This window comes from Halichoerus grypus, chromosome 8 (genome assembly GCF_964656455.1).
Source record: "Halichoerus grypus chromosome 8, mHalGry1.hap1.1, whole genome shotgun sequence".
NCBI classification, from domain to species: domain Eukaryota; kingdom Metazoa; phylum Chordata; class Mammalia; order Carnivora; family Phocidae; genus Halichoerus; species Halichoerus grypus.
In genome coordinates this window covers 63,433,629-63,721,986 of record NC_135719.1, presented here as the reverse complement: position 1 = coordinate 63,721,986, position 288,358 = coordinate 63,433,629, and the positions used below count along the sequence as shown (strand labels likewise).

The following is a 288,358-nucleotide window of genomic DNA, read 5'->3' as shown; positions in this document are numbered from 1 at the left end:
GGCAGGCAGAGGGAGAAGCAGGCTCCTTGCTGAGCAGGGAGCCCGATGCAGGACTCAATCCCAGGATTCTGGGATCGTGACCTGAGTCAAAAGCAGACGCTTAACCGACTGAGCCACCCAGGCAACCCTACCTAGCACTTTGATTTTTTAAATTAAGACAAAATTTTTTTCGAGCAGTTTTAGGTTCAGAGCAAAATCAAGAGGAAGGTACAGAGATTTCCCATATACCCCCTACTCCGACACATGTATGGCCTTCCCCACTATCAACATCCTCCCCCACCCAAGTGGTATATTTATTACAATTGATGAACCTCCATTGGACACATTATCACCAGAAGTCCATAGGTTACATTCCAGTTCACTCTTGGTGTTGCACATCCTATGGATCTGGACAAATATGTGATGGCATGTAGCCATCATTATGGTATAATATCATCCTCACTGCCCTAAAAATCCTCTGTGCTCCTCTTACTCCTCTCTCCTTCCTCTCCATCCCCTGGAAACCACTGATCTCTTAACTGTCTCCATAGTTTTCCCTTTTCCAGAATGTCATGTTTTGATTTTTTACTTTTTTTATTTTTTTTAAAGATTTTATTTATTTATTTGACAGAGAGAGACACAGTGAGAGAGGGAACACAAGCAGGGGGAGTGAGAGGGAGAAGCAGGCTTCCCGCTGAGCAGGGAGACCGATGTGGGGCTCGAACCCAGGACCCTGGGATCATGACCTGAGCCGAAGGCAGACGCTTAACGACTGAGCCACCCAGGTGCCCCTCATGTTTTGATTTTTTAAAAAAACATTGCCTTTTGGTCTCTAAAGTTTCTTTCTTGAAATAACTTGTGGACCTCTAGTTTTCACTTCAATCAAAGCTGAATTAAATATATTTGGAACTTTAAAAAACGCTTCTGCTTCTATGTGCAAAATTTATTCTACACATATTAATATGTTCTGAAGAAGCAGACGTCATTCTCGTTTTAGGAAAAAAAAGAAGAAACTAAGATTTAGGAAGGCTAACTTGTCCCAAATCACACTACTTGTGAGCGACAGTTTTAGGATTGAGATTCAGATTTTTTACTCCAAAGCTCATTATTTTCTGCTACATGCCCTTTAGCTTCCTTCTCAGGAATGCAACCACTAGATAAACAGTCCATGTCTCCTGAGGTGACGTAATTCATTCCACGTGAACGTGCAGAAGTGCATAGCAGTAACTTGGTTTAGCATTGACCATCTTGTTTTGGAAATGTAATCCAGGAGAAATGCTTTCTTCCCTATTTACTATGTGTGTGCTCTCTTGGGCTGCCTCCATTCTTCTCAGTAAGAAGTCTGCACCAGTTCCCGTGGATGTGTCTCTTCCTCCTCAGGCTGATATGATAGAACTCCATAGGCTGCCAACACCTGGGAAGGCTCCTTAATATTTTGGAGCAAAGGAATGCTCCAAAATATTAAGGAGCGCTCATTTCTGTATGTTCTCTCTATAGATCCAGCTTCTCTGGATAGCTTCTCTTTTGTATAGCTTCAAGAATGTCATCTCTTTTCTTCTTTTCTTCCCTTAACCCACCCTTTAACCTGTTTCCAACTTCCAGGTTCTTTATCAAGAATCCCCCACGCTCGGGTGCCGGGGTGGCTCAGTTCGTTGGGCGATTGCCTTCAGCTCAGGTCATGATCCTGGAGTCCCGGGATCGGGTCCCGCATCGGGCTCCCTGCTCAGCGGGGGGTCTGCTTCTCCCCCTGACCCTCTTCCCTCTCTTGCTATCTCTCATTCTCTCTCTTCCAAATAAATAAATAAAATCTTTAAAAAAAAAAGAATCCCCCACCCTCACCTCCACCCGTAGCTTCCTACTTAAGTACTTGATCTGTCCTAAGAATCTCTTCATCTCTTCTAAGAAGCCAGAATATTGGTTGCATCATAAACATCATCTCATCTTCAAGCTCAGTCCCTACATGATAAGTGATTTGTTCATGCACAAAAACAAACCAACACAAACAAGGTTCTGAAGTAGCTTTGTGTGTGCGTGTGTGTGTTCAGACTTATGGTTTCTCTTGAAAAATGTCTACTCAAAATTAATAATAAAAATGCCTGTTAATTGCTAAATTTGTCATGCAGGGATTTCTAGGAAGTGTCCTAATGAACACTGTCCAAATATTTAACAATAAACCACTTTCAAGCAATTCATTATGTATATTAGTGTGTTAAAAACCTTTTAAAGTGAGTTTAATACATTCTCTCAAAAATATTTCAGCAAGAAACTTTTGTGGCAAGCTATTAACATCCATGGAACGTCGGTTTAGGAAATGTTAGTCTAATTGTATGAAAGCCTCTGAGTACATTAAAATATGGAAAGTATTTTAAATGTCCTCTTAGGAACTCGAAGCTGTAGTAATTTACAATGATAATTTACAATGATAAACATCTTATGGACCTCTGAAGGCAAATAAACTGACCAGTATTTGTTAAGTGTGGAAAAGAAAGGCAGAGCCTATTTTTTGCCTAACAGACACTCTTGGAATCCCTAGAAAAAACTGAACGATGAAAACTGATTGTTTGTCATTCAGGAATGTTGTAACCCTAGGCAACTGTCTTTCAGTACTAGAAAGCATATTTATTGTGATCAAGTTAAATGCTAATTCTATATAGGACATGCAGAAGGGACCCAAATTGGTGACAAATAAACATGAAAGTGAATCATTTGCATAATAATTAATGTGACAGAATGAGCATGTGAATTTTACAGTGAAAATAAAGATTAAAATAGAATTTTAATAGAGGAAGATGAGGTGGAAAGGCATGATGGAAGGATATGCTTGATAAGAAAAAGCATAGAGATATTTCTAAGGCCACGCCCTGGTGAGAGCCCTTTTACTTACTCTACAGAATCCCCAAATTTAATATTATGTTAATTGACTATATCCAATGACTACTTATTAGATCAATATCAAGTCTTGAAGTTTTATGGTATTTGCCTTATTACAAAACTAACATTTGATAAATCCACCAGGAAATTAGACTACTCCAGCGGGGGAGGTGGGAGCAAGACCTTGCTGGTTATTCTCATGATTTGATGGCATCATGGAATTCCAGAATATAAATTGTATGGTTATTTCCCCAAGGGTTTATTGTCATTGCTACCTACATTTGCTTATCCAAAAATTCTAAGTGAGACCTCTTTCCTGAGAGCTCCATAGGGCAAAGGAATGAGCCTCTTCTGGCCCATGGTTTTCCTCTCGTCTAACATTCCAGGGGTTCCATTCAAGCCAATTGCACAAAGGAGGCAGCAGAGGAGAAAGAGGCCCAGGAATAGGCAAAGGAGCCCAAACTGAGGACACTGCTGCTCGGTGTCCCACAAATGCAGTGGCTGCCCTCACACCTGAGCTGGATGCTAGTGAAAAAGTCTCCAACAGGCCATAGCAGACACAAGTCTTGAAACATTTTACTTGAACGAAAGATGCACAATGTAAACTTATTTACCACTTGTAACTATTTTTTATTCTTTGTATTTGTTCTTTGTTCCTTTTCCCCCCTTTCTTTTCCTGCCTTCTCTGGTATTAATTGAAGGTCTTATGTAATTCCATTTTACCTCTTTCCTTACCCTATCAATTATACCTCTTTTAAAAGCAATCTTAACATCTGACCTAGAGTTTGTGATATGCATTTACAATTAATCTAAGTCTACCTTTTTTTAAAATTTTATTTTATTTTATTATGTTAGTCACCATACATCATCAGTTTTTGATGTAGTGATCCACGATTCATTGTTTTCATATAAAACCCAGTGCCACCTTTAAAAATCACTATTCCACTTCACATGTAACACAGGCCCCTTTTAACAGAGTACCCCACTGCCTCCTGCCTGTCCCTTATGACACCCCTGTCCTTCATTTCACTCATTGTGTGGTGTAAGTACCCAGTGCACTGTTATTATCATTAATTAAAACAAACAGCTGTCTTTTGGATCAATTAAAAATAAGTAATTTTAATATACCTTTATTTATTCCTTCTCTGATGCTCTTCCTTTATGTAAATCCCAGTTGCTGATGGTATCAATTTACCTCTCCCTAAAGAACCTCCTTTAACATTTCTTGCAGGACAGGTGGCAATGAATTCCCTCAGTTTTGTTTTCCTGAGAAAGCTTTGTTTCTCTTTCACTTTTGAAGGATAATTTCACTGGATATAGAATCTAGGTTGGTAGAGTTTTTTTTTCTTTCATCACTTTAAGGACTTCACTCTTTTCTTGCACAGTTTCTGATAAGAAGTCTGTTTTAATTCTTATCCTTGTTCCTCTATAGTTTCTCTCTTCTCTGTCTGCAGTTTGAATATAATATGTATAAGTGTAGTCACTTGTTATTTATCCCACTTGTTGTTCTCCGGACTTCTGATTCTGTGGTTTGGTGTCTGTAATTAGTTTTGGAAAATATTTGGCCTTTATTAATTCAAATATTTCTTCTGCTTTTTTTTTCTGATATTCCAGTTACATGTATGTTACACCATTTGAAATTGTCCCATGGTTTTTGGATATTCTATTCTGGTTTTCTTTTTTTTTTTTTCCCCCATTCTTTTTTCTCTCTGCATATCAGTTTGAGAAATTTCTATTGTCATTTCCTTTCATTGACTCTCCTTAGCTTTGCCTAGTGATTGATAAGTCCACAAAAGGCATTCTTCTTTTCTGATACACTATTTTTGATTTCCAACATTTCTTTTTGATTCTTTCTTAGGGTTTTCTTCTCTCTACTTACATTATCCATCTGTTCCTGCATGTTTTCTACTTTTACCATTGGAGTCCTTAACATATTAATCATGGTTATTTAAAATTTCCTATCTGAGGGCCACCTGAGTGGCTCAGTTGGTTAAGCATCTGACTCCTGATTTCAGCTCAGGTCATGATCTCAGGCTCCTGAAACCGAGCCCCATGTCAGGCTCTGGGCTGGGCATGGAGCCTGCTTAAGATTCTCTCTCTCCCTCTGTCCCTCTAAAAAAATAAAATAAAATATCCTATCTCATCATTTCAAATCTGTGTCATATCTGAGTCTGGTTCTGATGGCCACTTTGTCTCTTCAGATAGGGATTTTTCTTAACTTTTACCATGCATTGTAATTTTCTGATGAAAGTATACCATATTGATTAATAGGAACTAAGGGGGGTGCCTGGGTGGCTCAGTCGTTAAGCGGCTGCCTTCAGCTCAGGTCATGATCCCAGGGTCCTGGGATCGAGCCCCTCATCAGGCTCCCTGCTTGGCGGAGAGCCTCCTTCTCCCTCTCCCTCTGTCTGCTGCTCCGCCTACTTGTGCTCTCTCTCACTGTTAAATAAATAAATAAAAATCTTAAAAAAAAAAAAAAAAAAAGGAACTAAGGTATATCAGCCTGTAGTGGGAGGTTTTATGTTTAACTGGGCTGTGTTTAATGTGTACTGTATCTATAGGTGCCAATGACTTCAAATTCCTCTAGGGCCTCATTTATGTCTCCCCTGGTGTCCTTGGGTTTCCCTAAGAACTCCCACTGGGAGTCTGCATCTTGCAGATCTTTAAGCTGTAATCTAGCTGGAGGTATTGGAGCCCAGTTGGTGTGGTGGCCAGGTGATTAAACTGTCTTTTAGCGGGCCTGCATCTCTGGGCTAGAACCTTCACCAGTGTTTGCTTCCTATCTCCCCCTATACTGCTTAGGTGAGACAGGAAGGGTAGAGGGGGCTATTAGAGACATGCCCTTCCTCTAGGTGGGCTAAGACTCTGATACTGTTTCCCCCACAGAGAGCAGGCTTTTGTGATGGAGAGCGTTTAGTCATATTTCACAATAATTGCTTTTCCCTTCTCCTTGCCAGAGCTATGAACGGATTTTTCTTTCTCTTTACCATGAGAACATGGTAAGGTTCCTGGAGGTAAACCCATGCAATGCAGAGACCACCCCCCACCCCCGCCACTTCCAAGACTATAGCCCCAAGTAGGTTTTCACTCTCAAGCTAATACAAAATCAGCCTCCATCTAATTCATCAAAAACTGACCACTTATGTGTTCATACCAGTCTATGATTCCAGTAGTTCTTCCCGCCAAGTGAGTGGATCTCGGCTATGACTAGATTTGCTGGTCTTTCCACATTTCAGGGTGGTGATTTGTTCTGCAACCTCAATTCTCTGATGGGTCCAAGAAATCATGCTCATTTTCAGTTTGTTCAGCTTTTTCTTGTTGTAAAGGAAGGAGTGACAACTTTCAAGGTCTTTACACGTTAGAACTAAAACTGGAAATAGAAGCTGCATTTTAATAAATACCTCAGAGAGCCAACAGATCCCAACTGAAAAAAAAAAAAACAGTCTTTTTAAGCATCCTTCCTTTGAGAACAATTAACAAGCCCTTGAGAAATTGATTATAAATAACCATCTTGGTTTCTCAGTAAAGCAAAACCTCTGGGAGCAACACTAAGCAGCCTTGATGCAATGCCTCTGAGACAAGTTCCATAAATATCCTGCAATTCAAACTTTCCACTCATTCAGAATTGTGTTTTCCACAATTTGTTTTCGTTTGGTGATGACATAGTGTACATTTAATCGAAAAGGTATATGTGTATGATTATAGCTCTGCTAAAATTAATACATCTGGGTAAATATTGGAAGGGAATTCAGACAAATGAAATGGTTGTTATTTAGGAATTCTTTCTATAGCTAAAAAAACAGAAGCATGTACAGCTGGTGGGAGAGATCACACACACACAGAAACACACGTGTAGCCACACACACACACACACACACAAAGTCAAAAGTTAGACCGTCAAGCCAAATAATTATTAATCTGACATCATCTTCATAAAAAGTTGTGTCTTACTGTAGATGGCTTTCCAGTAAATGTTCCGCAAATTTAATTTCATTCTTTGTCCACTAAGCCATTGATATGAAGAAAATTCTGACATATGCATATCTATTTCAATCTTGCTTATAATACAGGAAAAATATCAAACCAAGACAGAAAGATAGTAAAATTTCTACATCATATTTGAATCTAAAAATGTACATTGGTAGGAGGAAATTTCATTTGGAAAAATCCAGTACTAGAATAAGGGACTCAGAAGAACTACTTAATTGCCTCAGATTGTGCAAGAAACTAGAATTTTAACACTGACAAACAAAAGTAGATGTTCAAATGAAGAAGACTCCATGGTGGAAGCACAGTCTTTCATTGAATGTGACACACAGTTCACATTTCCTGGGGTGTAGAGAAAATAGTTGAATGTTGAAAACATGCACTTGGCTCTACGCCCCAGGAGATTAAGCAACAGAGAAATCAGAAACAAACCAGGCCATTAACAAAAAACACTAGATCCTTATGACAACCCAATGAGAATGTTCAGAGATTGTTAGATTTCCTTTAAATGGAAAATAAAACTATGGTTGGTTTTGATTAAACATGGTTTTTAAATGCTTGTTTCCAGAAAAGACAATGGGACAGAGCTCTTAAATTAAGAGCCCGATTTGGAAGTGATCTGGAAGCCTGCAGTCACTGTTGCCAGTTGAATTCACATTCGAGAAATTCATCAGTAAACACTGATCAGCTAAATATCTGATGATAGAGGGAAATGCTTTGTGTTTTTTTAAGAAGAAAAACATCTTTTTATGACTACAAAAGGAGCAAGATTATTTCTTCCTTTAGATATGCCTTTAGAATTGAGTTGAAATCATTGCTTTATTATTTTTTCAGGCTACATGTGAAGTGACAGATGGAAACAGAAGTAGTTAAAAGAGTGAAAAAGTTTATAGCCATTAAAAATCTTTCAGATAAGGGGCACCTGGGTGGCTCAGGACATGATCCTAGGGTCCTGGGTTCAAGCCCCGCGTCGGGCTCCCTGCTCAGCAGAGAGCCTGTTTCTCCCTCTGCCTCTGCCTGCTTCTCTGCCTACTTGTGCTCTATCTCTCTGTCAAATAAATACATAAAATCTTAAAAAAAAAAAAAACTCTCAGATGAAACAGAAGCTAAATAACTGTTCTAAGAATGTCAAGTTTAGCTACCTATAGGCGTAGGAGCCCTAATCAAACTAAGAATAACTTGGGATGAATTCTTCTGCTCAAGTTTAAGGAAAGAACCAAGTTATAAACAGGCAATAATTGTTAACAGATATAGGTTACTACAAAAGGTAGAATTTTTAATATAGCAACTATTGTTTGCTTTTATCTTCTGATTTCAAAATGCATGCTCAATTAAAACACCTTGAAAACCAGAGACAACCTCTCCCACAAAGAGGAAAGAATATCTACAATGCCACCAACCAAAGTTAATTACTGTTCTATTTTTGTGCAGTATTTTTTATTCAAACAGACCTATGCTATTTACCAAACAAATATATATATATATACTGCTTTTCTCTTGGTAATGTGTGATGAATATATTCCCATACCAAAAAATATTTTTCCATGTCATATTTTAATGTCTGTATAGCATTCCATTATATAAATATTCCATAATATGTTTAATTAATATATGCCCAATATACTTTTCCCCAAATTTTGCTATTATAATTAATTTGTGGTAAACAGTGCGAAAACACATCTTAGTATACATCTCTAATTATCTTCTAGATGTGGAATTCCTGGGCCCGAAGGGAGTCTTCATATTTTCTCAATTATTTTAAGTAAAATTCTTTTTGAAAAAAAGACTCAGTAATGCAATATTAAGTTCATGTTCTTTTAACATTATTTCAATAATATAATATTTCATAAAATAGTGGTTTTTAATAACCAAATGGTAGGTTATCTGCAACCAAGGAATGCTTGACTACTTCCCACATTACAGGGCCGTTGTTCAAGAACCAACAGGTTGCAAAACAGGGTTTTAGAGGAGAGCGGGGAGAGGGGATAGGTTAGCCCGGTGATGGGTATTAAGGAGGGCACGTACAGCATGGAGCACTGGGTGTTATACGAAAACAATGGATCGTGGATCACCACATCAAAAACTAATGACGTATTGTATGGTGACTAACATAACATAATAAAATTAAAAAAAAAACAAAAAACCACCAGGTTGCAATTTATACAAGTATGTGTCATTGCCAATAATTGAGTCTTTTTATAAACTCAGTCTTCAGCATTCCACTCTGTGACCACCATATACCATATATCCAGCTACCTCTCTTTAGCACCTCAACTCTGTTAGTTCTCTAGGACTAGGACAGGATATCCAACCTTGTCAGCCTTTTCTTGTCCATAAAGCTTGTTGACTCTTATTTCCTCTCTTACCCAGCTTAGCCACCTTAAATAATCATTCTAACTACTCCTTTACATTCACCCAACTTCCTTCCCCTTCTGTTCCTCTATAAGTTTTCTGCCTGGAAAAACTTTCTTGTGCTTGCCTGGCTGACCATAATCCTGGAAAATCCAATTCTCCACCTATTCCCCTAGGCCTGCACCCAAGCAGCTGAGGATGGCTAGAGAAAATCCCACCACCATATTGACTTGCCTTCATCTGAATTCATAACCACAAAACTTGAGTGAACCCTCATATTGCCTGGCACTCCTACATTTTCCTGTTCAATTCAATTTCACCCTTTCTCCTCTCTTCTCACACTGCTCTCCTCCTAACTCTTATTTGCTAACTTTGGTTATTATTTTGCTGAGAAAATAAAAGCAATCAGGGTAAATCTACATGCACCCCCTCCACTAACCTGCATCTATGTCCTTATACATTGCCTCCCTCCTATTTCAAAGGTGGATAATCACACTCCTATTTAAGGCTAATTTTCTTCTCTATGGGATCATTCACATCGATACACATACTGTCATTTCTTCCATATTTTTTTTTTAAAGATTTTATTTATTTATTTGTCAGAGAGAGAAAGAGAGAGAGTGGCAGGCAGAGGGAGAAGCAGGCCCCTGCTGAGCAGGGAGCCCAAAGTGGGACTCGATCCCAGGACCCTGGGATCATAACCTGAGCTAAAGGCAGACACTTAACTGACTGAGCCACCCAGGTGTCCCATTTCTTCCATTTTTAAAAACCAAATAAAAATTTTCTTTATCAATATCCTTCTCCAGCCCACTTCTCTGTAAAACCCCTAGAAAGTTAGCTCTGCCTGCTATCTCCACACTCTCTTTTCTCGTTCATTCAATGCAATAAACTGCTCTTGTCAAAATTGTCAACAATTTCAATGTTGTCAAATCCAACCCTCAATCATCTGGCCCATGCCACTCAATCTCTCAACAGCATTTGAGATGGTTGATCCCACACTCCTTCATGAAACACTTTCTTCACTTGGCTCTGGCCAGGATGCCACACTTTTGGGTCTTCCTTGTCCATCACTATTCACTCCTCCATCATTTTGGCTGGTTCCTCCTCCTGTTTCCAACCTCTAAACACCATGGTGTCCCAGATTTCAATCCTAGGGCCTCTTCTGCCCTCTAACTACATTCCCTCTTCAGATATCTCATGCAGTCCCATCTCTACACTGACAACTCCCCTTAAATATCTCCAGCCCTATCCACTCATCTGGATTCTATATCTTATAAACTTATCTTCAAACTATATTAAGGTTCCCAGCTCTTTTCTCCAGCCTCACCACTACCATATGGATCCAATCCATGTCATACTTCGGGTACTGACAGAACTTCCTCTTTTGTCTGGCTTTGAGCCTGCATTGCTGCCTTACTTTATCACAGACTCCAACCAGCTACTGGAGTGATCCTTCTGAAAAGTAATTGAGATCATGTTACTCCTCTGATCAATGCTCCATGCTTCACTTTAAATAAAATTAAAGTCCTTACCAGAGCCCATAAGACCCTATATTATCTTACTCTTATCTCTACCATTTCCTCCTCATTCACTCCACTGTAGTCACACCCAAGTCATATTTGCTGTTTCTCAAACGAGCCATGTGCACTTCTACCCCAGGGCCTTTATACTTGCTGGTCTTCTGCCTAGAAAGTGCTACCCCACATATCCGCAGGACTCTCTCCCTCATTTTTTTCATGTCCTTGCTCAAATGTCATCTTATCATAAAAGCCTACACTGAGAATCCTAGAAAAAATACATTACACATACACGCACACACACACACACACAATCTGTCACTGTCTATCTCCCAATATTGCTCTTATTGGCACTTTATTACCACTTTTTATACTTAAATTGTCTATCTCCTCCTGTGAGATAATATCTATACAGGATATAAACTCTGTCAGAGCAGGAACTTGGTCAGTATCCCCAATTTCTAGAATTCTGCCTGACACATAGTAAGTACCCAACAAATTAAAAAAAAATGGACAAGCAGAATAACTAGAAATGCTTATGCATTCCAACTGTAAATCCAAGCTTAGAGAGTAAAGGCAAATATTTCCAAGTGATCGCAATCTGAAAAGGAAGTTTTTCTTGGCCATCCACATAAGCTTTTTGCAATTATAGTATATGAATGTGGAATCTTGTGCCATGGGCCATCAACCACAGGAAAAATTAAAATAAATCTCAGGCCACAAAGAAGCAGAAAGCAATAATTAAGGGCTAGAAAAAGGATTAGACAATTAGTCACCACTTGCTTTGCCAGAGTGGTTGAGAGCATAGGCTCAGGGGTGAGACAGATCTGGGTTTGAGTCCTCACTGCCATACACTTGCTCTATCATATTGAGCAAGTTAGTTACTCTCTCTTGAGTCTGAGTTTTCTGATCTACAAAATATGGCTAATACCTGCCAGAGTTGTAAAAATTACATGACATAATGTTCTTAGCACAGTCCCAGGCACATAATAACATTTAATATATGCTGGCTTTGTTTATTATTTTTACTACATTATTATACTACAACTCAACTCATCATCAGTACATTTCATTAAGTAACAAAGCAGTTGCACGTACACATCCTCCAACAGAATTCTCTGAGGGGTAAGGGACTGGTTATTGGCTTTACTCACAAGATTCTTCACTCTATGGTTAGGTAGGTACACCCAGCACAGGAATCTACATACAATACCATTAAGGGGTTCATTAATTCAAGACTTACTGAGGAGTATATAAAGACTTGTTGAGAATAAATGAACCCACACTCAGATGAGATCGCTGTACAATGAACTATACATCCCCCTTTTGGAATGTGATTCCCACATGTTTCCTAGTCCCCTGCACTAAGAAGCTGGTGACAAGCCTTTGCAGTGATTCTAGAGGAGGAATCTCTGCCTCTGATGGTCAGAGTTTCTCCTCTGTGGGTTCCATTGGGCTCTTGTTCTATATTACTGGTTGATTTGTGCTAGGATATCTTATACTTTGTTTCAGTTCTCCTGTTAATCTTATTTCTAGCTTATGCACTTCTTCAAGTTTTCTCTGAGTCTTGAGTCTTCTTATTAATCCTAGGAATCACTAAGTGATACAAGAGTCCATAATAATCCCTTTCCCTTTATTCATTCGCAGATGTGTAAAAAAGCTACCATGTGACTAACCTCATGCCAAGGTAACAGAAAGCAAGAGAAGCACAGTATCAGACCTCTCCTCTGATGAGGAGCACAGATATTGAGTGTGTGTGTGTATGTGTGTGTGTGTGTAATGAGAACTGTAATAAGTGAATTACATTACAGAGTTCTCTGCAATATACAGGAGAGGTACCACACTCAGACTTAAAATACCAGGGAACTGAAGGAGTTATATTTGGGAACTATTTTTCAAGCCTTTTGACCATGACCCACACTAAGAAATAAAATTTACAGTGCAATGCAACACACATACATATGTACACAAAACCAAAACAGACATTTCATGAAACAACACATTTTTCTATTCTATTTCACTTAATTCTATACTTCCCCCCTTGCTCGTAAATACCTACTATATTGATTTTATGACCCTTTAGTTAGTGATAACCAACAGTTTGAAAAACACTGATATAAAGTGAAAACAAAAAATAAGTACCAATTAGCCAGCTCTGGTTAAAGTAAGGATTGAGAAGAGAAGACACATGTTCCAGGCAAAAAAGCATAATGCACAAGGTCCTGAAATGAATGTATACCAATTCATTTAGTCTCACCTCTAGTGTGATTATGATCAACTGGCAATAAGCTTCTGTTTCCACTTCCTTCTACAGTGCCTTCCTGTACAGCAGAGACTAGGAAATAAAAACAATGTTTCCCAGACTCCCTTGCAGCTAGGTTCTACATTTGAAATAAGCTCTGCAAGTTAGATGCAGTATCATGATTAGGAAGTTGAACCTTGCTGTAGATTTCATATGGTTCCAGCTGGAAGCAAGGTCTTAAAGATGTGGCATCTACAGGATAGTGGCCAGGTATAGTGTTCTACTGTCTAGTCACTAGTTTTGGCTGCTGAGAGGTAGTTGTGTCTGTGGCGACAGCAGCTTCCCTTGGATTGTGACTACGGCAGTGTATTTTTAAACTTAATGGTGGCCTCTGATTCCTACTCCCTTAGAATGATTTTGAAAGCACCTAGTTCCCTATATTAATCTTTTTTTCCTTAGAATACTTAAGCTTGGGTCAGGTTTCCCTAACGCAGGTCCCGAGATGAGTATTTATGTGCAAGTGATTTATTAAGGAAGTGCTTCCAGAAGAAACCATCAAGGTGGCAGGGGAAGTGGGACTGGGAAAGGGAAGAAGCCAAGTAAGGGTGTAATTTTAGGCATAGTTCCAGTCTTAGGCCAGGTCCTACAGAAGGGTTCAGGGGATAAATTACACCTCAGAGGTTGATATAAGTTGATGCAAGGCATCTGGGCTTTCAAATCCTCATAATGTCTGTCACTGACTATGGACCAGTACAGGGGATGTCCTATGATTATAGACAAAGCAACTCCAGGAACATGAGGGTAGTCCTCTGGAGAGGTACGAGTGGTTAAAAGCAAAGGCCTATTGAAAGTGGGGTAAGGGCACACAGAAACATTAAAAGGGATCCACAGGGACCCCTATAGAAGGTACATGGAGGACAGGGTCCTCTATAGAGTGATTTCTGTAACTTGCACCAGACCCTGACAGATATAATCAGCAACAAAGTTCACAAGTTACTAGTTACTTATGCTCACTGTCATGTAGGTTGTAATTACCTGTGCTAAAAATGCTATTGAAGTTGAACCTGCAACTAAAGTAGGTTTGTTTGTAGAGTTGCCATCATATATGTAATCGTTATGAAACAAAAGCCTTGATTCAGCCCTTTGGACTTTAGATTTGCTACCTCAGATAGAGGAATTTGTTGCAACTTGTTGGCTTTCTGGTTTTCATTTTCACAAACATTTAGCAAGAAAAAAGAAAACAATAATAATAATAAAAAAAAAACCCTAACATCTACAGTTTTTAAGGGGTCTTGGCATCCTAGCACATGGTGGAAGGATGCAGCCATATTAACCTCCAACTCCAAATTACCAAGCCTGTACACCACTAGGCCCCCTGGTGGTTTACTCCATGAATGCTTAAAAAAGTGTTTCTTCCTCCAAAAAAGAAATCTGAATAACTTTATTTTCTGTTTATCTATTTCAGAGTCTTGGCAGGATTTACTGACACACAATACTTATTTCTCCCAAACTACTTTTCCTTCTTTAAATCATCAATCTGACAAGCATGATTTGCCCCATGCTTATTAACATAATTAATTCCATAACTAATTCCCTTCTCTTCTCCTAACCTTCAATTTTAAAAACTAATGAAACTAGATAAAATGTTTTTTTTAAATGTCAGAGATAAAAATAAGAATGTAATTGTATTTTTTATAGTGAAAAGAACTGAAATTCCTTTTGATTTTTGGATCAAGTTCACATCCAGTCTTTTGCTTAAAAAGATGTGAATAGCAGCAAATATATTAACTGGGATCATAGCATATATCAAGAATACAGCTTGAATATAATGTAGTAGTTTGAATTTAGGCACAGATATCTTATTTATTGTTGGTAATGCCATTAGAAGGGGTTGGTGGGTTACTTGTACCTATGGATCCTAGATCATTAGTGACTGGCTGTTCTCATTATAAACTCTGACTTCCCAGTTAGCCATCCAATTAGGGAACCCCATAGTTTTCTCCCCAAGTGATAGAACCCACATGCAGGTCCACTCCATGACTGTTATACCTACTGGTATCTAGTGGCAAAGTTGTTGTCTTTCCCCAAGTGATAAAAATTATATTCCATATATTTCCAAGGACTAGGAATGAGTAGAAGTGGGGGTGGGGGATGGGACAACATTCAGGGTATCGTGATCTACACAATCCTAAGTCTTTGCTCTCTGCATAAAGGCCCACTCAGGGGGGAAAAAAAAAGAACCTGCTCTCACTCTCTTCTTTAACTAAACTACTAAACTAAAACAGTAAGACAACATTATCAACCAAGACTAAGGCTACCCAGGATTTCTTTTCTCTTTCTGCTCATGCTGGCAATTCCATTAACATTTCTTGTGCTCATTTCCCATTACCCCTTTCTCGTTGTGTACTTTTCCTATATAATATATTAACTACTCAAAATATTGCTAAACACCCAAACTATAAAGAGACTCACATTTTACTGATCCATACACAAAATCAAGGGATTTATTTTGGTTAAAAACCAAGGGGATTGGGGCGCCTAGGTGGCTCAGTCATTAAGTGTCTGCCTTCGACTCAGGTCATGATCCCAGGGTCCTGGGATCGAGCCCTGCATCGGGCTCCCTGCTCCGCGGGAAGCCTGCTTCTCCCTCTCCCATCCCTCTGCTTGTATTCCCTCTCTCGCTGTGTCTCTGTCAAATAAATAAATAAAATCTTAAAAACAAACAAACAAACAAACAAAAAAACCAAGGGGATTATTTCCAGAAAGTAATACTATCTCAGGTCATATACACACACAAAATATCTCAAGTTCTCAAAACTATAAAGATCATATTCTCTGATTATAGTGCCATAAAATTGGAAGTTTATAACTGAAGGATAAGTAGAAAAAAATCAAAGACACTCAAAAACTAAAAATTCATTTTCTATGTGATTTTGTGGTAAAACAAGAACTAAAAGTAGTTATAACTAATAGTTTAGATACAGTAAGATCTAACCAGGATGACAGTGTTACATCTGAGAACATGAGATTCTGCCAATGCTGAACTGAGAGGAAAATTCATAGTCTTAATAGCATAAAATAAAAAAATAACAAAAATGAAGTAAGCATTTAACCCCCAAATCTAGAAAAAAGAGTAACACAATAAATTCCAGGAAAGTACAAAGTAGAAAATATAAGAAGAAATAAGAGAATCATACACTAAAATAACATTAAAGTATATTTAGAAGTGAATTATTTGAAAAGGCCAATAAAATAGACAAAATTTTGGCAAAACTAATTAAACACACACTTACACACAACAGGTAACAAGTAAAAACATTAGAATTAAGAAAGGAGATATGACTATATATAAGAAGAAACAGAAATTTCATAAGAGAATGTCATATAAAACTATTGCAATAAAAAAAACTGCAATAAATTTAAAAATCTTCTAAAGGATGATTTTCTAAGGAAATATAATTGTTTCTTTAACTATCACTGCACAACAAACTCAGTAGTTTAAGACAATAAACATTTATTATTATTCATGAGTCTGTGTGTCAGCTGGCTGGTTTGCTCACTAGTTTATAGTGAGTGGCAAGTTGATTAGGCAACTCTGCTAATCTTAATTGGGATATTGCACATGTTTAAAAGATGACTGGCTACAGGCTTGTCTAGGATGATCTTGGCTGGGACACTGCAGTTTCCTTCATGTATTCTCTCATAAGCAGGCTAACTTAGGCTTATTCTTATAGAGGTGGCAGGGTTCCAAGAACAAGAGCAGAATTATACATTTCCACCTGAGGCCCAAGGTTAGAAATGACACATTGTCCAGGCACCTGGGTGGCTCAGTCGGTTAAGCATCTGACTCTTGGTTTCAGCTCAGGTTGTGATCTCAGGGTCGTGAGATCAGAGACCCACATCAGGCTCCATGCTAAGTGGGGAGTCTGCTTGAGATTCTCTCTCTCCCTCCCCCTCTGTCCCCCCATGCACTCTCTCTCTAAAATAATTTTTTTTAAAGATTATATTTACTTATTTTTCAGAGAGAGCGAGAGATAGAGAACAAGCAGAGGGAGTGGCGAACAGAGGGAGAAGCAGACAGAGGGAGAAGCAGGCAGAGGGAGAAGCAGGCTCCCCACTAAATTGGGAGCCCAACACGGGACTCAATCCCAGGACCTTGGATCATGATCTGAGCTGAAGACACGCTTAACTGACTGAGCCACCCATAAATTTTTTTTTTTTTAAAGAAATGACACATTTTCATTTCTATCAGATTCTATTGGCCAAAGCAAGACACAAGGTCAACCCAGATTTAAGATGCAGAGAAAATAAATCTACATCTTGATGGGAAGAACTGTAAAACCACACTGCAAACGACATGGATATGAGAGGGTCATTAATTGGGTCCATCAATGCAATCAACCTACCACAAAAATTGACTAAACAGAAAATCTGGATATACCATGAAAGACACTAAAAGGGTTGTCAATGAAGTACTTCCAAAATATGCATCAGACCTGATGTGTTCTACCTGCAAGTTCTTTCAAATACTGAGGAACAGAAAATTTCTATGCTATAATACTGGCCTGAGGTGCAGAGAAAATGGAAAAGACTTTAATTGATTTTATGAAATTGGCATAAGGCTGATACCAATCATGTCAAAGAAAGCTAGAGATCAATATCATTTGTGATGATAGACCCAAAAAATATTAAATAAAATATTAGCAAGTAAAATACAGAAGAACACTAAAATATGAAACTCCATGGTCATGGAATGGTTTATTTTAGAAACTCAGAGATAATTTTATATCTATAGTTTTAGATCTAGTAATATAATTTATCACATTGATCAAAGGAAAAATGCATTTCAATCATCTGAATTAAATACTAAAATGAATTTGGTAAGATTTATTATTTACTTACTAGTAAAATAGAAATCAAAGAAATTTATGTAAAGTAGGCTTTTTAAAAATTGTTTCAAGCCAACACCCAATAGCATGCTTAAACATGTAAAGCATTAGTTAGATAAGCTTATAATTACTGTGTTAAAAAAGAAAGGGGATGAGATGTTTATGGTTCATTACTAAATACTTTTAAGAAATGGTAAGCATATATTAAACAAATTTAAATTAGTTTATTTACTACAGATATTTCAGAGCCTTTAATATACTAATGTGTTTGTAAAACATATTTGACTACTGAACTTTTTTTTTTTTTAAGAATATCAGAAGGGATTTGAGAAACCTGCAACAAAGACATTCTCTTTTCAAGCAGATATAAGGTAAGCATGGATCTTGTCACCATTATGATTTAAAATCACTCTAGAAGTGCTAACCAGTACAATCACAGAAGCTAACAGAACAGGACATATATATTTGGAAAAGGAAATGGCAAAATCATTATTATTTACTGCTAATGATTACCTTTCTGGAAGACCAAGGAAAATAACTGGAAGACTATTAAAACTAATAAGAAACCATCCTTTTACTAATTAATACATAAAAACCAACAAGTTCCTTATATTCCAATATTAGTTCATTGGAAATTAAAATACAGAACAAAAAATATAAAATATCTAGAAATAAACTTAAGTACTCTGCAGGACCTATGTAAAGAAAACAAAAGCAATACAAGAAAAATTTTCTGGAAAACATAAAAATTAAAAGGACAGATGTAGTATGTCTCAAACTGAAAAATTCAACACTGCAAAAATGTCAGTTTTACCTAAATCAATCATAAGTCCCACAGAATTCCAATGTCATTTTAAAAACGTAACCAAAGGATTAAAAATTTCATCTGGAAAAAAATATGAATAGTAACCAGGCACCAAAGGTAGAAACCATAAAAGAACAAAAAACAAGCGCCACCGTAAATATTAAAAAAGTACACAACAAATTGAGGAAAATATTTGTAATACATATGACACATGGATAAATACTTAAGATATTTTTTTAAATGTGCAAATAAAATAATTCAAACGTCCTTCTCAGGTAATTTTAAGAGATCCAGTCTCCTGTTTAATATTTCTTGAACCTTTTAGAAAAGACTTACTCTTTTGTGTGGTTGCTTGCCAACTCCATGCCAAACTCTCACTTGCATTTTCTCCCAGATGGCCTTACCCATTTCAGAACTGTCTGATATCCACCTGTTTACAGAAAATTCCAAACTTTATATACAGTATCTCCTCCCTCAACCCCACCCCACCCCAGGATAATAATCTCTAGGCCTCAGTAATTTCCAGAAGAAATTTTCCCACACAGAAGGATTTAGGGAAACAATGCAACAAGGGTATATCACTGCTCTAAATCTCATCTCCCCCAGAGGTATATACCAATATAAGTTGAATATATGCTTTTTCCTCCTTTTTCTTCCTAAGGTCCTCCAGTGTCAGCTCACACATAGACAAATAGAAATTACTATGTACATGTCAGGGCACCTGGGTGGCTCAGTTGGTTAAGCGACTGCCTTCGGCTCAGGTCATGATCCTGGAGTCCCGGGATCGAGTTCCGCATCAGGCTCCCTGCTCAGCAGGGAGTCTGCTTCTCCCTCTGACCCTCCTCCCTCTCATGCTGTCTCTCATTGTCTCTCGCAAATAAATAAAATCTTAAAAAAAAAAAAATTTTTTTTTTTAAATTAAAAAAAAAAAGAAATTACTATGTACATGTCAGCATCAGTAGGTGAGAAGGAAGTGTTATGGAGCAGGTTCATGTCTTGTGGCTTCCTTTATCTATTGGACCAGCTAGGTATAACTTTGACCCTGTTTTCAGGAGGAGCCACGATTCTAAAGCATTACAGATGAAATACTACAATGTCAGGAATTTGCTTAAAATGCTCTAGGAAATAAATGTGTGTATTGGGAGGAAAAAATAACTAAAACAACTCATCAGTATAGAGTTAAGCACTAATAATTCTTTAACATTTCAAACATGCCCAAAGTCAAACTAGTGGTTTTCAATCTAGTTGCATCAACCAGCTTTATATTAACAAACCAGATGCCTCATTTAGTGGACAGGATGATTATCAATTTTTCTTGGGGAAATCTCAAAGCTCAAAAGGTGACTGGGTCTTCCACTAAAACATATCTTAGAACCTGTAGTAAGGTTTGGTCTTGTCATTTCATTCAGATATCAACTCAGGAATTTTCATATAGTGGGAGATCTTTACAGATGTACAGCCAGCTAGTGATACAAAAAATACTGATCGTATTCCCCTCAAGCTCATCTGGAGCATCTTTAAATTCCAATGAGTAAACAAACCCTCAGCCTACTCTACAAGACCCGATCAACACAGCCTGTTTTCTATCATCCAAGACACTGATAAAAGTGTTTTAAATTTGAGGACTTATCCCTGTTTTCTCCACTTAGTATATTTTCCAATGTTGCTAACCAACAAGTCATGAACCCACCTAATGGGTTTTTTTTTTTAAATCATTAAGGCCAAGTCATTACTATTATGAGAATTCCACGAGTTTCATTTTCTAAGTCAGTGGCTATTAAGTGGAAAATATGCTAAGACCCAAAGTCTCCAAATTACTATCTTTATTTCCCCTTCACTCTAATTTTAACCAGAGGTCATTCTCATTAAAAAGCCTCTGGGGTCTTTAGTAAATGTAAATTTTATACTCCCTGAGAGATCCTTGGCCCTTTCCTGTGGCTGTAGTCATGCCAGTCATCCAGCTGCTATCAATTAACATTCCATCAATTTCTCTGTCAGTCTGGGTTAGGCTTGACTGAGTCACAGGTACAGTCTACTTGGCAATATTTTGATCTCACAATGTGCTCACCATAGTAGAGTTAGAACCTTTAATGAAGTTTCATTCAAAAACAAAAACGTTTATTGAGTGCTTACTATGTGAAAGGCATGATAAATTTGATTTCATTCCAATGACATGAAACCTCATTGTTCTAATTAGTGATGGCTAAGCTAATTTTCTAAAAAGAGATTAAAATATTATTTGTAGGCCAAGAATAATTTTTTGGTGTTTGTTAAAAAAATTACATGAATGACGGAAAGGCAGGGCAAGAAAGATAACAAAAAAAGTAAAGAAACAAGAATAAAGAGACAAAAAAGAGAAAAAAAATATCAAGGACAAGTGAAAAGAAAAATAGAATGACAAAAAAGAAAAATGGAATAATGAAAAAGCAATTAAAAAACTAAGAAAGGCAACAAAGAAAGAGGAGAGAGAAAAAGTCAAAAAAGAAATCAAGAGTGAAAAGAAGCAAGTCATTTCTATTTCCTTCAATATGCTCAACTATTTAGCCCCTAATTTTCTCCTAGTACAATATACTTTAAAATACTGAATAAAAGATTATTTATTATTATTACTTTTAACCCATAAGTCATAAAATGAAGAGTTGACATGGAAAGAGAGAAAAATCCTTCAAGGCCTCAAGTCACAAGAAAGGATGAAATGAAAGGGAAGCCAGCCCTTAAGCCAAAATTTGCATGAAAAACATGTCAAGCCTTGGTAGCCTATGGGAAAGAGGCAGAGAAGAAAAAGCACAGGGCCCATGCAAAGTGAGTCAGATCAGACTTTCCCACATAAAGACCCCTGGAAGGTAACACTCTTAGTGGGCAAATAGAAAATCAACATACAAAAGCCCCAAAGAGGGAAATTATAAAGGTACTTGCCTATTTCATTCTTGCTTCAGTAAAAGAAAATAAAAATTATTTCCTGAAATTTCTAACCAAAATCATGGTTTGTGGTTGAATTTCTATTAGGTACCCAAAAAATTATTTTTTATTTAAACTCTTCTCAGGTTGTGAAGTCTCCCCAGACATGTGGCAGAAGCAAACAGAATTCTTTGCAGAGTAGCAAACCTTAATTAAGCCCAGGCTTTGGTGAATCCCCTAAGGATAATGTTTGAAGGCACTTAGGCAATCATTAAAAAAAAAAAAAATCACCAAAGTCATAAGGAAACAATACCATGAGGCAGAGGCAGAACAATAGACTTCAGAACTATACCTTTAAGACTGGATATGTCAGAACAATAAAAAACTAATACCAAAAAAAAAAACCACTTTAATATGCTTAAAGAAAAATGAAGGCTATCAAAAATTTGGCAAGGAATAAAAGTTTATTAAAAATAGCTAGGAATAAAAGTTTATTAAAAATAGCTAGAAATCATTTTTTCAAAAGATTTATTTGACAGAGAGAGCGAGAGACAGCTAGAGAGGGAATACAAGCAGGGGGAGTGGGAGAAGGAGAAGCAGGCTCTGGCTGAGCCGGGAGCCTGACACGGGACTTGATCCCAGGACCCTGGGACCATGACATGAGCTGAAGGCAGACACTTAACGACTAAGCCACCCAGGCACCCCTAGAAATAATTTTTTTAAAAAACACATAAAATGTTTAGAAACTGAAATTAGAAATTCAGTGACAGATTAAACAGCAGATTAAACACAGCTGAAAAGAGATTTTGTGAAGTGAATAATAGGGCTGAAGGAATTGATTAGAATGCAACTCAAGAGATAGGGAAATAGAAACTATGAAAAAGAAATCGTGAGCGATAGATCATGGTTTGAGAAGTTTGAACTACACCTAAACCAGAGTTCCAGAAGGCGATAATGGGAGAAGCAATATTTGGTAAAGCTTATAGCCAAGGCTTTTTCAGAATCTATTAAACTCATGACTTGTCATATTCAGGAACCTCCAATGAATCTCAAGCAGAATATATACAAACAAATCCCTATTTGCCCTTTTGTGAGACTGTAGAACATTAAAAAGAGCAGCTAGAATAAAAAAAGAACAGATTACTTTCAAAAGAACATCAATTAGACCAAAGGATGATTTCTTAAGAACAGTAACAGCAAGACAATGGAAGTCTCAAAATGCTGAATGAAATTAATCATCAATTTACAAACTCAGAAAATTTCTCTTTTAATATTGAAATAAAAAATAAAAGGAAGACATTTTCAAACAAACTAAAGAATTAACTTCCAACATATCTTTTTTTTTTTTTTTTTTTTTTGAGAGAGAGAGTGAGAGAGCGTATGAGTAGGGGGGAAGGGCAGAGGGAGAAGCAGGCTCTCCACTGAGCAGGAAGCTCAATGCCGGACTCCATTCCAGGACCCTGGGATCAGGACCTGAGCTGAAGGCAGACGCTTAACGGACTAAGCCACCCAGGCACCCCCCCAACATATCTTTACTAAAGGAAATTCTGAAGTGAGTAAATCAGGAAGAAAGAAAATCTCAAAAGGAAGGTCTGAAATACAAAAAGAAGTACTAATGAGAAAAATAGTAAGAATATGGGTAAATCAAACAATGACTGCAGAAACAATAATAATATATAACTTGTGGAATTACTTTTAAGTGAATTAAAATTCTGTACACCAAAAAGCATAAATAGAAAGGTTGAAAGTAGAAGGATGAAAGATACCAGGCAAATAGAAATGAAAAAATCTGGAATAGCTATAATTTTAAATGGAAGGGGAAAATTTTACTAAATTTTACTAAAGATAATAAAGGCCACTAGGTAGTTTTTTAAAGTTTTAATAAACCAGGAAGGAATAAGAATTCTAACTGTGTTTGAACATAAGACAGCTTCAAAATATATAAAGAAATGAAATGGCTACAAGGAGAAATTGATGAATTCACTGTCTTAGGGATTTCACATACCTCTTAAACTGGAAAAATGAGTGAACAAGAAATTGTAAGAACATAGAAAATTTAAACACACATTTGTTGGTCTTAATCAAATGATCACATATGGAATGTGGACCTCTAAAATGGATAATATATAGTCTTATAAAATACACCGAGAACATTTGACAAAAACTGGGGAAATATTGAAAAAAGAGAGAGAGAGATAATTAACACCTCTTCCTGGGGTCTAATCCTTGCCCTAAATACTAACCAGCAGCCATTCTACATAAGAATGAAACTCCTTCAGAGAATCTCAGAATGGAGGGACTTCAGGGTAATCTACTCCAACCCTATGCCTAATATAAAAGTTTCCACAACATACCCCTAAAACCTTCACCACGATGGGGAACTGTGGTGGTCCCCGAGAAGCCCTATCATTTCCAGCCCCATACAGCCTTTCACCAACTCGCATGCCTGCAAGGGATCCATTTTTTCACAGAAGCAATTCAACTGTACCTCGAACTAGTCATTATCTTACAGTCTGTGTCACAGGATGGGTCTGGTGATGATGTAAAAAATTCTACCAAGAACCCAGATCTTAGATCTAGGAGATAGGGCTTACTAAAAGCAATTGTATAACTATGCAAGGCAATTATGTGTCTGAGTTTCAGAATAATGTAATAGACTTCATAAGCCCCACTCAGAGCTTCTTGCAACCTTGAAGTACCCCAGCTTGGACCAGCAGAATATATATACATCTCCCATTAAGAGTTTTAAAAACTTATACAGAAAAACACATATAATGAAAAACAGCACAATTCTGCCCCATCTTTTTCCTATTCCCAATTCCAGCAGCAACTTTCAATTACTTTAGCTGTAGTCTGCCAGTATTTACCTCCAAATTTCTAAGTAATGTGTTCATACTAATGTTTCTTAATTTTTTAAGTTTATATTTCATCTGTTTATTTCCAACTATAGAAACTAAAGATTTAGCTCCTATACAACCTGCCTGCCCCCTACATTTATATACTTTTCCGGTCTGATAATCTCAATATAGCTTATTATTCTCTTTTGTTTAAATCAATATAAAGTATTTACATTACATAATTACAAATATTATTTAGGGATGAGTGTATAGTATACAATGATAACATTACTTTCCACATGCAACTTTTGGTCTTCTCTAGAGGAAATACTGCCTTTTTAAAGATTTTCTCATTTTTTAATATACCTCTTAGTATTTCATCCACAATTCTTCAACAAAACTAAAAATACTCTCTCAAGTCCAAACTCATCAGGTATTCTACAAGTTTAATTTTTCTTGAAGAACGACCTCTCTTGGGTATATCCATCCTTTTCCATTTTTTTCCATTAGCTGCACTCTGGTCTTATTGTACCACTGGGACTTCCCTTCATAATCATTCTGGGAATTTCCTTTCTGTCCTGGGAATTTCCTTCCTTCTCTACTGTGATGCTTTGGATCCTCATTCTCTGGATCCTGTGTCTTCCACTTTCTTCATTTGCCACCTTGTTTTGGTGAAGCACATCCCATCATAGTTTCCTTTAAAAAAGTAAAATTTAAAAGATATTGCATTATTCATACTGACAGGCTGAGTATTGAAGTATGAGTTGAAAATCTTTTTTCATCAGAATTTTAAAAGCACTGTTCCATTGTCTTCTAATTTTATTCATTGCAACTGAAAGGTCTGATGCCCTTCTGGTTCTTGATTCTTATTCTGTGATCTCAAAAGTGAACATTTATGTGAAAATTCAAAAACAACTTATATGTTAAATAATAGGAAAACTATTGATTTAATTTTGATATCTTCATTCAATTTAGCCATTAAAATCATATTTTAGAAAAACATTTAATGTTATAATAAGGTCACATTGATAAAACAATATATGAATGTTTTAAAATATTGAAAGATAATTTACCAAAATATCAAAAGCGACACTTGGCGTATGATGAAATTTTGGGAGCTTCCTTTTTTAGTAATTTCTTGTTCTGGACTGAATGTTTGTGTCCCCCCCCCAAAATTCATATGTTCAATCTTTAACTCCCAGTGTGATCGTATTTGGAGTTAGGGTCTTTGGGAGGCAATCAAGTTTAGATGAGATCATGAGGCTAGGGTTCCCATAACAGGATTAGTATCCTTATAAGAAGAGAGACTAAAGTTCATTATCTCCACATCACGTGAGAACACAGGGGAAGGCAGCTGTCTGCAAACCAGGAACCAAATCTGACAGGACCTTAATCTTGGATTTCCCAGTCTCCAGAACTGTGAGAAATAAATGTCTATTGTTTAAGCCACCCAGTCTATGGTATTTTGTTATAGCAACCCAAGTTGACTAAGACACTTCTATGTCAAGTATATTACTGGAACCTGTATTTTTAGAGTTGGGTTTGAAATAGTATTTGAATGCCATGAGCAAAGTCCTCTTTAAACCAGTAATAAATATCATCATTATATTGAAAAAAATCAATAAAAGAGCATATTAATGCAAATCTTTATAACTATTTTAATCTCATATTTCCAGTATTTTTAGTAAACACTTTCTAATGTATAGCAAAGGTAAAGGAATTTTTCAGTGAACGATATACCTATTACTTAAATTATACCAATAACATTTTATTATACTTACTTTATCACATATCTATCTATTCATTCCCCTAGGCATACATTAATCTCTTATTTTTTTATGTGTCTCACCACAAATAGCAGACATCAGTACACTTCTCTTTAAATGTTTCAGCATACATATTATTAACTAGAGCTTAATACTATTTGTAGTACTTTTGAGGTAAAATTCACATACAGTAAAATGTACATATCTAAAATGTACATTCATTGAATTTTGAAAAAATGCATACATCTAGTCTAAATTTCCTTAGTTTTCTTTTGTCTGAAATGCCTTTATTATTTGCCTTCATTTCTTGAAGAATATTTTTGTTGACATAGAATTTGGGGCTCAGCAGTTATGTTTTTTTTCTTGCAGTTCTTTAAAGATGTCAGTCTTCTGTCATTATTTCTGAGACTACAGTGCTCATTGAATCATTGTTTCCCTATATGTATTGTTTTTTTCTGGCTGCTCTCAGGATTTTGTCTTTATCCTTAGTTTTCAGCAGTTTCACTGTTCTCTGACTTGGGATTTGTTGAGTTTTTCTAAACTGTAAATTTATAATTTATACCAAATTGGCAGGATTTTGGCCATTATTTTTAAAAATATTTGGTCCCATTTGCTTCTTCCTCTCTCTTCTGGGCTTCTAATAACACATGTGTTAAACCTTTTGACATTGTACCACAAATCCCTGAAATTCTATTTCTTTTATTTTTGAGTGTTCTTGCTCACTGTACTTCAGATTAGATAATTCCATTGATCTGTCCTCAAGTTCAGTGGTTCTTTCTTCTCTCATCTCTGCTGTTAAGCCCACCAGGTAAATTTTATATTTCAGGTAATTTAATTTTCAGTTCAATAATTTGATTCTTTTCATGGTTTATTTCCTTCCTGAAATTTCCTATCTTTTCATTCACTGTAAGCATATTCTTTTACATCATTGTGCATAACTATAATAGCTGCTTTAAAATTCTTGCCCAATTCCAACAGCTGGATCATATGGGTTTTGTCTTTGTTTATTACCATTTTTCTCCAGAATAGATCAGACTTTTTTGTTTCTATTATGTTGAGTAATTTTGGATTGTATCCTGGTTGTGAACATTATCTGGTGAGACTGTATTCTGTTACATTCCTCTGAAGAGTATTACTTTTTGTTTTTTTGTTTTGGTTTGGTTTGGTTTAGTAGGTAACTTAAACTCTAAACTCTAGTCTCTTGGGCACTAGCCCAAACCTCAATTCAGTTATTTTGTCCTTAAGTTACTTAGAATCTGACCCACATATACAGGAATCAGCAAAGATTTTAGCAGAATTTTAACAGAATTTTTGGTTCCCGTCTCTGGCTTTCTCATTGCCAGGATTCTTCCCTCACTTTCCAGTGGCTTTGGTTACCTTAAACTCTGTTCTGATTCTTCAGGTCAGAAAGATTATTGGTTTCCTGTAGTCATTTGCATTGCCACATATAGCCAAATGTGGTCTTCCTTGAGGCTAAAAGCTATAAAAAACAAAGAAAAGTCACACTTTGCCATTTTCTCTTCCAAATGCCAACTTCTCTCCATAATCTGTTTAATTTTATTCAGGCTTCATTTCCTCTAGGTAGTTGTTTTTTATTTGTTTTATTTTGCTCAGAGTTTATAGTGGTTATCTATGGGAGAATCAGACTAGTAAGTGCTTAATCAGACACTCCTGAAATGAACAACCACTGTGGGAAATTTTTATTTTCTTTTTAATACTTTCCTATATTGTCCATATTGAACAAGAGTTACTTTAATAAGATTTTTTTATTATTATATTAGCATGGTATCACAAATTAAAACTTTTCATACAAAACGTGACTTTAAATTTATATGGAGAATAAAGGGAAGTAGAAATGCTTTGGAGAATGATAGTGAACATTTTAGGAGAATGAAGCAGAGCTGAAAATTACACAGCAAGAATTCAGACTATAAAACATTAAAGTCTCTAAGCCGAAGGACACCTCTGAGCAGTTACTGCATCCATTAGCAGAACTAAGAGGAAGCCAAACCAGAACTTACCTATTCACGATTTTCATCAGTAGGTATTCTTATTAACACTTAGCCTTCCTTTCCCAGTGCAAGTCCCTCCCCTCCCAGAGAATCCATAGTCAATAATACCCTTACTGAATTTGATTTCCAATTTCCTCTAAAGCGTCTTTCCTCATTTGATGAGCATCTGAGTGGACAGGTATAGGCTTTCTATTTCCATGAGAACCACAGGTTTATATATTCAAAATTGCCATTAGTAATGAAATGATCTATTAGAAACAAACTGTGTGATCTTGGATGAGTCATTTCCCCTTTTTGGGTCTTAGTTTCTTCACCTGCAAAATAAGGAAACTGACAAAACTTTTTTTTTTATCTTTGACGTTCTACAAAACTGCACAGAAATTCTATAGAACATGAACATGCTTTAAATATGTTTTTAAATTCTTCTTTCCCTTAAAACCTGCTATCCTATATCATACTCAGGGTATCGTGTACTATAAAAAAAAAATCCACTAGAGGGGAGTAAAACATTAGATGAGAGTTTACCACAACTCAACTTGGGTATCCTGTATAAATTATATTTGCAACTGTTGCCTAATATCTAATGTTTCCAATCAATCCCACTTAACCGCTTTAAAATACAAAGATGTGAGGGAATCACCATTTCCATGTGGAAATCCTCTGCTCTGTGGGATAAAGCCCAAGCCTGGGGCTAGGGAGTCTTTGTACTCTTTAAGGCCACTCACTAATGGAAAAGCAGTTCCTTAGAACAAGCATGCCCATTCCATTTCTAGTTTTCTTTTCATTTACAACTGAGTTACAGTGACCAAAAGGATTCCCTAATCCTTAATTCGAAGAGATGCTTCATCCTGACAACTAATTCTTACTTTAAGGCCAAAGCAATCCCTGTGTTCCCATCCCTTGGGTAGTTCAATATTTAAAGAGACCTCTGAATCTTGTCTGTGTTCCAAGTTCTTTGCACCCTGAAGGCTGAAGAAAAGACTCCTTCGGTGGGGGTACAAGATTATTAGAGACCCCTGCCCCATTATTTTAGTACTTTTACTTGGAAGAAGTACAATAATTAGTTCATGTTCTTCTCTTTCAGAGTAAAGTTTTAAAAAGAGATATGGGCCTCTGGTTCCTATTCTCAGGGAGCCAATTTCAGGGGAAAGGAAGGAGAGACAGAGGCAAGAGAAAGGTGGTGCCCTGGTGGGCTCCACTGGAGAAATCAGCCCAGAGGGCCAGGTATTAGGAGAACCCAGTCACATACTTGTTCTTTGAGTTCTGTATCTTGAGGGTTTCATAATTTTTTAGTTTCCTAGTAGTTGCAGAATGATATAGTAGGAAGAGTATTAATTGTGGAGTCAGTTGGACCAATCCTAGATGAATGAATTGACTTCTGTATGACCTGGAACTATTTATGTAAGCTTTCCTAAGTTACAATATATGAAATAGGACTCTGGTTACAAGAGACAGAAATCCAACTCAAATTAGGTTAAGTATACAACATCAACAGTTCTATTTGTGTTTTGATTCCAGAGTCCCTCTATTTCATTCTAATAGCATACTGTTTCTTTCACTTGGCTAATGGAGGACCTTAAAACTGACATCATCCCAGAAAGACAGCATCTCTTTCTTTCAACTAGTATATATAAAATCCTAGCGAGAGATTCTGATTGCCCTAGCTTGAGTCTTGGCCAGAAAGAAAAGATTAATGATCAGGATTGCCAGTAAAAATACAGGATGCCCTGCTAAATTTGAATTTCTAATGAACAACAAATATTTAGTGTGAGTCTCATGCAACATTTGGGATATAGTTATACTAAAAAAGTATTGTTGATCTGAAATTCAAATTTAAATTCTAATTGTCCATACCTGGTCCTTCACTATGTATGGTTTGAGAAGCACTGAAGTAGAGAAGGCAGTCTTGAGGTGAGCATTCCTTTAGTTAAGGGACACGGGCAGCCTGGGGTGAACTAAGGGCTGGATCCAGGGAATTAAACACTTGGACATCACTCTTCTTTTCCCCATCTCCTGCAAATACCATCCGTTGGCCAAACACAACTGGAAGCCAGAAGGGGTTTGGAAGGAAGCACTGTTGATAAGTCCAAACCTGCCAAAAATTATCAGAGCTCCGAGGTAGAACAGGTGGAAAAGAATGAAGGGAGCATCTGAAGGAGCAAACCAAAGATGTCCAGTGTAAGGAGACTTGAAGTTATTTCTGTAACATCTCTGCTTTGGCTTATATTCCAATTCTGGCATGGAAAAAGAAAATATATATTTTTAGCAGAAGTCTCTTCCCCTTCAATAAATGGTCCTTAAACTATGCTGAAGGGTTGAGGAGCTCTCTGAGGCAGGGTAAAGGGCATATTGGAACGTCCTACTTCTGCTTGTGCCATTTTAAGGACACTACAAAAGCAGCAGTGGAGCAATAATTAGCTGAGAGTTCTTCCAGGATGAATCTGGCCTAGCAAGAACTGGGGCATTTTCCCAGCAACTGCCCAGTATATTAACTATCTGTGATGACTTTGTAGTGTTTCAACTTGCTTGGGTTAAACTGCATTAGCCAGAATTCCCTCTCTAGTATGTTTCTGGATAAGGTGGACTATACGACATAATTTCTTGCAAGACTTGGAGAACGAAAAGAAAATGGCAGCCATTTTGTTGTATTCACATGTCTCCTTCTAGTTATTCTATCAAACACTAATCTAGGGCGCCTGGGTGGCTCAGTTGGTTAAGCGACTGCCTTTGGCTCAGGTCATGATCCTGGAGTCCTGGGATCGAGTCCCGCATCGGGCTCCCTGCTCGGCAGGGAGTCTGCTTCTCCCTCTGACCCTCCTCCCTCTCATGCTCTCTGTCTCTCATTCTGTCTCTCTCAAATAAATAAATAAAATCTTTAAAAAAAAAAACAAAAAAACACACTAATCTAGGTGCTGCTATGAATTTTGCAAATGTAAGTGAAGTCCCTAATGAGAATATGTAAATTAGGGAGATTATCCTGGGTGGGCCTGACTTAATGGGCTGGAAAGCCTTATAAGAAACAGAGACCTTGCCTGTGGGCAATAGCTTTGTGCCCACAGGGTTCTATCCCCATCAGTATTCTTCCCTTCTTGACTGCCTATTCTATAGACTTTGGACTTGCTTATCCAGCTTCCACAATTGCATAAGCAAATTCCTTGTAATAAATCTCTTAATATCTACCTACCTACCTACCTACCTACCTACGCCTCCTACCGATTCTGCCTCTCTGGTTGAACCCTGACTGATAACACTACTTCTTACAGCTGAGCAGGTAGGGAAGGCAGTGGAAGGCGGTCGTGATTCCAGCCCCTGGGCTACTTCCTCCACACCGTCACCCGCTCAGTGTCATCCTCTCCAGACTCTACCTGTTATGACCCTTACTGTTCTTTATCAATACACAGGTAGCTCCTCCACTCCAACTAAAGAAGGAAGAACTCCAAGGTAAGGAAGAGTAGTAGTCAGGGAATCCAGAAAGGGTGGAAAGGATGGAGGTGGAAAGAGTGGATGAAAAGAACTGGGAGTGATTTACAGAAGGAAGAGGAAGAGGGATAGAGAGGCAGGATGGGTGGTCTGGAAAGATGGCACAGAGGGGAAGATCTGGAGGAAGGGACAGAATCAGACAGTAAAGAGGAGAAGGTAGCAGGGGACACCTGTGTTTAGCTTTGTCCTTCTTTGTCAGGTTGCCTCCATCTTCTCCTTGGGATAAGGAAAGCTTTCCCCACTAGAAGGTCACCTCACGCTTCAGTTATAAATTATCTGTGAAAGACCACCCCATACTTAGAAGTGATTGACCATTTTTTATCCAGTTTTCACTATTTAAAAAAAACATGCCAATTTGTTGCTCATCCACTTGCTTTAAATTTTTTGATGTAAAAGTAAGGCACAGAATAGAGGGTAAAATATGCTACCACTTATGTAAAATAAGGGCTATATATACTTCTATACCTATGTGCACAGATTCAGAGTAACGGTTCTGCTTCAAGGTTAGAGAACTAGGATCTGGGCATCAGAGCAGGGAAGGAGGCTTTTCACAATACATCTTCTTATACTGTTTAGCTTACTATTTGTATACATTAACAATTTAAAGACAATATAAACTCACAAATTTTCATCATAGATATTGATCATTCTATCTGCTACACTGTCTTTGGGTGTTAAGTAAAATGCATAGAGTAGGCAGCCGCTGCTACCCTTATCTCTTCCCAAAGCCTCGCCAAAGCTTAACCTATTATGACAGCGATGTGATACTCTCCATGGAGGTATTTCCACTTATGATTCTATCCCTCCTCAGCAAACACACAATTTGTGCCAGTTAATCTAACAGACCGCAGTGATTATGCTCACCATTGGCACAACCATCCATCCCACATGCCTTATGGGAAAAGGAGAAACTCCAGTAACATATAGAGCCAAGATTTCTGGATGAACTTAAGTGAGCTCTCCAGAACAAAGAGAGTTCACTTTATACCCATTTAAATGGAAAGCAGGCATCTCTGTTTAGGACGTGCATCTTAGGAAAATGAAGCTGCATCCCCCCCGCAGAGGAGGCAGTATATGAGATCCACTGTGAAGGGGCTCTCCGGTCTTTCTCCAATAGAAACTCGCATTATGGGTTTGGAGCTTCAACAATTATCCATGGTCTCCAGGATCATGGCAGCAAAGGGGAATGAGAGTACATCAAATTATTTTGCATTTTAAAAAACCCACAGGGAAGCTTTGTGTGATTACAAAGTAACAGATCCGAATGAGAGTGAGATTTGCCAGCTGGAACTATCGAGGAAAGGGCTCTTGGTGGTAAAGCAACTCCATGTCTTGAGAAAACAACTAGTACATGTTGCAGGCTCAGTGGAATTTACTTAATAAGTTGCACACTTGTCATTGTAGGTCAGTTCTTTGGGTGCCAGGAGATATAACTTCTTCATTATATAATCAAATATTTGTCCTTGCTGGAAAACGAGCACTGAAAAATGTCAATCACTCTGCCATATCCAAAAGCATTTCTCTGGCCAGCTGAGTATTCTGAATCGAGCCTCCATCACAGGGAACATTTTGAAAGCTAAGTCTGGCATTGAGTTTTGGCTCCTCCGCCACCTATCTTTGCACCTTTTCTGGGAGACTACGATCCGACCACTCTAGAAAGGCTGATGGGAAGGGGGAGGAGAGCAGCTGGTTGCTTGTGATCTTAGGCAGAGGTGGGAAGTCAGAGGATTCCAAATTTTTCAACTTGCAAGTTTTATCTGGCCATAGATTTTATCAGCTACAGCAACATATTAATTATTCTGAGGGACTTACAAAATGTCTTCATTTTTTGAGTTTTGTTTTGTTTTAATCTTATGGTGCCTCATGGGGGACAGGCAGAAAAATGTTCACCTTTAGCCCAGAGGCTGACCTATAGCCTGCATAGTTTCAATTAAAGCTCAAATAGGTGCTGGCTGCTACGTTCTTAAAGGATCTCATGACTGCCTATACCTCTCATCGCTAGTGAATATCCAGCTGAATGTAAGCACCAAAGAAAGCCTGGGCAAGTTTTAAGGGTAGAAATTCGAAGAAGACGTTTCTGATCTAATACTCCCTGCACGGCCGCTCTCCCTAGAGCCCTGAGCATGTAACCCCCAGCTTCACACAGCCACAGTGCAACTGTTTCAGCCCACAGGTCCTGTCCCCGCGCTACTTAAACTTACTAAGTTTATACAATGTCTCAAGACTTGACCATTGCGCTCCACAACCCCACAACACTGCCCATATCCATATGCGTTTGGCTCTAAAATCTTTGAAGACCTCTTTTAAGAACAACAAAACTTTTCATTTCTTCTAAGGAGGCCTCTTTGATTAACCTTACATATTCTGATTCGGGGCATGTTCAGCATTTCTTCTAGTATCCATTTTTCCTTCTGAGTGGGCGAACAGATGTAAACAATTAGATTTGCTCCAAGGAAAAGACCTTTGACAATAAACCTCATATAATATTTATTCAGGAGGAGGTGACTTGAAGGAGATAATTTGCTTTTAATAGGTAAGACATCTAGAAAGTAGCTCTCACTTCTGATCTAGAAGTTACACACTCGTCCTTGTACATCAGTTCTATCCAGTGAGCAGATGTTATTTAGGAAGGAACACTTTCCAGAAGCCCTCCAGCCCTTCCCTCATATCCCATTGTCCAGAACTGAGTCATATGCCCACCCTAAACCAATCACTAGCAATAGCAATTGTAGCCACTGTGCTTAGCTCATGCTAAATATGGGTTAGCTCTTGAGTTGGAACAGAGTCATGAGGGGAAGGAACAGACACCCTCTCCTTGCTCTGACAAAAAGGAAGAAATGGGTGATAACGTTGTGTACACAAGCAACAGCCACATATCCTCATTTTTCAGAGGTGGAATCTGGGCTCACTGGCAAGTTATGTAATAGATTCAAACCATCTTTGATTCCAAAGTCTGATCCTAATCACTACCTCGGTATTCTTTTTTTTTTTTTTTTAAGATTTTTTATTTATTTTTTGACAGAGAGAGACACAGCGAGAGAGGGAACACAAGCAGGGGGAGTGGAAGAGGGAGAAGCAGCCTCCCCGCGGAGCAGGGAGCCCGATGCGGGGCTCGATCCGAGGACTCTGGGATCATGACCTGAGCCGAAGGCAGACGCTTAATGACTGAGCCACCCAGGCGCCCCTCACTACCTCAGTATTCTAACCTGAGAAAAATATGGTTTGTACTAACTGGATTTGAGCTATGCAGCACAGACCTAATCTGATTTTAAGAAGGCATTTCTTTGGGACAGTGCAGCAACTCCTGTTTTAGTATGAAGCCCTCTTATCAATGGTACAGTAGCATCTATATATATTTTGGGGGAAAGAAGCAGCATCAATGTTAGAGATATATGGTTTGGGTTTATGGACAATGCTTAGTGAACATCTGCATTCATAGTTACCTTGCGTTAACCCCATGGCCACTCTGGATACTTTATCAGCTGCACGAGAATCCTTGCATAAGTCCCTTCACCTCTTTTTCTTCTATAAAATGAGGATAAGAAAACCTACTTTGGAAGGATGGGACCAAAGTGTATGTATGGAGCTTAATATGGTAATCGGCCCATTATAGATAACCCAAAAACCACATGCTATTATTTGTGTTTATACATAGCCCAAACCTTAAGAAATCTAACAGGTAAGAATTTTGAAAAACTTTTAACCAATTACAACAGAAATTTGAATTCATGGGAAGATCAGAAACCATAATTATGTGAATACTTGAACATCCAAGAATCAAATTAACTATTTAATGAACAATCAAAGTCTTGGAGACTCTGCAGGGTAGATTGTGAAACTGCACCACATTGTTAAAAAATCTCCAGAAAAACTAACTGGTAGCCAATGAAACCATTAACACCTATAGGGCCATATACTGCATGAACTGGGTTCACCCAATGTTCTTATAAAAATGAACTGTTTCTGGGATTCATATGGTTGGGGAAATACAGGAAGCAGAATTTTGTCTAGTACATTATGTACACAACATGACTAATAAAATTGTGAAATCAAGGGCGCCTGGGTGGCTCAGTTGGTTAAGCGACTGCCTTCGGCTCAGGTCATGATCCTGGAGTCCCTGGATCGAGTTCCGCATCGGGCTCCCTGCTCGGCAGGGAGTCTGCTTCTCCCTCTGACCTCCCCCTCTCATGTGCTCACTCTCTCTCATTCTCTCTCTCAAACAAATAAATAAAATCTTAAAAAAAAAAAATTGTGAAATCAAATTTGTGAGGAAACAAAATCTCTCAGACAAGGACTATGCCTGAACCAAAACAAAACAATTTTAAAAACCACATTTTTGTTGGTTTTATTCAATTTACTCATCAGACAACATTTTTAATACAAAATTTAATTTGATCTCAAAGTTTCCATATTATTGCTGAACTTTAAGAATCCATTCCATTTATATTATTTTTAAAAATAAAGTTTCTCTTTAATGACATTTATCAGTTTGATTTCTAATTAGTTTGCTGTCTGGTCCTTAAGGAAAAATGTTGTTATAATAATATCAAGAAGTTTTAGCATGGCCTATTTACTGTTAAGAAATTTCTAAATGTCTTTTAATTTTTCTTTTTAGATGAACCGTTACTGGTTGAATTTTAAAATTACAAAAGATGGTCCTATTATATTATAGGTTCTTCGATTGTGTTGGTAAATTCCTAGTTTCAAAATAGCCTCCACATAATGTCCTATTCCATAAACCTTCACTAAAGAGTAATACCTATTTTTTTTTCCTACATCCTACCAAGAAAGCAAGTTAAACTGATTTCACATGTGGAGAAGCCTGCTGAACTCATTTTCCTTGGGAGCAGAGGGGAGAAGTGGAAGGAGAGGGAAAAGGAAAGAACTCTCCTTTAAAATAAATTCCAGCTCACCTATAAGCCAACTCAAATAAAGACAGTATAGGGATTAGGACTGTGGGCGCTCGAGTGAAAAAAAAAGGTCAAAAAGCAAAACAAAAACCCTAGATGAAATCAGTTCCTTAGTTGTGGCAAATGGAAGAGGTTAACAATAGGGGAATCTGGGTGAGAGGTATATGGAGACTCTCTGTACTATACTTGCAACTTTTTGTAAATCTAAAACTATTTTAAATGAAGTTTATTAAACAAAGAAACAAACAAAAAAAAACAGACAGACCTGGGTGTGACTTCTGGCTCTTCCACATGTTAGCTGTGTTAACCCTGAGCAAATTATTTAACCCCTCTAAGCCTCAATTTCATTCATCCAAAAAGTGCCCGTATGGAGCCTACTTCAAAAGACTACCATGAGGATTAAATGAGCTAATGAAGTGCTTGCCACAATGCTCAGCATGAAGTTAATGTGTGTGAAGTAGCCGTAATCACTAACATGTGCCCACCAAAGGCTTGGGCCTTGCAGTATTCAATGTAAGGCAAAGACACTTAAAATCACCATGTCCTAACTTCTTCCTGATTTCTTAATACCTATAGATGGAACAATCATCTTCATAATCACCCAGGTTCTAAAATCCCTTTTGGTGCTTCTTTCCCTTGATCTTATATTCAATCAGGCAGCATGTCCCATTAAACCTACTGTTGTACTATTCTCAATCTTGTCACCTCTTTATTCTGACCACTTGCTCCTGGGCTCTGGCCTGGCTCCTGTCTAAACTGTGCCAGGACATCATCCTCCTGGCTCCCCTGCCTATTTCCTCTGCTCCTCCAAGACCGCCTGCAACACGGTCTCACTAATCTCTCCACATCATGCTACCTGACCTCCAATAACTCCCCACTTTCTATGAACCAAACTTCTCATTCTTTGCTTTGCATTCAAAGCCACCCATGATGTAGCCTTGATGTACCTTTCCAGCTGTATTTCCCACTACTTCCCTTCTTACACTCTTAGATCTAGTTTACCTGAATCATTAACTAGTTGTGAGACATGCCTAAATCTTTTTTTTTTTTTTAAAGATTTTATTTATTTATTTGACAGAGAGAGACACAGCGAGAGCAGGAACACAAGCAGGGGGAGTGGGAAAGGGAGAAGCAGGCTCTCTGCTGAGCAGGGAGCCCGATGCGGGGCTCGACCCCAGGACCCTGGGATCATGACCTGAGCCGAAGGCTTTACGCTTAACAACTGAGCCACCCAGGCGCCCCCATACCTAAATCTTAATAACAGCACACACTGAGGCCCAGAGACACTAAGAAAATAGCTGAAGGCCAAAGAGTTAACGGCAAAGCAGATTTTCAGTCACTGATGGCATTTTAATACTCGGGGAGTATCCAACATCTGCCAACATATAGCAGTGACGGAAAAAAAAAATCAAAAGATAAGACATTAAAAACCAAGATATTTCTGAGGACTTGAAAAGTAAGGTACTACCTGTTCTGGATCCAAAAGCAGTACAGGTGGCCAGGAGTTCTTCAGAATATCAAGGATTAACCTACCCAAAGGGGATAAAGGAAAAAACTACCTATTTAAACTAGTAACCCAGGTAGAGCTTCCTGACCCCGGGGTGATTGAGAACAACAATCACTGCCCGAGGCCACAGCTTATATAAAAACTATGCACCTACAGAGCCCAGAGGATCCAGACAGAGCCTTGCAGCCAGGACCTGGGCCAAGTTGCCTGCTGGCTCAGTGACCAGATTTAAGATATCCCTAATGGATCAGAAACCACCTATATAAGACCTGCTCTGGAACTGGGGACCCAAGGGTCCAGGGAGAGGCAACCACAAAAGTCTAGACAGGGTGGACGGAGAGAATTCAGAAGGAGTTCACTGTTGCACTGCAAGCTAAAATTCCATACACCAGGGGAACTGATTCTATGAAATGCAATAGAAATAACAATTTGGGTAAAGACCTCACTCCCAAGTGACATTAATAATTACTCTAGAAGTAACTTTAAGTATTTTTAAGTCTCTAAATATATAAACAGAATTTTTTAAAAAAATTACTAAACAAAACAAGCAGAAATTAGATCAAAAAACACAGGTATAAACACATCAACTAGAAATCCCAAAATTAAATTAATTAAAAAAAAACTCCATAAATGGAATCAAAGAAGACAGAATTAGCAAACTAGAAGCTCAGACTGAAGAATTCCATGAAGTAGCACAGCTAAAAATATACAATAATTAAAAGACACAGAGGATGAGGTTATGTTTAATAAGAGTTCCTGAAGTCGAGAATGTAAGAAATGGTAAAGCTATATTCAATTCCTTCAAATCTTTACCCAAATGTTAGCATCTCGGTGTGATCTACCCCCACTATCCCATTTAAATTTGTGACCACCTCTCTCCTATCACTCTTTCTTCCCCTTACTTGACCTTATTTTTCTTCATAGCACTTAACCAGCTTCTAACATACTACATAAATTATGTGTATTTATTGTCTCCCCTGACTAGAATGTGAGAGCTATGAGGATAGAAACTCATCTGTTTTGATAAGTGCTGTATCCCCCAGAACAGTAAAAAGCAATTGTTACATGTCATAAATATTTAGTGAATGAAAATTAATGGGTGAGTATTTTTCATAATGGAAGAAAAGCAGTGGGTCCTCAGTTTGAAGGTAGACAGCAAAAATCTAAAAAAAAAAAAGTTATAACACATTATTGTGATAATTAGAGCAATTTGAATATAGACTATGTATATGTTTATCAGTATACAATTTCCTAAATATGACAATTGTATTTATGTAGGAAAATGTCTTTGTTCTTAAGAGATGCATGTTGGAGTATTTAAGGATGAAATGCCATGGTATCTGCAACTAGCTTTCATAGTTAAGAGAAAAAACTTGTATATTACATACATGCATGTATGTGTGTGTATTTCCAAATAAATATAGAGCAGCTGTAGAAATTTAACAATTGGTAAATCTAAATGAAGAGTATACAGGTGTTTATTTTTTATGGATTATAAAGTTTTTCAAGAAAAAATTTGCAAGATAAAATAAAGGGAAAATTAGTACACAGAAAAGAATTTAGGAGAATAGATAAAAATAATGAACTTCTGGTAGTGTAAGAGGTCAGCAGTTCCTCTCCTCCCCATAAAACAACTGTAACACTAGGAAAAAACAAAAAACAAAAAAAAAAACTGTCAAAAACCATTTCAGGGCTCTGGAAATAAACCAAAGGGAAATAACAACTTAGAAAGGGGACTCTGAGGCATTGTTACCTGGGGCAACTCCCATTCTCCTCTCCAGCTTGATGAGTTTAGGTAGTGTTAACAGGGCAGGGATAGCAGTGAAAATTAATAGCTTCTCTCCCAGAGTGGACTGACTTAATCTGGAGTGGAAGGCAAGAAGCCCACACCCAGCAGTTAGGGTGTTAGAGGGACAAAAACAAGGAAGGTGAATAGTTCTACTTGCCTGAGGCTTGCCTGAGATTGTGGTCTCATTTGAGACAAGAATCCAGCAGACTAATGAAAAAATTGGCAAGACTGCAAATGAGGGGCTAAATATGCTCTCTATGCATCTGTGCCTGAGAAGGAGGCTGCTCCTTCCTATATACAGGGAGGACTTAAAGGGCCCGAGCTCCCCACATATCCTTTGGCTGACAAAGAGGATGTACACATGTGCACAGAAGACCTGGAAAGGCTCAGGGGGAAGTAAAAGTGGAGGAAGACAAAAAAACTGTCTGAACTTGGTATGCATATCTCCACACACCCACGGTATATCAGCAGAGGGTGGAAAAGCTATACTAACTCAAGGTTTGTGAGTACAATCTCTGACTAATCATTGGATGACCACGAAACTATACATATGCAGGGGCATCCTCTAAAAGCCAGTCTTAAAAAATAAAAACATAAACTAAAATAACTGAGCAGAGAAATCAGCAAACACACTGCAGGAGAGAGATTTTTCACATTAATGTCCAGGCAAATTACAAAGCAAACAAATTAACAACAATAACCACAGAAGCAGCAACAACCCTCATGAGAACAGATGTCAAGTTCGGAGTTTCTATAATATGTTACATAGTATCTCCAGTTTTCAACAGATTTATGAAGCATATAAAGAAATAGTGAAGTGTGGCCCATACTGAAGAAAGAAACTATCAAGAGAAACCATGTTTATGCTCAGATGTTGAATTTAATAAACAAAGACTACAATGCACAGAAGAAAGGATACTGCAGGATGCTACATATATGAGATATCTAAAACAGCCAAACTCATCGAAACAGAGTAGAATGGTAATTGACAGGAGGAAGAAATGGGGAGCTGCTGTTCAAGGGGTATAAAATTTTAGTTACGCAAGATGATGAGGTTCTAGAGACCTGCTGTACAACACTGTGCCACAGCTAACAATTACTGTACCCGTGCAGTTATAAAACTGTTAGGGAACAGATTTCAAGTTAGTGTTCATACTACAATAAAAAAAGAGGACTATAAAGCAGCCATTATAGATTCGTTTAAAAATTTAAAGGAAACAATGATTAAAGAATTAAAAGGAAATAGGACAATGAATCAACAGGGAATCTCGAAAAACAGCAATTATTAAAAAGAATCCATTAAAATTCTAGAGTCATAAACAGTAACTGAAAATTCCTAGACAGGCTCAATAACAGAATTTAGATGGCAGAAGAATCAACAAACTTGTAGATGAATAAAAATTATCCAATTTAAAACATAAGATAATAAAGATTAAAGAAATATGTACAGAGCTCAAAGACCTATGGCACAACAGCAAATATATCAATATACATATGAGCCCCAGAAAGGGGCAGAAAAAATAATGGAAAGAATAATGGTCACAAAAACCAAATTTGATAATATTAATCTACATATCCCTGAATCTCAACAGATCCCAAACAGGATAAACACAAACAAATGCATACCTAGACACACTATGCTCAAACTGTTGAAAGCCAAAGAGAAAATCTTAAAAGCAGTAGGAGAAAAACAACTCATCACAAACAGGAAAATACATTTTCATTAAAAACAGTGGTGGCCCTAAGGAAGTGGAAAGATATATTCAGAGTCCTGGGGGTGGAGGGATGACAACCAAAAATTCTAAATCCATCAAACTCTATCCCTCAAAAATTAATTTGAAGTATATTCCAAAATAAAGACTGAGAGAATTTGTTGCTGGCATACTTACCTTACATGGAACGCTAAAAAAAAAAAAAAAAAAAAAAAAAAAAAACCTTTAGATGAAAGAAATAAAAATAGACTCAGTAACTTGAATCCATGGGAAAAAATGAAAAGCAGCAGCAACAGTAAACATTTTTAAATGTATATACATTCCCTTATATATCCTCTTTTCTTCTCTTAAATTCTTCAGAAGACATTGTATAAAGTAATAATTATAACAGTATTGTGTGTATGTATGTATGTGTGTAGATATATATAAAATAAAACACAAATGTAATATATATGACAATTAATAGCACAAAGGAAGGGGAAGGAAATAAAGGTATGCTGGAACAAAGTTGCTATATTGTACCAGAAGTTAGTTAATATTAATCTGAAGTAGTCTGCAATAAGTTAAGATGCCTAATGTAATACCTAGAACCACTTAGAAAATGACTTAAAAATAGTAAAAACTTAAGAGTAATTAAAACAGTACCCTGATAAACATGTTTAATACAAAATAATGAGTAAAGGAATAACCCAAAGACATATGATACAGAGAGAGCAGGGGTGCCTGGGTGGCTCAGTCAGTTAAGCATCTGCCTTCAGCTCAGGTCATGGTCCCAGGGTCCTGGGATTGAGCCCCACATCAGGCTCTGTGCTCAGCAGGTCCTTGGATTGAGCCCCCCATTGCTCACTCTCTCTCTCTCAAATAAATAAATAAAATCTTTAAAAAAAAAAAAGATATAGAGAAAGCAAATAGCAAAATGGCAGATGTAAATCCAACCAAAATTTTATTAAATTTTATGGAATAAAAACTCCAATCCAAGGGCAAAGCTGTAATGTATAGGAAAACAAACAAACAAACAAAAAACAAAAATCAAGATCCAACAAAACGCTGACTACCAGAGACCCACTTCAAATTAAAATACACAGATAAGTTAAAAGAAAAAGGACAGAAAGATATATGCCACATAAACAGTTATAATAAGAGAGCTGAAATGACTGTATTAATATCAGACAAACTGGACTTTAAGACAAGAAATATCACTAGAGACATAGCAAGACATTTGATAATAATAAAAGGTCAATACATAAGAAAGACATAAAAGTATAAAGGTGTATATACCTAAAAACAGAGCCCAAAATATATGAAGTAAAAACTGACAGAATTGAAAGGAAAGACAATTTAACCATTATAGTTAGAAATTACAATGTTCTACCCCTTAATAGCTAACAGAATAGGCAAAAAATCAGCAAGAATATAGCAGACTTGAGTAACAACTGTCACCAACTGACCTGACATTTTTTAATGCTCTATCAAATGAGAGAAGAATATGCATTCTTTTCAGATGCATGTGAAACATTCTCCAGCATAGACCATATGCTAGACATAAAACAAGTCTCAGGAAATTTGAAAGGACTTGAGTCATTCAAAGTATATTCTCCAACAAATAAATTAAAAATAAAGAAATTCAGAAAATACCCAATACTTGGAAATGAAGTGACATATTCCTAAATAACGTATGGTTTCAAAAAAGAAATGAGAAATTAGACAATATTTTGATTAAATGAAAACAAAAATACAACATATCAAAATTTATGAGGTATAGCTTATTCAGTGCTGAGGGAAATTCAGAAGTTTAAATACCTATACTAGAAAAGAAAGGTTTCACATCAGTAATCTAAGCTTCCACTTTAAGAGTAGACAAAGAAGAGCAAATTAAACCTAAAGCAAGCAGAAGGAAGGAAATAAAGATCAGAAGAGAAAGAAATCAATGAAATAGGAAACAGAAAAACAATAAAGAAAAACAAAGAAACCAAAAGTTCTTTGGGAAAAATAATCAACAACATTGGTAAGCCTTTAGCTAGGCTAAGAAAAAACAAGAGATAACATGGAATACCAAAATCAGGGATAAAAGAAGGGATATAAATAACCAGCCAAATAAAAGGGCTGTGAAAGAACCAATCTTACACAAATTCTTTCAGAAAACAGAGGCAAGGGAACTTTCCAACTCATTCTGAGACCAGTATTATTACCCTTTTACCAAAGCAAGATAAGGATATCATAAGAAAAGTAGAGACCAATATCCCTTGTGAGCACTCACATGAAAATCCTTAACAAAGTAGTAGCAAATAAAACCCAGCAACATATAAAAAAGAAAAAGCACCATGATGCAGTAGGATTTACGCGACCATGACATCTCTAAGGCCCCAACCTCCTCTCTGTTCTGACATCACCCTTCAGACAGATGTAAATCGCCAGTGGTACTTCAGCTGTGCAGTCCCTTCAAGATAAACCTTCCTTGGTGGTTGTGTGTGGAGTGGACAAAATAAAGTAACCTAATCCTACTGAAATTATGGGCATCAAAAAAGATTAAGGACACCATAAAAGAAGCAGAAACCAAGATGATTTCCAATTTCAACCTTGATGTTGAGGGTCGAGATACCTGACAAGGATTTAAAACAAAGACGAAAAAGTAGGTGATCAATGAGCTAGATTTTCAATTATATCCAGAGCTTAAAACTATCAATCACCAACCAGATCCATGTGAAACATGGATGGTTAAGGGGTTTTTCCTAGACTAAGAAATGACACCCTAACTATTGGAAAAGGAACAGTATGTCTCCAGGGATACAAGTGAGACTTTGAAGAGATGGTGTGTTCCTTTTTTCAGCTCATGTCAACTCAAACGCTGAAATCCAGGATTAAATTTTAGGCTTAGCTACATCAGGTCATCAGTTAAGGTGACAGTGCTTTCCAAGTCCTGAAAGGCTCACTTCTAGGTTCTTGCTTTTAGAGATGGATATCTGCAGGAGGATGATGCACCTTGCCACCCATCCAACCACCACCCCACTTAGCCTGGTAAAAAATACACTCAATCAACCCACAAACACAGTCCATAACACAGTTGAGGGTAAGAGATATGAAGGAAAGCTATAATAAAGGTTTTCTAAAAGCACTTGCACTCACCTAAAACTTTCATATCCATCTCCAGGAATCTGAAAAAAAAATTCATCTAGAAACATTAATTAGGTGGACATTCACTTCTACATGGTTTAGAATTATAAGTTTCTACCCATAGCATTATTAAGTTAGCCAATTCTGCACTATTCATGAACGGTTTAAAATTTTTTGCTATATGATGTTTCACTATTTCAATTTTTAAAAAGTAGTATTTCAGATGAAAGAAAGCCTGTGTGAAACCATAAAAGACAAAGTCTCTAGCTATCACATGAGATTTGAAATAATGCAAATGTCAACTAAAAAAAAATTCAGATTAATATTTTAAATAATGAAACGAGGACACAACTATGTATTTTGTGGCAATTCTTGAAACACTTCTTTTCCACTAATTGAGAGCAAGGATCAAAATTTTGAATAGGTATTTCCAGGAAAAGTACATCAAGTAAATCTACATCCTCATTAAACGTGACTAATTTCAAATACTGAATTTGGCTGATCATACATACAAATCATCAAGATTTATATCTTATTCTGGATGAATTTCAAACATAGCAGTATAACATTTCTATATTATGAATTACAAAAGAATTCATAACAATTCAATAGGCAATATGCAAGTTTATTTAAATAATTTAACACTGCACAGAATGCTAATTTAGAAGTATAAAAATAGATGGTTTAGCAACCAAATATAAAGCACCACACAGAAGCAGATTACACATACACCATCAGGCCTTTGGAAGATTAAGGCAACATTAATATCTCAAATAATTTTATGAGAACACTTTACTCATATGATAGATGTTATTAAAACATCTCAAAATAGAGAGTCCACAACTTTTTCAGTATGAAGTCTTCCCTTCCAGCTTTCTTGTCAATATATTAATGATTTTTCTTAAACACTGTACAACAATTAGTCTAGATTGACAAATGGGCTATCAAAGCCACTATCTTGTTGGCTAGATAGAGGAGCAATTAATTTTCTCGAAGGCTGCCGACACACATATGATGGTGCTGTACTGCTCAGTTTTTTGAAATCTGGCTTTAATATATCAGCCTTATGATGAGGTGGGTGTCTAAGAGTCATACCGATCTCTGGCTGGGAACAAAGGGTTTCTTCCGACAGGTCTGAAGTGTGACCACTCTGACATTTCTTTGGTTGACAAATCATTTTATTTTTCTCTGTATCTGAAAGACAACTGGCTGCTGAAAACTGTTTGAAATTAACAGCTTCAGCTGGTATATCCAGAGTTTCTTGTGGTCTACCGTATAAAAATGACACTTCGTGACTGTTGCAGGGTAAAGTGGCACTGTTGGAATGCCAGCCTATGGGGTCATCCAGGTCCCTTCCATCCTTTACTGGAGTTTCCCGAACACCCAAACTTTGACTTTTCTCAGATGCAGCATTTTCACTTTCCATTAATGGATTACACTTATACACTTTTAAACCAAGTCTTTCATTAGGATCTCGAAAGGTTGTATGTGTGGATCCAGATTCAGAAAGACTAGGGGTACATCTAGGTGAGGGTTTATTTCCGAAGGATCCAAGAAAGGGGTATGCGGCTGAATGCTGAAGTGATTCAGAGCCAATATCACTGAGGTCTTTCTTCTTGTGCAAACCAAAGCCTTTTTCACCTTCACAAGGCACAAACTCAGGAGAAACATTTTTTGGCGACATGTCTGGGTGTTTATAATTATTATCCCCAAGCTGGAAGCCTGAGTGTGACCCTTTGGAACCCATGTGCTTTGTGTCCCCATGCTCTGCGTCCTCTAACCGTCTTCGTAAGTTACAAGCAGCCTTTCTCTTAGGAACGTGGTCACACATACTTCTGGAGATAGTTTGTATACTGTTTGATTTGCTTTCAGTGTGACGTGATGTATTCTGAGTCACATCATTTCTTTTTGATTTTTCAACTCCAGTCAGCATCTCTGAAGTCAGAGGTAGTACTACTATATACAAAGGAACACAAAATTAGGGGAAAACAAAATTAGGAGAAAACAAAATTAGGAGAAAATTAACATTGAAAGAGGAGGGAAAAAAATTATGTTTTCATGTATTTCCAAAGAATGCATATATTTTAATCATTCTCAAAGAAAATACATCGAGGCTGGACATTTAAAAATATTATTTTACATATATCCATTCAATAAGGTTAAGCAATGTTGTTATTGAAATCTGACATTATTGTTATACATCTGATCTATTATTTTGTGCAACAGATATTGCATTTCAAGAGCCAACTGCAACGTTTCCAATTCTGTCTGATGAAGAAAATTTGCTAAAGAACCCCAGTGCCCAACGCCTACATAAGCGCGCGTGCGCACACACACACACACACACACTGTAAAAGCTAAAACGGAGTTTCTGATTTAATCTACCTAAGACAAGGAATCTGATCAGAAGCAAAGCAGCCACATAGCATTAAATCAGAGAAATCATACCTCAGAGTAGTGTACCTTGGTCCCTAGATCATGAAAAGGGTTTGCTTTTATTAGGGACACTTGCACAGTTGCCCCAAATCTCTTACACCCAAGGTTCACATCACCATTCCCAAATTTACACAAATAATCTTTGAGCTTTTTAAAAGAATGTCTACCAATATCAGACTTGTGGATTCCTGAACAATCTCTGCTTCAAGCTTTCTAGAAGTTCAAAAGCCCCATTTCCCCATAGATATATTCAAAATCCCCCTGTGTGACTGGAAATTTATTGATTTTTTCACATATTTCCATCAGCTTTTGCTTTATATATGCTAAAGCTATTTTATTATGAAGAGAAAGAACCCATTTATAGGTTCTTAGGAGTCTTCTTTACAATTAGCAACTTCACTTTAATCCCTTTCAAGTATAATTTGCTTAATATTGTATTTAACTTTATAATTTATCTAATATCAATGCTGCATTGCTTAGTATATTATTCTCAATTCCTTCACTTTGACTTTTTGAATGTTCTCATAGAAATAACATATGCCTGGATTTTAAAAAAATGGAAATTATGGTCTTTTAATAAGTGAGTTTAACCTATTCATGTTTAGTGTGATTGCTGATGTTTTGACCCTACAATAATTTTCTATTGACCCATGCTTTCTAGTTGTATTTTTCCTCTTTCATGATTCTGTTAGATTGAAAACCTTTTCTTACAAAAATTTTCCCCTACTAGTTTGAGAGTTATATATTCTACTTCTCTATTAGCTAGCCATAAATCTTAATACACATACATAAACTTGTATTTTTCTAGCAATGGCTAGAGTTACCAGTAACTATATCCTTTCCTTGAAAATAGTAAACCTCTTAGGCATATTTGTTAGTTTCCTCTACAATATATTCTTACATCCTTTTGAGAATACTATACTTTGCTAACATTCTCAGGTCCTTTTATTTGTTCTATTACTTGTATCCATAGGTATAAGTTGTATTTTTTTTTTTGCTTTGTCTTATTTTGATTTTGGTGTCTTTTATCATGGTGCTGGCTTTCTATAGGTATTTGGTGATTCTTGGTTGAATGCTTATCTCATAGATATTCTGAGTATGGCATCAGCTTTTTTAAAAAAGTTGAGAGTGTTGTGAAAGGAACAAGCTGAAGGGTAGAAAAACCCAATAGCTGGTACTTTGGGCATGTGGGCTCTAAGTTCCTCCTTGGCGTGATTAGCCATCTAGAGCCTTGCCCTGTTCTGAGACTCTTTTTTCCTGTTGCTCTTACTCCAGCCCAATGGTGGGGGTAAGGGAAGGGAAAGCAGAAGGATTAATAAAGAGGGTGGCCCCACCTGGTTACTGTTGCTTGAGAACATCAACTAATTATAATTACCTCACTGGTATCCCCTAGGCTTACTACTTCTCCTGCAACATACTGCCTTCATATGTGGAACAGTTTTGATACTGCTCCTACTTATAGCTGTCATCTTCTGGCAGTTTTGAACTGTTTCCCTCTTCAATCTTTCAGGGATTTCTCACAGCTTCTGGTCTATCAATTGTAACTTTTTATTTTTTAATTATTTATACATTGTTAAAAATTGAGGTGCACTTGCCATACAATGTTATATTAGTTTCAGGCATACAACACAGTGATTCAACAGTTCTAGTTCTATACACTGCTCACCGCAACAGTGTAATTACCATCTATCACCAAATAAGTTATTAAAATACTATTGACTATATTCCTCATGCTGTACTTTTCATCCCTGTGACTTGCCTCTTTTATAACTGGAAGTTTGTACCTTTTAGTCTTCTTCACCAGTTTCACCCAGCCCCACCTTCTCCCCTCTGGCAACCACCAATTTGTTCTCTGTATTTATGAGACTGTTTCTGTTTTATGTGTTGTTTTTTAGATTCCACATATAAGTGAAATCATATGGTATTTGTCTGACTTTTTTCACTTAGCACAGTACCCTCTAGATCCATCCATGTTGTCACAAATGGGAAGATTTCATTCTTTTTTATGGCTGAGTAGTATTTCTGTGTATGTGTGTGTGTGTGTACGAAATCTTCTTAGTCCATTCATCTAGTGATGGACAGTCAAGTTGCTTCCATGTCTTGGCTATTGTAAATAATGTTGCAATAAACATAGAGGTGCATATATTTTTTCAAATTAGTGTTTTTGTATTTTGGAGTAAATACCAAGTAGTGCAATTATTAGATTGTAAGGTAGTTATATTTTTAACTTTTTGAGGAACCTTTATACTGCCTTCCACAGTGGCTGCACCAGTTTGCATTCCCACCAACAGTGAGGGTCCCTTTTTCTCCACATCATCACAACATTTGTTTCTTGTGTTTTTTATTTTAGCCATTCTGACAGGTGTGAGGTGATATCTCAGTGGACCTTTGATTGGCATTTCCCTGATGATGACTTATGTTGAGCATCTTTTCACATGTCTCTTGGCCATCTATGACTTCTTTGTAGAAATGTCTGTTCATGTTTACTGCCCATTTTTTAATTTTTGGATTATTTGTTCTGTGGGTGCTGAGTTGAAGTTCTTTATATATATATGAAGTTCTTATTTTATATATATATCATTTGCAAATATGCTCTACCACTCAGGAGGTTGCCTTTTGGTTTGTTGATTGCTTCCTTCGCTGTGCAGAAACTTTTATTTTGCTGTAGTCCCAATAGTTTATTTTTGCTTTTGCTTTCCTTGGCTGAGAAGACATACTTAGAAAAAAGCTGCTCAGGCCAATGTACAAGATATTACTGCCTATGTTTTCTTTTTTTTTTTTAATGGTTTGAGGTCTTACAAATATTTAGGTCTTTAATACATTTTATTTTTGTGTATGGTTTAAGAAAGTGATTCAGTTTCATTCTTTTGCATGTAGCTGTGCGGTTTTCCCATCATTAAAGAGACTGTCTTTTCCCCTTGTATATTCTTGCCTCCTTTGTTGTAGATTAATTGATCATATAATCATGAGTTTATTTCTGGACTCTCTATCCTGTTCCATCGATCTATGTATCTATTTTTGTGCCAGTACCACAGTTTGATTACTAGAACTTTGTCGTATAGCTTGAAATCTGGAATTGTGATACCTCCAGTTTTGTTCTTCTTTCTCAAGATTGCTTCTGCTATTCAGGGTCTTAGTGGTTCCATACAAATATTAGGGTTATTTATTCTATTTTTGTGAAAAATACTATCAACACTTTGATTGGGATTGCACTGAATCTGTAGACTGCTTTGGGTAATATGGGCATTTTAACAATATTAATTCTTCCAATCCATGAGCATGCTATATCTTCCCATTTGTTTACATCATTTTCAGTTTCTTTCATCAATGTCTTAAAAGTTTTCAGAGGATAGGTCTTTCACCTCTGTCATTAAATTTATTCCTAGGTATTTCATTCTATTTGATGCAATTATAAATGGAATTATTTTATTTCTCTGATATTTTGTTATTAGTGTATATAAACACAACAGATTTCTGTATATTAATTTTATATCCTGCAACATTACTGAATTCATTTATTAATTCTAGTCATTTTTAGGTGCTGTCTCTAGGGTCTTTTATGTATAGTATCATGTCATCTGCAAAAAATGAGTTTTGCTCCTTCCCTACCAATCTCGATTTTTTTTTTTGTCTGTCTGCTGTTTCTAGGACTTCTAGTACTATGTTGAATAAAAGTGGTGAGAGTAGACATCTTTTTCTTGTTCCTGATCTTAGAGGAAAAGCTTTCAGTTTTTCCCCATTGAGTATGATGTCAGCTGTGGGTTTGTCATATATGGACTATATGTTGAGGTATAATCCCTTTAAACATCATGAACTGATGTTGAATTTTATCAAAAGCTTTTTCTCCATCTATTGTGATGATCATATGGTTTGTTGTCTTAATTTTGTTAATGTGGTGTATCATGTAGATTGATTTGTGGATAATGAACCATCCTTGCATGCCCAGAACAAATCCCACTTGATCATCATGAATGATCCTTTTCATGTACTGTTGAATTTAGTTTGCTAATATTTTGTCAAGGATTTTTGCATCTATATTCATCAGAGATTTGGCCTTTAGTTTTCTTTTTTTTATAGTATCTTTTTCTAGGTTGGTGTCAGGGTAGTACTGACCTCATAGAAATGAATTTAGAAGTCTTCCTTCCTCTTGTATTTTTTGGAATAGCTTGAGGAGAACGGGCATTAAGTCTCCTTCAAGTGTTTGGTAGCATTCATCTGTGAATACGTCTGGCTCTGGACTTGTGTTTGTTGGAAGCTTTGTAATTACTAATTCAATTTCATTTCTAGTAATTGGTCTGTTCAGATTTTCTATTTTTTTCCTGACTCAGTCTCAGAAGATTGTATATTTTGAGAAATGTATCCCTTTCTTCTAGGTTGTCCAATTCGTTAGCATATAGTTTTTCGTAGCAGTCTCTTACAATCCTCTGTATTTTTGTGGTGTCAATTGTTACTTTTCTTTCATTTCTAATTTTATTTGAGTCTTATCTCTTTTTTTCTTGAGGAGTCTGGGTAAAGGCTTATCAGTTTTGTTTATCTTTTTAAAAAGCCTACTCTTGCTTTTATTGACCTTTCCTACTATTTTTTTTTAATCTCTATTTCATTTATTTCTGCTCTGATCTTTATTATTCCCTCCCTTCTACTAACTTGTTTAAAATCTATCCTGTCATTTCTAGGAATGAAAGCAACTATAGGAAGCTGATGGGTATGCTCAGTCTGCCTATTCAAATTGAAAACTCTACACTCTTTTTTGTAAGTTTCCAGTTTAAGTAAAACAGACACAACTTTATAAATTAACTCTCACTCCTTACATTCCTTGTTCTTTTTCATACTAAAAATATTAAATATTTAAGAGAGAAGGGAGAAAAAAACCCTTTTAGTGACTCATTTTGACATACCTGACTGTGTAGTTTTGCTCTGGGATTTATTAGAAATCGGCGTTTCCAGCAATTTTGCCATTGTAGCAAGTTTGCTAGCAGCATTCATAATCTTTTTCTCAGCCCTGTGGGGAATTCCAGAATATTAAATTAATAATAGTTTAAAGGAAAAAATGAGTTTCCTTAGCCCCAGGATTTCTGTTTTCCTATTAGTTCTGCCAATATTTAGGGTAGTACAGACATAAGCCTCTCTTAACCCCTAATGGCCGATCATGTAGAAATAGTTAATTTTGTGGTTAAGGAAAATGTTTAGAAAATGACAACATGCTGTCCTGGTAGTCTCAGGACACACTGTTTGTTTAGATTGAACTTACCCTTCCTGTTTTCCATTATCCTGCAAAATCTGTTGGAGGCAAGTCAAGTAATATTTGCGCATCTTTCGGGCGGTTTCTTGACGTTCTCGCAATACCTCTGCTTTTACCATTTCCGCAGCTCTTTCCTTACTCTCCTGAATATAACGAAGCATATCACCTAGTGGGGAGGTGAGGGAGGGAGTTGGTAGGGAGACAGGAATTCCCACAAAATGCATGTTTACTACCAGTTTTTCAAAAACAGGGGAGGCAGACTTCAGATCAATTTTCTGGGAGATGAACTGACTAGAGGTATAGTTTAAACATTGCACTTTTCCACAATCATTAAAATGGAATGTTTCAGATCACTATTTTAGGAGACTCAAAGGAGAAATAATCTAAAAGTCCTTTTAGAATGATGATAGCCACATATGTTAAGGAAACAGCATATTCCCTAGGAAAACACTGTCATATTCTAAAACACTGAGGCAAGAAAATAAATACGAGATACAGAAACTTACACATTTTGATTATGTATTGTCTGAGTAAGAGAGGAGAAAAAAATATACCTAAAGGGTGAGGATGAAAGGAAAAAAGAACCAGACACAGAAAGATAGAAGGAGGCAATATGAACTAGAGAGACTCATATTCCCATTTACTCATGCTCTGAAAATCCATGTTTCATTATTTATTCCATTCTTTCAGCAGCACTTATGCATACCCAAGTAAATATAATACTATAATCCATGAGAGATATGTACAAAATGCCAGGGAGAAGGATAAGACCTATGTTGCCTTCTGAAATATACATTTAAAACTAGTTCACAGGGACGCCTGGGTCGCTCAGTCGGTTAGGCAGCTGCCTTCAGCTCAGGTCATGATCCCAGGGTCCTGGGATTGAGTCCAGCATCAGGCTCCCTGCTCGGCAGGGAGCCTGCTTCTCCCTCTGCCTGCTGCTCCCCGTGCTTGTGCACTCTCTCTCTCTCTCTCTGACAAAAAAATAAATAAAATCTTTAAATCAATCAATCAATCAATCAATAAAAAATAGCTCCCTGCTTTCAAGTTTTCTTTTTATCTTTGATTCAACATGATTGGATTGAGACTACCATTACTTAAGGTCAACATTTTTTTTTACTAAATCTAGGGCTACATCCTACCTCTAGAATATCACTACTCTGTTATATTAAAGATTCAATTCATAAAGGAATCTCCCTTAATATCAGTAAGCTCTTCCTGAAAATTAGATGCTCTATGCAAAAAATACTAACTGAAAGACTATTTCTCATTATTTGAAGTGGTATAAATTAAATTGGAATACGTGTCAACACAAAACCTCCAACCAATGTCTAAAATGTTAAACAAAACACACACATACAAGTTAGCAGATGAGTATGAAAAAAATGCTTAAAATTTCACTTCCCAACTGATGTGATTGTTAACAAAAAGTTGCTTTGTTTGTTTTGTAGTAATATGGACCCTGTTGGCACCAGCAACAACTGAAAAGTAAATTGTCTTTATTGATACTGAGTGGGCTTTTCAAAACACTACACAGGATTATGATGGTCTAACAAATACATCTGGAACTTAAGACCTTTTCCCACTCATTTTGCTAAAAATAAAAGCAATTTTAAGAGGTAAACATACATTTCTCCTGTATCAACATTAGTTATTGTTCTGGGACATACATACAGTCTAAGCAATATTGTAATTAAAAAACAGGAGATAGTCTACTGAGAAAACATAAACCAGAGAAATGCTCTGCAAGGTATGCCTCTTACTGCAAAGGACTTGATAAACAAATTTACATGTATGACTTAATCCATTATCGAAATAATGAGAAAGAACAGAATAATGTCTAGCTAGATCTATTTTCTATGGTCTTTAAAAGCTTATGGTAGAGGGATGCCTGGGTGGCTCAGTCAGTTAAGCAGCTGCCTTCAGCTCAGGGCATGATCCCAGGGTCCTGGGATCAAGTCCCACATCGGGCTCCTTTCTCAGTGGGGAGCCTGCTTCTCCCTCCGCCTGCCACTGCCCCTGCTTGTGCTCACTCTCTCTCTCTGACAAATAAAATCTTTAAAAATAAATAAAATAAAAGCTTATGGTAGAAAGTAATACTTGCTAATTTAAAACTCACATGACTTTTTTTTAGTTATTTAAGTTTTAAGATTATGAAATTTTTAGTTTAACATTAGTGCCCAAAAAAGAAACAGGATAATTAACAATATAAAATAACTCTACCCTCATGTCACTTCCAAAAGATATTGGGCAAAAAAATCCATTGCTGCATAATTTAGAAAAGGGGCCACTAATTTCTTCTAAAAAGCAGACAAGATCTCAGAACAAGTAGTTTGAAAAATTCCCCCAAATTACTAGTGCTAGTAATAAAAAAGGCTCAAACCCCCTTAAAATCCTGGGACTCTCCTCAGGGACTTACGCTTAATTTTTTTTACAGCTTTAATGTACTGTCCACGAAGTTCTTCCAAGGCCCTCCCATTGCATAGCAGGCAAGCATTTTCAATGGCCCCTTCTGACAATGACCTAAAAATGAACCAAATATTGGAAACAGAGACTGTTAAGTAAAAATATCTAGCTATCTATATATTCCAATAACATCCAACTGAGATGTGCTAAAAAAAAAAAAAAAAAGAAATCATATATCAGGATCTTTACTATACAGTTTTTTAAAAAAGAAGAAAAATAGAAACAAATGTTATGGTTACTTAAATAAATCATGATAAATCCACATGATGAAAATATATGCAGCTACTGAAAAGCACATTATAGAATATCTAATGACATATGGAAATGTTTATTTTATAACACTATATTAATAAAAGCTTACAAAATAGCTTACACGATAATCCCAGTTTTTAAAACATGCACATGTGAGTATAAAGGGGCTTAAATGATATAAAACAAGAGGTTAACAGAGGGTATCTACTAGGAATAGGGTTTTGGAAGATTTTCTTTTTTTATACTTCTTGCTATATAACAAGTTTTATACTCTTGGTATGAATATTATTGCTATAATTGATATTACAAAATAAAAAAAATACTTAGAAATAAACAATTTCTTTAAAATAGTAAAAGTTGGGGCACCTGGGTGGCTCCATTGGTTAAGCAACCAAACTCTTGATTTTCGGCTCAGGTCATGATCTTGGGGTTGTGACATCAAGCCCTGAGTGGGGCTCTGTGCTGGGTGTGGAGCCTGCTTGAGATTCTCTCTCTCCCTCCCCCTCTGCCCACCACCCAACGCCCCGCTCACACTTGTTCTCTCTCCCAAAAAAATAAATAAAAATAAATTTAAAAATAAAAATAAAATAGTAAAAGTCTACCTTGGTGGTGTTTTACAAAGTGTTCTCAGTTCTTCCAATTTACTCTTCATGTCATTGTTTTCTTCTATTAATTCTTCAACAACTTTAGTATTCTCTTCTAAAAAAAAAAAATTAATGGTATATTGGTCAATTAATCTGTTTTTTCCCCCTCAGTCTTCCTCTCCCCGAAATTCCCAGTGCAAATGTTTATAGAGGAGATTGTGCAAATGGCAGTTGCTCCCTGTGTCATTCGTTTCCTGATGAGTGCTAATCTGACCACTCCCTGTTCTGGTTTCTCAGCACTTAAAAACTGTATTACATCCACATCTTGCTCTGGGTTACACACTGCCCTGGAATAGGCTTCCAACTGTTTCACATGCATCTATTTTTTCCCAGCTAGACTGAAGCTCTGTTGAAACATACTGGGTCTTCCATTTTCATGTTCCTCCTGGATCCTGGTACAGTCTATGCTCATACATACGATCACTGAACAAGCACTGCTATACAAAATAAAAAGAAAATTAAGATTAAATAGATACCACTTTCACAATTATTGTAAGATTTTCAATTCTTTGAACTTCTGAAAAGAGGATGAGGAGACTAATGGCGTCCATATGGAATGGAGGACAAAGCATGAATTTCAGAGTGAGAGAGACATGGGTTTAAATCCTAGCTCTGCTTCTTTACCAGTTAAATGAGCTTAGGCAAATTACTTACGCTTTCTGAACCTGAGTTTTTTCATATGTTAAATGGAGATAGTATTACTTACCTTTAAGATAATAGAAGTAAAATCATAAGTGCACAGCACCCGATACAAAGTCTGGCAATACCAGTGTTTAATAACCATGAACAGGACACACCATGTTTCCTACCACGCCACCCTCTCAACACACCCTGTAAGTTGAGTAATGAGCCACTCTATTCCTCCTAGACATAACTTGTATATTTTTAAATCACTCACCCTTACTCCACCACTTTTCAACAAATGCTACCAGCACAGTAGAAAACGGAATTTAACAAAAAAGCAACCATAATAGCAAAAACATTATCAACTAAGAGACGTACGTTAAGACAAACACTGAAATCAAACTACCAAATGACTTAATTCTGACCCCGACCCCTTTTATCAGCCCGTTGTTTTGAGCTAAGTACCAACTTCTTGGATTATTTCTAAGTCTATGAATTACAGAAGATAGCCTCAAAAAGCACCATGCAGAATAACTATGATCACAATGTATGGTGTTAAATATTATTTATAAATAATAATCTTATCTAGCTGCTGTTGTCATTTTATTATGTAAAACAAATATTCTTGATTTCCATCAAATTTTTCAAGAGCTACAAATAGCTCATTTACTCTTCTGGCTTCTACCGAAGAGCGAAGCCATCACCATGGGAATTACAATTGTTCAAATTTTTCTCTCAAAATTCTTAAAATCCTGTCTTGCCTTAGAATAATGATTATCTATCTCTAACAGACTTGGTAAGCAGTATAGGTGGGAGTGAAGCAGGTGGTTCCTCTTAGTCAACAGTATTTACCGAGTGTGCTATATTGCCAGGTACTGTGCACTAAGTGCTCGGTCAGGACTTGATCCTTGTCTTCATCAAGGCTACACTCCAAAGGACAATACAGACAAAAATTAATTACAAGGATGATATGATAAACGTTAGAAAAATCATTAGAGCTGTGGGTAATGTCTAACAGAAGAAGCTAACCAAGTCTGGGGTGGTTAGGAAAGCCTCCCTACGGAAGCAATGCACCGGGAGAGGGAGGAGTAGGAGTTAACCAGGCAATGTGATCAGGATGGGAAGACAGATGTTTTGGTAAATGGAGATGAAAACAGACAAGAGAAAAGAGACAATGAAATCCATGCTCTGGCCCTATGAGAGAATAAAAGGGCTGGGGCAAGACAAGGCTAAGGGGCTGGCAGATGCTGCATCATGAAAGGCTTCTTAGATGATGTTAGATAAAGTGTCTGCATTTCCTACTGAGGGCCAGCTAAGCCACAGGACTTTAAACAAGAGAGTGTCATGATCCAATTTACTTTTTTAAAAGGTCACTGGAGCTGCCTGATGGGGAAAGCCTTGGAGGGACAAGATTGGAAGCAGAAAGAGCCAGGAGGTGACTGCTGTCCAGGCAAGCAATCGAGTTAAAATGTAGAAAAAAAGTGAACCTATCTGTCTGTTTTTTTCTGGATCACACAATTATTTGGGACCCTTGCATTCAACCCTTCATTCAGTCAAAAAAGGGCATCATGACTACAATGATGAACAACATAAAACATATTCCTCATTCTCAGGGAATGTATAGGTTGGAAAGGGTATCAGGCAAGTAACCAAAAAATTAAATACAGAATGGTAAAAGAGTAGGAACCAAGACAGCTATGGGGCCACACAGAAGTGGCCTGAATAACCCAGACGGGAAAATCAAGGAGGGATCTGCAGATAAGGCATCTTTCTCAGTTGAACCCTAAAGGTGAGGAAGAGTTAGGCCAAATGAGAATGAAAGGATAAGGTATAGGGCAGAGTGACAAAACTGTATGCAAGGTCCAGCAGTACAATTCCTGACCAGCTCAGCAATCTGAGTATTTCAAATGCACACAGTAGAGAGCACAGGAAATAAGTGACTAGTAAAAGGTAAGAGGGAGCGGCCTCAGAAGCCCAGTAGCCTCCCTGGTGCAGAAGGGCAAGAGAAGATAGCAGAAGCTATCCCTTCCAGATAATCTCCCTGACAGCACGGTGAAGAATGGACTGGAAGGATGCCAGACCAGGCCCATATGTCTTCGTGCACAGCTTTCCCCTCTGCCTAGAATGCTGTCCTCTTTGGCAAATACCTTCATCTTTCAAGGCTTAGTCAAGCCCTCCTTAACTCAGATAGGAGGAAGAGTTCACTCAAATCCTCTCTGCCAAGTGTACACGAGCATACTGCCAGGAGCACTCGGTGCTGCAACTATTTATTAATCTGTTTTTAGGTCTCTTCACTTGATGATAAGCTTCTTGGAAGGAAGGAAACAGAGTCTTGCGCATCTACTGCAGAACCGGAATTCCGTCTAATGTCTTCACTGCTGTGTCCCTAGAGCCTAGAACACTGCCTGACACATACTGGGCACTCACTATCTATTCAATCCAAAAAGGAAGAAAGGAATGTGACCTTTTAATCAGAGCTCCAATTTTCCTCTTTGTAGTTCAGGAATAATAATTTGGTCAGTAAAAATAAGGTCCAAATTAGTTTACATTAATCCTCAAAGAGAATCGGTGCCTACATTAACTAAAATGTCACATTTGAACATTTCAAGGATCAAAGAGATTTATACCGGTAGTAGTCCTACTTTAAATGCTAACCTCCAATTTTTTCCACTACAGCTTTGTGCTTTCTTTCTAAATGCTGAAGATGCCTACAGCATTTCTCCAGTTTTCTTTCCAGATCTTGACATTCCTGCTTTGCCTTTTCAAGTTCTTGGAAGCAGTGTCCACAGGATGAATCTTTAATTTCAAGGATCTTTTTCTTATCTGCAAAAATTAAATGATAGCAAACCTTTATATCAATTTAGACTACAAACTAAAAAAGGAAGGAAGGAATGCAGGAATGAAGGAACGGAGGAAACCAGGTGACATGACTAAAGAAAGTCAACAGTGCAACTGAAAAGAATGTGATGCTTAAGAGAGAGAGATCTGAGTTTAAATCTTCTTTATACTATTTATTGGCAGTGTGGCTCAGAGTATATTATATAACCTGAGACTTAGTTTTTTACTATGTAAAATTAAATAATACCATCCATTTAAAAAATTGCTATGATACATGATGTTCAGCTCTTAGTATTGAATACCATTCCCCACTAAAAGGAACAAAGGATCTTCAAGAAATGGCTAACTCCAGTACTGGGACAGGGTGTTTACAAGATGAATGCCAGAAAGAAATTCCTGAAAAATACAGGAACATCACAAGGACAAAGGAGCCAGTTTGAAAGGGCTCCAGTAGCTGAATATGGGGCAATTTGAACACTAAGTTTACTAATGAATTATAAAATATTTAAAAAAAAAAAAAAAGAGGAATTCATGAGCCATACCAATAATCCTACCCATAATGGAATGGATGGATAGATGGGTAAGTAGGTTAAGTTGATAGGTAAATAGGTAGATGGATTGATGGACAGATTGATAAATAAACAAAAAGATAAACAAATGAGTACACAAACTAACAGGACGATTCATGATTATAACAACATGCTAGTGTCAACTGGTAAAAGTAGAGGGAAGTCTAGAGCTAGAAAAATTATAATTTTGCAACCACCATGGTAAAGACTGAATCAGACAAACATCATCAATGATTGCTAAATATAAGGGAAATGTTTAATGAGAAGGACATTTTCATGGTCTTAGAAGTGTCTCCCCACAGACTGCTTTTTAGTTGTGAGGTGGGAGGAAACCACTGAAGAAAATGAACAGGGGCGCCTGGGTGGCTCAGTTGGTTAAGCGATTGCCTTCGGTTTAGGTCATGATCCTGGAGTCCCTGGATCGAGTCCCGCATCGGGCTCCCTGCTCTGCAGGGAGTCTGCTTCTCCCTCTGACCCTCCCCCCTCTCATGCTCTCTCTCATTCTCTCTCTCAAATAAATAAAATCTTAAAAAAAAAAAAAAGTTTAAAAAAAAAAAAAAGAAAATGAACAACGCCGTGACCAGGTGCTCAAATGAACTTCACCAATAAAAGACAAATGGACACTGTGCACCTCCACATGTGATAAAGACATCACCTATGCAGCGTTCCAGCCAAGGAAATGCAACCTGAATCTCATTATGAAGAAACACCAGACAAACTCAAAATGAGGTAAGTTCTACCGAAAGCTGGAGGTGGGGTGGAGTGGTGGGGAGAGGGGAGAGTAAGCCTTTCAAAAATGTCAATGTCATAAAAGTCAAAAAGAGGCTATGGAAATATTCTAGACTAAAGGAGACTAAAGACACATGACATCTAAAGGTAATACCTGAGCCTGGACAGATTCCTGTACTGTGGGGGGGGGGGGGGGCGAGGAATAATGAAAGACATTATTGGGTCAATTGACAAAATTAGAATACAAACAGGTTGACACAGTATTTTCATCAAATGTTTAATTTACTATACCAAAGTTATAAAAGAAAAAATTCCTGTGTTTTGAAAATACACACTGAAGTATTTAGGGGTAAAAGGGCACAATGTATATAACATCCTCAAATGGTTCAGGAAAGAAAATGACATGTTCACATACACATACACACAGAAGAGCATAAAACTGTATACAATGTTATCAACAAATGTATCTAGGTAAAGGACAGATGAGTGTTACTTGCAACTATTTTTACTTTTGTAACTTTTCTGTAAGTTTGAAATTGTCTCCAAATGAAAAAAATATTTAAAACTATCAGGAGGTACAAATGTATAAAATATGTGGGGCACAGTACCTGGCAGAGAGCAGCATACAATAAATAACAGCTATTGCTATTAGTAATATACGGAATTCGTAAAATTTAAATAATATCAAAAATGATACAAAAAATAGGTGATTACTATTAATATAATTGATAAAATAAAGTGGGGACACAGATTGGCACAGGCTCAAAAGCCAGTACCCAAAAATTTGATGTAAAATCATTGGTTCAGCAGAATTATTCTTAGCTCTTTCCTGACTTCAGTTTCCTCTGAATGGTGCCATTTTATGTCCATGGGCATCAAAGAATTAATGAAGCATCACACTGGTATCATACATGGTATTTATATTTTTCATTTAAGACACTGTTGTAAAACTAGAAACCAGGCAAATGTCCATTGACAAGAGAATAAATTATAGTATATTCATAGAATGGAACACTACACAGCAATTAGAGCTACATGCATTAACATAGACAAATACCAGGGGAAAAAAGCAAGTTACAAAGACTACAATGAATATTACACTACATTTTTATAATGTTAGGAGACAAAACAACAGCTTTTTCAGGATACCTGTATTTGGTCAAAACATAAAGAAAAGCAAGAGAATAATTTTTAAAAATCAGAATATTTGTTACCTTGGATTGTAAGGAAGTTATAGGGATGGGACTGTGGTCAAACACACAGGGGTCTTCAACAGTACTGGTGACGCTCTAGTTCTTAAGTCAAAGAGTGGGCTCCTGGGTGGTAGGCTTCATAACTTACATGTGCATCACATATTGTCTTTGCATGTATCAAGTATCTCATAATCATTTAACTTACTTTAAAAAATGGTAAGATATTAGGAGACTATAATCAAATAGTTAACAATGGTACTCTCTGGTGGTAATATTATAAAGGACTACAGCACTTAATATATATTTTGGATTATTTAATCCTTCCTAATGAATTGGTTAATGTGTTTGTTTTTAGAGAAAAAAGACTGAAGAAAGAAAAATCCTTTTGTAGTCTGATTTGTCTTACGTAAAAACAAATTCCTTTCATATTGATAGGACTTCCCAAAGCCAAATAATATCTAAAACTTGTTGCTACCCATTTCATAAATTAAAAAAAAAAAAAAAATCTCTGGTTATTCCAAATAAAAACAACCGATATACAATGACAGTGAAAAATAAGAAACAAAATACAAATTAAGGTAGTATTCCTATACACCTAATGAACAATAAGAGCTTCTCAACCACCTAGAATCTAGAAGTGAGGAAAAAGGGCCTATGGATGATCAGGAAAATAGTCAACTGACTTCTTAGGAAAGGCAGAGATTCTCTAAAATTCTGGTAATATTACTTATTAAATTAGAAATTGTGGAAACTGAGATTATTAACCTAGTACATCTGAGTTGTTCTGGCAATTCAAAGTTCTTTCCCAGGTCGCAACAGACACAGCAGAGAAGAAACAGAAAGACTGGGTATGTGTTTGTATGTGGAGGGAAGGAGCAGGCTGTGAGAGATCAGTATCTTAAAAAGGACTGGAGCTAATAAAGGATATGTCAGTTCTTGGTTCAGAATTTTCAATGACTAGGCAATAGAAGCCCAGTCAATATTCTTCAGTGAGCTCTGAATACGTCAAGGGGCTTCAGTACAATACAATAATCCTTTTTCATAATAACAACTGTAAGTCATTATGGGAACATTAAGCTATTAATTTACCAAATGTTCAAGGAACACAAACTATGTGCCATTCACACTCTGCCATGTATTGGAGAGGAAGAGATAAAACACTGCTCCTGCCCTCAAGAAACTCACAAATCTGAGAACACCTCATCAGAAAGATTTCCATTAAAAAATGGTTGAAATGAGCTTCAATAACATGAACAAAAAGGTCCCAGTTATTTGGCAATTCTTTTATGTGAAACCCGCGATTTCTCAATAAAGCCAGGGAATAAAAACATGACTGTTCTATTAAAATTCTCATTATTCTCCTTATAATAAGACCTACTTATGAATGGAGGGAAGACCATGAAAGGATAGAATTAAGAGGGTCTAAAGTATCCCCATCTCCTAAATGCAAAATGAAATCTAGGGAGAAGACACAGATTAGGTAGGAGTAATATTACCCACTCGTTCACTCATAAAAGCTGCACACATCTTTTCCTTTTATCCTCAGAGCAACCCTCTGCAACTGTGAGTACGGATGTAACAAAGACCAGTAGGAATAAAATCCCATTACCAGCTTCTGCTTCTGTTTTTTGCAAGGCCAAGGCCTGAGCACAGCATCCAAAAGTAGGTGCAGGATGGACTGCCAGGACTCCAGGGTCTCCTCTGCCAGTGACCTCTGTGGCTGGATCCTTAGAGATCTTGGCCATATTTCTCTGAAAGAGAGTATCTGCATAGTTAATGCCATGTAAAAATCTTTACACAATTCTCCATTTAAAATGCTCGTATTAAAAACATAAAAAGAAAACACTGCCTGAAAAAAATCTCGCTTAAACCATCACCAGTATTTTTCTTAGGGTGTTACATGAATACTGTCATTACTCTGAACTAGTCTACAATGACCGTAATTTTCGAATTAGAACATTATCTGACAGAGGTCTGGTGGGCCAACTATGAGACAGATAAGAGATACAGTTTGCACATATATATATGAATTTAAGATATTTTAATGGCTTATGTGGTCAAATCACAGGACATACTATGTGAAATCACAATTGTTCTTGAAAATCCAGAACATTTTTACTGCAGCAGAGGTCAAACTCAGAAACTATAACTATCAAACTTTTGTCTTCCACAAATTTAAAATTACATTTATACAGTATGTTACATTTATAAATACTTTCATATATACTGTCATTTTATAAGGAAGTTCAGTTGAATTCCAAAGTTAGAGAGAGAAACTGAAGCTAACCTAAACATCTTGCATAAGACTATTTCTTCACTAACATTTATTGAACACTTTCGGTATTCTAGTCCTTGTTCCGGCAATACAGCTACTAAATTCATTCATGGTGAGGCATCCTTTTAAGGTAGTGTTTTCAGATTCTTTTTTTTTTAATTTTTTTAAATTATTCATTTCAGAGAGAGACAGAGATAGTGAGTGAGAGAGCACGAGCAGGGAGGAGAGGGAGAAGCAGGCTCCCCATGGAGCAGGGAGCCCAATGCGGGACTCAATCCCAGGACCCCGGGATCTCGACCCAAGCTGAAGGCAGACACTCAACTGACTGAGCCACCCAGGCGGCTCTGTTTTCAGATTCTGGACAACTACCAAATCCCAAAGGAACAGAACAGGTGATCTTGAAAAAGTTGCCTTGTTTAATTACTTAAAACCCACATATCAGCTTGATTCTAGAAGCCTTGATTTTGATTATAAGAAACTCTTAACTGGCTATTGGAAAACCTACTTACAATGTGCATCAGAAGCAGAAATCAGCAGTTATAAAGAAAATGGAAACTCCAGGCAATCAAGGGGATATGAGGCTGAGGCCAAAGGGAGTAATAAAAGTTGAACTCTAAGGTAGCCAAGGTTTCCAGTTTCTACTCAAAACTGGAGAAAGGCCAAGATGACAAGAAAAGCAGGAGCAACAACCTTCTTGTCTTAGTTTTAACTTGACTTTGGTGGTAAGAAAAGACAGAACATGCATCCTTAAATTTGTTTGAAAATTCTGCTCCCATTGATATTTTTTTCTTTTTTCCATCATGACCTATTGTATTAATGTATTCCAATAAGGCATTCCTTTTCATGGAAACTACATTTTCAATTGATTGTATCCTGTCCATTTTTAAAAATTTTTGATCTAAGTTATTTTAATGAGGACTTGTTTTATATATACTGATCATTTTTCTCCTGTTTTAATTTTTATAAACAGTTCTAAAACGGACAAATTTAATCAATTATAATTCATAGTTCTTCATATTTATGGCACCTATATTGCAAACTTATCATCACTGGTTACAATCATTGCTTTACCTCAAGGTCCTGAGCTGGGATTGTTCAAACAGCAGAAGATCAAGTATTCTTCTATGACAAATGCCAGAGTAGGCATTTCAAAGCCACCCTTTTCTCAGGAATAGAATCTAATCCCACCCAACAAAAGCCACAAAAGTCTAAGTTCTTAGCCAAATTATTTGATTCTGTCTCCACAGACATGTGAGCTACATTAAGTCATCCAGATGATCTCAACACTGCTAGCACAATCAGAAACCCTACACAGAGACCCCAGGATTGAGTATATATTAATAGAAGAAAGGTGTTACATTTTCCTGATTTTTGTAGTAGAGATTGCCTTTTCAGGAAAGTAAACGTGAAAGCATATAACATGATTTTCCCATCATTGCTCATGCTTAAAACTCACTATAAATAATTCTTAATTATTTTTTCCAAAAATTTTCAATTATTACAAGCATCATTCATGGGAAGTGATCCTGCCCAGTTGTTTTTACATTGAAAACAACTCTTAACTGATTGCTTTCACATCTTTGTGAAATCGGAATAATGGTATCAACTGGGGTGAACTGGGATGGGGTAGACTGATCTTTCAGGTAACTTTTGGATCTAAAATTCTGTACTATCTCAAACGCAGGAGGGAGAAAGGCCAAGCTGTGTCATTCATATCCTACAAAACCCAAGGAATTAGGTGAGAGATTTGTACTTTCTTTTTCAGATAAGCAATTATAATACATGACTACACAGGTAACAGACTAGTTATCCTCAAGTGTGGGACTGGAACTCAGATTTTTTTACCAGCTCGTAAATTTCCAATAAGTATTAATACCAAATGTTCAATCCTGGCCTTGAAAATCGTTAATCATGATATCTTAATGAAACTTAACTCTTATGTCTCTTCTCAAACCTTATAATATTGGCATTTTCTTTTCTACCTCTAATTCCAAATGTGGAAATTGGCTGATCACAATGCCTACATATCATTCTGGATTTTTCACGCATATCTCATTTCTTCAATCTTCCACCAAAACTAAAAGCTGGTGTCAGAGACTATTCAGACAACTAAAAGAATACCATTAACTCATTCTACATGCACAGATCTAGTAGACCAACAAAACTGGGCTTCAGAGTTTTGTTTGAGTGAGCCATACTTCTATTTGCTTGTTCTACAACAATATTTTTTTACTTGGTTGGCATTTTTTGCCTTTGTGAGATAAATTCCTTGAGGGCAAGAAATAGGCTTCCAAACTCTTTAGAAGCTCTTAAGAAACCCTAGTTTAATACGATGCATATTTCTTGAAGTGGTCATGCCCAAAAAACAAAAATAGGAATGAGAGTTATTCAGTTTCTCAAAGCTCAGGCCCTTACAAAGAACAGCGTATATTTTTTAGGAAAAAGAGGTCTAGAGCCTAAAAGCTCTGCCTCATATTTGTGGCACCATGAAGAAGCAAAGTTTTTTTGGCAAAAAGAAATGAAATCCTTTGGATTCACTACAAAAAGTTGTTAAGCCACTGGTAAAAACTCAAGTTTTACGTCTATTAAACTGTAAAATGAAGAAAGGAAAAATGACCATATGCGACTTCTACAATCATCTTTGATGTTTATTAATAGCGCGTTTCACTTATCAGGAACATACCTTTTCCCACTCAGAGTTGGCATTTTCTATAGCTAGGGAGAGGATATCTTGAAAGGCTTTCTGTATGCAGGCCTTTAGTTTTTCAAAATATTGGGCAGACACCCATTTTGAAGAACAAGATGACACGAGTTCCAAGAGCTGCTTGTTCTCTGAACCACTGACATGTTCCTTTTGGGTGTCCTTTAAGAGAAATTCAAGTACAGTGAGGATGTCTTCCTCATACTGATAGATTTCCAGTTGGATCCGCCTGGCTTCCTGCATAGCCCATTCTCTACGACTCTGGTCTAGACATGTTTGCAATTCTGTCTCCTTCTGAAGAAGTAGTTCAGTTTTTTGTTTCACAAAGTCTTCTTTAGCTGCCGCAAGCACCTCATTAATTTTATTTCGGTGATCATCTAAAAATTGCCGGTAATCTTGCTCATTTTGTTCTTGAATTCTGTGGATTTCTTCTTGCTTTTCTTTGTTCCATTCATTCCGGGCCTTCGCCAGCTCAGCCCTGACAACCACAGGGACTTCCTCGTTCTTTAATTCAAGCTCTCTCTGAAGAGAATAAATCTTCTCTTCCAATTCTTTTCCAGGTATTCCATTTTTCTTCATATTTTCAAGCTCGCTTTTCCATTTCTCTTTAGCTTCAGAAATAGCAAATGATATCTAAAAGACATAACAGTGAACATTTAAAATTCTTTATGATCTCCTCATTAATTAAAAAACTAAACTAAAGTAACTATTTGGGATAAGACACTGGTCCTACAATATATTCATACTATACTCAAAGATCCTTTCCTTAATTTATTTTTTTAAAGACTTCATTTATTTATTTGAGAAAGAACGAGCAGGGGGAGGGACAGATGGAGAGGGAGAAGCAGACTCCCTGCTGAGCAGAGAGCCCAACGTGGGGCTCTATCCCAGGACCCTGAGATCATGACCCGAGCCCAAGGCAGATGCTTAACGGACTGAGCCACCCAGGTGCCCCCCTTTCTTTCATTTTAAATGACCTAATATTTTATGTCTTATGTTATTTAAAAAAACACCAGTTTCTACAAAAAAAAATTAAAAAAAATAAAAAACACCAGTTTCTTGAAGAACTAGAAATTTAAACTGACCCCAAAAATATGTAACTATACAGTTACCCAAAATTACCTTCGAAAAAAATTCATATTAGTTTTACACAGATGTAGCCTCAAATTTTACCTAAGCCCACGACAAATGAAGTATCTTTTACATGAAGCAAAAGCAGCCTCATAAAGAAATCTTACTATTACTTAGAAATATAACACACACCTGCACAACTTGCTGACAAACATAATTGCATTTTACTGGAAGCACAGTGGTTAGCACAGTTCATTAAATGATAATACCAAACAGAAAAAGTCATTTTCTCATTAATCTAATTTTCTTTTATGACAGAATAACAAGGCTAGCAGATCACAGACAGTAATAGTACATAACCAAAAGGTCCTAGGGAACCAAAAAACCGAGGCTTAGCTCTAACCCCACCTTCGACTGCTGAGGCAGCCTTGCACAGTGCTTAACAGAGCAGGCTCTGGGGACAAACTGCTGCAGGAAACTGACCAGCTCTGGGACCACACGCCCATTCCTCAATTTCTTTGAGCCTCAGGGTCCTCAACTAATAAAATGGGGACAATTATAATGCTTACCCGATAGAATTTTGTTAGGAATAAATGACAAACGAAAAAAAAAATCCATTTAAAGCACTTAGTCCAGAGCCTGGCAGATAAGGACTCAATACATGTTATGTAGTTATTACTTTTGGCTGTATGGCCTTAGAAAAGTCACTTAATCTCTTTTGTACTTAGTGTCTTCATCTACATAAGGTGCAGATTAGATAATGACCTTGAGTCTCTCTTATAAATTCAAAAAAGTCACAAGGATATAAGTGTTAAAACAAGCGGGCATCTCCAAAAGCTTGGCCTGGACACTGGTGATTGCTAGTAATCAATACTATCTGTATATATGCTCTGGGTGTTGTAATAAAAAGGTATCTGTTTCCCAAATTTTCAGGTATTATATAATCTTAGCAAACACCTTCAACTAAAAAATTCTTAAACATGTTATACACCTTTATTCAATGATGTATTCCTGAATAGTTGCACATAAATCAAAATTTTTGAATTGTATTATTTTAAATCTACTAAGGGAACCCACCATCTAAGATGAGCTTTACAAAAGAATTCACAGCAAAATTCTTTTGCTACCAGCAGAATAATTCAGTAGTGATTGTGAAACATGTTTAAAGAGTGCTGTTAGGGAAAGCAGTCTTGTCACAGTGGATGCCTGAAAATCATTACCAGGTGACCTGGTGGAGGTGGCAGATCCCATGGAATCTGGATGAACTGCTGACCTCACCAAAAGTGTGCATCCTCTCACACGAAGTTGTGCAAAGCAAATTTGACAGCATTAAGCAACTCAGGGGTTTCCTGATAGTTGCCACACATTAGATCACCTGAGAAGCCTTTAAAAATCCTAATACCCAGACCACACCCTGTACCATTAAAACATAAAGACTGGGGGATGGGAGCCAGGCAACAGTATTTTTTAAAAGATCCTCAAGTTTTTTTAATGTGCAGCTAAATTTAGGAACCACTGAACCAACTTGACAACTCTGGACTCTGGACAAACTAGCTTTAAATTTTTATAGATCTTGGGGCGCCTGGGTGGCTCAGTCGTTAAGCGTCTGCCTTCGGCTCAGGTCACGATCCCAGAGCCCTGGGATCGAGCCTCGCATCAGGCTCCCTGCTCCACGGGAAGCCCGCTTCTCCCTCTCCCACTCCCCCTGCTTGTGTTCCCTCTCTGGCTGTCTTTCTCTCTGTCAAATAAATAAAACCTTTAAAAAAAAAAAAATTTTTTTTATAGATCTTGATGGATCACTCTAATCTTACAAGAACCCTCCAGCCAATGCTATGAAAGTAGCCCTTGCTCACCTTCTTTGGTTTGGAGGAGGGATCCACAAGAGGTTAACTTATGTTTTGTGGCTGAATAATTATTTAGAATAGTGCTACTCACACCCAAGTGTGCTCTAAAAACCAGCAGTGTCACATCACCTAGGAGTCTGTTAGAAATGCAAATTCTCAGGATTCACTATAGGCCCACCAAATCAGAATCTCTAGGAAAAGAGCCCAGGAATCGTTTAACAAACCCTCCAGGGGAATCTCATGCCTGCTAAAGTTTGAGAAGCAACACAGTGTCCTCTCATTTCTGTATTTCTGCATTCACATACATTCGAGTCTTCTGTGATCTTAGGGAAAGATCTCTTGACTACTTTATTTTCTATATTCTACCCAACTTTATTATTCTTGACTTCTGAGCTCTGAGACACATGCACATCATCACATTATTTCCTTTCTCTCTCCCTCTTAAATTTCTTCTTGAAATATGTCAGCATACTAAAAAGTATAGAGAATAATGCAATGAACACCTGTGTACTATCACACAACTTAAGAAAAATGTTAAAAGAGTTTATTCTTGCTGAATTATTTCCTTAAGTAATCTGTGGAATAAGATTATGAATATGACATATGAATGATTTACAATGTCTGTTACACACATTATTTTCCAAAATGGTTGTAATATTGGGAGAACAGTATATACTTGACACTGTGATCTATTATATTTTTTGTATTGCAGTTAAGAGAGAATGTAGACATATGGCATAAAATAGCACCCGAAGTTTGTTATTTGGACTTTTTGTGAAGACTGTATGTCCATATTCTGGTGTACTTATCCTCAGATTCTTGTTTTTCTTATAAATTTGTATTGTTTTTCTTATTGTATATTAGTATTAACGTTTCTCATGTTTAATTCATCTATTTTCCTTATTATTATCCTGTCACTGTTTTTAATTACAAAAGCAAAAATGTTTTAAATGTTTGTACCTATTTTATCCTCTTTATCGATCTTTGCTACTATGTCTGTTGTCCCAAAATTGAATTATGGTACAGATCTGAAATATTCAATTTCTTTTCTCTATATGTTCATTGAAAAATGTTTAGCTTCTTTTTCTTTCTTTCTTTTTTTTAATGGGCAGCAAAGCAAAATTTATTGAGTGATAGTAAAGCAAAGTCTATTGAGCGATGGTACAAAGCTCCCGAAGAGAGAGGGGACCTGAGAGGATTGCCCTAAAAATGTTTAACTTCTTAATCAACTTAGACTTTATTGTGATGCATGCGTGGGTAACCTTAATTTTCCCAAAGTGCTATCTGGCTATCATAAGACTATTTATTATGGAATAATGCCTTATCCCCTTGTTTTGAAACAATTAAGCTTTTATTCATAGTTGGTTCTATCTCTAAGTTTGTATAATACAGAATGAAAAAGAATTCTCTTTTGTGACTCAACACTGAATTGTCGCTTTCCAACATATTCTATTATGTGTTAGGGCTGGACTACTATTTCTTTTCCAGAACATTTAAAAAATTTCTAGTCCTTTCCAAGTAAATTTTAGTATTATTGTGTCAAATTTCTAAACCATGTTCAGTTTATTGGCATTTTGATTAGAATTGGTTTACTCTAATAAATTGGGAGAATGCAAATGATTTTGTTTCTGGTCAAACAACATATCTGGAAAGGAGAGTTGGCTATTTTCCAAGATTGTAAGACTACTGACAGAGCACAGAAAACAAAGTAAAAGGATACTGTACAGCTATTAATAAACAGATAAACACCTGTTCTGAATTCCTCCTATAGGGCAAGATCAAATGGGATTTAGTTTCACAGTTAAGGTTACCCTCCTGATTATGAGAGTTTCAAGACCCTAAAATACATTCTTTCTCCCTCAACATCTTGATGATGAGAACAGACATCATCAGCCAGACTCTGAGCTAATGCTTAACATGCATGATTGTATTTAATCCTTCCATAACACTGTGAGGAGATACAAATTCCCAGGACAAAGATGAGAGGTCAGGAGAGAGGCTGCCCTGAAGCTTCTTTCCAGGAGAGCACTTACCCGTCTGGCCACAGTGATTTCTTGTTGTTCTTCCCACTTCTTCTGTTCTGCTCTTACACGTGCTTTATACTCTGCAAGGTCAGGCATTTCTTCCAGCCATCGATGACGAGCATTTTGTACAGCTGTTTCTACCTGCAATTGGATATTGCAAGAGAAAGAGGTAAAGTGAGATATAAAATTTCAAAGATCCCATTTGCAAATAGCAACTATGATTTCATGTGTATTTCACATTGTACTGCACTACATTAGTTACAATGACTTCTAGTACTCCACCTTACCCCAAACAGTAGATTCTAATCCTTCTGTTTGAAACTTCCCATGCTGTCCCATGCAAATGTCACCACAGGAAGCAGGAATCTATAAATGTTTGATGGCCAATACTATTATTGGAAAGCTTCATACAAAGTACCAATTGCCATTTCCAACAAACTTCTTTTTCTCTTAGGGAAAAGGAGAAGACATGCAGGAATGCTGCTTGGGGTCAGCTGCTGTCCAGTCGGTACACCCACCATATCCACAGTCCTCATGCCTTACATATAAACACATTAACACATGCCAGCATGCACCAATATAGTTTATAGCCTAGTACCGAGCAAGTTTTCTTGCTGTCTATCCTGAGTTTGCAACTAAAGAATGAGGGGGGATACATCAATTCAGGCAAAAATGTAAGACTTGATGAATTATGAGGGCTATCTGGTTATAAAACTGTCACAGGTTACCACAAGATAATTTATTAAATAATCTTTCCTTATTTTGAAATACACACAGACACACACATACCTATATCCATACAAACATACAAAACCAAAGCTGACATAAGGGGCTGAATTGTTTTGTAAAATGCTAAATACATTTGCAGGTAAATTCCAGGGAGTTAAAAATATGGGGAAAAGATAAAGCTTCTATAGAAATTTATATTCCTTAAAAAGTTATTATGAATATTTCCTTTCTACTACATCATGCTATTTATTTTTCTTTACAAGATCTGTGATTGCATATACATCAAAACAGCACCCTTCAACATGTCTCTCTGTCCGCAGAACATTTTCTGAACTCTGTTCAAACCTTAAACATTTCAGGAAATTATTTAACTGACTGAAGATGCCCTTGACACCATTACATATATTTGCCTATGTTTCCATTCTGTAAGGGTTCCCTGTAAAATCATGCAGAACAATTTAATAAATAGGCAGAATGCCAAGTTTTTATCAAAAGCTGAATATATTTTTTTAAAACTTTACTTCAGGTATTAAGAGTTTATAATAAGTAATAGGTCTAAAATAGTAAATACAAAATAAAGAATATTTTATTAAGGTCCAGGGACCTCTAAGGGATTAAATACCCTGCCAGGTGCTCTGTAAGGTCAAGACTGTTTTCAAAATAATATTCAGACCTTATCTTTTTTCACTCCCTCTCCTTCATGTGTGAATAATACGATGCTCCAGAGGCTACATGCCATGTGATATCTCACTGCTCTGACAGCCAATGGCAAGCATGCTTCAGTATTCTTGTTTTTTAAAAATTTCTCAGATTTATTTTCCAATACAGTAAATAGAATATAACACACACAGAGAAAAGCTCTTTAGGGTCTTTAAGTTTTTAAAAGTGGAAAGGCATCCTGAAACCAAAAAATTCAAGAATCACTATAATAATACAGATTTAAAAAAATATTAACTCTTTATTCCATTTATACAGAGCTATACTTTTCTCAGTATGACATTTCTTGGAAACCAAATCACACGCCCCAGTTAAAAGCGAGCTAGCTTTCCGAGTGCGTCCACGGGGAGGCAATGGCACCGCTTTCTGGCAGGATATGGGATTTACAGACAACGTCCCAGTTAAGGGGCACGCCTGCAGATTCAACTCTGCAAGTCTCAATGTAAACACTGGCAAATATCTTACTTGCTTTAAGTTTGCTTTTCTATAACTACTTCAGTATTTTCTATAAAATTAGATACGAAAGATTCATAGTGAAATTGTGCTTCATTCAGCTGTAAAACTACCACCTTTAACCTCAAGCATCCTAAAGCTTAGACTGAAAAAGGAGCAAATATTCTGAAAACTTAAAGAATACACAGAAAAACCAAGGAGGTAACAGCTTTGTGACAGGAAATATAATGAAGAAAATTTTAGTAACAACATAAGAGGCTCTCTACCCTAGAATGCACAAAATTTTTAAAATATAAAGTTATGAACAAGTTCAATGGTACCATTTTACAGGTTTTCATTAATAGGCAGTTCCAATAATTTTACAATAATAAAACGTTAATATTACCTGTTTGGCAATATTTTCACAGTATTTGAGTTCTAACTCAACCTCAAGTTTCTTCAAGCCCCCACTGACAGCTGTCTCCTTCTCTTGCTCTAAATCTTGCCGGATCTTCCGCTTCTGTTCTTCTATCACAATTGCCATCTCTTTCTTGGAAATAACATCCGTGGTGGCTACTTGGTCAGTTTGGCTGCAACAATCTGAGGTCTTCTTTTTCATGGCCTTTATAGTTTGATCCAGCTTAGACTGCCACTCCTTTTCAAGCTGTTGAGTAAGTTCTTGTCTGATCTGTTTTCAGAAGAAAAATCACATGAAAAAATATTTAAATAAGCAAAACTAGAATAGCTAGCCAAAAGAGCAACCACAGCTGTGTTAGAAAACAATCTAGACAATGTTGTAGTAATTACATGAGATTTAGAAACTTAGTCAATGAAAATATATTCTCAAGTAAATCCTGAAAGTTACTGTGTATATACGTGACATAAATCACATGGAGGATCTAAGTATACTGCATAAGGTCAGGCTATCTTGCTCTCAAGATGCAACTTTCTGGAAGCTCTGACGCTGCCACTACAAAGATGGCACGAATCTTTTCTTCTTTCTTTTCTTTTTTTAAAGAAGAAAACTTCTATTAATATGTGTTTTTTCCATCAACACCAGGTTTTCCACAAAGCAGGCACTGGGTTAAATCTACTTAATGAACCTAAAACTGAACAATCTAAAAAATAGTTTTACTTACTTGAACACATTAGAATCTTGTTTGTTATGATATTCAATTCTACTGAGTCAACTGTGCATTCAAGAAGGGGACACATTATTAGAAGAATGTTTTAATGATAACATTCTACTTTCAACAGAGTACTGGGATGGATCCAAGCATAGTCAGTCTTAGGCAAAACTGTGAAACAGTGGGCTTTTCCTGAAAAGCAAGCTTTGCCCTTTTCCTGTTTTCCACCTTCTGGGTATCCAGAGTTCTCAAACTGCTTCCCTGGCTACCACAGTCCCAGGTTGTATTGCTGCATCTGAAATGGCAACCTTGTGTAATGGTTTATGCTTTCCTTACAGTCTCACAAAAACATTAGCTCTCCAACTCATCCTCCTGGTAAAAACTGGTTAGCAAATTCAACTAAAAAACAATTTGCAACAATGTAAAAATAGAGAATTTGCTTTGTGCTATCCAGATTTTATATATATATATACACATATATATATTCCAGAATATATATTTTTATATTAAAATATGACGAGTAAAAGAATTTCAGGTGCCAGCACTAGACTAATGAATTGCTCTCAGGGGTGGGGGGTGGGGGATGGAAAGCAGGGAAGTCTGAAAAACAGGACAATGGTCTACTAGTCCACCTTTAGGTGGTCCCAACTCCAGTTAATAGCAATCTTGTGGATAAAAGAATCTCCTTTCAATAAGCGTGAAAATTTATCTCACTTCCAACTAAGTTTTCAAGATCATAATTTGGTTCTAAATTTTCTAGAAAACTACTAGCAATCTCATTTGCTACTTAGGTAACAGAGGTAATGTTTTGAGCTTCTGAGCCTGCCCAGTCATTACTTCTTTCTTCTAATGCACAGTACAGGTTATTTATTTATTATAGATTGGTCTGGAGTTACCTGAATCATTCCACAATATGAAATTAGATGTGGGTTTCATTTTGAGGATTCAAAAAAGTGCTCCTCCAAAAACCATTATATCCTGAATTGGGTTGAAGAGTCAAGGGGCGGGGGGGGGGGGGGGGGGGGGGGGGCGCGGTGGGGGAGAATTAAAAAAAATAAAAAACTAGTGTAAGCTGAGCTGTCAATAGCCCAATTCTGAGACGCGAAATAAATGATTATGTAAGTACTTGGCAATTAAAAACTATGTCTCTTCAGGAAGAACTGTCTCTCAACAGTTAATACTACATTTTTTAAACACGGTGACTAGAAAGAAATTTTAACCCACACCTCTTTCTGTTCCTCATCCCAGTGTGATTTGGCTAACATCACTTCATTTTCAACCTGCTGCTTAATATCAGTTTCTTGTTCTTTCAGCCACTTGTTCTTTTCCATCATAAGGATATCTTGGTACTTTTCTTCAAGTTCCACCTGCAGTTTGCTTACATATTCTTCTCTTTCCTCCAATAGCTGTCTCTTTAAACAAAATTCAAGTAAATATCTCTGTATAACACTAATATTCTCCAAGTCAAATATATGAAATAATGGTTACATGCATGTAATAGCAGCAACAAAGACAAATGATCTTCCTACATGCTAACTCAATTAGCTTAATAAACTGTCTTGTAAAGACCTTAGATCTCAAATATTGGATACAAAATTTAGAGATGGCTATATTAAAAGAAAAAGCAACTATTCAATAAATATATTCCCAGAAGACCAACTTTTTAAAAAGTGAAACTGACATTTATGTTTACACCCCACCCATCACGGGACCCATTAGATATCATAGCCCAGAAAAAAACCGTATACTTCTGAAAGACTTGTATTCAGATGCAAGCCAAAAATTATTGCTCTATCTTAAAAGTTATGCCTCCTGTAATAAATTCAGATTGGTATATTTTTTTCATTACCAGAACAAAAATTTTTATCAAAACTAGCTGAAGTATTATCAGATAGTAACTGTCAAGCGTCAGATAAAATTTAATAATTTGAAGTATTAATATAACATTCTCTATTTACTCTAGGAATCCAGTTGATCGAAAAACTCCAATAAAGCTCTACTTGGGAATCAAAATGGCCTGTAACAGTTACCATTTGAAATTTTTTAAAATGGTTCTCTGGACATTCCACTGAGATGCCACTGAAGCCCACAAAATACCATGCCAGAGAAGTATACACTTCACATACCTTTTGCCAGGCAGCAACAGAGCTTGTGCTCGGTGTCTCTTTTCCATTAGTTCTGATTCATGACTACCTGGTTGTCTGGGTTTTTTCTGGTTCACACCTGACCTGGCTTATTTTGGTCTGAATCACCATCTGATTCCTCTCCACCAATGGCATGTGCCAAAAAGATGCCACCTAGTTTTGTTCAGTGTTGTGCGATTTCAGAAACTCTCTGGTGACTAAAGGACCCATTTCCTCACAATCAGGTCATGGAAACTATAGTTGTACTAACGCTATAGGACAGTCTCAATCACATGGCTGAGAATGTTGTCCAGGCTTACATCATATATTGCTGTTATTTTTTGTTGACTTTAGAAGGAATCCTCAAATTGTCTTGTGTATATCTATCCTTCAGGAGTTGGTTCGGTATGTATCTACACTTCCTTTTGACTCACAGCAGAAAACTGCTACCAATTTTCTGTGTATTTGTATGTTTGTGCATAGATCAGCTTTTCTACATAATAAGCCAGCCAAAATTTAACAAAACTAAACTAAAACAGCAAACATCTATTATTTCTCATGATTCTCTGGGTCAGCTGGGTGGTGGTTCTGACCTAAGTCAACACAGCTGATCTCTGCAGGCAGTTGAGGTTATACGGTCTAAGACGGCCTCACTCACATGTCTGGGGGTTAGCTTGTTGTCTGGATAGACAGATGACTTGGTCACATGTTTCATCACCCAGCAGGTTAACCCAGATCATTCACATGGTGGTGGTCACAGCGTTCCTCAGAGCATCAAGCTTGTAAGCCCCAATGCATAAATGCTTTTTAAGGCTCTTTTTGCATATACTAATGTCCCAGTGGCCAAAGTTTGTCATGAAACAGACCACCTCTTACTGAGAATAACTACAAAGTCACACTACAATAATACTGCGTGCATTCACTGACAGGAAGAACGTGTGACCATTTTTGCAATCTACCACAGTGAGGAAAACCTAGCTTCCCTCTCTTTACAGAAGTAAAGTAATAGATTTATTGAGCACAGGGATCTGCCATTTGACCATACTACAGGAATATCTAATTTTTAAAGTTTTATCATTAAAGGGAAGTAAATTTTTGGATGGTTTTAAAACATTTAAACTTGATTTGTATGTCCCAGACAGCAAACGAACTCTAACTTCTAAGGCCTGACTTAGCATGTATTACAGTTGTATAAATGAGCCTTAAGGTATATAGAAATGACATTATGAATGGGAATACTGCCCACCTTTGTCTTGTCTGCAAATTCATGACCTCCAATGATTACTACACAGTCTGAAGGGTTCTGTGTGTATGATGTTTTTCCCATTCTCTGAACAAGCCAGGCTAACACGTGAGGGAAGTTCTGTTAATAAAAGTTTTAAAACTTGGAATTGAGCTCCTACTTAACCCACAGCCTGACTCAATAAGTGTTTCAGAAAAGAACACATATGGAACAGGAAAATACATCCTAGGGCTCTTGGGGTTACCTATCTTATAAATTCTGTATCCAGACTAAGTTACTGACCTGAAAGCCAACTGCAGGGAGAATGGCTTACGTTCTGCACAGAAGGGCTACCCTGAAGTTCCCTAGCTTGCTTGAGTGTAGTAAGATTCTTCCATGGTGTGAGTATGAAACATTTCCTAGGAAATGTCTGCCTACCTCTGGAGGATATCAAGAGATTAATAAATTCTCTTAAAGTTCTGTTCTGACTGGCTTATGAAGATGACTGAGTTTTATAATGGGTTTATGTAAGTCTAAATAAAAAACTAAAGTGTTCCCAGAGAAGGAAGGAATTATACTTCTAGTGTGGTAAGTACTCGGGCCCTCTCAGTAGGGGTGATTATAACTAGCACAAGGCAGTCTTGCAGGGCCATAAGTCTTCTGTACCCTCATCACTCTATTCATGTGCTAAATCCTGTGTTAAAAATGTATAGAACTCTACACCAAATGAAGAGAGTCAATTTCACTGTATGACAATTTGAAATTTTTAAAGAAAAAATTTAACCTGTAAGTTTTTTTGGAAGGGCCAAATAGCAGTTTTAATATTCCTTCCTTGCACCCCTGCACAAGCATTCATGAGCCAAAATTGTATCTGCTGTTAACTGCAAGTGACTGATTATATGAGATCCAATTTTATAGCTAAATTGACTCTTTTAAAAGTACCAGAAAATATATTCCTGAAAAGAATGACCTCTTTAATAGAATTTTTTTTTTTTTTAAGATTTTATTTATTTTTTGACAGAGAGAGAGAGAGACAGAGAGAGGGAACACAAGCAGGGGGAATGGGAAAGGGAGAAGCAGGCTTCCCGCGGAGCAGGGAGCCCGATGCGGGGCTCGATCCCAGGACCCTGGAATCATGACCTGAGCCAAAGGCAGAAGCTTAACGACTGAGCCACCCAAGCACCTGAGAATCGTTCTTCTGTTCTTTGTCAATTTATATATTTAAAAAGAAAGAATCACAGGAGAGATCTTCTCCCTATTTTAATTTTTTTAAACATTACTGAAAGCTAAGTCCTTAATTTCTAAGTAATTTAATAACCCTTCTAACTTTTATATTGCCAGCACTAACTAAAATAGCTCCCTTTAGAAGTTCTTCTTCCATTAGATGATAATGTACACATGGCATGTTTTTTACCATACTAATCTATTCAAAAATAATCAAAATATTAAATGAGCTGAATTCCTCACCTGCTCTTTACTAATTCTTTTTAAGTCTGTAGTAGCAATAGCCTGCTTTAATGTAACTTTGTTCAGAAAACCTCTGTATAGAACATTTACTCAAGCCTTTAAAAATATTTCCTAATCTTGACGCAGGTGGCTTTCAAATTGTGGTCTGTAGGCTGGTCCAAAGTGGAAGGGAGAGTCAGACATGCGTCTGGATGAGACTCTGGCCAGAACAGGGAAGAAAAGAGGGGCGACTGTTTACGTGTGATTTTACTCCTGGACACTCACCAATGGCAACTTGGAAGATTCAGGCAGGAGGAGGGAGTAGAGCAGCCCCTCCGGCTTCCCTAAAAGTGAGAACTTCCCCGAAAGATCGGGTCACACTAACAGTGTGACTTTGCTCTCCGTAGCTCCATATCACCACCTTCCCTGTCATAAGTCCCAAGTTCAAATTCTTGCCCTTCTCCCCAGAAGAAGAAAATGATACTTAGGTACTGAGAGAGAAGTGGGTCAGAGGAAAATGTGTCTGAGGGAATCTTTTGTGCAGTGCTCACAGGACTAGGTAGGTCTGCCTGCAGCCAACAAATGATTGCAAAACGAGGATCCCTGGGTTTCAGACTCACAGTGACTTGGGGCCACTCTTGTTTATTTTATTTTTTTATTTTTAGAACCTGTTTTGCCTCTTAGGATAAATATATAAGGAAGAATCCATTTCTCCTATATGTATTCCATTTTCTACTCAGGTTTTAATAATCATCTCAATATTTACTATATTTTGTAAGTTGTATTGGTGTGATACAGCCAAAAGTAAAGAGACTTCTCCGTATGCCATCTCCGGGTCACAAGAGAACAAGTGGACTGGTTTCCATGACAGCAATGAGGCCAGAGGAATGAGATGGAGCAAAGACAACATGAGCTTGTCCCGTACCTTCTCCTGAGCCTGTTGCTCCTTTTCAGTGGTCTTCCTGAGAGCCAACTCCAGACCATCCTTCTCTCTGCACACTTGCAGGTAACATTCTTGCACGGCGGCCATCTCCTTATTCGTCTTATCTAAGTCAGACCTTGGATACACAACACCGGCAACTAAATGACCGCAGAACAATACAAGGGTTGCAAAACAATTTCCCTCTCAACTACGGAACAGGAGAATACTGTCTCTACAGCTTAAAGGGCAGCTACACTCTCGTTCTCACCTAAGTTGCAGGCGAGCCCCCTCATAAACTTCAAAGAGCTGCTGCTTCTCCAAAGCATGCTTTGCTAACAGGCTTTCCCGTATCTGGGCTTTCATGGCTTCATGGTGCTGCTGGTAAGTCCTCTCACACCTAGAAACAGAGAGCGGACAGTAGAATCTATGGCAGTACCCAGCGTTAGTAGAAACACCAAGATGAAGTAACTGGTTTCTTTTTCTTCCTTCCCTACCCACTTCCAACCTCTGATGCAAATTGTAATTAAGGTCAGGTTGGTTTTCCCCAAGCAAAAGTGGTAATAATTCCCAATGGATGAGCTTAAAGAATCTTCCAAATTTTCTTCAAATGTTTCTAGAGAAAAATTAGAAACTTGGATATGAGAATGCTCCCGTCCTTCAGATAATAGTCTTTAGTTGAGGACTATTTACAAAAAATTAATTGAAATAATAGGGTATAGTTCCAAAATTCCAAAGTATCTATATTAAACATAAATACTAGCAGTACCCAACTCACAAGTAAGTTATGTTCCAAAAATCTGTTACCAAGTTTATGATTTGGTATTTGGAAGACATACTCCCTCCCACAGATTTCTTCCTTATAAAGAATAGTTTCCCAGACAGTCTATAAAAACCATAAAGCTATACTATTTCAATGAACTACAGTTTTGATGGTGCTATAGAACCCGACCCACTACATAACATCATTCCCATGGAAAATGGGTTCCGAATTCTAATTTGAGAAGCCAGAGACTCCTCTTCTTCAGTCTAAGATCTCAGCAGGGAGGGTTCACTCCATAACTTCTCTTGAATCTTTTTTTTTTTTTTTTTTTAGCATGGGGGCATGGGGGATGGAAGGTGGAGGCAGGCATTAGACCTCTATATAGACTTTACCTATCCACAGCCTCCTGTTTATCACGGTCAAAATCTTGTACCATTTGTCTCATCTGACTACATAAGTCTTGATTTGTATTTCTCAGTTTTTCTTCAGTTTTTTTAAGTTCCTAGATACAAAAGAATAAAGTAGTTAGAGGAAATAAACATTATTTTCACTGATTAGTCCAATCTTATCTTTTAATATCCTCTGTGCTTTATCTCTACCCTGTAACATTTATGTATCATTTTCATAATCCTACAAAGTCTCTTTAAGCCTTGGAAGAGTATAGATTCATTTATTTGACAAGTAGCTTTCTGATAGCATTAAGACTTAAAATTTTGAATTCATTTTGAACCATATGGAATGAAAACATTTAACCAGATAAGTATTAGCTAACTGATGTCTAAAAATAAGTCTTAGAATCCAATAATCATCACAGCTATATAAATAAACAAGGTTTAACTTTTTGGTCAAGAGAAGAACACCTCTAGTAGCCATGTTTCTCTATAGACAGGAAACTGGAATTACACTAATTTACCTTCTGATGAAACTACTATCTCATGACCAATAAAGGGAAATGACTGGAATCCTTATTCACCTACTAATAAAGCTGTCTACTAAATCACATCGCCTCTGGATTTTTGAAAAGTCTGTTATATCCTTTGAATTTAGTGAGGTCATAAAAATTCTCACAAAATATAGGAAACTTTTTTAATCACCTGATTTTGTTGTTGTAAAACGTGAATTTCATTTTTAAGTCGCAGAATGTCATCTTTGACAATGGTATCAGAAGTAGAAGAGCCAGGCCATAATTGATTAGTTGGGTTTTCTGAGGTCTCTATTTTAGTCTAAATGTTAAAAAGAAATCAAAAGTTTTTCAGGTTTTTAAAAAATTCCAAGTTCTGCTTTTGAACTAATTTCATACTTACGAAGAAACTGCAAAAACAGTGCAAATAATTTCCATATAACTTTTATCACCGCCCCCAAATATAACCATAGTACAGTGATCAGAACCAAGAAATTAACGAGGATACAGTACTACTAACTAATCTACGGACCCCATACAAAATTCTCCAATCTTCTTCTCACGTCCTTTTTCTAGTTCAGGATCCAATCAACAATTCCACATTGCATTTAGTTGTCATGTCTCATTAGTCTCCTTCAATCTAGCAACAGTTCAGTCTTTGTCTTTCAAACCTATGACTTTTTTTTAAAAGTGTCAACTAGTTATTTTGTAAGATGTCTTTCAATGTGGGTTTCTTTGATATTACTTCATTATTAAATTCAGGTCATCCTTTTTTTTTTTTTTACATTTTTTTTTATTTTGTTATGTTAATCACCATACATTACATCATTAGTTTCTGATGTAGGGTTCCATGATTCATTGTTTGCGTATAACACCCAGTGCTCCATGCAGAACGGGCCCTCTTTAATACCCATGACCAGGCTAACCCATCCCCCCACACCTCTCCCCTCTAGAACCCTCAGTTTGTTTCTCAGAGTTCATAGTCTCTCATGGTTCGTCTCCCCCTCCAATTTCCCCCCCTTCATTTTTCCCTTCCTACGATCTTTTTTTTTTTTTTTAACATATAATGTATTATTTCTTTCAGAGGTACAGGTCTGTGATTCAACAGTCTCACACATTTCACAGTGCTCACCATAGCACATACCCTCCCCAATGTCTATCACCCAGCCATCCATTTTTTGGCATGAATGCCACAGAAGTGATGTGTGTACTCTTCAGGAAACACATGATATCAATGTGTGTCATCACTGATGATGATCAATAAATGAAGGTGGTGTCTGCAGGCACCTTCACTGTAGTCACAATTTTTCTATTTATTAGGAATAAGCTTATGAGATACTTTGAGACTATGCAAATATTCTATTTTTTATCTTACACCCAGTAAGTTTAGCATCTATTCTATTTCTGTACTTATTTGTTTGTATAATCAGTATTAACTCATAGATCTGTATTTTATTCAACAGTACAATTTTTAAGGCTCATGACAGACTTTGGCAAATTGTTTCCCACAAGGTCATGCCAATGTACACTGTCAGACAGTTTGAGAGAATCTGCCCAACTCTCTTTGCCTCCATGGCAGTGCTGTCTTGAAATAATTACTGTAGTTGATGGGGCAAGGGTAGCCAACAAGTGCTTCCATTTGCATTGCTTGCACTGTCATCACAGCAGAACCTCTTACATACCTTCACTATTCATCTGTTTTTCATCTTCCCAGATTTGCCTGTTTATACGACTTCTCTTTTCCTCTCACCTCTGAGTGTCTTCCTTATCTACCTTTATGAGTTCTTTATTCATTGCAGGGGCCACAGAGATTTTTTTTTTTTAAATATCTACTCCATTTGACTGGTTGGTTTAGGTATTTACCTGAAGTCTGAGCTCTCTTTCACAATGTCTAAAAAATATCCTATGTCAAGATTCATTCTCCTCATTGGGCAGGTAATGTGCGTCTCACTCACGTGTGGGGTGACAGAACACCAAGGCTCTGGTTCAGTCTTCCAATTCAGAGCCTTCGCTTTTCTTTACAGGGAGACTGCTCCGGTTGTTGACTTTCCCCTTTCACTTGCCCCCACTGCCCAGAAGCCACTGCTTCTACTCTAGTCAGAAAAGAGAAGAGCTACGAATACCTACTGTTACCTTCTCTCCAGATGTAGGGGTACTAATCAGACTTTCAAGGATTTTACTGACTCATTAGAATGGCTTTCATTTTTTTAACTTGGCCTCAACTTTTTAAAGTTTATGATACTCATTTGTGCTTCCTTCCCCACCGGCGAGTTTTTATTACTATGAAATGAAATGATTGAAAATAACATCATACTGATACATGGGAAAACAATTTTCACAGCTAGCTATTACACTCAGTTTTGACATATTATCACACCGCAGACACACAAGGACTAGGTACTTGTACCTATCAGCACAAAAACCCTTAGGAAGATCTTTAAAAAGGAAAGGACCACTTGAGTGTTACAATGAAACCTCTTTTAGAGTTGGAATACTAAGGACATTACCTACAAGAAAACAAGACACGTAATACACCAATTCTCACATTATCTTCCTAATTCCTATGTCTAAAAAGATTCTGGCTAGGAACCTTCTGAGCTGGCTACTGAGCATTGCCTATCAAGTACCTTGGAATCAGAGTATGGCTTTAACCACAGCTCGTGGTTAGGTAATGATCTCTACTGAGTATCAGATACAGAAAGGCCTCTCTATTCTATTATTACAGAATAATCAAAAAAATCAGTGTGGATATGGGTCCTGACTGCTAGACTGATCTTCCTAAGACCTTTGCTACATTCTACCTTAATGGCCCAGTTGTTCAATTGGAATGAACAGCACAGGATTTGGTCCACTCCCAATCAGTGCATAGTGCTGCATATGGACAAGCTCCTAATCTTCATCACTTATGATCCTGGAAATGTCAGAGAGCAGCACTGTTTGAACAGTCAAATGATATGAAAGCAAAAACAACAGACTCTCTGTGATAATCTTTAATTGTTCTGTATAAGATGGATATGAGCAAACATAAAATATACTACAAGGTTATAAAGCAATAAATACAACAATACTTTTAAATGTTCATAAAAGAAACATGCCAAGTAAGATTATATAAATATTTTTGCTTGCCTTTTCAATACTTAGAAAGGCTTTAAGAAAGGATTTTGATGACCTAGTTCTCTTTAAAAAAATATCCAAGGAAGTTTAAATTGACATGTTCTTTCTCTTAACATCCCTATAGCAAGCAGAGAAGCTCAATATTATTTCATTAACCTCAGGATTTAATGCCAGCTATGATATTATTCCAAAAATTGATATAGTATCTATATATTTGTGGCTTCAAAGATTCCAGAAAGATTGAGCTTATACAATATAGACTTTTATTCACATGCCCTACTCCTTAGTCACACCAGTTTATTTGCTATATCCTTTTATATACTTTGGCTCAAGGCTGAAATGTTTCTTCCTGCATTTATCCTTCAGGACAGAGATCAAACATTCCCTCCTTAAAGACCTCACTAAGGCTTGCCTTACCATCTCCCCTACAAACATGCCTGGTTAGTCATTCCTTCTCAGAGCACCTTGCAACTAGTATCATCCTTATTACACGAAGTTATATATGTCCATCTCCTTACAGATCTGTACTGTTGAATATGGTAGCCATTAACCACATATGGTTATTGAGCACTTGAAAAATGTCCATTGACAAATGAATGGATAAAGAAGATGTGGTACACACACACAAACACACACAATGGAATATTAGCCATCAAAAAGAATGAAATCTTGCCATTTGCAATGATGTGGATGGAACTATGCTAAGGGTATTATGCTAAGTGAAATAAGTCAGAAAAAGACAAATACCATAGGATTTCACTCATATGTGGAATTTAAGAAACAAAAGAGATGAATGGAAGGGAAGGGAAGGAAAGATAAAATAAGATGAGAACAGAGAGAGAGGCAAGTCATGAGAGACTCTTAACTATAGGAAACAAACAGGGTTGTTGGAGGGGTGGTGGGTGGGGCGATGGGGTAACTGGGTGATGGGCATTAAGGAGGGCACTTGAAATAATGAGCACTGGGTTTTGTATGAAACTGATGACTCACTAAATTCTACCTCTGAAACTAATAATACAGCATATATTAAATCGAATTTAAATAAAAAATAGAAATGTGTCTTGTCCAAATTGAAATGTGCTGTAAGTGGACAATACATGTTAGATTTCAAGGACTTGTCACAAACATAAAAAATGCAAACCATCTCGGGCGCCTGGGTGGCTCAGTTGCCTTCGGCTCAGGTCATGATCCTGGAGTCTCAGGATCGAGTCCCGCATCGGGCTTCCTGCTCAGCGGGGAGTCTGCTTCTCCCTCTGACCCTCCCCCCTCTCATGTGCTCTCTCTCTCTTTCTCATTCTCTCCCTCAAATACATAAATAAAAAAAAAAAAATCTTAAAAAAAAAACGCAAACCATCTCATTAATAATTTTATATTGATTACATACTGAGAATATTTTGAATATATTGGGTTACATAAAATATATTATTAAAATTAATTTCACCATTACTTTTACTTTAATGGGATTACTAGAACATTTCAAATTACATATGTGGCTCTATTATATTTCAACTGGATAGTGCTGTTCTAGATTCTAAATTCCTTCAAGGAATGGCCATTGTTTCTTTCCACTGAATCCCACAAGACCTTGCACAGAGTAGCTTTACAAAAAAAAAAAAAAAGCTTAAGCAGAACGATTTGCTCTTACTCCATATACCTCCCAACCCTGCTTTCTGATGTTATAGACTTAAGTAGAAAGCTCATTAGAAATGTGGGAAATAAGCAAAGGCATAGTTTGAAGGTGTCCATGGGCTAATTAGATGACTGTCAACTTGAGTGTTTATCTAAAAAAAATACCTGTTGGTTAAATTACTATTTCCTCCAGCTTCATATTCCTCATCTGTAAAGTGAGGACACTAACTGAAGGATATAAAAGTGGAGTCAGTGATTCTGACTTAAGTGGTTTCTGTGACTTTCCGACTCATAACACCACCACTACATAATTAATTTCCTTATACAGAATGACGTTTATTACAGGAACATGGGCCAGAGAAATCTCACGGACAAAATGCTGAAGGATCTAGTTGAGGAGAACTTAAGACTAGAACACTGTTGGGCACCTGGGTGGCTCAGTCAGTTAAGTGCTTGCCTTCAGCTCGGGTCATGTTCTCAGGGTCCTGGGATCGAGCCCCGCATCAGGCTCCCTGCTCAGCCGGGAGCCTGCTTCTCCCTCTCCCACTGCCCCTGTTTGTGTTCCCTCTCTAGCTGTCTCTCTCTGTCAAATAAATAAATAAAATCTTAAAAAAAAAAAAGACTAGAACACTGTTGGTACAAGCCAATCTTGAGGAAATGCAGATACTTTGTTATGTAGACTGCTTCCTTGGATTTATGGTAAAGGAATTTTACCTAATTAGCATCTCATTTACGAGATGCCAAGAGGAACTAGAAAATATATTACTTTATGTGGTATTCCCTTCTTTATACTTTACTTCTAAATAACGTCAAATGAAACCCTGGAAGACAAAGGTTTGATTTAAATGTGAAGATTGTAAGCATTTTCTTTATTAAACCTTTTAAAAATGGGTTTTTGACTCTACAAATTCTACAAACCTCAACTGTGATGCTTTTTTCATCTTTCTCTGCTTGTTGGAGAGCTTCCATTTTCTTACGACAGTCTCTGAGATCATTTTGTAACTGAGACACCAGATGACGCTTCACCGCGTTACTCCCCAGCAAACGCTGCACTTCTGCTTTCAGCTTCAGAATGACCTCATCTTTGGAAAGCTCGTCCTTTGGCTCTTCTTGCTGTACAATGCTAATGGAGAAGTTATCATATTTAATGTTAAAGCAAGTAACAAATCAAGCATGGTTAGTCCTTGAAACTAACCGCAGTTGTGACCATATTTTGTGACCTATACAACTATACACTAGTATTTCAAAAACAATTTTAAGTTCTGTCATACACAAGGGTATCACCCTTGCTATGTCCCCATATACAGAAGTCTATTCATAAGAAGACTATTATTATGCTTAGACCACCTGCCTCACTGAAAGGAGTTCAACCATGTGAACTTCAATATGGCATGCTTTTTTTGCTTTTGGTTAAGTTGCATGCTGCTGTATATGTATGCCCTTTATGACCCTAAGAGAAACAACACGAAAATAAAGGAGGCAGTGAAAAGTAAGTCATCCTAACAATTTCTGTATCTTTTTTTTTTTAAAAGATTTTATTTATTTATTTGACACAGAGAGAGAGCACAGAAGCAGGGGGAACAGCAGAGGGAGAGGGAGAAGCAGGCTTCCCACTGAACAGGGAGCCCGATGCGGGGCTCGATCCCAGGACTCTGGGATCATGACCTGAGCCGAAGGCAGACACTCAACCGACGGAGCCACCCAGGCACCCCTGTATCTCTTTTATTTATACACAAGTCTGGGTGGTTATCTGAGCAACTGGGGCAAAAATAACAAAAATAAAACCATGCTAATTTAATTCCAACTTTAGTTTCAATAAATTTCAAAACTGGAATGAGATGAGAATTCTGCTCCTTGCCATAATAGATTAAAAGTACCAGATTTTGCAAGACTGTTGAATCTCAGATCTGTACCTCTGAAACAAATAATGCAATATATGTTAAGAAAGAAAAAAAGAAGAAGAAGAATGTAGCAGGAGGGGGAGAAGAACCATGAGAGACAATGGACTCTGAAAAACAAACTGAGGGTTCTAGAGGGGAGGGGGTTGGGGGGATGGGTTAGCCTGGTGATGGGTATTGAGGAGGGTACGTTCTGCATGGAGCACTGGGTGTTATACACAAACAATGAATCATGGAACACTATATCTAAAACTAATGATGTAATGTATGGGGATTAACATAACAATAAAAAAATTAAAAAAAAAAAAAAAAGTACCAGATTTCTCTTCCTGCCTTAAAAAACAAGAAAGCCAAATAAAATATATGAAATGATCATTTTCAATCATTAGACAACAGGCAGCAGAGCATCATGATCCTTCAGAAAAGGAAAACAAGGTGAGCCCTGTGATCCTTCCTTTCTCCCTGGGAAATTTCCAGCCTGCGGCACAGGGAGAGAAAAGCCAAAGACTGCCTAGCAATCTCACCAAGTTGCAGAGTTCAGTTTGGGAAGGACAAAACGGTTAGAATTTGATGAGGGAAATACTATGGGAAAGGTAACTACACAGAAAGAGCTCTAGAGATCTGTATATCCATGTGAGAATATTACTGCAAGGCCAGGGAAACCACAGGAAAGGAATAGGGCTGGGAATACTGGGGGTTCCAATGAACCATAGTGGAAAGACCTCCTAATTCACAAAATATTAAATACTGCCTTAGTAATGGGGCCAAATTAGCCTCAGGTTAAATAAAGTCTGCTCTAAATCTGACCGAACAAAACCTATAAAGAAGGCTTAAAAGGACCAAATGGATTCCAGGAAACTTAAGTGTGCCACAGAAAAAGAATAACAATGTTTTTATAAATACAACAAAATCTAACATCTCAAACATAAAATTCAAAATACCCAGCATCCAGTCAAAATTTATGAGGCATGCAAATAAGGAAAGAAAATATAAACCATAACCAGGAGAAAAATCAATCAATAGAAACTGACCCAGCAATGATGCTGGCAGTAGAATTAATTATATTCTATATGTTCAAGGTAAGAAAAAAAACATGAACACAATAAGAAATAAATGATATAAAAATGACCCAAAGTGAACTTTCACTAAATATTACAACATCTGAAATGAAAAATATCCTTGATGAGATTAACAGCTTATTTAATATTGCAGAAAAGATCAGCAGACATAAAGACGTAACAATAGAACTCTACAAAATTAAACACAGAAAGAAGACTAAAACAGAAATATACTGAGCATGTTAAGTTTTCTAACCCCATTGTAACTGAAATCCCAGAAGAGGAGAGAGGAAGGGGACAGAGAAAAAAAATTTATTTTTTTAAAGATTTTATTTATTTCAGACAGAGAGAGCAAGCACAAGCGGGAGAGGGGCAGAGGGAAAGGGGGAAGCAGACTCCCTGCTGAACAGGGAGCTCAACAGAGGGGTCAATCCCAGGACCCTAGGATCATGACCTGAGCCGAAGGCAGATGCCTAATGAACTGAGCCACCCAGGCACTTCCCAAATTTTTTTAATGAACAAAATTCTATTTGATGAAAATTAAAATCCTATTAAAACCTATAAGCTCAATGAATCTCAAGCAGAAAATGAAGAAAACCACCATAAGTTATATTAACATCAAATTGCTGAAAACCAAGATAAAAAGAGAGCACAGGAAGACTCCTGGAGAGGAGAGAACCAGAGAAAGGAGTCATGAATTCTGTACATAAATATGTACAAGCCTTAGTCTAAGCCCTGAACTATGCATGCACAGAACAGACCCACAAACCAGCAGAGCAAATATTTGGAGAATTTAACTGAAATTTGAACCACACACACAAATCTCACAATGACTAACTTTTGAGCTATGCATACAAGGACAGATTCAAACCAATGTGGCAAAGGCTTGGACAAATAAACTGAGATTTGAAACACCTATACAAGTTTCTACACAACATAAAAACATCTAATATAGGCATACCATGGTGATATCGCAGATTTGGTTGCAAACCACCACAGTAAAGCAAATATTGCAGTAAAGTGACTCAGATGAAGTCAACTAAGTGAGCAACAGCATTATGTCTAAAAAACAATATACAAACTTTAATTAAAACATACTTTATTGCTAAAACATGCTGACCATTGAGCTTTTAGTGAGTTGTAATCATAGAAAATAGCTCAACAGAAATTATCCAATATGAAAACAGAAAAAGAAATTGGAAAAAAATGAACTGTCTCAGGAACTGTGGGACAATATAAAAAAAATTTAAATTGTATAATTGGAGACCTAGAATAGGAGAGAAGAAAGAAGCAGGGACAGAAAAGATATTTGAATAATGGTCAACATTTCACAAATCTGGTAAAAGACATAATAAATTCACATTTTCAATAAACTCAGTGAACCCAAAATGAAATGAACTTAAAAAACCAAAAAACACTTAAGACACATCTTAATCAAAGTGCTGAAAAGGGGGAAAAATATCTTGAAAACAACAAAAGAAAAACAACACATTACACACAAGATAATGGTCCAAATAACAAGGATTTCTCTTCAGAAACCACGAACGGCAGAGACAGTGGAAGAACATATCTTTAAAATGCTGAAATAAAAGAACAATTGATCCAGAATTCTGTAATCAGTAAATAGAAGGACATCGTCATATAAGGAAGCTTAGAAGAAATGCTCAAGAAAATTCTTCAATCTAAAGGAAAATGTTATCTATAAAAAAAAACTACAAGACATTACTGGAGAGAAACTAAAGAAGACATAAATAGAGAGGTACAACATGCATGTTCTGAAATTGGAAGACTCAATTTTTTTCTTCCTCCAGCTTTATTTAGGTATAAATGACAAACAGCAATTTCTTAAGATGTCAATTCTCCCCAAATTGGTCTATAGATTCAACATAATCCCAATTAAAACTCCAGCAGACTTTGTTGTATAAATTGACTAGGTAATCATTAAATTTATTTTGGAATGCAAAGAACTTAGAATACTCAAAACAATTTTGAAAAGAAAGTTGAAGGACTTGCCCAACACATTTCAAGACTTACTGTAAAGCTATAGTACCAAGAGTGTTACTAACAAAAAGAGTAGGGGAACAGAATGGAGAGTACAGGGGCGCCTGGGTGTCTCAGTCGTTAAGCGTCTGCCTTCGGCTCAGGTCATGATCCCAGGGTCCTGGGATTGAGCCCCGCATTGGGCTCCCTGCTCGGCGGGAAGCCTGCTTCTCCCTCTCCCACTCCCCCTGCTTGTGTTCCCTCTCTCGCTGTGTCTCTCTCTGTCAAATAAATAAATAAAATCTTAAAAAAAAAAAAGAATGGAGAGTACAGAAACAGGCCACAAATGGTCAATTAATTATCAACAAAGATATCAAGGCAATTTAACGAGAAAAGAGAGGTTTTTCTGACAGACGGTATTAGATCAACTAGATACTGATATGAAGAAAAACGGACATCAATCCTTACCTCATACCATACTAAAAAACTAATTCATAATGAATTAAATGTAAGAGGTAACACTATCAAATTTCTAAAGTCCTAAGAAAATTTTTGTGACAGAGTTACATTAGAACAAAAAGCCAGGAACTCTTTTAAAAGAGATAACTGATAAATTTGAATTCATAAAAACTTAAACTTTTGCTCTTCAAAAGATACATTAAGAACAAGATAAGGTAAACCAGAGTAGAAGAAAATATTCACAACATATAGATCAGAGAAAGGGCCTGTATCCTGGAATAAATAAAAACCAAACGACATAAACAAATGGCAATGAAGCACATCAGAAAAAAAGAAGAAAGGGAAAGAAAAGCACATCAAAAAATGCTTAGGGACGTCTAGGTGGCTCAGTCAGTTAAGCGTCCAACTCTTGATTTCGACTCAGGTCATGATCTCAGAATTGTGAAATTGAGCCCAGGGTTGGGCTTCGTCCATGCTGGGCCTGAGCCTGCTTAAAATTCTCTCTCTTCCCTCTGCCCCTCCCCTCCCTTGTGCACATAATCTCTCTCTCTCAAAAAAAAAAAAAAAAAGATGCTTAGATCGTTGGTCATTAGGTAAATAAAAATTAAATCACAATAAGATTATCACTACACACACACTACAAATACTCAAGTTAAAAAAGATTAACACCACCAAGTTTTAACAACAACGTAGAACAACAAAAACCTCAGACATTGCTTCTGGTAATGCAAAATAGTACAGTCACTTTGAAAAACAGCATTCACGCTATCAATACCCAAATAAAATAGAGGAATTCTAATGTAACCTTAAAGAGAAAGCAAGTTGGAGCATAAGTGAAACAAAAAAGCTACAATTATCTCCATTAGCAAATGATATAATTATATCTAGAAAAACCTAAAATATAATGGAAAAAACTACTACAAACAATAAGAGAATTAAAAGTAACAGGTTACAACAAAAAAATATAGAAATCATATGTACAAACATTACTCAAGAAGAAATAATAGAAATGAATACCTTATTTACTATTACAAAAATATCTAAGCATCACTTTTACAAGAATTGTGCAAAAACCTAAATATAAAAAATTCCAAAAACACTCCTGAGAGACAAAAATAGATTTAAGCAAATGAAAAGACATGCTATATTATTGGATAAAAAAATTCAACATCGGGGCACCTGGGTGGCTCAGTCGTTAAGCGTCTGCCTTCGGCTCGGGTCGTGATCCCAGGGTCCTGGGATCGAGCCCCACATCGGGCTCCCTGCTAGGCAGGAGGCCTGCTTCTCCCTCTCCCACTCCCCCTGCTTGTGTTCCCTCTCTCACTGTGTCTCTCTCTGTCAAATAAATAAATAAAAAATCTTTAAAAAAAAAAAAAAATTCAACATCATAATAATATCAATTCTCCCTAGGTCAATGTATACGTTTAATGTGATCCTAATAAAAATATTCTCAGGATTTTTTCCTGGAGTAGAACAAGTTAATTATAAAGTTCATTTGCATGTGTAAACAAGCAAGAATAATCGGAAAAACCCTAACAGAAACAGCAATTCCAGAGAGATGGTAAAACTAAAGTATAAAGCAAAGCATTAAAGCTTTTGGAAGGCAGCACAGGATAACAGGAAAGGTTTTGTTTTTGTTTTTTTAAGATTGATTTATTTATTTTAGAGAGAAGGCACATGAGTGCATGAGCAAGGGGAGGGACTGAGGGAGAGAGAGAAAATCCTTGAGTCGACTCCCCCCTGAGCGCAGAGCCCGACGTGGGGCTGGATCCCAGGACCCTGAGACCATGACCTGAGCCGAAACCAAGAGTCTGCCATTTAACCAACTGAGCCACCCAGGTTCCCCAACAGGAAAGATTTCTTAAAGGAAACATAAAAAGCACTAACCATGATTGATAAATTTGACTAAAACTAAAAAACTTCCATTCATCAAAAGACAAATTAAAAGGTTAAAAAGTGAGAAGATATTTACAATACACATAACCTTCAAAGAACTCATACCTGGAACAGATTTTAAAAAAAGAAAAAACTCCTACAAATCAACAGAACACATGCATACACAAACACAAAGTCATTTAAAAACTGAGGAGGGACACGAACAAGTCACACACACACCCCACACCCAAAAGCCAATAAACAGTATTTCTCAATGGAGCTCAATCTCATCAGTAATCCAGGATAATGCAAATTAAAACCGCAATAAAATATCACTACACATTAAATGGCTGAAAGTAAAAAACTTAAAATACCAAGTGTCAGGAAAGAGACAGAGCAACTAAGACTTTCATACACTTCTCATGGAGATGTAAATTGGCACAACCACTGTGAAAAACAGTTTGGCATTACCTGTTAAAGTTGAAATACACATACTACAAGCAATTTCACCTCTAAGTATATACCCAACAGAAATGTATGCACATTGTACTAGGAAGTAACATTAAGAATCTACAGTTAGTAGAATGGAAAATAAACTGGAATATTCATACAAATAAAGATACTAAATATCTATATATATAAATGAATGAGCTACAGTTCCACGCTACACCATGAGTCTCACAACAAAATGTTAAGTGAAAAAAAGTCTAAAGAACACCTATATATGTGAAAAACACACAGCTAGCATTCATGCTTAATGGAGAATGAGCGAATGCTTCCCTATAAGATGAGGAGCAAAACAAGAATATCAGTTTTTACCACTTCTATTCAACACTGTACTAGAGATTCTAGCTGGAGCAATTAGTCAAAGAAAAAATAAAGGCATCCAGATTGGAAAGAAAGACATAAAATGATCTCTATCAGGTGACATGATCCTATACCTAAAAAATCCTAAGGAATCCGCTAAAAAACTATTTGAACTAAATTAACAAGTTCAACAATGTGTCAGGATACAACATCTATATATATAAAATCAATTGTATCTCTATACACTAAGAATTAACCACCTGAAAATAAAATTAAAACAATCCAGCAAAAAGAATAGCCAAGAGAATAAAATACTTAGGAGTAAATTTAACAAAAACAGTATATGATTAGTACACCGAAAACCACACAAAGAATGCATGAGTAGTACACTGAAAGAGATTAAAGAAGACCTAAATAAATGGAAAGACATCCTGTGTTCAGGAATCAGAACCCAATATTGCGAAGATTGCAATACTCCTCTAACTTGATCTACAGACTACATGTAACTCCAATCAAAATCTCAGCTGGTTTCTGTATAGAAATTGATAAACTGATCCTAAAATTTATATGGAAATGCAAGAGACCCAGAATAGCCCAAGCAATATTGAAAAAGAAGACAAAGTTGAAAGATTCATACTTCCCAATTGCAAAACTTACTACAGCAAGACAGTATGGCACTGGCATAATGACAGATAGATCAATGGAACAGAAGTGAGAGTCCAGAAAAAGATCCTCATATTTAGAGTCAACTGATTTTTGACAAGGATGTCAAAACAATTTTGGTACTGGGACAACTAGATATTCACGTGCAAAAGAATGAAGTTCTACATCACATCATATAGTAAAAATTAATTCAAAATGAATCCAAGACCTAATGTAAGAGATAAAACTCTTGGAGAAGAAAACATAGGTATAAATCTTCAGGACCTGGGGTTAGAGAATGGTTTCTCAGAAAATCAAAAGCACAAGCAACCAAAGAAAAAATATGTTAAGTTGACTTCATAAAATTAAAGACCTTTGTGCTTCAAAGGATGCTATCAAGAAAGTGAAAAGAGAACCCACAGGAGAAAATACTTGCAAATCATATATCTGACAAGGGACTTGTATTCAGAATATATAAAGAACTCTCAAAACCAATAAAAGGACAACCCAATTTTAAAATGGGCTAAAGATTCGAAGAGATCTCTCCAAAGAAGATATACAAATGGCCAATAAACACAGTAAAAGATGTTCAACATAATTAGCCATCAAATAAAAACTACATCATTAGCAAGTCAAAGCCAAATAGCAAGTGTTGGCAAGGATATAAAAAAATTGGAACCCTTGGGGCGCCTGGGTGGCTCAGATGGTTGGGCGTCTGCCTTCGGTTCAGGTCATGATCCCAGGGTCCTGGGATCGAGCCCCACGTCGGGCTCCCTGCTCAGCGGGGAGTCTGCTTCTCCCTCTCCCTCTGCTTCTCCCCCTGCTCCTGCTCTGTCTCTGTGTCTCGAATGAATAAATTAAAAAAAATTGGAACCCTCATACATCGCTGGTGGGAATATAAAATGGTACAGCCACTTTGAAAACAGTATGACCATTTTTTGAAATGCTAAACATAGAATTACCACATTACCCAGCAATTCCACTCCCAGATAAAGAGTTGTCCTTGAATAATATGGGTTTGAACTGCACAGGTCCTCTTATACGAGGATATTTTTTTGATACAGGACAATATCATAAATGTATTTTCTCTTCCTTATGATTGGCTCAATATTTTCTTTTCTCTAGCTTACTTTAATGTAAGAATAAAATATATAATACATATAACATACAAAATATGTGTTAATCAACAGCTTATGTTATTGGTAAGGTTTCCCATCAATAGCAGGCTATTAGCAGTTAAGTTTTTGGAAAGCCAAAAGTCATATGCAGATTCTCAACCACACAGCAGGTCAGGGTCCCTAACCTATGCACTGACCAAGGGTCACTGTATATCTAAGAGAAATGAAAACATATATCCACACAAATTTGTGCACAAGTATTCCTAGCAGCATTATTCATAATAGCCAAAAAGTAGAAACAACTCAAATAAATGTCCATCAGCTGATGCATGAATAAGTCAAAGGTGATATATATTCACACAATGAAATATTATTTGGCTACAAAACGGAATGAGGCACTGATACAAGCTGCAACATGGATGAACCTTGAAAGCATTATGCTAAGTGAAAGAAGCCAGTTACAAAACACCACATACTATACAATTCCATTCATGTGAAATGTACAGAAGAGGCAGATCCATAGATAGAAGGTAGATTAGTGATTGCCTGGAGCTGTGAGGACAAGAAGGGGTAATGAGGAATGTATGAGGAATGTAGGTACAGGGTTTCTTTTTTGGGATGTTGAAAACTTTAAACAGGAAAACTCTCAGCACCGGCTAGGACACACAGAAATAGGTATTGCCATATGATGTGGGTAATAATCAAACTACAGAGCTGCTTAGCAGTATGTATCAAAAACCTCAAATATGTGCACACCTCTTAGTGAGGATATTCACCCACATCTTAAAGAAATAAAGATGTGGGGGCGCCTGGGTGGCTCAGTTGGTTAAGCAACTGCCTTCAGCTTAGGTCATGATCTCAGGGTCCTGGGATCAAGCCCCACATCAGGCTCCCTGCTCGGCAGGAAGCCTGTTTCTCCCTCTCCCTCTGCCCCTCCTCCCTGCTTGTGCTCTCTCTTAAATGAATAAAATCTTAAAAAATAAAAATTAAAATGTGCATAAAGACATGACTACAAAGATGCCTGTGATATTGCATTACTTAGCATAAAAAAATTAACGTGTATTACTGCAGTTCCTTCATCCATATATCCAAATATACACAAAAATATTTGTCATCTATAGATTTCAGAATATAATTTTAAAAAACACATTATCAAACAATATATTCAATATTATTTTATCTTTCAGAAATATACAAAACAGATAATGTGGAAATTACACACCAAAGTGTTAAAAGTGGTTTTCTTCATGGGAGGTGAAATAAGATGATGTTGCTTTTACTTTTCTTCTCTTTTCTTAATCTGTATTTTCTAATTTTTCCATAATAAAGGAAAAAGTTACTTTTGAAAAGAAATAGTTGATAGTATGTACCCTTAATATGATGTGATAAAAATGGCACCTCATCTCTCTGGTCTTCCTCCACAAAACCCATGAGAAAAATATAATCATAAAAGAAACATCAAATTCCAAGAGGGGCTTCCTACAAAATAGTTGACCAGTACTTCTCAAACTGTCAAGGTCATCAAAAACAAGGAAAATTAAGAGGAACCTAAGGAATCGTGATTCCTAAATGTGATGTGGTATCCTGGATGTAATCCTGGAACAGAAAAAGGACATCAGGCAAAAACTAGGACATCTAAATAAACTATGGACATCAGTTAATAATAATGGGTCAATATTAGTTCATTAATTGTAACAAAGATTCCAGGCTGGTGTTAAGATGTTAATAGAGGAAAATGGGTGCAGAGTATAGGGAAATTCTTTGCACTAATTTTTCTGGTAATCTAAAACTGTTCTAAAAAACTAAAAGGTAGTTCTAAAAAGAGAAATAAATAATAGTATCTTGAGTTTAATTTTTACTGTTCTTCAGTTTCAGCACACACACACACACACACGTACAGAGAGACAGAGGGAAAAGGAGAATGAATATTAGGGTTTTTTAAACATATTATAAAAGGAGTTCCTTACAATACACTACATATTTATCAATACACACAACATCTCTATAGGTAATAGATACGGTGTAAATATGTCTGTACAGATCTCATCTACTTAAACCACTCCTATTTACACAGAAATAGAAATACAAGATAAAAAATATAATTCACAGAAATAGAATTATATAAGAAGTATAAAATATATTACAATGCATCTTCATGTGCTGTAAGATGTGGCGAACCTTTAGCAGAAGGCTTATTTTGCTCGGTTAACAAATTAGGCATCCCTAATTTCTTTTCTTACTGAATGCTGACCACTAAAATAGCACATCATGTACTCCTAGAGGGAGCCAAGTCAGAGAGCAGAGAAAGTGCTTGCTAAAATAATTTTCTCTTCTTTCCCAAAAGGGAAAAAGTCAGCAGTGGTGACCAGTCCTGCTGAGCCCCATGGAAGTCAGTTCCCCTAAGTCCAAATAAACTGTAGTCCCTTATGAAGCCTGCTGAGAAGACCAAAGGGAAAAGGCATTCCACTTGTTAAATGTTTATTATTTGAACTTCGCAGCCAACTATAATAAGGGAGAGGGAAGCTGTCTGCAAGCTGCATGCAGATTTAGCTACTCAAATTCCATGAATGTGAAATAGAACACTGAGTCTAAACCCTTAAAATTTACTAAGCAGTAGCTTGAGGGAGGTGGCAGTTGAGAATAAAAGCTTGGAGCTGCTAATATTTGGGTCAGTGATTTGAAAGCAGCTCAAGTCAACAAAGAACTAAAATTCTCGACACTGGGAAAACTGTGGCTTCCTCTTGTTCTAAGAATCACAATCCAGCAGAGAAAAGGTACAAATCTCTTCTCTCCTATATCTCCTCTCACTTTGATCTACGAATAAATATTTTTACTTTTTCCTCAAAGCCGAATTCTTATCTATTAAACTGCTGGTGGGTGGGACCACTACAAGCTAAACCTTTTTTCACTAATCCTGTGATTCACAGGATGTCTTCTAGCTGAATCTTAATGACCACTCACTCTGTCCTTATTCTCCACCTTCCCAGCTCAATGTGGCGGAAATCCTTTTACCATGACAGTGATGTGATGTCTCAGGTTGGATATATCCACAGGAATGTGCTTTATATTACTGTAGGATTTTGGCTATGAGTACTAATTAAATTTAAAGGGCAGAAGCAGAATACATTTTAGTAGATATCATGATGAAGTAAGTCTACTTGAAAAAATAAAACATATATATATTATTTTTACATAACATATGTATGTATTATTTTCCAAATTCCCAGGCTAATTATAGCTCAAATTAAAATAAAGTAATAACAAACTGGAGAAAAATCTTTTTTGAGATGAACTGAATCTTTAACCCTCTAAAATACAAGACATAAGGAAGAATGAAGTTAAAGTAAAAAGGTTTGATTGTCATGTAAATACGAACCAACAGATTTACAGTAAAGTTTTGGGCTCAAGGACTGGTTCTGCTGCTAATGGTCTATCTTCTTGGGCAAAAAAGTTCAGCCCTTTGAGCTCTAGTTTTCCCAACCCTAAAATGAAGATATAGATCTGATGTTTCCTCAAGGTTGAGATGAGAATCAAAAATCTTTGACGAAGTATATGTTGAATTAAAAGAGAATTAATATGAAAACTGGATCAATGGTGTATTTTAACCAATCATGTACTAGATGATAATAGGAATAACTATCAACAATTAAATGTCTAATATGTGTGGGGCGCCTGGGTGGCTCAGTCAGTTAGGCGTCCAACTCTTGATTTTGGCTCGTCACGATCTCAGGGTCTGGGATCCAGCCTTGTTGGGCTCCATGCTCAGCTGGGAGTCTGCTTGAGAGCCTCTCTCTCTCTCCCCCTCCCCACTTGTGCACTCACTAATAATTTTTTTAAAAATTAAAAATAAATGCCTAATATGTGCAAGAACATATTATATGAGGTCCTTTATATTTTAATCCTCATTTTAACCCCCAAGGGACATCTATAATCTACTTAATAGAAAAAACTTGATGAGAAAACAGGCTCCGAAAAGCCAAGAAACTTGCCCAGGATCACAAAGCTAGTGATAAATGGCAAAACTACAAATCAAAACAAAATCTGGGTCTAAACACCATGCTCTTTCCACTAGCCATTTAGAACTAATCTAGCATGAACAGGAAACAAGGCATTCACAGCAGTAAATTTTCCAGATAACTACATTTTAACTTCAAAATTTTATGTAAATCTGTCTAAAAAATATAATGTATACATCCTTTTTTGCTTTTATTAACTAACCAAAGATGAAGGCTTTCCTCAAAACTCAGGATCCTGACTGTAGGCATTTTGAGGTAGATCACAGCTGTAGTTCCTGTAGTTTTCTCCTCGCTAAGGCCGAGCTAGCTGACTGAAACACTGGTATGACCTCTTCTAGCCCTCTGCCCCAGCTACTCTGCAGTCAGCAACTCAGAGAACTCACGGGATACAAACAAATCTAAGTCAATAAGGCCCTGGGATAAGAGCCTGAGGGTGGCTCCCGCTAAATACACTATATATGCTAGTTGTGCTATTTGCATCCTAGCTTCCTTCTGGATTGCAGCTGTAATCTGTCAAGATGAGAGTCCCTAAAGATTGACCCTCCAGATAAATGGAGCCTTACTAAACTGAATTAACACCTTGTTTCACAGGAGTACCCCCATCACTTGAGATTTCAATTTTCTGAATGTCATCTTACTGGTTTGAAAATGGAATCACAGGATTAAAATACTTAACTTCTAAAACTTATTGTGGAGCAAACCCTTCAGGAGATTCATACACTTGTATTTAGTTGCATGACACCTGAAACACAACAGGTGATAAACACTTTCCTGGAACAATAACGATGGTAAACTCAGTCTGAAACTAGAGACTGGCCCACGGGGGTCTGGCATTTGAATGCATTCAAGAAAGTCTCCCCTTAGCCTAAATGCAGTCTCTGCCAAACACCCATCTTTCGTCCTTCTCCTACACCAGCAGAAGGAATGACTGGATAAATGCCTCTTTGTTCGTCAAGGATAACGTGTAGCACACAGCACGTAGCTGCTCACAAGTATGTCTCCCTCTCCCTGCCCAGGCAAATGTAAACACCCTGCTGGAAGGGAGAGCTTCATCCTCATCTTTTGTACTCTACTCCCAGAGCCTTGCATAGCTCCTTCCAGACCGCAAGTGCCTCAAGAATGTACATCCCATCCTTCATTCACCTTTTAAGTGTTTAATGGTACCAAAATGTGTTCCCTCTTCTACCACCCCACTCCCTCCCCCATCAGTCCCTACAAGGGATGATAAGGCCCTCCCTTTTCATGAGATTGCTAAAGTATCTGTGTTAAACAGTGGTATAAAAGACAGAATCCCCATTTTAAAAGTAAGGTCACAGGAAAGATCCTAGGGGAAATTAATGTTTATTTTCTCACATGCCATTGATAAATGACATGTACCTGCCTTCAACACACAGTATGAATAAAGATAATATGTTCTTGCCTTAATAATAAAAGATACATAACCTCAGTCATAGAATTTACTCTGTATATTTTAACTTTACTTTAACTTCATCATTTTTACCTTATTGAAACTGATGTACCTATTGGTACTGAAGACAGTACAATATCAATAGTTGAGGTTTCTGTTCATTCTGATTTCAGACATTTATACTTCATTAGAAATAACTAAAGCCTTCTGTCCCACCTAGTCATGTCATGCCTGGTGCCACTCAATTACATGTATCATCAGTACGATTAATGTCTATAGTAAACGATTTTCTTAATACCTCTTCGCTTTGGATTTTTTCCAGTTGACTTTTTTAATACCCAAATCCACATATGATTCAGTGAGTTCTATATTTAATTCTCCTTCTGAGTCACTTGGAAGTATTCCTAATTTTGCAGCAGATTCATAGAGAGAAATTTCATCTTTCAGTTCTGTTAATTCTTCCTAAAACACAAAATTATTGAAAATTATTTTCTTATATGAAAGAATCAGTCATTCATTTACGCTTCAAAATTCATTTTAATGATCAGAAATGCTTCTTCACATACATTAAAAATAACTAAAATAATGCTGCTATGAACATGGGTGCACAATATATATATTAATAACCTTATATATATGTATATATAACTTCAGAAAGGCCAGCACATATCAGTTTTCAAGTAAACTGAACGAACAAATGAATAAATGAACGAGAAAGCAAATGTAAGGAGCTTCTTTCACACCTCCCTCGCTTACATTTTGTCCTCCACAAAAAGTGTCCCTTGAGCTGAGAAACTGACAGCAGCACTTTTTGGCTTTCTAGAGGACAGAGTGGACTGGTTTGCCAAGAACGTGTTGTACTTTAGTCTGCCGGTGGGAAAAGGCAAAATATGTCTTTCCAGCAGAGGTAATACTGGAACTCGTCCTCCAGTGGAAAATCTAAGTAGCGCTGGGGGAGGATGTGAGAGAGTCGCAGTGAAACTGCAGGTCTCCCACACCTGTAGATATACTTATCTCCAGGATACACCCAGAAATGAAAGGACACGCCATGTGAAGGAGGCGACGGGCAGACATGGGGCCGGGGCAGGGGGGGGGGGGGGGGGGGCGGCACCTGGCTCTGCAGTCAAGACAGACCTGGGCTTGACTACCTAACTGTGTGGGTGAGACTGTGAACAACTCTCAGCGCCTGGTCTGGAGATGGTCCAACTACCTCTTTTATAAAGAAATCCAAGGTTCAGAAAAGTGATGTAAGCACTGCCTAATTCAGTTACCCAGAGTCTCTTCCAAGTGGCAACACTCACTTGCAAAGCCTTGTTCATGTTTTCACTCATAGCATGTGCTTTTTGTGCTTGCTGCAGCTGGAACCGTAGCTGGGCCACCTCCTGTACGGAGCCTGTGGGGAAAGAAGTCGTAGAGTACACCAAAGTAAAGGGACAAAGTACCCACGATGTACAGAACAACACCGAGGTTACAGGAGGTGGAGTTTTGCTTTACTACCTTTTCATTACCTTTCTAGGAGCACAAAGGTGTAGCCAGTGGGACCCAGAAGGCAGAGGTCCAGACACTTCCAAAACATGTCTACACATTTAGTATGGCTCATCATATGTCCTTGGGAAGTTGAAGGCTTGGGACTACTGTGACCTTGCTATGAATCAAATCAGCCACGTCTACAGACCTTAATACTCCACGAGTCCTTTAATAGGAGCATAACGTTCCAACTCACAGAAAGCCAAAGCAAAAATTCTTTGGAACCCATTTCTACCCTCTAATAAGAAAACTACATCTTGCTGCCTTTAGCTTCTTTCGAAATGCTTTTATTTCCACCACCCCCACCTCCACATGTGAAAAAAGCATATTCGGGCCATGCTTCGGAAACTTCGGTAACCTAATGTTTTAAATGTACTACGGGAGGCTCCCTTAAAAGGGACTTTATTGGGCCTCCTCAAAAGAAAATGAGCATCTGGGAAATGGTTAAGCAAAGTAATGACGGCATATTATGCAACTAAAGAAAATCGTATTTTCAAAGCCTTTAGTGGCAAGGAAAAAGGCTCACTAAATAATACCATGTGAAACAAGGATACAAAAATGAACGGGGGGCGGGGGAGTCCAAACAGGGTATGAGCCAATTTTGCCCCCACCAAAACCTACGCACACACATATTTGACAGTCTCTGACTTTAGTACTTTCAACTTCTGAGTAAGCTACTCTGATACACATTGTACCAACAGTCTGAATTGGCTTTACACGCCAAGTGTGACTTTCATATGTCAGGTCATGAATAACCACTGAGCTATTTTCACAGCAGGAGCTACTCACCAGTACACAGGGCAGTTTTGTTGGTAGGACAGTTTGCATAAACATGCGATTATTTTATTGCCTTTTACTCTAATGTCATTCTATAAAAATGAATTAGAAATAAAAGTACTGCTGAAACTAATGACAAACAGTGTATGTCTCAAACTTAATACCATGGAAACCATATGAGAAATCTTAAGCATGACAAAAATATAACTCCCTAGCTTCAACTGACCAGGTAAGTGTGAGAGGAAAAAAAAAAATTAAAGAAAGAAGTTTCACAAAACGACAGAAATACATGATCAGACTGATTCTAAAAAGCAAAATATAATGGGATTTCATAATCATTTTTACTTCCCAAGGATAAAACCTACCTTCTAACATATATTTTATTGTTCAATTTTTGTACATTCAGCTTTGGTATGTTTTCAAAAATGCACTATGTGCAGAAGCAGGGAATTACCTATGTGTATGTGTTCAATTTCACTTGAAGGCAATACATTAAAAACATTAGCAACAGTTATCTCTGTGTGGTAGGATGATTGGTTATTTGTATTTGCTACTTTGTACTTGTCTGTGTTCTCTAAATTATCTAATGAAAATGCAGTATACCTTTATACATATATAATAACAATGCTAAAAAAATTGTCACTGACGATCTTTTCTGCCTTTACTGGATTTTTATAACTCATGGATCCTACTATGTTCGCTCTGCACATTATACTAGCCTCCCAGGGAGACAAGAGTCCATCCCGGACACCCACCTGAGTGCAAGAAGTTGGCACACTGCTTCTGACTCTCCTCTAGACTTCTCGTCAATCTGTTAATGATCTCAGTCTTTTCTAATTTGGTTGCTTCTTGATTCCTTTCCAGTTCTTTCACTTGATCTTTCAAATGACAACAAATATCTTCCTAAATAGAAAAAGTATTCAAGAAGTCATTGTCATGATCACTTATTAAATACTGAACTAACAAATATAATACATAATTGGATTTTAGGTCAAACATAAAATCATCACAGAGCAGCATCACCTCTTTTACAAGGTTAAGTACACAGGACTGGGAGTTAGAACAAACTTCTATGATCTTGGGTGAGTCATCAACTTCTCCATCTGTTTTTTCTTTTGTAATTATGCTAATAAAGGTTAAATTCAGTGATTTCTAAAGTCCTTTCTGTTCTACAATCACAAGACACTGATATTCTAAAATTAGATTCTATTCAAGCCAAAGAAAATGTATTACACTTCTATTTGCATGTTACACTATCAGTATAAGTGTATGTATATATATTTAGGCAGACCACTTTGAATCATGGAATCTGTATCCCAAGACAGCAAGGATTCAGATAAATACATGGAAACTCGCTCTATTCTGAACAGCCAAAAGCTCATTCTACTTTGGCAGCCAAAAATAATCTCACTCTCTTCTGAACTTCTTTTATACTTAATCTGTTTCTCTATTTTTCTTTCTACCTTCTACATGTCTTATTTTTCTTAATAAAGTCTCCTTGAAGGTACCTATGCAGTGCCTTACACACAGTGAGTGCTACAAAAACAAAGGAACAAACAACCTTTAAAAATAAATTACAAAGAAAACCAGACAGGATAAATGTGTGTGTGTATGTGTGTGCATGCATTCGTGTAACTGTAAGGGAATATAGAGAAAAATATGGAGCACGTATACAATATATTAAAATTTCTTCAAAAAGAAAAAGGTGTTTGGGAGTAATAAGCCATGGAAGTCCCAAGACTAGGCAGAAGAAATCACTTTTCACTTAAAAAAGACTACACAGGCTGAATTCTACACGAAAAGCAGAGCATGAGACAGGCAGGAGTAAGTTAATTGGCCAAAGTTACCTGAAAAAGCCTGAAGAAAATAAGTGGTAAAAAGAATATCAAGAAAGGGCTTTGAAGCAAAGAAAAGGCATCTGGGGCCTGATCCACTGGATAACCTAAAGCCCAAAAATGCCTTAAGGATAGTAACACAAGGTACACCTTATAAGGATACTGACAGCATCATTAAGCGGAGGAAAGACTCTGAAGTCTCCTATTTTAGTTAAAAAATTCATGTGAATTTTGCATTCTATTTCGTAATGTAGTCATGTCTGCTTTAAATTTTTTCTACCAAATTTCTGAGCAAAATGAAGCTTCTGGAAACTGCTCCATGTTTATTCAACAGTGCAAACCTCTTGGCACACTGCTGCTGATTCCCAGGCCAGCTTGAAAAGCATGGTTCTAAAGCGCCAAAATAACATGGCAAACACAATGAATGGGCTCACATTAATGACAGTGTGAGTGTGTGTGTGAGAAGGGGTGGGAAGACAACATTTATGGGCTGGGGAGGCCGTAATAACTTTTATAAGAGACTGAGAACTGGCAAAAAGAAAGTTCAAGAAAAGGTAGATTTGAAAAACATAAAGAGAAGGCTGACTGTGGCAATATTGCAACAATCGCCTGAACCACATTGTTTCCTGTTGACAAGTTCAGGGAAACCAATTATACTCAAAAACCTGCTCAGTTTCAATACCAAGAAACAAAATGAGTGGTTCCTTCTTTTCTATGGGTAGCTTGAGTGAGAACATTCAACTCAAGATGGTTAAAGGCAGACAGCTTTAAGACTGAACAAGTGTGGTGACAGAGATAAGAGCCAAATCTATGGGAGCAAATAGAATTGAACAGATTTCTAGTGCACAGAGACATGAGGATTAGACCACACAGAGGCCTGTGGGAATCTCTAAGCCAAGAGAAGGTGTTTCAAGTGGAGCCTTTAAATATAACGTTAAAGGAAAGTTGGAAAGTAGACCAGGCAAAAGTCATGACATAGAAACCAAAGTCCACAACTTCACCCGAAGCTGCAGATTTCAAGAAGACCAGAACGAAGAAAGATTTTATACCATCAAGGAGATAATCAGAGATCTTAACCTGACATTCAGAGACCTCAGAAAATGACACTTCCATGAATGGGAGACAGAAGACAGGAGGGAGAGTCCAGGAGATGGTTTGCTATTAGAGAGTTCTGTCACTGAAGGAACACGGAGCTCCCAAGAAGCTTTGGCTGAGTATCATAATAATGATTAGTTTACAATTGTAGTCCTTTCCCACCAAAAACTAGTTTTTCATAAAGCAGTGATTTTTAACCTTTTGCAAGGGGAGACATGAACCTCTTGGAAAATCTGAATAAATTTGTGGGTCTTCTCAAAAAAACCGCATTTATTGACACCCAAAAGAAAATCATGCCCACAATTTGAGAGGATCCATCAAAGCCCTGGCATCTAGTCATAAACTGCCTTAGGGGATGCCAGGTTTAAAAGTCTGCGTAACTAGCACAACGTGTGAACATCGGCTCTGTTAACACTGTAGTGTAAACTCTGTTAACACTATAGCACATAGGGACACAGCTGTATGTAACTATGTGAGAGCTGCTCAGAACCTAGAAATTGGCAAACTTATTCATCTACTAAATTATCCAGTTATTTGTACCTTGCTACTATCTTCCAAGAATTGTTTTATTTGTCTTAGTAATGTGCTAAATGGAACATAGGAAAAGGTTTATCTGAAAGGGAAATATTTAATATACCTCTTCAATAATTTTATAAAGAAAAAGAGGGCAAGGGGCAAAATGCAGAATGTATGTATGGTTATCAGCTACTCTAAGAAATCAAGCCCCTCTGTACAGAACACTCATAGATTTTTCTGATTATAGGCAGGCACCTCTACCTAGCTCCTGGTTGATCTTTACAGCAACTTTCTAGTCAGGAATCTCAATTTGGATTCTAAGATAATATGGATTGTCTTTTTATTAAAAATACTGCTGAGCCAACTGATCCCAAATTGACAGCACAAAAGGAATACTCTAAGAAACATTCCCAAAAGGAAAAACTATAAACACTTTGGAATCATCACTATGCAAAGCAGCTATGCAATTATATCCAGAGACTAACATCAGTGTACAGTCTGTTTAAAAAAAATAAAATAAAATCAGTCACAGAATGTAACAATGGAAAAGACCTTAATCAACAACTTCAATTTGTGGTTCAGGGGTCTGAAGCCCAGTCAGCACAGAATCAAGACTTTGTTCTGTGTTCTAGTCCAGTGTCTTTCTATTGAAGCAGGTGGGGTGGGGGGTAGTGGTGAAAACAGAGAATGGAGTGGACACAGGGGTTGAACACAGCAAGAATTTCTTCCAGCCCTCCCCTGTGTAACATGTCAAAGTCAGCAGAGAATGGAGAGATCCTCAACCCTGCAAGGAAAAGCCACCAGATTCCACCCCTCTAGTCATCCAAGAAGGACCACTGTCCAAGTTCAACTAACTTTAATGCTACTACATAAACACAGCCAAAATAAATAAAACTGTATCTCAAATGCCATTTGTTTAAATACTAAAGATTTTTTCAATAATTTGGCATAGCCTTTGTCTTTCCGCAGATAGCCTCCACACCAAACTCACAATATTTTTCTATACAAAAAAAAGTATATTTAGGAAAATAAATCTAATAAAAACTCATATAAACACATATAAAAATAACATGGTATACAATTATTACTGGCAATAATGCAGTACTTATGTATATAATCTTATGTACTTCTACCTGACACATGGAAAAATTTAGTCAGTCATATAAATAAAAAATAACAACCCAAATCAGGATGAATTTTAAGTGTGGTGGGATTGGCCGTACCCTCCCATCTTACTTTTCGGCTCTTTTCCCTTGGGTTAAATTAATTCTGAAATTACATGAAGAAAAGTGCACTCTGAAATTTTATTCGTTCAAGTGATTACCTGGGGTTTGGGACACAAGCAAACCCACCACCTGAGTCACCCTCATCTTACACTTTATTCCCTTTGGGGTAAAAATAATACAGACTGTGAGAGATGCTCAAGTTTCACATCTCAGTGATTTTAGACCAGACTTTCTTCCTTATGTTATTACATTATTCTCAAAAATTAACTCTTCTCCCAAGAACCACTTCTAGACAATATTTACTGACAGGTAAATTGCCCAAGAAAGGCTTTCTACTGGTTAAGCTACCAGGACAACCTCTCAAGTTCAGACCAGCTCCCAGAACACTCACTCTTTTCAGTATGGATTTACTCTAGGGCAACAAGAACAGTATGTATAAATACTCTACAAATAAAGGACTAATATTGTGAGAATTGAGAAAGCACTAACCAATCCCATAAGAGAAAGAATTTCCAAGATTAAGCCTTCAGGACATCTTCACAGATTAAAAATCATTGGCTTTTCAGTTTTACTCATAAACACCTACTGCAAGCACGATGAACCACAAAATATCAGTTACAAAAAATAACCAGCCTTACTCGTTTAGAACAGTTGCTCATGTGAAATCATCCTAACCTGTTCCTTAAGTGCAGTAACTGTAGCATCCAATTTCCTTTGTAAGGACAACACTTGCTCTTCATGCTTCTTCGTGAGGCCCATCACAATGCTCTCATGCTGCTCTCTAGCACGCTGAAGTGATTCTGAATGACGGAGGTCCAGCAGCTGCTGCTTCAGGCTCTCCAGAGCCATTTCAGTTGTCCTGGACTTCTTAATCATCTAATGGATACACACAGATAGCCATGTTTACAATATTTTGACTCTGTGCTCTCTTTATGGACTGTAACGCTAAAAATCAACCATCCTTTAAGAAGAATATAGACAAGGAAAGGGTCTCCCTACGGTGGCTTTAGTTTCTTAAGACTTCTCTAGCTGGGACCCATCAGGCCCATGGTTGCTGGAAACATCCACTGAGAAAAAGACTCTGTGGTTACCTGAGAGTGATGGAGGATTTTGCTCAGCATGACAGCGATGTGGGTACCAGACAAGGAATCTGCTGCTACAACAGTGGTCCCAGTGCTGTTGGCATTGCTCTGTGAGCCAAGTGTGGGGGCCAATCCAATTGCTGGGTCACAGAAAAATGACAACTGTTTCTTGACAGACTGATAAAAACTGTCAACGATCACTTGTTAAAAACAAAGTTTTGAAAACTGTACCTATACAGTTGTTGAAAAATAATGGTGTACTAGGCTAAATAATGGTTCCCAAAAGAGGTCCGTGTCCTAATCCCTAAACCCTGTGAATATGTTATGTTACATGGCAAGGGAAAAAGTAAGGCTGTAGACCAAATTAAAACTGCTAATCAGATGACCTTAAAATAAAAACAATTATCCTGGATTATCTGAGTGGGCCCAATATATCCAGAAAGGTCCTTAAATGAGGAAAATTGAGGCAGGAAAGTCAGAACCAGTGACTTCTGGCTCTGAAGATGAAAATGGGCCACAAACCAAGGAATGCCGCTGGCCTCCAGGAGCTGGAAAAGGCAAGAAAATGGATCCTCCCCTAGAGCCTCCAAAAAGCAACAGCCCTGTTGACACCTTGATTTTTACCCAGTGAGACCCATGTCAGACTTCTACGCATTGTTTCAAGCCATTAAGTTTATGCCAATGATAGAAAATCAGTACACTAGGTGATTCTGTTGTTGCTTTTATTTATGTTTTCATTATGCCTTATTTTTTATACATGTAACGTCTAACTTATAAAAAGATCTAAAAGTTGTAACATTTTACTACATAAAAGCAATTCAACTTTTTATAAGAACTATCAATTTTCAAAAAGTTAAAAATGCTCATAGTCTCTTACACACAAAAATTAAAATTTCAAATGAGGCTTATTCTTCATTTCTATTCCGGAGATTGACTATTTATTCGAATACTGTTTAAAGTGCTTATGACATTTATTCATTTGCTCAATAAATAATGTGAATACTTTAGGCAGAACTTAGGCAGGGTTCTAAGCACTTAAGGACATGATGACAAGACAGGCAAGGTCCAAACTCTTACTATTTTCTAGAGAGAAGAGATAAACAATAACAAGTAAACAAATGAGATCATTTCAGATGGTTTTAAAATAGAGTAATAGCCTATGGCATGATGAAGGAGAGTAGGAATATGGAGCTATGGGCTACTCTAGATATAAGGCGGCTTGTTTTAGCTGACACCTGAAGGATAAGGAACCAGATATGAGACAGCATTGTTTAAATTCTTTCATGAAACCATCCTCAGAACTAGCCACACATCTCATCCAAAACCAAACTCAGATTTTATAGTCACTTTCAATTTTTTTTTTATTATGTTGTGTTAATCACCATCCATTACATCATTAGTTTTTGATGTAGTGTTCCATGATTCATTGTTTGCGTATAACACCCAGTGCTCCATCCAATACATGCCCTCTTTAATACCCCTCACCAGGCTTGTCACTTTCAATTTTAACCACCCTCTTTCCCCACCTCCAAAATGGTATCACTCTCATGAGTCACCCCCCACCAAGCTTGGCTACCAATGACTTGTGACCATTTCCAACCATTAAATGGCTATCTATCTCATTAATCAAAGAATGTGCCACCACTTTTGTCTTTTTTTTTTAAGATTTTAAGTAACCTCTACACCCAACGTGGGGCTCGAACCCACAATCCCCAGATCAAGAGTCACACGTTCCACCAACTGAGCCAGCCAGGCTTCCCTGTGCCACCACTTTAAAGGCAAGTCTATTGGGGTCAGGAAATTTAGGTGCTGCTGTTTTGTCAATAACTGGCTTTGTAACCTTGGGTAAGTAATTTTGACCTCTCCAAAACTTGATTAACTCATCGATAAAATGGTAAACACAATGCCTCATGCCTCACTAATCAAAATCCCAACAAGATTTTTTACAAACATAAAAAGTTGATACGCAAAATCTAGAAAAGAAAATGTGAGAAAGAGCTACAAATTTTTTTAAGAATACTAACTGTAGCCCTTGTTTACCACATTTCAAAACACACCATAAAACTATAGTCGTGATAGTATCAGAGCGGAAAAGAGAAATATGTAAGACAAAATATGTACAGGTTACGTCAGTTTTCACCAACAACATTCACTCAACATATACTGACCACCTATTATGTGCTGGAAGGCAGGGAAGACTTAGGAAAAGGAAACCCATGAGCAGGGGGTGTTAACCAATTAGAGTGTGCTGCGGGAAGGACCTTCCAGAGAGAAGAGACAGTGTATACAAGTACATAAAAATAACACACACACTACTGAGTTTGAGGAGAATAAGGGAAGAGGTAGGCAAGGATCACATGGCCATTTCCATGCCACACTTCACCCCACAAGTAAAGTGGGGTCAGTCTTTAAGCAAGGGAAAAACAATCAGTATTTTAGAAAGATTGGCCATAAGAGAAAATTTGGAGAAGTAGTCAAAGACTAGAGACTAGGGGTGCCTGGGTGGCTCAGTGAGTTAAGTGTCCAACTCTCAATTTCAGCTCAGGTCATGATCTCAGGGTCATGAAATGAAGCCCGCGTTGGGCTCCATGCTGGGCATGGAGCCTGCTTAAGATTATCTCTCTCCTTCTCCCTTCCCCCCCCCACCCCCCCACCCCCGCCAAAAAAAAGACTAGAGACTAGTTAAGACACTTGTACAACAAACGGTAAAATCCCAAATCAGGGACATGGGGACAGAAATGCGGAGACTCAACAGAAGGTAGCAGCTGACTGGATGAAAGGGAACAGACGAGCTGAGGTCTCCTGCAGACTTTTATCTGGTGCGCAGATGCCTGGGCTGATGTGAGCACCACCCCTCCAAAGTAAGGGAAACAAAAGCAGGCTTATGGTGGAAGAAGATATAAACTGCAAGTTCTGCTAAATTTAGTCCTACATTACCAAAAGTTAAGTAAACTTTTCACTGTAATAAATAACCTTTTACCATAAATAATCATGACAAATACTTACCTGTTCTTCGTTCACTTTTAGTGCTTGTATTTGGGTCTCCAGTACTTTTATTTGTGCTTCAAGCTGTATCTCTCTCTCTTTTCCATTCTGAAAGAGTTTCTGTGATTCTCGGAGGCTGAGGGTCAAGCCATCCTTTTCATCTACAACATTAAAAATGTTTATATAAATAATAAGTTACTGTTACAGGGACCCCAATTTTCACAATTTCTTATCAAATATCAGATCTGTATCATACAAATGTTCAGTTCAATTCAGATAGTAAACTTCAGTTGATTTAGGGAAAACCAGGAAAGTTCCAAAAAAAGAATGCCTGAGTGGTACCAAAAAACTGAGAAAACCAGAACCACTTCCCTCAAAAATCTTACTGTATACTTTTGAGAACCACAAGATTTCCTAACAATGATTTTAGCATTTGTTTACTTGAGAAGCTACATAGATGTGACAAGTCCCTGCTAATCAAAGAAGGAATCTGAGGACTATTTGCTTTCATTGCATATATGCAATGAACTTTTAAATTCACCTAATCTTAAATTCTTCCCACATACATTACTGTAACAGTTTACAAGTTCTTCTCTCAAAATAAATTTTATAAACATTACAGAAAGGGACCTTTTCACTATCAATTAAGTTTGAAACAAGCTAGAGTTCAGTCACAAAATTATTCTACAAATGAAAAGTTCACCACTGACCAAAACTACAGAAAGCACGAAGAGTAAGCAATTATAACTTGAAACTGTGTTTCCTCTATGTGCTTCTCCCAGTAATGGCTCTATTTTTCTCCTTGACACATCCGAAGGAGTTCAGGATCACTAACTCACTTGGATTAAAATCCTACATTAACTTGTAGGCTTAGAAAATGTACTGCAAGCTAAACACAAGTCTCTCTGGGAATTGGAATACTTCAGCCAAGGTAAACTACATAAGGAATCAACAACTTATTAGGACGGAATGCTATCAGCATAGTTAAATAATGTTCACTGATAGAAGAGAAAGAGGGAGAAAATGAGGACCTTGAAATAGAATGTTCTAGTGAGAAGTAATCCAAGGCAAGGTGTCAAAAGTCCTGGGTTTTTGTTTCATTCTGATGGACTCTTTATGAGCCCTCTGACCAAGTGCATCCACTCTCTAAGCTTCATATTTAAAATGAGCTGTTAGAAACAAGATATCTAGCTTTAGTATACCTCATAAATGACAGCACCCAACAGGTGTCATCTTACCTTTGATTATTAGAAGCTGGTGATTCAGATATCTAATTTGATGCTCACTTTCATTTAACTTTTCAACTAAATTGTCTAGTTGTCTCTCTTTTGCTTTGTTAAGAACCTGAAGTTGGATAATCTGCATATTTTCTGCAGAATCTGCATTAAAATTAAAGATAATTTATTAGATAAAAGCATACCCAAATGTAAATTTGTGGATACAACTCATTAGTATCATGAAATCAATTCAATGGATTGTGACTAGCATTTTTTAAAAAAAAATAAGACAGAATATATCAGAGTGCATCATGAATAATGATTATTTCGTGAAACATTTGTTTTAGTTATACATACTTATTTACATAGATCCTCATCACAATGTAAAAAAGGTACTTCTTACTGTGGTCACTGCCAGAAAAGTTTAAGAAGTCACTGGTCTAGAGTATAACCCTGAGTCACTACCATTTTGGCTAAAGAAAAAGCATATACCAATTACAATGGAACAGAGTTCTATGCTCTCATAAAATTGGGGGAAAAAAGTACATCAGCTTCTATAAAGCCATTTTTAAAGAAAATTTCTAGAAATTCTTCTCAAAATATTTTAAACAGGAGAGGGAATTACATCATATTCATGTTCACGCTAGCACATAAGTGCTGTATTAATAAATCAGTGAATAAGTTAATAAAGAATTTTGAGGTCTCCTTTCAGAAATGATTAAAGTCATTTTAGGGACCACTTAAAAGTGACTGGGGGGAAAAGAGAAAAAGTGATGTGGAGGAGGAAGATAGTGCTTCAACAACAAAATGACAAATACTTTTCTTCATTTTCTTCTAGAACTATGAATGCTTCTACTTGCCAACAAACAAAACACTCTTCTTTTTTAAAAAGAGATAAGGTTAAGACCAAAAGAAACCCATGAAGACTGAAAACTTTGTTACAAGTCAACTTAGAAGAGGACTAGCCCAGGAATGAGCAGTCTACAGGCCACACCTCTCCCCAAAGTCATTTTTTTAACTACTGTGGCTAAGAAGCTGTAATCATTAAATTCAGCACTATGGTGCCATTATCTAATTAACTTCCAAATGTCAAATTTAGGCAAACGTGTAACTTAAACAAAAAAATAAATCAACTTGATAAAATGCAGACTGTTGAGAGTGACATAAGGTTATCTATGCAGAAAGACCAGAAATACAAACGTAACTGAACACAGTAGAACTGAGAGAAAAAATACCAAGATGTTAGGCCACTGGCGTGATGCTTACTCACTCAGCCTAAAACCAGTTATGCCACACACGCTGTCCGCCTCCTCATCTCGTTCCATAAAACCCTCTGAACAACGAGAGGCGACCCCATATTTGCTGTCGACTCCTGCAGGATAAAGTGAGGTCTGGCCTCCCCTAGAACTACTGTGCGGCACATGTGTATAACGGAAGCAACGCTCTGAAGTTAGGGCATGCAGTCCAGTTTTCTCAGTGTAGCCTGGGAAACCCAGAACAGCCAATGACTTTCCCCCGGCTTCTTCAATGTGAAACAAACAACCAGCTTGCTGTCACACTCTGAGTCACACTGGCTCTTCAACATGCGCAATAAGTAGAAGCTATTTCACATGCCAGAGAGCATGACGATAAAAGTTAAATGTAGGAATCGCTGATTCAGGTCAGTCAGAGCATAAATTATGGCTTTTGATTTCGGGTGTTTCATCTCCTCCAAACTCTCTAGTAACACTTTTCTCATTCTCATGTTTATACCTGCACTATGTAAAGGGAATTTTTTTTGGCAAATGCTACATGACAAAACCTGAGATAACTCTAGTTTAAATTCTGAGTATTAAGTACTTTATATCAGAGTTGCCTAATTATTACACTAAAAGTCTAAAAATTAAAAGAAAAACTTAAGATGATAATGGCTGGTTTACTAAATTACACTTCTATGTAGTAATGAAAAATCTAAGATTGAAGAGAAAACTCGAATTTCATTTTCCTATTTCCAAATCAGTAAGAAAAACATGTTATCTAAAGAAAAGTCTTAACCAACTAGAACAACTGAAATATACAGTTGAGAAGAACTTCTATTAATGTTTTATTATGGTAAGTTTCAAATATATAAGGTAGAGAGAAGAGTCCAATGAACCCCATGAACCCATCACCCAGATTCAATAACTACAAACTCATGGCCAGTCTTGCTTTATTTATATCTCCCCCTAACATTACCCCCAACAACATATTACTTAAAATAAATCCAAGACTTCATATCAGTTTATTCATAAATACTTCAGGATCTCTAATAATAACAGAACTTAAAAAAAAAAAAAAATCAACCACAATCCCATTATCATACTTTAAGAAAAAAATAGTATTTGAGTATGTCAGTGTTCAAAACTCTCCAATTCTGTTATTAAGAAATAAATATAAACTTGATACATACTTTCATTAGCTCCTAAAAATTGTTGTTGCAGGCTTTCAAATGTGTCACTTCCTGCTATCTCCTGGGCTGGTGAGTCATTATTCTGGGCAGAAGCCTGATAAGGTTTATATGTCACTTTATATGGTTCCAAAGCTTGACAACTGGGACCTTGTGATGTAACATATTGCTATCAAAAGATGATAAATGAAATTGACAATCAGGATTTGGCCTTTTCTTTGAAAATGATCTGAATTAGACACCTCAATTTTGTCAGGAAATTTAATTGTGGTACCATGGCAAACTTTATACATACATCTTTACTTAAAAATACCACTTACAGTCATTTAACACTGTTAATTAAAAGTCTATAATATGTAATTTTATGTATCTTAATTGTACTTCTGAGCATATAATGGGGCCAATTCCATAAATAACACTCAAGAATTCAAATAAGATCGTATATAAATATTTAAGAATGATTTAGGTGATGCCAACATCTTGGGAACATAAAAATGTACATATTCAATAACAAGAACATGCCTCGTATATAATAAATATTCAATAACACTTGTGGAATAATTAATATTCCATAGAGATAGAAAATGACCACCTTAAAAGGATCGAAAGGTCATCCCGTCGTTGGGTGACACAGAATAGCTGTTGGCAAAAAGAGAAAAGCTATTGGCAAAATCAATGTCACTCAGAAAGTCTAAGAGGCAGCCACCTATATCCTAAGGTCTTAGCTCATTAATAAACTCTCAGGGGCGGGGGGGGGGGGACAAAAAATCTGTTTCTTTCCTTAACATTCATCCTGTCTACTGCTGTATCATCTCAAAACAGATAACAGATTTGAAGTATTCAACCTAAAATTTGTTATAAAGGTGGTGGGCTAGAAAATCAAGGTAACTAAATGGTATCATCTACATAGATTTACCACTTTAAAACTATACCAAGATACCCGAACATAGCTTCTCACTGAAGCATGGTGAAGTGGTAGAAGCCAGAAGCAGCAGTAAATGAGGATGCTTATGTTTGGCAAACTTAACTTTTACCATTTAACTCTTTCTGGAAAGTCTCTATTTTAAAATTCTAACTTAAGATCATGATTTCATTAGATTGTAAACAGAAAACAGCATGACTAATTCAGCACGAGCCTGACCAAAGCACTCTCAGGGATTTTCGTACTTAAAATAAAGCTTACCATTGCACTTACATACATTTTTTAAATATACACATACACATACAAACAAATGGGTGCACACATACACAAACTCCTGAAAGTCGAGTTCTTATAATACCTGGAAATGATTCCTTTGAGGATCTGAAAATTTAATTACATTGGTTGGTTGACTATTAAATTCCTGCTTCTGACCATTGATATATGGCCTAAAGTTTTCAGGAAGGTGATATAAATCTGTCTGTTCATAATTACTTGGAGGACTATAACCACTTCCACCTTCATCTTCACCTTCTTTGGGATGGCAGCCAGGACGCTGGTCGTCATTTTTACTTTGACTGTCTTCCCAGCCGTTGCCACTTTTCTCTCCAATATATACATCCCGAATCTCATTATAGTCCTAGTAGATAACAAGAGTAAAACAAAGGCACTAAGATCTATTCCCACCCTCGCCAAAGTCATTATCAACTCGATACTTACATTTACACTTTGAGATTTAGGGAGCACTTGATGCTCACGCCAATTCATCTCCAATTGCTCAGAGCGATGTAGTCTTGGGAAAAATCAATACTTTAGATTTAGAGCCCATCACTTATTTGGATACAGATATCACAAAGAACCCCAAGATTTTAACGTCTTCCCTCTCTAACCTTCACCTAAAATTCTAAGAATTAGTCTACAATTTTACAACCATGTCCATTATTGCCTACAGAGAGTCAAAAGAAAGAGCCTTATAGAATTGTAACATATGAGTGCAAGTGATTTTAGGTCCTTACTCTCCCTCTGTGCCATCCTCGCTGCAGTCGGAATAGTGGAGCTCGGGGGAGGACAGGTCATCATCCAGCATATCGTGCGGCAGGTCGGTGAGTAACAGCTGCAACTGAGACAGGAAAGTCAGCATCAATATCACACTGACTAAAACACGAGATGCCAAACCAAAGTTGCCTCGCAACGAGTGACTTCGACTTGAGAAGTCAAAGACGTTCCTAACTTCTCCATTTAATAAATGTTTGAAATTCCACACAAATTATGTTCAGGGAATGCATAATATCAGGATTTATACTAGAAGGCTTTTTTTCTACAAATGTCTTAGATTTAAATACACTTAACATTACAATAGAATTTTAAACCTTCTTTATGGAAACACAGCAAGTCATGATAATGGTACAATCACCGTATTATGTTATCATGCGGCAGACTTGGGTCTCAGAACCCTGTTCTACCAGTAATCAGACCTTGGGGACTTGACAATCACACATCCCCCTGGGAATCTGAGTAGCCAGCTCTACCTCGCCCAGGTGGTGAGAACAGTAGTACCACCAGCAGCAGCAGGTGGCCCAGAAGCTCTTAAAAGCTTTAATAATGTGATAGAAACCCCTTGGAGAGTGACTAATTAGCAGACTGCCATCTAATTCCAACGATGAAAAGATACATGATACTCGGCTCTGGTAACACAGTTGAGTAAAAAGGGAGCTTTAAGACTCAGTTCTCTACAAAGCTACAGAGCACTCTCAAAAGCATAACTCCAAACCTGACATAAAAGCATTTGATTTCACTCCCTAATTTTTTTCTAGATAAATCACATCTTTAAGCATTCTACCTATAAAAACTAGGTAAATTCATTTGTTTCAAGATAAACAGGGATTAAGAGATGAATGGTCTAATTTGTTCAATTTCAACATCTGTAAATGTCTTTCTTCAATTCCCAATATATTGTCTTAAAATTTATAGCAATCAGAATATTCAAATATTATATTATTAAACAGAAGAGGGCTGCTTATGACTTCTCTTTAAAATTAAGCACCAGTTAAATTAACAAGTTGACTGAGTCCTCCACAGTGCATAAATGAACCCCATAAAATTATGCAATGAGTGAATTTTATTTTTTTAAATTTTTTTAAAGATTGTATTTACTTATTTGTCAGAGAGTGAGCGAGCACAAGCAGGGGGAGCGGCAGGCAGAGGGAGAAGCAGGCTCCCTGCTGAGCAGAAGCCCTAATGCAGGACTTGATCCCAGGATCCTGGGATCATAACCTGAGCCAAAGGCAGACGCTTAACCAACTGAGCCACCCAGGCGTCCCGCAACAAGTGAAAGATATTAAATACTCTGTAAGACCATGGGAAAAAAATGAGATGCTCCTTGATCTATGGCTTAGTCTATGGCAAGTTGTTTTTACCCATTTTAGAAAAAATGAAATGTAGCTATAAAACATATCTGAGTATTACATTTACAATCAAAAACCTCCCGAAAGAAAATACATATGTGAAAAGTTAAATGAAAATATTATGGGGGCACATGGGTGGCTCAGTCAGTTAAAGGCCCCACTCTTGATCTGAGCTCAGGTCTTGATCTCAGGGTCATGAGTTCAAGCCCCGTGTTGGGCTCCACACTGGGCATGGAGCCCACTTTAAAAAAAAAAAAAAAAATTATTATAAGAAAGGTCTGAAAGGAATGCTCCAATTGTTAACTGGGTTTTGAAGAAGTCAAATTTGGGAATGGAAATGGGGTATGTGAAGAGAGGAGGGGGATACTTCCTTGATCCCACATATATTTCTAATATTCACTGTATTATTTTTTTTAAAAAGTTTTCTCAATCCATTGTTCTTTAAAAATGAAACAAGAAAAAACATTCTATTCCAATGAAAAGTTAACTTCACCTCAAAATTTATTTGATATTAATATTAATAACCAAGACCTTGATTTATTGGTCACCTGCTCCTGCTGAGTAATTGAAAAACCATTCTGAGAATTAGCCATATCAGAGTTGACCCAAAGATATAAAGAATAAGAAACACAAAAGAACCACTAAAAGTTAAACACATCAACATATTAGTATACTACACATATGCCTCAAGTGAAAGGTAGCAAAGTGATTTGAGAAAGACACAAAATTCACTAAGTAAAAAACATATATGAGGTCTTTTAAAAGTAGTCCAACCTGCTTTGTCTATAATTATGCATCACTCCTTTAAGGAAAAAGACTACTCCCACATACTACACAGAGAAAAATAACAAAATAAATCTCTTATACTTACATCAAGTAAGGACTCCCGTACAGAAAGAATATTTTCTTCTAAACCTTCAGTGAGATTCAAGTACATAGCCTTATAATTAAGGGGAACCTTGACAGGGACATCTGAAAAGTACATTTTTTCCTCTCACCTAGAAAAAGCTATACGATAACTAAGCAGTTCTTGCAGCTTTCTCTGTGACACCACAAAATTAACAAAATTGGCATCCACAGAGGAAAATTAATTTGAGCGTAAGCAATAAGTTCATCAAAATGCTTCCAGATCCACAGGTGAACTTATCAACTGGCAAAATCATCCCTATAGTATTTAGTTTCTTATAAAATAGTTTACATATATGCTAACACTTTGAAAGCATTTCATTCACCTTCAAAAAATTTCTCCATGAAGTGCTTTGGCATAGCTGGGCCATATTCCTTGGCTCCCATAACTCTCAGGACAGAGGGAAGCTAAATGAAGTGAGTCCTCCTAATAAGGCCATTCAGGAACAAAATCCCACCCCCAAGGCTTCCAGTCCCAGGATCAAAGTGTGCCCTTTTCATATACACTGTCAAATAGTTTTTGCTTTCGGTCATTGAACCTTGTGCCATAAAACACAGAATTATCAGATCAACTTAGCATGTTACCAAGTAGAGAATTTTATAAACTATAAATTTTCCCCGTTAAAGATCCACCTAGCTACCAAACAGATTCAAGGGCAAAGAGAACAATTTTTATAAATGACGACATTTAATTCCACTCATTACTTTCCCAAATTCATCAGACTGCTTTTTGGTCGCAAATGCAATCTTTTCAGTGGGATGTTATTGTGTGTCAACTGAGTTTAATAATTAAACAGATACCCCCCTTAGAAAAAAGATCATTTGCCATTGCTAAGGCTTCTACTGAAATGCATTCTAAACCATTCCATAAACTCCTCTACCTTTACTCAAAGAACTTCAGCAGCAAAACACTTTGCAATAACCCATGCAGAACATCCAAAATGCCTATGTTTAGGGGGAATGTAAAACAGAGAACAGTGTGTAAACCTTTTGCTAGGGTTTTCTTTTTTTTTTTTTAATTTTTTTTATTAACATATATTATTTGTTTCAGGGGTACAGATCTGTGATTCATCAGTCTTACACAATTCACAGCTCTCACCATAGCACATACCTTCGCCAATGTCCATCACCCAGCCACCCCATCCCTCCCACCGCCCACCACTCCAGCAACCCTCAGTTTGTTTTCTGAGATTAAGAGTCTCTTATGGTTTGTCTCCCTCTCTGGTTTCGTCTTGTTTCATTTTTCCCTCCCTTCTCCTATGATCCTCCGCCTTCTTTCTCAAAATCCTCATATCAGTGAGATATGATACTTGTCTTTCTCTGATTGACTTATTTCGCTTAGCATAATACCCTCTAGTTCCATCCACGTCGTTGCAAATGACAAGATTTCATTTTTTGATGGCTGCATAATATTCCAGTGTGTGTGTGTGTGTGTGTGTGTGTGTGTGTGTATACACACACACCACATCTTTATCCATTCATCTGTTGATGGACATCTTGGCTCTTTCCATAGTTTGGCTATTGTGGACATTGCTACTATAAACATTGGGGTGCATATGCCCCTTTGGATCACTACATTTGTATCTTTGGGGTAAATACCCAGCAATGCAATTGCTGGGTCGTAGGGTAGCTCTATTTTCAACTTTTTGAGGAACCTCCATACTGTTTTCCAGAGCAGCTGCACCAGCTTGCATTCCCACCAACAGTGTAGGAGGGTTCCTTGTTAGGGTTTTCAACTTAAATTAACTAAACAGACTGTCTTCGGAGACTATGATCTTCAATATTCATGAAAGCAAGAGTTCTCAGATTACAAACCATACATCTCCCCGGAGAAAAGCAGCAAATGGAGTAGCCAACATTCATATGGCTCTTGAACAGGTTACCTCATAAGTATACTGAAAAGATTCTGATATTTTAAAATGTAAATTATTAAATAATGCTTTCATGGGTATACACTAAATAGAATCTTCATTCTAACCTAAGAGCCAAGTTAAAAATCTCCTTGAAAAGGCTCAGTATGGGAACGATAAAGGGCCAAATAACTTGGCAGGCAGAGTTTTAGTTCATGAATTATATTACATGCAGATTTTTTTTTTTAAGTCCATTCCATTAGTTAAACTAAATTTTAGGTTAGTGGGGAAGACTGTGTCTAGATTGCCACATACCTGAAAAAGAAATATGGCAGCATCTGTTAGACAACTATCGGCTGCCCCACAAATGACACAGAACTTTAGGCCTGGAAGGAACACTGGAGCTCCTCCAAGGCAAATTTCTCCTTCTAAATGGGAGCAAACCAAGGCCCAGAGAAGGTGAGTGGCATGCCCAGGAAAGAGAGTGCCAGCAGCAGAACCTGAATCTCTCCATTCTCACTCCAGTTTTCTTCTACATGACATTTCGTTAGTCACTGGAAGACACTTATTTCTACCTCTTTGTGTACAACCAAGCTACAGTCGGCCAGAGTAATGTTTTTGTTCCCATCGTGACAGTCCCTGAAAAACACCTGTATGTTATGAGAAATATTCAAAGGTGCAATCCAGATAAAGTATAAGAAATTGCTAAAGAAAAACATCAAGCATATGAATACTTAACCATTTGTTTCTTTTTCTCTGGTGATGACAAGAAAGTGCCACTAAATAAGTCAAATAATATAAAATGTAAACAAATACTAGCTTCATAACTCCCTCTAGTGGGGACAAAATGTCAAAATCTTTCTATAATTACATCAAACAAGGCAATTAAAAAGTAGAAGAAAGGCTGTGCAATGGAAACCCTACCTCTTTAAAATACAGGATTTCAAGCTCAAATGAGCTTTACTATTCTATTAGAGAAGCACCAATATAAAATCCAAACGGACTCAAATCAGCATGGCCAGGTGTGAGCTTCTCTCTGCCATCTGCTACTTAAACCACCTACCTTTCTCCTCAAGATCATTTTCCAGGCTTCAGATCGATCATTACTAAGTGAACCCTCATCAGCAAGTGTTATCTTGACAGCACAGATTACTAGTACTTCTGCTCCAAAATGCATACGTACATACATAGAAACAAGCCATAATCACAGAACTGTTTCTGGGGACACTGCAGAAAAGTACATGTATACTCCAGCAAACTGGAAGATCCCAAATGACAGTCTACCTTAAGCTGTGTGTTCACCAATAACTTTGGAGCTTGTAACCACTCCTATCACAACAGTAACAACAACTATATGTCTGTAATATCACATGATGAAATCACAAAGCACACTGACTTAAGTGAAAGGTATTTTGAAAAATCACATTGTTATGTTATGAATGAGTTAATAAAAGAACTTTCAAATTCCTCTTCTCTGGGCCAGCTTTCCAAGTAAAAGTTTGCCTAGAATACTTTGGATGAGGTCTACTTAGCAGCAAAGACAACTACAGCCATAATTCTCAAATGGCACAGCAAGAAAGTAGTATGCCCCAATAAGTGGTGAGAAAGAGGAGTGAGATGAGTACTAACTGAAGTGGCAGCATATTTCCATGGTATCATCACCCTCACTCATCTGCACCCTAATCTGCCCTGTTTACTGTGTAGAAGATGGAGTTCTGGGTGAAGCACTGAGTGAGGCTGTGGGTTATACACTTCTCTGCTATGCGTTGGCCCACAGTGCCCAAACTTTTACCATTATACCACTGAGAACTGAGGGAATTTAGAAATGATTATAGTGCCTGACTTTTCTGCAAAACTCTTGGAGATTTTTTCAAAATATGGGTCTAATCATGTGGTTTCAGATTCCACTGGTCTAAATGTCCTCTGAATATTGAATCGCTTTACTAAATGAAGTGACTATTTCCTTTTCTGAAAATTAAATGCACTTTCTCCCCTCAATCTTCAATGCAAACAATGGAGGGAACAGAAATGGAAAAGGCAAGATCATAATTATAGAGCTGCTATTGGGATGGCATAGAAGTTGGAACTTGACTGTGGCTTATTCACTGACTTCGAGGCAAATGTGGACAAAATCCCAACTGACCCCAAAGCACCAAAATTAAACTCAGCAACTGGACTTCATAGCAGAAGGTCAAAATCAGGATTACTCTACCACTTACAGAGAGAGGATCTCACAAATCCTTAGCAGTGTAGACTATGAGTCAGATATGGCCTGCTTGGCCCTATAATACATCCTCAGGAATACAGACATTCCTCCTACATAAGTGAATTGAATACCAAGTGATTCACTAAGTAGAGAAAGCAATATGCATTAGCCCACTACTAACACTTATAATGCAGCTGTCAATCCCAAAACTACCAACCAGGGAGCAGGAAAAGACCACTCTTTTCTTTAACCACCCAAGGCTGTGAAATGTTCTGCTATGGTAGGGTCAGACAGCCTGAGGAGGTTGAAATGGCCTATGGATATGCAAACTTAGGTTTGATTAGCCGATTTATCATTTTAACTTGCAGTGACAAAACATACATAAGCTGAATTTTATGAATAATCCTGAATTTTGTTGGTGAAAATCTGAAACCCTCTAGCCTCTGATCTCTTCTTCCCTTGAAGAAATTAAAAAAGAATAAAAAGGCAAAAACACTTTTTATTAACACAAAACATAATCATCATGTCAGAGTCAAGTTGGCTATACATTCTTTTCTCCCACTCTGCTAGAAACACTCATTCTTAGGTATTTCACTTCTTAAGAGCTCCTTTTCCTCTGGAAATTCCTTATCCCAGCTTATAACCAATCAAGAAGTGATCCCTACGGCTATTTTTTATATACCTAGAATTAACTGCCTCTTTAACTAATGTTCCCCTTAAAACTTTCACCACACAATATACCTCTAATTAGTTCCCTCTAATACCTTAACCATCTCTAATATCTTTTCCAATGAAAAATCACCTGTCAGATTATTTTTTCTTCTTCTTTAAAGTCTACTATAATAATTACTTAAACTGAACCCCTCAGGAATCCCAGTAGCTAAATTCCAGCAAACTATCCAAAGCCATCAGGGTCATGAAGACCTCATGCTGTGAGTTCACAAAGTAACAGAAAATCCTCACACCAACAATTGCCGTGAAGGACCCCCCGTTCAAAATCCGGAAACCCTGGTCAGGGTCACAGACGCCAATGCCCTCAGCGACCTGGCAGAGAACTGACAAGAGCGAAGCGGCAAGTCCACGTGAATAAGCCCATGTCGGTGTGAGAGGACCATGGCCAGCTGGGAAGGGACAGCCACTGCTCAGATCCAGCCTGCGTGCTGCCATGTGCACATGTGGCCAGGGCTTAGGACGTTTCAAGACAAGCCAGATGAAATTTTCCAATCTTTAAATACAGATTGAACTTTTAAAAACACTGCACAACCAAACAAGACAAAATGTCTATGGACAAAAATCCACCGAGCTGCCAGTTTTCTAGCTCTACCCGAAACTCTACTTCCAGCTACATGGGCAACTGACCCTATTCCTTGCTTCTTGTTGATAATAATAGTCCACAGTAACGATTAAAAAGGATTGTTTTATACATTAGAAAATGGATTGTATCAAGCATAGTCTCAGTACAAAAGAAGCCTATCATCATAGGCAATCAAGAAATCTGACTCAAACTAAAAACAACTCTAATAAATTGACTTTCACCAAGTGCTACTACTACTATTGCCCCCATTTACTGAACATGACTCTGTGCCAGAAATCCCGTTAAACTCATCTATGTATCTAAAATATAATCTTCTCAGGGTGCCTGGGTGGCTCAGTCGTTAAGTGTCTGCCTTCGGCTCAGGTCATGATCCCAGAACCCTGCTCAGTGGGGAGTCTGCTTCTCCCTCTCCCACTCCCCTTGCTTGTGTTCCCTCTCTCACTGTCTGTCAAATAAGTAAAATCTTTAATAAATAAATAAATAAATAAATAAATAAAATATAATCTTCTCCTCTTATTCCTTTTCCCCTTGTCCATTCACAGCAGATGGTAAGATCTTTAAAAACATGATCAGATACCACTTCCCTGCTTAAAATCCTCCGCTGACTTCCCATTGCTCCTGGAGTAAAATACAAACATCGTGCCGTGACACAGAATGATTTGGCCCTAGCCCAGCTCCTCCTGCTGTCTGCACACTCACCCCTTGCTCACACAATCCCCACACCACAGCCCTCTGGCTGCTCTGCATATACAGGCTCTTCCCAACTCGTCTGCTTTATACTCGTGGCATGTCTTGTCTTCCTCAGGCTTCTGCATGGCTGTTACTTCTCAGGAGTCAAGTCTCAGTTCAGGCATTTCCTCCTCCAAAAGGCCTTCCCTTACCAGTGCCCTCCCAGCTGCTTTAATTTCACCTATTTTGTTTCCTTAGCACTTACCAGTGCTAAATTATCACCCACTTGAATTATTTTGTTCATCTGTTTACTTGCTTATTGCCTGCCTCCACAAGGATGTAAGCTACCTGAAGCGAAGAACGTTGCTGGACTTGTTCAAGGCAAAGTTCCAGGCAACTAGAAACTAGGTCTCTGCCTCCAAAGCCAACCACTACCTCCTAAAGGAAAAGATCTTAAAGAATCGAACCATTTACTGTGTTTTAGTCTTGTTTCAAAAAAGGAAGCATTCCACTCAACCACCTTTTAAAAGTTCAAATACTGATCAGGTTTTAGGAGGTGACAAAAAATTACAAATTCCTTCAAAATGACTCAAGATGATATCTTTTTGATCAGGAAATAAAACTTTAAGATTGGGTTCAGAGTCTTTTCTCTGAGAAACTTACCTCTTTCTCCCTTTCATAGTCTTCTTTGTCATACTCTTCATCTTCATTTTGTGTCTGCAGTGCCACACTGCCAAAATCTAAGGACATGGTGTTCCTGTGGAAAGAGAAAGATGCTTGCTTTCTAAGTATCCCATAAAATCTCCCCAGACGAAACTACACAAGAGCTGCCACACACACGCACACACACACAGAGACAACAGCAGTCAGGGAAAAGATATATGTAACTCATGCACAACAAATGGTTGGTATTCCAAACATAAAGACTATGCCTACAAATTAACTGTGATTCACAGAAAATAGCTGTATGACAGTAACTCATAGAAAAGGAAAATGCAGGGCACCTGGGTGGCTCAGCCAGTTAAGCATCTGCCTTGGGTCCTCTGGGCTTCCTGCTCAGCAAGGAGCCTGCTTCTTCTCTCTCTCCCCCCCCAACCCCCCGTGCTCTCTTGCTAGCTCTCTAATAAATAAATAAAAGAAATATGCAAAAAGCTAATAAATCTGTGACTAGACATTTCTCATGGTCTGGAACGTATAACTTAAAACAGCAAGATTTTTTGTTCACCCACAAAAAAAATGATAAACTAGAAATATGCCAAAACAAAAATTTTAAGAATATGCTCAGAGTTACTAATTTGGTTTATTAGATATGGCAAAGGTAGTATCCTCCACAATTTGCTTCATCCTTTGAGTATCACAAATCCGAATGTCATGTTTTACAAAGAGAGCCACTAAATGCCGAGTTAATGATCGCCACCCAAAAACCTTTACGATCTGGTAAACTCTATGTAGCACACAACAAAAATATCAGCGTTAAGTATTCCGCTCCTTAGCTTGATAAAATCAGCCTCTCGCAAAAAGTACTCAGGAAAAACAGAAGTGAAGAGTGTGAAGCTGCACCATGTAGTTCCAATTCCAGAAGCAGCAGCAGCAGCTCTCTGCAGAATGGTTACTGCTGTGGCAGAGGCGGCAGCAGCGGCAGGAGGTGGGTTTTCAGGTACTTACAGTCAAAAGCCTGCTGATGATTTGAATTATATACTTAGGAATCGATGCTACACCGGAGACTACCCAGAATTTCAAAGTTCCAAATAATCCCGACAAAAAAGTAGGCAGGCGTCATCAATTACCCAGCCTAATACTGCCTTCCATTCACTCTTCTCTTCTGCATGCCAGGGAAATGCACTTTGATGTGAGCCTGAGCCACAACTCATTCACTGCATTTTTCAGGCTCTAAAATGTCATTAAGTTGGAAGTGAATTAAGAAGCATAGGCCCAGGCATCCAAATACATCTTACCATAAAGAACTTAGCTCCCTCGTGTTAACAGTTGAGAACTAGGATGACAAACTTTTATGTAAGCCAATAGCTCTACAAGCAAAAGATATTCCACTTCATCAGACCTAATGCGCCTTTGGTTGTATGACACCGTTCCATTTGTACCACTAAGAAAAGATGTGGCCAATTAAATTATGACACATCACTAATTTTAAACTGCAGCCTGACTTTGTAGATATTAAAATTTGAAAAGAAATGAGCACTTTAGAATAGATGAAATACGGTGTTACAGACTAGCACAAATATGAATGTTAATGCTGAAAATCCCCAAACATCAAGTTTTTGTTTGTTTTTCAAGGACAGAATTATGCTTCTTGTCCAAACTGTAATCTGCAGTCCACTTCTTTATCCTTCCCTCTCTGGTTCCTACACCCAGCCCATCCCTTTCAACTCATCGACTCAAACCCCTTCCATCAACATAAACTCTTCCAGCTTCTGTTTCTTAGACCAGACTAGCTCCTTTCTATTCTTGTGCCAGAGCTAAAAGGAGGAAGGGAAATGTGCACTTTTTCACTAAGACGGAAAATACATAAGTTTAGGGAATCTAAACCTCATCTCCATCCAACAGCTACAAAAACCTTCTTGTACACCTGCATAAGTTAGAGACCTGACTGTAAAAAGCCTATAATATAGCTGAAATGGTAAGGGGAAAAACACTCACACAAGCTCATGTCTCTAGGGTTTTTTCATTACTGCAAGTGAACATCAAGTCTACAGAATTCAACAAATAATGAAAATACTAGCCCATTTAAATCCTGGCTCCTTAAAAGAAATTAGATTAAGTTGGACCTTAAGGACATCCCTGAATTCTCTGGGCAGAAATCATCTTTCCTGCTTCTGGTATTTACAGTATTCTCCACCTCTTCCTGTATTTTATAGTTAAAGCCAGAATATGATTTGGGTTAATTTCTCCTATATTAGGTAAAAGAAAGGAGAGGTTTTTTTTTTTCAATCCTTCATTAACATGCCATCAATTCCTGTTGAATATCGAAAAAGAACATCAAGATTTACAACAGCCTATTGCTAAATACAGCTATTTTAAATAAAGAGCTACTTTTTTCTCAGAGAATAGTGAATTCTGCAAGGTATTTTCATTTTTAAATGAAGAGAATGTAAAAGACCAAAGCGTAACTCTTTTGAATGGCTTTTTAATCCAAACTATGTCATTAAAGAAATTTGCAAATATCTGAAAAGTCCAAAATCTCTTTAGACTGGGGAAGAAAAGATACAAATAAGTTTTCCTTCTCAAAAGTGCAAACTATTGGAGACCTTAAGAAACTATTTTGGCAGAAAGAGAAATCTGGATAAACATACTGTGGATAAATAATTAGTATTTTAACTAAAATTTAAAATAAAAGCCAATGCTTTTCCTCAACTCATTGATCACTACTAATTACCACTGTTATCAGAGACTTTACTATAATATTCAGAATAAAAGAGACTGCTTTAGAAGAAAAAATAAAATAGAAAGACAAGTAAGCCCAGTAGCCATAAAGGAAAAACTTGACAGAAACTTAACGACAAAAAATAAAATCTTTATATGGCTAACGACATCATTAACAAGTCAAATATTACATACGAAAAAATACACTAACAAAGTCAAAAGATAAAATAATGTATCATAAGAAAAATATTTGCAAAACACATGACAAAGTCCCAATATACAACTTTCAAAACGAAATAAGAAAAAGACAACCCAATTTTAAATGGGCAACTGACATGACAATTCATATAAAAAAAAGAAATGTTAAATGTTCAATTAACTTAAAAGATGTGTAAGTTCATGAAGAATTCACAGTGTCATTTAAACACTGAAATGATTTTCATCTACTAAATTAAAAAAAAAGTAACACCTAGTGGTGGCTATTTTGTAGGAAAGAGATATCCTCATGAATTGCTGGTGAAACATATGAACTGCAAAAACCATCCTGAAAACTACCATATGAATATATTGAAAAATAACACTTGTCCTAGTAAAAGTACCTTTGAATAAATTTGGTGATACTATACTAACAAGAGAAATAATGACATATTTCTCTATTTACTGACTGATCACTAAACAATCAAGATGCAGAATAAGTGTAGTGTATGCTTTTTTAAAAATAGTTAATACTTTCTTCCCAGCTTTTTCTGAACCTATTAATAAGACTATGTTCTTTTTTGTTGTTGTTTTTTAACACTCAGATCAGAAGAGCTCAGTCTCAATACTCATTTTGTAGTTACTGGTTATGTTTCCTTTGCCCTCCTTGCAATGAGAGGGAAAACCAATGAGTGTTTAGTTGGACAAAATATCAAAAACCAAAAGCACTGTTTTTGTCTCATCCAAAAACCTGTAAGCTCTCTGAAGGCAGAATTAAAATGCAGGTCCCCCACGTTTTGCACAAGGCAGGCACACAATAAGTATTTGTTGAATGAATATGATACATTCATGCCGCCCTCTAGGATTCATTATTTCAATAAAATTTTCCTCGGCATCTACTGTGCCAGTTTATATCCAAGATGTATCTAAGACATGATACCAGCCATGGGGAGCTTACAGTCCCTTAGAGAAACAATGATATAAATTAACAGTTACCATGATACATTGTAATAAGTTCTGTAATAGAGGAAAGTATAAAGCACAAATTAACTTTGACTATGAAGAAAGGGCAGCTGAGGGAAGTTTCACAGAAAAGACTTTGGTTAGAAAGGACACAATACTGCTGGAAGTGGTTAAGAATAAGGGCACTCATTCAGACAACCTGGGCTCAATTCTAGCTCTTCTATCAGCTGTGCAAGCTTGAAGACACTGCTTCCATTTTCTCATTAATAAAATGGGGGTAAAAATAGTACCTACCTCAAAGATTGGTTATGAAGATTCACAAGATAATGAACATAAAGTGCTTAGCACTATGTACCAATCGATACATTTTAGTTTTGTTACCTATGAATAGGAGTCTGCAGCTACAAAAGAGGCAAACAAAGAGCATTCAGGACATCTAAGAAAGGTGAATATGCTGTCTGTGGGAAACCTTACTTCAACTAACACAACCTCTTCTGGGATGAAAATGCTACCTCCTTCAAGATGCCCTCCCAATCCTGTTGCCCTAGGGAGGAGGGGAGGATTTTGCACTTCCAGACTATGTTTCTTATACTTTTCTTATAGCTTCAACTTCAGCCTCTCACTTAGTTGAATACATTTACATATGTAGGGAGCGCATATAAATTGCCATGCATTGTGAAGGATATGGTGAAATTCAGCTTAAATCAGACTCAAGTTCATGACCATAAGATAAAAAAGGTTAAATGCCACAAAGGAGTTAGTCTATAAATGCCCTAGGAAATTCTACTTACCTGGTTACATGCTAGCTTCCCTTCTAGAATGAAAATAGCCAGAACACACTAGCCTGTTTTAGACTTGCGATACCAGGCTTAAGAGGCCTGGTCATTTATTCAACAATTATTTACCATGCACTCAAGATTACAAAGCTTAACAGGACTTGGTAGAGAAAAAGAGTATAGACATTTAAACAAATGATGACGACAATCTGTGATCAGTGCTAATGACAGCAGCTTGGACAAATCGATTCAAGGTGCCTGAAGAATGCAGCAAGTAGGCACCCACAGGCTGAACTACAGAATAAGTCAGTGGCCTTACCAAGGAACCCCGTTTGGCGTCAACTACAGCACAACAAACAGGTACCGCGAGAGCGAAGCTGTAGAGTGCCTGCACCGGGTGCCTTGGGGCTGCTGGCTTCGGCTGGCTTTGGCTGCCAGCGTCACATGCACTCGGTCAACACACGTGTACAGAGCACCCACTGTGAGCCAGGCGCGGCGCCAGGGCGACCACAGCGGGGGTCCCCAGGTCAGGGTCTCAGGGTTTCCCCCGCAGCCTGCAGGGGGCGAGGAGGGCTTCCCACGCGTCACTTGTAAGGAGAAACTCGGGGTCTCGCTGACACTTCAAAGTCAAAGCCTGAGTCCCGCAACCCGCGGACAGTCCACCACCACCGGATTTGAGGAGGGGGCGGGTCAGCCCTTGGGAAGCCACAGCCAGAATCCCGAGGACCCCGCACCTCCTCCAACCCCAGCTCCAAGCCCAGCCGCGAAGCGAAACTCACCGGAGACCACGGATGCTGTCACCACGGGGAAACCCTAGTCCCCGCCAAAGACAGACTTCTAACAAACCCCCTTACCAAGGACTCTAATCCGCTAGCTCCTTCCTCGTCACAACCGAACCCAGAAGCGCTGAGGCCATTGACGAGCAGCCGCCTCCTTCAATCGCCGGCTAGAAGCTGGCTTGGCGGGCGGGGCCATGCCGGCTCGAGGCTGGACGTGGAGACGGAAGTCTCCGCCTTCCTCAAGCTTGGTTGAGAATTCCGCCTGCAGTTGTGAATGTATGGCTGTTTGAAAGCGGGCGCCAGAGGTGGCGGGAATGTCCTCCTGTGCGCCCATTGGTGGACTAGTGAGCCAATTACGAAAGGGTCTACTCTAGACGGGGCGGGTTTACGGTTGCTTAGAGATGCCAAGCGCCGGGGTTTAGGCCTTTGGTGGGGATGAACCAGTCTTGCCCCTTCCTGTACCTCCTGCACCCCTATGCCCCCCTCGCCCCGCGCTTTCCATTCCTAAGCCTCAGTTCTCGGTTGCAGCACCCAGAATCCCTCACTTTCCCCACCGAACCCTTACCTTAAAGGTTTTTGCCCCTGCCCTTCTGATTCTCTAAGGTGCCTGCTTCCCCATCACCTAAACAGGCTTAGATGTAGTTTTGCTTCGTTTTCTTTCTTACTGGGTCCTGCCTTGTTTGAATTTGTGTTTCTTTCATTACCGATGAGATGGCACATTTTCCCACATGTTTATTCACTATTTGGATTTCCCCAAGTGTGAATGTTCTTGTCACTTTAGGTATCTGTTAACCCGTCCTTTAAGACAGCGCTGCCCAGTGTGCACTAAAGCCCGTTCTGTAATCTACCTGCCAAGCTAAAAGGGTTTCAGTGAACATCAAGGAGTTGTTGGCACTAGGTTCACGTATCTTTTTAACTCTTTCCCATGCGTATGAGAAAACCCTTTCCAATACAGTATGGAGTAAAATGGTTAAAGCACTTCATAATCCAGCTAGTTTTCTTTTCCCACCTCACCATCCCACCCCTGTGATGCCTACACTAATCCCCCGTTACCCCATCAACTAGCATAAGGTTATGCCACATAATAAGTACTCACTCAATCCACAGCAATAAGTGACTGAAATTACTGGCTGAGCTGTCTACTGTTCTCAGGGTGTTTTTGTTTTGCTCAAGCTCTTTCTTTCACCTGAATTGCCCTATCTTTCTATCCACTCAGTCTTCAAGATAGAAGAGCACCTCCTCTGAAACCTTTCATGACACACTACCCACCCCCCACAGAAATGATCCTTCCTACATCTGTACACAATATACATATCTTATTATGTTTCTTATTATCTTCTATAATTAGTTGTGTGTCTGTTTTATTCAGTTCAAGTTAATATCTTGAGGTACTTACATTACTTCTTGGACATCAAGCATGCTTCATGGTAACTGGTAGGCACTCAAAACAAATTGGTTAAATGAGTAAATAAATGAATGAACAAATAAATGAAGGCTTCTGTGCCAGAAAATGTGAATAACAAACATTCAGGTAAATGGCAGTTGCTGAAACCTGAGCCAAGGCATCTGTTAGTGGGAACTAGGCTTGGGTTAAGATGGAATGCTACAGCAAGGATGCTAAGTGATTCCTGTTTCTTACAGAGATGAACACATAAAAGATATAAGGGGGTGGGGCACACGAGGAGACAATGTTTATAATCCCTTATATAGTGCTTTAGAATTTGGTAAGTTCTTTCACAAACACTAGCTCATGGGGTCCTTATAACAAACCTGTGAGGGCCTAGGACAGGTATTCATATCCCGTTTTACAGCAGAAGAAACGGACAAAAAAAAAATTTTGACTTGTCCAAAGCTACACAGCTAATGTGAGACAGAGAAAGAATTTGAGCACATCTCCTTTATCTCCAAATATGTCACAAAAGATGCAAAGTAAAGAATAAATCAGAGCCCCTTGCCTCTAAAAATGGATTTGGGTGAAGTTATGGTATAATCAATGGACTTTTCTTGACTGCTTATCCTGTTTAGTTCCTCACCTAGATGCTTGAATATAAAGTGTGAGGCAGGACCCCTCCCCTCAAGGTACCTATACTCTTTGGCAGTGCAAGATGCTTACATAAGAAGACACACGTGTGCGTGCACAGACACACACACACACACACGAACCACAAAATAATAGTTTACTACATGCCACGTAAGAATAGGTGATGATTCTGGGGAAAAGTGAACATCAAAGAAAGGATCTATCAGACAAAGTTCTTGGAGGAAGAGGAAAAGAGAGTCAACAGGAAGGTTATTAGCATGAGTGATTGCAATGTGAAACCAGACCAGCAAAAATAAAAGATTCTTATATTTATGGGGCACCTGGGTGGCTCAGTAGGTTACATGTCCAACTGGAATTTGGCTCAGGTCATTATCTCAGGGTCCTGGGATCAGAGCCCCGAGTTGAGCTCCCTGCTCAGCGGTGAGTCTGCTTGTCTCCCTCTCCCTCTCTCTCTGTTTCTCTCTTTCTCAAATAAATAAATCTTTTTAAAAAAAGGATTCTTATATTTAGAGATAGGAGTGGAAAAGTGGGCTGGAAGGGAGGCAGCCAATAGAAGAACTTGATGCCTGAAGAAATGCAAAAGGCATGCTACAGAAGTAAGGTATGGTGTACACAAGGAATGAACTTAATAACATGTCCAGAGAAACACAAGTAAAATTACTCCAGAATGAGTAATAAAAATAAATGTGGGGGAAGAGAGAAAAACTGCCAAAGATCTTATGTGCTGGACAAGAGATTATTTCTGGAATGTCGGGTCAATATTTATCTTGCCTTTTTTAAGCAGACACACCTGTGAGCTGGGAGGGCTGCTACTTCTACCAGACTTGTTTACATTTCAAGGGGAAATGTCATGCTGTTGATGGGACGTGGTCCTTCCTATTCAGAACATCTATAAAGGTGGGACTAAACCATCATTCCTCCTTTTTCCTACCTTCTCTTTGGTGTCAAAGCTTATCAGGTCAAAGCAAAGCCATCATGAAATAAGGAGTGCTATCCTTAAAAGAGCACTGAACTTAAAGAAGATCTGAGTTCAAGTTCCAGCTCTCCTACCCACTAGGTTTTATCCACAACAGTTTATTTAACCCCTCTGAGCCTCAAAGTTCTTATTTAAAAAGAGGAATGATAATATCTACTTTGCAGGATTGTAAAAAGGATGAAGTAAGATTGTGTGAAAGAAATTCTAAAATGTAGAAATGCTATTTAACTGAGTGTTAATTAACTGAGGGAGATCAGACCATTATTTGCAGTATATTCATTTAATGTTTTTTGAGCATCCACTTTGCACCAAGCACTATTCTAGGGGCTCATTTAATATTGATTCATGGGTCAAAATGCCTGCCCTAATTAAGCCCCTAATCGCCGGTTCTACTCCTGCCCACAGGCACTATAACTTCACTACCGTCACTTCCCCACCACCCTAAGACCTGGCCATACCTGACTGGGTCAAAGGTGAGCACCAGACCCAAGTTGGGCCACTCATCTTCCTTCCCCAAGTAACTGAAATAAGACTTCATGAAACTGAGTCAGGTGGTAAACATACAGAAGAGAAGCAGACTTTTATTACAGTTGTCTGTATTTTATGGAAAATACACTTACTTCCATATATGGAAGTACATGTATATGGCGGAGCTTAGACTGAAGATCATGAACTTCTGGTACTCAAAGCCATGGATCTGCCTGATTCTTGCACTTTGTGAAGCCTGACAGTTCAGCTTTTCCTTGGGTCCTATGATAACTTGAACCTTAAAACAATCTTTTGACTTGAGCTGACTCAGGTTATTTAGGAGTTGAATAGTGTCCCCCCAAATTTCATGCCCACCCAGAACTCAGAATGTGACCTTATTTGGAAATAGGGTCTTTGCAAATGTCATTAGTTAATACAGATGAGGATGGGTCCTAAATCTAAAACCGGTGTCCTTAAAAGAAGAGAAGAAGAACCTGAAACTAATGTAACATCATGTGTCAATTATACACACGTGCACACAAATATATGCATTATTGTAGTACAGGGTTCACTTTTAAAATTCAATTTTTAATTTCCTAAAAAAAAAAAAGAGGCAAGAACACAGAAAGACACACAAGATATGAAGATAAAGGCAGAAAAAGGAGTTATGTCACCATAAAGCCAAGGAACACCCAGGGCCACCAGAAGCTGGCAAGGGATTCTTCCCCAGAACCTTCAGAAGGAGCATGGCCCTGTCAACACCCTGATTTCTGACTTCTAATCTCCAGTACTGTGAGGGAATAAAGTGCTGTTGTTTTAAGCCACCTAGTTTGTGGTACTTTGCTGCAGTAGCCCTAGGAAATTAATACAAGTGGGTTTTCATTCCTTGCAACCAAACAGTTATGACTAAGATGCATTTGTGACACTAGATTGATTGTATTTGAATAGTCTAAACCGGTGATTCTCCAAGTATGATCCATGGCCCACTGGTAGACCTCAAGGATATTCCTGATGGTTCATTAAATGATACTGACCACATAAGTTGTTTCTTCAGTTCTCGTGGGAAAATAACTTGCAATTTTATAGGTTTTTATTTTTACATACAACTAAGGTTTACCTATTAGGAATCTACCAAGTAAAATAGGAGGGATTACTAATGTTTAGAATTTGTAAGTTAAAATTATCACATTATTTAAGCTCACCAAGAATGGTGTTTCATCATTTCTATGTGCAACATTATAAAACTCCTGTTCATGCATACTTGAAGATAACTGAAATACCCACTTTTGGAAGAAGGGTGTAAATAGTGTCATTCCCAGGAAATTGTGGGTTTTAAGAGAAGTAATTCCCGTGTCTTAGTTATGAACTCTCTTTGCTTGGCTTCATCAACATCAATTAAGTTTGTTGTAAGCTGTTGGGTTAACTCAGCTGTGTGTAGTGTTAACTACTTTAATTCATGAATTTACACTTTTCCTATAACTTGACTTTAAAATAATATTCAAGTTCAGGTTCAATTTTTATCATCAGTCATCTATTACTAAAGCCATCAATTTATAATTTGTAATTCCACAGTTTACTTATACTTTATTGAATGTATTAGCTATAAATTTGTTCTATTTAAACAACTGACAACATACTATCAAGGCAAGTGATAAAATTACTCATTTTTTGAAAAATTTGTAAGGCAGTATTTTGGAATATAAAATCAGGTAAATGATATTTCTCCCTTAAAAGTAAATAAATAAGCAATCCCTATGGTTCCTCTTCAGTTCTTTGTTGTTACTGAGTTATTTTTTCACTACCCAAAAAAAAAAAAAAAAAAAAAAAGAGGATTGGAGGATGAAAGATAGGTGGGGCAATAGGTCTTTTGCCTATTCTATGGTCTTTGGCCAAAAGTGTGAGAGCCAATTGCCTGGATTTAATGTTCAGGATTTTCAACCACACCAAGGCTTGTAATCAGAAAATCTGTAAAAGCTATCAGAAGTGGCAATGACCATTTGATAAAGATCCAAAGCTGCAAAAATCATACCTGAGTGTGAAATACAGACCCTCCCAGATGCCACATTACTTCTGCTTCTTGAAACAAGATCATTAAATTGGTATATATTTTAAATGCTTACATAACATGTTCAATGCATATTAATAAAATACAACATAGTGATACCATTCACATGACAATTAGAGGATTTATTAAAAATGTTCAGATATTTGAACCCTTAGATAGTATAGTCCTGTAATGGGACACATGTTTAAAGTTATTTGATGTTCTTCTGCCTTAGGTCAGCTTCCCAGAAGTGACCCCTGGGATGAAAATTTGAGTATATAGGATTTATTAAGGAAGGGCTTCCCAGAGAAAGCTGTTAGGGAGTGAAAAAACAGGACAGGAAAGGGGAAAAGCCAAGCAGGCGTGTGCTTTCTGGAGATGTGCTGGCCAGTCTGACCCCACAGGGAGCTCTGTAGTTTAATCAGGACAGGACAATGCATTCTTGCACCAGTGATGGTGGCAGGGAAGGGGAGAAGGAAACCCACAGGCACTTGGTGACTCAAAGCAGCTCCCCTTACCTGAGCCTGTCTTCAGAAAGAAGAGCCACTCTGTGGGCGTTTAGGAACAAAGCACACAGAAGCCAGCAGAGGGGCATGCAAAAATGATTCCGGGGATCTGAGAGAGTCTGGGCAGAGCTGGCCATGTCTCACACATCATCTGTGTTTGCCATCCTTTGATGTTGTCAGTGTGTCTCTGGAGATAATATCAAACTACAGTTGAAGACCTTCTTGAAAGTAGCTTCATGCAGCTCATCCAGATGACTCCTCTAGTCCTAGTATCATGGGACCTAGGACGACCAAGATGATGAGTGAAAGTGCCAATGGTTAAAGTGGCAATCTTCCTAAAATCTCTTGACATTTCTACATTTTACCCCCAACATTTTTTAAATTAAACTTCTTATTTTGGAAAAATTGTAGATTCACAAGCAGTGAGTTGTAAGAAATAATACAGGAAGATCTCCTGTAAGCTTTACCCAGTTTCCACCAATAGTATCTTTTTCAAAACTACAGTACAATATCACAACCACGATATCCACCTTGATACAGTCAAAATTCAAAACAATTGCATCATACAAGGATTCCTCGTGTTGCCCTTTTATAACTGTACCCACTTCCCCCCCCCACTGACTCCCTCCTTAACACCTAATCTATTCTCCATTTCTACAATTTTATCATTTCAAGAATGTTATGTAAATGTAGTCCTATAGCATGTAACCTTTTGGGATTAGCTTTTTGTGCTGCATAATTCTCTGCAGATTCAGCCGCGTTGTATGTATCAGCCTGTCATTCCTTTTTATTGCTGAGTAGTGTTCCACAGTATGTGTGTACCACAGTCTGTTTACCATTCACCCATTGAAGGAACATCTTGGATATTGCCAACTTTAGGTCATTACAAACAAAGCTACTATAAACATTCCTGTCCAAGTTGTTGTGTAAACATAGATTTTCATTTCCCTGTGATCCAAGCCCAGCGGTGTAATTATTGGGTTGAATGTTAGCTGCATGTTTCGTTTCTTAAATAAACTATCAAACTGCTTTCCAGAGTGGCTGTACTATTTTACATTCTCACCAGGAATGCATGTGTGTTCCACTTTCTCCTCTTCAGGTCAGCATTTAATATTGTCAGTATTTTTCATTTTACCCACTCAGGTATGTATATAGTAATATCTAATTGTGATTTTGATTTGCATTTCCTAACTGGCTAATGATTGTGAACATATTTTTATGTGTTTCTTTGCCATCTATATATCTTCAGTGAATTGTTTGTTCGTGTTTTTTGCCCACTTTCTAATTAGATTTTTTTGCTGTTGAGTTTTGAGTTTTTTATATGTTCTAGATACTAGCCCTCTGTCAAATATGTGGTTTGGGAATATTTTTTCCCAGTCTATAGCTTGCCCTTTATCCTCTTTCTGGAGTCTTTCACAGAGCAAAAATTTATTATTTTGATGAAATGCAATGTACTAGTTTTTCCTTTAATGGAACATATCAGCTCTAAAAACTCTTTCCCTCCCCCTATATCCTAAAGCTTTTCTCCTGTGTTTTTCTTTCCTAAAAGTTTCATAGTTTTACATTTTATGTTTAAATCCATAACCCATTTGAGTTAATGTTTATGTAAAGTGTGAGGTTTGTTCTCTCGCGTACAGATGTCCAATGCTCCAATGCCATTTGTTGAAAAGGCTCTCCTTCTTCCATTAAGTATAATGTCTGTAGCCTCCTCCTTGTGGAGTCACCAGGGCTGGTAGAGTCCCTCCACTGGAGGCCACAGCTCCTAGAAGGCAGTCTTCCCACAGAGCTCTCTCTCCGGATTATGTTATGGTGATCTCCTCTTACCTGTTCACTGGCCCCAGGGCACTGCATCCTCCCTTGTGGTTTCCCCATACTCTGCCCACACCTTTATAAAGAGTCCCTTTATTAAACCCTCCTCGAATTCCCCAATTTAAGTGAGCCATCTGTTTCCTGTCAAGACCCTGATACATCCTGCAAATGATACATTTTCCAAAACCCAAACATCAGACATATACTGTCAATTGTCACAAAGCAATGATCATTTATTTTTTTTTTTGAAAAGTCGTTTACAGGTATTTAGAGGCAAATGGATTTCCACTTTAAAACAGATGAAGATAAGTGTGTGTCATTAAAATAGCATGCAATCAAACATTTCTACTGTTGTTTCATTTTGTTTTAACTGTGTCTGTGGTACTTGTAAGTGCAGTATTTGCTTACCTAACTACTATAACATTGCAGTCAAATACTGATTATCCATGTACTGGTGCATCATGTACCAGGATCCATGTACTGCTCATATCATTTATACTCTCTGCATCTATTTCTATCAGGAATTTTTCCTGCAACCCACTTAACACCCTGCTCAACCAGACTGAGACCACAACCCCTGCTCTGTCTCAGATGGGTGACTAGGTCACCCACAAATTTCTATGACCTATACTCATGCTGACCCCCTTTTGTGAGGACAGATCACCAAGAACCAAGGTATATATAAAATTGATGAAAGAGCCATTATTTCCTAGTTGTGTAAAAGGAAACAAACCTACCTAAGCAATCAGTGGCAGTAGAAGTAGAATAAAATCATAAACCTTTACAGAAAAAAATATTACAGTTGTGTGTGCTTGATTTCTGATGATTTCTACCCCAAAAAAGTTTCTTGTCTTTTATTTAAAACTTAGCAAATATATCACAGTTACAAAGATTAAGTTGTATCTACATAGCCAAAATGAAGTGGGGTTAAGGCAACTGTCCAGATTACTCAGGATAAAAAAGCATCCTAAAGTAATGGCCAAACCACTCTATGCAAAGGCAAGTAAAAGGCTGAAGCCGTTTTCTGCTTCTCCAAACAAACAAATCCACCTCCACCGTCACTACTGAGAGCGCTCCAAAGTGTCCTTGTTTGTGATGGGAAGGCTCGGGGTCTCTGCTACCTGAATGTTGGTTTCAGTCGTGCCATTCATTCTGTGAGTATAGATACAGACTAAAGGAAAAAGCTCATTTTCACCTTCATTATACAAACTGATTATCAACGCTGACCCCTAATAAAAGGAAAACTTGCTTTTTATAGGCTCATCTTATGTTAGGGCTGAGATAGACCTCTGAATTCACCTAGCCCAAGTCCCTTATTTCATAAACAAGGAAGTTGGAGTCCAGATGGGTTGAGCAGCTGGCTCAAGGTCATATCAAGAGACCTGGCCAGCACTTTTCTCTACACAACACTTAATCACACCACCAGTTTACCAGTGTACCCACATGTGGCAAACCTTTCCAGCTATTTCCTTCAATATGTCTCCTCCCTTCTGCATTTTGTCTGATCATATCTAGAAAAGATGCTAAGGACACAGTAGGTGAGAGACTATGATTCAGTCACAGCCAATCAAGAGGATATTTCCTGATACTTTCAAATGCATTCAATACTTTAAATAAGAATGAAACCAATTTGGATGTTGAATATGAAGAACACCGGTTTGTCTGCCATGTTTTAAATCCAGGCGTTCATGAGCTTCCTTTGGGGGAAGGAAAGAGGGAGAAATATGGTGAAATAGGAATGACTGATAGATTTGTCCTCTCTTCAGCTTATGCTATGCTGCATACAAACAGTCCGAATAGCAAAGATCGAGAAATACTAGGCCAAAGAATTTAGGCTCCAACCCTTTAACTTGTAAATGGGACAGGCCAGTGAAACAGACCAATGCTTTCAGTGGCTTTTGATTTGATTCCACTGGCATAGACAGAGTCCAAATTCAACATCAAATTTATTTTAACATTGCAGTGAAAGTGCTACTAAACAGAAAATATAATAAAGTCAGTAACTATCAAGCAAATCGCTTCTTATTTTTGTAACAAGGAAAAAATTTTTTTGGCAAATAGTTCTACAGTTAGAGAATATGAAGACACTCAGAACTAATCTCCCCAATATGAAAATGTCCCCAAATTATCAAGTTGAAAGGCACATACCACTGCCCCAGCAGTTCATCCAAGTAGTCTCTAGCATGGGAAATTTCACTTGTGCTTTTAGCTTGCTATCAATGTAATATGGCCTTAAAAAGTGACATCCGTGCATATGTATAATTTCTTTTCAAATGGACCAATCCTCTTCCCCTTTTCTGATTTTCACTTTCTGAAGATCCATCTTTGTTAGTTGTTTGTCTTATAAAGGACATAGTCCACGATGGTCTTGGAAAAAAATGTACTTCACAGTTTGTGCTCTATTTGGTCTATAAACCAAGTTGTATTATCTTTGTGTCCTAACACAAAATGAACTTTCTTGAAATACCAGTGTGATGGTACTTCCAAATTGTCATTTGTTGGAATGCAAAAGTCCTGGATTATTATCTTTTCTCACTGGTTGTTTAAGGCTTACTTCACTTCCGGAAGAGATGATTGGCAAACTGTTATCCATGTGGTATCTGATAAGGTGGCCAACATTATCAAATACATGATCCTTGGTCCTTACCTTGAAAAGGAAGTACAAAGTATTTAGGTTAAATGATAAGAGTTCTCCTGAAAGATGTAAACAATCAGCAAAAAAAAACCAGACACATCCCTGAAGGAGATATTTGGCTGAATAACAAAAAAAATCACTTTTCAACTCTATATCCCTTAGTAAACACTTGTCTCATTCCCCATTACCTTTTTTAGCAATTTTCCCTCTCGGTTAGAAAAATGATAAACACTGTCACCCAATCCAAATTTGCAACCAACCTCTTTGCCATGTTACTGTTTGATATATTCCATCATGTTACCATTCCTATAAATATTTAACTGTATATACAAGCATGAATCCCAGGATTACAATTATAACTCAGCAAGCAGACTGTTTCCAAAATATCTTGTGTCTATGGGAAGCAGGCCCTTCTAGAGAAGTCCTCCCTCTCCTTGGAGGCTCAACACAAATCCTGTCTACTTCAAGAAGCCTCCTCAGACTCTCCTAATAGGCATTCATGTCTCCTTCCTGCAGACTTCATGGTAGCTGATTCATAAATATTTGTTACATGGAGCTTCTTGTCTGCATGCCAAAGCAAATTGGTTTCCCTGCACCTGCTTTCTCCTGAGGACTTTCCTCCCTGGTATTACTGTGTCCTCACCCTGGGCATGAGCAGAAGATACTACTCTCCATCATGACGCCACTGGCCGTAATATACTCCTGTGTGGAGGGTGGCTGAGAATTGCCCAGGAGCAGGAAATCATGCAGCCAGAGAATACCTTGCTACATGATTCTGCTACCTCTCTAACAAGGGATTATTTAGTTCTGTTTAGATACTGGTTTTCAGCATATTAAAGAAAACACACAGTTTTTGGAATAATTGACCTAATTTGAATATAACTATGGATTAAATAATGGTAATGTATCAATGTTTAAATTTCTTGATTTTGATCACTGTACTATGTCTATGTAAAAGAATATCCCTATTCTTGGGAAATACGCACTCAAGGATTAAGAGGAAAAGGGCACAAGGTTTCCCACTTACTCTGAAATGGCTCCAAGCCTTGAAAACATTTTGATCTCCTTCATCCCAACCCCAATCCTTATCAAATCAGTTGATCAGTCCTGCCAGTCTGTGGTGTAAATTCCAGCTCACTCTGCCCTCCTCTCTATATTTCTCCTACCTCCATTCTGGTTCAGGCTTTCACCAGTTTTTACCTAGAATCCCCTACTTACTTTCTTCTCTAAGCAATCCTGCATACAAATGTCAAGTTAATCTTCCAGTGCAGGGATTATAAACTATCCACTCTCCAGCCAAACATACCAGGAGATGTTTTAGTTTGCTGGGGAGGGTGGGGGGATGGTTTAAGGTAGAAGGTGCCCAACAGAGAGTTTTTTGTTTTTTGTTTTTTGTTTTTTAAGATTTTATTTATTTATTTGACAGAGAGATCGACAGGAGAGAGGGAATACAAGCAGGCGGAGTGGGAGAAGCAGGCTCCCCGCTGAGCAGGGAGCCCGATGCGGGACTCGATCCCAGGACCCTGGGATCATGACCCAAGCCGAAGGCAGACGCTTAACGACTGAGCCACCCAGGCGCCCCCAACAGAGAGTTTTTAAGTATTTTGAATTAAAAATGGGGAGATCTCCTATAAGAATTTCATTTTGTGGCTTCTTTGGGAAAATCACATTTGGCTACCCTGGGTCCTTACTCCAAATGGCAGCAACTGACTGGAACTGCATTTGACTGTCCCTCTTCCCAGTTGATAACGGCCCCCTGCACTCCATGAGCTTTCCACCATTTGCCCAGGTTTACACACAGGCTGCTGTGGCCGCAGTCACAAGGTGCACGGGAACGTGTGTGTGTGTGTGTGTGTGTGTGAGAGAGAGAGAGATAACAAAACCATAACATGAGATGAAGCCCCTGAACAAGTTGTTAAGTGTTCAACAGTGTAGTTAACTTTAAGCACAATGCCGTACAGCAGATCCCTGGAACTTTTTCATCTTACGTGACTGAAATCTATAACCATTAAACAACAACAACCTGTTTCCTCCTCCCCACCAGGCCCTGGTAACTACCATTCTACTTTCTGTTTCTATGAGTTTGACTACTTTTGATATCTCATATAATTGGAATCATGCGGTATTGTCATCCTGTGTCTGGCTTATTTTAATTAGCAGGATATTCTCCAGGTTCACTCATGTAGCATGTGACGGACTTTTGTCTTCTTATGGCGGAATAGTATTCCGCTGTATGTGTGTGTATGTATACACACCCCACATTTTCTTAATCCATTAATCCATCAAGGGACATTAAGCTTGTTCCTACCACTTGGCTACTGTGAATAATGCTGCAATGAAGATGGGAGTGCAAATGTCTCTTTAAGGTCCTGATTTCCATTCTTTTGGGATAAAAACCCATCCAATAAATATGGACCATATAGGAGTTCTATTTTTAATTTTTTGAGGACACCCCATACTGCTTCCCACAGTAGCTACACCATTTTACATTCCCATGAACAGGGCACAAGGGTTACAATTTCCGTACACCCTCACCAAAACTTGTTCTTTTCTTTTTGTTTGCTTTTTATAATGACCATCCTAACAGGGGTGAGGTGATATCTTACTGTGAATTTGATTCCATTTTCCTAATGATTATGGTTGTTGAGCATCTTTTAAAATACCTGCTGGCCATATGTAGATCTTCTTTGGGGACATAACTATTCAAGTCATCTGCTCATTTTTAAATCAGTTTGTTTTTTTGCTATTGAGTTGTAGAAATTTCTTATGTGCTCTGAAAATTAACCCCTTATCAGATGGTTTGCAAATATTATCTCCCATTCTGATTGTCTTTCACTCTATTGATTGTTTTCTTTGCTGTGCAGAAATTTTTTAGTTTTATACAGTCTCACTTGTCTGTTTTTGCATTTGTTTGTATTTTTGGTGTTATATCCAAGAAATCATTGTCAAGAGCAACATTATGAAATTGTCCTCTTATGTTTTTTCCTAGGAGTTTTACAGTGTCAGATCTTACATACAAGTCTTTAATCTATTTTGAGTTAATTTTTGTGTGTGGTGTAATATAGGGGTCTAATTTTATTCTTTTACATGTGGATATCATTTTCCCAAAACCATTTGTTGAATAGAGTATTCTTGCCCTATTGTGTATTCTTGGCAACATTTGCAAAGATCACTTGGCCATATATGCATAGGTTTATCTCTGGGCTCTCTATTCTGTTCCATTGGTCTATATGTCTGTCTTCATGCCAGTACCATACCGGCTTGATTACTCTAGCTTTGAAATCAGTAAGTGTGATGTCTCCAGCTTTATTTTTCTTTCTCAAGATTGTTTTGGCTATTTAGGGTCTTCTGTGGTTCCAAATGAATACTAAGAGTATATTTCTATTTCTATAAAAAAATACTATTAGAATTTTTATGGAGATTGCATTGAATTTGTAGATTACTTTGGGTAATATGGAGATCTTAACAATATTAAATCTTCTAATCCATGAACATGGGATGTCTTTCCATTTGTGTCTTCTTTAATTTCTCTTAGTCAGCAATGTTTTGTAGTTTTCAACGTGTAAGACTTTTGCCTCCTTGGTTACGTTTATTCTTAAGTATTTTATTCTTGTGATGGTATTGTAAATGAGATTGTTTTCTTAATTTCTTTCTCAGATTGTTCATTATTATTATATACTAATGCAACTGATTTTTGTATGCTGCAATGTTGCTGAAATTGTTTATTAGTCATAACAGGTTTTTTGTGGAATCTTTAGGATTGTCTACATATAAGATTATATCATCTGTGAAGAGATAATTTTACTTCTTTCTTTCCAATTTGGATGCCTTTTATTTCTTTTTCTTGCCTAATTTCTCTGGATAGTACCTCCAGTACTATGTTGAATAAAAGTGGTGAGAGGAAAAGCTTTCTGTTTTTCACTGTGGGTATGGTATTAGCTGTAGGCTTTATACATATGGCCTTTGTCATGCTGAGGTAATTTCCTTCTACTCCTAGTTCATTGAGTGTTGTTGTTGTTTTTTTTAATCATGAAAGGGTGTTGAGTTTTGTCAAATGCTTTTTGTTCATCTATTGAGATGACCATATGATTTTTATCTATCATTTTGTTAATGTGGTGTGCCACATCAATTGATTTTCTTTGTTGAACCTTCCTGGCAATCCAGGGATAAATCCCACTTGGTCATGATATATGATCCTTTAATAAACTGTTGAATGTAGTTTGCTAGTATTTTGTTAAGGATTTTTGTATATATGTTCATCAGACATACTGGCCTCTGTTTTCTTTTCTTGTAGTGTCTTTTTCTAGTTTTGGCATATGGGTAATGCAGGCCTCATAAAATGAATTTTTAACTATTTTTTCCTCATTTTTAAAAAATATTTTATTTATTTGAGAGAGAGAGGGAGAGAACATGCAAGAGAGCACAAGTTGGGGGAGAGGCAGAGGGAGAAGCAGACTCCTCACTGAGCAGGGAGCCCTATGGTGGGGGAGGGCAGATCTCAGGACCCCAAGATCATAACCTGAGCCAAAGGTAGATGCTTAACCAACTGAGCCACCCAGGCACCCCTCCTCTTCATTTTTTTTTAGAAAAGTTTAAGAAGCATTGACATTAATTCTTTAAATGTTTAAAAGAATTTACAAGTGAAACCATTGGGTCCTGGACTTTTTTTTATTGGACAGTTTTTGATTAGTGATTCAATCTCCTCACTAGTAATTTGTTCAGATTTTCTATTTCTTCATGGTTCAATCTTGGTAGGTTGGATGTTTTTAGGAATTTATCCATTTCTTCTGGGTTATCCAATTTATTGGCATATAATTGTTCTCAATAATCTCTTACAATCATTTAATATAATCATTTAATCATTTAATTTGGCATCAGTTGTAATGTCTCTTCTTTCCATTCTGATTTTATTTGTTTGAGTCTTCCCTCTTGCTTTCTTAGCCAATCTAGCTAAAGGTTTTGTCAGTTTTGTGTATCTTTTCAAAACACCAACTTGTAGTTTTGTGGATTTTTCCCATTATTTTTCTATTCCCTTTCATTTATTTCTGCTGTAATCTGAAATATTTCCTTTCTTCTGCTAATTTTGGGTTTAGTTTGTTCTTTTTATAGTTCCTTGAGGTATAAAGTTAGAGTGTTTATTTGAAATCTTTTTTTTTTTTTTTCCAGTGTAGGCATTTATCACCATCAACTTCCTTCATATTCCTTTTGCTGCATCCCATAGTTCTGGTATGTTGTGTTTTCATTTCCATTTGTTTCCAGATATTTTCTAATTTCCCCTTGATCTCTTCTTTGACCCTGGTTGTTCAAGAGTGTGCTGTTTAACTCCACCTATTTGTGAACTTTCTCTCTGCCATTAATTTCTAGCTTCATTCCATTGTGATAAGAAAAGATACCTGGTATGATTTCAGTCTTCTTACATCTCCTAAAACTTGTTTTTGTGACCTAACATGTGATCCATCCTAGTATTTGTGATCTAACATGTGAATGCTCTGAGTATGCTTGAGAAAAATGTGTATTCTGCTGCTATTGTGTGGAATGTTCTGTCTATGTCTGTTAGGTCCATTTGGTCTACACTGTTGTTCAAGTCCTTCTGACTGGACGTTCTATCCATTATTGAAAGTGGGGCATTGAAATCTCCCACTATTATTGTGTTACTATTTCTCCCTTCAGTTCTGTCAATGTTTGTGTCATATATCTGGGTACTCTGATGTTGGGTGCATATACATTTATAATTGTTATATCTTCCTAGTGAATTGATCCTTTTATCACTATATAATGTCCTTCTTTGTCTCTTTTGACAGTTTTTGACTTGAAGTCTATTTTGTCTGATACAAGTATGGCCACCCCTGCTCTTGTTTGGTTATCATTTGCATGGAATATCTTTATCCATCCTTTCACTTTCAGACTATTCATGTCCTTAAATCTAAAGTGAGTCTCTTCTAGACAGCATATACTCAGATCTTGCTTTATATCCATTCAGCTATTCTATGTTTTTTGACTGAGGAGCCTAATCCACTTACATTTAAACTAATTAATAGGGAAAGACTATTACCATTTTCTTAACTGTGTTTTATCCAGGATCATTTCTGTCTACAGGCATTCTCTGACTAGCCATACATTTTTTTACTGGCTTAATGCCATTCTTCTGCTCTGTCTGTTCTTGCGCTTCCTTCCCTATGCTCCAAATGTACGTCTTTTAAAATGTTGCTGTCTTTCAAGGTTCATCTTACATGTCAGACCCGGCAAGGCCTTTAGTTTGCCTCAAACACAGCACCCCTCTATCCTGAGAAACATCATAATGCTTTGGTTGAACCATTCTTATGTCATTCATACTTGTGTTATAATTATTTAAGCATCTGTTTTAAGAAATTATAGGCTATAAGCACTGTGATAGCAAGGACAATGTATGTGATACTGAACAATAGTCAACTGTGAATCCTTGTACTTCCATGTAGTCGGTATTCACTTAGTTCTCTGAATTGAAGTGAGAAGGGCAGAAAGAGCTGTCCTCTACTTGATCCTTCAGGGTGGCTCCCTCTCAAACCCCTCCACTAGTCCTTAGTTAACACTTCCTGCTCCAGCTAGAGTGTTCAAGAGAAAGGAAACCCTTAGCTTTATCATGCTTCAGTATGAGGGTTTGGACCAATCATTCAGAATAACCTTAATTACAACATCCTGTGAAAACCATAATAAGAAGTCAATGATACCTTGCCTTCAGGATCCACCAGGAGAAGATGCTTTGCCTGGCCTCCCTGTAGTCCACTTAGCACATACTGGCCAGGAGATGTTGCACTCTCTCGAACCAAAAAGTCCCCATCCTTTACCAAGAGGCTCTCTGCTGCCTTCCTGCTCAGCTTGCCATGGTAGCAGTCTTCATTCCGCAGCTGCTGCTTAATATGGGGCAAAGAATGTGAGCTGGCAGGCTGGGCCGTGGCACCTGGCTGAACAGTTTCTGGTGCTTCTAGAGTCAAAACATAAATAGAGACATCAGCAAGTTACCTCCTCTTCCATTCATTCATTCAGCACATACAACTTGAGGCCCTACTGTGTGCCATGCACTGTTTAAATAATGCTGCTTCTGGAACAAATGGGGTTTTTGTTTCCAGAACTTGCAACAGGCTTTAATTTAATGGTAGGTCCAAACATTGCCTTTGGCTTCTGTTACCGGGAAAGGCTTGCCCTAGTGCAGGAGTTTTCCTTTCAGATGAGAAATGGAACTGACCCACGAGAACTGCTTTCATAACTGCAGAGAGAGGCACTTTATGTCCCAGAGTCTGTATGTTAAAGAGAAAGAAGCTTATGCAGTACCCAGATCACAGATAACTTCTAAAACATTCCCAAACTCTTTGGAAATGCCTACAGTAACTTCAGACTCTGTCCACTTTTTAGTATTTAGCTTTTTATTTTTAAATCAAATTACTAATGTGCTTCACAGGTGCTTCTGACCCCAAACTTCAAAGCTATGCTGAACCTCACAGCATTCCTATTAAGTGACCACTCTGGTGTTTGTGTCATTCACCTGCATGGACAAAGCAGAGTTAATCAGGTAAAAGGCGGCAAAACATCAGGGAGGCCCTGGTTTGAGGCAGCTCCCCATGGTTCGGCAGAATAAATATTACCTAGATTTGAGGGCAGTGGGGATGAGCAGGTATATCCAGGTGGCACTTAATTGTATTATTGATACTCATAGTGATAATAATTATTGTGTAGTTCCCATTTATCAAGTATGATAGGTACTGCTTAATGCTGTCTACGTATTATCTTGTCTCATTCTCAAAACTAGAAATGGCAAGGAAATGGATTTTAAAGACTAAATGACTTACCCGAAGTCACACTACTAATATGTTATAAATCTGGACTTTGAAATGAGATCTATTTGACTCCAAAGTCCAAGTTCTTAACCACCACCCCCTAAGACCCTTGCCTTGAATGTGAAAATCTTTCAGTTTTCAAAATTGGTCTAACCAGTCTACCTCTGTAGTACCTATAATGGTCCCTAATAGATAGCAAGACTATCAGGATGATATACAGCTATCCAGAAGTAATAACATAAAATTCTTAGGTCTGAATCCAGGTAAAAGATGTATGTTTTATATGGCAAATTTACTAGGAAAATAAGCACAGAAATCAGACTTTGTCTTTTTAAATGCAAAGGATCCTCTGCATAGAAACCAGCTTTCATCTTTATAAATGCAAAGGCGTATTTCCATGTCCTTATGCAAGGGTCTCACAAATGAGAAATCCTCTTAACTCTTAAGTTTACAACTTATACGTGACAATCTCATGAAGTTATTGATATAGGCAACCAGGGCCCTGTAGACATAACCCAAGTCTCCCGTTAATATGTTATAGTTTTGTCTCTACTTAGGAACTTCTCTCTGCATAGCACAATTATGATGCAGCATTCAAAAATATATCTTTTTGAAAATATCTTTAGTCTATATTTAGATGGCTGAAAATATTCGCCTCTACAAACAATCAGATCTATCTACCATTGCCAGAAAAAGGCTGAAGAAATGTGTCCAAATTTGATGAATAATAAATGAAGTTGGCCTTAGTGTTGCGTGCTTTCAGGCGTAACAGAGAACTCCGATAAGTAGCTGTGTATGTTTGTGTAAGTGAGAGGGAAAGTGTGTGAGTGGAAGACAGATGCTTGCATGCGTGTGTGTGGGCACACACATCATAATGCATGATGGCTTCCAGTTTATTCTGAGATAAGGGTGGAGAGCTTTTGGACAAGGACAAAACAAAAGAAAAACAGACATTATATCATCTTGAAAAGAGGCAACAGATCATGGGCCAGCCTGAGGATATGGACAATATTTTCCTAACACAGTTTCCCAAATTCGCACAATAACAACATACACTGTACTGGGACATTTCAATCATCTCAACATTTACTGAAAATCTAATTTTCCTAAAAGCAGAATATCTGAAAGATTTTTTAAAAATTTTTGTTTTAATTTTAAAAGTTAGGCATGTGACTTTTTTAAGATCTGGGAAACACAGAGAAACAAAGAAAATTAATCACCCACAGTCCCATCACCAACTACAACTAGTCTTTAACATTGTGGTGCATTACCTATTATCGACTCCTTTCTTACATAATGTAGACTTTGAGAAAGACAATAATAACTTAAATCTAGTTATTTATATAAAATTGCCCTACAAAATTTAATAAGTTATTGACTTGATATAATTAATAACATCTTTTCTCAGAAGTAGTTGAGGTTAAGGAAGGAACAAGGAAGGCTGCTCTGTATTTAACTGAGACCTAAAAAAGAAAAAAAACGTGATAGGAATCATGGAATAAAGTAATCATGTCATCTTGGAGTTCCTATGGCAACTGAAGACATATTGTTCACAATCCGAAATTCAGGAAAGCTCAAGATAGATATGAATATCCACACCCATAAGCAGCTGATGGGCAAAACCTCAGAGAGGAGGCATATGGCTTAAGGGAGAAAAAAATCTGACAAGCAAAATCAGATTAAACAATTACAAGTATTCCCAATGATAAAGAATGAGACATTTAAAGAAACCAATGTGAACTGTGAAGGTAGCATATTGATGCACTCAATTTTTAAAAAGCACATGCAACTGGATATTTTTGGGTAATGATTATATTAGCAAAGGACTGAAAAAAATTAGATGTCCATCAGTAAGGAAATGGTTATATAAACTATGATGTACTCATACAATAGAATACTATAAAACAATTGAAAATAACAAAGCTTTGTTCATCCAACATAGGAGGACATAAATATGTAAAGTGAATATTAACAGACTCGAAGGGAGAAATAGACAGCAACACAGTAGTAGTAGGGGACTTCAATATCCCATTTTCAACAATAGATAGATCATCCAGACAGTATATCAGTAAGGAAACTTTGGACATAAACTATGCATTAGACTAGATTGACTCAGCAGACATTTACAAAACATTTCACCCAAAAGCAATAGAATATACATTCTTCTCAAGTGCATATGGGACATTTTCCAGGTTAGATCATATGTTAGGCCACATACAAGCCTTAATAAAGTTTAAAAGAATGAAATAATATCAAGCATCTTTTCTGACCACAATGATATGAAACTAGAAATCAATTTCAAGAAGAAAACTAGGGAATTCACAAATACGTGAAAATTAAACAGCATGCTACTAAACAATAAATGGGTCAAAGGATAAATCAAAAGATAAATCAGAAAATATCTTGAGACAAATGAAAATGAAAATACTACACACCAAAATTTATGGGATGCTATCAAAGGCAGTTTGAGTTCAAAGCAATTAACCCTATATTAAGAAAAAAGAAAGATCTCAAATAAATAACCTAACTATACACTCAAGGCTAATCTAAAATGAACAAACTAAGCCCAAATTTAATAGAAGAAAAAAAATATCCAAGATCAGAGCAGGAATAAATGAAATAGAGAGTAAAAAGACAACACAAAATACTCAATTAAACTAAGATAAATAAAATAAACTTTTAGCTAGACTTACCAAGAAAAAAAGAGAGGACTCAAGTAAAATTAAAAATGAAAGGGGAGACATTACAAGTGAACCACACAAATACAAAGGATCGTAAGAGACTACTCTGACAATTATATGCCAACAAATTGGATAACCTAGAAAAATGGGTAAATTCCTAAAAACATACAAACTATCAAGACTGAATCATGAAGAAATAGAAAATCTGAACAGATGAATTAGTAGTAAAGAGATTGAATTACTAATCAAAAACCTTCCTGCAAATAATGCAATATATGTTAAGAAAGAAAAAAAGAAGAAGAAGAATGTAGCAGGAGGGGAAGAATGAAGGGGGGGAAATCGGAGGGGGAGAAGAACCATGAGAGACGATGGACTCTGAAAACAAACTGAGGGTTCTAGAGGGGAGGGGGTTGGGAGGATGGGTTAGCCTGGTGATGGGTATTGAGGAGGGCACGTTCTGCATGGAGCACTGGGTGTTATGCACAAACAATGAATCATGGAACACTATATCTAAAACTAATGATGTAATGTATGGGGATTAACATAACAATAAAAAAAATTAAAAAAAAAAAAAAAAAAAAAAAAACCTTCCTGCAAAGAAAAGTCCAGAACCAGATAGCTTCACAGGTGAATTTTACCAAACATTTAAAGAGAAATTAATGCCAATCTTTCTCAAACTCTTCCAAAAAAATAGGAGGTAACACTTCCAAACTCACTTTACAAGGCCAGCATTACCCTGATACCATAATCAGACAAGGATACAACACAAAAAAATAATAATAAATTACAGGACAATATCCCTGATGAACATAGATGCAAAGTCCTCAACAAAATAGTAGCAAACCAAATTCAACAATACATCAAAAGAAAAGGATCATACACCATGATCAAATGAGATGTATTCTAGGGATGTAGGATCGTTCAACATCCACAAATCAATCAATGTGACACATCACATTAATGAAGGATAAAACCAAATGATCATCTCAAAAGATGCAGAAAAGGCATTTGACAAAATTCAATATCCACTCATGATAAAAGCTCTCAACAAAGTCAGTATGATGGAAATGTACCTCTACATAATAAAGGCCATATATGACAAGCCCACAGCTAACATCATGCTCATCAGTGAAAAGCTGAAAGCTTTTCTTCTAAGACTAGGAACAAAAGGATGCCCACTCTCCCCACTTTTATTCAACATAGTATTGGAAGTCCTTGCCAGAGTAATTAGGCAAGAAAAAGAAATAAAAGGAATAAAATTAAAAAATAATAATTAAATTTAAAAAGAATAAAATAAAAATAAAAAGAATAAAAGAAATAAAAATTGAATGGGAAGAAGTAAATCTGTTTCTATTTGCAGGTGACATAATATTATATATAGAAAACCCTAAAGACTCCACCAAAAAAATAAAAAACATTAGAACTAATAAATGAATTCAGTAAAGTTGTAGGATACAAAGTCAATCTATGAAAATTAGTTGTATTTCTATACACTAATAAACTATCAGAAAGAGAGATTAAGAAAACAATCCCAGTTAAAATAGCATCAAAATTAATAATATACTGGGACACCTGGCTGGCTCAGTCCAAAGAGTATGTGACTCTTGATCTCAGAGTTGTGAGTTCAAGCCCCACATTGGGTGTAGAGATTACTTAAATAAATAAAACTTAAAAAAAATAAAATACTTAAGAATAAATTTAAGTAAGGGAGTTAAAGATCTGTACACTGAACATTCTAACACATTGATGAAAAAATTGAAGACACAAATAAATGGAAAAATAGTCTGTGCTCATAGATTGGAAGAATTAACATTGTTAAAATATCCATAATACCCAAAACAATGTACAGATTCAATGCAATCCCTATCAAAAATTTCAATGGCATTTTTCACAGAACTAGAACAAACAATACTAAAATTTGTGTGGAACCACAAAAGGCTTCAAATAGCCAAAGCAAACCTCAGAAAAAAGAACAAAGCTAGAGGCATCATGTTTCCTGATTTTGAACTATATTACAAAGCTATAGTAATCAAAACAGTGTGGTATTGGCACAAAAACAGACACATAGATCAATGAAACAGAACAGAAAGCCCACAAATAAACCCACAGTTATGTGGCCAATTAACTTATGACAAAGGAGCTAAGAACATACAATGGGGAAAGAATAGTGTCTTTACTAGATGATGTTGAGAAAACTGGACAGCCATATGCAAATGAATGAAATTGGACCCCTGTCTTACACCATACACAAAAACCAACTCAAAATGGATTAAAGACTTGAATGTAAGACCTGAACCCATATAACTTCTAGAAGAGAACATAAGGTGTAAACTCCTTGACATGTCTTGACAATGATTTTTTAGATTTGACACCAAAAGTAAAAGTGACAAAAGCAAAAATAAACAGGTAAGGGGCACATCAAAACAAAAATCTGCACAGCAAAGGAAACCATAAACAAAACAAAAAGGCAACCTATGGAATAGGAGAAAATATTTGCAAATCATTGATCTGATAAGGGGTTAATATCCAAAGAACACATACAACTCAATGGCAAAAAACCCCAAACAATCCAAATAAAAAAATGATCAGAGGAACTGAATAGATATTTTTCTAGAGAAGACATACAAATGGCTAACAGGTACATAAAAAGGTTCTCAACATCACTAATCATCAGAGAAATGCAAATCAAAACCACAATGAAATAACACCTCACACCTGTTAGAATGGCTATCATCAAAAAGATGGGAAATAAATGTTGACAAGGATGTGGAGAAAAAAAAAACCCTCATGCACTATTGGTGGGAATGTAAATTGCTGCAGCCACTGTGGAAAATGGTATGGAGGTTCTTCAAAAAATTAAAAGTAGAATATTATATGATGCAGAAATTCCACTTCTTGGTATATATCCAAAGGAACGAAATCACTATCTCAAAGAGATACCTGTGCCCCCATGTTCACTGCAGCATGATTTATAAAAGCCAAGACATGGCAACAACCTAAATATCCACTGATGGATGAATGGATAAGGGAAATGTGATTGGTTGATTCTACACACACACACACAATATTATTCAGCCATAAAAAGGTAGGAAATCCTGCCATTTGCAACATGGATGGACCTTGAGGGCATTATGCTAAGTGAAATATGTCAGACAGAGAAAGACAAATACTGCATGATCTCATTTATATGTGTAATAAAAAAAAAAAAAACCTCACAGAAACAGAAAACAGATTGATGATTGCCAAAGGCAGGGAGTGAGGGGTGGAAGAAATGGGTGAAGGTGGTAAAAAGTTAGTCTTTCAGTTATAAGATAAATAGGAATGGGGATATAACTGCAACTATAGTTAACAATACTGTGTTGCATATTTGAAAGTTGCTAAGAGAGTAAATCTTCAAAGTTCTCATCACAAGAAAAGAAATTTTATAACTATGTGAGGTGACGGATGGATACCACACTAAAGTTAGTGTGTTAATCCTTTTGCAATATATACATATATCAAATCACTAGTACAATGTTATATGTCAATTATACCTCAGTAAAACTGGAAAAAAGAAAATAAGGATATTACATGCTAATTTGGACAAATGTCTAAAATGGAAGAGTGAAGTAAGCAAGTATAGAAAGAAAATAACTATTTTTAAAGGAGATAGATGATAGGTAGGTATATAGATGGATAGATATGCATAAGTAGGTAGACAGATACTTAACTATGCATTAACATTCTGGTAGTAATCAGAAGAAACTGTTACTATCTAGGAGTTGAATCCAGTATTGAAACTTGAGGAGGTACATTTTGTCTTAGTTTTTATACCATATTTATTATTTGGATTTCTTCCATGAGCACTTGTGTTACTTTTGAATTTTCAAAAATCTATTTATAGAATAAAAAAAGGTATACAAATATCAGGATAGTCATATAACTAAAGATAAATTCAGAAGAGGGATTAAATTCATGAGAAAAGTGTTGGGGTTGGGGGACAATCTTCAGTTTTCTGTTGTGGGAAGAAAAGCCAACCCTTCCCCCGCCACATCATGTTAAAATGACTCCATCTCTGATTTGAGAGGACTGTAAGTAGTTAATTCTCTTCATTGATGGTAGTTTTTTTTTTTTTTACAAAGTTGCTACAAACGCTGAATTAGTCAAAACTGAAACACTGTTCCCAGGGTTAGATTCCTCCAAGCCTCAGGTCAGAACATGTTCATCATTAGATCAATACATAACCTTGTTTTATGTGTGTTCCTGTTTAAAGACACCTTATTTCATGTATATTGTTGATTCAAGAACACTGAACTTACAGCCAATGCCTGCCTGAATGAAGCTTATCTAATATGTGGATTTTCTCTATCAGGTACATCACAATCTTCTGCACTTGGGAACAATAGATAGCACTTCCACACAACACTCAGAGACTATTCTAAAGAGCAAAACCATCAACATATAGCACAAAAATGCAAAATACATGGCACTAAATGGACTGCAAAAGGATACTTCTTTACAATGTGAGAGCTGGAACAAGAAGGCAGAGCATTACCTTGTTTGACCTTAACTGGAAAAGTGTGCGTGGGACAACTCAAATTTTTTGTTGCTCTGTGCATGTCTACATATGACCACAAAAGTGCCATGAGTATTTGGGGGTTACAAATACATATTAGCAAGTAAACAAATTCTCAAATATGGAATCCATGAACTATGAGAATTGACCATATATTGTTTATCAGTATGGAATCTTGGGTGTGTGAAAATTATAAGATAGGAATTTATTTGAATTATTGAGGGGAAAAATACATTCACCTCTACAAAGTGTCTAAAAAGTTGGTATAATGTCAATAATAAGTGAAAGTTTGAGATAGTACCCAGAGAAAAATTATCTGTAATATAAAGGAAGAATTGTGTCTATTAAGATATATTACAAAGCCATACTAATTAATATACTGGTATAAAACAGGTAAGTAGGGCAATAAGGCCCAGAAACAGATTCACATACATAGAAAGAATCTAGTCCAATGGAAAGGGACATTAGAAAAAGAGGAGATTATTTAGTCAATGGTGTTTGCAAAATTGGATCACTTACATAGGCAAAATGAAGTTAGACCCCCTACCTCACAGAAAATATAAAGTTCATGTGCAGTAAATATTTTATTATGGAAATAAAACTATAAAGCCAATAGAAGAAAATATAGTACACACTGGATAAATAAGAGAAAATTTAACCAAGAGTAGAAGGAAAGCATAAAAAAAGATAAAAATGGAAATCAATGAACCAGAAAATAGAAAACAATAGAGAAAATGAAACCAAAACCTGGGTCCTTTAGAAAGATCAATTAAATTCATAAATCTCAAAGAACACTGATCAAGAAGAGAGAACACAAAAATTACCAATAACAGGAAAGAGAGAAGGCATCCTTCAGGCAATAGGAGGATAGTAGGAAATTTCATGAGGAACTGACTCTAAGCAAATAAAGTAGAATCCTACTAGGTTTTTAAAGAAATTACATTGCCAATGAATCACAATCCCTCCTTGTCTATGGCTTTTGGCTTCTAAATTTATCAAGCCCACACCTACAGAAAGTAGGCTGCAAATGTGGTGACGCCCCTAAGAAAGGCGCTTTCTCCAACATGGATTTTAGATGTGTCCACAGAGCATAATGACGGGAACAACCCAAAGGACAAAGCCCAGGCCCACAGATAACAACAGACAAGGAGATTCCGCTCATAAAGCTGAACCAGAGTCCAAGCAAATCATTTTCTCTACTTCCAGCTCAGAGAGGCTTCACAATTCCTGAGCGATGGGATTCAGTTATTGCTATGTACCAGTGACCCCTGTGTGTCTTGCGTGCTTCCCTTTTGTGAACATATGTTTTTTGTTATGGTTATCTTATCCCTCTTTTCAGCACTAATTTTGGGTGTGGGAAGGGACAGACAACTTGGCAAATAATAAGGATCCCCATCCAATCTTGATCAAGAGGACTTCACATCATCCAGATGTCCTGGGCTTTAAGCTGGATGCACTAATTGTATGAGATATTTGCAAGGTCTCCCTTTGGGAGAGGGCAAGTGTGTTCTACGTGAAAAGAACAGCTCATGGATATTTGCAGCAGGCAGTTAGTTGTATACCAATATCTGTTCTCCCTTGCATGACATTGTAGAGTTCCTAAGTTATAGCTGGGCACATGGCCACCCAGCCAGAACAACTATTCTAGGTCCTTTGAAGCTAGGTATGACCACATATCTAAGCTGTGCCAAGGACAGGTGAAAAGAAACGATGCCTGCCACTTCTGGGTCCTGTCTTTTCAAGGAATGTATGCACACTCTTCTTGCCTTTCTCTCTTCCTGCTGGCTGAATGCTCGTGTGATAGTGAGAGCCCAAGCTTGTAGATGAGAGATCAAAGACCTTAGACCAGATTAAAGATCTCAGACCATACTGAAACTCTTAGATCAGAGATGCAACACCTTAGACCAGAGATAGAAGCCAGGCGTTGAGAATCACAAAGCAGTCTGTCTTACCAGTCCTGTACCACCAATCTGTGGGCTACTGGGAAAGTAAACTTTGCTCTTTTTTACACTGTTATATTGAGGGAGTTTCTTTGTTATGACTGCTTATACTGAAACAATAAATTGATACACAAATTAGATCATATCAATGCTAGTAATTTCCTTCTGCCATGTTTGATAAAAATAAAGATCGTGTTGAGCTTTTCTTATAATGGTGGTGTGATAGGATGGATTGAGGAGCCCAGGAGGCATGCTTGAGAGATACTAGGTTCATGTCTCTAGATTTGTTTTTGTTTTGTCTTACTGAACTAATCAGTAAGCTTCTGTCTGGAAAAGGAGGCTAAGTAGGTCTAAAGAAGCTAACGAGGATGTTTGAGGAAGTAAGGAAAGAAATAGCCGGAAACATTAAGGAGAAAAGGTTAAAAAGTGTATTTAAGACATTTTGCAAAGAAGTATGTATAAAGTTATCCCTAATCCATCTTCATTTTTATTAAATCAACATTATTTATACTTTTGGAGTTGGAATTATTTTTTCTGGAGAGAGCAATGGTAGCAAGAAGCCCAGGAGGGCTATGGTACATTATAGCCTAGTAGGAAGTAAAATAAAGAGTGAAAAAGTACCAGAAGCCTAAATTATTAAACGTTGCCACCAATGCAGGGAGAGGCAAAAGGATGAAGAAAGAAGGCTGAAATCAGTGAAAACACATTTTGACAGTACAATTTTGGACAAAACTGGCTTTATTTACTTTCAACTAATGACAGGAATGTTACTATAGGTTGATTTTTACCTTGAGTTGTCTATGGCAAAAGGCAACATTCCTTTGCTTAAATTATACAGATTTTCTCCCCCTATGCTGTACCTTTTATTCCCATGACTTATTCATTCCATAACTGGAGGCCTGTATCTCCCACTCTCCTCCACCCATTTTGCCATCCCCTCAACCCTCTTGCCTCTGGCAACCATCAGTTTTTTCCCTTGTATTTATAGGTCTGATTCTGCTCTTTGTTTGTCTATTCATTTGCTTTCTTTTTAGATTCCACATATGAGTGAAATCATACAGCATTTGTCTTTCTCAGTCTGACTTATTTCTGACTAATACTCTCAAGGTCCATCCATGTTGTTGCAAATGGCACACTCTCATCCTTTTTTATGGTTGTGTAATATTCCATAACACACATATACACACACACACACACACACACACACACACCATATCTTCCTTGTCTATTCGTCTATCAATGGACACTTAGGTTGCTTCCATATCCTGGCTGAGTTATAAAGATTTTTAACATTAGAGACCTGTTTATAAAGGAATTGCAGTTATGAATCAATGAATATCCCAGATCACCTAATTTGGGCCACCCACTAAATGAGTTTTCTAATAATTCATTGTTGCTTTGAAAAGTCCATGAAATGGAAGCTATCAAGTATATATTCTTAGCAAGTTACTTTTAATACCTGAGTTCCAGAAACTTTTTTCAAAAAACTGTCCCTCCAACAAATATTGCCTTATCCACACTGGTCACTGTACACTGAACAGTTAAGTTCCTTGCAGAAATATGAATTGACTGCATATCCCATCATCCATGACACAAGATACCGTCTGTGGTGAACATGGAGATGCACTACCCCTGTAACTCTTCAGGGAAGGACCAAGTCCCCAGATGTCATCAGACAGCCTGCAGATGACTGCTCCTTCAGGGTCTGCCTCACCTGCAGAGAGCTGCCTTGCCCAAAGGCTTGCCCTTCCTCACACAGCCTATACCTAAAGACAGAGACAAGTGGGATAAAAGGCCAGCCGTTTGGGCCCAGTGTGGGACAACTAGGATGGGCCCCACATACTCTCAGTAGGGTTAGCTGAGGCTCTGTTAGGCCTGCTGCTCCCTCTGCCCAAGCCTACTTCTTCCCCCTCCCTTTCTGATAGTGATCCCAATAAAGACCCCTCCCCCACATGCCAAAGCCCCATCTCAGTGTTTGCTTCCAGAGAATCCAACCAGGTTGTTTGGGTGCCAAGACTGATCTTAGAAAGCTTACAAGAAGATGGCTCACTTGTCACGTGGCTGGGCAATGAGGATCTTTGTTTCTTAGTTTAGGAGTTAAGGTGGTCTGGTGAAGCCCAGGCTCAGCAAAATCTCCTTCTAAATTTCATCTTGTCATTGCTCACACCAGCTGGAAAGTTGCCCTTGGCAGTCTGGAGAGACTTCCTCGGCTAGCAAAAGGACTTTCTGAATGATTGGCTCTCCGTCCTTGGAGTGAACCAAATTTGGCTCACCCAAATTTGAACCCAACAGACTTTAATATTTTATAAAAAGCATTTTTTGGCTTACTTATTTTTTAATTGATTGTAGGCTTTTGGTTTGTTTTGCTTTTATTTATTTATGTTCCTGTTTATGTATTTACCCCTGGAAGCAATTTAGCAGGAAAATGATGTCTGTCTTACTGTATTTTACTCAGAGCATATGGCTGAAGAAAGGAGCCATTTTATTTTAGTGCTGTATAGATGACTCACCAAGAAGTTTTGAAATGAATAAAATTAAAACCATCACTAAGCAGAGCCAAGTAATGGTCACTGTTCCTCATGCAAGCCAACAAATTCAAAATTATCTCCTGGCTTTGACAGTCCTTCCTTCAGCAAAAGCACACAGCAGAAACAAAAAGTTGGGAGCCATTAAAGTATCTGAAAAGATTATTCAAAATCAAAGTCGCAAAACCTTGAAATCCATAACATCTCCACAATTAGTAAGAAAGAATCATTTTCATTCCCTGAAAATGAGGCCAATGAAATAGCCTTCCTGAAAATGAGAGACAATGTGGTGAGTTGAACAGTGGCCCCCATACATTCAATTCCTGATCCCTAGTCCCTGTGAATGTGACTTCATCTGAAAAAAAGGGTCTTTGCAGTGTAATTAAGTTAAGGATCTCAAGATGAGATCTTCCTGGATTTAGGGCCGACCTAGAAGAGAAAGGTATTGTCTTGGAAGACACAGGAGAGAGAGGTTTGAGACATAGAGGTGAAGGCCATGTGAAGACTGAGGCAGAGATTGATGTGTCTATAAGCCAAGGAACACCAAGAATTGCCAACCAGAAGCTACGAGAGAGGCATGGAATGGATCCTCCTCCAGTGCCTCCAGAAGGAACCACTCCAGAACTGTGAGAGAACAAATTTCTGTTGCCTCAAGACATCCAGTTTGTGGTAACTTGTTACAGGAGCCATAGGAAGCTAATACAGACGGTGAGCAGCTACTTACTTTCACGGTGCCATGGGCTCCCCAGGGGGTGAGCTGAGCTTTGATTTGGGGCAGAGCCAAGTGTACTTTGAAGAGCCTGTGTATTTATGTAGCAGGGGTCATTGAAGAAATCCACTCGACAGGTGTGCTTCATTAATGAGGCATCTCGATGGGACTGCACTCCTCTCTCCAGTGTATTACCTGCAGTGATTAATGATCAACGTATCATACTTTTACCTTGTAAACAGTAAGTAAAATCATGTTTGAGTCTAGAACTGATAGGAAGGGAAGAGCCACCCCCATCCTATACAGATTTGAATACTGACTTCTAGATTTGACCTGTAAAAACAAGATAAGCACCAGGCTTTGAGAGAAAGCACCCTTTCCTTGGCCTCCCAGACTCTCCCTGCCGGCCCCTCAGCTGACCCACTGCTTCAACACCAGACAGGAAACAAACCAGGAAGACCCGAGAGGAACGGCGAGAGAAAAAAAGAGAGCCAACTGTCCAGCAAACAACACAAACCTGCACTTAACACTGCTCAGGGCTGCGGTCCAGGAACCGAGAAAACACATGTGCCATACAGAACTTGAATATCTATTACTTAAACTGCCTTTTTAAAAAGATTTTTATATATTTCTCTATTTATTTGAGAGAGAGAGAGAGCAAGCAGGGGGAGAGGGACAAGTGGACTCTGCACTGAGTGCAGAGTGCAATGTGGGGCTCAAGCCCTTGACCCTGCGATCATGACCTGAGCTGAAACCAAGAGTCGGATGCTTAACCCACCGAGCCACCCAGGCACCCCACTTTTTTTTAGAGATAGCATGCACACATGAGCTGGGGTGGGAGGGGCAGAGGGAGAGAATCTTAAGCAGGCTCCACACCCACTGTGAAGCCCAATATGGGCCTCAATCTCACGACCTGAGATCATGATCTGAGCCAAAATCAAGAGTTGGATGCCGAAACGACTGAGCCACTCAGACGCCCCTAAACTGCTTTTCAAAAGCCTCATTACTTAAATTATTAAGAACGGAAAGTCTGTCTTCTCTCTATGCCCAAAGTTTTGTTTTGCCAAGCTCAGCCTCAAACCAACTGTTGATGTTTATTCTGGTATTCAATGGAAAGAACTCACCCCTCGGGTAATCTCCTTCTTCCCTCTTACTCTTCCCTCCTCTTCCATTCTATGCTATACACGGTGGCCAAAATGATCTTTTTATTGAAATCTGATCATATTTTCCAGTGGTTTAAAAACCCCTTAACTGCCTCCCATTGCTCTTTGGATAAAACTCAAACTCTTCAACAAGCCCCAAGCCCTGGTTCCGCCTACCCAGCTTCCCTTGTACCCCCGTGCCCCTCAGTCACATTGACCTTCTTGAAGGACAGTCTCCACCGTAAGGCCATCTTCTCTGATTGACATGCTCTTCCCACCCTCCTCCATGACTCTCCCTCTTCAGGTGTCAGTTTAAACATCTCTTTTCTCAATAGAGCCTTCTCTGACATTCTCAGACTACACTAAGTCCCTCCACTTTCCTAGAAGTTTATTCTTCACCTTTGGAGACCTTTTCACAAGAGTAATTAATTTTATTATGTCATTTTGTTTAATGCCTGAGCTGCATCTAGACTGCACGTTCCATGAAGGTAGGGAGCGATCCTGTCTCCTAGCACACTCCCAGCACATAACATGACAACAAACAGTTACTGAATGAATGGATGCTAGCACCATATTTCACTACCTAATGGCGTGAGGTATTTTGTACCATCCTGATGGTTCTGTCCTCAGAATGCCAGGACAGAATGTTTTTGTTTTTCTGTTTAAACAAGTACATTTATATTTTTGGCTGTATGTGCTACAAGATTCCCACGAGGCTGACCTGAAGTGGTGACACTGACATTCCATTGTTTTACCATAAAACATCAGTCCTTTTATTGTCTCCGTCATTAAACCCCTTTAATGTGGCCCCAAAAGGACCAACTTTATATTGGATTTCACATCATGATGAATAGTGCTATAATTCTTATAATATAAAATACAGAAACTCAAGGGTACACCAAATAGGGGAAGCCCAGTCAGAAGACTACAGCCTTACTACCTACTCCTTCTTTTCTCTTGGTCTGCCAGCTATTGGGCATCATGCTGTCCCCCATCACACTCCGTATGTGGGATATCCTGAGGGAGGCGTGGGATTTCTAAAGAAGGACAGGGGGTCAGGGCACCTCGCTTCTTTGTTGCATTTTACAACACATGACAGCCTCCTCCATTTGCTTGGTTACATGAATTTATGAATTATATTATCTAGTTTAAACTAAACTTACTTTTGTAAATGGATAAGTGGCTAAAAGATCACTGCAAATAAATCAAAGATTTAAGATCATTCTTTTATTACAACTCTTCCTCAGTTGCATTATGAGCTTATAAACAAGAATGATCTAATAAGATCAGAAATTTGGCCTCCCAAAAGTTAAAATGATTAAGATTCGAAATGTGGATTTATGTTTATTTTCTTTGTCAGTAAATGCTCTAAATGTATATTGGGACACATTATCCCAATATACATCCCAGTGTACATCCCAGTATACACTTAGATATTATCTTGAGATATTGAGATATTATCTAATGATAGTATTCAGCCACTATAATTAGCAAGACATTTTTTATTTATTTTATTTTTTTTTTTTTTAAGATTTTATTTATTTATTTGAGACAGAGAGAATGAGAGAGAGAGAGAGAGCACATGAGAGGGGGGAGGGTCAGAGGGAGAAGCAGTCTCCCTGCCGAGCAGGGAGCCCGATGCGGGACTCGATCCCGGGACTCCAGGATCATGACCTGAGCTGAAGGCAGTCGCTTAACCAACTGAGCCACCCAGGCGCCCGCAAGACATTTTTTAAATGTCTTTATTATCATTAACTCTAACTTTGAAATTGTCTGTTTGGGTGTGTGTTATAATACATGCATAACATATTAGCATAATTTTATTAACATATTAACATATTTTAACGTAACATATTAACATTTTCTATGAATGTCAGCAAGACATTTTTTTAAATTTTATTTTATTATGTTAGTCACCATACAGTACATCATTAGTTTTTGATGTAGTGTTCCACGATCCATTGTTTGCGTATAACACCCAGTGCTCCATGCAGAATGTGCCCTCCTTAATACCCATCCCCAGGCTAACCCATCCCCGCACCCTACTCCTCTTTAAAACCCTTAGTTTGTTTCTCAGGGTCCATAGTCTCTCATGGTTCGAGCAAGACATTTTAAAATGTCTTTATTAATTAACTCTAACTTTGAAATGCTCAATTTTTGTGTGTTATAAGACATGCATAACATATTAGCATATATATATAACTTATATGTGATTGAATTATCACTTATTTAGGAGTGTCTACTGATAAAAATTTACTGAAAGTAGACTATGCTCAAAAGTGTTTGTAAGAGGTCTGCTTCTAAATTAACATGGACCTGAGTTCAAATCCCTGTGATACCTCTTACTGTTGGTGTGGCCTGGAGCAAGTTACTTAATGTCTCTAAGTGTCAGTTTTCATATCTGTAAAATGGGGGTGCCTAGCTTAAAATATGGTTGTGAGGATAAATGAAAGAATGTGGGTGAGACACTCACTGAGAATAGTGCCTGCTTAATAGATAATAGCTGCCCAGTTACCTATTTATTCATTGATGCTGGGGCTCTGCACATGGTTCTTATCTCCTGCCATCCCTTTCTGTACCTAATCCCTATTTGTCCTTTATGATTCTGTTCTGAATCCACCTCCTTCAAGAAGCCTTTCTCTTAGTCCCTCCCTCCCCCAGGCTGGGTCAGGTACCACTCCATAACATAATGTAGGTATCTGTTTCCTTGTCTGTCTGTCTTCCCCTTGAGACTGCAAATTCCTCGAGTCCTTAAAAAGAGACTAGAACCCATTTATCTGTGATTTTTCTGCATCTTCAATGCCTGGTGTGAAGCAGGTGCTCAAAAGAAAAATGTTTGTCAGCAGAATGAACAGATGCTGAATGTCTACCTGGTTTTCCTTTCTCAGCACTATGTTCTGAATCAACCTTTAGCACGGGGCATTGACTCATCTGCCCCTTAGAGAGCATGGCATGAGCTGACCACATCAGGTTCACCATTCCACAGGATTACACAAAAGCATTCATATCTTGCCCAGTCTCTCTTGAAAACGACTATTCCTTTTCTTCAACTGCACTATTATATTTAACTCAGCAATGTTGCCTTAAAAAATATATATGTACTTCACTCTATACCCAAATTTAAAATCTTTCTTGGGTCAAGTGTGTGGATGACAAGAGCTTAACCACATATGCCAGCCATTATGCATTCCAAAATTTCTTTCTGCCAACTATTACTCCAAGAACCTATGCAACCTGCCGAAGAGAAGATTGGTGGCAGAAAACAAATACACGGTGTACACAGTGTATATACTTTAAGTACCAAAGTTTTTAAGTGCAAACCTTTAGGGTTTGTGGGAATTTAATCTCTTTTTGATTAAAAGTATCTTATTTCCATTTTAACTTGAGGGTCAGGGAAACATTATTCTGTTTTGCTAATTAATTTTTTCCATAAGGGAATTTAACAGTAGGGATAGACTTCTTTTATAAGTCTGGTGATAAATATAATTAACTTCTTCAACAAGCAGAAGCCTATTGCAGTATTTATAATATACTGGAATTCAAGTTTTAAGTCAGTATTTGAATAAATAAATGTCTTGGGAGGAAAAAAGCCAAACCTTATTGAAAATATTTGTATAGGTGTCTCTCAAATGCTTATGTATAAATCTCTAGGAAAAGCCATAAAATACTTGTATTTGCTATTCTGGCAACGGCTATTAATTTGCTCACTGGTCAAGAATTTCAGAATAGTTTTTAAACATAGGCCCAAGTAGTCACAGGCAGGCCCCAAGCTAGGAACACCTGATTTCTGGGTATCTGTGAATGAATGGACACCATAGTAGCAAAGTCCTTCCTAACACAATTGGAGTGGCCTTAATTATTGTGGCCCCTGGAGCAGGGGTTGAGCTCTTCTATCCCTCTATGGTCTTAGTGGCTGAGGTCTAGGGAGATGGCTTCCTAGCATTCTGGCTCCTCACTGGAACTTAGAACCTGCTTTTCTAAGGAAACAATGTTGTAGCTCTATGATTTTCAGGGGAAGAAAGTATCCAGCTGGAGGACTTTTTCCAAACTACAACAACCATCTCTCACCTCCCCAAGATTCTGAACGGTTCCCAGTTACGAACTGTTAGCTCAAGGCCACCACAAGGAAGGTAGCTCTGTACTGGTCCCAGGCTTTCCTACAGTTGGAGTGCAACTGAAGAACAGGCACTTGCAATAGAATCTTCTATCATTGTATTTGTCATTCCAAAATATACATTTAAGCTCTAGCACAAGCAAACCAGAATACAAGAACATGGTGCACTTGTCTAGGAGATAGCCATCATGGCTAAAATTAATTCTGGATTAACTAATTCTGGAAAAGTATATTCCACGCTCCAAATAAAGTCTGTTCATAAGTTTGGATCTACTTATATTGGCTTAAGGCATATATATACCATGAAAGAATAAGGGGTTACATTGTTTGTTGGGTTTGAAGGAGAATTAAAACCAAGATAAACAGGAACAATAAATCGGATTCTATGACAAGATTACACTTACAAAAAGAAATATCTTGAATAAGATTGAGACAGTACCTCTATATCCATTAATTCCTTCATAAATGTATGTTTTGGGGTTCTTGATGGGAAAAAAGGAGACTATACTCCTTTTCTCCAACGGTCGTGTTGTGATTTAGCATATGTTACATCATTCTAGGAAGGTCGAGGGTTTTCCTTCAGTGAGTTCCCTTCAGAAGCCAGGTGACTGAGGACAGGAGGATGTGCCACAATGACTATTTAATGGAAAGGAGGAGGATGAGCTGGGAGAGAGGGATTTGTATAGGACCCAAAATTCTGGAGTTCCTTAGGACTCTATCTAGGTCCAAGACTCTCTCTCTCCCCTGTCCTCTCTCTGCAGTGATCTAGGAAGTGGTCCCAGCACACCAGGAATTCTGGTTCCCATTTATACTTTTCTCTCTCTCTCTCTCCCTCTCTCGCCCCTCCTTCCCCATTTCCTTCTCTGTGCCTGGATAATTCCCACTCATCCCTCGGGTCCTGGTTTGGTTGTTTGCTTGTAGAAAGTTTAGGGAGACCCTCTATAGCCCCTCAGATCAAGTTAGGTTTCCTTGTTATTTGTTCTCATGACATGTTGGGCTTTGAAACAGTCATCCTATTTGTAAGCATTTACTTAAGGTGTGTCCTCCTGCTTAAACTGCAAACAACATGAGTACTGGTTGTGATTCCATTCCTACTTCCTTGCGTAGTGACAGACCCACAGGAGGTCCTCGTAAATAGCCACTGAGTGAAGTGTTGTATAAATGAAGAATACAGAATGAGATGAAACAGGATGCAGAGATATTTCCAAGTGAGCTTCAACACAGGTAGGAAATGACTGTAATACTGGGCATATGTGATATGTTCCTGACTATTAAATCCTTAGGTTAGGGATTTCCGACTAAGGGAAAGGAGGGAGGGAGGAATATAGCTCCTAGGGAGCATAGTTGTAAAAAGACATTTACACTTCCCATTAATTTAATTTGTTTTAGTCATATTATTAAAAGTTAGGTTAAAGTTGTAAATGACTTTAAAGAATGGCAGGGAATTTTAATATCTATCAAAAAGAACCATATTTTTAAAGAATTAACAATACTGTCTTAACTCACTACTCCTATTATTTTTGCACAGTGGAGAAAGATAGTAATCATAGCTGTACCTAAAATGATAAATTTTCGGGAGCGCCTGGGTGGCTCAGATGGTTGAGCGTCTGCCTTTGGCTCAGGTCGTGGTCCCGGGGTCCCGGGATCAAGTCCCACATCAGGCTCCTGACTCAGTGGGGAGCCTGCTTCTCCCTCTCCCTCTGCCTCTCCCCCTGCTCATGCACTTCTCTCTCTGTCTCAAATGAATAAATAAAATCTTTAAAAAATATATTTTAAAATGATAAATTTTCATGTATCCCTCTTGTATAGGAAATAATAAAATTAGGGGAGCCTGTGGCTCAGTCAGTTAAGCGTCCGACTCTTGATTTCAGCTCAGGTCATGATCTCAGGGTTCTGAGATGGAGCCCTGCATTAGGCTCCACGCTGGGCAGAGCTTGCTTGGGATTCTCTCTCTCTCTCTCTCCCTCTGCCCCCACCCCTCCACTCTCTCTTTCTCTCAAATAATAATAAAATTAATAGATTACATTGGCATAATTCCATGAGAAGTATAAAAGTATCTTTAGAAGTGACTACCTTCTAGGTGCAAGTTCCTGCTAATTTAATTTGAGTCCCTAAGTGTGGTTATCCAACTTTATCCTCCACCCTATTACTTATACCATCCAATTCTCTCACCCTCTAATGCTGCAAAACTTTGCTTCCCAAAGAAATAAGTACTTTCAACAATTTATAAGAATTAAATGACTAACTAGCAGTATAACCTCATGAAAACATATTTCCAATCTGATGGTTGACGTTCTACATTTGTGTTGTGGAAAAGTTGTGCCCAACACCAATTATCACGGGCAGTAATAAGACACTTAATGCCCTGGAAAGTGTGGGCTACATGGGCCCCTAATTGGGACTCTCATATTTCAGATTTCTTTTTGTTTTCTGCTTAAAGATTTTATCTTAATCCTAATGGATTTGACACGCATCAATTTTCATATTAGCTTAATGTCTGATCTTCTTTGAAGTGGAACTCCCTTGGGTTGTAAGCAGAGAAAGCAGTTTTCCAGGAAGACTTTTCATGACGTGACAGCAGTGCAAGACCTCCTAAGGTAGAATGATGGTGTGGTAGAGCACAGAAGTGTGAGGCAAAACCATGAACCTTCCAAGTTACACACATGTGGTAATTCTGGGCCTCTCAGAACGTGGGAAGCCTGCAGCCGAAGCATTATGTGTTTGGTTATATACACCCGCCTTCCCCATGAAGTATTTAAGAGCCAGGGCCGCACACAACCATACGACTTGCAAGGGATAAGGACAGTGGCAGATGGGGAAGGACAATTGTACTTACCTGTTGCCTGGCTTTGTTCTAAACAGTTCTCGTATACACTGCTACACTTGGAGTTTCCAGGCTGCGCAAACAACAAATTGTGAAACACTTACAAATGTGGTATACAGTCATACTTCCAAAAAACAAACAGAACAAACAGAACACTAGTCACGCTCCCGGCAAATATGGCAGACAACTTCACTTTCTGACACAGGAAGTGTCTGACAGGAAACTGGGATTTTGGGTGGGGAGCAGAGACTCCCGTGATAGTGCATTGGTTGGGGGCTGCAGGTGGGTTTGAAGGGGGAGAGTCATAAAGGCTGCCAATATAAGGCCTATAGCCTTAGGGTTACTGCTTTTGCTTGGGAGGTCCCATTCCAGGACTCAATCCAAGTCTCAGCCAGAAAGTGTGATTTCCGGGACACTTGTATAAACACTCAGTATTCAGCAAACCCTTATCTAACAGAGACAGATTGGAGCCCTACTCTACTGAGGTTTATGCCAGGCTCACTTTTCGTCCTTGAAAGTCTCATCCATCAAAGGATTGCAATGATCCCAAAGATAGATAGATAGATAGATAGATAGATACATGTCTTCAATAATGGAATGAGATCACTGATGCCTTTGAAAAGGGCAATATCTATCCTTCAGAAGGATTAATCTGGCAGTACCATACAGAAGGGTTTGGGGGAATGAAACTGGAGACAAGGAAGGGGTTTTCAGAATCATGTGAGCAAGTGAGGACCAGAACTTAGAAAGGTGCAATAGGAATGTGAGAGGTTGGGTAGATTCAAAAGATTTCGTGGTAGACTCCTAGGTCTTGAAGACTGAGTTGATATGGAGCCCAGAGTGTGAGAAAAACAAAAGACTGCAGATTAATGAAAGAATAGCAGTGCCATTAATAAACATGAGTAAATCAGTAGAGGAATGTGCTTTGGAGTCAAGGAGAAAATGCTGAGTTCAATCCTAACACAAGCAATGTAATGCTTATGGCATTATAGCTGGAGAAATAGGTAATGGCTGAAAACAGAGAAGCTGGAGGAGTTTGTACACAGATGTCTGCCAGAAGAGAAACCAAGGGCAAGGCCAAAGACAAAGAAAGGGTGGTAAGGGCAAGGGCTTGGGTTTGCAGGGGAGGGAGTGGAAGAAAATAAGATATAAAGGAAAGATATTATAGCAGCATTATCAACAACAGCCAAACTATGGAGAGAGCCTAAATGTCCATCAACTGATAGAATGGATAAAGAAGATGTGGCAGACATGGATGGAGCCAGAGAGCCAGAGTGTATTATGCTAAGTGAAATAAGTCAGTCAGAGAAAAACAAATCCCATATGATCTCACTTACATGTGGAATTTAAGAAAGAAATCAGATGAACATACGGGAAGGGGGGAAGAAAGGAAAGAGGGAAACAAGCCATAAATGACTCTTAATGACAGAGGACATACTGTTGGTTGATGGAGGGTGGTGGGTGGGGGATGGGCTAGATGGGTGATGGGTATTAAGGAGGACACTTGCTGTGATGAGCACTGGGTGTTGTATGTAAGTGATGGATCACTGAATTCTAGTCCAGAAACCAGTATTGCACTATGTATTAACTAGCAAAATTTAAACTTAAAAAAAGATACTAAAAAAAAAGAAAAATGTAACTTACTTTGAAACACACCAAAAATAAGATGTGTTTATGGATGATAGAGAGCTACACAGGATGACAGGGCAAATTTAGTGAAATATTAATTGTAGTTAATTGTAGACTCTAGATGGTGAGTGTATGAGTGTTCACTGCGTAATTCTTTCAACTTTTCTGGAAGAATAGAACTGCTTTAGAAGATAACAGAAGATGTCTAAAAAAAAAAAGGAAGAGGCAGATTGTAGACAGATTCAGAGTATTGAAGAAGAAAACTGATTTAGCAATTAAACCATCGGTGACCAAAAAACCATTGGTGACCACTATAAAAGTCATTTCAAGCAGTCAAGCAGAATTCAGATCTTAGAAATGTAGTGCTGATGTGAAAACTGGGATAGAGACAATGTTTTCTAGAAGTTTGTGGGGTAAAAGGAAGATGAGAAGGGGGTAAGACATTACGAGTTGGTTGGAGGAGTCCAAATTTATTTGCAGACGGAAGAGAGATAACTGGTAGACAAAGAGAAAATAAAGACTGAGACAGGGGTTGATGGACAGAACCAGGGCAGAGGGTTGGCAGGAGGGGATGGGGTCAGGAGCTCAGGGGCAGGACTGGCTGTGAAGGCAGCAGCTAAGGATGAGCAGCAAGGAGAACAGAGCAAGACTGGAGACGGGGAAGGGTGATGTTGAGCATCCCATGTTGGCCAGCCCTGGTCTTCCCAGCGAAGGGAGACGTGAAGTTATCCACGTAGGCCGAGGTTCGGGGATTCAGAGTGAAAATGATCTAGTGCAGGCTCCGACAATGATTCATTCTCTGGCTCTGTACTGAGGGAGATGATACTTTCTCTAAACCAGCATTTGGAAACTCTTAAATTAAACTCTCCAGGGGCAAGGACAGAATCACATCGCTAAGTTCCGGCAATAATAAAACATCACTCACCAAATAGCACAACTTCTCACACCGTATGGGGCAGTAAGCCATTTGTTCTGTGGCTTGGACTTTGATCCGCACATCGGAAACACCCCCCGCAGGTGGCTGCTTCCCGGGGATTTCATTGTAGTACTCGTGGTCTTCTCTCTCCTCCACGGGACCATCAGTGGGCACCTCCTCACTGTAAGGTGAAAAAGAATCCCCAAGAGGCTGGGTGGGAATTCAAATACTACAGGGGAGGTAGAAGGATCACAACCATGCAAATCATCCCGAAAAACTTTGCACTGGTGTTTTAAGTTTATAGCTGTTCTTAAGTGATGTCAAACATCTGGATGGAAGCAACCAGATGGTTGTTTAGCTTTCCATAGACAAAGTAAGCTAAGCCAACAAAAAGTGCCAAGGGTGATGCTTTTGTGTCTCCTCCCAGTGATTAAGAAACACACACACACACACACACACACACACACACATATACATATATGAACTCTCTGAATGTAAGTCATTTTTGTCAGTAGGGTATAAAAATAAAGTTTTCCTGAGTATCTTCAGCATGCTTTGATTGTACCATTTTGGAAATGTTTTGTTAAAAAAAAATTTAGATATTGGGCAGAGGGCCTGGCCCAGTTTATTAAACCAAGATGAAAAAAGTAAGAGCTCTGGCAGCTATCTTGTCTGCACAGATCTGGAGGAGTATACGGGAATCATAAAGAAATATTAGAACCATATGTGGCAAGTGGGTAGATTTATGTAAACATGCATTGTTTTAAAAATTGAAACAGGACAAAAAAACAAACAACTTTTCTTCCAAACTGGAATTAGTAGAAGTTTCTTATGAAAAAGAATAAATCAAGTCCTTTTGGATTGAACTGATTCCACTAACAACCCACATAGTTTTGTTGGGTTCATTACATGTCACAAAATGATAGCACTAAGATATAAGTGTTAGCCTGGGAAAAATTCAACATCAAGGCCTCCTAGTAACCCCCTCTCCTTTGCTACCCCAGACCACCTTATAAATGGAGATCTCCAAGCCCAGTGTTTGCTGATACACAAAATAACTAATTGGGGGAGGAGTGCATTTAAAAGTGGCCAAGAGTGAGTTTTGTCTCTCGGGTGTGAATTCTGCAAGCCAGAGGCCGCATTGCACTCCACACACATTGGAGTCTGTCAGGCCTGAAGGGCTCAGCTTTCCTTACAGACTCTCTGTGCCTCAGAGAGAACAACCTGATCCTTGGGTCACATCACCTTCCATCCCTCCCACACGTTAGCTGGAGCACCTCTGTTTACATTGCAAACCAGCAAACTAACAGTGATTCCTGCTATAGACATTTGATTCTTACTATTTTGCTCTTCAGTGTTGATTTTTTTTTTTTTTTTTTTAGTGGTATGCAAGGGATCTGGGACTGAAACAATTCTGAGAAATGTATTGCTGTCTGTTATTTTATGATACTACTTAATTCATAGCTCTGTATAATAGCAGAGAAATAGGGCATACCCCTTCTTACTTTGAGTGTCTCCTTTAATTTTGATACAAAGCAAGAAGAAATACCTGGACAAATATAAATGGAAGAAAAATAGAAAATGCCATTACGTGTTTGTACTGAAACTGCCTATTTGTAGGAAAAGAAGTGACTCATTTCATTAGTTTGAAAATTCATTTTAAAATAAAACAAAATAAATACAGTATGTCAAATAATTATAGAACGCTTGGCTGACCTTTCACAAGAAGTATTCAAAGAAGGATTTTTCAAATACTGTTTAAACCGGAGTTCAAAAGCCTGCCCTATGGTGCTTATGACATCTTGGGCCATTCCACTGCGGCATTCCAATATGTGACAGGCTGCAAGAGGATGTACAAAAACAAATTTAAAAAAACTGTAATAAATTTTCAACAAGAAGAGGTTATATAAAGTTAAAATATTTCCAGAACATGAAACTTTTAATTGAGTAAAAGGGAGCAGGTTTATAAGCTCTTTTCAGCTCTCAAGTGGCAGAAAAGAATACCTCCTATTTCATATGCATCAAAGAGAAGAAACATTCATATTTTACATTGAAATATCTCAGAACACTGACAAACTGTGGTCTCAAGACAGGCTTTTCAGGCCCACATTGTTATAAAACGAGACTGATCTTAACCAAAAATGTGACTCACGTTCAAAGTTAGCTCTAGAATTCAGTACAGGAGATGCTTAGGGCAGCGATCTGACAGGAAGATGAGGCTCTTGGCATGGTATTTTGTCTTTGCAAAAATATAACTTTCCAGACCTCCCCCGACCCCCCACGCCCTCTCCCCTCAAAGTGGGGGACGAGCTGCTGGTGAAGAGGGGAGCTTTATAATACCCCTTTGCCCTGTCATTGCTCCTATAAAGCAGTGATGGTGTGGTATCCCTGTCTTCAAAATCCTACTAAAGAACTACCTCCATCAAGCATCAAAAAGAAGATTTAAAAAAAAACAAACAAGATTTTGTGATGACCAGAAGATATTAAAATTGTTATTAGATACTTTCTCTGAGAAGCAGCTACTGGGAAGGGGGAAATTTGCACAGGTAATTTAAAGAAATAAATTATGAAGGGTGCAGCTGACAGAACATAAAGGGTGCTTTATGACAGACATAAAAACAGGAGCTTATGTTCAGGGACTATAAATTCACCTCCCACCATATGGAACATCATTCTTGCTTTGGTGAGAGTATGGGGTCTTGCTTAGGGCCTTGCAGAATGGAGATTTAATTGAAATGGAAGTGTCATAAGGATGGCTTAGAAAGAGTCCTAAGAATAACTTTAATATGGAGGCAATAAGTCCCATGAGAAATAAAATTTTAAAAAAATATATTGGCTTATATAGCTTGAAGAATGGAGGGATGAGAAAAAGCTCTGATAACAGTTAAATATATATAAGAATGTTATAAAAATTGCTAGCTATTCTCTAAGAATAGAAAGGCATAAGTGAGTGCATGAGGAATTAGAGTAGATGCCCGGGAAGCTTCATGGATCTCGGGAACAGTGAAACCAACACTGGGACACATTACTAAAAGGGATGCCTCAGGAGAGGAGAGAGAGTTGTTTTTATAGAATGATTTAACTGTGCTGACTTGGAAGCATGATTTTATGCTTGCATTGTCCTGGAAAGGATTTTGTATCTATTTAGAGAAAAAGGCAATTCATTTACATCTGATAGAATTTGCAGAGCCTATACCAGTATGTGATAGTAGATCCTACAAGTGTTTCTTTTCTTAGCCTTATGTTAATACTCATCTCAAGGAATCTCCAGATAATTCTCATTCAGGAACTAACTTGACTTTCATTTAAAGTACTTAAATAAAGGGGCACAGTCGGTTGAGCATCTGACTTTTGGTTTCAGTTCAGCTCATGATCTCAGGGTCATGAGATGGCAACCCATGTCAAGCCCCCAAGTCGGGCTCCACGCTGAGCTCAAGTTTGCTTGGGATTCTCTCTCCCTCTCCCCCTCCTGCTTGTGCTCTCTCTCTAAAATAAATAAATAAATCTTTTTTTAAAAATGATAAAATAAAGGATTTAAATGAAATCTTTAGAAAGCATGTGTTTGTGTGTGGGGGGGGGCGGTTTATTAAATCAAACAATGCCAAGGTGTCAAATCTCTAGAAGAATTATCATTACCATTTCTTATAAGGTTGCCCCTTTAAAGAAGCAACTTGGATCCTAATATAGACTTAGGAGCTAATTCTAGTTTCAAAACCCAATTAAGAATGTCTATAAATGGGGGCGCCTGGCTGGCTTAGTCGTTGGGCATCTGCCTTCAGCTCAGGTCATGATCCCAGTGTCCTGGGATCGAGCCCCATGTCAGGCTCCCTGCTCCGCGGGGAGCCTGCTTCTCCCTCTCTCACTCCCCCTGCTTGTGTTCACTCTCTTGCTGTGTCTCTCTCTGTCAAATAAATAAATAAAAGCTTTAAAAATAAAAAAAAGAATGTCTATAAATATATATCCTTTCTACCAAAGGAAAATGTTTGATCTATCTTTAAACTGTAATCTTAAATTGCTCTTTTTTTTCTCTGCAGTAGCTTCACATATGACCAACACATAGAAGGTGTTTTAAAAATTGTGTTGATTGAATACATATTGATTTTCCTGAATTACATCAATAATTCTCGTGTGAGAAGTTGTCTTCAATTGCATTGAAATGACACCTGCAGTGAGCCCCATAGTGAGGCAATTTCTTCCAGCCACTGAGTAGTATGAATCACCGCTTGCTTTGCTCTTGGAGATATCCTTACACCTACAAAGTGGCCTTGGAAAGTGCCCTCCAGTTGAGGAAAGAGAAGTTGTGTTACCTTATGATAAGAAAAGGCCATTCACTTGAATTCTTTTGTTTTTCATCTCATAAATTTCTGGTCCAATTTGAAATAAAGTCAACATCAGAAATATATCAAAATACAGAAAATGGTTTTTTAAATTTTATTTTTTCTTAGATTCAAGAAGAGGTCTAGAGAGGAAGGAAGATAATGAGAGAGGCAGGAAATTCAAACAAACGTACATACATCTATACACCTGAAGAAAAATGAGTGTATCTCCCTTTAAGGGGATGAGGAAACAAAAACACTCAAAAGAACTCCGTGGAAAGATTCAGATTCAAGTTCAAATTCCAATTATGCCACAACGTGTGTGACCCCGAACGAGTCGGTTTGCAGAGATATCCTCACCTGCTGAGAGAGGGCACAGGTGATCTTTGAAGTCCCTTGTTGCTTTCTAGAGAGCCTAACTTCCCTCTGTCACAGCAGCTTAAGCCTTCAGGGGAAACAGGCATGTGGGTTCTTGTGGCATATGGGTACTCAGGAAGGAAGGAAACAACCAAACCCACCACCACTTCTCACATGCTTCCAAAATGTTTTTACTTCTCTCAACTCTTCTGATTCTGATACTTTGAGGATTTGGTCCTGTTCTTGGGCTGATGCTACCAACACGTTCTGCTTTGCTTTGGAGAACCTCATTACTGCCATATTACTCTTTTGAGAAGACTGAATAGAAAACAAACAGTGGTGCCCGTCACCAGGAAAGGAATGACACTAGACAAATAGGCTGACCCTGTGCAGATATCCTGTGCAGCCTCCCTGCCTTCAGCGAACACACACAATGCTGTTGTTGCTACTCAGGGACATGCGGCTCTGTAAAAACTGTCTTGGTTCTTTTTGAGGTTGGTCATGGGCCACAATACAGATGGGCTTTGAATCACATACAAATGTGCCCATTTCCCAGGGTTAGACCCATCTCCAAAAGCTTGGATAAGCAGCCAAGTTGGCCAAGAATTGACCAGTCTTTAGCTAATGGGAAGAAAGAAAGACAAGTGTATGAAAAGTCCCAATGGCCAAAAAAAGAATGTGGCTTTCCAACGATATGATAACTTTGCATGAAGGCCTGAGATGGAATCAGATGCAAATATGGGTTCTTTTCATTCCACCTGCAGCCAGACAGACCCATAACTCTACCTTTGGGTATCAAGTACTATATTAAAGAGGATTTTTTAAAATCTTAGATTCATATTCTTCAATTTTTTTCATTTGGTCTCCTAATTGGATACTCATGCACAAGAGGCTGAGAACTATTCTTAGAGGATAACAGGCCCTTCTTTACTAGTTTATATTTATTTTTAATAGGCCAGGGGTTTTTTTTTTGGTTTTGTTTTTTGTTTTTTTAATAAACTTGAAATTCAAAAGTGCAGCACCTCAGTTCAACCACCAGATGGCGCTGTAGCACTGAAGCAAGGAGTTCTCCACTCCTAGGAAGAAACCAAGCCAAAGAGGCGAACTAGTCCGTAGTTAACTGATGTCACCAGGGCAGTTGTGCATAGATTTTATAACCATAAACTTCTCTCTCCCACATTTTATAACCCACATTTTATAACCATAACCATATATATAAGTAAATAGGTTAATTTAAATTGTTTTTACAGTCTTTTAAAACAATTTTTTAACTTTCTTCAGAGACTGAGAACCATGACCTTCCTGTACCCAGGTAAACTGGGGCCTCTTCACATACTAGATTCAGAGAAAATATTTAAACCTTCCTGGACTACTACACATTTGGAGTGAGAGGTGAAGAGAATACGGATTTCCTATTCATAGCAATTACAGGGGCAAGCCATATTAGTCACTAAGTAACCTCAAAACATTCTTAGGGTAACTTGCCTTTCCTACAGAAAGGCCTTTTATAAAATGCGGAGTTCACTAAAAGGTCCTAGCCAAGATGGGAAAAAGTGACCATTGCCCTGATTTGAATACACTAATGCTAAAAGTGAATGGAACAAATAAGAGGCCGTGGGAACATTCAGGATTCCTCTGACTGTGGGCTATGCTCTTCCTCATCCCCGAGGTCTGCCTTCTCCTGCCCTTTATCCCATCCACTGACATTGTGCTTCCCAGGGGGGGCCAATGGCCTGTTAACTGCCTGACTGGAAGGCATTTTCCACCTTCACCCCCCCAGCTCCTTTTCAGTATGTGGCATTCTGAGGTGTCTCATTCTGGGATGTCTTCTCCCAGAGAAATGTGCTCTTCCTCCTTCTTAGATGATACTCATCTCCTTATTTTCTCTCCTCCCGCTGACTACTCCTCTGGTTCTTTATTGCCTCCTCTGACTTCTACTCCCTGAGACCCTCAGTCCTCTCCTTTCTAGGTTCCTCCTTTGGTGATCTTGCTTACTCTTAGGGCTATGAAGTTGGCAGTTTTTCCAAACCTGCACCTGAAGGCCTGGTCTCTCTTCTCTCTCTCTCTCTCTCTCTCTCTCTCTTTCTCTCTGTCTCCCCTACCCCCCACACTCCCATCCCCATTCTCTTCCCCCCTCTTCTCCCCTCTCCCACCCTGAGCTTCTCCTACCTGCTGAACATTTCCCCCAGATGAACCAAACTCACTAGGTAATTCTATAACATCTTCTTTCTGGTTTCACTACTTTATTTATTTATTCAAGGATTTAGAACATTTTTTTCTTTTTACAAATATAATAAATACTCACTGTAGGAGTTTTAGAAAATAAAAAGGCCCACCAAGAAAAAAAAATTATGTAAGTCTCACTACCTAAAGATAACTGCTATTAATATTTTGGCATCTTTTTCTTTCCAATCTTTTTTCTGAGGATATCTACCTCCAAAAAATTACCTGGGGTCATATTATGCACATTGTTTTCACAATCTGCTTTTTGCACTTAATAACACTGTCAACACTTACCCCAGGTCATTATTTATTCTTCTATTACACTAGCTTTAAATTGCTGGATAGTAGTACATTCTATGGATTCATTTACATAATTTGTTATTTATAAATATTGAATTAATTCTATTTTTCTATTATATAAATAATATATGACAATAATCTTTATTGCTTAATCTTTGTGCATGTCCTAATTATTTCCTTAGAGGTTAAATTGCTGGTTCAAAAGTATTTACCTTTTTAAGTCTTTGGATGCAAACTGTCAACTTGCTCTCCAAAATGTTTGGATCCACAATCCTACGGGCATTGTTAAAAATAGCTACTATTTTAAACCCCATTTTACCTTTTTTCAATATTTGAAATTTGAAGATGAAATACGGTATCTAACTATAATTTGATTGCTAACGAGGTAGCTAGTAAACTTGTAAAATTTTCTAAATGTTTCTTGGTGCCTTGTAATGTTCTTTTGTAAAGGTATGCTCAGAACCTGGGAGTTGATTCACTTGCTTATTAGCTGGCTGAGCTTAAGAAAACAATCTCACTTTTCTCCACGCCAGTGTTTGCTTTTATAATAAAGGAATAAATTAATACTGATCTCAGAGGGTTGATGTAAGGATGAAATGCCTGCCACGTGGTGAGCATGCAATAAATGGTAGGATTTCCCCCCGTTTCTCTAGCGGATTGTCTTTTTTCCCATTTGTAATAATCCCTGTTTTCTTAATGGCAACACTAATCCATATCACACAGGGTAATAATAATAATAGCTACTATTTATTATATACTTATTACGAGCCACCTATTGGGATATTTGCATTGTATATAATATCTCATTAAGTCCTCAGGAACATCTGATTTCTATTTCTTCAACAACCTTCATATCTAAAGTGTTGCCAAGTTCCATTAGTTCACAGATGTGTCCAAATGGTTCCTTCCTCCCCCAGTGTAATCTAAACAGTACCACTCCTGCCTGGGACTAATGGGATGTCCTCCAAATTGGACTCTACAATTCCAGACTGTTTTCTGCCCTCCGGCATCACTTTCACAAATACAAATGCCAGAAAAGTTATCATTTTGCAATTTCAATAAAATGGCAGAAGCCAGAATAATTGCTATAAAGCTCAAAATCTTCAGTGGCTCCCAGTGACCTTTTGGCCAGCATTCAAAGCCCTCTACACTCTGCTTCTGGCCTCGCTTTTCAGCCATGACTCCCCTACTTCTATTCCTTCCTTTCTCTGCAACCCCACCTTTACACACACACTCACACACCCAAACCCATAGCCCTGAGCTCTCATGAGAGGGCTCTTTCACCTGGGCCTGGATTCATTTCTCCCACAAGTCCTGACTGAGCCCCTGCTGTGTCCCACACGCTGTTGTCCAGGCCCCCCTCCTTCTCCATACACCTCCAACACACCATGTTTCTCTCTCCCACTAAATGAGGGGTCCAAGCTGGCCAGGAATTGTTTTTCTGCCACAATGATTAGCTCAGCCCCTTTTATATTAGTATGTAATTCATAATTATGTGTGGGCTTGAAAGCCGTGTTGGCACCTCTGGGCACAAATTAAAGTCCAGGGGCTCCGGTGAGGAGAAGGGATTTGACTCTGGAGGGGTGTGCAAGCAGGGGCTATGCTGACAAGGGAGTGGCTTCTCACAGAAGTTTCTACGACCAAGATAAATAAGAAAGGGAAGGAGGAGACCGGAAAAGGAGCAATAAGGAGGAGGAGATGACAACTTTTTAATCCAAAAAAAAAATTACCCTGTTTCTTTTTTTTAAGATGTATTTATTTTAGAGGGAGTGCACAGGGGGAGGGACAGAAGCAGAGGGAGAGAGAGAAACCTCAAGCCGACTCCCCACTGAGCACGGAGCCAGCCAAGGGGCTTGATCTCACACCCCTGAGATCATGACCTGAGCCTAAACCAAGAGTCGCACCCAGAAAATTACCCTATGCTTCTAAATCATCTATCTTCTAGGTAGACCCATTCCCCTAGAGAAGCAAGCAAGCAACTAGCATCAGTCTGTGAATGCCTCACCACCATTCATGGAAGAGCAATGACAGGCCTGAGCTATTCAGTGACTGATGGCAAAGTTACTCAACATCTAGACTTCCCGATCTACTTGTTCTTCCTTTCACCCTGTCCTTTCAGGTTAAGAGAAAAGGCTTTTTGTTCAGAGCCCTTCCCTAAAAGAGCATGCAGTGATTCTTTCGGGAAACTCAGGCTTAATTAAAAGAGGCTGCTCTTTTCTGGTATCTTCTGTTGTGTTCCATTCCTACACCCCCATTCCCCTTCACTAGTTTCTGTCTCTCCTACTCATCTTTGATGGTTATCCATTCTTCATTATATGGTTTACAGTGAGTCAGTTTCAATGGAGTATTGCTTAATTCTTGCCACCTGTTTCTGCTTTTCCATTTCATCGAGCCATGTTCTTTTGGCAAGCATTTGCTAAGCATCTACTACGTGCCAGGTCCTGTGTTAGCAGCTGGTCCTCATCATTTCCTTTTTGACTATCATAATAGCTTCCAAACAGATCTCCCTGCCTTAAGTTTCTCTCTGAATCCATCCTATTCCCAAATAAATCTTCCTGAAGCTCTGCTTTGTAAACAGCATTTTCCACCCAGTTATTCGAAGATTCAGTCCCTACTTATCAGCTCTATCCTATCTGCCCTCTAGATGTCTTTTAGACATTTTTTCCTCCATACCCAATCTGCATTCTAGTAAATATGTTCTATTTATTTACCCCCAGCATGCCAGGTACACTTTCACCTCTTTGTTTTATAACTCTTTGAATTTCCAAATTCTACTTCACGTGTACTTAATAAATGTGTTGGAGCAAACTCTATCCTTGGGGTGGCACAAGATGCTGCCCTAATAGGTTCAAGTTGAGGAGAAGAAGCAACCTAAGACTCATCCTTAAGAGGAGTTGAATGTTCCAGAATCAGGGATGAGAAGCAACACTAACCACGTCTGTCTAAAGAGGTCCAATGACTTAAGAAATTTCAGGCCCTTATCCCAAAGCTCCACCGGGAGATGAGTTTACTTAGGCGAACTTGCTAAATCCTGGGATGAGAAATCCAATCAACTTAACTCTTCCATTCACTCAACAAATATAGTTATTTTTGTTGCAACACCTATGTGTCTGGCCTTTTGATGAGTGCTTTGGAAACAGCAGTAAATGAGGTAGATAGGTTCCTGCCCTCATGGAGCTTTCCGTAGGAAGGACAGACATGAAACACATCAACAAATGAGTAAATAAAATAACAAAAATGTGGGCTAAGTGTTAATAAGAAGAGAAATAAAGTATTATGATGCAGCAGGGTGGGTTATGCTACTAGAGATAGGAAGTGCTATCAGTCAAAGAAGATCTCTCTGAAGAAGAGACATTTAAGCTGAGATCCAAAAATGAGAAGAAGCCAAACACTCAGTGACATGCCAGACTCTTTGAATAACAAATGCACAGGCTCAACACACATACACTCATGTGCATGTGTGTGCATGCGCGCGCACACACACACACACACACACACACACTTGCTGAGACCAATAATCTCACTGGCTTGGGTCTTCTGTGTAATTCATTCATTCATTCATTGGGGGTGTGGCAGCCAGTCCCTTCTATCATAACCAAAACAGCTTTTCTTTTGATTATACAAATAGATAATAAGCCTTTGGGTATAAGGATCCCTCAAATGCCTGGGACTTAAATCCCAACTATATATTTTTTTCTACTTTGTTCTGCTAGCAGGGCTATTTATTTCCAACTCAAATTCACATAATATTTCTAGAACCCAATATAGCACTCTAGTGATCCTCATCACTCTGTCTATTGAAAAGAACTGCTTGTTACTTTCTAAAGGTGCTATATACCAGCGCTTAAGAAAATCTAGAAGTTGCTTTCCATACCTCGTTGATTAACTGGATCTTTAGCTACATAGGCGACGTAGTCTGTAGTATCCTATAAAAAAGGGAAAATGATTGCATTTAAAATGAATGGATTATACTGTTGAAAGATAAGAGTACATTTAGGACATGATACTGAGGTAAGGACTTACATACAAATGTTTCTACTTAAAGAGAAAAGAAAAGCATCCTAGGAGGGAATATAAATACACACTGTGTAGTTCAGCCATTGTGGAGTCCACATCCTCTGCCCCTTGGAGAGAGAAGTTGAAAATTAAAAATTTAGAGGCAGATTTAGTGATACTTATTTACTGAGAATAAAAAAGAATCTACATAGGGAATATGTTAGGACATACATTCTTAAAAAATGGTTAGGGACTGTGACTGTCTCCTGTGTTGAAAGGTGAAATACCAGGGGTTATGCCACCACAAAGGAGTCATAAACTAGGAGGTGGTGCCATGATTTCCCAGTTGTCCAAAGAGACACCATCTATGTCAGAAAATAAGTCAATTACAGAGACACATTGGACTTTGTGGTTGTTAGCTTGCTTGTGTGCAGTGCGAGTTAACTTAAAAAATAACAAAGCAAAAATACAAAGCATTTATTTGATCAATATCTAGAAAGGAAAAATCATTTTTGAAAAAGAGAGCCCATGAAAAATCTAAGGAGTTCAAAAAGATGTGTGGCTGACTTTGTAAAAACAAACAAAAAGCCACTTGGTAATTCTGACTTTTATTGAAACAGTAAACTGATGAGTGATAAGATTTTAATAATTAAAGATGCTTTTTGTTATCTCAGTTCTCAGGGAAAAAAAACATACACACAATGCCATTTGCAGATTAGAAGTATGACTCTCCAGAGGGAAGATGCAATCAACTGGCAGGAAATAAAAGCCCGGGTATAATACCCTCAAGGACAATCACTTAATAACCCACAGTGAAACACGCAGGAAGCAGATTTCAGGGTCAGCATAACTTGTCTTCAGTTATTTTAAAAAATAACAAACACCTAAATAAACTTATCTTATGCTAACAGATAAAAGGTTTGAAATATCTTGTAAATAAATAAGGTCACATCTATGAGCTTTATTTTATATGAATTTAGAAGCAAAGCCACAAGTGCTGGGGGCTTGGCTGCTATTTATAAAGTCGAAGAGATGGGAGGACGCCAGCAACACTGTCTGGTGCATTAGATGGTGGGAAAGAGGTTGTGGGACCTTGTCCTCCAAACAGTCTCCAGCGGTCTTAGAGTTCTAAAATTCTGTAACTGTAAATTTCTGGGAGAATCTAAAGAATGTTAAAAGCAAGGCACAAATGATGGGAAAAAAATGTAAGAACATATATTTGTGACATACTTGGAATGCATTTTTGAAAAGGAGAAAGTATACAGACATACAGAAGCATTACCAAGAACTGTCTTCAGGGCTGACAGGAGGAAGACAAGTAAATGTCTTCGAGAAGAGAGTAAAGGTAAGGGTGAGCAAAGGTCAAGAGGTAAGGAAGAACAGCCAATATTTCTTAAACTTGGGAGGAAATCTGGTTGAAAGAAAGGTACTACATTGGGCCATGGAGACTTTTAGCATCTTGCACCCAGGTAGCTGTGAAGTTCTAAATGATCTCAGGGAGTGTCCTAAACAAAGCTATGGCCATGTGCTAGCAACAGGGGTGATAGCTCTCTCCCATCACGCGGTGCCAGGCACAGCACTAGCAGCTTACGTGCATCACTTCACTTCCTCCTTACTAGGCTGTGAGGCAAGGGTGCTCATTCCCCATTTTATAGATGAGGACCCCCCGAAGCCAGGAGAGGTTAAGTAAGTCAAGTCTCCCTGACTCCAAAACCTGGCACTTCACCTAGAGGACCCTGAATGCCAATGCTTGAGGTCACTCCAGTTTTCTGTTTTAAATTTGAATAGCAGGCTTTTTGCCCCAGTTGCAGAAAGCACAGGGGTCCCACTCAAATTTCCCCACAGCACTACAAATTCTTTACCATTTGTTTTTGGTAAGGGCAGTGCTTTGGTGGGTTGAAAGTATTAAAAAACTAAAGGCATGTGAAGATGATCTACAAAGAATTAGCATTCAGGAGAACTGTGATAGACATCATGCGGGCTTGCCTAGGGTAAACAATGATTTGCATACCAATGCTAAAATGACAGCAACCCTTGAAAGTTCAAAGGGAAATTTAGGGCAAACACATATAATTATTTTTAACCCTTAGCTTATAGAACTCATTACATAACTAAAGGAAAGTATTTGAGTTCCTTTATGGATGACTGAGCTATAACGTTAGGAAGAGAAGAGACAACGCTGGCCTTTTCAGGCTGGATTCAGTCAACCCTCTCTGCTTTGTTACCACGGTGAGGCCAGATTACGAAGCTGGCTGGATGGGAGTTCAGGTTCAGTACTGGGTCCAAGCTGCCACTGCTATGTGCTAGGCACCTTGCATGCCCCGTTTGCTAATGAATCCACAATCGGCCATCTGTGGAATCTCTTGGGGAAGAGGTAGAGCTCTTAAAATTTGGTTTACATATTAATTAAATGGTAGGACCATGGAACTAATCTATTCATTTGAAAATAACTATACCCAAAATTAAAGATGAGAAAATAGAGAAGCCTAAAGGGAAAATTAAGTGTCCATTAATAAAAGAAAAAAAAACACCCCAATGATTTGAAGTCCTATAAATAGGACTTTTCTTCCATATGCTTCAAATAAGTTCTGAAGACAGGAAATTTAGGTTTGACATGCTTGAACATTTTGAGTCACTGGTAGCCAATGTGGACACAAGTAATTACTGAAATTTTTAAAGAATAGGGTAATTTAAATAGCATTTAACTATATATTTCACACACGAAAAAGTTACACCAACAACCAAGTGAAGAAAGTCGCTTACTTTAGATGCCAGTAAGGGAAGCAATGATTACAACAGAGTAACTTCAGAACTTCACTTCCTTTTAGGATAGACAATAAGTTTTCCTTTTAAATATTTAGCATAGAGGTCAAAACTTTGCAGTGACATCACCTGCCAGATCTAGTTTTTACTACTGTTCCATACCTCTCTTAGATTTCTGAATTATATGTCTTATCATTTATGACCCTCCATTTGATTCCTCAATTGGAAGTGAGAAACTAAATGTGGTGGATAGAAAAAAAACAACAAGTATTATACTGGATTTTATTCCCCCATTTTGAAGGATACAATCTTTAATATTAAATGCTCAACAGAAAAGAAGGTAATACATTGTCAGGAAGAACAAGGTCTCCATTTGCTCCCTGTATGTTTTCTTGACCTTACTGATGTTCAATCCTTACGAAAATCAAACTCAGTCCTCTTCTAGCTTCTGTATGTTTGCAGGGAGAAGAAAAATGTCCCAATATCATGGAGCAGCAAAATCCTCTTTCTACCCCCTCAGTTTAAACAGATCTGTTTCTTGGTGAGTCCCAGGCTTCCTAACTTCAATGCCTCCCTCCTTCAGCTCTGGTTCAGAAGTATGGAGTAGGGAGTCAGGGAATGACCCTCCACTCTGTAAAGTAGGCTTGGAGAGCGACCACTTGCTCAGTCTCCCACAATTCATGGGGAATGAGGACCCTGTGGCCTCTAGGGAGGAAGGAACTGCAGTTCTCTCCTGCTAGCTAAGCTTTCCCCCTCCACGAGCTTCTGCAAACCTGGTTGCTCATTTTAGATGAGACTTTGTGGCCCTGGCTGACAGCCGGAATGGCAACTAGGCTTCCCCTCATATGCCAAATCCATTGCTTAAAAGTATCTGCCTGGAACTCTGTGTTGTTAAGAATGCTGAGGGGTGACTGGCAACACATGTACGACATATTTGTTTTTCATGACTTAGATGTTACTTACAAGAAGAATCTCAGATGATAACTCCATGACTCACAACACAATGGAATATTATTAGCTCATCCACTAATCCAAACATTTTAAAAATCAGTAACAGAAAATATTTTGTCAAAGCCAAATCTTTGATTGTACATAGCTACTCACAAATTGTAATAAAACACTGGAAAAGTTATGTGGTGGCTAACATGCTTTACATGGAAGTTCTTTTAACTCTTATAAAAAGAGCTTTCATGAGTCCATACTTACAGGATCCCCTCCAGAGGCAAATGAAATAGACTGCATATGATGATTTGCAATAATCTGTAAAACATAAACAGATTAAACATGGATGATGCTACAAATTAATTATGCCTAGTTACATACAATCTAACAGTAACGGACATACAGTTGTATGTTTTGTTTTTGCCTGCTCAGCATCCCTTTGGAAGCTACTCCATCCCCATTCTGTAATAATCTCATGAGGTTCAAGTAGGTTTGACATGCCCGTATCTCTGCCCCTCTCCTTATGGCTGGACATGGGATCCAGGCCTAGCCCATCAGAATGGGCTTTACCCTCTGGATAAAGCAAAGCCAATCAATATCATGGAGAGGAACTGAAATGGATAATAGGAAAGAATGCACCTCTCTCTGCCATTAAGGGCCTTAGTTTAAGTCCAAAGCTTCTGGGAACCATCTTTTGCTGCCATGTGGGAAAAGCCTGATGGAAGAATGAAGCTTTCCCTCTGGACAATATCAGAGCTGAGAGTTAAAAAAAAAAAAAATCTGGTGGTAATATTTAGTCCATCACTTCAACCAATACATTTCCCCCTTTATCTTTTTATGAATTTTTCTATTTTATTTATTAATTTTTATATAAGTTAGTTTGAATTGGGTTTCAGTCATTCACCACCAAAAGCATACTAAGGCCCTAACATTAAGATTTTCAATATGAAGTAGACTATCCCAGTGAACTGCATTAGTTAGCCAAGAAGACGATCTCTTTCACTTGAGAGTTTAGGCTTGCTTGTTTGGAAATCACAGTGTAATGACCAATTTACAGAGAAGTATTTGTCATACTGCTTTGAAGGTTCATTGAAATACCAACTGTGCATCAATTGGCTAATCTCATCGTCAGAATTGTTTAACCTAATCTATACACAACTCTGCTTACATAAGATGGTCAAGCAATTCTACTCTTAGCTGTATTCCAATGGATTGTGTAAATACTGCACCAAAGATCTTCTCAAGAAAGATAATTACTGCCCCGTTTGTAATAGCCCCAAACTGGAAACAATCCCAATGATGATCACTGTGATATTCAAACAATGGACTACTATGTAGCAAAGAACATATTTCTTGGGCAAAAGAAGCTAGACACAAAGAATATACACTGCATGGTTTAATTTCTATAAAGTTCAGAAAAAAACAGGCAAAAATATTTTATTCTGTTTCAAATCAGGATGATGGTGATAGTGGGGCAAAGGAAGAGAAAGCAAATGGTTTTCTGGGATCCCGCAAATGGTGTTTCTCGATCTGGGTAGTGGTTACACAAATACATCCATTTTGTAATAACCAAGCTGCACACTTACAACTTGTGCACTTTTCTATATTTGTGATTTCTATACTTATATTTCAGTTAAAAGTGATTACTTAAAAACATGGGGCGCCTGGGTGGCTCAGTCGTTAAGCGTCTGCCTTCGGCTCAGGCCATGATCCCAGGGTCCTGGGATCGAGTCCCGCATCAGGCTCCCTGCTCTGCAGGAAGCTTGCTTCTCCCTCTCCCACTCCCCTTGCTTGTGTTCCCTCTCTCGCTGTGTCTCTTTCTGTAAAATGAATAAACAAAATCTTTAAAAAAAAGAAAAGTGATTACTAAAAACAAATCAATATACAAAGATCAACTGTCATTCCTACATACCAGCAATAGCTAATCAGATATTGTATTGCGGTAAGGGGTATATTTTACAAGAGTACCTAAGTATAAAACTAGTATGAATCATGTAAGGCTTTTTAGAAAACTTTATCGAAGGGTATAAATAAGACACAAACAAGTAAAAAGATATATATCACTTCTATGGATGAGAAGACAATATTGTAAAGATGTCGATTCTCCCCCAAATTAATCTGTAAATTCCACGCAACTCCACTAAAAATTCCACCTATGTCATTTGGGTAACATTTCAAGCTACTTCTAAAATTCACAAAGGAGAATTGCAAAAGAGCTAAGGCAATTTTTTAAAGAACAAAGAGAGAAGATTTTCCTTGTCAGCAAGACATACTATAAAACGGCAGAAATTCATTTGAATACAAAGTCTAAAAACAAACTTACACATTCATTGTCTTTTAGTCTATGACAAATGTGGCACCAAACAGCCAACAAAAGGACAGTGATTAAATTAGTGGAGTTGGCTGAGTTAGCTGGATACATGTAAAAAATATATAAACAAATCCTGTCCTCATAGTATTTATATAAATGTTTTATCCATAAAAGATCTATTCAAATATTAGAAGACAAATAAAAAGTTATGCTTGTGATCTGTGAAGTAGGAGAATCCATCTTAATAGAAAGAAAAAGACATAGAAAAAAACCCTTCAATTTGATTACAGGAAAACTCATTTTAAAACTTTTGTATAAAAAAAAGACCCGTGAAACGAGACAAATAACAACAGGCAGGGAGCATATATTTGCAACATGTAAAACAAAGTACTCATATAGTTTATAAGAAATTCCTACAAATCAATAACAAAAAGAAATAAACCAAAAATAAGACCAGTTAATTTTCTTAAGTAACACAAATTTCAATAAACATATTGAAAAATACTCAATCTCCAAGAAATCAAGGCTATGGAAAATAAAACAAGATATCATTAAATTGATAAAATTGCTCAACAAAACCATGTGTGGCAAGGATATTCTCAAACACTGCTGAGGAGAGCAATCTTGGAGAGCAGTTTGATACTGTGTGTTAAAACTAAAGTATGCAGGGGCGCCTGGGTGGCTCAGTCGTTAAGCGTCTGCCTTCGGCTCAGGTCATGATCCCAGGGTCCTGGGACAGAGCAGCGCATCTGGCTCTATGCTCCGCGGGAAGCCTGCTTCTCCCTCTCCTACTCCCCCTGCTTGTGTTCCCTCTCTCGCTGTGTCTCTCTCTGTCAAATAAAATCTTAAAAAAAACCCTAAAGTATGCATACCCTACAATTATGCCTTTCCACTCGTAGGTTATTTGTTCTAGAGAAACATTGGTGCATATGGATGTGATTTAACCATAGTTTATAATATCGAAAAATCGGAAATTATTTGTGCATAATTAGGTCAACTATAGTATAGCTATACAAATGAAATGCTAGGAAAAAAAGACTCATCTATGTATACTAATAAAGCTAAATCTTCAAGACATTGCTGAGGGGCTTTTTGTTTTGTAATTGAAGTTATGTAAGGCATGCAAAAACAAAAACAAAAACAAAAAGCCCACACACAAAATTAAGATTTTTCCACGAGGACGTAAAGATCCATATAAATGCAAAGGAAAAAGATTTAAAGAATACACACCAAATTGATGACAATGGGAAGTTACCTCCTGCGAAAATAAATGGAACCAAGTACTTCTTCAGCACATGTGTTTTTAAGGAGATAGATAATATGTTTGTGAATTTAACTTTTTTTTTAAATGGGGAAAACAGAAGAAGAGCTGAATGGATCAGTTCTCAGTATTTTGATCGGTGGTTGGGAACACTGTGTGATTTGAAGGTGTGGATTTAGAAGTCCTAATCGTACAGATGAAAGGGGGTTAAAACCTTGGAGCAGAAGCGATTTTGCCTGGGGTGGGAGGAAGAGGAGCTGGAGAGAGCAGAAGGGGTAAGGAGCAGGGGGAGGAGGATTAAACGTTGTTACAAAGGCCACGTAACGTATTTTCAAGTTTACAGCATCATAAGCAGCGGAACGGTTAAGAAAGGGGAGATTAAGTAACTCCCTTATAGGCAGAGTGTCTAGCTAGGGAGTTTGAACGGATCGAAAGCTGGACCACCATTCCCCGCGGAACAGTGAGCAGCCCCCGCCGAGGGGCACGCCAAACGGGAGGCGGTGTCTGGGGGTCGCGCAAACGCACAGGGTCACGCAAGCGCACGGCGTTTGCGCACGCGCAGAACAGCTTGTCCGCGTAGCTCCGATTTTGCAAAAACGCCTTGCGAGAGGTGGAGCTGCGTGTACAATGTCGGAAATGAACGAGCTGTCCGAGCTGTATGAAGAGAGCAATGATCTGCAGATGGATGTGATGCCTGGCGAGGGTGACCTTCCGCAGATGGAGGTAGGCAGCGGGAGCCGGGAGCCATCCCCGAACCCCTCCCGCAACGGGGCCCCGCCACAGCTCGAGGAGGAAGGCCCAATGGAGGAGGAGGCGGCCCAGCCAATGGCGGAGCCGCAGGGGGAGCGAGGCCTTGCTAACCGGCCCAGCCCTGGGGAGCAGCCAGGCCAGCTCGCGGGCCCTGACTTCGAGAGCGAGGACGAGGGCGAGGAATTTGATGACTGGGAGGACGACTATGATTATCCGGAAGAGGAGCAGCTGAGTGGTGCAGGCTACAGAGTATCAGCGGCCCTTGAAGAAGCCAACAAGATGTTTCTGAGAACATCCAGAGCTAGGGAAGCAGCCCTGGATGGCGGGTTTCAAATGCATTATGAGAAGACCCCGTTTGATCAGTTGGCTTTTATCGAAGAGCTTTTTTCACTTATGGTTGTCAATCGCCTGACCGAAGAACTCGGCTGTGATGAGATTATTGATAGGGAGTAATTACGTGCTGTTAAAAGAGGAGGAAACTACTTGAGGAGAGACCCAACATTCCCACTGTCTTTTGGGTTCATTCCAGATCCAGATCGTACCGTGCCAATGAAAAACTTGATCCTCAAAAAAAAAAAATTTTTTTTTTTGTGTTGTTGTTTTGCAGAATAGAATAGGGCAGTGACTGCACAGTTATGAAAAAGAATTGTTAAGGAAGAAGAAAACCCATCTTAGGACTGTGGAAATCTGTTTTCAAGAATGTTCCTGAAACACCTGTGGCTTTGACTTTGTTATTGATCCAGATTATTTTCCTTGCATTGGAGAAAATACCTTTCACATTTCACTGTAAGGGATGGTTTTGCAAGAATAAGTTACGACCAAGACAAACTACCAGTACAAGACCCCAGTGATATTAATTACATGAGAAAATGTAACTAATACATCCAATTTAGGACTCAATATGTCTGAATCATTGGGACTGAAAGCCTACTGAGAGAACTCTGAAGATTCCACTTTGTGGTCTGTCCAAGCCAGTGATCAAAGGCTAAATTTTTCGTGTAAAATAAATTGGGTATGAAGCAAACCCAAAAAGAAATACGTATCATGTGTGCTGTATCTCAAAATGTGTTTTCAAGAGCATCTGAAACTTTGTACATGTATCTTGATCATTTATAAAGATACTATGATCTGTAATTCAAGGAAATTCGTTCTTACCATTTTTAAAACTCAAAAATTAAGACATCCATAATAAAATTTCAAATTTAGACATTAAAATGTATGTGAAAGAACAAAACAAACTATTTCTAATACTCTTACATAATAGAGAAATTGTTTTACTCGCTTTGTGTTTTTCATTTAACTTTACAGGTGAAAGACTTTGGTTGAACTTCATAGCATAAGAACTGTTTTAGTGAACATGTCAAGTAAAAAGAAAGCCCTACATCTAAAAAAAGACTGAACAATTATGCCCTCAACCTTTAAAAGTTTTAAACCTGTCCAGAAATCCACCTCAGTATCTGAAGTTTCCCTCTTTGTGTCCTCCTCTAATTAAGCTTGTTATTGGTTATGCACCAGCATTCAAGATAATAAAATTTCTTGTTCCGTGTATTTTGTTTGGCCAATAGTATTGTTCACATACTTTAAACACTACTTTTTATTGTATTGTGCTATTTTATTTTATTATTGAAACCACTTTATGATTTAAATTTAACCACTATAAGGGAAAGTGCTCCAGCTTCAAATAACTGATTTATAAATTAACTTGTGGATATTAAACTTGGCAAATTCCTATAAAAGGATTTGCCAGCTGAGAAAAGCTGTCCTATTAGCATTTTGCTGTGGTTATTAAGGTTCTGAAATTGTATAAGAATAATGTCAGTAAGCTGTGCCCAGTAAAACAGTGTTCAGTAGTCTGATCAATAAAAAGGTACCATCTGCTCGTTATGGCAGTAAAGGACACATCCAATACATCACAACTCAGCCTTATTTATGTTACAGTGATCTTGTCTTTTAGTTTAAGGAGGGGGGTTCTTTTCTGTAAAGTAGAGGACAGACGAGGGTGATAATTATTTAAATACTAGCTTGGTAAGTTATAGGATAGATAGGGAAATAATAGGAGGTGAGATGTTAGCACTTAACCTCTCCCATGCCTCACTTTCATTGCATTTTCAAACAGCTCTTAGTTGCAGCTAGATGAGTCTGCATAGATAATTGTATGATGTGAATTAACTGAATTTGGGGGTGGGGTGTAGGACGCCAGGGCACAGGTAACTAACCAGTTGCATGTACCTCCAGATAAACATCAGGAAATAGAAAAAAACTGGTCTTCAAACCAGGAAGCGTGATTAGGTTCCTCTCTGGGACTGAGTAGGGAGCAAGAGGAGAGGAAAAGAAAATGACTCCCTGTTGGGTTGGAAGGCTCATGTTGGGGAGAAAGACCTGGACTCCACAATGCACCCCTCCTGATGGTTGGTTCATTGGTCTTGGGAAAATGGATAGTAAACTGAGAGATTACTGAAATTAATGCTTGTTTGTATTTACTGAAGATAGAAAATGGTAGCATTTTAACACCCCTTTTAAAAGCATAAAATCACTTGTTTTAAAGGTTAAAGTTAACACATATTGGAACCAGCCTACCTGGTTCAAATCTGGGTTAATGGGAACTAAAGAAAGGAGTTCTAGAGAGATTCTGGTCCTTATTTTGTGAACAGGGGCGAGGGTGGGGATATGGAATGGGGAGAGGGAATTTTAAAAACCTTGTGAGTACGTAGGGTGATGGGGGTGTAGTTTTCTGGATCTATGCGTATAATAAATTTTTGCATAGATTGTCCTACATTGGCTGCCCTAAGGACACAGATCTATTTTGTTTGTCTCATGCTTCAAATTTCAATTCTTTAAAGACCAACATCTCATAACCGAGAGAGTGCAGCAAAACTCCCAGATTTCCATCTTTTTTTTTTTTCCCCAAAAGTTGAAGATCTGGCAGCCCTTGACCTATAGTCATGTGGGAAAAGCATCCAATATCCCTTTACGTAGGGAAGGTATTGTACTGCCATGTTTCCCAGTGTTGTCTCCCCAACATGGAGGCCAGGTGGCACTCACCATGTATCATTATGCTTGCACCACTGTTTTCCTTGTCCCTGGACAGTAAGCACTACCTGCCTGGCCTGTCTTCATGGAGACTAAAGGATGTCTCCATTTTCTGCCTATTTTACCTTCTTTATCTCTATTTTCCTTCTCAGTATCATCTCACTAGCTGTTAGAGTTGGTGGTAGGATTGTAGATACGAGTAAAGAATAGTGGGAGTGGGAGCTCTTGAGCCTGACATTTTTGCTTAAGTCCCTAACATATTAAAGTATGTAAAGCAAGTCTGTTGCTTGAATTTTTAAAATATACAAAAATCCCTAAAACTTGCTTTTCCAAAATGTATTTTCCACCCCAAAATATGGTAAGTTTTAAAAATTGCAAGCATTACATGTTTAATATAATTTTATTTTCTGCCTCTGAGACATTTTCTGGGAGTGAATGCTTATAATCCTGAAGTCGTTCTCAGTGGCTGAAGATGAATGTGAACCGCGTGACCCATAAATACTCTGTCATCTATGAATGCATCTACAAACTTGAACCTGTTTATGTTTTCAGTCCAAAGTATATCTTAGAAGTTGGGGGGTGGGGAAGGGAGGCATTACTATTTCTTGGTATTTATCTTAGAACTTCAAAGGGTAGCTTTCTTTAAGGAGAATTTAATTAGTAAATCATTCTCTCATGTACAACTATAAGCTCGCTTCTCTGCTGCCTTCCTCCCTTGAACATTTTACTTGCCCTTTTGATGGGATTTATAAAGCTTCTTGAGTGAAGCAGATGCAGTTGCACATCTTTTTTATGCCACTCCCACCCCCACCCCCACCGCATCGCCACCACTACCAAACCATTCCCCATAGGCCTGCAGAATGGTTCAAAATTATTTTTAAAAATCAGCACCTGGGTGTGAGGTCAATGAGATCCTAACTTTGGTCCTCACTCCACCAGTGGGCTGAACACATAACCATGCCACCAGTGCAGAAAAGATGTCTCACTTCCAGAGGCACTCATTGCTATAACTACTGGTAGTGGAAGCCACCCATGCCCACTGTCCCTACTTCTTTCTGCCAGAAAGATGAAGGGCATGTGACAATACCCCCTCTAATTGCAGTAGCCCAGAAAAATTGTAGTAGAAGAGAAAGCAATGAGAATAAACTATGCCCCTACCACACATACCACAACCCTATTCTTCCTAAATTCCCCATTCCTTCCAGTCACCCCATAGAAAGAACCATTTTTTTAAAATGCTAGTTATATTCTGCACATAAGGCCGTCACCATGATGGCTGTAGATTTGCTTACTCTTCCTCCCCTACAAAATTCTGAGATAATGCAAGTGCTTCTATACTCAATGAGATCTCACAGCGCAAGGCAATAAGCACCCTTGGTACCATACACATGGGTGAAAACTAAAAATAAATTTTACATTTACAAACGTCTTATGGGCAAAGCATCTGAAAGACTGATTGTTTTCCCTTCCAAGCACAGCCTCAAACGTCCTGCTGTCGTCATACCAATGGTATCCCCTCTCTTGGACAACCAATCAGGACCCAGCTAGACAGGAATTTATTTTGAACTATTTCATATTAAGCATTTTCCCCTATGGAGTTTTATACTACTGTGAAGCAATATATTTTACTCTGCTTTTGAACTTAGAACTAACAAAGCAGCCCTCAAAACTGCAAGTGAATTTTTTTGGCAAAAACACTGGAGTCAAAAATGTATATAACTGTATTTATATGTTACTGAAAATTTTATAATTTTATGTTTTAAAATATGCTTTCCCTGTTAAGCACTGAGTTTATGAAAATGTCTCAAGGAAATAGGAAAAATGTTTGAGTAAATAATAATAGGTACTACACTGTGCTAAGTGATTTACATTGATGATCTTACTTAATCCTCTAAATAACCCAATGCTACATACTATTGCTAAATCCATCCTTTCAGAAACTCTGTGAATAGGTACTATAATGTCATTTCACTAATGGGAAAATTGAGTGATAGAGTAACTTGTTTGTTAGTGGCAGAGCCAGGATTTCAACCTACATGTGACCTCCAAGCCCCCTGGTGTTTTATCACAGCCAACTACACATTCAACCTTCCATGAGTCCCTGATCAACAGTACTCCATAGAGTAAAACCTTAAATGTTAAGAACCTCGAATCACAACATACTAGACCAAGAAGAATTAAACTCTAACACACATAAATAACCTGATATATGGAATTTAGCTTAAAAAATAAGAAAGCAAGTCAAACAGTGCCCTAGTTGAAGGTACACATTTAGTCCAGTGCCTATTTATCTTCTATATTTGCTTCAGTGACGCTGTTCTTTGAGAAATAAGGTTCACAATGAGAACTCAGGCATACCATGGTATCATAAATCATCAAAGAAGAAAAAAAACTGTGTTTATGTAATAACGTTTTACACAGCATTTCAACCTTAAAAGTTGGAAGAAAATGTTTTATGCTTAAATTTCAGTCTGCTAGACTATTCGCCCAAACATCACCCTTCCTCTCTGTCCTTCATTTGTACCATCCATCCAACACACAGTCTGTTAGTTCTGAAAATGGAATTGCTTTCTCTTTGGGGAGCACTGGTGGAAAGTAATAAACACCCGACTCAAGAATTTGATTTGCCAAATGGTCTTTACAATGTTATTTGCACCTTAGTCCCTATTACAAAGCCAATTAGGTAGAGGCAAGTATGCAAGCAGTTAAATGCCAGTGACGGGTTAATGATACTGTTGTTCTAATTATTGTTATGCATAAATCCTTGGCAGATTTTTTTCCCTTGTGCCTTATTAAATTTAAGGCACACTCTGAAACTTTACTTTCTTTATTATGCCCAGACTTTTCTAGAAAAATACATATGTTAAACTATAAATGACATTCATGATCTTACCTGTTGGTTGTCAATATTCATCAATGTGAGGCTGCATGTTGAGATGGTCAGTTTAATATTCATTCCCGAAAACTGAAGATTACTTTTGCCAAGGACTGTAGATAGGAACTTAACTGGAGGCTTTAAAAATAGCAAAACAACACTCTAAGTTAAGGATTTTGTTACAGAATAATATTAGTCTTTTTAAGTGTTAAAAATGGGTCAAAACACATGTTCTTCCTCTCTATTTTACTTTACACAAAACAAATGAGATGGAATCCCTCTTTTTTTTTTTAATGAAAAGTTTTAAAAAATGGAATGCAGCAAATTTTTTTAGTAAGTAGTGAAATCTGAGCCCTCAGAACTTTTCTGGTACATTCCCTTCTCCCCAAGTATTGGGAGTAGGGGTCTGCTTTATATAAAAGTAATTCCTATGAGAGTTTGGGCTAGCTGAACTCTCCAGGCCCTTTGAATACCAGAAGTCTAAAAAAAGAAAGAATTTGTGTCTAGGTTTTTTTGTGATCATTAAAAAAAGTATGAAAAACACACATACCAAACATATGGGACACAGTGAAAGTGGTGCTAAGGGAGGAATTTATAACTATAAACACATACATTAAAAAAGAAGAAAGCTCTCAAATCAAGAACCTAGCTTTACAATTTAAGGAATTCAAAAGAAAGAACAAATTAAACCCAAAGCTAGTAGAAGGAAGGAAATAATAAAAATTAGAGCAGAGATCAGTGACACAGAGACTAGAAAAACAATAGACAAAATCAATGAAACCAAAAGTAAGTTCTTCAAAAAGATCAACAAAATTGGCCAAGCTTTAGCTAGATGAACTAAGAAAAAAAGAAATAAGATTCAAATCACTAAAATCAGGAACAAAAGTGGGGTAGGATGTAACTAGCAGTTCAACAGAAACAAAAAGGATTATAAGAGAGTGCTATGAACAATTGCACATTACCAAACTGGATTACCTAGATAAAATAGACAAATTCTTAGAAATATTAAACCTACCAAGACTTAGTCATGAAGAAATAGAAAATCTAGATAGAACTGTAACTAGTGAAAAACAAAAGCAGAAACAGCAACAACACTAGAAAATAACCAGTGTTGGAAAGGACGTGGAGAAATAGAAATCCTGTGCACTATTGGTAGGAATGTACAATAGTACAACCACTACGGAAAAGAGTATAGCAGTTCCCAGTTCCCCAAAAAATCAAAAACAGTATTGCCATGTGATCCAGCAATTCTACCACTTGTTATATACCCCAAAGAACTGAAAGCAGGGACTTGAATAGATAGTTGTATATCCATATTTATAGCAGCATTATTCACAATAGCTAAAACATGGAAACAACCCAAGTATCCATCAGCAGATGAATGGATAAGCAAAATGTGTTACATACATACAATGGAATATTATTCAGCCTTAAAGAGGGAGGAAAGTCTTTTTTTTTAATTTAAATTCAATTTAATTAACATATACTGTATTATGAGTTTCAGAGGTAGAATTTAGTGACTTATCAGTTCTGTACCACACTCAGTGCTCATTACTTCAAGTGCCCTCTTTAACGCTCACCACCCAGCTACAAAAGTATGGAACACTTCACAAATTTGCATGTTATCCTTGCCCAGGGGCCATGCTAATCTTCTCTGTATCATCCCAATTTAGTACATGTGCTGCTGAAATGAGCACGGGAGGAAATTCTGACACATGCTAAGCACGGATGCATCTTGAGGACATTATATGAAGTGAAATAATCCAGTCACAAAAAGACAAATACTGTATGATTCCACTCAGATGAGGTACTTAGAGTAGTCAAATTCATAGAGACAGAAAGTAGAATGGTGGTTGTCAGGGCTGGAGAAATGGGGGACTGGGAAGTCATTGTTTAATGTGTATAGAGTTTCAGTTTTACAAGATGAAGGGTTATGGGGATGGATAGGGGCGATGGTTGCTCAATGATGTGAATGTATGTAGTATCACTGAGCTGTACACCTAAAAATGATTAAAATGGTTAAAATTTTATGTTATGAATATTTTACCACAATTTTTTAAATTGGGAGGAAAAAGAGTATAAAGATAATATAGTGCATAAAGGGTCCCTGGCATGTATTAAGTATGCAATCAATGCTAGCTATCAAAGGAAATAAACTCAATATATTTTTCTTTCCATGTGTACTTTCTGGAAAGATGATAACCTCATTTGTTTTGTTTTATTTTGTTTTGGGGTGTGGACTCCCTATTTTTGAAAGGAGAAAGTCTTAAATGAGTGAGCTTGTTTGTTGGGACCATCCAGTAAAAGCATCCTATTTGCAGAGGTTATGAGAGGCAGGAGGAGGCCAGAGGCTACTTTGGGGCCATGGGTTTTGTCAAAGAAACTAGTAAATAGGGAATTCTAATAGAATTCAAAGGCCACTTATCAGTGTTTTTCCATGCCTTGTGGCTCATCTGAGTCACTCTGGGTGACACTGGGTTCAGCCCTATGCAAAATAATGAAGACTAATAAAGAATGAGGCAGGGTGGTATGGAAATAAAGCACAAAGCTGGAAATCTGAAGACCTGGTTTCTATAGCTGGCGCTCACCATCATCGGAGTGACTCAAGGCAAATCTTCTCTGAACCAGTCTAGTAGCTGGCAAAATGGGAGGGCTGGACTGGAAGATCTCTAAAAATTCCTTCTCTCTTAAACAATCTACAATTCCATGATTTACATAGTTATCTTAAAACCCTTTGCACCTCCCCTTTGCACATTCCAAAACAACTAAATGTTCTAGGGTTGACAACTAAATAGCAATAATACTAACCACCATTGCCATTGAAAGCCTAATATATGACAGACACTGTGGACACCATTTCATTTAATTCTACACAACTCTATAAAGTATGTGCTCTTTTCTCCCATTTTACAGTTGGGGAAACCAATGATCCCAAAGGTGAAAGGACTTGTCCAAGATCACACAGCAGGTGGCAGAGTCAGGATTTAAATCCAAGTCTATGTAACATCAAATCTTATGCTTTCTTTCAGCATGAAAATTTCCTTCTACTCATGTGTTACTATCTCACCCCTACCAGCACCCACCTTTCCATTTGAAAATGGGCCAAGGAGTCTAAAAATTCTAAATGTTAAAATGCAGAATAGATACATTATAAAATACTGAAATTGGAAGGTACCACCCTGGTCATCTGGTTTAACTTTACTTTACAGGAACAAGCATGGGGTCTCAGAGAGAGGAGAGACCAGGCCCAAAGTAAGTAAACACCCAGGACTGGAACCCAGATTTTTTTACTTGAACCCCAGGTGCTCTCTCCATTCCATCGCTCAAGACATCACCATTTCAGAGAGTGTCAGGCAAGTCAGAAAAATGTGAGAGACAAGACCAACTTTCAGTGCATCTCTGATATCACACCAACTTGTAAAGGCCATTCTGCACTTTAGCTCCTATGGTAGAATGAACTATTTTGATATTCTCTTTCCCCTAGTTAGAGAAACAGAGAACAAAAAAACCATACCAATATTTACCTTTCGCTTTTTAATGGCTCCATTTGCCCCAGAGACAGCTTCACACAGGCGACTTATTGCTTCCCTACAGAACAGAAACCATATAAAGACTTAGCATACTAACATGCAGTAAATGTTCAATAAACGTTAACAAGTATTATGAACAAAATGTGCACACACATAATGGTGAGTCTGGCATAAATGACCTTCCCCTATCCCCACGGGATAAAGCATTGCACTTAGTCCCTCTGCCGTTCAAACCCCCCCAAAACCCAGCAACACCCTAATGTGAAAAAAAAAAAAATCACTTTACAATAAGGAGTCCTACTATTCACCTTCTTGATCTCTTTTTTTCCTTGGATTTTTAGGTTTGGTGTTTGGCAATGTTGATTTGTAATCAAAAAGGAGGGGTAGAACTTTGGTGTCTGGGAACACTTCGGTTTTACTTTTAGCAAAATCCTCTCTGTGGTGTTATGAATAAAAAGCTTCCTAGTATCTCAGCACCAAAGATGATGAAATACAAAAGAATCTGACCCCAGAGGAAGTTTAAAAGGACTGGGAGAGAATTGAACTTCAAGGTGGTCTCAAATGGAGCCTTATTGACCGAGATACTGCTACAAGCCATTGAGCTTTCATGTAATTTCAGAGTAGAAATGAAAATCAATAACAAATTTCCTCCTTTGCTTATATATATATATATATATACCTTACCCTGTATCATACTTCCTGAGAGAAAGGCACCACTAAAATACGAAGTTGTTCCTTAATGGAAGTGGTGAGCAGAGCGGCGCCCTCCTTTCCAGAAATGCAGTTATAACTAAGAGCTTTTGCCTCTGGAACTCAGCATTCACAACGGGCGGAGGTTTCACTCAGTGTAATCTGAGCCATAACCTTGTGGCTTTCAACCCATATATTAAACTTTGCACAAAGCACATCTCTAAGCTCTTACCTGGATTCACTGGAGATCATTGCTTAAATTAGCAAACCGAATTAGTTCACACACATAGGCGCACGTGCAACATTGTATTACAATTTTTATACATACTTCATGAAAATATTTTCTTTGAGATATTTTTGATTCCTAAAGGAGGGGAGGAACACTCAGAGGAATGCAGACCCACTAAAGAAATCTATCTCCCTCTCTATCTACAGAGAGAGATATATAACACAGACACAGAGATATATAGATATAGATATATTAGTGCAGATCTATGTTCTCAGTGTTCTAGTAGACACTTTGGAAAGATAAGTAGAATTTCCAAAGATTCTAGGCACCATTTTAGATTTATAATGTGTGTTTTAGTTCAGATTCTTTTTTGGGGGGGGGGCGAATATATGAAACTCTTCTCCAAGGTATTCTCTTGTCTGACTTGCATAATTTCCTGTAACCAAAACAGAGAATGGCTTTTTGGTTTAGCATATTTTCTCAGGATTTTATATTTATGGTTTCCGTAGGATTCCAACCTTTGTTCTCTGGATGAAACAGAAGGACTGCTCAGAGAGCTAGGCTCTTTGGTTGGTTGATTGATGTCTGAGTCATCCTAATGATTATTCAATAATTGATGAGACACATAATAATTAATCTGAATTAGCCTCTGGTGTTGCCGAAATAACTAGTCCAGGCACCTATGTTGTTGATATTTAATAAAGAGGGATTATAGAAAAGGTATTATCAGAACCTTTACTCCATGAGAGCCAACCGGGGTGCTTTGGTCTAAAAAGCTCCTTGTAAATGGTTTGAAATAAAAGTAGAAACAAAGATGTGCGTTGATGCTGCAAGTATAACAACAGTTATTATTAGAAGTTGTTACTTTTATAAAGCACCTTGTAGTTTTACAAAGTGCTTTCCCAGGCATTGTCTTCTTGATTCTCACACAGTCAATATCATCCAACAAAAAGTAGCATTGTAAATGGGAATTAAAAGGAGTGCTTTATGGCGTGAGTACCTCTTGAGGACGATTTGGAAGGATGAACCTTCCTGGCAGAGTGGAGTATGGAAATTCCAGGCAGAGGGAAGAGCCACAAAAATATAAATTATCATGATAGGAGGGGACCTACAAATACTTCGATATTGTGGAGCATAAAGTGAAGAACAAGAGTGAATAAAGAGCTGAGAGATAGGATGAGAGTCTGAAAACGTTTTCTGTAAAAGGCCAAACAATAAGTATTTTAGCCTTTGCTCTGTTACAACTACTCAACTTTGCCATTATAACTCAAAAGCAGCAGTCGACAATGTGCAAACAAACGAGCATGGCTGTGTTCCAATAAAACTCTATTTCTAAAAGCAGGCAGCTGGCTATATTTAGCCCAAGGGCCATAGTTTGCCAACCTCCGGATTAGATAATTCACACAAAAGAGATAGAAATAGTTCGGTTTTAAAAAACAGGAAAATGTTCACATTCATCATAATTTTAAAACTGAAAATCAAAACAACTACGAGATACTTACTTCACTCTCGTTAAGTTAGCAAAAAAGAGAATTACAAATGCACTGTTGGGGAATATGGGGAAAAGTCCACTTCAAGGGTACTTATCCATTGCTGGGGGCCCTGATTAGTATTAATACAGTCTTTCTAGAGAGTGATTTGGTAAAAGATGATAAATCTCTTAATTGTTATCAGAGCTTTTGACAAGGGGAGGAGAATTTGTATTGAAATGGCATTGAGTAAGTATATAGAATAAACACCTATTTTAGAGTAAAAAACCAACTCTATAGCTTGTGATATAGACATAAAACTTATCAATATAAATATTTCCACTTGGAATGTTACGTGTGAAGACTATAGAAATAAGGGTCTATATAAATTAGTGGGAAAAGAGTAGAACATGGAATAGTATACACACCTTGGTAGCAGCTACATAAAATTAATTCTGTCTAAATAGTGATATAGAGAGAGCTTATAAACAATGACTTGGTTTAGGTGTTTTTTTTGTGTGTGTGTGGTTTGTTGTTCCCTATTTTTATTCTATTGATATTTAGCTGTAAACAATGTTATGTTTTCCCTTCACCGTGCAGTTGATTGAATAAATAATCTTTTAAAATATTGAAAGAATGCAAAGTAAGTTCCTCAGCAAGAGTTTTGCTCATCTGCTGTGAAAATGTGAGGGCATGTCCAAGGTGTCCCAGTGAAGAGTGATAGCCTTTCTCTCTTTTACCAACACCCACACAGAGATGGGTCAATGTTCGTGTTACAGATAAGAAAAGATCTTCTTTATTTGTATCTCTGTCCCATCCCAGCTTAGCCTTTAACTCCTCCATCTTTATGGCTGCTAAATCCAGATTTATTTTTTCAGTTTATTTGGTAGACTTGTTTATTTCCTTTCTCCAAAGTTTCATAAAGAATAAAAATCTTGACCAGGTTTAGCAACGCTTTCACAATAGAAATCCCTACCTTTAGAATGATACACAATGCCATTGCAGGGAGCCTGGATTTTAATGAAGGAACAGCTCCTATTTATATGGCTTCGCCTAGTACTACACACCTTAGGTACATCATCCCATTTATTCTTAACAATATCATTTCAATCTTCAGTTCATTATGATTCCACTCAACAAGAGACCTCCAGAAGTGATTATTTGGGTATTTGGAGAGGATACATTTGACAGTTTTTTGGAAAACTTTTTTCACTCCATACTCAAATGTGCTTTATTGTCAAGTGCATATTTAGACTTGGTTCTTGAATTGTAATGGTGATCTGCTGATTTTTCTTTTAATAAAATTTGACTGAAAATGTTTGACACTTTTTTAATGAGTTAACCAAAGAAGTGCAGCTACTATTACTTATTAGTTCTGCATTTCTTCCCTAAATTCCACTTAGCTTAAATCAATTTTCTTTTTCTCTGAATTTTAATTCCACAAAATAACTTCAGAATCGATTAAAAGTTGAGTACAACAATTAGTGTTTTAATTTCATAGAAGATCTCATTGTGACATTTTTCCTGATATGTAAAGCAGTCCATTGGCAAAAGTGTGTGTCTTTTCCTTCTTATTTGTAAGATTATATTTAGTGACATTCTTTTCTTTGATTATCAAAGATTCTCACTGTAAGCAGTGCTTTTTCTTGTGCCTAAGAATGTTTCTGAAAGTTGTACCGCTAATGCTACCTGCCAAATTGAGTGTACAGAAAGTTTCTCATCTCCTATTCAAGTTAATCGATATCAAGCACATGAGGATGCTTTAGGATGAGGCTGTAGCACAGAACGCAGAAATTCTGTCCCCAGGAAATTTGCAGTGAAGCAGGTGCTGGATAGGTTTTTTTCCCCCTACTCCTTGAGCTCTGTTAATTCTATCTTCAGTAGGTTTAATGTTTGAATAAACCAGATGTCTAATAAATTTTTAAAAAATGTCATTTCAAGATAGCTATTTTATACCCACTTTACAAATGAGGAAACTAAAGTTCAAAGAATTTAAATAACTGCTTCCAAATAATGCAGCCGTTGGTGGGAGAGGTAGAATACAAATCCAGGTCTGAATTCAAAACCTACACTTCTTCAGGGAGTGACCATACTGCCAGGTGCACGAAAAGGAGGGAGTCTCACACTTTCAGGACCAGGAAAAGAATATCAGGTCTTCCCTTGCTCATTCCTTCAACAGTGAGGGGTTCCTTTTTGGCCAATCCTTACCCAACGTGCCTGGAGTAAACTAGCATGGGAATAGGGCAAAGTGGCAGGGGTCAATTCCAGAAAAAGCTCCAATGGATGACCCTAGTCCTTTCCCAGCCATTGCTTTCTCCGCATTGGCTGTTATATCCTCATGGAAGAAAAGAGCATCCAGAGCCCAGCTGTATGCCCATGTGGGCAAACATGCTCATGTATGCATGGGCACACTCACTCAGAATTTTAAAGTCAGGAACACCACAAAAAAAGAAAATCAGAGGTCAATATCCTTGATGAACATAGATGCAAAAATTCTCAACAAAATATTAGCAAACCATATTCAACAATACGTTTAAAGGATCATATATCATAATCAAGTGAGACTTATTCCAGGATGTAAAGATGGTTTAACAACTGCAAATCAATCAATGTGATACTCCACATTAACAAAATGAACGATAGAAATCATATGATCTTCTCAATAGATCCAGAAAAGTGTTTTATGAAATTCAACAACCATTTATGATTAAAAAAACTGTTAACAAATTGAGTATAGAGAGAACATACCTTAACATAAGAAAGGCCATATATGACAAACCCACAGCTAATATCATCCTCAATGGTGAAAATCTGAAAACTTTTCCTCTAAGATCAGGAACAAGACAAGGATGCCCACTCTCCCCACTTTTGTTCAAAATAGTACTGGAAAGTCCTAGCCAGAGCAATTAGGCAAAAAATAATAATAATAAAGAAATAAAAGGCATCTAAACTGGAAAGGAAGAAGTAAAACTATCACTATTTACAGATGACATGATACTATATATAGAAAACCCTGAAGACTCCACCAAAAAATTATTAGGACTAATAAATTAATTCAGTAAAGTTGCAGGATACAAAGTTAATATATAGAAATCTGTTGCATTTCTATATACTAATAATGAACTATCAAAAAAGAGAAATCAAGAAAACAAACCTCTAAAATCAACAACAAGAAACAACAGGTGTTGGAGAGGATGTGGCGAAAAAGGAACACTTGTGCACTGTTGGTGGGAATGCAAACTGATGTAGCCACTGTGGAAAACAGTAGGAGATTCCTCAAAAAGTTAAAAATAAAACTACCCTGTGATCCAGCAATCACACTACTAGGTATTTATACAAAGGATACAAAAACACTAATTCAAAGGGATACATGTACCCTTGTATTTACCGCAGCATTATTTAAAATAGCCAAGATATGGAAGCAGCCCAAGTGTCCACTGACTAAAGAATGGATAAAGAGGATTTGGAATATATATATATATATATTATTCAGCCATAAAAAAGAATGAAATCTTGCCATTTGCAATGACATGGATGGAACTACAGAGTATAATGCTAAGGGAAATAAGTTAGTCATAGAAAGGCAAATACCATATGATTTCATTCATATGCAGAATTTAAGAAACCAAACAAGCAAAGGAAAAAAAAAGATAGACAAACCAAGAAACAGACTCTCAACTATAGATAGAGAACACACTGATGGTTACCAGAGGGGAGGTTGGTAGGGGGTATGGATGAAACAGGTGATGGGGATGAAGGAGGGCACTTGCTGTGATGAGCATTTGGTATAGTATGGAAGTGCTGAATCACTATATTGTACATCTGAAACTAATATAACACTGTATGTTAACTAACTGGAATTAAAATAAAAACTTTAAAAAAATAAAAGAAAACAATCCCATTTGCAATGACACCAAAAAGAATACCTAGGAATAAATTTAACCAAGAAGGTAATGACATGTACACTAAAAAGTGTAAGACATTGATGAAAGAAATGGAAGAAAACACACATAAATGGAAAGATATTCCATGCTCATGTACTGGAGGAATTAATATTGTTAAAATGTCCATAGTACCCAAAGCAGTCTACACACTCAATGCAATCCCTATCAAAATACCAGTGGCATATATATATATATCTTTTCAAATCGGTGTTTTTGTTTTCTTCTTATAGAAACCCAGTAGTGGATTTGCTGGATCATATGGTATTTCCACTTTAAATTTTTGAAGGAAACCCCATACTGTTTTCGATAGTGTCTACATCCACAAAACTAGAACAAATAATTCTTTTCTTATTTTATTTATTTATTTATTTATTTATTTATTTATTTATTTATTTAAGAGCGAGAGCGCGTGTGCCCATGCGCAAGCACGGGGAAGGGCAGAGGGAGAGGCAGAGAATCCCAAACAGACTCCCTGCTGAGCACAGAATGCAATGCGGGCTCCATCTCATGACCTATGAGATCATGACCTGAGCTGAAACCAAGAGTCCGATGCTTAACCAGCTGAGCCACCCAGGTGCCCCTAAAACAAATAATTCTTAAATTTATGTAGTACCACAAAGACCCTGAATAGCCAAAACAATCTTAAGAAAGAAAAACAAAGCTGGAGGTATCATGCTTCCTGATTTCAAACTATACTATAAAGCTATAGTAATCACAACAGTGAGATACTGGTGTAAAAAACAGATATATAGATCAACGGAACAGAATAGAGAGCCTGGAAATAAACATATGCATATATGGTCAATTAATTTATGACAAAGGGGTAAGAATATACAATGGAGAAAGGATGGTCTCTTCAATAAATGGTGTTGGGAAAACTGGACAGCCACGTGCGAAGGAATGAAACAAGACCACTATCTTACACCATACGCAAAAATTAATTCAAAATGGATTAAAAACTTGAATGTAAGACCTGAAAACATAAACCTCCTACAAGATACTATAAGCTCCTTGATATCAGTCTTAACAATCCTTTTTTGGATCTGACTCCAAAGGCAAGGGAAACAAAGATGAAAATAAACAAATGGGACTACATCAAATTAAAAGCTTCTGCACAGTGAAAGAAACCATCAACAAAATGAGAAGGCAACCTACTAAATGGGGGAAGATATTTACAAATCATATACCAATAATGGGTTAATATCCAAAATATATAAAGAACTCACAGGACTCAATAATAAAAAACAAATAATCTAATTAAAAAATGGGCAGAGGATCTGAATAAACAATTTTCAAAGAAGACATACAGATGGCCAACAGACACATGAAAAGATGCTCAACATCACTCATCATCAAGGAAATGCAAATCAAAACCACAATGAGATATCACCTCACACCTTTGGAATGGTTATTTTCAAAAAGACGAGAAATAAGAATATTGGCAAGGATATGAAGAAAAGGGAATCCCTGTACACTGTTAATGGGAATGTAAATTGATGTAGACACCATGGAAAACAGTATGGGGTTTCCTACAAAAATTTAAAATGGAAATACCATATCATCCAGCAAATCCACTACTGGGTTTCTATCAGGAGAAAACAAAAACACCGATTTGAAAAGATATATGCACCCCTCGGTTCATTGCAGCATTATTTACAATAGTCAAGATATGGAAACAGCCTAAGTATCCATTGAAGGACAAATGGATAAAGGGGTATGTGTGTGTGTGTGTGTGTGTGTGTGTGTATACAATGAAATGCTACTCAGCCATAAGAAGAGTGAAATCTTGCATTTGTAACAACATGGAGAGACCTTGAGGGTATTATGATGCTAAGTGAAATAAGTTTAGACAGAAAAGGCAAATACTCAATAAAAAAAAAAATAATAATAATAAGTGAAACCATAAAAAAAAAGAAAAGGCAAATACAGCATGATTTCACTTCCATAGGGAATCTAAAAACAAAACAAACAAAACAAAACAAAACAAAACCCAGACTCATAGATACCGAGCACAGATTGGTGCTTGCCGGAGGAGAGGGGCTTGGGACAGGGGCGAAATGGGTGAAGGGGATCAAGATGTACGAACCTCAATTATAAAATAGTCATGAGATGTAATGTGCAGCATGGGCAGCATGGGACTATAGTCAATAATATTGTATTAACTTTGTATAGTGGCAGATGGTGGCTAGACTTATTGTGGCGATCAGTTCACCAAGTACGCAAGTGTCGAATCACTATGCTGTACGCCTGAAACTAATATAATATTGTGTGTCAATTATACCTTAATAAAAAAAGGAGTTTTAAAGTAAGTCAATGCTTGGAAGCATTACAGATTCTGAAAATCTCTAGATATAGAACTCTACTCAAAAGAAAAACAGGAGATGGGGTGCCTGGGTGGCTCAGTAGTTAAGCATCTGCCTTTGGCTCAGGTCATGATCCCACATTCCTGGGATCGAGCCCCACATCAAGCCCCGCATCAAGCCCAGCATCAAGCCCCGCATCGGGCTCCCTGCTCAGCGGGAAGCCTGCTTCTCCCTCTCCCACTCCCCCTGCTTGTGTTCCTTCTCTCGCTGTGTCTCTCTCTGTCAAATAAATAAAATCTTTTAAAAAAAAAGAAAAGAAAAAAAAACAGGGAAACTTGTGCTTATGAACTTGCTTTTAAAAAGTAGTGATATTGTATATCCACGTTCATAGCAGTATTATTCACAACAGCTAAAACATGGGAGCAACCCAAGTGTCCGTCAATGGATGAATGCATAAGCAAAACGTGATATATACATGCAATGGACTATTATTCAACCTGGAAAAGGAAGGAAATCCTGTAATATGCTACAACGTATGCTAAGTGAAATACACCAGTCACAAGCAGACAACTACTACATGATTCTACTTACATTAGGTACTTAGAGTCGTCAAATTCGTAAAGACAGAAAGTAGAATGGTGATTGCCAGGGCCTGGGGGGAGTGGGACTGGGGTGTTTCAGTTTTGCAAGATGAAAAGAATTATGGGGTTGGCTGGTAGTGATGGCTGCACAACAATGTGATTGTATTTAATAGCACCGAACTGTACGCCTAAAGATGGTTAAGATGGTACATTTTACGTTATGTATATTTTACCACAATAAAACAAGAAGAAAAAAAAAAAGAAAATTATTATTAATTTTTTTTTTTCGGATTTGAGACTCCAGAGAGTCACAGGCTCTCTCTCCAATAAAAGGTCTGTCTATACAAACTTTTCTATTCAATTCTAGAGGATCCGCTCCTCCCCCTCACCACCACCCCCAGAAAACCATCTGTGGGGCTCTTGGGAATCCAGAGATCCCAGGCTAAGAACCACTGCTTTAAAATAACCTCTCAAATTCTGCTTTCTCCACTGATATCAGAGCTAACAAATCTGCAACCCCAGCCAGGGAAGAGATAGATGCTTGCATTTTGTTGCCTTTCTTCACAAAGATCTTTTCTTTCCCTCAGACCAGGACCCAGAGATTAACTGTAACATTTTCAAGAACAAAAAGTACTTTCAATGCTTTTCTGGAGTTTCAGCCACACCCTCAGACACTTTACAAATGCAGAAGAAAAAGAAAACAGAGCGCCCCAGAGCGAGCAAGGGATTTCTCCCAGGACTGGGGGTGTCCCCACCATCCCAGCTGCCTATGCAGCCCACATTTCTGCATAACCCTTTTGGGACTGACTCGTCATGAGACATTCTCCAGCTAGCAACCATTCAGCAAATGCCCTCTCCTGGAGAAGCAGAACTTTCACAGTTTAAATGGCTCACGATTTCCATTCTGGGAGCCTGCACTAGAAAGAAAGAGGGAGAACCGCCCTATGGCACCAACAGTGGCCACTTTGTTTATTGTTTTGCCACATGAGAGGGAAGGGGAGAAGTGGGCTGATGTAAGAGAATGAGAATGCAGTGGAAGATTTGCTTTTAAGCATATAAAACCCAGCCTACACCATAAAACCAAAAAAAGATATTTTGTCTGTCTTCACAGAGTCCACACTAATCACCCAAACAAAGCCACCTTTCTTCATCAACCCTTGGCCATGACAGTACTTAAGTTATAATTTTTCTGTGTCTTTAACCCTTAAACAGTTAAGCTCTTCTGGAAGCAAAGTTGCCTACCCCCCCCTCCCTGTTTTAGGTTTGGACGGCAATATCACAACCCAAGACAAAGACAAAGTGGAGCGATTAATTGGGGGTGGGGGGGGTGTCGGACGGATTGTTTCTCGTAAATGTCAAAATGCAGTTCTTCAGTAAATAGGAAAGCCAGAAAATGTGTAACATGAAACTAGGCAAAAGGCCCAGTGGAATGGTTCAAGGCAGCTCTTCCCACCTCCTGCTACACACCCACCCACCCCCCCAACACACACACACACACACACACACACAGAGAAGGAGTGGTTTCAATTTTGTCCAGGCAAATAGAAATGAGAATAAATTTTAATCACAGCAAAAACCTCTCCCAAATAAAACTCAAAAATAATCAGGCAAAACAAAGTCCCCAGTATCTCCTTGTATCTCCCAAGGGACTTGCCCTTACTTTTCCTCTCCCGCATGACTCCTCCAAGAAATCCGTTCACAGTGTCCACGGGACAGGTTGTCGATGTCTCAGATGCCTTCAAATCGATGAATGAAGGAACTCCTGAGCATCTCAAGCCCTACAACGTTGTACTGTTGTTTTAGGGAAACTAGTACCTTCTTTTTTGAAAACTTTGCCTGCAGAAGATCAAGGCCCCTTGATCTATGTGTTCAATTTTGTTCAGCTTGGTGAAATTAAAGACATTCAAAAATTTGTGTAAGCCCTCAGACAAGACACTTTAGAACATGAGCCTGCCTCCATGGCGATAAGCACACAATGAATACAGTCAGTGCCCACAGACTGGTAGAAAATGGATAGCTTCAAACTCCCTTTGTGCTGTTATCAAGGGGCATCACCCCTGCACTCTACGAGGGTAGACACAGCCCATAAAATATATCCTTTCCTTTAGAAATAGGCACTTCAAGTCCCAAGACGGCCAAATAAAACCTTTCAGGACTGCCCACAACTTCTAGTCTCATACTGACTTATCGTACCTCTCTGCCCAACTTGAATTATATTTAAAATCTGATTCTAAAGTACGTTTGCAATTCTACCCAGCTCAGCCACCACAGAACACAGCTGTCCTGTGTGCTCCACAATGCTGCCCTTTGGCTCCGAGGCAAATGTTGCCCCATCAAGTGCACTTGACTGAAGCGAGAGACCCCCCCCCCCGCAAGTGTCCGTGGTGAACAGAAATGAAGTGCTGATTTTCTCCTATCCCCACAATGATTTCCTGTGTAATGGAATCACATATTTCAAAATGCAAACACCTACACCCACAAAAACACCTTCTAAGTGTCTAAGCCTTATGAAAATGACAAGAGAGAAATGGGGTTGATTTCATACAAAACACCCTGAAATTTGTAAATCCAAAGAACTGTTTTCCATTACTTTGGGATAAACTGGGCTTTTCTAAAACAACTCTGTTTTGGACAAAATATTCAAAATATGATGAAGGCATGTCTTTGGGAGTGAAAGAGTGAACTGATACACAGTCTGGTCACATAAGTCAAAGCTCATTTTTTTAAAATCCAAAACAGATCTAACTTAATCATCCACTTTATCCACCCTATTTCACTCCAAATGACGTTTATCTACTTCCAAAAAGTAGGCCTATCTTCAAAGAAAGAAGATTGGCACCATTTAAGATTTTGTAAACAGTTTGCCATTGAGGTATCTATACCACTGAGCAAGACGGTAATTGGTAGGATGAGTATATGACTTCCACACTGCTTTTGAAAAAAATAACTCTGGTTATTTGAAAGGCCATTTAGCATATATATTATAGATTTTACCTGGTAAGTCCCTCTTTTTTTTTTTTTTGATGTGTGTGTGCCCACTTCAGAGGAATCAATAACTGGTCTAGCCAGTTGAGTCCACTGTAGCAAATAATGGTAGGACAGCTAATGCCTGCATATCTGCTAAAAATTTAACAGCATAACCGTTTAAGTAGGTAGTGATTAAACTTTAAAGTTCTTAAGAATCAACTAGGATGCTGGTTAAAATGTAGACTCCTGGGACTATTCCTGGCGATTTCAATTCTATAGGTCTGGAGTGGGGCCCAGGAGCCTCCAGGTGATTCTGAGGCAGATCGGTCCATGCACCACGAAGTTGATTAAAACTTCTAACGGTCTCACTGCACAGGATACCTGGTTCTATGTTCTGCAGTTTCAAGCAGATGCTTGTGCTAGTAAATGCTAAGGAATTAGGTCACCTACTCCTAGCAGCTAGGGTAGGGATGGCCACACTGCCTATACGCTTGATGACGTTCCATTTGGGGGAAAATTTGTCTTCAACTCAGTCATTCCATATGCTGGGCTAGATATCTGGTATAATCCTCTCCTCTCCCCCACCCTTTCGTCCCCGCCAATCTCCTTATGGGAAGGGCTTTCACCAGAGGGCATCTGGAGGTCCTGAACATCTTTGCTCACATTGGCCCCAGAACACAGGTGGTGCAGAGTGACCTGCATTCTCTCTCCCATCTGGCAGCCTGGATGCCAGCAGGCCTCATCCACCTGTCCTTCCAAATGCCTCATGCTCTAGGTAGTGGTTCTCAACCTTGGCCACACATTGGGGAAACACAGGGGAGCTTTAACAAATCCTGAAGACAGGGTCTCATCTCCAGACTGTTTTAATTGGGGCAGGGTGGGGTTTGGAGACTGGGAGTTTGAAAAAGTCCCTCAAGTGTTTCTAACAGAGCTAAAGTTGAGAGTCTCTTAACAGTGGCAGTTGGCCTGTCTTTCCTATAAAAGGCCAGATAGTAAAACCGCTAGGCTTTGCTGGCCACACGATCTCTGTCACAACTACTCAGCTCTGCAGCTGTAGCTAGGAAGACAGCCACAGACAATATACAAATGAATGGGCATGATCGTGTGATGGTAACACTTAGGGACCCTGAAATCTGAATTTCATAAAATTTTCACGTGTCGTGAAATATTCTTCTTTTAATTGTTTCCTGAACCATTTAAAAAGGTCAAAACCATTCTTGGGTCACAAGGTGGCAGAATCAAAATCAGGCAGTAGGCTGAATTAGGCGCTCAGGCTGTGGTTTGCCGACCCTTCTTCTGGAGCAAACCAAAAATGAGTGTTAGAGCCTTTGGGGTCATGGTCAGCTATGGGACACCTATTAGAGCACAACTTTTAATCTTTACAAAGATTATTTATATAGATTTTGGACTTGGTCTTATTCAGTTTCTTGGTACAGGAAGCTGGGTTTTATAAGAGGTGGGTCTTCTGTGTAAATATAAGAATTATGGAACTCCTTTTACAAACTGTGAATTACCATCTTCCATTCTTTGTCCCTCCTACCAGCACTCAGTGGAGAAAGTGGGGAACTGGAATTCTTTTTTGTTTTGTTTTCTTTTAATATCCACTAACCTTCATTAAGTGATGCCATGTGCATTATCCAGTACAAAGTACACGAAGGAATACAGAAGTAAATGCAAGTGCAAAATTATAGTAAATGTTAAGGGCTTTAATTTGTCTCTAACTTCTCTTCCACATGATAACAGAACCTGGATAAAGGCTGGTTCGGTGGGCTCTGCAAGCAGATAGCAAAAGGTCCAAAAGTAGCTCCTTCACAAATTCTGTGACCCTGAGCAAGGTAGTGCTTTATCCTTATAATGTCTGTCTGCTTTAAGAAATGGGTCTAACCTGCTTTTTACAATGCCTAGTACCCAGCAGAGTACTCTCTGTGTTATAACTGGGGTGCTATAGATAATATGTTGGAGAAGAGGTCCAGTCATGTCTGTTATGCAACTAGTAATGGACAGTACACGTTTCTGTCAAGGCAGAATGCGTAAATGTGGCACTGAATCCCAGTGTGATCCCTTTTCCCAACTCCCCCTTCTGCAGAGAGGTACTCATTGCCCCTATTGCTGGAGTGTTCACTGCTAATGGCTCAAGGCTAAGTTCCTTCTCCAGAAAATGTCTCCTCCTTAAGGCAACTGCTTTGCCCACAGATACATCCCCTCTCCAGAGATAGAGGGCATCCAACGACAGGTCAATATGAAGTTCCAAGACCTGGTCTCTTTGCCCATGGGATCTACTCAGGTCTTTCGTGAGATGGTATCGCTGGTCAACCTCCCCCCCCGCCTGGTCCTGCATCCCTCACTCCCTCACGTGTTGCTCCTGAGAGCCCACCCAGCAAGCCTCTGCATTTAACTCTCTACCTCAGAGTCTGTTTCTACATCTAGCCTCTGCCCTGCTCATGAGCTGCTGCCAGAATGATGCCACCTGACACTGGCATACACATTTAACTAGAGGATGTTTTTTTTTTTTTTTTAATAATCTGTGTTGTCACAGATGAGAGTGGAAAGAAATTATTTTCAGAGAAATTCTCATTAGTGGCTCAGATAATCTGGATCAAAAAGATCCACCCTCGTATTGTTCAATCATATGTGAAAGCACCCATTTTATAGAGTAGGTGCAGCTCTCACGAGCTACAACTCATGTTTAATTAAAGGGGTCAGAGCTGCACACTTACTCTGTGGGGCAATTCGCAGTTTTCCTAAGGAGAATACCAATAGGGCACGGAACAAGTCTGCCTGGCAGGTGGAGAGATGCACCAACTGTCCTGCATTTCCTTTGGCCACAAAGCTCTCTTTTTATCAAAGATAGGACTCCTTCATGCAGAGATTAGTTTTTAATGAATTTTGAGTACCTTCCATCTGGGCTCGCTCTTCCTAAAAGGAACTGCATCATTGCCTTTTCTGGCTATATATACACAGACATAGAGCAAAATTAGAACTCGCTGCTCTGACATTCCCCAGGCTTTGCCCTTTTCTTAAAAATGAAAACAGAACAACAGTAAAAACCTCCAGATGCTTTGGGGGAATTTTCTGGAGAACCGCCTTTTCAAAATGAAGGGGTTTCCATATGATCCATGGCCCAACTGTAAACCTCATTTTGAAACCACAGGATATGCTTCCCTTATACCCGTGGTTCTCAAAGGGTAGTTCCTGGACTAGCAGCATGAGCAAAACCTGGGAACTTGATAGCCATGCAAATTCTTGAATCAAAAACTCTAGGAGTGGAGTACAACATTCTGTGTTTCAACAAGTCCTCCAAGTAACTGATTCCCTTGCATGCTAAAGTTTGAGAACCATCGTCTGACACAATCTTTATTTTTCCTTAGTAGAGATTGGAAAACATCACTAAAAGTATCCTCACCTACAAATTTATGAGTATCATTATGAAGGCCCTTCCAGAGAGAACTCACAAATAAGGCACCTGGCATACTGAACCCAGGCCAAATTCCAAATTGAGGACTCAACATTTCTTTACTCTGCCACTTCTGGCTTTCGGCATTTCCCTGAGCTTTGTTCCTTAAAGTTCTCTCATTTTGAGGAAGGCAAGTACACAAGATTCAGGCAGATTTGGTTTCTGGTTCCACCACTTATTAACTTGCTAGGTGACCATGGTGAGTTCCATAATTTCTCTAAGTCTCGGTGTCCTCATGGGCAAAATAAGATTAATAGTGATATCCCTCTTACAAACGTTAACTTTTGTGATGATGACAATGCTGATGATGGTAGCTATTACTTAATCATAAACTACTCTGTAGACTGCTTGCTAATAGTTGAAACTAGAAAGAGGCTGAAGCCAATTCCATGGGGATTGAGAAGTCTTTCTCTTCATCTGAATCAACTCCTTGAGCCCCAAGGGTCTTTAAACCAAACTGAGTATCTTCAGTGAATTTATTTTTATTCCTTTGTTTAGCAATATTTATGAATGGTGTCCATGTGTCAGGCACTCTGCCTTAGAACTAGGGGCCTGACCCAATTGTCTAAGAGTTCCTCATTCTGGAATTTGATCTCATTTAGGATGCCAGATTCCATGTTGGTAGATTCTCTAGGTCTTTTCTGCTTTTCTCTGACTACCAGCAGTGACCATGGAGGCTTCAAGACCTCCAGAGTCACCTCAAGATCTGTGATCAAGGCCTGAGAAGACCTGAAACCTCTCTCTTAACCAATAAATATTTATTGATCCAACTATATCTTGGGCACTGTGGCTTTGAAACCTGGTCCAGGGCTATCACCAGGCTTCCACAAGAACCTTCAAACCCAAAGATGATGGATGATGGAGCTCTTATGATTAGTCCATTGAAGTAGAAACATAGGAGACCCAACCCGTTCCAGGCCAGACACAGTCTGGGATGAACTCTGAGCTTTTTCAAGAGGATTCCATGAAGCTACAGCCTTGGTGTTTCTAGGAACACTGGTTCAAAAGCCTATTCTACTTGCACTGTTAAATGATTCAGACCAGTGTGTCTGTCAAAATCAAAATTAGAAATCTATTCTGTTGCTCCTGAAGAACATTTGCACTGACTATAATTGGGAATGCTTGGGGTGCTACAAATTCAGTTCTGACTTCTATAGGAAACCAAAAAGGGCTACAAAAGGGAGATACTCAAATGCCTTCTCATCTGGCTCTGCACAGTAAAGGAGGCCTGGGGAAAAAATCACTGGATAAAGCTATTTAACTCAACAATTGGAGTTAAAAACACTGGGGTCTCCCCAAAATGCCTAGGCTTTAACATTCATGCATTTTAAGCTCTGAATTAATTTGTTCTTCCTCAAAACACTTGAGGCCATTCTCTACCACCCCTATTTAGACATGGGCAGCTAAACATCCTCGCTTGGCTCAGTAAATGTGTATATACAACCTTTTGGAGAGTGTGTGCTTGTGTGTGGATGTGTTTGTGTGATAATATCTACCTACCTGTAAGTTGCTATATTTATCATATGGATAAATTAGCAGGCCCTGATTTTAGCTGCAACATATTTTTAGAAACCACTTCATAAAGTGTATCACATTTTCCATGGGAAAGATGCTATAGTTGGGAGTTTCATTCCTAACCAAAGACTCCTCTGCAAATAAAATATAGATACTGTAAACAACTTGTCATGGAACAAAAATAATGACCATTTTACAAACCTCTATAAATATCTGAAGCATTAAAACACTGCCCTTGATGAGCACTGGGTGTGATATGCAACTAATGAATCGTTGAACACTACATCAAATACTAATGACGTACTATATGCTGTCTAACAGAACATAATAAAAAAAAATTCCAAAAAAAACCCCACTTCCCTAAGTCATATAAAAGAGAAATAAACATATACAATACCTATACATGTAGTCTCAAAGTTTCTGTCACCCCACAAAAATACAGCTCAATTGAATTATGTCCTAAAATTAATGTGCTAGCTATAATAACATGAAACATTTGATTAACAATTTAGCAAACTTTGGATTTTAGTGGAGCATTTTGGGGATGATTTAAATAGTGCCAATCTTTGTTGTTGTGTCCAAGGAAATTGATCTAATGTCTTCTTTTCCCTATGAGGTAGAAATCTATGTTTTACTGCATCTACTACCTCCATTTCATAAGCCTCTTTCTCCTCCTGCTTTTTCTGCTCTTCTTCCCCCTCCCCAGCCACTCTACTTCCCAATATATGATTATTACAGAAGTATTATATTTTCACAATGCAACTCTGTCCTGGCCAAAGATGATGAGTGCAGGATTAGGTCCCAATCACTGTCTCCCCTGGGAATCTGATATTTGGAACTGAGAGAACCAGAGATGGGGAATCTCTGGAGTCCTCTTGCTGGGGCCTTGGGGCCTCAGACCCCTGTCCTTCTACTGGTTTGTTCATGGTTTTCCAGGTTCCATAAGCTGCCCCAATATCCTTTCAGGAAAGCCCCCTTTCGGCTTAAGCTAGGCATTGTCATTTTCTGTTATTTAAAAGCAAAAGGACTCTTCATTAATATACCTATGACAAGTAGATACACTTAAAATGATTTCTTCCACCTAAAAGCTCAGGTCAAAGGAAGTACTACTCATACTTCACAACCTAGAAAATGTGCACAGCAAATGACAAAAACACCTAACAAATCAATAAGCACTATATACTTTGACTTTAGGTATTAAACTTATGACAGGAAAACCCTTATACCAAACTGCTCCTCTTGGTTATCTCCATTGAGTTGTCTGTTTTTTTCTTTTATTTTGCCCTACTTTCCAGTTCCCACTATAAGTCAGATTTACTTTTTGTAATCAGAAAAAAAAAAATGTTTTTCACTGTGAACAGTGAAAAAAATGTTAGGAATGAGATGTCCCACAGAGGATTGACATCGGTGATGATGATCATAGCCGCGCTGCTGTTCTCTCACTTAGAAGTGATTTTTAAAGATGACTCAGGTCTGCTGTTATTCCCTCAAAGGTCCCCCAACACCTTAGTCCATTCATGGCTAAAAGAGCAGTTCCTTAGCTTCAAAGCCATGTCCACTAGGAAACATTAAGTACTGTAGGAACAGGATATGGAGTGAGAGTACTTGGATTTGAGCTCCAGCAAAAGAGCTGTGTGGGCTTGGGATGGTCACTTACCTTCTCTGAGCCTCAGCCTCCCCTGCTTTAAAACAGGGAATTACAGCACCCCCCTCTCAGGGTGTTTGTGCAGTTCAAAAGAAACCACGGATGCAACAGCTCTGTGCTGTGGGAAACAAACACTAGCTCTTGGTATCTACTCTCTCCTCCCGTCCTCTCAGCCAGTGTGGCTGTTGGTTGGGCTTCTTTGTCAAGAAATTAGAAGAAGCCACTCTGCCCTCCTTACCAAATTCTCTTGGCTGAGGACCTGCTGGAAACTTAGACCCTGAAGCTTCAATTATCCTTCTCCTACTGGCTTTCAACAAAATAAAATTCACTTATACAATACTGGGTACTCCCAAAATATAACTCATCTATCTAGTAACTATACTTTAAAAAAAAATTATAGTAAAATACACGTATAAAATTTGCCATTGTGACTGTTTTTAAGAGTATAGTTCAGTGGCATTAAGTGCATTCACCTTGTGCAATAATCACCCCATCCATCTCCAGAACTCTTAACCCGAAACTGTCCCCATTAAGCACCAACTCCCTCGCAACCACCCCAGCCCCTGGCAACCACCACTCTACTTTCTGTCTCTGGATCTGACAACTCCAGGTACTTTGTAGAAGTGAAATCACACAATATCTGTCCTTTGGTGACTGACTTATTTCACTTTGCGTAATATCTTCAAGGTTTGCTATGATCTGAATGTTTTTGTCTCCCCCAAATTTGTATGTTGCAATCCTAATCCCCAAAGGTGCTGGTAGTAGTAGGTGGAGTCTTTGGGAGGTAATTATGTCATGAGGATGGAGCCCTCATGAATGAGATTAATCACAGAGCTCCCCAGCCCCTTTCGCAATACAGTAAGTCTGTGATTCGGAAAAGGGCCCTCACCCAACCATGCTGCCACCTTGATCTCAGACATCCAAATCCCAGAACTGTGAAAAATAAATATCTGTTGGGCGCCTGGGTGGCTCAGTTGGTTAAGCGACTGCCTTCGGCTCAGGTCATGATCCTGGAGTCCCAGGATCGAGTCCCGCATCGGGCTCCCTGCTCAGCAGGGAGTCTGCTTCTCCCTCTGACCCTCCCCCCTCTCATGTGCTCTCTCTCTCTCTCTCAAATAAATAAATAAAATCTTAAAAAAATAAATAAATAAATAAATAAATAAATATCTGTTGTTTATAAACTATCCAATCTGTGCTGTCTTGTTACAGCAGCCCAAACAGATTAAGACAAGGCTCATCCGTGTTGTAGCATGAGCCAATTTCCTTACTTTTTTCCTCAGCTTTATTGAGGTATCATCAGCAAATAAAATTGTCATATTTTTAAAGGGTACAGTGTGATGATTTGATATACATAGACGTTGTGAAAGGACTCCCACAATCAAGCTAATTAACACATCCATCACCTCCCATATCTAACTTTTGTGTGTGAAAATACTTAAGATCTAGTCTCAGCAAATTTCAATTATACAATACAGTATTATGGGCCATGGTCACCACGCTCTCAGATCTTGATCATCTTAAAATTAAAAGTTGGCACCCTTTTACCAACATCTCCACATTTCCCCCAGCCCCCAGCCCCTGGCAACTATCCTGCTTCTATGAGTTAGGCTTTCTGTCATTGTTCCACTTTTTTTTTTTTTAAGATTCCACATATAAGTGATACCATGCAGCATTTGTCTTTCTCTGGCTTATTTCACTTAGCATAATGCCTTCCAGGTTCTTGCATGCTGTCAAAACTGGCAGGATGTTCTTCTTTTTTAAAGCTAATATTCCTGTGTGTGTGTGTGTGTGTCTCACATTTAGCTTATCTATTTGTCCATCAGTGGACACTTGGGTTGCTTCCACCTTTTGTGTATTGGGAATCATGCTGCTCTGAACATGGATGTACAAATATCTGAGTCGCTGTTTTCAAGTCATTTAGAACTATACCCAGAAGTGGAATTGCTGGATCATATGGTAATTCTATTTTTAATATTTTTAGAAACTCCCATGCTGTTTTCCCTAGTGGCTGCACCATTTTACATTGCCACCAAGAATACACAAGAGTTCCTAATTTCTCCACACCCTGCTAAGATTTGTTATTTTCTGTTTTTTTGGATTTGTGTACTTTTGTTTTAAACAATAGTCATTCTAATGAGTGTGAAGTGCAATCTCATTGTGGTGGTTTTTTTTAAAAGATTTTATTTATTTATTTGACAGGGAGAGACACAGCTAGAGAGGGAACACAAGCAGGGGGAGTGGGAGAGGGAGAAGCCGGCTCCCCACTGAGCAGGGAGCCCGATGCGGGGCTCAATCCCAGGACCCCCGGATCATGACCTGAGCTGAAGGCAGAGGCTAAACCACTGAGCCACCCAGGTGCCCTTCATTGTGGTTTTGATTTGCATTTCCCTAAAGATTAGTGACATTGAGCATCTTTTCATGTGCTAATGGCCCATTTGTGTGTCTTCTTTGGAGAAATGTCTATTCAAGTCCTTTGGCCAGTTTTTCATAAAGTTGTTTGTTTTTTGTTGTTGTTGAGTTGTATAGGTTCTTTATTTATTCTGGATATTAACCCTTTACCAAATATATGATTTGAAAATATTTTTCTTATTCTGTGGGTTGCCTTACTCCTGTTCATTCAAATAGTAACTGTGCACCTATATGTGAAAGACATTGCACTAATGACTGAGCAAAACAGTGCCATCGACTTGCCTACCCTCTCTCCCTTCATTTGACTCTGTCATGCTATCAGAACCCTTCCCAATGCTTGGAAACATTTTTTTTTAATTACTAGATCTTTGGAGTCTTCTAAAAGGAATTTAATTGACTATTTCATCTCAGATATCTGAAAAGTGAGATCTCAGTCCTAAATAGGTTGTGAGGAACTGGGGAGCTGTGAAACTTGACACCAGAAGAGACAGCCACTGTCCATACACACACACACACACACGCACGCACGCACGCACGCAGCCCAAAACCTCCAGCAAGAGCTTCTTGCCATCTACACGTGTGTGACAGGAAGTACTTCTGCTTAAAACAGTGCTTGCTGAAGAGTATTTGACTGTTAGGTTTTATTGTAACTGTGCTCGCCAGCTGATAAAGGTTACAAACATTGACCCTGGGACACTGGACCCTTCCTGGGGTCTTAACAGTCTTTCCTGACCCATGAACAACGCACTTGTTTTATCGAACCACGTACATTGCCTCTCAGCCAGAGTGCTTGGTTTCAAGCCTTAGCGTGACCACCATAAACTAGAACTTAAAAACTCCTGATTTGGTTTTTTTTTACCACTCTCCTCAGTAAATTTCTTCATCAAGGAATGTTTCCTTGCACGGCACGTTAAGAGACTCAGTCTTTTATACCCACATCTGGCAGTCTTTATTTTATATGCCATGTGGGCTACAATCCTACTAACTCCAATGGTCTACCCAGAAGTCAACAAAGAACCCACACGCCAGATTCAGTACAGTTACTCTAAGGTTTTTTTTTTTTTTTTTTTTAAGATTTATTTATTTATTTGAGAGAGAGAGAGAAAGAGTGGGGGTGGGTACAGAGGGAGAAGGAGAGAGAAACTTTAGCAGACTCTGCGTGGAGCGGGGAGCCTGAGTCGGGGTTCAATCCCAGAATCCTGAGATCACAACCTGAGCAGAAACCAAGAAACGGACGCTTAACGGACTGTGCCACCAAGGTGACACAGTTACTCCAAGTTTTATGCAGAAACACACACTGATCCCTGGGTAGCTGCAACCGATCTCATTCCTCTAATCCTCAGGACATTTAGATAAATGCCAGCCTGTTTTCAAACAGATATCTTAATTTAGCCACCAAACATACAGATATTTGACCTCTACAGAATACTTTCCCTCCTTACATTCACATGCCTTAGAAACCACAAACACAGGCCTTTATGTAAATGTTCAGCTGCATGGTGGATCTGCTTTGCATCAAATGGTTGCTAACACACATGCACACACACACAGACACACACAGTATGCATTTGTCTCTGAAGAACTGCCTTTAACGTCCTGTTGAAGCCAAAGAATCAAAATTTCAAGACAGTGAATTAAATCTGCAGAATCACTGTTCATTAGCAGTAATGTTTCAAACAGGAAATTAGTCCAATTACAATATCCTCTGAGTTATGATCTCTGCTTCCTCATTGCTTTACCTAGTACCAAATCACACAAATAGCCTGCTTAGTGTCTACAGCAGTGGTTCAAAAAACAGCGCTACTCAAGGTTTTTCTGCACCCATGGAATGGGGCAGATAAATTAATCCATGATGTGCAGCCCCTTACGATCAGCTAGAGAAAATGAATCCAAAGCCAGGACCCTAAAAAGGGAGCATTTACCACCCGTTGTCTAACAGCTCCCCATTTTCCTTCATAGGCCCCCAGGGATGGCAATCACAGGAATGAGCCAACCCACAACCAGCTGCTGCCTCCCAGCTGTCCTGGAGCCTGGTATGGGCAGATCCTGTGCTGGGTATCTTGTGCTTAGCCTGGCTGATTTTATTACCAAACATGAGTTACAAACATAAGGCAATAAATACAGGAAGAGGACAGAGTAGTAAGACAACGATCTTGAGGTCCCTCCCACCAGCAGTGTGCCCTGCCCCTTGAAGTAAATGATGCCCTGTGATAAATGTGATGAACTAGATGTCCCCTCAACAATTTCTTAAGAAGTGCTGTTCTTTTAGGGTTGAGAGTCAAGCCCTGTCCCACCAGCTCCACTTATTGGGTTTACCCTGAAGGGTTGTTTATCTCTCCTTCGGTATCTGAGGCAAGTTCCCACCCAGACACAAAGAAGGAGGCATCCTTAGAGAGAGAAGGAAGATTTTTTTCTTCTTTGCATGATGTGAATGCTTACTCAAAGGAGGGAAAACAGGCTAGGTTTTAGTGAGCTGAGTTATTTTCTGTGAGTGTGTGTGCATGTGTGTGTGTGTCCTGATTTAGATGGAATGAGGTGTTTTGTTTTCTTTAGCTTTGTTTTAAAAACCAGAATGGAAACTCTTTTTAGAAGAGAGCAAATGACTATACCATCCTTAGCATGACTTTCACTTTCCCTTTCTCTCATTTCCTCTTGATATTGTTTTCTAGACATTGTGAAGACAACTGTGGCTGTGAGCCTTTGTTGTCCTAATGATCCTGTTTCTCTTTTCTATCAGGAAAACCTCCTCCTTTGCCCTTTTGCATGAATACCTGGCTACTAAAAACTGAGATCTGGTCCTAAATCAGTCAAAAGGATAAATGCCTGGGTGAGAATTAGTGGCAGAACAACAGTAGAAACCACCCACAGGGCTCCTTTGGGGACTAAATCTGGAGTCAAGGTGGGGGGTTGTATGATGGAAACTTTGAAAGGCGTGTGATCCAGGGAACTGCTGAGAAAGTGAATAGCCTCTTGTCCTTTTCTTTTTTCTCTGCTCTATTTGAGTACTCTCTGTGTTCTAGAAATCCTGTGCATTCAGCCCTCAAACAATTGGCAGAAAAGTCCGTCATGAAGACACGAATTCTACTCCAACTTTCTTCTCTGTTTCAAATGCTGACCCACCTGTTAGATCTTAATCATGGCTCCTCCTTCATCATCAGGAATTTCCCGTTGCTGTCTCCCCATTGTCTGGAATAATGTATTAACTAATTTAGAGATGGTGAGACCATTTATCATGGGTGGGACATCAGCCTGAAATACAGTTTGTATCTAGAGTGGCAATTAGATACACTAGTTTATCAGCATTCAGCCCTGATTGATTTTATGTTTATGTTTGATGGTAAAGGTAGGGAGATAGCTGTGGTCACACAAAATAAAGTTCTTTTGGAATTGTAACCCGTCCAGTGAAATCTTTCTTCTCAGATTAAGTAGGATTATGAGTTCAATGATACCTGGTGAATATGTGAACTTTAAATTTAAAATAACTCAAAACCTGATTAAACCTAATGTTTTAATGATAACATCCAAGACAATTGGTAACAATGCAACTTGGCAAGTGGCCAAATGTCAAAATACATGTAACTTGAGAGAAGAGAGGAGAATGAGATAAAGACGGAAAAATTAAAAGAGAAGGAAGCAAAGTAAATATTTGGGAAACCGGGTAGGAATTAGAGATTTTAGAGAAATCCTTGAGCTTGCACAACTCTGCCCAGAGCACAATGCACCATACCTGAATCACACATGGACACATCTATAAGGAATAACATCCAGATACCATGCCAGGCACCTCCCCTTGGGTGTGTACATTAGTTATGAACTGAATCTTCATGGCACAGAAAAAATAATCTTTTACCATTTACTAAACAATAGGAAACTATAGACTTCCAAGTTCACAAAGATTTAAAAAAATCGATACTAAAAATAAAAGATACTACATGGCTGAGAGAGAATATCTAGTCAGTTCTTCTGCAGAATGATTTAGCAATACACACCAAATGCCTTCAAAACAGTTATATTGTTTGGTCTTGTTCGAAATCTTGAGGACATTGTGTTAAACGAAATAAATCAGTCACAAAAGGACAAATACTACATGATTCCACTTACAAGGGGTACCCAGAGTAGTCAAATTTATAGACACATAAAGTAGAATGGTGGTTGCCATGGGCTGGGGGAGGAGGGAATGAGGAGTTATTATTTATTAAGTACAGAGCTTCAATCTGGAAAGATGAGAAAGTTCTGGAGATGGGTGGTAAGTAATGGCTGCACAACAACATGAATGTACTTAATGCTACTGAACAGTATACTTAAAAATGGTAAATTTTATGTTATGCATATTGTATTACAATAAATAATAGTTTTGAATATTTAGCAACAGGGAAATGCTCAAGATGATAGAAGTAGTATCAACGATTTTCCAGATTTTCTATAAAAATCATCGTACGTTCATGTATGAAAAAAGACCGGAAAGGTATTCCAAAACACAAAATGTTGGTAGACATTATCTTAGGTGAGATTATGAGTGATTTTCTTTTTTCATACTTTTCTCTATTTTCCAAATGTTCTAAGTAACCATACAATATTTTTATAGCTAGAAAATAACATTTAAAAGCCCAGCCCCTAGACAGATGGTAACTACACTTGTGGTGAGCACAGCATAAAGTATAGAGAAGTTGAATCACTATGTTGTACATCTGAAACTAATGTAACATTGTGTGTCAACTATACACAAATTTTTTAAAAATTTAAAAGTTTAAAAATAAAAGCACGCCCCTACAGCTCTATCCCTGTACCCTGCTTTATTATTACAGTAATGGCACTTATTACTACATGAAACTATATTGTATATTTATTTGTTTCCTTGCTATAGTCTTGCTACCCCAGCTAGAACATAAACTTCATGAGGTCAGAGGCTTCTGCATCCTCAATTCTTGAACAGCTTCAGGCACTTAATGGGCACTCCATAAATATTTGAGTGAAAGAAAATGAGTAGATGAATGAACAGAAAATCAGTCATCCTTAGGTAAGGACAGTGGGCATTCCTTTGTCCAGTGTCCCCATTCCAGGTACCTGGCATAGCTACCTTTTTCCTCCTATCTGTAATCTGCTCAGGATTGGAGAAAGGGTTTTCTCCAGGTTAAGGATCATTGGGATGAAAATAAAGCCTGGACACATCCAAAGTAGGACTAATAGGGGAGAAAGTCATGTAGACACCAGGTCACCCGCAGAATAGTTGAAGGGACGGAGAATGGGAAAAAGAAAACTCAGAAGAGAAGGAATGGTGAGGAATTTGGGAAGACAGATTAGAATGCACCCTAGTGAGTCCAAGATAGCATTTCCTAAAGTGCATTTCATGGAACCCTAGGAATACGTGGGATGTTCATTTATGTTACATGAAAAAAAAGGATTCTGGGGCCAAACAAGTTTAGACAATCTTGAGATAGAATTTTTGAGACTGCTACATACACAGGACTTCTCAAGGTTTTAATATTCTCTTGTATACTGCTACTCTCCTAAAGAGCAATGTGATTCCTTTTCCCAAAACTTTGAACCACAGGAAACTTTGTCTAGGCCTACAATTTCATGGGATGAGCATGAGGAAGAGTTATCCTGTCTTCGTAATGAGAACATTCACCTTTGGAAAGGCTGGCCTGCAACCACAGATGCAGATTGGCACTGTAGCTTGTCCCTGAGACACACAGTGACACCATGTAGAAAAGATGCCCAAGGCTTCATCTTGAATCATTCACATCAACCCAGTCCTCTCACCTCATCCCCTCACCTCACAATTCTCCCAGTTACCAGTCTGGGCACATGCTTGTTCCTCTTTCCGTTCTTGCCTTGAACTTGACCTTAATGACCCATGCCTTGTATTTCTGCTTCTGATTTGTGCTTCCCCTATGCTGGGTAAGGCTCCCCTGGTTCAATTCCACACAATTCACTATACACAGAGGAGGAAGACTCAGACAAGGAGCAAGCAGGTTTTATGTCTTATAAATGGGGAGAACTTGAGCTTTCTGATACAGAAAGCTCTCCCCTAGTCTTCTTTTCAGCTACTTCTTCAACAGGACTGAGGTTCTATAATATTCAATGTCCAGGCATCCTTTTACATACTTTCGGTACCCGGAAAACCAGCTATTTCTATGACTGCATCATCTCATCAGTTCTTATATGGAATGCAGATGCTCCACCACACAACTGGGAAGTCTTTCACATGATGAGCCCCTCATCCACGGTCACTGGGCTATGTTCTAGCTTCCAACCATAAATAAATGCCCATGGTGACTTTGAAGGTTTGCATGAAATTCCTACAGGGAGGGAGAAACTATTCTGACTTTAAAATATAGCCCGCAAATCCTCTCCCATTTTTGTTCTCTTACCTTGTTACTTGGGTTCTCATTCCAAAATCCAGTGACCTCATTGATTGCAGTACTTCAATACAGCCCATGTACTGGAATAAAGAAAAAAAAAGAATAAGTAGGAAAAAAAAATAGCACAATGATGTTTCTCATCTTCATAGTGATTTCCTGGGAAACACCTTAAGTCAGCTCCTGATACCAACTTACATTGGCACACTTAGCCTACCATTGATATTTCTGAGCATTAATGGACACATGCCTTAAGCCTCAGTTCAGTTATAAAACATCAGCCAGGGACTTCTGGGTGGCTCAGTCGTTAAGCGTCTGCCTTCGGCTCAGGTCATGATCCCACATTCCTGGTATCGAGCCCCACATCAAGCCCCGCATCGAGCCCCACATCAAGCCCCGCATCAAGCCCCGCATCAAGCCCCGCATCGGGCTCCCTGCTCAGCGGGAAGCCTGCTTCTCCCTCTCCCACTCCCCCTGCTTGTGTTCCCTCTCTTGCTGTGTCTCTCTCTGTCAATAAATAAATAAAATCTTTTAAAAAATAAATAAAAAAATAAAACACAGCCAAATCCCAACTATGATAGCAGGAAGGCAGGTAGCAAAGATGATGTGAGTTCGAGCATGGGCTCTGGGGCTGGACTGTGCACATCCGAATCCTGGATCTGCCACTTATTAGTAATGGAAGCTCAGCACGTTACTCCACTTCTCTGCACTTCAGTTTTGTCACTGGCAAAATGGGGGAAACAATTAGAATTGTTACGAGAGTTAAATTTTTTCACATGGGTGAAGCTCTTAGAACAGCACTGGGTCCATGCATGTGCTCCAAGTGGTATGTGAGGCAAATAATACAGGGACCAGTGAAGCTTCTAAGGAAATAAAACAAGCATATAACTGCTAAATACAGAATTTAGTCATATAAGAAGATCTTACTTTTTCACAAGATCATTTACTAAAAGGGTTCAAGAAAGGAAAAAAGAGTCATGTCCTACGCCAGGAATTAGTAAATTTCCCTTGAACATGGAGTATTAGAAAAGGAATTGTGCCTTATAAGCGAAAAGACAGTTTATATTTAATGTGGGAACCATGGCGGGCTGCCGGTACCAGAGCAATGTGGTCGGTCTGTGTGTGAGAAGCCTTATGTCGGCAGCAGTATGGAGGTGGGTTATTGGTGGGGGGAAAAGTGAGGATGTTCCTGTCGAGGGGGAAGTAATGAGAGCCCACACCGAGGAGAGATGGCGGCAATAGGAAGGAGGGGACTAAGTCAAGTGACATCACGGAAATAGATACTACATGATTCGGCAGTTGATTTGATCTAGAGAATAAGAGACATGGATGAGTCAAGGATGACTCAGATGTTTCCAGCCAGGGTAGCAGAGGGAACAGTGATTCCATTAACAGAAACAGGAAAACCAGGAGAGGGGAAGATGATGAGTTGGTTTGGGACCCGTTGACTGAAAGACATTGGTGGGGTATCCAGGAAATGACAAGCCTGCAGTTGAAAATTGGATTCTGGAATGGTGGAGAAGAATTAAGCCTAGGGATGCAGACTTAGTAGTCTTCTGTGTAGCTTTGCCAAGCGAGGCTGTGGGAGTAAATCCTCTTAGCAGAGCCTTAGCTGACGAGGGAGAGTGTTTCTCTGAGAATGAGCTCGGAAATGTTATGAGAGCCAAGTGGTCTGATTGAAAGTTATCTGTCAGCTCCTTGGAAATTATATGCTTCCTGTTTAGCTTTCCTCTGGAAGCCTTCCAGCCTCCCTCTGCTTGGAAATGGCAAAAGCACCGTGGAAAGATGGCAGGATCCAGAGGGTGCCTCCCCAGACACTTCTTATAGTACTTCTGAGCAAATTCTGTAGATTTAGCATCCTAACGGCAAGTCAGCCTACCAAATGTTGCCTAGAGCCTAGTGCTGGGAGAGCACGCTGGCCAGGACAATCACCTGACAATTCTCAGCCAGATTCGTTTGTCACACTCCTCTTGGGTCTCTAGTATTGACATACAAAAATTTTTTTGAACACTTTATACCATCCCAATCATGCTTAACTTCCCAAGGTTAAGATATAACTGGAAAAGTGAGTGATGTCTAGACAGTTCTGTTCAATAATCCATAAGACTTATTAGGAAAGAAAATCTAGATTTAGGGGATGTGGTAGAAAGCTCATCTCAGAACTATCAGGAAAGGAGATTCCAAGGGTCCAAGTTTCATGCTGAGGTGCATTAAAAAGATTGTTTTCATGTCCTCACTGGCTGCTCCAGCTTCTCCTGCCTTCAGTATCTTCTCTTCATTTCAGGACTTAGCTCCTGCTCCTCTATTTCCTGCACCCCTCATCCTGGAAAGAATGAACTCCCCACACAGTTGGGGTACAGGTTTGGGCTACTCCTCTAATTCCTGCAGGAGGCTTTGTCAGCACCAAGGTGGGTGTCATCTTTCCCTTCAGCGGTAAATCATCAAGTTCAGATGACAATGATACTAACCAGCCCATCAAGGCACACTTTTTGAAAATGTAAACAAACACCTACATTTTTCTACCTACATTTTCTGCCAGATTGATTTTTCAAAAATGTCCCTCCATTCTGGAAACCCCTGGTATTTATTATCAAAACAAACATGTTATTATAAACCCCCAGACCCTGTGTTTTCTGGCCCCTGCTTACCCCCCAACTTCATCTGTGTCATTCTCCCCCTATACACATCGCTGACACATTGGTCTTCTCTCTCTTCCTCAAGTACACCCAACTCTTTCCAAACACAGGGCCTTTGCACTTGCCCCTTCCCCTCTCCCCTTCTGTCTTGCTCTTCCGCCATCTCTTTATAGGACTGACTTCTTCTCAACCTGTAGGTTTTAATTTAAATATCACTGCCTCCTGTCACCCTTCATCACAGCCCTCACTGGTCACCTTCGTGCCACTGATGATCAGGTCTACTTGTTGGCTTGCTTGTTTATTGCTTGTCTTCATTCCCTTGACTGTAAACATAATCAATGCTGTATTCCCAGCACCTGGGGCAGTGCTTAGGACATGTTGGTACTCAATAAATACTAGTTGGAAGAATGAATAAAGCTTCTATTGTTCAACTCCAACAGTGTCTTTAAAATGAGCAGAGGGAGAGAAGAGATGGAAGGATGTGAAGGTTTGACTGGTCTCTCATCCTGGGGGATAAATGAAGAGTACAGGAGAAATGAGGACTCAGAAGGAGACTCAGTAACTATAAACCAGGATGATACCTTTGGAAGACTTTTGGATTTCTCTGTCATTTCCTCTGTTTGTTATTTTTGTTAGTTCCCATCTTAGAGATTGGCAACAAACAACCTAAATGGAAGAGGTTTTGTAGGGAAGTGGGAGGCTGGGGAGAACATGTCCTCCTCAGGCAGTCTAGCGGCAGTAGGTGGGGAGAGCCCTGGATGATAAAGTTGATGGTGGGGACTTTAACAGGAAGGGAGAGCAGGCTGCATATCTGACAGGAATGGGGAAAGAGGCAAACAGAGTCAGTTGGACAGAGACGCTCCATGGCCAATGAGGCTCAACACCCATGTGAGGACGAGTGTCAAAGTGGGGGCAATTTTCAGTCGGATCACTCACTGGCGGATCACCAGTGGTGGAATTTGGGTTATCAGTGAGGAAAGAGGTTTTTAGTGGAGAGAGAACAGGAAGAGAGAGACTCTTACAAGGCTTTGTTCTTAATCACACTTCAAGGCAGTAACCACCTCATCTGCTTCCTTCTAAGACAGATCCAGACATTGCTTCCAACCCCCTTGTCCTTCATGGGAACCTCTATTTCGCTCCAGACACTAGAAATGTGAGTCATGCCTGAGGTGATATGACAATGAGTACATTTCCCCTTCCACTGTGGGCATGTGTTGAGAAAGCCACTCTGAGCAAAAGGAAGGGAGGGAATCGGTGCCTGATTTTTCACAATTATCCTGAAGCCTGGAATGGACTTTGGACTTGGTCTTCCCATTAACTCACAGAGTCCATTTCACTCAGAAACCATTGCTATGAGGAAGCAGGGAGAGGGCAGTGCATAAAAATAATCCGTCCACTTCTTTGTTTAGGTACCTGATGACCACATAAGCAGACAGTAGTTGAATGTCAATGCCTGAGGAAGGAGAAATTTGGTTTGTTGATTTAGGTATAAACTGGGAATGACAATACCTCTTACTCATTTATTAAATGTGGATCTGAATAAGATATGGTCTCTGTTCTTAAGAAACCCAGCCTCAGGGGTACCTGGGTGGCTCAGTCAGTTAAGCATCCGACCCTTGATCTCAGCTCAGGTCTCGATCCTCTGGTCATGAGTTCAAGCCTCATGTTGGGCTCTACACTGGGCGTGGAGCCTACATTAAAAAAAGAAGGAGAAAAGAAAAGAAAGAAAAGAAAAGAAAGAAACCCAGGCTCATAAGGATAAGAGAATCATGAAAGAGATTATTTCTTTTCTTTCTAGGAGTATAGTCATTACTGTTAATTCCATTTAATAGATGAAGATATTAAAGCCTATTAAAGGGAAGTGCCTGGCTCAGTTTCATTTATTCAGTGAGACTGAATCAGGGTTTATTCCAGAGTCTGTAGCCCATCCTGGGACTCTGTGTGTAAGCCTTGTATAACAGGAAAAGTAAAAACAGAAAGGGTCACTGAGCTGGCTCCCACTGACTCTTCCTTTGGTCTGCTGAAGTGGGTAACAATGAAATGAGCCTGGGGGCCACAGTGGTGAGAGCAGGATGAATCCAGCTTCTTCTGGGGAACACAGGAGGTGGCACACGAGACAGAAGACACTCCCTAATTCCTGACCCTGAGAGGACACCGAAGACCTTTATTAGAGGCATACACGGGTGATAAGAAAGTAGTGGAGCTCAGCAGTGCTCAGACAACCTTCCTATTCAGTACCTGACAGACAGCTTACCTAACTCCTAGCTCATGCTCTCTCTTCATGCCCCAAGGCAGCAATAATATTTTTGTACTGTCTGAGCTTCAACCACTTGCTCCCAGGGAGAGGTGAACAGCCTATTCATTGCTGTGTGTATCTTGGGCTTTGAAGAAATTACTGGGGTTTTCAGAGAGGAGGAATGATAGCTAGCTTATGAGAATTTCTCATACTGGCTCCTTTACAGAATGATTTTGACCGTATTACGTAAAGAAAAAGGATATATATTCTTACATCCTCAGAAAGAATGTCCGAAGGACACATAAGAAACTGGTAAGAAAGGTAACAGCGGTTACTTCTGGGAATGGGAGAGAGGCAAGCTTTTACTTTTTACTTTACACTTTTATATTGTTTATTTTTTAAAAATAAGTAGGTAGTATTATTATAGGGTTTAAAATTTAAATAAAGCGTACCTTAACCTCTAGGAAGCACAGTTCATTAATTATTAAGTAGGATTAACTCCTTTTTTTTTTTCTGTGGCATACAGTATTCCTTTCCTAGAATGTACCTGCCCCTGTGCTAGGAGTATAGGGGGATATTGTTCAAGAGAAGGCTTCAGGCAGAGGCCCTGCATTTGATAAGACAGGGAAGAATGACACTTCGAAATGATCAAAACACCGAAGAACAGTATGTAATTAAGTGTGATATGACAAGGGCTCCTTCATGAAATAAATGTTTGACAATAGTAAAGGCCACCAACATGGCCCAAAGACACTGCAGGATTTTTCTGCCACCTTTAAATAACTTCTAGTCTTTCTCACTAAGAAAGGGAGATTGGAGGGAGGACATTCTCTTCATAATCTTGTGATGTTGTCTCCACTTCCTTTCTTTCTACTCATGCCTCATTCACTCTAGTAGTTCTGGCCTCAAAACTCTATTGAAACTGCCTGAGCAAACCAACTACCTTATCAGGGTCTACTCGAGGCAACTGTTTTTGTTCTGGTTCACCTGCCTAGGGCATTGCCCTTGCTGACCTCTACTCACCTCCTTCTCTTTCCTCTGACCCTCTCTCCCCATTTGGCTTTCATGACAGCATTTTTCTCTGATTCTTCATCTTCATCCTCTGACTGATCCTTCTTAGTCTCCTTTGCTAGTTCCTTATTTTTACCCCTGTTTTCTCTTTAAACAATGGTCTCTTCTCCTCTCACCCTATACTATGCAGTCAACCCTGACTGCATCTTAGAATCACCAGGGAAGCTTAGAAAATTCTGATGTCCAAGTTCTACTCCCATTCAATAGAGTCAATCTCTACCATGTAAGCCTTCAATTATTACCTGGGTACTGATGGCACAGAGATTTTCAACCCAAGTTCTTTTGCATGCTACAGACCAGTGTAATCACATGAATATGCATTCCACTTGCATCACAAATTCAGTATATCCAAATTATTCCTCTACTTACATTTCTGATCTCAAGCAACAGTATCACCATCCACCTAGTTACATGAGCCAGGAAACTCAACTCTTCCCCTTCTTTCAAATCCCTCATCCAATCAGGGGCCAAGCCCTGCCAATTCAAGCTCAGAGCCCTGCCAATTCAAGACAGGATCTGTCCTGTCTTCTTCCCTCAACTCCACACCTGCCCCAACTTTTACCATCCTCATTTGGGCACTCTGCCTCTCAACTGCATCATATGCACGTTCAATGTACCTGAAATGAACCATATTCGTTTGGCTGGCAGTAAGCAAGAGATCAATCTCTTTGTTCAATCCTGTAGCCCCAAACCCTACTCTCCAAATTAGACCTTGATCTCAATGGCCCAAGGGAAAGGGGGCCTGATAAGGCACTGATTCTGACCTTTGACCGTCCAAGTGCACAGTTGTGGAAGATTTTAGGGACTGTCCAGTGTATTCTTTACTCTACCTGAGTTTCACAATAGTGCTGAATTTTGAAATAACCCCCACAACAACAGAGTCTCTGGTGTCCCACCCTCTGAATCTGCCTTTCCCAATGCAGCTACCACCTCACTGAAACTCAGGTCTGGCGTGATATGACTCCATCCTAGCCTACTCCTTTCCCACCTAAAAATCTTTACAGGGCCCCCATCCTCAAACAGAGCTTCTCAAACTTTATAGAACTTCAAAATCACCAGAGAAACTTAAAAAGCAGATTTTTCAAAAGCAGATTCCTGGGCTCTGAGATATTCTGTTCCAGTAGGTCTGAGTAACTGCATTTTAATAAGCACTCAGGTGGGGACGCCTGGGTGGCTCAGTCAGTTAAGTGTCTGCCTTCGGCTCAGGTCATGATCTCAGGGTCCTGGGATTGAGTCCTGCATCAGGGTCCTTGCTCAGTGGGGAGCCTGTTTCTCCCTCTGCCTGCCTCATCCCCTGCTTGTGCTCTCTCTCTCTCTCTCTCTCTGATAAATAAATAAAATCTTTAAAAACAAAAAACAAGCACTCAGGTGATTCTGCTACAGGTGGTCCAAGAATCACACTTTAGAGAAAACACCAGTCCACAGGAAAAGATCCAACTCTCTTAGCTTAGTGGACAAGGTCCCAACTATCATCATGCAAAGGTCACTTCTTTCATGAGTCCTCTCCTCTCCTCTCCCTTCCTTAACCACAGTCTTGACCATACTCCCTTTCCTAAGCCCTCCTCTGCACACTTTATGGACTACTAGCAGACCTTTTATAAAACTCTAGTTGCCCATATGACACTTTTTATCAATGTGTATATACCTCTTTTAAAGCAAAAATGGTGTCTATTTCTTCTTTGTATCCTCAGTATAGAGCCTAACTCACCAATGTTCCTGAGATGAATGAGTAAGATATGGCTTGAATAACTTTTGAGAAAGAATAGGATGTGTACATAAAAATAATCATATTAAAGATTTAGATAATATTAATCCCTTATTCAAACTAAATCTCATCAAACTTAGATTTCCCAAAAGAACAATCATAAAGGTCAAAAACTCAGTGCTTAATAATTACAATATTAATGAGTGAATTAATCCAGATATAAGAAAGTAGCCAGATGAGGACAAACTCAGAAAAAAATGGCCTAAAAGAAGAACAGAACCCAAACTACTCACTCAAGTCCTTTGTTGCTATTTGGGAAACCAGATATGATTTCAGACAAAGCCAGAAATCAGACTTTATCTGTAAGTTTTCCTAATTTCAAAACCCAACCAGTCACAATGAACAATCCAAAAATGAAATTAAGAAAACAATTACATTGTAATAGAATCAAAAAGAATAAAATATTTACAAATAAATTTAACAAAATAAATGTAAAACTTATACTTTTAAAACTATAAAATATTGTTGAAGGGAATTCAAGATCATAATAAATGGAAAGACATCCACCCTCATGGATCAGATGAGTTTATGTTGTTAAGGTAGCAAAACTAAAATCTCTCAAAACTAATCTACAGAATTAACTAAATTCCTATCAAAATCCCAGATGGCTTCTTTGCAGATATTGACAAGCTGCTCCTAAAACTCACAAGGAAATTCAAGAGGCCCAGAGTTGCCAGCACGATCTTGAGAAAGAACAAAGTTAGAGGACTCACATGTTCCAATTTCAAAACTTACTACCCAGCAACACAATCAAAACAGGTGTGGTATAGCATAAAGATAGACACTTAGATCAAAGGAATAGAATTAGAAGCCAGAAATAAACCCTCATGTTTACTGTCAACTGATTTTTGACAAGGATGCCAAAATAATGCAAAAGGGGAAAGGACAGTCTTTTCAACAAATGGTGCTGGAGCAACTGAATATCTACATAAAAAAAGGAATGAAACTAGACCCCACACCTCATACCATATGCAGAAATAAACTCAAAATGGATCCAAGACGTATGTATGAGAGTTAAAATGATAAAAGAAAATAGACAAAAATCAGGACCTTGGATATAACAGCAAAAGCACAAGCTAATAAAAAAATAGATAAATTGGATTTCATAAAAATTAAATACTTTTGTGCTTCATGGGACACTACCAAGAAAATGAAAAGACCACCCATAAAATGGGAGAAAATATTTGCAAATGATATATCTGATAATGGACTTGGATCCAGAATATATAAAAAACTCTTACAACTCAATAATAAAAAGACAAATAACCCACTCTGAAAGTGGGTAAAAGATCTGAATAAACATTTATCCAAAGAAGATACATAAATGGCCAAGAAACACACAAAATGATGCTCAATATCATTCCCCATTAGGGAAATGCAGAGCAAAATGACAGTGAGATACCACTTCATACCTTCTGAGATGGCCATCATTTAAAAAACAAATGGACCCAAAATAGCAAGTGTTGGCAAAGACGTGGAGAAACTGGAACCCTGATACAGTGTGGGAATGTAAAATGGTGCAATCACTAGGAAAAACAGCTTGGCAATTTCTCAAAAAGTTAAATTTAGGGGCACCTGGGTGGCTCAGTCAGTTAAGCATCTGCCTTTGGCTCAGGTCATGATCTCAGGGTCCTCGGATCGAGCCCCACATCAGGCTCCCTGCTCGGGGAGTCTGCTTCTCTCTCTCCCTCTGCCTCTCCCCCTACCTTGTGTGCTCTCTCTCTCTCTCTCTTTTGCTTTCTCTCTCCCTCTCAAATAAATAAAATCTTAAAAAAAAAAAGTTAAATTTAGAATTACCATATGACCTAGCAATTCCGCTCCTCAATAAATACCCATGAAAACTGAAAACATATGTCCACACCAAAATCTTGCACCCAAATGTTCATAGCAGCATTATTCATAATGGCCAAAAGGTAGAAACCACCAAGTATCCATCAACTGATGAACAGATTGATAAAAAGGACATATCATGCATTGAAAAAGCATTTGGCAATGAAAAGGAACAAAGTACTGATACATGCTACAACATAAATGAATCTTGAAAATATTATTCTAAGTGAAAGAAGGCAGTCACAAAAGACCACATGTCGCATGATTTCATTTATCTGAAATGTCCAGAGTAGACAAACCTATAGAGCTAGAAAGGAGGGCTGGAAAGTTTGGGGGGTTGGGATGTGACTGCTGAAGGGTCCGGGGTTTCCTTTGGGGTTGATAACGATGTTCTAAAATGGGAGGTATTGGCACAACCCTGTGAATATACTAAAAACCATTGAATTGCACACCTTAAATGGGTGAATTGATGGCATGTGGATTACATCTCAATAAAGCTGTTACCAAGCAACAATAACAGGCCAAACAAACAATATCTGCAAGGCAGCATGTGACCCCGATGTAAACCATGCAGGAAATATGGTCGAATCGATGGATAATGAATAACTAAATGAAGCATCAGAGATCATTAAAGTTGTTTGACATCCTCTTCAGCACTCTCGAGGCAGAGTTCATTGCCCTTCCCTTGGGCTCCCAGAGCATCTTGGTCATACCCCAAGGTTGCACTCACCCAGTGGTGCTGCAATTTATCTTTTTAAATGTCTAAGCCTGCAGCTGGACTGTGGGCTTCTCAAGGGCAGGGAGTGAGTCTTAGTCATCATTATCCCCTGCACCTCTTACAGTGCAATAAATGATTTATTTGAATGAAGTAGCCAAGAAATGACATTCAGGAAGTCTCAAAATAACCTGCATCCTAACTGGACCATCTGTAATGTGTTCCTTCTTAAAGGGGTATGTTGCCAGTTAAAATAATCCTGAAGGGAAGCTGGTCAAAGGCCTCCTTGGGCCAGCTTTGACTCAGTATGTGTGTCGTATGAGAAGGGAATGGAAGGTCCTGCCCTGTTTAGTGCAGCAACAATTGAAAACCAGGGCAGGTAGACGATGGGGTTGCAGGGCCCCTCCTCCGGAACAGGGAGCAATATTGGGGAGCAAGTTTCGAGGGAGTTCAGTGAGACAAACAAGAAGACCGGCCTCGGTGGAAGAGGCACAAGGGGTCTTCGCAAAGACTGACTTTTCTTAGAGTGATCCGGTGGCGCTTATGAAACTTGCCTCCAAGAGCACAGAGCAGTGGACACCCTCCCTCTCTCTACCGTTCTCTGTTCTCTTGTATTTGCTTTTCTTTCTTTTTTATTTTTTTTAAAGATTTTATTTATTTATTTGACAGAGAGAGACACAGCGAGAGAAGGAACACAAGCAGGGGGAGTGGGAGAGGGAGAAGCAGGCTTCCCGCGGAGCAGGGAGCCTGATGTGGGGCTCGATCCCAGGACCCTGGGATCATGACCTGAGTGGAAGGCAGACGCTTAACGACTGAGCCACCCAGGCGCCCCTTGTATTTGCTTTTCTTTGGATCACTTATTGCTGACAGCATTATGTATTTGTTGTTTGTTGTCTGTCCCCCCTGACTAGAACGTTGGTAGCAAAGAGCCGAGACCGCTCTGTCCTCCACACCTGGAAGACCACCTTGCATGCAGTAGCCCTCAAAATCACACGGTTTGGTTAATTATACTTCAAACACACACACACACACACACACACACACACACACACTTGGGTGAATTGAATTGAGTATATTTTTAAAAATTCAAACATCTCCCCTTCCAAAAGCTCCTTCTGCTCCAGGTTCAACAGCCTGAATATCTGGAATTGTTCATTCATTCACACTCAGGTCTCGGCAACCAAGTCATTTCAACCCGGAGTCCTCACTGGTTACAAAGATGAAATCTTCTAAAAGTAAGTGGTGTGTTCTGCTTGTTCTTCCAAAAGGAAGAACTTCCTCTGCAGGCTTCCTGCCCAAGCCAGAGCAGGGCTGTGAAGGGGGCAAAGCTGGGCCCCCTTGGCCACCCTCTCCTCCCATGCTCTTTCCCAATGAAGTAGACTCCTTTGCCCACAGCAGATGGAGAAAACATCTGTTGTTTTAAAGTCCCTCTAAGGTGAGCGGAGCTGATAATGTCTTAACTATCATCTCCTGGGGAATTTTAGAATTAAATAAGGGAAGTTTTGAATTGATTCGGAAGAAAAGTGGGCAATCCAGGATCCTGCAGATAGAATGTCTTGAGTGCTGGAAGCCCAGATAAACCATAAAGATCTTGGTCGGGTTGGCACTTTGATGACACTCTAATACACTAGGATATGAGCTATCTACAATGGGCCAAAGAAACCTTCCAATTTGTCTGGAAAAAAAAAAAAGTACCGGCCGTCCGTGGGCAAGGAAAGTATGACAGCCATCTGCATCATGTGGGGCGACTATGCAGGGTCACATACCAACAGTCCTACTCCCATCGAGAACCCCTTACCCACGGGGATTTTTTTGAACTGAGAGAGGTTTCATCTCTGCCTACAGACCTGAGCACAGACAAAGTCACTCAGTCAGAGGTCATCCCGGTGGCAAAAAGCAGACCGAGAACTTCGGAAGGGCCACGAGCTCTCCCAGGAATAACTTCACACCCACATGTGGGGAGACGCGAGTAACTCTTTCTGTGCCTGGGCAAGGCCAGAAGAGCCATCCTATGCGACCACGTGCTTTGACACAGAGATTTCCAGGGTCTCTTTTCACAAGTGTTATCTCATTTGATCCTTGTGATAAAATTGTGACAGACCCTGACACTCCTTTTACAGATGGGAGAAAACTGATTATCAGAGGTTTGGTGCTCTGCTCGAGGGCCACAGAGCTGGCTAATGAGAAGAACCCACGTCTCTTTAAGCTTAACACTGTGATAGTCCATGTTATCTCCCTGATCTGGAGAAGTTTACCATCCAGGGAAGACTCCAAGTCCAGCATCTTTCAAAAGTACCAGATAGTACACAGTGATGTACCTCCTATCGATGAGGCATCTGCTGATAGCAATTCCCCCATGGTACCTGGGTCAGGTAGGAGTTTTCCCCATGATGCTGACCCCCCTGAAGTGCCCCATGTTCCATGATGGATATAGCCCAGGGAGATAACACTACACTGAGTCTCTCCTCCACTCATTCACCCAAGCCCTCATTATAAGTAGCAAAGAGCTGATTATTGCTCTATCCCCAATACCTAGAATACTGTCTGGCAGACAGTAGCCCCTCAAAATATACTTTAGTTGATTGAATTGAATATATTTTTAAAAATCCAAACATCTACGCTGCTGAAAGCTCCTTCTTCTGCTCCAGGTTCAAGAGCCTGAAATCTATATTTGTTCATTCCTTTTTTTTTTTTTTTTTTTTTGCATCAAGAGAAAAATGAGTGGTAAGGCCAGCCATCCTCTGTAGGTGGTAGATGTTTATATAATCTATAATCTCATAGTGGCTTGAAGCATGATTGCTGCATCCACCACCTAAAACAGTAAGTATTGTGTTCCGTTCCACACCATGACGATCACCCTCTGTGTTCTTGAGAAACAGGAATCGCATTGTACAAAGGTGGATTTTCCTTGACCAAAATATTCTCAATGTGCTCTTTGCAGAAACTCCTTAAGAGCCCTGTAGCTAATATCCAGTTTTAATGTTTGTTGAGGTTCAAAAGCTGCACCCAATAACTTTAAGCTAAGCCCCTTGTGGGGAAGAGCAGCTGTTAGCCCTGTGGCCCGGCCTCCTAAGAAACTTTCAAGAGTTTGTTGTTGTTGTTGTTGTTGTCACTGTAGAGGCCTAATCCTAGGAGAATGGGAATCCTGTTTTCTATTGTTCTTGGAGAAAGTCTCTAAAGTGGCAGAACTAGTTCCTCATAATGAAAATGAGAATTGGAATACTGGCCGTACTCCGATTAGCTGCTTTTGTAATACTAATTGACTGCACTCTCTTGATGGACCCAGTGAAATCCCAGGTTGTGTCAAAGCATTAAAACATTCAGAAGAGAAGTCTTAACGGTGCTGCTTACAGGAAGAACAACTGAATAATTGATCCCAGTAGCCATTTAACTAGAGACCTATGGTTTAAAAAGCAAGCTTTTTCTTAATCCCTGGAAGACCTTCATTCCTCTGGACACTTTATGCTTCCCTTTTGTCTTCATTCATCTACTTCTCCCACTCCTTTCTTTGTATAGGTGGGAGTTATTGGGGCTGTCCACAATTATTTCCAATTTTTGGCCTTCCCAGGACATAGTGGGATTACACTTCTCCTGACTTGGCCAATAACATTCAAGTAGACTAGCACTTTGCGAATGCTTTGTCACATGTCCCTTCTCTTGCAATTGGAGACCTCAGGCCGGGTCCCTGAGGGAGAAGAACACAGGGTAGAGCCCCCCCAGCCAATGTGCTGTGGATACATGGTATAAAGAAGAAATACACTTTCGTTGTCTAAGCTACTGGAAAGCCAGGATTGCTTGTGAGCAGAACGACCTAGTCTATCGTGACTGATACCGTAAACACGAAAGTGGAGAAGGAACATGCCAGAGTCTAGGAGCACGGGTTTTAAGAGTCAAGCAGGCCTGCGTTTGAATCTCAGCTTTGCACGTACTAGCTGTGAAACCTGAGGCAAATAACTTTACATCTCACCTATAAAATAGGGACAATAACTTACCTGTTTCATAGGGTTGCTGCGAGGTCCCAATGTGGTAACGCATGTGTGGTGCTGAGCACAGTGACTGGCACATGGGAAGGGCTCGGCAAATGGCAGTGATTGTACGGGAATGACAGTGTTGTTCTTCCCAAACCTCTTCATTTCCACTCGCCTTCTAGTTTGGGGAGTTGATGAATAAGTCTCAACTGCCATGAAGGGACCTCAATCAAGACTGCTCTTCATAGGAGTGTGATAAACACTGGGATGCAAGGTGCTATGGGAATGTGTAAGAGGGGGCTCCAACCCAGCCTCAGGGAAACAGGGCAGATTTTTCAGAAGAAGGGATGCTGGTGTGAGTCATGAAGGGCAGCTAAGGAGAGATTTGAGGAGATATTTCCAGGCAATGAACATGGCATGCCCAACAGGTAATGGCAAGAATAAGGGGTGCTGCTACTAGGTATTTACCCAAAGGATACAAACATAGTGATCTGAAGGGGCACCTGCACCCCAATGTTTATAGCAGCAAAGTTCACAATAGTCAAACTACGGAAAGAGCTCAGATGTCCATTGACGGATGACTAGATAAAGAAGATGTGGTATTTGTACAATGGAATATTACTCAGCCATCAAAAAGAATGAAATCTTGTCATTTGCAATGACATGGATGGAACTAGAGGGTATTACGCTAAGTGAAATAAGTCAATCAGAGAAAGATCATTATCATACGATTTCACTCATACGCAGAATTTAAGAAACAGCACAGAGGATCATAGGGGAAAGGAGGGAAATATAAAATAGGATGAAATCACAGAAGGAGACAAACCATAAGAGACTCTTAACTCTAGGAAACGAACTGAGCGTTGCTGGAGGGGAGGTGGATGGGGCAATGGGGTAACTGGATGGTGAGCATTAAGGAGGGCACATGATGTAATGAGCACTGAGTGTTGAATGCAATGGATGAATCACTGAACTCTACCTCTGAAAGTAATAACACACCATCTGTTAGTTAATTGAATTTAAATAAAATTAAATTTAAAAAAAAAGGAGAAGGGGTGCAAAAACACCAAAGACTTCGATATGACTAAAATCCAGAGACACAGCTGGGAGTATAGGCAGCGGCTCTAGTACATCTGTTATCAAGTTAGCTGTCTGTCCACACAATTCAGTGGGCTCTGGGTGGGCAGAAGCTGGGTCTCATTTACTTGCATTTTTAGAGTCTGGCACAGTACATGGCACATAATAGGATCTCAATAAATGTTTACAGAATGTCTGATGATTATAAACAAATTTCAGGCTACTCAAGCTTCAGTGTGATGCCAATTTCTCCTCATTCTTCCATAAGTTTCCAAACAACACTTCCACCCAGCCCACTTCTCAGACCCAAAGAAATACAAGCTAAAAATATAGCCCAGGTCATGAATCATAAATGAGATGGAAAAGCAGTGACTCACAGAAGTTAATCTGCTTCCCAGGAGAGTGTTGCTGGATGTCCTTTGCTGTGAGAGGTGAGGCAAAATGCCAGCACCGTCACTGCACAGCTAAAGCTAATGTAATTCCCAGGCCTGCCATCGGGCACCCATCTGGTATTCCAAGGTTCCCATTCAGAGTTGCCAAGGGGCAGCAGCCCTGTGCATCCCATACAAGGAAGCAGAGACTGACAAAGTTTCTCTGCGTGTGTGCTCAAGAAAATGGTATAGGGCCCTATCTACTGTCTCAGTGGTCCAACACGTGCACCATCTTGTTGGCCAAGGCCTTAATTTGGTTATAGCTGTAGCCAAGGCAACACCTTTGCAGAATGACTTAGCAGATGGCCAACCAATTATGTTTTGTATCTTTGCTTAATTCGGTTGGGAACTTTAATCTAAGAGTGACAGTGTGTGCATGGTCTCTTCTGCCAACCCGCAATCACTTGATATGCTACATCTTTGTGGATTTAAGACCTTATTTGTCAGCTCTGAATCACCTCAAAAATATTAAATAAATTATGCCCTACACCCTCACATCACACAAATCTGTCTCAGCCTTCAGTGTTCAGGACCTAGAGTTTTTAATTGAATCAAACATTACTGGAGGAATACTACACACTCACAAATGAGAGCATCTGCAAGTACCACCACAAGGGAGACCGATTTAACAGCTCCATCAAACGCTCTCTTCTATCCCCTATCCCCCACCCAGCAGTGTCTGTACCCATCCCCCTTTAGAGATTCAAAGACCCTTAAACTTTTGCTCCCACCCCTGCCTATCAAATTAAATCTCACTCTCAGCAAATAATCTGAAATCTTAGCTAGCAGTATATATAACTAAATTAATATTGAAAACTATAGGTACCATTTAATTAAGTATTACTGGAAAAGGCCAACATTTTTATCATCAGTTGTCATACTTAGTCAAACATGATGTCCCCAGTAGGAGCATTTATATATGGTGGTTTGAATCTTTCCAGCTCTCTAGGACTGTAACCATGCCTGGTGTGTGGTCATGTCTGGAGGCTATGGTGGCCAAAGAGCCTCATTCATACCATCCTCCCTCCAAGTCACAGCACTCAAGTCCTCCATGAATGGTCGGTTGTTCTGTTATGCTGAAACCACAACTCCCATTAGTCAGTCTCCCACATGATGATAAACTGCCGAATGACGTCATACTAGTTTGCAGCTTTTATGATTTCTCTGAATAAGAAGCAGCCGCCAACAACATGCCTTTGCAGAACTGCAGCCCAAATGTTAATCATCTCTCATTACACTTCTTTCTACTTGAAACACAAGAGTTTTCTGTAGCTCAAGCCAGTTTTCCTGACTCCTGATAATATGACTGAAAGGGTATTAGAGTTTGAGGGAATTTAGAGATTATCCATTCAAATCCCTCTTACTTTTCATGGATAAAAAATTAAGTGCCCTATTTGATGTCACTCAGCATTTAAAAGGCAGGCAGAGCAGAGTCCACGAATGACACAGACAAAAGTTGGAAACATACAAGGAGAACCAAATGAGTATGATATGGTGGAAGTCAAGAGCACACAGAGTTTCTTGGAGAAAGAGACTGTTTACTGAATTCAGGGCAGTGAAGATGACCAAGGGCTAAGGGGCTGGAAAACGTCCACTGGAATTTGGCAACTGCTGGCTTTCATTGTTGGCTTCAGTGGAGCAATATCAGTAGAGGAGAGAAGTAGAGGGCAGAGAGCAGGGGATTTAGAGTGTGATATAGAGGTGAGGATGTAAACCAGAAAGCATAGTGCTTTTGTTTTCATTTTTGCTTTGAGAACTTTACATTTTAACAAAAGAGGAAAGATTAATGGGAGGGAGCTATTTTAAAAATGGAACAGACTTGCACACACGCTCATAGGATAGAAAGGTTGACAATAACAGGACAGGGGAGGAGGATGCAGGATCACGGTGCCCAGGGAAACAGAAGTAGAGACTCTCTGTGAAATGTGTTAAGTCCTGATTCAAATAAGTTCTTATAATAATGAGTCAGATTGTCCCAAGTGCCCGAATCAAACAGCTTGCAAAGTTGGAAGAAACATTTGCCCTTTTCATATGTCTAGATACTATTTGGGGATTCTTAAATATTCTTATAAACCATCAGGACTGAGCCAGAGTGTGTGTAAGTGGAAATGCTGTTAGGATGGACAGCAGCACAAGACTATGACTTCAGCAACTGTAGGCTTGCTTCAGAATTAAATCTCAGGGACATTGTGATCAGAGCTGGAAAGGGGTGACCTGCTAAGTCAATATTTTTACAAAAACAAAACCCTAGACTCACAAAACCTTTGCACTTGAAAAAACTCTTTGCCTCAATCCTCTAATTTTCAAAGCATTTAAAAGACTGGAACAAGGTCACACAACATCACAAAACTCTAAACAAGTATAGAAATTTGCGAACCTGTTCGCTCTATCACAGATATCAAGTTCCCAACAAATTCTAACATAGATTTTTTTATTCAAACTCAAATAATGCCTTCAGAAAAGTAACACCTTCAGAAAGCAACTCAAATAGAATTTCAGATTCAATTTGCTGATTTTATAGCTTGTAATCATTTTTTTTTTTAAATCTCAGTGTTTTAGCTGAAGAGAAAGAAAAGAGTACAAGGAAGACACCTGCTTTCCTTTAAAGTCCATTAGCATGGGGTAGATTACTTGTACTATTGGTTATTACATTAAATAATGACTTTCTACAATGTGCCCAGCTGGCTCAGTCAGTAGAGCATGCGACTCTTGATCTCAGGGTTTCGAGTTCGAGTTCCACATTGGGTATGGAGATTACTTAAAAATAAAATCTTAAAAAAAACCCAATGACTTTCTAGGATATATTGTTCAATTTAGTAATCAAAATTCTAGGAGCGGGGAGAGTCAAGTGGTTATAGCTAATAATGAGGAGTCTAGTCCAGGTTTGAGATTCTCATGGAAATCAGGAAGTTTCTTTCCTTCCCTAGCCACTGACTACATTTCAAACTTTCAACCATTGCCTTAAATACCCCTGACCAATGGCATTCACGCATATACAAATGGGAACCAAGAAGAATATGTGACATCACGCAGATGGGTCTAGGCCAGCCATTCCCATAGTACCTGAAGAGGGTCTCTGTTGATAGCATCATTTCCTTTAAAGTCCTTCTAAAATCCCATATCCTCCAGGAAGTTCTCTGATGCTCGCACTGCAGAGCTGAGATGGACAATTCCACCATTACCAACAATCCTCCTTTTCAACTATCTGAGCCTACAAATTTTGAAGTGGTCCAGGGATGGGCTGCTGTAAACCTCTGCACAGCTCTGTGTATAACAGTGTGGTGACCTGCCTCTGTCTCATCCATCTTAAAACATGAGCTCCTAGGAAGCCAGGGTAGAGACTCTGGGTTGCCTACCTACATCCTTTCCTCCTTTTTCCTTTCCTCCTTTCTTCCTTGCCAACAGAACCCCCAATGTGCCCAGCTTCAAAACCACCATTTCCAAGCTTTCCTTGAAGCCAGGAGACCAAGGAGGTTTAAGAGGATGTCATCAGGTAGGACTTCGAGGAAACCTCTTTTAAAGGGACTCACTCAGCTAGGAGGTGCCCCATTTTTGTCTTTGTCCTTCCTTCTTCCTGCTGCCTGGAAAACGCACATTATGGGGGGTGGTGCTCCCATGGTCGTGTCACAATCTTCAGTGAGCCTGAGGATGGAAGCTATGTGTTAAGGATGGCCAAACAGAAAGATGGAAGGAGCCTGGGTGATTGATGACTGTGGGATCGCTGTGTGACCCTGAACTACAGGTACCTATGAACTTTTTTACATGACTGAAAAAGAAAACCTCTGCTGTTTAAACCCTCATCATTTGAGCCTTTGTGACAACCTAATCCTAAGAGCTACAGAGGCCTTATTTAACCTGTGCTGTGCAGATGGCATTTGAGGAATCAGGGTTCCTCTGTGGCTCCCTTCCGACGAAGCAAGAGCTCTATGAAGAGGTTTTAGACTAGAATCAGTTCAGTAGCTCGTAAGCACAGTTTCCTATGTATCAGAAAAAGTAACATTTTAATCCCTATTATCTGAACATAGCTTTATAGACTAATACCTTAAATGGAAGTGTCCTACTTGACAACTTCAAGTGTCCTAAACATGGCTGAGAATACAGAAGCAAGTGACCAAAGAGATTTTTTTTAAAAGAGAGGCAGCGCATGCGAGCAAGCGAGGGTGGGGGAAGGGGCAGAGGGAGAGGGAGAGAGAGAATCTTCAGCAGACTCCCCGTCCAGTGAGGAGCCCAATGTGGGGCTGATTTAGTCATCAAAATTTAGTAATCAAAATTCTAGGAGCAGGGGCCCTGAGATCATGACTGAGCCAAAATCAAGAGCTGGATGCTTAACCGACTGAGCCACCCAGGTGCCCCAGCTGAAGACATATTTTTAAATTAAGTCAAACCCTAAAGCTTCTGCTTGTGTTTTTTCTCTTAGGACAGCACCTCAGTCCTTCATTCAGAGCTCATTACTCTTGATTTATGTACAATATTAATGGGTTGTCCTCTCAGGAGGCCAGAACCTCAAACTGAAATGTTGGATTCTCACTACCAAGAGCAAATAGTCACAGCTCATTGAACACAAGGAATCTGAAAAATTGTAGAAGTATAGACATACAAATTCAAAAAGCTCAGAGATTTGGGGACTCAGAGTGCAAGGACAACTAGCCCATCATAGTTATTAGCTCTTGCCAGTATATCTTGGGTCCCAGAACAGCACCATGACTGTTACACTTGATGTTAGCCAAAAAGTCGAGAAGTGATAGCACCGTGACTGTTCAAATGAAGACTCCATTTCCACCAGAAGAAAAAAGAGGTTCCATTTCAACCTCTATTCACTCACAGGTATAGACCCAAGAAAGTTGAAAACACATGTCCACACAAAAACTTATGCATGAATGCTCATTGCAGTATTATTCATAATAACCAAAAAGTGGGAACAACTCAAATGTCTATCAACTGATGAATGGATCAACAAAATGTGGTACATTCACACAATGGACTATTATTCAGCCATAGAAAGGAATGCAGTACTGATACGTGCTGCAACATGGATGAATTTTGAAAATACTTTGCTAAGTGAAAGAAGCCAGACACAAAGGACCACCTATTATATGATTCCATTTATATGAAGTACCCAAAATAGGCAAATCTAGAGAGACAGAAAGTAGGTTCATGGCTGCTAGGGGCTGGGGGCAGAGGTAGGGAGCTTACAGGTACCTGGCCTCTTTTTGGAGTGATAAACCTATTCTAAAACCTGACAGTGGTGTGGCGCCCGGGTGGCTCAGTCGGTTAAGTGGCTGACTCTTAATTTCGGCTCAGGTCATGATCTGAGTCGTGAGATCAAGCCCCACATTGGGCTCCTCGCTGGGCATGGAGTCTGCTTAGGATTCTCTCTCTTCCTCTGGCCCTCCCCACCTCCCAGCACATATTCTTTCTCTCAAAAAAATAAATAATAATACAATAAAACCTGATAGTGGTTATGGTTGCACAATTCTGTGAATATACTAACCGCCCCTCCAAAAAAACCCAAATTGTACACTTAAAGTGTGAATTTTATGGTATACAAATTATATCTCAATACAACTGTTATAAAAAATAAACCACAGATCTAGAGAAAAAATCTGGCATTTCCCTCCTCCCCCCGCAATTTTTTTTCATTCAGTTATCAGCCATCTCTGAAGAGAAAGGAGCATATAATCTTCATTATGCAGAGGTTTCTGTGTAAAGTATTTTAAGTTTTAGAAGATTGACTTCTAAAGGAAGAAGCTTCAGTTATCTGAAAAATTCAATGATTTCCTGGTGATGTCAACTAAATGAGTTGACTGTATCAGGATTCCTACCGGTGGGTGTTGACAGTGTCTGTGGGCACCTCATTCAGGAGAAACAGCCCCCCTCTTAACTCACTTGAACAGTTGGGCGATGACTCACAGACTTTCTGTCCTTTCACTCCCACAGAGTTGCTCAGTGTGTGTAGGAAGCATTAACTCACTAGCAGGTGAGCCACCTCAAAACCTTTCTGGAAGTCAGCAGGGTATAAATCCTAATAAAAATATGGCCTGTGAGTTTGCACAGGATGCTTCCTGGAGGCCTCTGGGATCAATACTGGCGCCCTGCCAGGCCCCAAGGAACTCCCACAGCAACGCCCCAGTCCTACCTCATCTTTCCTCTTCCTTCTCCCTCCATTCCCTCCCCTCCCCCAACCCCCTTTCCTCCTTCTCTTCACAGGTAATAGCCTCCTCAGGAAATGGGATTCTTACATGTTACAAAGGGCGATTTGGGAGTCTGCCACACATCCCGGGCCAGAATCCCTTTCCTTTGTTCCACATTGGGGTTGGCTGCATGGCTCCCTCCGCCCCTCCCCAGTCATCTGTCTTGCTCTCTATGTACATTCTGCACATTCCCTCCACAAGACCTTCCTACCACTGGACGAGGCACAAGGATACGGTGCTTGCAGTCTCAGCCTTTATCTCAGCAGAATTTTGCAACTTGTCATAAAAGATAAAGAATGGAAGATCTGGTGTTGAATAAAGGTTTCTTTGTTTTTCAGGGAACAGCTTATAGCTACTCCAGATGGGTTAACATATTTTTTTAAAAACTCGTCTCTGTATTTAAAGGGATTAAGAAGAGATACTTGAAATAACTTAAGACAGGTCCTGAGAGTCCAGCATTACGTAGACAGCCATGTGTTGGCTCCCATGGGCTGTCTATCCACGATGTAAATGTTGGGGAGTCGGGGGTCGGGGGGTGCAGTTAGAGGTACTCCTTAAAGTTTCAGACATTTATTCCAAACTTTCAGGACTTCCAAGATATTTTCTTTTCAAATCAAAAACTCTTTCCAAGTATGTCTTCATTTAGCCAGAATAAGTATCTTTAACATCATTTCAGAAACCAAAAGAAAACCAGCACAAAAATAGATGAGCCTCTGGTCAGGGTTCTCCTCCCTCACCGGCAGGCTCCTGGCTGAAGTAGCAGGTCTCATGCTCTCTGGCAAAGCCCCTCTGGTCTGTGGGCAGGAGAGAGCGGACCCTGTCTGCCCGGGGATATTCCTCCACAGTCGGCACCTTCTCTCATCTCTTCAAGGGACATCACACACAACTAGTTTGACTTCTAGAAGCTGAATGGAAGTCGAATGATGAGCAAGACATCCAGACCCTACAAGGATTCCATCCCTTCTGGCCCTAAATAAGCTAGTCTGTACACTAGAATGTCAGTAAAAGACATTCGGGATTTTATTCTCTCTTTAATTCCAGTATTATTCTCTCAGAGAAATACATCAGACAGAACGATCGGCTTTGCTTTCTAAAACAACATGCACGCTTACATGCACAGATATGCGCCCACATACGGGGGAGGGGGTGTTCCAGGGTGGCTAATCTGACTTAAGACTCTCCTATTTTGGGGAGGGAAATGGTCTATCTTGATGGATCCCAGCATCTCTAGCTACACAGTAAGTAGAAGAGCGTGCTCTTAGACTGAGGACCAAGACCCCCTTGTACTGAGAGCCCCCACCTCTAGCTTCGTGCAGGTGAGGAAAGCAGCTGAGGAACAGAAGAGAGCAAACTGAAACAGTACAGGGAAGCTGAAGTTCTCCTCCTGGAGTCAGGAAGTCAGAGAACTGTCTCTTAGTAGAGGAGCGGCCAGAAGCGTGGCCCTTTCTCTGGGACACTGTGCTGCTCCTGGGGGATCAGCACATAGTGACACATGAGGGTGCCCCCATCTACCTGTCAGAGAGGGGGAAAGCACGTTGCAGAATAGTATGTGTGCTATAATCTTCATCTGTGTCAACAAGTATGTGTATGTGTATATGTAAGTGTGCAATGCTTAGGAAGAATTCAGAAAGACTACAAAACAAACTGTCAGGAGTGGTAATTACCCTAGAAACGGGACCTTCACCTTCTACCTTCTGCACTGTTTTTAATTTTTACCAAAATAAGTATGTGTTACCTTTGACATTTCAGAAAATACAATCAAGAAAAATTAGATTAAACAAAAAGAGTTCAGAAAAGTTAGCCCTTGTGACTCTTTCTCCCTTATTATATATTTTTAAAAAATACAAGTGAGAGAACAGTCTCATTCACCAGGATCGTGTAGCCTTCACATCCCTAGGAGTGCTGGGTAAATAAGAGTTAAGCCACAGCCATTCTGGTGAGTAGAGCACCATTTTTTGCTGGAGCATATTTCCCATAGTTAATGTTATCCTACCTGAGAAAGATATGTATTTTTTCCAAACGACAAACAAAAGCTACTGAGAACAAATTACATCTGCCCTTGTAACAAACTTGATTCTCTTTGTTTATGTTTACAAAATACTATGGAGATGCAAAGGGCACCCTATTGTTATTAAGAGAAATAAAAAACAGAGAGTGTTCACTGAATTGTAAGCTGGCAATAACGTTGACACCAGTGTGGGGAATTCAAACCTCACATGTTTTGGTTGTCTTTATAAAAAGAGAAAGGCTTAGGCCACAGATGAGTTTCTAAATTTAAACCTACATCCCCAGAGATCGTCTTCTAGTTGCTGATTCAGTTTCATCTCCTGAAAAGAGGGTCTTGGATGAGATTCTGCTGGGCACTCAGGATACCGACTGTATTCCTAGCGGTGTTTTTTTTTAATTTTCTAGTTTGCCTTGGGACACTCTATCTATCATTTTCCCTGAACAGAAACCGTTTGGAGAGTAAGTACAACAGTATTCATTAAATACTGCCTTGTCTTCAAGGGCAAGGTGGTGTTGTCAAGTTCAGTAGGAAAAGGAAAAGTAGAATCTAAAACATGCTCGTTGTGATGACAAAAATTGGAAATGTATCCTGAGACAGATCAACCAACCAAGTTGCCGAGCTGTTAGCACACAATACAACAGTAAAACCCTGCTAACTGGTTAGCACTCCACCAGCTTGCCACAGGCAGCAGAGCTGCCCACGCCTTCTGCGGCCACCGCGTGGAGTGCAGACCTACTGAGAACCAGGTGTGCTGGCGTCACACGTGTACACGGCGGTTGTAATTGTTGCTGAAGTCACGTCATTTAAGTAGGTATTAAGCAAACTGAAAATATATGAGCTTAGGGTTTTTTTAAATGCGGTTATTTCTATGAAAATTAAGTCAAAAGTTTTAGAAAGACTTTAGGAAGGCAAGTTCTTTTAAAAAAAAAAAAGAGCTAAACTACATGTGGATAAAAACAACTCTAAATGATTTTAAAAATGAAACGTTCTGCACTCAGCTTGCTGTGAAGATCTCCCTAACAGCTCGTATCACTTTGAAGACACTGAAAGAAATATAAGCGAGGAATGATGGGTAGAATTTATACAAGAACAACGAAAGGGGTATTAATCATCATATCTATAAAACTCCGAGAAAAGGCCTTGACTCTACAACACAAATGAACATTTGTGTACATTTAACCGAAACGTCGAAAGTATACGTGAAACATTTCCATCAGAGAAGAGGCCTTCTACTATGTAATATTAAGAAACACTCTGTTCTTCCCACCCTTGAAAATCACCTAAAATCTCTCTGCCTTAATGGGATGCTTGTCAGATAAGGATGCCTAATCGCTTGTCTTGACCCACAAAATACACACCAGACCTGAAGCCCTCCCCAGCTCTGCAGGCCCCCTGGACACCTCCCTCTAGTCTAGATGACTTTCTGTGACTTCAAACTCAATGTGTCGGATATTGAACTTCTGACCTTCCCTCTCAACACTGCTCCTCCTGGGGTCCTCTGTGTCTTTCACTGGCCCACCCCAGACCTTCTACCTCAAAACCTCAGGCAAGTTGGATTGTGTTCTGCCCTCATCGTCAAATTTTTCTTCCATGATATCGCCACCAGTGTTTCTTTACTTCACATCCCCTAATAAGACCCTCATATAGATACTTCTCCCCTTGACTATTGCTGTAATAGCCTTTGAAAGGGCTTTCCCACTTCCAGTCACTCCTTCTCTAGCACAAAGAGATCCCCATGCCTCTGCTCAAACTCCTCAGCCTGATATTTAAGGACTGCTATAAGCTGGCTCAAGTCTTTTCCACCAGTCCTTTCCAAGCAGCCTCTACTCTAACCGAACTAAAATCAGTGCTCTCCCTTGTATTTACCTCTATTTCCTTCTCTGTGCCCCCTCCATCTAGAATACCCCTTATTTTTACGTATTCCCTGTGGTTAAACTTCTATCCAATCTGTAGGGACCATCTCAAATGCCATCTCCCCTGGAAGCTTTCCCTGACCACCCAGCTAGAAGCTGTCTCGACCTCCTAGAGTTCATGACACTGATGCACCAAACTATTTTCTATAGGTATGTATCATTTTCCACATAGTATTAGGATCATTCTTCTCCTAGTTTCAACCAAAAGCTACAATTACAGTATTTTGCAAAGTGCATTTAGTAGACCAGTAGAGAAAATAGTAGACCAGTAAGAAGCTGGTCAATGAGTTTGAAAATGCTGCCTACTCTCATCCTCACCTTAGAAATTGCAGTGGGGATAGGAGGACATGGATGTGTATGAGAAATGTCATAAGGGTGGGATTGTCAGGGCTTAACAACTGAAGGCTGTGTGGAATGTGACGGCAAGTGATGTAGACATGCCTCAGACTTCTGGCTCAGAATCTGGGAGATGCCACTCAAGGAGAGGACAAGAGGAGAGAGTGCACATGTGGGATATCCAGTGACATGTGTGCTCTGCAATAGTTGAACTGAATATCTTAGTGGAGAGGGAAGTAAGAAAATAAAAGGCCAAACCTGTGGCTCTTGCAGGTCTCATATTCCTTGAATACTTCCCAGATTCTGCTGCTGTTTCATCCAACATCTTTCTCCTCAAAACTCTCCCCTCCTCTCCCTGGATGGCCCTGTCTTCTCTCCATCCTGCTCCTCACTCTGCTAGTTCTGTCACTAATGCCTTTTCTCCACAAATACCTAAATGGTTGCCTCTCAAAGCCCTCTCCTCTGCACTCTGCGCTCTCCCTTTGGTAGCCTTGTCCATTTCCTGGGCCTTGAAGACAACAGCAACAAAAATAATTTCTCCTCAATCCTAACTACTCTATTTTCTGCTGGAGATTTCCACCTGGATGCTTTGAGGTCTCCTTGAATGCATCACATGCAGAATGGAACTCACCCTTCACCTCCAAACCCTTCTTGCCTCTCCCCTTCTCCTCTAAGGGGCCTCACATCTGCCCTTATTCCTCCTGCCACTGCCTTTGCTCCCACATTGCTTCTTGCCAGGCCTCCCTTTGCCCAGTCTCCTTCCTCTTGGATCCTCTCTGAGCACAGTAGCCCATACGATCTCTCTAAAACACAGCTTCGAGTTTGTCAAAGTTCTGAGTTTGTCCTTATGCTACTAAAAAAAAAAAATATTCAATGGTTTTCTATTGGAAAACCCAACTTTTCAGATACTACGCAACTTTGTTATAGCCTCAGTCCATCTTATTTTCCCGCTGATCTCCTACATACACCTTATGCACTGTCCAACCAAGTCAAATCACTCACATTCCCCAAATACATGATCTACTTTCCCACCTCCAAGGCTTCTCTATTGTCATTCTCTTTGCCTAGAACGCTCTTCCTGCATCTCTGCCCACGGAAACTCTACCCATTTCTCAAGACTCAAAAAAATGCTTCTTCCCTCATGAAACCTTCTCTAATCATCTCAAATGGAAGAAGTTGCCTTCCTCCATGATATCCCACATGCTTTACTTGGATCACTTTGGTGTCATTTATTATGCATCGCCTTATGTTACAGTGATTTGTGTGGACGTCTTTGCTCCCTTTTCATATTGTCACCTCCTCATGCAAGAATTATGTCTTATTCACCATGGTAGTGAAAAGAGCACCCACCTGGGAGTTGAGAGACGTGAATTTTAGTCCTAGCTCTATGCTGATGAGTCTTGTGAGCTTGGGTAGCTTAACTCACTATGAAACAGAACGTTGTAGTCAATGTATCAGTCTGAGTCCTGAGTCGAGAGGAGAGAGGAGCTGAGAGGAGAGGAGAGGGAGGGGCAGTGACTTTCAAGGACCTAGAGTTGGCACGAGGTTAAAAAAACTATGTTTGAATTATATATTTCACCATGTCCTAATGAATGATTCATATAAATTATCATCTCATGACATTGAGGGAAAAATTCAATTTCTGGGGTTGTCCTTATAGCACATGGTCTTTTTCCTCAAGTTGCTTGCTTTCTGGCACTTCTTTGCCTCTAACTAAAGGAAATTTCCAACCCCAAGACAGGCTCTGTTCTTAAAATTTACTGGTAAGTTACTTGCTAAAATTGTTAACACACTTCCCTATGGAAATGAAGGTACCAATAATGGCAGGATACCATGGTTAGTAAATGCCATTTAGCTCAGGATGCACCTGAGTCAGGGTCGAACCTGCTGTAACTTTGGACATACCCTGATCCACAGCTGATTTGCCCCTCTCATTCCCACCCCTTGAGATCCTGATGTGGAAGCCACAGGAATATTGTGTGGATGGGGGGTAAGGAAGTTAACTATAATTTTTAGAGAATTTGTGGAATTAAAAGAGGAGAAAGAAGAAAACTCGAGACAAACAGAAATAGCTTAGGTTAGATTTTTCAAAAGCCAAATGACTAATCAACTGTTTATTCTTCCATTCACTACCACCTCCTAATGCACATCCCAGGGTGACACATTTCATCCCACTGCCTCAGAGCTGCTCAGCCTCCGTCCCATCAGCCAGTTGGGCCTGAGCATTCTTTGTTGTGGGGGCTGTCCCGTGCCCTGTAGGATGTGTAGTTGCATCCCTGGCCTCTAGTCACTCAACCCAGTAGCACCCACCTCTTCACCAGTTTTGAACTCTAAAAATGTCTCCAGGCGTTGCCAAATGTCCCCTGAGTGGCAAAATCATCCACTGTTGAAAACCACCGCACCAAATGGACTCAGCAGAGGTTTTTGAACTTTGTATGCTTCAGAATCACATAGTGAGCGTGTTAAAAACGCAGGTTTCTGGGCCCCAGCCTCAGAGATTCTGATCCAGTAACTTCAGGAGGGTCCCGGGAGTCTGCATGTTTAACAAACGGTTTTAATGGCTATCAGTGGCCCTCGGGAAATTCTGGGAAATGCTACAATAAAGATTCAATGAAGTAAAGAGATATCTTTCCAAAATGCAAGTTTCCCCTCTGCTGCACTGAGGGAAGAGGGAAGCCCACTAGTTGGGGAGAGCAGGCAGCTGGAGAGTGGTGGGCAGGCCTGCCCTGGGGGCACCACCGGGAAGGCTTAGGGAAGGAAGGTCGGCCAGGGCTGCACCGCTGGCCAGGAGACAGGATGCTAAGGGGACACGGCGAAACACCCAAGTCAAATTTAGCCCATTTCAATGTATTTTTGTCCAAAAGCACTCTTGGCCCTTTAAAAGTTTGTTTTCTTCCCTCTACCTGGGGACAGGCCCTGTACTAATCTTTTTATATATTTTTTTCCATTTAATCCTCTCTCACACCATAGGAGAAAGCTTATCAACTTTTAACATGATTTCTTTGGAAAAATTCATTGTCTCAAAGAACTGACTACAAACTAACTTTTGACTAACGTCTTCACAAAATAGGGATGGCCTGTGCCCATCCTGGAGCTCCACTGTCTTTAAAAACTCTGCAGCTTGGCTAGAATGGGCAAAGACTCTCTGAGTTGGGAAGACAATGCGTCTCTCATGGGCTCACTCAGCCCCCGGACTCCGTCCCATTACATAAAGAAGTCCTGGTACATCGCCCAAGAAGAAGACATTCTCAGTTTCTCTCCCAGATATTCCAAACTAGAAAACGAAAGACAAAGGGCTTACAGTACCTTCCCATTCTGATGCCACAGGTGGGGGGAGGGGCAGACAGGTGCCGTAAGTGTGTGAAACTGGGTGGGACCTGTGACTCACTGGCCAGCTCTGGCCATCCGCTGGCATGTGGAATGACCTGTCCAAGGCTGTCGGCTCTTCTGAGAAGCCAGAAATCCAGAGTTTTATATGGAATTTTTAAAACATTGGCAACTAAACCAAAAAATAAATAAATAAAATAAATCTTTCTCCTATTTTGACCAAACAAAACATGCCATTAAACTGTTGGTTTATGACCTCTGTGTTCCAGATTCTTTTCTGGGTAGGACACTGCTGGTACTATGCATTCTATCTCCACTCTCTCTCTCTCCCTGCACCCCCCTCCTACTCCCCGTCTCTCAATCCCCTCAACCTCCTACAGGCAGTATAATTTCCAACTCCTGCAAAGAACCTTCAGCCTCATTTTCCATCAGAACCCTTGGCTGCTAGTGTCCAACAAATGGGGGCGACTATTTAAACTTCATTCCATCTTTGCCCAGCCTCTATAGGTGGGCTGTGCTTTCCTTCGTGCCCTTCTGCTGTGCCCTCCCTCAACCAGCACCCTCTCTGGTTGCTGGTTGCTTCTGGATTTCCCATTAACTTGCTTAAGTCATCTGTCCTCCCTGTCCTTCAGGGGCAGTGATGGGAAGAGGATGGGCAGTTGGTACTGGTGGGTCTCTGAGCATTCCAGACCCTCAAACTGCATTCTGGCCAAGCCCCGGGGAAGTGGCAAGTCTTCCCCAGGGGAATGGCTGGAGGGGCAGCAAGGGAAGCTGGATTCTCAGCAAGGGGCTCTCAGAATGAGTCAGGATTCTAGTGTGCAAATGGAGGTCTAGACACAGGAGTGCCTCCTGTCTTTAGGGGACTATCAATATCCTATACAATGAACTGAAGGTCAGAGGCCTTTCCTCATTTAGGGGTGCAAAATAAGCCTCCCGATTCACTATGTGATCGTGATTGGAGGTTGGGGGATGAATAATGACCAAAACTGACCAAGCAAGCAAGGGCTTGGTGTCAGATTTCATGTGATTTTTAAAATATATTTGTAATGACATTTCTTGTACACCTGAGTTTATGGTTACAAATGTATCCTTGCTTGTCATCATTACTATGATATGGACAAGTTTCATGTGATTTCAGTCAATGTTCTCAATCAAAAATCCAATTCTCAGGAGCCTCCTGACTTTTCCAAATACCCGCTTGCTCAACTCTTCTGTTTCAGATGCAATCTCTTCACGTAATGGTTATTTGTGGGCAGCACTAAGGCCTACATCTTTTGGTAACTATGATCTTGATACTTCCACACAAATCTGACCAGACCTCTCTCACTCTGCCTCCACTGCCCTCCCCCGCCCCTCACCGAAATCTGAAGTTTGTATCTTTTAGGAGAGAGGAAGAAACCCCAGGGACCTCATATCCCTGCTGCCGGGGAGGGGGTTGTGGAATGGCCTTGCTTCCTGAGCTGTGTGTAGCATTGAGATCACTCTTCTGGTGATAGGATGGTCATACTGGGCAACAGGGTTGGGTCAATCAATCCGTGTGATAACATGGTATTGGCTTTAGAGTAATATGACCATGGAAGTGAGGGGAGAAGCCATAACAGGGAAGTGATCCCCAAAAACTGTGCAAGAGGAATTCATGGATGCCAGTCCATGCATGTCGTACAAGTCCTGGTCCCACACCAACATGTCACCATGCGCGGGGACCGCCTTCAACAAAAAGGTGGAAAATGGATAAAGCCAAGGCATTTGGGGCTCCTTACCACTCTGCCTCACTTTTTCCTTCTCGTTGCTTTTGAAAGACAATTTTTCTGTTAGAAGAAAAAGGTTTTGTTCTGGTCTTCTTAAACAAAAGCACACACACAAAGCATTTTCATCAATAGAGACATTTGGCATAGCATGTTTAGTTCAGGGAGTGAGGAGAGGTGAAGCAAGATGGAGGTACAAAAGAGTGCTGTACATAGAACTGGGAGTTCTTTTCTGGGCTCCACCACTAGAAGCTGTGTGGCTTGGGGCAAGTTACTTCCTATCTCTGAGTCTCTGTGTTTCCTCAACTGTAAAATGAAGGTTTTGAACTTGGGGAACTCTAAGACTCTCTCTTCCAGTTATGCTCTAGTGGTCAGGGGTGGGAAGAACTGGACAGATCAGAGGATGTGTGAGAGTTGAAATAACAGGGGAGCGCCTGGGTGGCTCAGCTGGTTTGATTTCAGCTCAGATCGCGATCTTAGGGTCATGGGATGGAGCCCAGTGTTGGGCTCCATGCTGGGCATGGAGCTTGCTTAGGATTTCTCTTCCCTCTCCCTCTGCCCCTCCCCCTGCAAGTGCACTTTCTCTCTCTCAAAATAAATAAATAAATAAATAAATAATCTTTAAAAAATAAAAATAAATTAAAAAAAAAAAAGGGGCGCCTGGGTGGCTCAGTCGTTAAGCGGCTGCCTTCGGCTCAGGTCATGATCCCAGGGTCTTGGGATTGAGTCCCGCATCGGGCTCCCTGCTCGGCGGGAAGCCTGCTTCTCCCTCTCCCACTCCCCCTGCTTGTGTTCCCTCTCTTGCTGTGTCCTTCTCTGTCAAATAAAAAATAAAAAATAAAATAAATAAGGGGACTAACTAATTTCTAAATTCTAGCAGGATCTACTTTTACATTCACTCCAAGAAAGAAACAGGAAGGAAAATATAACACCCTCAATGACAAACTGTCAGTTTTAGATGGAAGTATTTCCTCCCACCCATATGACCACCCTTTTAAGCACCGATAATTTAGAAAAGAGGGAAACGAGCAGAGGCAGAGGCAGAAAGCCATCTGTTACCTGTGAGGGCCTGACCTACACCACTCAGGTCTGCCTTTCTTTTGCATAAATCATGGGACTGTCTCTTCAGAGGTTTCCCACAGTTATAAATCTCCCTCTTTCAAGGTTAGAGTTACTAGACTGTCTCTTTGTGTGGTAGGGCCTTTTTCTCTTAGCACTTTTGTCCAGAGAGAATCGAGAAGGGTTAACTCTTGTTGTTCCTACAGTCCTCAGGTTGGCTGGCTAGACCATGTAAGCCATGATCCTGGCCACCATCACTCACCCTGGCCTGCCCCCTGGACCGGCCGGGCTTCCTACACTCCCTGGAATCCTACACTTGATGTTTGGATGTTGGATGTCAGGAGACCTGACTCCTCTCACACCGACTCTCTAGAACTGAGCACCTGTGCCCAGGCCAGTATAACACACCCCTTTCTGCTTTACTGGTGAAGCCAGCTCAGTGTGGGTAAGAGGATGCTAAAGACATTTCTTCTCCTCTCTATTAAGACAAAGATGTTAAAAATGATTTCCTTTAGGAAACTGTCCTGAATCCATTTTCTAAGCAAAAGAGATCCCAATAGACCAATGGGAAAGGAGACCTGGAGTTTCAGGATCTTAGGCAGCATTTTGTTCAACTCTCTTATTTTAAATATGAGAAAATGAGGCCCAGAGAGGTGAAATGACTCACCTAAGGTCACACAGCTGGTTAGCACCACAGCCATTACTTTAATGCAGATCTCATAACTCCTAGACCTGTGCTGCCCTGTGGTAGACAGAACAGGGGCAGACAGAACATCGTGGTACCATGGACTACTTCTAGTCTACACAACAGACAATAGACAATACTAGCCTATTGGCTCAGTAATAGCCATACCATTGGACAAGGAAGGATGGATGGTCAGAGTAGGCTGTGAGATTTACAAAGGATGTAAATAAAATTCCTCAACATAAATTCATATTTGCACACAAAACTGATAAGCCCAATATCCAAGAACACTTACGTGGGCAAACACTTTGCAATAAGTGTTCTTGGGGACTGTTATGGTTTGAACTACAACCCCCTCAAAATTAAGTTGAAGTCTTAACCCCCAGGATCTATGAATGTGACCTTATTTGGAAGCAGATATAATCAAGTTAAGATGAGGTCATACTGGATCAGCATGGGCTCAAGTCTAATGACTCGTATCTTTATAAGAGGGAAATTCGGACACGGTCACATCAGTGAGGAAGCCACGTTGAAGACCGAGGCAGAGATTGGAGTGATGTTTCTCCAAGCCAAGAAATGCCAAGGATTGTTGGCAACCACCTGAAGCAGGAAGAGACAAGGAAGAATCCTCTCCTTGAGCCTTGAAAGAGAGCATGACCCTGCCAATGCCTTGATTTCAGACCTCTAGCCTCCAGAACTTCGAAAGGATAGATTTCTGCAGTGTAAGCCGCCTAGTTTGTGATATTTGTCACAGCAGCCTTAGTAAACTAACACAATCTGGGGAAATCGCTGGGGTGGGGTGGGTTGAAGTGAAGAGACTGAAATCATGCAAATAAATGCAACGAAGCAGGGTCTGGGGGTCGGTTCTGTACTAAAGCTGAGGACAGCCCGGAGTGGTCCTTCATCTGCGGCATTCCCGTTCACAAACTTCCAGGATTCCTGTCTTGCTCCGAGGTGGAGTGAGAGGGTGGGAAGAAGATGGGCAGCAGGGTGAGACAAACCTTGATCTGGAACCCTGTGTGCTATTCACTTAGGTTGGAAAGGGTGGGGTAGGGCTGGCTGTCATTCGCGGAAGGCGGCCTCGCTTGGAGGGCTACTGTCAGAACTGCTGACCTGGCCTGTGGCAGCTCCGGCGCAGTTGGTTTCTTTGCCTCTGCTTTATTTAGCTTTCAACTAAAGCGTAAGCAGTTTGGGGGTTGGGAACGGGAACTAAGGTTTTAAACACCTTCCATGGGAAGAGAGGAGCTGGAGTCATTAAATGGGGGGCTTCGAGGCCCTACAGACCAATCGTCTCACTCTAGGGCCCGTGGTGTGGTCTCCGTACTCAGCACAGACTGTGTTGGGCGACTGAGACCTCCGAGTGAGTGTTGGGTGACGGATAAAGTGACTTGGGAATACCTCGTAAAGAAATGAGACTTAATCTTATGGTGGGAACAAAAGTCACTGTTTGGCACCATGTCATGGACTTCACTCACCTCACTGCTTTGCTCAGACCGGGGTCTGGTTGTCCCACTTCTGGCTTGGTATCTCTCAGAGAATGGCTTGCTGGCCTACCTTCCCTGAAAGATCTTCAGAGGGTTCAAGGCCTGAGCTTAAATGAAAGTGACTCAAAAATAGGTGCTCAGAACTTATAAAACATTTTCAGCTGTATAACTGATTCTATATTATAAGACCAAAGGAACAGTCAATTTAAAAAAAAAAAAAAAAAAGATTTAGGGGCACCTGGGTGGCTCAGTCCATTGAGCGTCTGACTCTTGGTCTCGGCTCTGGTCACAATCTCATGGGTCATGAGATGGAGCCCTGCACTGGGCTCTGCACTCAGCGGGGAGTCTGCTTGAAGATTCTCTCCCTCTGCCCCTCCCCCCATTCATACTTGCAGGCTCCCTCTCTGTTTCTCTCTCTTTCTCTCTCTCTCAAATAAATAAATAAATCTTTTAATTAAAAAAAGATATTTAACCCAAAGTCAAATCTAACTTAGAGTAGAAGGCAAATATAGTTCCTATTGTAAAGATAAAAGACGCAAGGAAACAAAATAAAGAGTAACTATAACTCTGTCATTTTGCCCCAAAAGGAATGCAATCCCTTCCATTTCTGCCCAAGCAACTGCATTTCTTACTTCCCCTGTCTTATTGCTCTCTCTATCACTTAGTACATGTGACATATTATATTTACTTGTTTATTCAATCAGGGCCCATCTCCACTCACCAGAATGTGAGTTCCACGGGGGCTCAGACCTGCTCTTTTTTATTCACTGATGTATCCCCAGGGCCTGGAACAGTTCTGGTCACATAATTGGTTCATAATACATATTTGTTGAATAAACGAGTGAATGAATAAACAAATAAGTTTGGGCAGGGAAAGGAGAAGTCACATGATGTGGATAAGGAAGTAGAATATATGGCTACTTTTTGCCTATAAAAGTTACTTCTATGTCCCACTAGCCATCAAGAATATCTCTCTCATTTCTCTGCTCTGATACCATCATCACTAAGCAAATTTTTATTTATTTTTTTTTAAAGATTTTATTTATTTATTTATTTATTTATTTATTTATTTATTTGAGAGAGAGGAAGCTAGCAGAGGGAGGGGCAGAAGGAGAGGGAGAGATCACAAGTAGACTCTGCACTGAGCACTGAGCCAGACTCAGGGCTCAAACTCACGACCTCAGGCAAAACCAAGAGTCGGATGCTCAACCGACTGAGCCACCCAGGCACCACTAAGCAACTTTTTTTTAAAAAGATTTTATTTATTTATTTGAGAGAGAGAGAATGAGCAGGAGGGAGGGGAGGAGAAGGAAAAGCAGACTCCCCACTGAGCAGGGAGCCTGAGAGGCTGGGCTCCATCCCAGGACCCTGGGATCATGACCTGAGCCAAAGGTAGATGCTTAACTGACTGAGCCACCCAGGCGTCCCCTAAGAAACTTTTGATTTAAATCTTCCTATGTGCATCTTCCTACAGATGGGAATACAGAGATCACAATTTGGGTGCACTTGGTATGATAATTTTTAACTGTAAATTAATAGGTTGGCATTTCATTTTTTAAAATTGGTTCATAGCTAAAAGAATTCTGAGGAACAGAATCTCAACCAGGATGGAAACCTGTGGTGAAAAGAGCAAAGAATAGCACACAGGGAACTTGAGTTCTAACTCTCCTTTTGCCTCACCTGGTGGCCTTAAAAAAATCACTTCTCTGGGCTTCAGTTTCCCCACAGAGGCATTGAACTTGATAACTTCTGTGTCCCTTCCATGTTTCAAAGTTGGACTTCTATAAAAATTAACAAAGTATGCTCTTCCATATATTTTTACCTCCTATGAGAAGTGTTAACTTGTGTCTCATGTCATTGTCTATTAGGCAATATAGTGTGGCTCACCTGGGTCATGGCAGGTGACCTGGGGTCAGTTATTATCACCATGAAAAGACAGACATCCTCATTAAAAATCTAAAATGGAAACACTCCCTAGGGAAAGTGGAGGGCACACAGCCACTCTTTTCACATTCAAAATTGTACAGGTGTGTGCGTGTGGGGAGGTGGGAGGAGGTACAAAAGGGAAGGAAAAGCAGGGCAGAGAGTAGAGGATGTCTAGGTGATGGGAAGACAGGTGCAGAGAACACAGGTTTGGAGTCGCTCCTTTTCCCACTAGAGCCAGACACTTAGGTTGACAAATGAGAATGTGCCCATGAACTTTTAGTAGATACATGAAGCTATTTCCATTATGAGCCATGCCACTCTGGGGGAGGGCAAGAACTGAGTGTCCCATAAGTTTATCTTCCTCAGAGGTTTGACTTATCCATTTGCCAAAGCTGCCCCATGCCTGCTCTCCCTAGAACTCTCTCAGCGTTCATTATCTGCCCTTCCTTGAGATCTTATTTGTCCATTTGTGCTAGTTATTGGCTATCTCTCAAATTTACACCTTCATATCAGACTTCTCACCTGAGTGCTGGTCTTAGATGACTGCTTACCTACAAATTAATAGCACTGAGATGTCATTACTTTCAACATCATGTGTCCTAAGCAAACTTAGCACGACCCCCTTCCCAACTCACTCTGCTTCTATCTCACTCCTCAGAACCTTTTTATCAATAATCACCCACAACCAAACAACAATAACAAACTCACCAGTCTACCCACTGTTCAATAAATGTTCACTATTCTGCTATTTGTGTCATGAGCTGAAATGGTCTGATGGATCACCCAAGACTGTGGAGGCTTCTCGCAGAGGCTCTTGTCTTCACCTCCTTTCTCACACCTCCACTTTAATCCAGGTTCCCATCCATTCATGCCTAAACTCTCGGAATAGCTTTCCCACTGGCCTCCCAATCTCTAATCTCTCCCCGCTTCCATTCATCTCAAATCAATTCAGGTTGATCCTTTTGAAACCACTTTCATCAAGTCACAGTTTGCCTACAAACCAAGTGAGGTTCTTGTTTACCACTCACAGTGTTTACCAACTCCTCCTTTGACATTTAAGAGCTTCAGTCAACGGCTCCTTCTTCCCCAAGCTACCCAGCATCTATATTTGTCTCTATTCAACTCACATTTGTTTGAGCACCAACGATGTGCCAGCCACTCTCTCTGTCACTTACTACCCTCCAGCATTCCCCTCTTCAATTAAGCCCGGCTTATAAGATCCTCCCCTGTGGCCACCACAGTGATACCTGCCTTTCAGACTGCTCATATTTTTGCCCCGCCAGGAATCTCCTCCTTTCTGTCAAACCGGACCTGATATCTCTTCCAAGACACACCTTCTGAAGGTTTCCCATGTGAATGAATCCCCGACCACAACAAACTTTTTCCTTTTTCTGAATTCCTTCAGCATTCTCACACTAGATTTCTATTGCTAAGTATTGTTCTCTTATTATTTCACATGCATTGGCTGGTTTTCCTTGACTGAAATGTGAGCTCCAGAAGAGCAGGGGCCAAATCTTTTTCTCTTCTCTTACCCAGATCTGGAATGAGCAAGGGCACACGCGATGGTAAGGACCCTGATTTTGCACGCAGCTCATGGACAAGGCCCACTTGCCGCAGTGTAGGCAATAAAGCCGGGGGGAGGGGGGGCACCAAAGACCTAAGACTAGCTCTTAGCACAAGCACAGAGACACGGCCACGCTTTCAGAAGTACTTGTTAAATGCTGAATTACATTTTTAAAAATAATTCACGTCCCTTACGCATCATGCGTTCCCCTAGCACAGAAATCCCTACCAAAATACAATGGCTGATAGAGCCCAGCAGGTCTCAGTCACTAAACAGATTTGAAATTCTTCACCCTTCTTGGTCAGAATGCTAGGTCCAGGGGGGGACAAGAAGGCACCATCTCGCCGTCTCCATCAGAAGTTGTCCCTACCCCCTGGAAACTACCTACAAGTTAGCACCAGTTCATGTCCTTGAACCAAAAGTTATCTGACTTCAGTACAAGCCAGATATTCCTAGGGAAACCTGTAAGCCCAGCTCCCCTCCTCTCAGTCCAGTTACACAATGTCTTGTCCAAACCTAGAACCCAGCCAGGTGGTGTGCAGCCCCTTGCAGAACACAGGGAAGATGCCCCTTTCCCCAGGAGTTCTTAGAAGGAGCACAGAGAGGGAGATAGACTTACCCTCACATAGTAGTTCATGCCCATCCCCAACAGGTGCTGCAGAAAGTGCCTGTCCTGCCTGCTCCCTGGGCTTGGCTCCCCAGGGCCAGGAAGGGGACAGGCATCGGGAGTTAAGACAGCTGCCCTGTGCCCCACCAGGTCTGGCTGCGGTGGAGGTGCGGACCCAGCCCTATTTAGACTGGTCTCAGGGGAAGCTGGGCCGCTGGGAGCCGGGTCCTGGCTTTCCTGGAGCTTCAGCCGGGGCACCTCTTTGGTACCCAAGCAAAAGTTTTTCAGACTCAGCAAGGTGGCTGGGTTGGCCAGCTTCACGCTGGCCATGCGAGGGATCAAGGTGCACAGTGGGGTGGGGCTCTCCTGGGACGCCAGGGTGGCATCGTCAGCCGGCAGGTGAGGTGCCAGGGTGGGGTAGGGAGGCTGAGGCGAGCCCTTGTTCCCCACCGAGCCTCCGGGGCTGCTTTCGTCCAAGGACGTGATGGACTCATTCCGAAAACGGCTGTACTTGGCCCTGTGCAGCATCCCGGGGTGCCCGAAGAGTCCTACATACAGCACAAGTCCTGCCAGGCTGTCCTGACCGCGTTTTCGCATAGCCTTGGCAGTGCTGAAACAGGATACTGTTGCATAAATCGCCTCGTCGTCTGCTAGATAAATGGATCGGAAAGCAAATGCCTCAACGCCCCATGCGACTCGCGGCAGCCACCTCTCCAACTCTGCACTCTCCCTCGCCCACCTCGGCTCCCGGGCCCTTCTGGGTGACAGCCTGGGGGGGAAACGCCTCCCCCAGCTGATTTCAGTCCCTCCCTGGCCCCAGCGGCAGCACTCGGTGTTCTCGCCTTGGATTCCTTGCCGGGAACGCCTGGACCCAGGCTCGCGGTGGCAGAGATCGCTCACGGCCAACTCTCAGGCACGGACCCGGGCCGAACACCGGCCAGCCCGTCCCGCCGCATCGTCAGCGGGCGGTGCAGGAGCCTTGCAGGAATATTTAGCGCCCCCCACCCCCAGCCTTCCCTTCTGCACACAGGAACTTTCAAACCTGCTCCCTCCGGCTCTCACAGGGCGGGGCAATGACTGGCCTATTAACCCTTTATTTGTTCCAGTGATTGTTCATTTAAAAAAAGAAAAAGAGGAAATGTATATATGAGCCAAAGGCCCTTCAGCCTGAGTTCGTCGATTCTGATGGCTGCCCTCTCTTGGAAGATCTTGTCTCGCATCCCGTCCGGGCCACAAGCCAGAAGTACTAGTGACGGGCGGTGCTCCGCATTATTTCATGGACTTGCGATCCCTCCGTGTTCCTCAGATCCCCTCCCAGCCTGCCCACCCTAGCTCTGAGCTCCCCTCCCTCCTGGACTCGGCTCAGAGCTTCTTTCAGGAGCCCGTCGGCAGCAGAAGGCTGAGATGTGCAGGATGATGCAGAGTGTTGAAATTTTTATGAATGAACTTTGCTGAATGAATTTCTCTCTGTGTGTGCAAGCTAATAAATCTGTGAATGAAGCTGAGAATAGCTGTAATTGACTGATGGTCTCAGGGGTGCTTGGTTTTTATCCAATCAGGCGGCAGCTTGATGACTCATGCACCATAAATACACTAAACTAGTAGCCAGGAGAAATAAAGCTGGAAGGAGAGATTTTATTTTGTGATATCTGATGAAAGGGTTAAAAGGAAAGGCAATCTGTACTAGGAATCGTGGGGAAGCTGGGTAGCAGCAGGTGAAAAGGTCTCTTTTCTTTTTGTTGAGAATGGCCGGGAAAGCCAAGCAGAAGAGCTAAAATTTAGTTCCATTGTTCCACGGATATTAGGACATATGGTACACAACTCCGGTGGGAAGCCGTGATGCATTTTTCTTAGAAACATAGTTCTTTTTTTATTGATTGCTGGTTCCATCTCCCATCTCCCGTCTGGTGCAACTTCCTGTACCTATCAAATGCATTCTGAAGAGATGATGACAACTGCAAAGGCTTAGCACACAGGAAGCCAGCAAGGGAGTCAGGAAAGGGAAATGCAGGTTCTTTTAGGAATAGAGAAGAGGAAACTGCTGAAACCCAGGGAAGATGTGGAAATCACATATCAGAAGAGACAAAATCTCTGCTGAAGGTTAACATTTCTCTGTAGACCAACGCTCTTACATCTGAAATTGTTCGTTAATTTACAAATTAAAACAACGTGGCAACCACAGGAATCGGAGATGTCCACAAGGCTGCATTAGGCTCATGTGTATTCATGACTTCGGTGGCCTGAGCTCCCTTGGGATCTAAACACAGGTTCTGAATTAAATGGCTGCTTATGACCCACCGAAAGGCATCCTGGCTGGCTTCCTGCTCCCCCAGAGGAAGAATGCACCTTTTCACATGCTGTCTGCCAAAACCGTTAGGATGTGTTTTTCCGTGGAAGGCTTTTTTGTCTCTTCATAAACCTTCCCTTCAATCCTGCTGACCTCTTCTCCCCACCCCCACACCTTCTGGCAGAACTGAGAGAGTGGCTAAGTCAGTTAGACCCCCACACCCCCTGGGGAGCTGGGGAGCCAAGCTCTGGGCAAGGTGTGAAGTAGCCTTCCTCTTTTTCTTTCTTCCCCTCCCCCCTTCTCCCCTCCCAGGGCTCCCTTCCTTGCTGCCACAGACCCCCATGCTATGCTGCTTTGAGAAAGTTACTTTACCTCTCTGTGCCTGAATGCCCTCATCTGTTAAAAGCAGCTGTCTAATGGACGTGTTAGGAGGGTCCGTGAGCTAATACTAATCCCTGTAAAGCACTTGGCATCACGTGCCATACAGCGCCTGCCTCACTGAGTACCTGCCAATCAGTGCAAAGAAAGGCCATGTGAACCAGGGCCGCTTGACCCTGAAGCTGGTACACCGATCCCTTGTGGTACAGAGTCTACACCACTGCAGGCAATTGAAAACGGAGCAAAGAGCAGGAGAAGCTGAGAAAGCCAACACCATTCAAAGAATCAATTTCCTAACAATTGTGTGGGCCTGGAGAAAGAAGGAACCACAGGAGCCCAGCTGGTTAATGTGAGTCCTTGCTGAGGTCTTCATGACTGGAGGACAGGGTGCCCAGGGCAACTGGCTCACCTGGGTAGGCACTGTGCTGGCCAGACTCTGGGGGCTCAGAGCAGTCCACATTCCTCAGGAAGACTGAGTCCTAGGAGGGCTGAGGGGCAGAGTGGATCAGGTGGGACTAGGTGGGGTCCCTGGGGACCCTGGAGACCTCGGCTGTCCTAGGCAGCTCTGCCAGGGTCTATTATAAGGGTGAAAGGAACCAGATCTGCAACTTGGGAGCAGGCAACAGCCCCAGAGGCCAGCCCGCACAGCCGGGTAGTTCTCAACCCAAAGATGGTGGCTCAAAAGCTGCCCCAACAGCCCAAGAGAAGCTCATTCATTGAGTGCGTCTCCATTCCAGGTAAGTGGCTGGGCAAGGTGGATGGTTTCCTTTTCCCCAGAACATTAGAATATCCTCTTCAATTAGTAGTGATAAAGATAATTAAAATAAGCCCTACTCTTTGTGGAACAAAAGACGATTTACCTGCCTCCTCATTCAATCATTATAACAACTCCTGGAGGCTGGGCCTTAAGGATGCGGAAGCGAGACTCAGATTGAGTTTAGTGACTTGGCCAAGGTTCCCTGGCTGTTGAACAATGATGCCAGGATCGTTCCAGCAGCTCTGCCTGCCTGCGAAGCCTGTTCTGGTGGCCACTGTAGGGGGCGGCCTCCCAGGGCACCAGAGAGTTCCCGTCTAGGTAGATCCAAAGCCCCTCATCTTCACTGTGTTGAAGAGGCAGGCAGTCAAGGTGCTGCGCTTACAGTCAGCCACTCCGGGTTACCGGCTTGTCTAAGCCTCACAGCCAGTGAGTCTACACAGCAGGTGTAGTGTGCAACCAAGCGCTGACTCACTTCAAACACATGCCCTTACCTGCTGTGATACCGGCCAGTGTGGACCAAAAACTCACTCATGCTTGGCTCTCACTAAATGTTAGTTTTTGCTCCCTTCTCCTTGGAGATCGTATCTATAACATTCACCCTAAATACCTCACAGGATTGCCAGGAGTAAAAATATGAATAATAGATAAGAAAAACCATTACTGTCATTAAATCATCAGAGTACCATTAACCCCTCTCATCACTGCCCTTGGAAAACAGGGCTCTGCTTAGACCATGACGTATGCCTCCTTTGCTCAGAGTCACTCCCCCTCCCCCCCAAGGATGCCTGCTGTGAATCCACATGCCTGCTTCTTAAGGGACATCCTGCCCTGGCTGGGCTTCTTGGAATGGAACAGGCAGGTTCAAGGAAGAGCTGGGTCATGCTGGGCCATGATAGAATTAGCCAGGTCTTGCTAGGACTTCGTAGAGGAGCGGGAGAGAAGGGGTCCTGGGCAAAAATGCCTGGCCAGCTTTGGAAGATAGCCCTATGTGAGATTCGGGGTGGAGGGACGGTGTGTCAGAGAGTGCAGGGAGGTGGAGACAGAACAAGACAGAAACAACTCTGGGGGATGACAGGCCAGTTGCCACTCTGGAACCAAGTAGAGCAGGTGGCATCAGAGTACCATCTAGCACAAGGACTCTTACTCCAGCCACCAATACCATTTCTGTCACAAAGCAGACCTACTCCTCAAGAGCTTGCACTGAGGCTGCGTTCAACAACTCATCAGTGAGTAATGAAACCATTACTGAAGCTCTGTTTCAGGGGGAAAACAATCCACAAGACCATATTTATATAAAGTTCTTGCCACGGACCAAAATACCGGTTTAAAAATGGGTAGCGAAATGGTGAGAGGAAGGTTTGGGTCCCAGTCAGGGCCTCGCTGCACAAAGATGGAGGCAGGTCCGTCCCTCCTAAAGTGGTCATTAACTCCAAAAGCAACATCTTCCTTTCGCCCCCTCAACAAAATGCTTTCAGTTTCCCTATGGTCTTCAGCCTTGGCAGGTAAACAGCTCTCTGATGGTTGCTATTGGCCCTCACTGGCTCTCTTTGAACCCAGGACCTGCTAGAAACAGCACAGGAAAATGGGTATTTACCTGTCTGATGAGATGAGATAACGTACCTGGAAGTGCCATGTAAAGCGTTAGACACCATGCCGATGAGAAGCAGGTGAGTTATTCAGGGTCAGGTTTAGATGCAAACACACACAAATCCAAAAGAACAGTGACTTAAGCAAAAAATGTATCTCCCTGGAGATTGGGAGTCCAGGGAGAGTGTCAGCTCTTGGCCACCCTTAAAGTACAGTTAACCCTTGAACAAAACACGGGGTAGGGGTGCTGACCTCCCCGTGCAGTCAAAAATCTGTGTGTAACTTTTGACTCCCCCAAAACTTAACTACTAGTAGCCCACTGTTGACTGGAAGCCTTACTGATAACATAAACACTCGATTAATATATATTTTGTATGTTATATGTATTATATACTGTAGTCTTACAATAAAATAAGCTAGAGACTATGTTGGCTAATTGAATTTAAATTAAAAAAATTTTAAAAAGTAAGCTAGAAAAATAGGAAACATTATTAAGAAAATCATAAGGAAGAGAAAATTGATTTATAGTAATGTACTATATTTATTGAAAAAAATCTGCCTATTATAAGTGGACGCATGCAGTTCAAACCCATGTTGTTCAAAGGTCAACTGTATATCTATCTCTCTTCCTCATGGTCCAAAACAGCTGACAGTGCTCTAGCCATTTCATCTGCACTTCAGATAGTAAAATGGATGAGAGGACAAAGAAGGACATGCGCACTCACTGTAGAGAAACATCCTGAAAGCCCAATACAATGTTTCCACTTATGTCACATTAGCTAGAACTTAGTCACGTGGCTGCACCTCGCTGTAAGAGAAACTGAAATCCTCATCTGAGAATGAAGTCTTTTGTCTGGTACTTGGCTGCTACACATAAAGTCATAGTCTGTTACTAAGGAAGGAGGGGAGAATGGATAGACAATAGTATCTCTGTCAGAGTTCCATGCTCAGAAGACCCTCTACCCCGCTCGAATTTAAAGCTAGCATAGGATAATGTCCTTGGTCAATGTGGCCTGTTTTCCCCTTTTATTTCTGCACCTGGACATGCACTCACACACACACACACACACACACACACACACACAGCCTACAAATGACGCACATAAAAAACAGGTGCTATCAGAATGGAAGTTTGCCTCTGCAGAGCCACTGGGACGGCTGGAGTCTCGAGGCCTCTGAATGGTGGTCAGGTGCTTCCAGGGCCCGCGGGGCGACAAGCAGTGCATCCAGGCCACTGCACACGGCAGTCTAAGTGGTTCATTGGGGTCAGAGATATCTTACAAGAAGTGAGTGGGTTGTTGGACAGCTGGTCAGAGCGCAGTCATCAGGAGGTGTCTGACTCAGGAACATGATCCTAACTCTAACTGTGGACTGGCAAGAGAAAAAGGCAAAGACAGGGTCCTGGACAGATTGAAATTCTGGCACTATGAGGTGGCTAATCCAAACTTCATTTCCAATCCTCTTTTCTTTTGCCTGCCTCTACCAGGAAAAGCTAAATACCCACTTTCTCAGGCTTCCTTGCACCTGCAGGGGGTGGGGGCATATGACACAGCTGGGGTCTATGAGATATAATGAAAGTCTCGGTGGTCTTCTGGGAACACATCTGCCTTCCTGATAAAAGGGGCCGACAACAACAACAACAAACAAGCAAACAAACAAAAAGGGACAGACAAAACTGGAGTCTACCCTTCCTTTTCCTATGTCTTCCTTTTTTTTTGAGAGAGAGAGCAAGGGGGTGGGGAGGGAGATGGGGCAGAGGGAGAGGATCATCTTAAGCAGACTCCACGCTGAGCAGGGAGCCGACGTGGGGCTCGATCCCAGGACCCTGAGATCATGACCTGAGCTGAAATCAAGAGGCAGACGTGCAACGGACTGAGCCACCCAGGCGCCCCACCATGTCTTTCTGTCTTGAATGTGAATGTGATATCTGAAGCTGTGGCAGACATATTGCAACTATAAGGGAAGGGCCAACCAAATTATCAAGCCAATGGCCTTGACATCATTGAATCACTGAAACAAGACCAGCGACCATCTCTAGATATGTTGTTAGGTGAGAAAAATAAACATTTACTGGTTTAAGCAGCTCAAGCAGCTCTTAGTTAAATGTTACCTGTTACTTAACAGCCCAAAGCATTACCATCTGATACAACAAAAGTGGCAAGAACAGAGGTACAAGATGAGCAGGGCTTCTGGACAGTTATGAGAGGATACCATGGAGTCTGCTAGGAAAAGTCCAAATGTAGTAAGCCCAACCTGGGTTCAAATCTGCTTGCTGACATGATGGTAGGCAGAACTGAAGGCTCTCAAAGATATCCATGACCTAATACTGTGAACATGGCAAAAGAAACTCTGCAAATGTAAAAGCTGGTTCTGATCACCAACTTCCAACGCTGGTATGAGGAGCGGGGAGTTTCACCCACACCACCAAGCAATTCTTGGCAACACCAGCTGGGTGTCTTACAATTCAACTCAGTTCTGACACTGTCCGGAGATAGCATCAGATCCCACAGGTTATGATTTCCCTCCACTCCTGACGCCAATAACAAGCCCGGGTTCTCATCTGTGCTTCTGACTAACTGACTACATATCAGAGGTTCCACTGACTCCTTCTGTGGATTATAGGTTAAGAGCTCAGGGAGGAAGGAAGGAAGAAAGGGAGGGAGGGAGGAGGAGGAGGAGGAGGAGAGAGAGACAGAGAGACAGAGAGAGAGATGCTTCCCTAAAGCCTCCAGAGAAGAATGCAGTCCTGCCAACACTTTTATTTTAGCCTGGTGAGAGCCATGTGAGACTTCTACTCTAACATACAGAGAAGTAAGGTAATAAATTTCTACTGTCTATCGTGTAAGCTAAGTTGGTGGTAATCTGTTATGACAGCAAGAGAAAACTAATATGGATTTTGACACCAAGGGTAGGGCGCTACTAGTACAGAATGTGGAGGGGCTTAGAGACCGGGCAATGGGGAGGGGCTGGACAAATTCTGATCAAAAAAGCCTAAATTTCTCTGAGAGCACTCTTAGTAGAAATACGGACATTAAAGGTCCTACGGAGGAGGTCACAGAACAAACTGAAAAACATGTTATTGGAAACTGGAAATGGGAGGGAAGATAATCCTTGTTAAACAGTGACAGAAAACTCAGTGGAATTGTGTCCTGCAGTCGTGTGAAAAGCAGAATTTGTAAAAAAAAATAAAAAATAAAAAATAAAATAATAATAATAATAAAATTGAACACTTAGCGGAGATTTCCAAGCTAAGTATTAAAAGTGAGGTCTAGTTTCTTCTTGTTGCTTTTAGTAAAATGAGAGAGGAATGTAATAAATTGAAGGAAGAAATGTTAAACCCCCCTCCCCGCCGCCAGGATTTGGTAGTTTTGAAAACCCTCAGACTATCTGGATATCAAAAGGTTCTAATATTCACAAAATTCACTGTCAGAAATGTGTGCTCTACAGAAAAAGCCAAAGGTATGACACCTCAGAAGATTCTGGTCAGAGTATAAAGTTACACAAAGGCTCTTAGATTAAGAGTGTGCCTCATAAATATCCCCAAACTAGAGAGCTTAAGGTGTGTTCTCCCAGCCATATCAACAAAAGCCAAAAATAGAGATGAGATTATCCTGGAAAGGTCTATGAATAAGCCTCTGTCTAATGGAGTAAATCCCCATGACACACCGGGGAGACCCAGAGGTTTCTTGAGAATGTCACAGCAGCAGAACCCTGCCAGCTTGAACTGAAATGGACAAAATCCAAAATGAAAGAAGGCTGTCAAACCAGCAAAATTCTATCCACAGGAAACAGGCTTATAAAAACTGCTCTGCTGCAAATCCATGCTACCCCTCATGAAAAAGGAAGGATGATTCAGAAGACAGCCATGAGCCCAGGGGACGGAGCCACGGCCACAAAGGGTTATTCCCACACCTTGACACCTAACGGAATTGTCTCAGCTGGATTTAGAAATGACTTAAGACCAATAACTCTTTTTCGCTTTCAGTTTTCTCCCTTTTTGAACAGGAATGCCTGTGACTGCTAACCTAAGTCTGTCCGACCATCGTATTTTGAGAGAAGATAATTTGTGTTTTTAGCATCACGGGTCCACAAATGCAAAGAAATCGTGCCCCAGAATGGATCATTCCCAGAGCTTCCCCCATACCTGATTTAGATGATAAAACTTGGGACTTGTGAGCCGATGAGATTTGGGACTTTGAGTTGATGCTATCCTAGGTTGAGACTTTGGGGAACCTGGATGGAGGTGAATGTATTTTGCATGTGGGGCAGATGTAAGCTTCGGCAGCCGGAGGATGGAATTATCTAAGGGAAGTTAGAAGAACAAATTTGCATTGTTCAAGCAGCTAAATTCGTGGTAAATTCCTTTATGGCAGCAACACAACCAACAGTACTAATACAGACACCTTTACGATGAGTTGGGGGAAAGACGCATTTTGCACCATGAGATTAAAAAAAACAACAACAGCCACCTCAATAAATAAGTAAATAAATGAGAAAAAAGTTTTGCCCCATCTAATTCTAGTCCCCCAGAGAAATGATATCTTCATTTGTGCTCGTCAGAAGTGCAGGATTAACTCTAGGAGGACTTTCCAGTCTAATCTTCCATTTCTGAAGCATACACTTAAGAAATCTGCTTTGTGGTTCTGAGCCTTCATTTTTACAAAGTAAAATGGGAACAGGGAGTACGCATTCTGTGCCACGCCTTCTGCAGAGCCACACCACCATGCCCTAGCCAGTGAGGTAGTAAAGACGTTCTCCAACGATATTTTCTTCAACAATCATACATAGGTCCATGGCTTCTGTTCATAACCAATACTGAACCTCAGATTTTCTTTCTAGTTCAAGCTTATAAGTTCCAGAGTAAAATTTTAGTTGATCTTCAAACTCAACAGGTCAATAACAGACTGCTCCCTTGGTCACCATCACCATCTTTCCGTCATCTCAGATGCCTCCCTCCCTTCACAGCCCATATCTGACCACTCATCAAATCTGTCCATCCTACCTTTGAATTGCCTTTTGACTTTATACTCAACTTTCCATTCACATGTGTTCACAAAGAGGTCACACCCTGGTCACCTCTCACTGAGACTCTCCCTTCACACACTCCAATACACTCTTGTCAGGATTATCTTTCTTTCTAATTCAAACATATGATCGTATCAGTTCCTGGATTAAAATCTTTAATGACTCCTATGATTTACAGGATAAAATTCGAATCCTTTACCATGGCTAGCCCCAACTAGCTTTTCAACCCCTTCCCCCACCATTATTCCTTGAAAATCCTATTTCTAGCAAGCCATGCTACTGGTCACTGCTGGAAGACAAAGGAAATATGTGAGAAAATGGAAGTATTCTGATACAACTGTCCTGAGAAGTTTGGCTAATTTCCCCTCCCCTGATACACCCTCTCCCTCATCTTCCTCAGATCCTAAGTACTACATCTTTCAACTTCTCAAAATCTGTTCTCAGATTCTTCATTCACACTGAGGCAAATGATCGATAACATTTTAAAGTGGTGTTGGTGCTGACTGCCTTTAAATAGATCTTATCAGCTCATGAAAGACGGACCAAACCAGCAGTGTGGTAAGTTTGGTTCAAATGTGGATTAGAAGAACAGGGGTTTTTGTACAGCCCACCAGGAAAGGTGTTATGATGTAAGTTTGCCAAATTGGAGACAAAATTGGTTAATGTTCTACAAGGCAATAAAACCATAACCTTTGGGGTTATCTTTTCTACTGGACAAAAATTATGTGCCTCGATTCTAGACAAGGTCTACAAGTTAACATGTAACTTCAGAGTCTGAGCCCTGAATTAATAGTAAAAAGCCGAGTCAGACACGCCACATTCCTCCAGATAATTCAATAATTCCCCATTGAGCCCGTTACTGAATGCTTCGGTATAATACTGAAAGGATAAACTGTCCACCTTTGTACCTTATTCCCAAGTGTTTAACGATTTTTTTCAAACCCATCAGTGGAGGCAATCAAACTGGAGGAATTTCTGGCATCAGTCAGTAGATGTATAAGGGCAGACCCGAGTTCTAATATGTGAGCCTCCCTTTGATGCCAGCTATAAATACAGCTTTGCTAGTAGAGCAAATCATGAAACGAGGGTGGTACTGCTCTGCATGCCTAATACCATCTGATGAGCTCAGTGATTTCTGGATGAAAGATAAAATTTGATCCACCGGGATTTACTCTGGTGACCCAAGTCTAGCCGAGACTTTAAAAAGCAAACCGGGCCTATTTTCTGTCTACCATTTCCTGGAAAACCCACCAGTGCAACCTGGTGATGCAGATGCAACCCGGAACAAGGGTTCTGGAACAGGTAGACTCGAATCTGAATCCTAATTCAACCTACTTAGCTGATGGTCTCTGCAACTTAGTTTCCTCACCTACCAGATTATAAGTATCACAACCAATGGAGAAATGGTTCCCAAACCAGGGTTTGTCTGTGAAAAGGCATTTTCCAGGTTATATAGAAATAATAATAATTTTATAAATATGTAGTGGGAGACGTGGACCACACAGTAAGATTTGAGAGTTAAATGTAAATAGTGTTGTTTTTTAAATTTCGAGATTGTCCTTCTTATTTTTTGTGTGTGGTAAAATGTCTTTTTTGTTATGAAGTAGTTTTTTAAGTGGTTTTACATGGCAAAATAGAAGTTGGCAGCCCTATGTCCCTCTCCAAATGATTTTTTTGATACTGCTCTGGGAACCACTGTAAGAGAACGTGTGGATTTACTTTGGGAACTAAAAGTATGTATACAGGGAGCTCTTATTACTGTAGTATACAGTGTCACTGCTTGTAGGGTGATGGAAATATGATCCAGCTGGTCCTCAAGGTTCCTGAAGAACCCACAGTAAGACAGTGGCTCCCCTGAGAGTCTAACTGGGGCCGGGCGTCTCACAGAGAAAGAACTTGGGGCCCATGGGCAGCATGGAGCCTCTGGGTTAAGCCCTGGCCTTCTCTTTAAGAAGAGGAATTACACCCCCCCCCCCCCCGGGGGACTTTTACTTCTGGGAGGCAGGTTGGGGAGGGGTAGTGAATAGCATGATAGGACCCTAACTCTTTGGTGGCTAGGGAAACTCCCAGGCCCAAAAGTCAGTGATGAGAGGGAAGAATCCAGTTTGCTGCAGGACAGCAGGGACAGAGAAGGAAAGGAGGGCATGGTGCTCATATTTGGGAAACTGGGGGGAACTGGTGGAGTTCCAACTGGCCAGGATGGGTTATGCAGCAATGTTTACAGAGGACCTAGGACAGCCCCATGACTTTTGTCAGGATAAAGGGTGCTGGAATAATCCCAGGGGGTCCTATTGGCCTCTTTGAGCTGACCATGCATATTTTAAATTCTTTTTTTCATTTTACGTAGATGTACTTCATTGAAAGAAATAAAAAGAAGCCAGAGATAAAAATCAAATTCACTCATACCCGAATTTAGACACAGTCCTGTTAACATTTTAATATATAACCTCCGTGTCTTTTTTCCCTAGGCAGACTTTTTTCTAAACGAAAAATAACACGTTATTGTGCATACAGTTTTCTACCTTTTTTTCATTAAACAAAAGACCCAACATTTTTCCATGCCCCTAAACGTACCATGTCATTTTAATTGCTATGTAGCACCATTGTGCAAATGTTCCATAATTTAACAAACAGTGGGTGGGGGCATTTAGGTTCTGTCTACACACACACACACACACACACACTATAGGGCGGTGATAGTTCTTGTAGCTAAATCCTCCCATACAAAATGCTAATTGCAGGCTCCAGATAATGAGCATATGAGTATCCACTGTACCATTCCTTCAACTTTTCTGCATGTTTGAAATTTTTTATAATAAGATTAGAGTGGAAAATTTTGGGTATCCGCAAATACATAATGAGTTCCTGTAAGTAGCATGGCTGGATCAAAGAAGATGCCAGTTTTCAAGGTCTGCAATGAGAGCTGGGTGATCAGTTCTCTGGATGAACGGCGGCACGGGCGGGATCCTCCCCGGCCAGCGCAGCGCCCCCCTCGGAGCCGAGCAACGGGAGCAGCCGCCCGGGGCTGCGCGCCTCGCCCTCTCCCGGGCAGCCCGGAGGCCGCCGGAGCGCGCCCCGTCTGCGCTTTCGCACGGCCTCCCTGGAAAAGACAGCGGAGGGCCAGTCTGCCAGGCGCGCAGCATCAAAGCTGCAGGCGCTGGGAGAAGAAAAGGGCCAGTGTGCATTCGCGAAACTCCAAAGCTCTTCTCCAGGCACAGCGACTCCCGGGGGGAGGGGGAGAGGGAGCCGAGACCGCGCTTTAACAGAGTGGGCAGTCAGGCTGTGGGTGCCCCGCCGGGACAAAAGGGCCTCAGTGCTGGAGAGGAGGCAGCCCCAGGGCTTGGGGGCAGCATGAAGGGAAGCTGTGTCCCCGCAGCACTCAAGTTCACCTTTGTCTTCTGAGTCCAAGTCAAAGGAAGGTTACGGAGGAGCCTGCAGGCTCTCCTCCCTCCTCAGGGGGTCTGGTCGATAGGAATGGCCAAGTTCATTCCCCAAGATGCTGGGAATTCAGATGAAAATAGAAACGTGCTTGCCTGCTAGCTGGGACGGCGGCGGGTGTTTATGTCAATAGCTGTGTCCTCTGGCTAGGGCCAACGAGGCGGGGGGGGGGGGGGGGGGGTGGAGCCAGTACAGATTACTGGAACCGGTGGCCCTGAAGGGGACACAGGCAAACATGTCACATGCAATAAAGAATCTGCCTTTGTTTGGGAGTGGGGGAGAGAACGGGACAAGAGATCGGAGGTGAGCAGATTTCTTTCCGCCAGACCCTAGCCAGCTCCGGCGCAGTACAGACGCTGCTGCGTCTTCCCCAAAAGAGAAAGGCCACGTGGTGTTCTGGCCTGGCAGCGGCAGCCCACGGATCCCCAGGCAAGGTCAATGGCGAAAGGTCAAAGGCTACCTTTCTTGGCCGGGAGCCTTGCTGCGTCTTCTCTTAGATTTGGCACGCAATCAGCCGTCTTGGGCCAGGTCTCTGCTGGCACGCAGAAATAAACCTGCTCTTGGCTGAGTTACCTAAATAATTACAGTGGCTTGAAGCAGTGAGGAGTAGCTGTAATGACAGGCAATTCACAAGCGCCGCCCCCCGCCACACCCGAGTTGCACATAAATTTTGTAATCCTACTTTTTGCCATAGAGAGGTGAGATAGTTAAGAAAGACGAGCAAATGAAAGAGCTAACATGCAAACTTTGAATCCTAGACCTGAGTTTCATTTCTAACTTTGCCACTACTATCTATGACTTTGGACAATTAACCCTATTCAATCGCCTTATCTGTAAAATGGGTGTAGGGTAATCTGCCTTATGGTGTTGTTCTCTCTCTAAAAAAAAAAAAAAAAAAACCTAAAAAAATCTTTGAAATTTTGCAAAACGAAACACCATACTTTTGTGAACACCAACTCTTTAAGAGCACGGTGGGTTTGATAGTAGGGTTGTTTTTCATAATGCTCTTCAATAACGGCCTGATGTCAAGGTGCAACTCAGTGAGGGCACTGCTCCGAGCAGCCTGCTTAAACAACACCTTCACCACCACCATCACCTACAACAGCAATGCTCATTGACTCTCCAACAATCCTGTGGCTTAATCAAGGCCCCTGCCAGAAGATGATGGAGCCGAGAGTCCAAACCAGCAGCTTCTACACATGTGCACTTGGCTCCACCAACATTGAATAACTCATGGGCAACTGTAAGAGAATCAGAGAAGTAAAGACACCTCTTCTCTCTCTTTTTTAAAAAGATTTATTCGAGAGAGAGAGAGCACGAGGAGAAGCAGCCTCCCCACCGAGCAGGGAGCCTGACGCGGGGCTCGATCCTAGGACTCCAGGATCATGACCTGAGCCAAAGGCAGATGCTTAATTGACTGAGCCACGCAGGCGCCCCAAGACACCTCTTCTGTTATAAAGAGAACTATTCTCTTATCTCATGGGCCAGAGAAAAGCAATGAGGAACAGAATAACGGAGGGCAGCTAAGTGAGTCAAGCTAACTTGAAAGGGGAGGATTTGAGCAGAGAAGCTGAGAAGGAAGAGAGAATGAGTTCCGTGGCAGTGCGGAGAGTGCTGGAGAGAACTGCTTGGGTAAATGCCCAGACTCAAAGCCTGAAGGTGGAGGTGGAGGGTAGAGATGTAGGTCACGAGAGCTGTTGTCCTCTACTTGGGCGGCCATAACAAAATTCCACAAACTGGGTGGCCTGTTTTAAACAACAGACTTTTATCTTCTCACAGTTCTGGATGCTAGAAGTCCAAGATCAAGGTGCTGACAGTGTTGGTTTCTGGGGAGACCTATCTTCCTGCCTTGCAGATGGCTGCCTTCTCAGCTGTCCTCACGCAGCCTTTCTTTTTTGCTTGTGTGGAGAGAGAAGATGTGCTGGTGTCTCCTCCTCTTCTTAAAAGGATGCCAATCCTATTAGAATAGGGCCCCACCCTCTGGCCTCATTAAAGCTTCACTACCTCCTTAAAGGCCCCATCTCCAAATACAGTCACATTGAGGGTTAGGGCTTCAACATAGGAACACAATTCAGTTCAGAACAGGAATCAAAGGTGGGGTGGGTGGAGGGCCCCCAGAACATAGTTAAGGAGAAAATCTAGACTTGCCAATGAGAACGATCTCCTCAGGCCTACTGGGCTCCGGGACAGAGGCTAGTTCTACCCGGTAAAGGACATAGAGCTTTCGGGTGCAGGGCAGAACCCGTGCCGGTTCTCACAAAGGATCAACGTGCGGCCTCACAGCCACGTTAGTTAGTTGGAGAATCCTACAGACCAAACTCCTGGCTCGGCCGCATATGAGCTCTGCGACCTTGGGCCAATTGCTTGAATGCTCACAGCCTCTGTTTCCTTATCAAACAAGGCTAATCGTAACTACCCCGTTTCCTGCAGAAGGTAGAAAATGGAGGTCGGGTGAGGAGGAGCAGTAGGGAAGAACAATTCTCAACCTCCCTACCCCCACACGCTCCCAACTGCACATACGCATTGTAATCTACTGTGAACTAAAAGGAAATGGCGGGTGTAAGTAGAGGTGCTGGGTAAGCTAGAAGGTGCCATATCAACGATATAAAGGATGATATCAACAACAGTGACGGGGACAGCCGCAGAAGCTGTACTTGGGCATTTTGTCAATCCAACACCCACGTGGCCGCCTGGGTGTGAGAGGTACAGCCTCGGCCAGCGCTCATTACAGTGGTGGCGGTGAAAGGCCCCGCGAGGGGACCGTCCCGTGATGGCCAAAGGAACTGTCCCCCCCATCCTTCAATAATGTGCCCAATTACTCCCCCCTCTGCTTCTGGTCTCTCCCTCCCTTCCCTCCACCCGCCACCCTGGCCAAAACTTAGATGTTGGGGAGGCAAGAGCAAGCAGAGATGAAGCCCCAAATCCTCCCAAACCAGGTTGGGCCTGGGGTGGGCATGCTCCCCTTCTTTCCACTATCACGACTGTGAGTGAATCTGGGGATACACATTAGGCTTGGCCGTCTGTCTCCTCACAGCAATGGAGGCTCCGGGGGGCTGGGGCTGCCATCTTGCTGCTCTTTCCCGGGCCTAGCCCAGTGGCTCAGACACAGCGGGGCTCAGTGCAGGCTGAAGAGCAGGGAGTGAATGAGGCCTGGGAAGCCCACTCTCTGGGGAGCCAGATGGTAAGAGGAGAATGAGAAGGAAGTTACCATTCCTGCCTCTGCCTTGGGAGAAGTCCTCTAAGGCTTGGTTTCTTTCGGGGCAAAGGGAGTGATACCCCCCTCACAGGGAGGCCGTGAGCACTCCGTGACAGGGCGCAGGTGAAATGCCAACGACTGAGCCGGGCACGTGGTCATCCCAAAGAGGGGTGCAGTCAGGGCACTCCTGTTGTTGGAATGCTCACCCTCCACCCCCTCCCCCAGCTGCCTGGGCACCGGCTCCGCATTCCTACTGTGGCATTTGTTCAGATACAGAATTCAATATTATACTTAGCAAAATCAGTCTTGACTGAATGTCTATCATGTGCCAGGCACTGTTTTAAGTACACTCAATCCTCATAAGTCTACATTATTATTCCTGTTTTATGCATGAGGCAGCTCAGTGCAAGTTAAGTAACTCTTTCAAGACGGGATTTGAAGCCAGAACATCGGAATCCAGAGTCTATGCTCTTAGCCTCTATATAAATTGCTTCCCGCCCATTCCAAGGTACTGCCATTTGTTTGCTAAGGAATCCTTCTCCTGGTTTAAGTCATAAGCACCTTGTTTCACTCACCTCCTTCCTCTTTTACCCAGGACAGCATCTGGCACATAAGTAGGGCACATAGGAAAGAGCCACCATTTATCGAACACATGTGTCATATACTAAACATGTCACGGACACTACCTCGTGTATGTGTTAGGAACCAGTACGTTCATTTGTCAGATGAGAAAATGGGAGCTCAGAGAGGTTATGTGACATGTATGTGATCAGAGCCAGTTCTGCCCTAGATCTGCCTGATTTGGGGGAGCACGTGCTTAATTGTAAGATAGACTGCACTCCTCCTAACCCCATGAGCATTACTGGATCCTTGGAAGGCAACGCCACATGCAGACACAGAAAATACATCTACTTAAGCAAATAAAAGCTATCTCTTACTTATTGTACACACACGCATACATACACATCTATACTCTTTATATACATGCATGAAGTGTCGGTATGTGCATAGATTAGCTCTGAAAGGCTGTGTCTACAGAACATTGCTTCGGGAAGCAGGGGAGCTTATAAGCAGGGAGGAGACTTAGGGTTCACTGTATGCCTTTTTGTAGCTTTTGAATTTTGAACAATGTGTAGGTATTGTCTATTTAAAAACAATCAGACGTTTTTTAAAAAGACTGCTATGTTTTTGGTGGAAAACATACTGGATCCAGGAGACCTGGACTCTAATCTCATCTTTGCCACTGGCTAAGTCTGAAGAATAATCAGATTTATTTTCAGTTTCTTCATCCATAAAGTGGGTAGAGGAATAGCGGCCCCATGTCCCCCGCAGGGTCAAATGAGATCATCGGCGCGGACGCGTTTCATGAGGTGTGTACAACCCTGCACCTGCAATACATCAGGATTCAGGATGTCATAGTTGTATGTCCAGAGCACATCCACCCACTCTGGAAGCCCGGGGACCTCGTAAGGAGCAGCATGGCCTTGGCAGATATAACTGCTTAGGAAAGAGTTTTAGGCGCTTCGCCGACATCCGTGGCCAGAGCAGCATGAAGCTCCAGGATGAAATCTTTAAGCAAAGCATTTGTATTCCCCCTTCAGTCACCGTAACGCCCCCACAGGGAGTGGTCTGTTTGCTCTTGGGGTTTAAGAACATCCCCAGAGACGAGAAGACGGCCAGGAACAAGGCAGCCCTTCCCCAGCTGGCGGAGGGAAGCATGGTGATGATGGTAGAAGTTGGTGGTGGTGGGTGGTACTGCCCTGTTGCTGTTTTCTGCTCGGTTAGAGGAAGATTCCAGGCGCAGAGAAACTGTAGCATCTGTGGTGTAAGGGGGCCTGCAGACTTGGGCGATCTCTGCCTCAGGAGTTCCATGACCCCAACTCAGCAAGCACAGTTTTTTTTTTTTTTGTCCAGATAACAAAGCTTTCCTTATCGAATCTTCTTTTCAAAAGTAGAATTGGGGTGGGGGAGAACTCCAGGGGATTTTCTAGTTTCTGAGGCACAGGGTGGAGGGGGCAAGAGCCTGGGGATTGGAAAATTTCCAATCCCGAAGTCTAAGTGACCTTGGCCAGGTCTCTTCACTTCCCTGGGTCTGTTTCCTCATCTGTAAAAGAGGGGATTGAACTGAATCATCTCTTTGGTTCTCTCCATACCAAAGACCGTATGTCCTAGAAACTCTGCCTTGGGTTCAGCTTATGTTGTCCTTACCCCCATGCCGCCACCAGCCCTGTGTCTCTCAGAGACTGAGGCATCTGCTGTGTTTCCTCATCCCTGTCATCAGCATCTGGAGCCCACAGATAGGGGGGTGTCTATCTCTCCTGAGACGTGAACACCCCAGGAGGGGAAAGGGCCACCTGATGGACACCAAGGAAACCTTGAATCTCACACTTCCCCTCTGGAGTAAGACCATGGGTAAGAAATGGACCATGCACGCGCGCGCGTGTGTGTGTGTATTCTCATGCATGCATCTGTATATGTTCATTTGCATGTGTTAGTAGGAGGGGCCAGGAAAGTGTGACCGTATAGCTATCATGCTGAGTTGTAGACACTTCCTCCTAGAAACAAGGGGAG

General features: G+C 39.4%; 3 protein-coding genes and 1 non-coding gene across 5 annotated transcripts; 1 reads left to right on the top strand and 3 right to left on the bottom strand.

Annotated features, from left to right (window-relative positions):
* Window positions 1–45,268: 45,268 nt before the first annotated feature.
* On the bottom strand, window positions 45,269–132,958 carry CEP152 (centrosomal protein 152). The gene is made up of 28 exons (XM_036075964.2): window positions 132,539–132,958; window positions 127,571–127,664; window positions 118,573–118,676; window positions 118,277–118,349; window positions 117,918–118,196; window positions 116,641–116,806; window positions 114,234–114,374; window positions 113,017–113,156; window positions 109,604–109,804; window positions 105,012–105,159; window positions 103,254–103,345; window positions 102,251–102,414; window positions 87,610–87,814; window positions 82,142–82,270; window positions 81,440–81,549; window positions 80,556–80,684; window positions 80,291–80,423; window positions 75,801–75,986; window positions 73,854–74,135; window positions 71,579–71,710; window positions 66,613–67,263; window positions 63,264–63,405; window positions 58,981–59,148; window positions 55,660–55,756; window positions 54,759–54,862; window positions 52,349–52,505; window positions 51,996–52,099; window positions 45,269–46,620 (listed from the first exon to the last, which is right to left on the bottom strand). The coding sequence occupies exons 2-28, from the start codon at window positions 127,655–127,657 to the stop codon at window positions 45,584–45,586; spliced, it is 5,361 nt and encodes a 1,786-aa protein (XP_035931857.2). The 5' UTR covers window positions 127,658–127,664; window positions 132,539–132,958; the 3' UTR covers window positions 45,269–45,583.
* An 8,105-nt stretch (window positions 132,959–141,063) lies between these two features.
* Window positions 141,064–270,571, bottom strand: SHC4 (SHC adaptor protein 4). Of its 2 annotated transcripts, XM_036075974.2 has the most exons (12): window positions 269,132–270,571; window positions 230,558–230,628; window positions 202,972–203,035; window positions 199,466–199,585; window positions 189,485–189,538; window positions 185,394–185,445; window positions 176,040–176,163; window positions 174,333–174,504; window positions 171,791–171,851; window positions 163,714–163,893; window positions 150,185–150,438; window positions 141,064–143,489 (listed from the first exon to the last, which is right to left on the bottom strand). In XM_036075974.2, exons 1-12 carry the CDS (start codon window positions 269,714–269,716, stop codon window positions 143,334–143,336), a joined length of 1,893 nt encoding a protein of 630 aa, XP_035931867.1. In that variant the 5' UTR covers window positions 269,717–270,571; the 3' UTR covers window positions 141,064–143,333. The 2 variants fall into 2 exon arrangements, with proteins under 2 accessions (XP_035931867.1, XP_077935516.1); XM_078079390.1 differs by lacking the exon at window positions 163,714–163,893.
* Window positions 193,325–195,090, top strand: EID1 (EP300 interacting inhibitor of differentiation 1). Its single transcript, XM_036075976.2, has one exon. The coding sequence runs from the start codon at window positions 193,420–193,422 to the stop codon at window positions 193,993–193,995; it is 576 nt and encodes a 191-aa protein (XP_035931869.1). The 5' UTR covers window positions 193,325–193,419; the 3' UTR covers window positions 193,996–195,090.
* Window positions 201,039–201,144, bottom strand: LOC118525322 (U6 spliceosomal RNA). Its single transcript, XR_004912093.1, has one exon. It is a non-coding gene; the product is annotated as a U6 spliceosomal RNA (small nuclear RNA).
* Window positions 270,572–288,358: the final 17,787 nt, after the last annotated feature.

Coding starts and splice junctions, on each gene's coding strand:
- CEP152 (XM_036075964.2), bottom strand. CDS start 127,657: ATGTCCTTAGATTTTGGCAGTGTGGCACTGCAGACACAAAATGAAGAT. Junction 105,160..109,603: donor TTACTGCACTTAAGGAACAG/GTTAGGATGATT, acceptor TTTTCTATTTAG/GAAGATATTTGTTGTCATTT. Junction 63,406..66,612: donor CCAACTCTGAGTGGGAAAAG/GTATGTTCCTGA, acceptor ACTCTCTTTCAG/AGAAATATGGCCAAGATCTC.
- EID1 (XM_036075976.2), top strand. CDS start 193,420: ATGTCGGAAATGAACGAGCTGTCCGAGCTGTATGAAGAGAGCAATGAT.
- SHC4 (XM_036075974.2), bottom strand. CDS start 269,716: ATGCGAAAACGCGGTCAGGACAGCCTGGCAGGACTTGTGCTGTATGTA. Junction 174,505..176,039: donor TTGAATACTTCTTGTGAAAG/GTCAGCCAAGCG, acceptor TTCACCTTACAG/TGAGGAGGTGCCCACTGATG. Junction 143,490..150,184: donor TGGTGGATCCTGAAGGCAAG/GTATCATTGACT, acceptor TTCCTTTTCAAG/GTAAGGACCAAGGATCATGT.